Source organism: Rhipicephalus microplus, chromosome X (assembly GCF_043290135.1).
Source record: "Rhipicephalus microplus isolate Deutch F79 chromosome X, USDA_Rmic, whole genome shotgun sequence".
Lineage (NCBI taxonomy): Eukaryota > Metazoa > Arthropoda > Arachnida > Ixodida > Ixodidae > Rhipicephalus > Rhipicephalus microplus.
In genome coordinates this window covers 398,362,039-398,616,154 of record NC_134710.1, presented here as the reverse complement: position 1 = coordinate 398,616,154, position 254,116 = coordinate 398,362,039, and the positions used below count along the sequence as shown (strand labels likewise).

The window sequence follows — 254,116 nt, the reverse complement described above, 5'->3', positions numbered from 1 at the left end:
GTCAACTGGCCCGTGTGCATATCCGAACTCAACAGTACGCAGATTCACGGCGGTACAACATGCATCAGCGAGAAGTCAATTATGAACCTGGCGACCAAGTTTGTTTTGGACACCCATTAGGCAACAAGGTCTCAGTGAGAAACTCTTGAGGAAGTACTTTGGACCTTACAAAGTACTCAGAGGTGTGAGCGACGTGAACTACGAAGTGGTTCCAGACGGAGTCTCGCCATCATCCCAGCGCAGTTACCACGCCCAGAGACTGTACACGTAGTCCGCCTAAAACCATGCTTTACGCGGTGATGCGAATTTTCTTCTTGTGCCAGTGAACTGTTCATGTGAACAGTGAATTCCGTTTATTTCCGATCGTCGGGCCCAGGACGCATTTTCTCTCCTGCACTAATTTGTTTAATGTTTCTTTATGCTGCCTACTTCGACCCACTGCTGTGCACACTTTTGTTTGAGCATCGGATCGATGCTCTCTTGGGAGGAGGAGTAATGCCACCTGGTGTTCTGTGCCAGTGAACAGTGGGTCAGTGGTGAACGAGGAAGACTAAGACGAGCAACCCTGCCAGCGGAGACTCCTTCTTTGTCTCTGAGATTTAGACAGTCGCGTCCCTTTGTACGTTCCTTCTAGCTCTTAGCGCGTGACAATATATCATTCAAGGTGTCTATACATAAAGTGGTTTCTGACCTGCAAGGTACTTTGAAACGGTTATCGGCATCCGCTATTTTGGGACAGCATAATGTAGCAAATCTCTCAATTTAATGCCACTGTTATCTATTGTTTGTGACTGGTCAATGTAGTTTATGATGCTAGCAAAATAGCACTCTGACCATTAATGAAGTATGAAAATTGATGGCATTGGCACAGGAATTGAAACATTATGCTAGCTTCGATTACTGGGCATAATAGCTACGCTATGTGAGTAAAAGCTAGAAACTCGAAGCGCATAAAAGTTTTACAGAAATGGTTACTTCGTGTTAAGCACTAAAGTTATGACCTGGTTCTCCTTAGGGGACACAGTAAGCATTATTTCAAAAGTTACAAGTGGTCCTCGATTCCCAAGAACGGACTAGCACTTCGCTTTTGTCCAAGCAACTGCTTGTCTAGCCTTGATGCTTGCAGAGTAGAACATCATGAATAGCTCCACCCATTATTTTTCAGGAAAGCTTGCGGTTTATGTAATGTAATCTCAGAGTTTCCTACAGGTGCATTCTGTCTTTTTATTGGCCGTGCTGTCTAAATCTCGAGTATGTTCTGTAATGGTTAAGCAGTTGCACTGTGGTAAAGATGCCTGCATTAGTACACCTCACCAGTGCTATGAATATTGTACTACTAAAAGCAAGTTGCAAGTGCACAGCACCCATACATCTGCTTGTGCTGTTGCTTGTTATTTCGCGAGAGGTGCACAGCTGAGAATAAACTGGTGCTGATGCACAACTCGTATTCATCTGCACAAAGGCAGCACCACATTTCAGCACGAGCTTTTACGGGAGGTGTGAAAAAATATCTCTGGGTTAAATGGAAAGCTAGTGGGAGGGAGCAAGTGAAATATAGTTTCAGACACGACATTAATTTAAACAAGTAGAATCTCCCTGCGCAAGCTTTGGGTTGCATGACCATACACAATTTGGTTTGCACTGTTTCATCATAAAGTGATGCCACGTCATTTTTTTACAGCATTTTGAAATCCAATTTAGTACACTTATTTGCTAAATTAAAGCATACTTGTTTTTATAAATGTCTCAAACAAAAGATGCCCTAGGCAGTAGACAGTACCTTTAATAAGTGTGTCCACAAGAAAAGAAGTTATGCGAGTTGGTACAAGCTGATTATTTTAAACTGTAGTACAAGAAAATGTGTCATATGTGTGCCCTTTTTTTCATGCTTGATTTTTTTTATAACTGTGATGTGATCATTTGCAGTGGTGCTTATATAGGTGCAGTTTAATGAACTGTCTACCATGCTGCTTTGGTAATATAAAGCTGTGTGTCACTGCAACTATCAGAAGTACTACAGCAATGTTTTACCATGGCACCACTTGCAGAACTTTGGTGTTAGTAGACTCGTGAAGGAGCCGCTTCTCTGGTGTTTTGCATAAATTGCAAAGGTCATCCTGTGTGCAACTTTGATTACTGGCTGATTCAATTAATCTGTTTATGTGGCAAACCAGCTCTGCAACAGCTTTTACTTGCAAGGCGGAGGAAGTTCTACAAAAAAAAAAAGGGAAATTACTCCACCTATTTCATAGTAGGAAGCTTCTACGGAAACTTGAGTAGCCTTTTGCCATGAAAGTAGTGCATACATGCATTATTAAAATGGTTTTAAGTGCGTAACGATTTCGTTTGCACACTTTTCTAAGATACAAATGAGTTTTTGGGAATCCCGCAAGGTAGCGGAAGGGTTAGGAAAAAGAAAGTAGACAACCACCCCTTTGTAGCATGAAACCGCAAGGAAATCTGTAGGATTTCCATGTGGCCCCGTGCTACAAACCGGTGGTTGTTTAACTTTTTTTTTTTCCTTCTTAGCTTTTCCAAGATGCGAGAGCAATTTTGTCATAAAATCTTCAATTCATAACTGGACTATATAATGAGAAAAGTAAATTGCAAACTTGCTCGTTTTATGTATTATGGTTTTAGGGGCAAAACTCCTTTTGGAGTCACCCGTTCGTCACCCATTATCATTTGTAACTACCGGTGGCACATACTCGAGAGAGTGGGTATGTGCCACAGAGGTAGAATTATAGCGGCGAAACTCCTTAAGCCGTGGGTCATGCGTCCTCGATGTTATGTAGTAGGTAGCCACCTCTCCTTGAGTACTTGGAATGTCGAAGCTACTTAAGCTGTGTGTCGTGCGTCCTCGATGTATGTAGTAGGTAGCCACCTTTTGTTTAGTTATTGTAATATCCGCTAGATGGCGGTACTTGTATATAATAAATGGGTTTCGGAAAAACAGGAGGTTGGAAGACAATCTGTTCTCACTGACACAGTGCATCGAAATAGCAGAAAAAGAACACAGGCCCCTGTGGCTAGCATTTTTAGATTTCAAGGGAGCGTACGATAGCGTGGTTCAAGAGGACTTGTGTGGAATACTGGACACACTAGCTGTGGAAGATGGAGTCATTAATCTTTTAAAGGATATCTATAAAGGTAACAAGGTAGTTATAAAGTAGAAAAAACAGGTACAAAAGGAGGGCTTAGGCAGGGGTGTACTCTGTCACCCTTGTTATTCATGATGTACCTACAAGGATTAGAGGCCAAATTAGAGGGAAGTGGACTTGGTTTCAACCTCTTTCGTCAAACAAGGAAAACTCATTGAACAGGCACTACCAGCATTGATGTACGCAGATGATATAGTGCTAATGGTCGACAACAAGAAAGATTTGCAAAGATTGATGGACATCTGCGGTAATGAGGGAGATAGGTTAGATTTCAGATTCAGTTAGGAAAAATCAGCAGGCATGATTTTTAATGATAATGAAGGTAGTGAGCTGAGAATACAGGAGGTCACGCTAGAGATAACAGATAAATACAATTATCTGGACGTATGGATAAGCAGTGGGGCCGAGTATCTAAGGGAACACGAAATATATGTGACGACTAAAGGTAACAGGAATGCAGTGGTGATGAAAAACTGCACTGTGGAATTACAATGGGTATGATGTTGTGAGAGAAATATAGAAAGGGGTCATGGTTCCTGGTCTGACGTACAGAAATGCGGTCTTGTGCATGAGATCAGAAGTTCAAGCAAGATCAGAAATTAAGCAGCGTGGAATAGATAGGCTTGCCTTAGGAACTCACGGGAATACACCAAATCAGAGAGTACAAGGTGATATGAAATGGACATTATTTGAGGGCAGGGAAGCTAGCAGCAAGATAAAATTAGAGAAGCGATTGAGAGAAATGGGGGAGGAGCATTGGGCTAGGAAGGTTTTCAGCTACTTGTACATGAGGAATGTCTGTACGAAATAGAGGAAGCAAGCCAGAAAATTGACAGGTAAATACTTGGAAAACAGCAGGGGGCCAAACTAAAACGAATTATTGGATAAGAAGAAGGTGAAGGAAGCTGATACCGATATGTGCAGAATTTGCATGATTAAGAAGTCCGCACTAGAGATCTATCGAACTTTTAAGCAGAAAATTGGCAAGGAAAAGATCCATGATAATACTCAGAGTAGTTCTCTACTGTTTGAGGCCAGGACAGGAGTATTGCGAACCAAGACATATCGGGCCAAATATGAAGGGATACACATGGTATGCAGTGCGTGTGGAGAGGAGGAGGAAACTGCTGAACACTTGATAATGTTCTTTAAAGGGCCGTCGTATTGTTCATAATGATGGCGCAGACTTTTTCAAAGTACTGGGGTCTAGGGACAGGGAGGGCAAAATAGACTTTGAGCGGGTAGAATCAACTAAAAGGAGGTTATCTGATTGGTGGCTAAAGTCAAGGCACTAGTGAAAATTAAACCCTTCACTGCGAAGTAACAATCCTCAACTTCACTATTTAAAGGGAAAAAAGAGGTAAATCTTGTTTTTGGTTCACTTGGTCTAATTTTGTCATTCGGTTTTGGATCAGTTTTGGTTTTGTCAATCGGTCAATCTAGTTTTGGTTCACTTGGTAGCGTTAGCCATCGCCCGACCTAAAAGGTAAAGCTATATCAATCCATCCATCCAAATATATAAAAAATGGCAGCATATCCACAGAGTGAATGACGGAGAGTGGGGCGAAGCATTCGTCCATCTATTCGTTCTTGCTTCCGTCCGTCTGTGTGACCGGCCATCTGCCCATCCGTGCGTGCGTCTGTTCGTGCCTCCGTCCCTGCGTTCGTCCATGCATCCATACATGCGTCCATCCATGTCTGTGTGTCTGTTCGTCCATCTATTCAACACTCGGCAAGGTTCCTTTTGGCGTTGCATAAGTCTGTTGCCAGACTTTGGGGTGGTTGTTGCCAGACTGCCGCTAAATTTGGCGGAAAAGTTTTCTCCTGTAGTTGTGGCTTTTCTGTAAGAGTTTGTTGCTATCCGCGGTGCACTTCTTGGCTGAAAATTTTTCTCCTGTAGTTGTGGCTTCTCCATAACAGTTTGGTGCTATCCGCGGTGCACTTCTTGGCTGAAAATTTTTCTCCTGTAGTTGTGGCTTCTCCGTAAGAGTTGGGTGCTATCTGCGGTGAATTTCGCGAGTGCATGAGCGACGCTGGCCGTTTTAATTAACGGAATGGACCGAGCCTAGCAGAAGTCAAGCGCGGTGCTGCCGTGCAATTAAGAGGCCGTTTTAATTTTGTTTTAATTAACGGAATGAACCGCACTTTACAGAATTCGTTCTTTACGGAATGTACCGCGCCTAGCAGAAGTCGAGCGCGGCGCTGCCGTGCAATTAAGAGGCCGTTTTAATTCCGTTTTAATTAACGGAATGAACCGAGCCTAGCAGAAGTCGAGCGTGGTGCTGCCGTGCAATTAAGAGGCCGTTTTAATTTCATTTTAATTAACGGAATGAACCGAGCCTAGCAGAAGTCGAGCGTGGTGCTGCCGTGCAATTAAGAGGCCGTTTTGATTCCGTTTCAATTAACGGAATGAACCGCGCCTAGCAGAAGTCGAGCGTGGTGCTGCCGTGCAATTAAGAGGCCGTTGCAATTCCGTTTTAATTAACGGAAGGAACCGCGCCTAGCAAAAGCCGAGCGCGGTGCTGCCCTGTCGTGCAATTAAGAGGCCGTTTCAATTCCGTTTTAATTAACGGAAGGAACCGCGCCTAGCAAAAGTCGAGCGCGGTGCTGCCGTGCAATTAAGAGGCCGTTTTAATTAACGGAATGAACCTCCCATTACAGAAGTCGAGGCGCGTTCTCTTGCTGTGTGCGCAGCTGTGCGATTAAGATATCGCGTCTCAGTATTAGGGATTACGGGGAAAACTGAATAGAGTCGCAGGAGGTGATGCGCTGCCCCCCTCCCCCCTTATTTTTTTTTTCTCTCTCAGCTGATCGTGTCGCGTCGACCGCGCGCTACGACGGGGGACGCTACGCTTCCCCTAGCTGTGTCAGCACAAGACATATCGTTCGGACTCGTATATACATGTGATGAATAAGCGTTCCAAGGCTGCTTAATCGGGGTACGTCGGATATGCTACAGCTATGTACGCCTGGAAGGCTGCTTTATCGAAGCAGATGGAGCGAATCAAGCGCGACTTGCGCGTACCTGTTGTGGGAATTGAGGCTGGCCCGCTGCCTTTGCGCGGGCTTTGCCGCCTTATCTACCATTCTCATGTCCCGACATGTCTGCCCTCCTTTGCTGTCTGCCGCGCTGGGAAGGGTGGAGTGACGTTTAACTCCCTCACCCGGTAGCGGATGTTGACTGTGGCGCCGCGCGGGGAGCCTCCCGAGAGCTTTCGCGCGCTGCGTCGGGAGCAGTGAGTACAGTCCGGGACTTCAAACGGTGAGCCACGCATTCTTTTCCGTCCGTCGAGTCCCGTCGCTCGGGGCTCGTCGGACTTCGCTGACGGCGCCTCGCGCCCGATGCGAACGCTCACCTTTTGTTGCCCCGCTGCGTACTCACGGCCGAAGGGCAGTACGGTGTCCTAGTGCGTGGCCTAGCTACGCCGACCCGTCTCCCTTCGAAGCCAACGCGAGCGCCTTTGCCCTTGCTCGAGCAACCGGGCCCTTTGTCCCGGTGTCTCCGTGGATCACCTTTACCGCGGAGACGTGCTCGTGGCACCCCTGTGTAGTACTTTGTGCCCGTGGCGTGGATAAGCCTACTTGCTTTCCCGCCGCGCCTATTTGCAACGGGCTGTACTGCGTTTGGTGTTGCCACAATAAAGTGTTGCGACTTGAGCAGTATCGTGTTTCCCGCCACGGCGACGGTTAACGCGTGCCCTGCGGCTCGCTAAGACCGAACCCACGCTGGTGGCCGTACTCCTTCGGGATACGTGTACACCACACTGGCGCCAAACGCGGTATCAAAAGCTCTAGCTTTTGATTGCTCTTAGCGAGTCAGTTCGCCTGCGCGATTCGGGCTCGTCGCAACATGGCTGCTTCGCGGGACTTTTGTCCGCTGTCCCTTTTAGCGGATGCCGCGTTGCACACGGAGGCCATTGCCTCTGTTGACGGGAACCCTTCTGCACCCGTCCGTGTCGGCACCCCCTATTGCGGTGACGACACGAGGCGCCTAGCCGCTCCCTTTGGAGATGGCGCGTCGCTTTGCACAAAGAGGCAACCGCCTCTATCGACGGGTGCCCTTCTGCGCTCGCCCGTGTCGTCACCCCCTTTTTGTGGTGAATACACTCCTACGTGGTAGCTGACGCGCTATCTCGTGCCCCCTGTTGTCTGCCGAGAACCTGGATTTCGGTGCGACGGCCGCTCGCGGTGCCTTAGCACATGCAAGCGTCGGGGGCGAAACAGCCGCGAAAAGGGGGAGTCCCCATGAGGACGACCTTGGCTGCTATCCAGGTAAGCGGCGCACTGCGTAGCGGCCGAGCGGGGGAACTTTCCGAAGGCCACCGTGCCGAGAGCGAACCCGCGACGCCGTGCACGCGGCGGTTGCTGCGGTCCTGAGTGGGCGCGATACCAGACTCCCCCATTTTGGGAGAATGGGAATCGCTTTCAGCAGCGAAGAGCTACTGAAGGCTCAGCAAAGTGATCCGTTTCGAGTCTCGGAGGGACGGAGCGCCGTATACGCTGCTTGCTTTGCGGCGGGCGCCGTTAAACCGTCTTGAGAGGCGCGCCGTTACGCTGCTTGTTCTGCGGCGGGCGCGATTAGGGGGCTGATACAGCGTGTGTCGCTGAGTCCCCGGCGGATTCATTTTGCTGGACCATGACGGGCTCCTGCTGAAGTATATAGCCACTGACGACGAGTCCATAGACCCTTTTAAGGTGGTTATGCCCAAAAGTCTGAGAGCCGCACTGTTGCGATCCTCTCACGACGAACCCATGGCCGGTCACCTGAGTGGCTCGAAAGTCTTTGGAAACTGAGCAATGTTGTGACCTGGCCCGGCACGAAGCGTGGCTTTTATCGCTATTCCGTACCTGCCACGTCTGACAAACGGTTGAGCCAAGGGTTGGAAAGCCGCCCGGTCTTATAAACCGATTGTCAGTGAGCGTCCGTGGCGCGTACTAGCTGGAAGATCCCCTTTGAGAAAACTCAGCCGTGCCCACATCGCAGACCTGAAGCCCTTTGTCATGGTCTGACGAGCTTGCGCCAGTGCCCTGCGGCACTTCGCGCAAGCAACGGGCACACCCGGAGCGGCGGACCGCATTCGGACCCCGTACCGGTATAAGCTGAGGAAGCGGTCACCTTTGTGATTTCGCGCCGGACGGCGGACTTCTCCGCAACCGAAGGCCCTCAGTTTACTGTCTAGCCTCAGTATAGGTTAGCTTCCTTACGGCCTTTTCTCGTAAAGAAGTTGACCCCGCCGTGTCTGCTGCCAGTGTTTCTTTTTTTTTTCAAGAGTTCATGTGTATTTTATGTTTCTTTTTCTAATATTAAGTGTTATCTGTGTTTTGTGTTTTTTTGCCAGATCTTGAGTGTCATTTTGCTCTGTTTTTACTTTTTTTTTCCGCGTTCGTTTCGTCTACCGCGAAGGGAGCTGTGTGTGACCTTGAGTGTCGGTGCTTGCCGGGAGAGAGAGAGACGAAGGACGCTTTGCGCCTACGCTCGCGCAGCTGTCGGCGGTGTGTGTGCGTGCGTGCTTCTGTGGGTGTGTAAGTGCGTGACGCTTCAGTGCGAGCCCGCGAAGAGTGCGTCGGCTTCCCCCCCCCCCCCCCATCGATGTGGACACTGGAGGTGCTGGGGGGGCATTGACCCATTGACATCAGACCGTCTGGCTGTGCTCTGCTCTCGGCCGCCGTCGAAGAAGCCGTGCTGCCGTTCCCACCATGGCTCCTGCGCGAGGCCAGCTGAAAGCAGCTATATGCTGCTGGCCAACGCCAGGGCTCCTCGCAGCCAATTCGGGTTCGGCCTCCCTGACCACTGGAGAGGCCCGGCTTCTCGCAACGTCCAGCTCCGTCATCGAGCCAGAAATGCGGGGCGGCCCCGAACAACCGAAGCGGCTTTCGTCGGACTCGCGGCTTATCAAGAGCAGGAACAAGCCATCAGTCAGCCCCCTTTCCATACCTCTGACCTCGCACTCGGGCATCGCACCCAGCGGACACTGTCACGCCTTTCCGCCCCTCCGCGCAGTGGACGCTATCCCCCTTCAGCACCACGAACACTAGTGCCACGTTTCTGTGCTCCCTTCCGCAGTCATCTTTACAGTGTCATGTGTTTACTTCGTTATTTATGGTTTGTTTCTCATTTGTAATCTTTTTTTTCAGCAGCAGTAACAGGGCTGGACTGAGGTTAGCTGTCGCTCATAGCAGTGTCATTTTAACTGCATGGGTGACGTCCGGCTGCCTTTTGCAGACCGGTAAAGGGCAAATTTAGGAGAGGGGGGATGTGGGAATTGAGGCTGGCCCGATGCCTTTGCGCGGGCTTTGCCGCCTTTTCTACCATTCTCATGTCCCGACATGTCTGCCCTCCTTTGCTGTCTGCCGCGCTGGGAAGGGTGGAGTGACGTTTAACTCCCTCACCCGGTAGCGGATGTTGACTGTGGCGCCGCGCGGGGAGCCTCCCGAGAGGTTTTCGCGCGCTGCGTCGGGAGCAGTGAGTACAGTCCGGGACTTCAAACGGTGAGCCACGCATTCTTTTCCGTCCGTCGAGTCCCGTCGCTCGGGGCTCGTCGGACTTCGCTGACGGCGCCTCGCGCCCGATGCGAACGCTCACCTTTTGTTGCCCCGCTGCGTACTCACGGCCGAAGGGCAGTACGGTGTCCTAGTGCGTGGCCTAGCTACGCCGACCCGTCTCCCTTCGAAGCCAACGCGAGCGCCTTTGCCCTCGCTCGAGCAACCGGGCCCTTTGTCCCGGTGTCTCCGTGGATCACCTTTACCGCGGAGACGTGCTCGTGGCACCCCTGTGTAGTACTTTGTGCCCGTGGCGTGGATAAGCCTACTTGCTTTCCCGCCGCGCCTATTTGCAACGGGCTGTACTGCGTTTGGTGTTGCCACAATAAAGTGTTGCGACTTGAGCAGTATCGTGTTTCCCGCCACGGCGACGGTTAACGCGTGCCCTGCGGCTCGCTAAGACCGAACCCACGCTGGTGGCCGTACTCCTTCGGGATACGTGTACACCACACTGTAAATGGGACCCAGCTGACAAGCCGCCGTCGCTTACAGAGCCCCACCCACAATAAGCACAAACTACCGAAATTCCAAATAATGATTGTGTATTGTTTCTCAGCTCAAGAGTTTAGTATACAACAATAAGAATAAAATGACATAATAAACATAATAATGACAATAATAATAATACAACATAATGAAAACATAAGAATAAAATGACATAATAATAAAACATAAGAATAAAATGACATAATAAACATAATAATGACAATAATAATAATACAACATAATGAAAACATAAGAATAAAATGACATAATAAACATAATAGTGACAATAATAATAATACAACATAATGAAAACATAAGAATAAAATGACATATAATACATAAACAAGAATAAAATGACAATATGTCTCACTACGCGCTAATTACAATTAAACTGGATACCGGTGAGCAATTACCTCCATTAATCGAAGAAAAGGGTCTTTCACGTTGGGACGTGCGTTAATTGATTTCAACCAAAGCCAGGCGAGTTGAGACGGCATAAGTGAGGTAGTCGTCTTGTTGCTGTTGCGCACGAGACGGCACTTGGCCTTTTGCCATTCACTTTCAATCCTTTGCGTGTTGGCGCCTGTCGTAGGATCAACGAAGTTGACACTGTGGTTCACGGTGTGCCAGTCCAAGTTTAGCGGTGTTCCGTTGGCATCCACAAGTCTGGGTATGCACTGGTACGCGGCCCACTCGTCACTGTACACCGTCGTCCCGGGAAGAATGTGCTTGGCTATCAGTGAACCAAGGGTGGCAGCATCCCTTTTATCCACTTGAAACAGCCTCAACTCCTTCGTGGACACGTGCAGCATGCCGAAAATCCACGGGCCCTTGTTAGAAACGCCACCGTAATTGTTGCGGTGCCTTGAAGGAACACTGTCGCCAGTCAGCAGGCGACCTCGATTCGCCTTGCGCCGACCCCTCAACAAGCATTCGTCGATTTGGACGACCTCGCCCACTCCACCCATCGCCGGCTGTGCGCGCAGCTCTTCGAGTGCTACTTCTCTTATATAATTTCTCCAGTCGGTCCGCGTGGAGTTGCTAAATTTAAACACCTTCTCTGTAAGCTCTCTCGTGTTCCTTGACGAGAACCCTTTCACCATGGCGTACGTGAGTCATATTATTTCGCGTCGAGAGAGTTTTACGTTAGGACGACCAAGTACGTCTTGACAGGCAAAAAAGGAACCTTGGCCCTGCCTACCCTGCAGAGCCTGCGTCCCGCGGAGCTGGCAGAGCTGTTTCCTGCAACGATTGCACCTGAATGTGGGTCTGCTTCCTTTCTTTCCCGGGCGATTGTACGTCACGACTTCTCCACCGCATCCTGGCTCACCTGGATTAAAGCAGAGATCCTTGCAAATACTCTAGTACTCGGATGTCAGTGGCCGCCCCATTGTTGTTCCGGCTGCCTGAGGTCGAACTGCCGGTCGAAGCGATAGCTTAGGCGACAGTCCGATTTCACGAAGGAAGGCCTCTTCCGCGGCAGGGTACCTTATGATGTCGGCGATTTCGACAATGCTGGGGTCTATCCGTGGCGTGGCCATGACGAAACGCTTCCTGATTTGGTAACAGTGTAGCTTGCATGGCTAACGCTACGGCATTTTATAAGGGTCGTGAGGTGAAACGGGGATAGAGCGCTCTAATGTTGACAGGGCGCCTACGTGATGCAGCATCAGCGGGGAAAGAGGCGGTGGGTCACGGCGCCGATGTGGCGCGAGCATCTGGGGAGAAAGAGTGGATGGGCCACGGCCCTAACGCCACGCGAGCACCTGCGGAGAAAGACGGGATGGGCAAAGACGCCTGGAATAAAAAACATAAAAAGGCCTTTTCGGACCTCGAACGTTGGCTGACATGGCGCCGACCCAACGCGACGCGAGCGTCTGCGGAGAAAGAGGGGGGGAGGGGCAAAGACGCCTGGAATAAAAAAGCATAAAAAAGCCTTTTCGGACCTCGAACGTTGGCTGACATGGCGCCGACCCGACGCGACGCGAGCGCCTGGGGAGAAAGAGGGGGGGAGGGGCAAAGACGCCTGGAATAAAAAAGCATAAAAAAGCCTTTTCGGACCTCGAACATTGGCTGACATGGCGCCGACCCAACGCGACGCGAGCGTCTGCGGAGAAAGAGGGGGGGAGGGGCAAAGACGCCTGGAATAAAAAAACATACAAAAGCCTTTTCGGACCTCGAACGTTGGCTGACATGGCGCCGACCCGAAGCGACGCGAGCGTCTGCAGAGAAAGAGGGGGGAGGGGCAAAGACACCTGGAATAAAAAAAACATAATAAAGCCTTTTCGGACCTCGAACGTTGGCTGACATGGCGCCGTCCTGACGCGACGCGAGCGTCTGCAGAGAAAGAGGGGGGAGGGGCAAAGACGCCTGGAATAAAAAAAAACATAAAAGGCCTTTTCGGACCTCGAACGTTGGCTGACATGGCGCCGACCCAACGCGACGCGAGCGTCTGCGGAGAAAGAGGGGGGAGGGGCAAAGACGCCTGGAATAAAAAAAGCATAAAAAAGCCTTTTCGGACCTCGAATGTTGGCTGACATGGCGCCGACCCGACGCGACGCGAGCGTCTGCGGAGAAAGAGGGGGGGGAGGGGCAAAGACGCCTGGAATAAAAAAAACATAAAAAAGCCTTTTCGGACCTCGAACGTTGGCTGACATGGCGCCGACCCGAAGCGACGCGAGTGTTTGCGGAGAAAGAGGGGGGGAGGGGCAAAGACGTCTGGAATAAAAAAAACATAAAAAGCCTTTTCGGACCTGGAACGTTGGCTGACATGGCGCTGACTCGAAGCGACGCGAGCGTCTGCGGAGAAAGAGGAGGGGAGGGGCAAAGACGCCTGGAATAAAAAAAACATAAAAAGCCTTTTCGGACCTCGAACGTTGGCTGACATGGCGCCGACCCGACGCGACGCGAGCGTCTGCGGAGAAAGAGGGGGGGGGAGGGGCAAAGACGCTTGGAATAAAAAAACATAAAAAAGCCTTTTCGGACCTCGAATGTTGGTTGACATGGCGCCGACCCGAAGCGATGCGAGCGTCTGCGGAGAAAGAGGGGGGGGGGAGGGGCGAAGACGCCTGGAATAAAAAAAACATACAAAAGCCATTTTGGACCTCGAACGTTGGCTGACATGGCGCCGTCCTGACGCGACGCGAGCGTCTGTGGAGAAAGAGGGGGGAGGAGCAAAGACGCCTGGAATAAAAAAAGCATAAAAAAGCCTTTTCGGACCTCGAACGTTGGCTGACATGGCGCCGACCCAACGCGACGCGAGCGTCTGCGGAGAAAGAGGGGGGAGGGGCAAAGACGCCTGGAATAAAAAAAAACATACAAAAGCCTTTTCGGACCTCGAACGTTGGCTGACATGGCGCCGACCCGAAGCGACGCGAGCGTCTGCGGAGAAAGAGGGGGGGAGGGGCAAAGACGCCTGGAATAAAAAAGCATAAAAAAGCCTATTCGGACCTCGAACGTTGGCTGACATGGCGCCGACCCAACGCGACGCGAGCGTCTGCGGAGAAAGAGGGGGGGAGGGGCAAAGGCGCCTGGAATAAAAAAAACATACAAAAGCCTTTTCGGACCTCGAACGTTGGCTGACATGGCGCCGACCCGAAGCGACGCGAGCGTCTGCAGAGAAAGAGGGGGGAGGGCCAAAGACGTCTGGAATAAAAAAAACATAAAAAGCCTTTTCGGACCTGGAACGTTGGCTGACATGGCGCTGACTCGAAGCGACGCGAGCGTCTGCGGAGAAAGAGGAGGGGAGGGGCAAAGACGCCTGGAATAAAAAAAACATAAAAAGCCTTTTCGGACCTCGAACGTTGGCTGACATGGCGCCGACCCGACGCGACGCGAGCGTCTGCGGAGAAAGAGGGGGGGGAGGGGCAAAGACGCTTGGAATAAAAAAAACATAAAAAAGCCTTTTCGGACCTCGAATGTTGGTTGACATGGCGCCGACCCGAAGCGATGCGAGCGTCTGCGGAGAAAGAGGGGGGGGGGAGGGGCGAAGACGCCCGGAATAAAAAAAACATACAAAAGCCTTTTTGGACCTCGAACGTTGGCTGACATGGCGCCGTCCTGACGCGACGCGAGCGTCTGCGGAGAAAGAGGGGGGAGGAGCAAAGACGCCTGGAATAAAAAAAGCATAAAAAAGCCTTTTCGGACCTCGAACGTTGGCTGACATGGCGCCGACCCAACGCGACGCGAGCGTCTGCGGAGAAAGAGGGGGGAGGGGCAAAGACGCCTGGAATAAAAAAAAACATACAAAAGCCTTTTCGGACCTCGAACGTTGGCTGACATGGCGCCGACCCGAAGCGACGCGAGCGTCTGCGGAGAAAGAGGGGGGGGAGGGGCAAAGACGCCTGGAATAAAAAAGCATAAAAAAGCCTTTTCGGACCTCGAACGTTGGCTGACATGGCGCCGACCCAACGCGACGCGAGCGTCTGCGGAGAAAGAGGGGGGGAGGGGCAAAGACGCCTGGAATAAAAAAACATACAAAAGCCTTTTCGGACCTCGAACGTTGGCTGACATGGCGCCGACCCGAAGCGACGCGAGCGTCTGCAGAGAAAGAGGGGGGAGGGGCAAAGACACCTGGAATAAAAAAAAACATAATAAAGCCTTTTCGGACCTCGAACTTTGGCTGACATGGCGCCGTCCTGACGCGACGCGAGCGTCTGCGGAGAAAGAGGGGGGAGGGGCAAAGACGCCTGGAATAAAAAAAAACATAAAAGGCCTTTTCGGACCTCGAACGTTGGCTGACATGGCGCCGACCCAACGCGACGCGAGCGTCTGCGGAGAAAGAGGGGGGAGGGGCAAAGACGCCTGGAATAAAAAAAGCATAAAAAAGCCTTTTCGGACCTCGAACGTTGGCTGACATGGCGCCGACCCGAAGCGACGCGAGCGTCTGGGGAGAAAGAGGGGGGGAGGGCCAAAGACGCCTGGAATAAGAAAAACATAAAAAAGCCTTTTCGGACCTCGAACGTTGGCTGACATGGCGCCGACCCAACGCGACGCGAGCGTCTGCCGAGAAAGAGGGGGCAGGGGCAAAGACGCCTGGAATAAAAAAAACATAAAAAAGCCTTTTCAGACCTCGAACGTTAGCTGACATGGCGCCGACCCGAAGCGACGCGAGCGTCTGCGGAGAAGGAGGGGGGGAGGGCAAAGACGCCCAGAATAAAAAAAACATAAAAAAGCCTTTTCGGACCTGGAACGTTGGCGGACATGGCGCTGACCCGACGCGACGCGAGCGTCTGCGGAGAAAGAGGGGGGAGGGGCAAAGACGCCTGGAATAAAAAAAACATAAGCCTTTTCGGACCTCGAACGTTGGCTGACATGGCGCCGACCCGAAGCGACGGGAGCGTCTGCGGAGAAAGAGGGGGGGAGGGGCAAAGACGCCTGGAATTAAAAAAACATAAAAAGCCTTTTCGGACCTCGAACCTTGGCTGACATGGCGCCGACCCGAAGCGACGCGAGCGTCTGCGGAGAAAGAGGGGGGGGAGGGGCAAAGACGCCTGGAATAAAAAAACATAAAAAAGCCTTTTTGGACCTCGAATGTTGGTTGACATGGCGCCGACCCGAAGCGACGCGAGCGTCTGCGGAGAAAGAGGGGGGGAGGGGCAAAGACGCCTGGAATAAAAAAACATAAAAAAGCCTTTTTGGACCTCGAATGTTGGTTGACATGGCGCCGACCCGAAGCGACGCGAGCGTCTGCGGAGAAAGAGGGGGGGAGGGGCAAAGACGCCTGGAATAAAAAAACATAAAAAAGCCTTTTTGGACCTCGAACGTTGGCTGACATGGCGCCGACCCGAAGCGACGGGAGCGTCTGCGGAGAAAGAGGGGGGGAGGGGCAAAGACGCCTGGAATTAAAAAAACATAAAAAGCCTTTTCGGACCTCGAACCTTGGCTGACATGGCGCCGACCCGAAGCGACGCGAGCGTCTGCGGAGAAAGAGGGGGGGGGAGGGGCAAAGACGCCTGGAATAAAAAAACATAAAAAAGCCTTTTTGGACCTCGAATGTTGGTTGACATGGCGCCGACCCGAAGCGACGCGAGCGTCTGCGGAGAAAGAGGGGGGGAGGGGCAAAGACGCCTGGAATAAAAAAACATAAAAAAGCCTTTTTGGACCTCGAATGTTGGTTGACATGGCGCCGACCCGAAGCGACGCGAGCGTCTGCGGAGAAAGAGGGGGGGAGGGGCAAAGACGCCTGGAATAAAAAAACATAAAAAAGCCTTTTTGGACCTCGAATGTTGGTTGACATGGCGCCGACCCGAAGCGACGCGAGCGTCTGCGGAGAAAGAGGGGGGGAGGGACAAAGACGCCTGGAATAAAAAAAACATAAAAAGCCTTTTCGGACCTCGAACGTTGGCTGACATGGCGCCGACCCGACGCGACGCGAGCGTCTGCGGAGAAAGAGGGGGGGGAGGGGCAAAGACGCTTGGAATAAAAAAACATAAAAAAGCCTTTTCGGACCTCGAATGTTGGTTGACATGGCGCCGACCCGAAGCGATGCGAGCGTCTGCGGAGAAAGAGGGGGGGGGGAGGGGCGAAGACGCCCGGAATAAAAAAAACATACAAAAGCCTTTTTGGACCTCGAACGTTGGCTGACATGGCGCCGTCCTGACGCGACGCGAGCGTCTGCGGAGAAAGAGGGGGGAGGAGCAAAGACGCCTGGAATAAAAAAAGCATAAAAAAGCCTTTTCGGACCTCGAACGTTGGCTGACATGGCGCCGACCCAACGCGACGCGAGCGTCTGCGGAGAAAGAGGGGGGAGGGGCAAAGACGCCTGGAATAAAAAAAACATACAAAAGCCTTTTCGGACCTCGAACGTTGGCTGACATGGCGCCGACCTGAAGCGACGCGAGCGTCTGCGGAGAAAGAGGGGGGGAGGGGCAAAGACGCCTGGAATAAAAAAGCATAAAAAAGCCTTTTCGGACCTCGAACGTTGGCTGACATGGCGCCGACCCAACGCGACGCGAGCGTCTGCGGAGAAAGAGGGGGGGAGGGGCAAAGACGCCTGGAATAAAAAAACATACAAAAGCCTTTTCGGACCTCGAACGTTGGCTGACATGGCGCCGACCCGAAGCGACGCGAGCGTCTGCAGAGAAAGAGGGGGGAGGGGCAAAGACACCTGGAATAAAAAAAAACATAATAAAGCCTTTTCGGACCTCGAACTTTGGCTGACATGGCGCCGTCCTGACGCGACGCGAGCGTCTGCGGAGAAAGAGGGGGGAGGGGCAAAGACGCCTGGAATAAAAAAAAACATAAAAGGCCTTTTCGGACCTCGAACGTTGGCTGACATGGCGCCGACCCAACGCGACGCGAGCGTCTGCGGAGAAAGAGGGGGGAGGGGCAAAGACGCCTGGAATAAAAAAAGCATAAAAAAGCCTTTTCGGACCTCGAACGTTGGCTGACATGGCGCCGACCCGAAGCGACGCGAGCGTCTGGGGAGAAAGAGGGGGGGAGGGCCAAAGACGCCTGGAATAAGAAAAACATAAAAAAGCCTTTTCGGACCTCGAACGTTGGCTGACATGGCGCCGACCCAACGCGACGCGAGCGTCTGCCGAGAAAGAGGGGGCAGGGGCAAAGACGCCTGGAATAAAAAAAACATAAAAAAGCCTTTACAGACCTCGAACGTTAGCTGACATGGCGCCGACCCGAAGCGACGCGAGCGTCTGCGGAGAAGGAGGGGGGGAGGGGCAAAGACGCCCAGAATAAAAAAACATAAAAAAGCCTTTTCGGACCTGGAACGTTGGCGGACATGGCGCTGACCCGACGCGACGCGAGCGTCTGCGGAGAAAGAGGGGGGAGGGGCAAAGACGCCTGGAATAAAAAAAACATAAGCCTTTTCGGACCTCGAACGTTGGCTGACATGGCGCCGACCCGAAGCGACGGGAGCGTCTGCGGAGAAAGAGGGGGGGAGGGGCAAAGACGCCTGGAATTAAAAAAACATAAAAAGCCTTTTCGGACCTCGAACCTTGGCTGACATGGCGCCGACCCGAAGCGACGCGAGCGTCTGCGGAGAAAGAGGGGGGGGGAGGGGCAAAGACGCCTGGAATAAAAAAACATAAAAAAGCCTTTTTGGACCTCGAATGTTTGTTGACATGGCGCCGACCCGAAGCGACGCGAGCGTCTGCGGAGAAAGAGGGGGGGAGGGGCAAAGACGCCTGGAATAAAAAAAACATAAAAAAGCCTTTTTGGACCTCGAATGTTGGTTGACATGGCGCCGACCCGAAGCGACGCGAGCGTCTGCGGAGAAAGAGGGGGGGAGAGGCAAAGACGCCTGGAATAAAAAAACATAAAAAAGCCTTTTTGGACCTCGAATGTTGGTTGACATGGCGCCGACCCGAAGCGACGCGAGCGTCTGCGGAGAAAGAGGGGGGGAGGGACAAAGTCGCCTGGAATAAAAAAAACATAAAAAGCCTTTTCGGACCTCGAACGTTGGTTGACATGGCGCCGACCCGAAGCGACGCGAGCGTCTGCGGAGAAAGAGGGGGGAGGGGCAAAGACCCCTGGAATAAAAAAAACATAAAAAGCCTTTTCGGACCTGGATTGTTGGCTGACATGGCGCCGACCCGACGCGACGCGAGCGTCTGCGGAGAAAGAGGGGGGGAGGGGCAAAGACGCCTGGAATAAAAAAAACATAAAGAAGCCTTTTCGGACCTCGAATGTTGGTTGACATGGCGCCGACCCGAAGCGACGCGAGCGTCTGCGGAGAAAGAGGGGGGGAGGGGCAAAGACGCCTGGAATAAAAAAACATAAAAAGCCTTTTCGGACCTCGAACGTTGGCTGACATGGCGCCGACCCGACGCGACGCGAGCGTCTGCGGAGAAAGAGGGGGGGAGGGGCAAAGACGCCCAGAATAAAAAAAAACATAAAAAAGCCTTTTCGGACCTCGAACGTTGGCTGACATGGCGCCGACCCAACGCGACGCGAGCGTCTGCCGAGAAAGAGGGGGCAGGGACAAAGACGCCTGGAATAAAAAAAACATAAAAAAGCCTTTTCGGACCTCGAACATTGGCTGACATGGCGCCGACACAAAGCGACGGGAGCGTCTGCGGAGAAAGAGGGGGGAGGGGCAAAGACGCCTGGAATAAAAAAAACATAAAAAAGCCTTTTCGGACCTCGAATGTTGGCTGACATGGCGCCGACCCGACGCGACGCGAGCGTCTGCGGAGAAAGAGGGGGGGGAGGGGCAAAGACGCCTGGAATAAAAAAAAACATAAAAAAGCCTTTTCGGACCTCGAACGTTGGCTGACATGGCGCCGACCCGAAGCGACGCGAGTGTTTGCGGAGAAAGAGGGGGGGAGGGGCAAAGACGTCTGGAATAAAAAAAACATAAAAAGCCTTTTCGGACCTGGAACGTTGGCTGACATGGCGCTGACTCGAAGCGACGCGAGCGTCTGCGGAGAAAGAGGAGGGGAGGGGCAAAGACGCCTGGAATAAAAAAAACATAAAAAGCCTTTTCGAACCTCGAACGTTGGCTGACATGGCGCCGACCCGACGCGACGCGAGCGTCTGCGGAGAAAGAGGGGGGGGAGGGGCAAAGACGCTTGGAATAAAAAAACATAAAAAAGCCTTTTCGGACCTCGAATGTTGGTTGACATGGCGCCGACCCGAAGCGATGCGAGCGTCTGCGGAGAAAGAGGGGGGGGGGGAGGGGCGAAGACGCCCGGAATAAAAAAAAACATACAAAAGCCTTTTTGGACCTCGAACGTTGGCTGACATGGCGCCGTCCTGACGCGACGCGAGCGTCTGCGGAGAAAGAGGGGGGAGGAGCAAAGACGCCTGGAATAAAAAAAGCATAAAAAAGCCTTTTCGGACCTCGAACGTTGGCTGACATGGCGCCGACCCGAAGCGACGCGAGCGTCTGCGGAGAAAGAGGGGGGGGGAGGGGCAAAGACGCCTGGAATAAAAAAACATAAAAAAGCCTTTTTGGACCTCGAATGTTGGTTGACATGGCGCCGACCCGAAGCGACGCGAGCGTCTGCGGAGAAAGAGGGGGGGAGGGGCAAAGACGGCTGGAATAAAAAAACATAAAAAAGCCTTTTTGGACCTCGAATGTTGGTTGACATGGCGCCGACCCGAAGCGACGCGAGCGTCTGCGGAGAAAGAGGGGGGGAGGGGCAAAGACGCCTGGAATAAAAAAACATAAAAAAGCCTTTTTGGACCTCGAACGTTGGCTGACATGGCGCCGACCCGAAGCGACGGGAGCGTCTGCGGAGAAAGAGGGGGGGAGGGGCAAAGACGCCTGGAATTAAAAAAACATAAAAAGCCTTTTCGGACCTCGAACCTTGGCTGACATGGCGCCGACCCGAAGCGACGCGAGCGTCTGCGGAGAAAGAGGGGGGGAGGGGCAAAGACGCCTGGAATAAAAAAACATAAAAAAGCCTTTTTGGACCTCGAACGTTGGCTGACATGGCGCCGACCCGAAGCGACGGGAGCGTCTGCGGAGAAAGAGGGGGGGAGGGGCAAAGACGCCTGGAATTAAAAAAACATAAAAAGCCTTTTCGGACCTCGAACCTTGGCTGACATGGCGCCGACCCGAAGCGACGCGAGCGTCTGCGGAGAAAGGGGGGGGAGGGGCAAAGACGCCTGGAATAAAAAAACATAAAAAAGCCTTTTTGGACCTCGAACGTTGGTTGACATGGCGCCGACCCGAAGCGACGCGAGCGTCTGCGGAGAAAGAGGGGGGGGGGCAAAGACGCCTGGAATAAAAAAACATAAAAAAGCCTTTTCGGACCTCGAACGTTGGCTGACATGGCGCCGACCCAACGCGACGCGAGCGTCTGCGGAGAAAGAGGGGGGGAGGGGCAAAGACGCCTGGAATAAAAAAAACATACAAAAGCCTTTTCGGACCTCGAACGTTGGCTGACATGGCGCCGACCCGAAGCGACGCGAGCGTCTGCAGAGAAAGAGGGGGGAGGGGCAAAGACACCTGGAATAAAAAAAAACATAATAAAGCCTTTTCGGACCTCGAACTTTGGCTGACATGGCGCCGTCCTGACGCGACGCGAGCGTCTGCGGAGAAAGAGGGGGGAGGGGCAAAGACGCCTGGAATAAAAAAAAACATAAAAGGCCTTTTCGGACCTCTAACGTTGGCTGACATGGCGCCGACCCAACGCGACGCGAGCGTCTGCGGAGAAAGAGGGGGGAGGGGCAAAGACGCCTGGAATAAAAAAAGCATAAAAAAGCCTTTTCGGACCTCGAACGTTGGCTGACATGGCGCCGACCCGAAGCGACGCGAGCGTCTGGGGAGAAAGAGGGGGGGAGGGCCAAAGACGCCTGGAATAAGAAAAACATAAAAAAGCCTTTTCGGACCTCGAACGTTGGCTGACATGGCGCCGACCCAACGCGACGCGAGCGTCTGCCGAGAAAGAGGGGGCAGGGGCAAAGACGCCTGGAATAAAAAAACATAAAAAAGCCTTTTCAGACCTCGAACGTTAGCTGACATGGCGCCGACCCGAAGCGACGCGAGCGTCTGCGGAGAAGGAGGGGGGGAGGGGCAAAGACGCCCAGAATAAAAAAAACATAAAAAAGCCTTTTCGGACCTCGAACGTTGGCTGACATGGCGCCGACCCAACGCGACGCGAGCGTCTGCCGAGAAAGAGGGGGCAGGGGCAAAGACGCCTGGAATAAAAAAAACATAAAAAAGCCTTTTCGGACCTCGAACATTGGCTGACATGGCGCCGACACAAAGCGACGGGAGCGTCTGCGGAGAAAGAGGGGAAAGGGGCAAAGACGCCTGGAATAAAAAAAACATAAAAAAGCCTTTTCGGACCTCGAATGTTGGCTGACATGGCGCCGACCCGACGCGACGCGAGCGTCTGCGGAGAAAGAGGAGGGGAGGGGCAAAGACGCCTGGAATAAAAAAAAACATAAAAAGCCTTTTCGGACCTCGAACGTTGGCTGACATGGCGCCGACCCGACGCGACGCGAGCGTCTGCGGAGAAAGAGGGGGGGAGGGGCAAAGACGCTTGGAATAAAAAAACATAAAAAAGCCTTTTAGGACCTCGAATGTTGGTTGACATGGCGCCGACCCGAAGCGATGCGAGCGTCTGCGGAGAAAGAGGGGGGGGGGAGGGGCGAAGACGCCCGGAATAAAAAAAACATACAAAAGCCTTTTTGGACCTCGAACGTTGGCTGACATGGCGCCGTCCTGACGCGACGCGAGCGTCTGCGGAGAAAGAGGGGGGAGGAGCAAAGACGCCTGGAATAAAAAAAGCATAAAAAAGCCTTTTCGGACCTCGAACGTTGGCTGACATGGCGCCGACCCAACGCGACGCGAGCGTCTGCGGAGAAAGAGGGGGGAGGGGCAAAGACGCCTGGAATAAAAAAAACATACAAAAGCCTTTTCGGACCTCGAACGTTGGCTGACATGGCGCCGACCCGAAGCGACGCGAGCGTCTGCGGAGAAAGAGGGGGGGGAGGGGCAAGGACGCCTGGAATAAAAAAGCATAAAAAAGCCTTTTTGGACCTCGAACGTTGGCTGACATGGCGCCGACCCAACGCAACGCGAGCGTCTGCGGAGAAAGAGGGGGGGAGGGGCAAAGACGCCTGGAATAAAAAAACATACAAAAGCCTTTTCGGACCTCGAACGTTGGCTGACATGGCGCCGACCCGAAGCGACGCGAGCGTCTGCAGAGAAAGAGGGGGGAGGGGCAAAGACACCTGGAAAAAAAAACATAAAAAAGCCTTTTCGGACCTCGAACGTTGGCTGACATGGCGCCGACCCAACGCGACGCGAGCGTCTGCGGAGAAAGAGGGGGGAGGGGCAAAGACGCCTGGAATAAAAAAAACATAAAAAAGCCTTTTCGGACCTCGAACGTTGGCTGACATGGCGCCGACCCGACGCGACGCGAGCGTCTGCGGAGAAAGAGGGGGGGGAGGGGCAAAGACGCCTGGAATAAAAAAAACATAAAAAAGCCTTTTCGGACCTCGAACGTTGGCTGACATGGCGCCGACCCGAAGCGACGCGAGTGTTTGCGGAGAAAGAGGGGGGGAGGGGCAAAGACGTCTGGAATAAAAAAAACATAAAAAGCCTTTTCGGACCTGGAACGTTGGCTGACATGGCGCTGACTCGAAGCGACGCGAGCGTCTGCGGAGAAAGAGGAGGGGAGGGGCAAAGACGCCTGGAATAAAAAAAACATAAAAAGCCTTTTCGAACCTCGAACGTTGGCTGACATGGCGCCGACCCGACGCGACGCGAGCGTCTGCGGAGAAAGAGGGGGGGGAGGGGCAAAGACGCTTGGAATAAAAAAACATAAAAAAGCCTTTTCGGACCTCGAATGTTGGTTGACATGGCGCCGACCCGAAGCGATGCGAGCGTCTGCGGAGAAAGAGGGGGGGGGGGGAGGGGCGAAGACGCCCGGAATAAAAAAAAACATACAAAAGCCTTTTTGGACCTCGAACGTTGGCTGACATGGCGCCGTCCTGACGCGACGCGAGCGTCTGCGGAGAAAGAGGGGGGAGGAGCAAAGACGCCTGGAATAAAAAAAGCATAAAAAAGCCTTTTCGGACCTCGAACGTTGGCTGACATGGCGCCGACCCGAAGCGACGCGAGCGTCTGCGGAGAAAGAGGGGGGGGGGGAGGGGCAAAGACGCCTGGAATAAAAAAACATAAAAAAGCCTTTTTGGACCTCGAATGTTGGTTGACATGGCGCCGACCCGAAGCGACGCGAGCGTCTGCGGAGAAAGAGGGGGGGAGGGGCAAAGACGGCTGGAATAAAAAAACATAAAAAAGCCTTTTTGGACCTCGAATGTTGGTTGACATGGCGCCGACCCGAAGCGACGCGAGCGTCTGCGGAGAAAGAGGGGGGGAGGGGCAAAGACGCCTGGAATAAAAAAACATAAAAAAGCCTTTTTGGACCTCGAACGTTGGCTGACATGGCGCCGACCCGAAGCGACGGGAGCGTCTGCGGAGAAAGAGGGGGGGAGGGGAAAAGACGCCTGGAATTAAAAAAACATAAAAAGCCTTTTCGGACCTCGAACCTTGGCTGACATGGTGCCGACCCGAAGCGACGCGAGCGTCTGCGGAGAAAGAGGGGGGGAGGGGCAAAGACGCCTGGAATAAAAAAACATAAAAAAGCCTTTTTGGACCTCGAACGTTGGCTGACATGGCGCCGACCCGAAGCGACGGGAGCGTCTGCGGAGAAAGAGGGGGGGAGGGGCAAAGACGCCTGGAATAAAAAAACATAAAAAAGCCTTTTTGGACCTCGAATGTTGGTTGACATGGCGCCGACCCGAAGCGACGCGAGCGTCTGCGGAGAAAGAGGGGGGGAGGGGCAAAGACGCCTGGAATAAAAAAACATAAAAAAGCCTTTTTGGACCTCGAATGTTGGTTGACATGGCGCCGACCCGAAGCGACGCGAGCGTCTGCGGAGAAAGAGGGGGGGAGGGACAAAGACGCCTGGAATAAAAAAAACATAAAAAGCCTTTTCGGACCTCGAACGTTGGCTGACATGGCGCCGACCCGACGCGACGCGAGCGTCTGCGGAGAAAGAGGGGGGGGAGGGGCAAAGACGCTTGGAATAAAAAAACATAAAAAAGCCTTTTCGGACCTCGAATGTTGGTTGACATGGCGCCGACCCGGAGCGATGCGAGCGTCTGCGGAGAAAGAGGGGGGGGGGAGGGGCGAAGACGCCCGGAATAAAAAAAACATACAAAAGCCTTTTTGGACCTCGAACGTTGGCTGACATGGCGCCGTCCTGACGCGACGCGAGCGTCTGCGGAGAAAGAGGGGGGAGGAGCAAAGACGCCTGGAATAAAAAAAGCATAAAAAAGCCTTTTCGGACCTCGAACGTTGGCTGACATGGCGCCGACCCAACGCGACGCGAGCGTCTGCGGAGAAAGAGGGGGGAGGGGCAAAGACGCCTGGAATAAAAAAAACATACAAAAGCCTTTTCGGACCTCGAACGTTGGCTGACATGGCGCCGACCCGAAGCGACGCGAGCGTCTGCGGAGAAAGAGGGGGGGAGGGGCAAAGACGCCTGGAATAAAAAAGCATAAAAAAGCCTTTTCGGACCTCGAACGTTGGCTGACATGGCGCCGACCCAACGCGACGCGAGCGTCTGCGGAGAAAGAGGGGGGGAGGGGCAAAGACGCCCAGAATAAAAAAAAACATAAAAAAGCCTTTTCGGACCTCGAACGTTGGCTGACATGGCGCCGACCCAACGCGACGCGAGCGTCTGCCGAGAAAGAGGGGGCAGGGGCAAAGACGCCTGGAATAAAAAAAACATAAAAAAGCCTTTTCGGACCTCGAACATTGGCTGACATGGCGCCGACACAAAGCGACGGGAGCGTCTGCGGAGAAAGAGGGGGGAGGGGCAAAGACGCCTGGAATAAAAAAAACATAAAAAAGCCTTTTCGGACCTCGAATGTTGGCTGACATGGCGCCGACCCGACGCGACGCGAGCGTCTGCGGAGAAAGAGGGGGGGGAGGGGCAAAGACGCCTGGAATAAAAAAAACATAAAAAAGCCTTTTCGGACCTCGAACGTTGGCTGACATGGCGCCGACCCGAAGCGACGCGAGTGTTTGCGGAGAAAGAGGGGGGGAGGGGCAAAGACGTCTGGAATAAAAAAACATAAAAAGCCTTTTCGGACCTGGAACGTTGGCTGACATGGCGCTGACTCGAAGCGACGCGAGCGTCTGCGGAGAAAGAGGAGGGGAGGGGCAAAGACGCCTGGAATAAAAAAAACATAAAAAGCCTTTTCGGACCTCGAACGTTGGCTGACATGGCGCCGACCCGACGCGACGCGAGCGTCTGCGGAGAAAGAGGGGGGGGAGGGGCAAAGACGCTTGGAATAAAAAAACATAAAAAAGCCTTTTCGGACCTCGAATGTTGGTTGACATGGCGCCGACCCGAAGCGATGCGAGCGTCTGCGGAGAAAGAGGGGGGGGAGGGGCGAAGACGCCCGGAATAAAAAAAACATACAAAAGCCTTTTTGGACCTCGAACGTTGGCTGACATGGCGCCGTCCTGACGCGACGCGAGCGTCTGCGGAGAAAGAGGGGGGAGGAGCAAAGACGCCTGGAATAAAAAAAGCATAAAAAAAGCCTTTTCGGACCTCGAACGTTGGCTGACATGGCGCCGACCCGAAGCGACGCGAGCGTCTGCGGAGAAAGAGGGGGGGGGAGGGGCAAAGACGCCTGGAATAAAAAAACATAAAAAAGCCTTTTTGGACCTCGAATGTTGGTTGACATGGCGCCGACCCGAAGCGACGCGAGCGTCTGCGGAGAAAGAGGGGGGGAGGGGCAAAGACACCTGGAATAAAAAAACATAAAAAAGCCTTTTTGGACCTCGAATGTTGGTTGACATGGCGCCGACCCGAAGCGACGCGAGCGTCTGCGGAGAAAGAGGGGGGGAGGGGCAAAGACGCCTGGAATAAAAAAACATAAAAAAGCCTTTTTGGACCTCGAACGTTGGCTGACATGGCGCCGACCCGAAGCGACGGGAGCGTCTGCGGAGAAAGAGGGGGGGAGGGGCAAAGACGCCTGGAATTAAAAAAACATAAAAAGCCTTTTCGGACCTCGAACCTTGGCTGACATGGCGCCGACCCGAAGCGACGCGAGCGTCTGCGGAGAAAGAGGGGGGGGAGGGGCAAAGACGCCTGGAATAAAAAAACATAAAAAAGCCTTTTTGGACCTCGAACGTTGGCTGACATGGCGCCGACCCGAAGCGACGGGAGCGTCTGCGGAGAAAGAGGGGGGGAGGGGCAAAGACGCCTGGAATTAAAAAAACATAAAAAGCCTTTTCGGACCTCGAACCTTGGCTGACATGGCGCCGACCCGAAGCGACGCGAGCGTCTGCGGAGAAAGAGGGGGGGGGGAGGGGCAAAGACGCCTGGAATAAAAAAACATAAAAAAGCCTTTTTGGACCTCGAACGTTGGTTGACATGGCGCCGACCCGAAGCGACGCGAGCATCTGCGGAGAAAGAGGGGGGGAGGGGCAAAGACGCCTGGAATAAAAAAACATAAAAAAGCCTTTTCGGACCTCGAACGTTGGCTGACATGGCGCCGACCCAACGCGACGCGAGCGTCTGCCGAGAAAGAGGGGGCAGGGGCAAAGACGCCTGGAATAAAAAAAACATAAAAAAGCCTTTTCAGACCTCGAACGTTAGCTGACATGGCGCCGACCCGAAGCGACGCGAGCGTCTGCGGAGAAGGAGGGGGGGAGGGGCAAAGACGCCCAGAATAAAAAAAAACATAAAAAAGCCTTTTCGGACCTGGAACGTTGGCGGACATGGCGCTGACCCGACGCGACGCGAGCGTCTGCGGAGAAAGAGGGGGGAGGGGCAAAGACGCCTGGAATAAAAAAAACATAAGCCTTTTCGGACCTCGAACGTTGGCTGACATGGCGCCGACCCGAAGCGACGGGAGCGTCTGCGGAGAAAGAGGGGGGGAGGGGCAAAGACGCCTGGAATTAAAAAAACATAAAAAGCCTTTTCGGACCTCGAACCTTGGCTGACATGGCGCCGACCCGAAGCGACGCGAGCGTCTGCGGAGAAAGAGGGGGGGAGGGGCAAAGACGCCTGGAATAAAAAAACATAAAAAAGCCTTTTTGGACCTCGAATGTTGGTTGACATGGCGCCGACCCGAAGCGACGCGAGCGTCTGCGGAGAAAGAGGGGGGGAGGGGCAAAGACGCCTGGAATAAAAAAACATAAAAAAGCCTTTTTAGACCTCGAATGTTGGTTGACATGGCGCCGACCCGAAGCGACGCGAGCGTCTGCGGAGAAAGAGGGGGGGAGGGGCAAAGACGCCTGGAATAAAAAACATAAAAAAGCCTTTTTGGACCTCGAACGTTGGCTGACATGGCGCCGACCCGAAGCGACGGGAGCGTCTGCGGAGAAAGAGGGGGGGAGGGGCAAAGACGCCTGGAATTAAAAAAACATAAAAAGTCTTTTCGGACCTCGAACCTTGGCTGACATGGCGCCGACCCGAAGCGACGCGAGCGTCTGCGGAGAAAGAGGGGGGGGAGGGGCAAAGACGCCTGGAATAAAAAAACATAAAAAAGCCTTTTTGGACCTCGAATGTTGGTTGACATGGCGCCGACCCGAAGCGACGCGAGCGTCTGCGGAGAAAGAGGGGGGGAGGGGCAAAGACGCCTGGAATAAAAAAACATAAAAAAGCCTTTTTGGACCTCGAATGTTGGTTGACATGGCGCCGACCCGAAGCGACGCGAGCGTCTGCGGAGAAAGAGGGGGGGAGGGGCAAAGACGCCTGGAATAAAAAAACATAAAAAAGCCTTTTTGGACCTCGAATGTTGGTTGACATGGCGCCGACCCGAAGCGACGCGAGCGTCTGCGGAGAAAGAGGGGGGGAGGGACAAAGACGCCTGGAATAAAAAAAACATAAAAAGCCTTTTCGGACCTCGAACGTTGGCTGACATGGCGCCGACCCGACGCGACGCGAGCGTCTGCGGAGAAAGAGGGGGGGGGAGGGGCAAAGACGCTTGGAATAAAAAAACATAAAAAAGCCTTTTCGGACCTCGAATGTTGGTTGACATGGCGCCGACCCGAAGCGATGCGAGCGTCTGCGGAGAAAGAGGGGGGGGAGGGGCGAAGACGCCCGGAATAAAAAAACATACAAAAGCCTTTTTGGACCTCGAACGTTGGCTGACATGGCGCCGTCCTGACGCGACGCGAGCGTCTGCGGAGAAAGAGGGGGGAGGAGCAAAGACGCCTGGAATAAAAAAAGCATAAAAAAGCCTTTTCGGACCTCGAACGTTGGCTGACATGGCGCCGACCCAACGCGACGCGAGCGTCTGCGGAGAAAGAGGGGGGAGGGGCAAAGACGCCTGGAATAAAAAAAACGTACAAAAGCCTTTTCGGACCTCGAACGTTGGCTGACATGGCGCCGACCCGAAGCGACGCGAGCGTCTGCGGAGAAAGAGGGGGGGAGGGGCAAAGACGCCTGGAATAAAAAAGCATAAAAAGGCCTTTTCGGACCTCGAACGTTGGCTGACATGGCGCCGACCCAACGCGACGCGAGCGTCTGCGGAGAAAGAGGGGGGGAGGGGCAAAGACGCCTGGAATAAAAAAACATACAAAAGCCTTTTCGGACCTCGAACGTTGGCTGACATGGCGCCGACCCGAAGCGACGCGAGCGTCTGCAGAGAAAGAGGGGGGAGGGGCAAAGACACCTGGAATAAAAAAAAACATAATAAAGCCTTTTCGGACCTCGAACTTTGGCTGACATGGCGCCGTCCTGACGCGACGCGAGCGTCTGCGGAGAAAGAGGGGGGAGGGGCAAAGACGCCTGGAATAAAAAAAAACATAAAAGGCCTTTTCGGACCTCGAACGTTGGCTGACATGGCGCCGACCCAACGCGACGCGAGCGTCTGCGGAGAAAGAGGGGGGAGGGGCAAAGACGCCTGGAATAAAAAAAGCATAAAAAAGCCTTTTCGGACCTCGAACGTTGGCTGACATGGCGCCGACCCGAAGCGACGCGAGCGTCTGGGGAGAAAGAGGGGGGGAGGGCCAAAGACGCCTGGAATAAGAAAAACATAAAAAAGCCTTTTCGGACCTCGAACGTTGGCTGACATGGCGCCGACCCAACGCGACGCGAGCGTCTGCCGAGAAAGAGGGGGCAGGGGCAAAGACGCCTGGAATAAAAAAAACATAAAAAAGCCTTTTCAGACCTCGAACGTTAGCTGACATGGCGCCGACCCGAAGCGACGCGAGCGTCTGCGGAGAAGGAGGGGGGGAGGGGCAAAGACGCCCAGAATAAAAAAAACATAAAAAAGCCTTTTCGGACCTGGAACGTTGGCGGACATGGCGCTGACCCGACGCGACGCGAGCGTCTGCGGAGAAAGAGGGGGGAGGGGCAAAGACGCCTGGAATAAAAAAAACATAAGCCTTTTCGGACCTCGAACGTTGGCTGACATGGCGCCGACCCGAAGCGACGGGAGCGTCTGCGGAGAAAGAGGGGGGGAGGGGCAAAGACGCCTGGAATTAAAAAAACATAAAAAGCCTTTTCGGACCTCGAACCTTGGCTGACATGGCGCCGACCCGAAGCGACGCGAGCGTCTGCGGAGAAAGAGGGGGGGGAGGGGCAAAGACGCCTGGAATAAAAAAACATAAAAAAGCCTTTTTGGACCTCGAATGTTGTTGACATGGCGCCGACCCGAAGCGACGCGAGCGTCTGCGGAGAAAGAGGGGGGGAGGGGCAAAGACGCCTGGAATAAAAAAACATAAAAAAGCCTTTTTGGACCTCGAATGTTGGTTGACATGGCGCCGACCCGAAGCGACGCGAGCGTCTGCGGAGAAAGAGGGGGGGAGGGGCAAAGACGCCTGGAATAAAAAAACATAAAAAAGCCTTTTTGGACCTCGAACGTTGGCTGACATGGCGCCGACCCGAAGCGACGGGAGCGTCTGCGGAGAAAGAGGGGGGGAGGGGCAAAGACGCCTGGAATTAAAAAAACATAAAAAGCCTTTTCGGACCTCGAACCTTGGCTGACATGGCGCCGACCCGAAGCGACGCGAGCGTCTGCGGAGAAAGAGGGGGGGGGGAGGGGCAAAGACGCCTGGAATAAAAAAACATAAAAAAGCCTTTTTGGACCTCGAATGTTGGTTGACATGGCGCCGACCCGAAGCGACGCGAGCGTCTGCGGAGAAAGAGGGGGGGAGGGGCAAAGACGCCTGGAATAAAAAAACATAAAAAAGCCTTTTTGGACCTCGAATGTTGGTTGACATGGCGCCGACCCGAAGCGACGCGAGCGTCTGCGGAGAAAGAGGGGGGGAGGGGCAAAGACGCCTGGAATAAAAAAACATAAAAAAGCCTTTTTGGACCTCGAATGTTGGTTGACATGGCGCCGACCCGAAGCGACGCGAGCGTCTGCGGAGAAAGAGGGGGGAGGGACAAAGACGCCTGGAATAAAAAAAACATAAAAAGCCTTTTCGGACCTCGAACGTTGGCTGACATGGCGCCGACCCGACGCGACGCGAGCGTCTGCGGAGAAAGAGGGGGGGGAGGGGCAAAGACGCTTGGAATAAAAAAACATAAAAAAGCCTTTTCGGACCTCGAATGTTGGTTGACATGGCGCCGACCCGAAGCGATGCGAGCGTCTGCGGAGAAAGAGGGGGGGGAGGGGCGAAGACGCCCGGAATAAAAAAAACATACAAAAGCCTTTTTGGACCTCGAACGTTGGCTGACATGGCGCCGTCCTGACGCGACGCGAGCGTCTGCGGAGATAGAGGGGGGAGGAGCAAAGACGCCTGGAATAAAAAAAGCATAAAAAAGCCTTTTCGGACCTCGAACGTTGGCTGACATGGCGCCGACCCAACGCGACGCGAGCGTCTGCGGAGAAAGAGGGGGGAGGGGCAAAGACGCCTGGAATAAAAAAAACATACAAAAGCCTTTTCGGACCTCGAACGTTGGCTGACATGGCGCCGACCCGAAGCGACGCGAGCGTCTGCGGAGAAAGAGGGGGGGAGGGGCAAAGACGCCTGGAATAAAAAAGCATAAAAAAGCCTTTTCGGACCTCGAACATTGGCTGACATGGCGCCGACCCAACGCGACGCGAGCGTCTGCGGAGAAAGAGGGGGGGAGGGGCAAAGACGCCTGGAATAAAAAAACATACAAAAGCCTTTTCGGACCTCGAACGTTGGCTGACATGGCGCCGACCCGAAGCGACGCGAGCGTCTGCAGAGAAAGAGGGGGGAGGGGCAAAGACACCTGGAATAAAAAAAAACATAATAAAGCCTTTTCGGACCTCGAACTTTGGCTGACATGGCGCCGTCCTGACGCGACGCGAGCGTCTGCGGAGAAAGAGGGGGGAGGGGCAAAGACGCCTGGAATAAAAAAAACATAAAAGGCCTTTTCGGACCTCGAACGTTGGCTGACATGGCGCCGACCCAACGCGACGCGAGCGTCTGCGGAGAAAGAGGGGGGAGGGGCAAAGACGCCTGGAATAAAAAAAGCATAAAAAAGCCTTTTCGGACCTCGAACGTTGGCTGACATGGCGCCGACCCGAAGCGACGCGAGCGTCTGGGGAGAAAGAGGGGGGGAGGGCCAAAGACGCCTGGAATAAGAAAAACATAAAAAAGCCTTTTCGGACCTCGAACGTTGGCTGACATGGCGCCGACCCAACGCGACGCGAGCGTCTGCCGAGAAAGAGGGGGCAGGGGCAAAGACGCCTGGAATAAAAAAAACATAAAAAAGCCTTTTCAGACCTCGAACGTTAGCTGACATGGCGCCGACCCGAAGCGACGCGAGCGTCTGCGGAGAAAGAGGGGGGGAGGGGCAAAGACGCCTGGAATAAAAAAACATAAAAAAGCCTTTTTGGACCTCGAATGTTGGTTGACATGGCGCCGACCCGAAGCGACGCGAGCGTCTGCGGAGAAAGAGGGGGGGAGGGACAAAGACGCCTGGAATAAAAAAAACATAAAAAGCCTTTTCGGACCTCGAACGTTGGTTGACATGGCGCCGACCCGAAGCGACGCGAGCGTCTGCGGAGAAAGAGGGGCGAGGGGCAAAGACGCCTGGAATAAAAAAAACATAAAAAGCCTTTTGGGACCTGGATTGTTGGCTGACATGGCGCCGACCCGACGCGACGCGAGCGTCTGCGGAGAAAGAGGGGGGGAGGGGCAAAGACGCCTGGAATAAAAAAAACATAAAGAAGCCTTTTCGGACCTCGAATGTTGGTTGACATGGCGCCGACCCGAAGCGACGCGAGCGTCTGCGGAGAAAGAGGGGGGGAGGGGCAAAGACGCCTGGAATAAAAAAACATAAAAAGCCTTTTCGGACCTCGAACGGCGCCGACCCGACGCGACGCGAGCGTCTGCGGAGAAAGAGGGGGGGGGGAGGGGCAAAGACGCCTGGAATAAAAAAACATAAAAAAGCCTTTTCGGACCTCGAAGGTTGGTTGACATGGCGCCGAAGCGATGCGAGCGTCTGCGGAGAAAGAGGGGGGGAGGGGCAAAGACGCCTGGAATAAACAAAACATAAAAAGCCTTTTCGGACCTCGAACGTTGGCTGACATGGCGCCGACCCGACGCGACGCGAGCGTCTGCGGAGAAAGAGGGGGGGAGGGGCAAAGACGCCTGGAATAAACAAAACATAAAAAGCCTTTTCGGACCTCGAACGTTGGCTGACATGGCGCCGACCCGACGCGACGCGAGCGTCTGCGGAGAAAGAGAGGGGGGGCAAAGACGCCTGGAATAAAAAAAACATAAAAAAGCCTTTTCGGACCTCGAACGTTGGCTGATATGGCGCCGACCCGAAGCGACGCGAGCGTCTGCGGAGAAAGAGGGGGGGAGGGGCAAAGACGCCTGGAATTAAAAAAACATAAAAAGCCTTTTCGGACCTCGAACCTTGGCTGACATGGCGCCGACCCGAAGCGACGCGAGCGTCTGCGGAGAAAGAGGGGGGGAGGGGCAAAGACGCCTGGAATAAAAAAACATAAAAAAGCCTTTTTGGACCTCGAATGTTGGTTGACATGGCGCCGACCCGAAGCGACGCGAGCGTCTGCGGAGAAAGAGGGGGGGAGGGGCAAAGACGCCTGGAATAAAAAAACATAAAAAAGCCTTTTTGGACCTCGAATGTTGGTTGACATGGCGCCGACCCGAAGCGACGCGAGCGTCTGCGGAGAAAGAGGGGGGGAGGGGCAAAGACGCCTGGAATAAAAAAACATAAAAAAGCCTTTTTGGACCTCGAATGTTGGTTGACATGGCGCCGACCCGAAGCGACGCGAGCGTCTGCGGAGAAAGAGGGGGGGAGGGACAAAGACGCCTGGAATAAAAAAAACATAAAAAGCCTTTTCGGACCTCGAACGTTGGTTGACATGGCGCCGACCCGAAGCGACGCGAGCGTCTGCGGAGAAAGAGGGGGGAGGGGCAAAGACGCCTGGAATAAAAAAAACATAAAAAGCCTTTTGGGACCTGGATTGTTGGCTGACATGGCGCCGACCCGACGCGACGCGAGCGTCTGCGGAGAAAGAGGGGGGGAGGGGCAAAGACGCCTGGAATAAAAAAAACATAAAGAAGCCTTTTCGGACCTCGAATGTTGGTTGACATGGCGCCGACCCGAAGCGACGCGAGCGTCTGCGGAGAAAGAGGGGGGGAGGGGCAAAGACGCCTGGAATAAAAAAACATAAAAAGCCTTTTCGGACCTCGAACGGCGCCGACCCGACGCGACGCGAGCGTCTGTGGAGAAAGAGGGGGGGGAGGGGCAAAGACGCCTGGAATAAAAAAACATAAAAAAGCCTTTTCGGACCTCGAAGGTTGGTTGACATGGCGCCGAAGCGATGCGAGCGTCTGCGGAGAAAGAGGGGGGGAGGGGCAAAGACGCCTGGAATAAACAAAACATAAAAAGCCTTTTCGGACCTCGAACGTTGGCTGACATGGCGCCGACCCGACGCGACGCGAGCGTCTGCGGAGAAAGAGGGGGGGAGGGGCAAAGACGCCTGGAATAAACAAAACATAAAAAGCCTTTTCGGACCTCGAACGTTGGCTGACATGGCGCCGACCCGACGCGACGCGAGCGTCTGCGGAGAAAGAGAGGGGGGGGCAAAGACGCCTGGAATAAAAAAAACATAAAAAAGCCTTTGCGGACCTCGAACGTTGGCTGATATGGCGCCGACCCGAAGCGACGCGAGCGTCTGCGGAGAAAGAGGGGGTGGGTCACGGCGCCGACGCGACGCGAGCATATGTGTGAAAATACGGGATAGGCGAAGACGCCTCGAATCGTACAACACCTAGGTCACGTACTCCACTTCGGTGCCCCTCCTTCTCCACAGCAACGGTGACTGGACTTGAGCGGGAGTGCGAAGGACGTTACGTGATGCTACGTGATGTGACCCACGTATCACGTAAACAGTACACCACCTAGGGCACGTACTCCACGTCGGTGCATTGGGCGTCGACACATGGCCAAACTTGCTCACGTAAACCTCTTAAATTTCCTTATTTGGTGCTCCCTATCTCGGTCGCAATCCCTAAGCTTTAGGATCGTGATCCCTATGAAATGCCGTAACGTTAGTTGTGCAAAGTACATTGTCACCATTTCAGGAGCCGTCGCGTTATTGGACTGTCGAAGACGCCATCGCTTCGAGCGGCAGTTCGACCTGCAGACAGTCGGGAACAGCACAGAAGCGGCCGCCGACATCCGAGTGATGGGGAATTCGCAAGGACCTCGGCTTAATTATGGTGACCCAGGATGCAGTAAGTCGTCACGTACAATCGCCCCGGCAAAAAAAAAAAAAACGAGCAGACCCACACTCCAGGTACAATGGTTGCAGGAAACAGCTAGCTGTCCCAGCTCCGCGGGACACTCCCACTGCTGGGTAGACAGGGGCAAGGCTCCCTTTTTTTTGCCTCTCGAGACGTACTTGGTCGTTGCACGTCTCAACGTGAAAGACCTTTTCCTTCGATTAATGGAGGTGATCGCTCGCCGATATCCTGTTTAGGGATCCCTGCCATATCGTGAGTGATGAGCGTGTAGTGAGATATATTATGCCATTTTATTCTTATGTACCCACCCTATTGTTTTATACTGTGCTCTTGAGCTCAGAAACAATTTGTGCTTATTGTGGGTGGGGCCCTGTAAGCGACGGCGGCTAGTCGGCAAGGTCCCATTTACAGGTACGCGCAAGTCGCGCTTAATTCGCTCCATCTGCTTCGATAAAGCAGCCTTCCAGGCGTATATAGCTGTAGCATATCCGACGTACCCCGATTAACCAGCCTTGGAACGCTTATTCATCACATGTATATACGAGTCCGAACGATATGTCTTGTGCTGACACAGCTAGGGGAAGCGTAGCGTCCCCCGTCGTAGCGCGCGGTCGACGCGACACGATCAGCTGAGAGAGAAAAAAAGAAAAGTAAGGGGGGAGGGGGGCAGCACATCACCTCCTGCGACTCTATTCAGTTTTCCCAGTAATCCCTAATACTGAGACGCGACATCTTAATCGCACAGCTGCGCACACAGCAAGAGAACGCGCCTCGACTTCTGTAATGGGAGGTTCATTCCGTTAATTAAAACGGCCTCTTAATTGCACGGCAGCACCGCGCTCGACTTTTGCTAGGCGCGGTTCCTTCCGTTAATTAAAACGGAATTGAAACGGCCTCTTAATTGCACGACAGGGCAGCACCGCGCTCGGCTTTTGCTAGGCGCGGTTCCTTCCATTAATTAAAACGGAATTAAAACGGCCGCTTAATTGCACGACAGCGCCGCGCTCGACTTCTGCTAGGCGCGGTTCATTCCGTTAATTAAAACGGAATTAAAACGGCCTCTTAATTGCACGGCAGCACCGCGCTGGACTTCTGCTAGGCTCGGTCCATTCCGTTAATTAAAACGGCCAGCGTCGCTCATGCACTCGCGAAATTCACCGCAGATAGCACCAAACTCTTACGGAGAAGCCACAACTACAGGAGAAAAATTTTCAGCCAAGAAACGCACCGCGGATAGCACCAAACTCTTACGGAGAAGCCACAACTACAGGAGAAAAATTTTCAGCCAAGAAATGCACCGCGGATAGCACCAAACTCTTACGGAGAAGCCACAACTACAGGAGAAAAATTTTCAGCCAAGAAGTGCACCGCGGATAGCACCACATTCTGGCAAAAAAGCCACAACTACAAAAAAAAATTCCGCCAAATTTAGCGGCAGTCTGGCAACAACTATCTTTTAGTCTGGCAACCATTTATGCAACGCCAAAAGGAACCTTGCCCAACACTCCAAGTACCACCATCTCGCATCTTTTGATCATATATTCCCCATATAAAAGCACCGCCATCCAGCGGACATTCCAAGGACTATACGAGAGGTGGCACACGCACACTTTCTTACGGTTTGCGCTTCAGGTCTGCTTCCCACATTTAGCCACCTTGAGTTCATGGTGTATACTAGTTCACTGTATTCATGGTACTGCGGCCCAACGCTCCCTAAATCTTTCTAAAAGCAAAGAGGTTACGCCCAGCGAGTATAACGTAGCAACCTTTTCATATCGGATAGTGCTCAATGTACATGCTGATGGCTGCTAATGGGAAATGAGAGACAGGAGAATTCGGCTTTTACTTTCTTACGGTTTAGGCTTCGTATCTACTTCCCACCGTTAACCACCTCGAGTTCATGGTATATACTAGTTCATTGTATTCATGGCACTGCGGCTCAACGCTCGCTAAAGCTTTCTAAACTAAGGAGGTTACGCCCAGTGAGTATGACGTAGCAACCTTTTCCTGTCGGATAGTGCTCAATGTACATTCCAATGGCTGCTAATGGGGAATGAGAGACAGGAGCCTTCGGCTTTTAGTTAACGCGCGCACGCCGCAAAATTTTTTATTGTTCAACAAAGCACAGGAGAAATCTCCCACCGGCACCACCTTGCAGGTCAAAATGTAACACTGGTTACACACTACGACTACGAGGGACGAACGGCCGCGCGCCGGGTGCCACTTTAAGGAGCTTCGCCCGTAAAAGATTCGAGATTGTGGTACTACAGTGGCTAGAATAGGATCCTATTCTAGCCACTGTAATGGTACTTTTGATTGTTCACTGGGCGGATGAACAGACGAACAGTTGAACGGATGCCCGAACGGACGGAAGGAGGCTTCGCCCCACTCATCATCCAGTCGGTGGATATGCTGTGTGTGTGTGTGTTTTTTTTATGGCTGTGGTCTACCTCAGTTGCGCCAGGATATGTGTAGTGTGAGTTACTGTTAACCTTAGTGTTTAGCTTGTTTCTCTGTACGCTTACGCTCCTCGAGGCGTATGGCTCGTTTTTCCTTCGTCTCCTTTGCTCTCTACCTCTTCATGGTTTCGTTCTGACTACGAAGCCTGGCTTATTTCAGTATCTTTGACTCGCTTTCCATACCTGCCGAATTCGTGGTTGCTTGGAAAAGGAAAAAGGCACTATTTTCTGCAGCTCTTGCGAGCGCACGGCTCAGCGCCTTGTTGGGGATGGAAGGAGGGGGGATATAAAAGAATAGAGGAAAATATATAGTTAGATAAATAAGACATGCAAGCGACAGAAAAGAAGAAGTAGGAAAGTTGGGAGCCGGTCAAAGAAGTGCGAGGACGAGGCACCACACGGCGAGGGCTTCACGGTGTACTCAGGAGGTCGCGGAGGGCGAACCAGTCGGCGAGAGCCACGCTGGCGTCGGAGATCGCAGGCGGCACAACCGCCCAGCTTGAAATCCTCCGAGCAACTCAAATATCATCCCACCGAGCCGTCCCTTTTGTAGACCTTTGTCACAGGAGCCCATGTAGGAAGGAAAGCAAGAGCCGAAAAATGCTGCCATGCTGGGCTGCGCGTGGAAGTGCAGAGACTGACGTCACAGGCTCGGTAGTGTATTTTTAGGGAGTCGCGCTTATTCAGTGCAGCCCAATGAGGACTATGACGGCGTCCAAGAAGTCGTCTGTGAAAAAGTACAAGTGCACAACTGCTTCCAAGTTGTGCTTCCTAAATGTCGAATTTGCGAATACGGGAGAGGGCTCTTCTGGCCACACCCGATGGGCATGTTTGTGCCCTGAAGAGCAGGGTTTTTGTTTAAGTAACTCCGTAAATGGAAGGCAAAATCAATGAAAGGCAAAAATGTTTTGCGTTGAAATATACTACATTGGCCTCTGTGGTTGCATTGCTGCACAGAAAAGTTTCTTTTTGTCATCAGCTAAATCACTTGCGTCCATTCAGAGCGTTCGAAGTCTTGATTACACCGTAGTCTTAGTTTATCTAGGCAATGATTGATATGACGCAGGATAATATAGGAAGTAGCGCATGTATAAATTATAGTAAAAAAAAACGTTCATTTTTTTTTCGCTAAATTACGACAATATTCTAAGTTGAGTGGCCAACGCTGCAAAAGCTGGTCGTCGCGAAGTCGAATAACGTCAAGCCAAAGCCGAAGGGCGTTACCGTAATTTAGCAGCAGAAGGCTGCTGCGACGGTTGCTTTGGTAGTTTTGTCTGTGATAGTTTCTCTGCTCACTTTGGATTCGGAGCGTGTTGACATCGACGTAACGCATTACGGTAACGGAAAACGCTGCAGCAAGAGCCGGTTTCGACTCGGCAAAATGCGGCGTCGCGTTGGTGGAGTTGGAGCAATCCAAAAGCAGCAGTTGACTCAGGCACGGTTCAAGGACCGCGGCACGGAGCTTGCCGAAGAGCAGCTGCAACAAATGACTCGGCAGATGGAGGCATTCCGTGCTAAACTGCAGGGATTCGCTGCGAAACATAAGAACGATATCCGTAAAAACCCGCAATTCCGGCGACAGTTCCAAGAAATGTGTGCCACGGCCGGAGTCGACCCTCTGGCGTCAAGCAAGGGCTTCTGGGCCGACATGCTTGGAGTAGGCGACTTTTACTACGAGCTAGGCGTTCAGATAATCGAAGTGTGTCTCGCGACGTCGCACCAAAACGGCGGCCTAATGAGTGTCGAAGAGCTAAGAGAGAGGGTGACTAAATCTCGCAGCAGCGCCCAAAGACAAGAAGAAATAACACAGGATGACCTTCTGAGAGCCATCGAGAAGCTCAAGGCACTGGGAAAAGGATTTCAACTCATCTCTATCGACTGTCGGTATTTGGTTCAGTCAGTACCTACAGAACTAAGCCTCGACCATACTACCGTTATCAAGCAGGCTGGAACTACAGGCTACGCTTCGGTAGGTTCTCTGGTGCAGGATTTGGGCTGGGATATTGACCGTGCGCTAAAAGCTCTCGAAGATCTTCTAAAGGAGGGCTTGGTTTGGTTGGACACGCAGGCGCCGAAGGAACATTTGTACTGGTTTCCTGGTCTAGTTAGGTAGTTTGATAGGACTGGTGTGCTGCTCTGCGTAAACCGTTTTGCCTTGCACGTCAATACAGGCGTTTTGTCTTGCTCGTGTATGTGACGCTAGAATACTGTCACAGCGCCCTATGAGTCAGTTATTTTATATTGCCACAAGCTACGTTGCTTAATGACAAAGGCAGGAATAATATGTTGGCCATATGACATTGTCGTCGTATCATTGTCGTCGTATCACAGTTGCCTTGAAAAAAGTATGAGATTGTCGTCGTATCATTGTCGTCGTATCACTGTTGCCTTTAAAAAAGTGTGTGGTTGCAACTGATATGCTACTTTGTGTTTTAATAAGCCATTGAACATGTTGAATGCTATTAAATCAGGCCTGAAACATCTCTCTGGATCCGAAGTTTCCCTGACCAATGGGTGGCGAACGTGTAGCTGCAGTATGCTTAATACCCAACCAATCATATAACTGACCTATTTGTTATTTTATTGCCCGTAAGCTTGGAAAAAGAATGTCATTCATCTGGTCGGGATACCAGCAGCAAATGCACTCGAATAGGAAAAAAAAAAAAAAACACAGATTAGCTTCTCAGTCAGTTTAACAGGCATACAAATATTTACTGCTCTTACAGTGATGCATGCTGACATGCAGGTTTATTTAACAGCCACGGGATTCTGCCCTGCAGTTGGAAGAGCTAAGTGCAGGACAGAAGCACTTTTTCTAACCAACCATGGTTTCATGCTGGTGTCAGTCTGTATCTCACTCAGGAATCACTGTTCTAGCATCATTGCTATGGTGTTATGCTGCTAAGCTCAAGGACACTAGTGTTCGATTTGCATTCATGGTGTCTGTATTTTGATCAACGTGAAACACACAAGCACCTGTGTACATTAGGTGTACGCTGAAAGAACCTTGGGTGGTCGAAAACCAAAGTTTTCCCTCTATGGCATGTCCCATAATTGGTATTGACACATGTGCCTAGCCAGAAAGTTTTTTTTGAGGGAGGGGGGGGCACCACCTTGAATTCGGGAGATGCATTCCCTTAAAATGGTGGCCATTTCTCGCCGTCTATGCCATGGTGAAATAAAACATCGAAGGAGGGGGGGGGGGGCACCATCTTGATTTGGGGAGATGCACCCCCTTAAAATGGTCATTTTTCGCTGTCTATGCCATAGTGAAATAAAATTTTGGGGGTGTGTGGGGGGCAACACATTAATTTCGGTTAAAATGACCATTTTTCCCCCTCTGCTAGGGTGAAATAAAATTTGGGGGGAGGAGGGGGGGGCAAGTGCTCGGTGTGCCACCCCCTAGCTACGCCCCTGTATTGGCAAAAATCCTGAAGGTATCATGTGAAAGGTATTGTAACCCGCATTATATTGTAGGTAAGAATATTTCTCTCTCATAGGACTCTCGAACCTCGTGACAATATAGCTTATAACAAGACCCAAATGGCCTTGATAGGCATGCACAGCCACATATGTGTTCCTTCTCGACTAACCCCACAAGAATGCATATTGCCACTGTAACACAAAGTGTAGGGTTATCAAAGATTATCGTTGACGACTCTTGCATCCCAAAGAATCAAAAAAGACAAGATTACCTTGGTTGCGGTGTAGCTGTTGCTTGGTGCATCATGTTGGTTGGCATTTCAATGAATTCATCCACCAAGGTTGAACGTATGCCAAATACAAGCACTAGCAAATGGGCTTGTATAACAACTGTAAACTGACCAACTGAAGTAATTCCAATAGGAGCACTTCTGTTTTGTTCAATACGCGAAATCCTACATACAACCAGACCCTGTAAGCTATAGAGATCTAAAGGGAAATAAGTCTACGTGAATTGTTGAGTTGGTGTTCCAAAAATGTCAAGTGTTTTTTCAAACGAAGGAAATGCTTAAAGGGACACTAAATAGAAAAACGATATTTCACGTATTAGCAAGGTACAGTTTCACAATCCCGAAAACACCACCCTTACCGCGAGATGACACTTGGTAAGCGGGAAAACGCGCAACAAGTAAATGTGGGTGGCAATGCCACCTTTAAATTCATACACCAAACGCTGTGACATCGTAAATTTTGATGGCGTTTACTAAGGCATACATTGCTCCTAATAGGTAAAAATTAGGCCAAATGTTTGCTAATGGGGCCTGCAGAGATCCAACATACCAAGTTTTGCCAAATTTCACTGAGCCACTGTCGGGAAAATACAACACACTTAGAAATTCATGGCATCATGTGTGCAGATTTCGGCATGCATTTAGAAGTGGTACTGTGAACTTGATTTTCTCTTCTAATAATCAATTTATGATCGTAAGATAAATGACATTTAGAGTTCTCATAGAAGACTTTATCAATCTAAACCAATTCACTGTTTCATTTTAAAGTTTCTAAAATGCTGTCGCCAATTAAATTCATGTACATAGATGTTGCATAGTACAAAAAACTTTTCCCACATTATATTTAATTGTATTGGATTTAAGTAACAGCTTCCATCACGCTTTGTTTCACATACTGTATTTACAATTTCAATACAGGCCTTCATATAAGCTTGTTAAAAAAATTACATTGGAGTTAATTATCCAGTTCAATTCACACATAGATGAGCCTAAATATTCCGTTAGGCACTAAATGAAAGTGAAAACCCTTCCTTACAAATGTGAAAAGTGTCTTCTACAAATAAATTCCCATTATCCTAATTACTGCAATGTAGTTATGCACAAGCTAGTTCAACAACAAATGTTCTTCCGCGGTCCCGTATTTTGTAATGTAAGTTTGAGTGGACAATTTAAAGTGGCGGCTGACACCAGTGTGGTTAATTTATTCGAAAACTTTGGGTGCAATGCCCAAGTTCCAGATCTCGACTTCGCCGCGAACTCGCGGAAACGACGGCTCTTGATAGCCACAAGGCAATGCGATATAGCAACCCAGCCCCTCTACTTACAGCGCAAAAAAAAAAAAAAACTTGTGTTCAATTAAAACACGCACCTGCGGAAAACGAAACGTTCTTCACTGCTGTGTTGCAGTGAAGCACGTTTGCAATATGCGGGCAGCATATTGCATGTTTCTCGCAATGCCAGCGGGTCATGGTTTATCTATTCTTTCTAGGATTGTAAAGTTGTTGAAGAAGTCGTAGAAAGTTATCTCCTAAAACGACAATGTGAAACCACCGGCATCCACGCGCACTAACTAGGTGACCTTAGCGCAAGTAGAGTGGACCTGCATGAACGCTTTGCCTATCGAATAACGTGCAACTCCACGGTACTTGCGAATGCACGCGATTGAGACGCCCATTGTCGTCTTTGCCACACACAATCTACGCTAACTTAACTCTGCAGCTGACGTCATATTAAGCAGTGCTTTTTTTGGGGGAGGGACGCGGATCGCGAATGGCAGATTGACGCCGATGAGCGCCTGTTGCACGCGTTCGCAGATGCCGTGGAGTTTCTCGTTCGTCGGTAGGCAAAACGTCTACGCACGTCCACTCGGGCTTATCTTATTGTTCGCGCGTGTAGCTGCCGATGATCCCGTATTGTTGTGGTAAAGCGACCTTGTTGTGGTAGAGGACAGTTTGGCGGAATTTGCGAGTTGCGAATCCCCGATTCCCAGTTGCTCCAGCAATTCGCGCCTGTGCACTGCTGGCGGAGTTATTGCCAGCAACACTTACTTAGAAAACTAAGTTCGAAAGTTTTAAAGATCATTTTTTTTTTGCAAACAGAACACATCGCGAGTTCCTTCATGCTGGCCATTATAAATTCCTGAAGGAATGTGCGAATGGTCACATCATGACGTGCTAATGCAGCGAGAAGCTGGCGACATGCTGCCCGCGTGTCACTACTGTGTTGCAGTGAATATGTCTTGTTTTCCACAGGCGCTTATCTTAATTTATCACGTCAGCGTTTTTTTTTCTTTAGAGACAGCAGCAAGGCCCACCACTGCTCTGTGTTTGCGGCAAAATTAAGACCAAGTATTGCTGAACAACATAACCCTTGGAGCCGCAAGCTAGCCGGCACAGCGAACAAGCACTGATCACTTTGAATTGTTCCATTGTTCACTGCGTGCCACTTCTTGTATGTTCTGTTGATTTGAAAACCTGCTTAATTTGAAAATTTCTCGCAGCCCCAGTCACTTCGAAATAACAAGCTTTTACTGTATATGAATATTTGATAGTGTAAGCACAATATTCACAGCATTTGACCTTCATCATCTTCATCTGTATATAATCATCATCATTAAAAACATCGTCTTCGTTCGAAGCCTTGATCAGGCGATTCGGCCTAATAAACCCCCGTCGCGACCCCAACGCTGCTTGCAGAGTCGTGGAGGCTGCTTCGATTCCCAAGCCCTCTCCGACGTCACGTTCCCCTGGAGCTTCGTTCGGGTCGCCGCTTGCTTCCCGCGTCCGCTGTCATGGCTCAAGAATCGCTGATCCCTGTCCAACAAACCATTCCTGCGTGGATCGTCAACGCCCGGCAGCGCGACCCACCCATCTTCTCTGATCTTCCATGCTATGACCTCGAGGTATGGCTGAAAGAATACGACATGACCAGTGTTTATAACCAATGGAATGAGCCTCAAAAACTTCGTCACGTTGCCTTCTATCTGTCCGATCCATGAGAGCAGCTTCCTGGATTGGCCTACTTTTGCTCAACAAGACCGTAGGATTTTCGGGAAACCGAACATCCATTCCGAAGTGTCGAAACGAAAGCTCGGTGGGCGTGCTCAACATCCCGGGGAGAGGTACACTTCGAACATTGAAGACGTCCTTGCCTTTTGCCACCGCGTGAACTCGTCGATGACAAAAGCTGATTGTGTTTGCCACATCATCAAAGAGATAGGCCATGTCGCGTTTAACGCTCTGGCTGTTATAAAACCCACCACCGTTGAGGACGTCATCGCCACCAACATCTTGAACTCCAAGCCATTTGATTGCACCCAGACTACCCGACGCCAGTGACAGCCGGCCTTCCTCGGATGCGGATTTGCGTGCGCTGATTCGCACTCTGATTCGCGAGGAACTTCAAGCGCAAGGGTTGTCATGTGCACCCACCCCTCGGCCTCACTCTCCATCTGCTGGTCTGCGCGACATCATCAAAAAGGAGCTCTTATCCATGATGGCGCTCTCCCATTGAACACCGCGACGCCACCAACGCCACCCATGACGTGTGCGCAAGTTGCTGCCATGCCACCTGCCTTGGTTCAGCACGCGCATCCTGTTCTTGCGCAGTCCAACATAGCAGCATTTGTACCACACTCGCCTGTCCCAGCGCCAGTACCAGTGCCTGTGACAGCTCCAGCACACTATGCCCCCTGGCGCTCGCCTCGCCCGATATGTTACTATTGTGGCAGTCGGGGCCATATTTCACAATTTTGCCGCAAGCGCCAGCAGGACGAACGCCGTGGCTACGACATTTACGAAAGGGATTCGGTGCCATCCCCGAACCAGTACCAGCGCCGCCCTTTGACACGTTTGACACGCCGCCCTTTGACACGCCGCCGGCCCCCTTCACCTCTGCGACGCTCAACATCTCCTCTGAGACCGGCTGTACCTACTTCTGACAACCACTTGGAAAGCTAGCTGGTGCAGTTTTTGGAGGGAAAGCTGCATCGCTCGAACAAACACCAAGACCTCTAGAGGGCCCAGCCAATTTGTTATTAGTGTATGCTGAAGGGGTACCAGTTCAAGCATTGGTGGACATGGGGGCTGCTATTTCTGTAATTCATGCGGATTTGTGTTCTCGTCTACGTAAGGTTACCACACCTTATACTGGCACTCTCTTACGTAGCGCAAATGACTCGCAGATACGGCCATCACCACAGTGCACCGTTAGAGGTTTGATTGATAGAATCCGGCATCGTATTCAGTTTGCCGTGTTGGCTTCTTGTGCTTTTATGCTTATTTTAGGATGCAATTTTCTTTCCCATGCTGGTGCTTCTATCTCTTGTCGACAACAACTCATACATATGTGAGAGATGGATAATATCTCCCCGAAATCATCACGTAACTGGCTACGAACAGCCAATGACTTCCTTGTGCCACCTAACCACGAGCAGGTTATCACTGTTATGTCCGACTCCATTGACCGCGGTGACGTCCTAGTCACTCCAACAGCCCATTGTCTATCCAGAGGGATTGCACTTTCATCGAGTCTTGTCCGCTTCTCCAATGGCACCGCCTTTCTCGCTGTACTGAATGTCACCAATAAGCCGATTCTGCTTACCAAGGGCACTGTTGTAGTTTCCAGCGTAGACACACAACCTATCTCTGTAGTGGCTTCGGATACCAGTCTGGTGGCATCACGTTCAATACCAACAGATGTTCCACCTACTACGGCTCGCGTTAATGCCATCAGCACGGATCTCACTCCCCCACAAGCAGACGAACTGCTGACGTTATTGTCTAAGCATAAATCTTCTTTCGACGTACATTCCACTGCTCTAAGCCAGACTTCTGCGGTGGCTCATCGCATACACACCGACGGAGCTTCTATTGTCCGTAGTCGACCATACAGTGTTTCTTGCAGTGAACGCGAGATCATTGACAAGCACGTTGCTGATATGCTCAGGCAAAACACATTCCACCCCTCCTCAAGCCCTTGGTCGTCACCTGTCGTTCTCGAGCGAAAAAAAAAATTGGCTCGGTGCGATTCTGCGTTGACTACCACGCATGAAACAAAGTAACCAGAAAAGACGTATATCCCTTGCCTTGCATTGATGATGCCTTAGACTCTTTACAAGGAGCGGAATATTTTTCGAGCCTTGACCAGCGCTCCGATTATTGGTAAATTCCAATGCACGAGGATGACAAGGAAAAAAACTGCCTTTGCCACACCCGTCGGACTTTACGAATTTAACGTCATGCCTTTCGGCTTCTGCAGTGCGTCGGCAACGTTTGAACGAATGATAGACACTGTATCGCGGGGCCTTAAGTGGAAAACATGCTTATGTTACCTTGACGACATGGTCATATTTTCTTCAACATTTGAACAGCACTTGCAGTGCCTAGATGACGTTCTGACGTGTCTCGCAGCTGCTGGCCTTCAGTTCAACACCAAAAAGTGCCACTTTGCAAGCAAAAGTATTAAAGTACTCGGACGTATCGTCAGCAAAGATGGAATCCGGCCTGATCCCGACAAGATTCACCGTTCTTCACTTCCTGGTGCCTCAACGTGCCAAAGAGCTCCGAAGCTTTCTTGGCCTTGCGTTGTACTTCCGGCGCTTTATACGAGACTTCGCCACCATTGCTGCACCACTTCACCAACTCTTTTCTTCGGGAACGTCATATGTATGGTCGGACGAATGCCAAATGGCTTTTGACACCTTAAATGTGCGCTCACGTCTGAGCCAGTGCTTTGTCATTTCCATAAACTCCTCCATACTGATGCCAGCGGACACGGACTCGGCGCTGTACTTTTGCAACGAACAGAGCGTTATGGCGAACGTGTGATCGCATACACTAGTCCCACCCTCACAGCAGCAGAGAAAAACTACACCATCACCGAGCAGGAGTGTCTCGCTGTTGTCTGGGCCATCCAGAAGTTTCGACCATATCTTCACAGCCGCCAATTTGCTGTCGTCACTAACCACCACGCTTTGTGCTGATTGTTGACGTTGAAGAATTTGTCTGGACGTCTCGGTCACTGGACACTTCGTCTGCAAGAATACGAGTTCGACGTTACCTACAAATCCGGCAAGAAACACAACAATGACGATGCCCTTAGCCGCTGTCCTTTACCATCCTCGTCAGGCACTCCTGGCCTGTCGCCAACTGTGAGTGAATCCATCAAAGCGTCTCCGTCAGTTCAGTCACTCGCCGCTGTTGACTTTCTTGCCTTCAACAACGCGACGTTAGCACCCCACCAACACAGCGAAACTTACTGTCGCTCTATAATGCAGTGCCTTCAAGGCTCCTATCGTCCTCACAACGCCCGCGCCCATCGACAGCTGCGGAACTTTAAGACTGAAAACTCAATAATTTACCATTTTGTCTTCCACCCCAAAGGACAGTGCTGGGTTCCTGTCGCTCCTCGTTCCCTAAGGGCGCAAATTTTGAGAACGTTTCATGATGAGCCCAAGGCTGGTCATCTCGGTTTTCAAAAAACCTATGAACGCATCCGCAGTCATTTTGCCTGGCCTAGGCTTTCCACCTGCGTAGCGCTTTATGTTGCGTCATGCTCGCTCTGCCAACGCTACAAGCGACCCACTTCCTCCCCGGCCGGTCTCCTATAACCTCTCCCGTGACCTGACGCTCCCTTCGGTGTCATTGGCATTGACCTCTACGGACCACTACCAATATCACCTAGCGGCAAGCGCTGGATTGTCACAGCAGTTGACCAGTTAACAAGGTACGCTGAAATAGCTGCACTTCCTTCAGGATTGGCAGAGGACATTGCCACATTTTTTCTGGAGGCAATCTTTCTGAGACATGTTGCACCACGCATCCTATTGAGCGACCGCGGCATGGCGTTTCTCTCGAAACTACTCGAACAAGTCCTCCACGCATGTAATACGATTTATAAGACGACTTCCAGCTGCCATCCCCAAACTAACGGCCTCACAGAGCGCTTCCATAAAGTTTGACCGATATGATATCTATGTATATCAACGCCGACCACACCAACTGAGATACCATCCTGCCATTCGTAATTTTTGCGTATAATACCACTACGCAGCGTACCACGCACTATTCCCCATCCTTTCTCGTCTGTGGCCGTCAACCAACATCTCCGCTCGACATCTCCTTTTTTGACGTCCCTGTGAACTCGTCATCGAGTGAGCACTTAATCTCTCGCCTGGCCGACTGTCGCCGACGCGCCCGCCTCAATACAGAGGCAAGCCAACAAGAGCAGAAGACTCGTTATGAGGGCGTCCACCGCGTACGTAGTTCACTTCAATACTGGAGATGAAGTGCTGTTGTGGACCCCAACGCGGGTTTCTGGCCTGTGTGATAAGTTTCACTCTCGTTTCATCGGCCCCTACGCTATAGTCGAGCAGACGTCCCCTGTTAACTACCGTATCACCCCTGTCGTCATGCCTTCCGACGGTTGTTTTCGTGGTACGGAGGTTGTTCACGTGTCGTGCTTAAAACCATTCGTGCGACATACACCACCATCATAAACAGCGGCCACATTGGCCACTTCCGCGCGAGGGGGAAATTAGTGTAAGCACAATATTGACAGCGTTTGACCTTCATCTTCTTCATCTGTATATAATCATCATTACGAAAAACCTCGTCTTCATTCGAAGCGAATAAATGCCGTCGCGACCCCAACGCTGCTACCGTCTTACAATATCATAAATGCTATAATACGAGTTAGAGTGGCAAGGAGATTACCATAAATGACAATCGGTGACGCTCAGTCCAATGTAGCTTAGATGTTTTTTTTTTTTTTGAAATTAGGAACAAATCAGCATTTTCCTCACCCTTACCCTGAAGAAATGGTTGTACACCCAAAGAGCACTGCATCCAATAATTCTAGTCATGAAAAATTTGGTGTGCATTTTACAATCGAGCACACGATTTTAGAACGAGTACGATGAACTCAGAAATCTGCATTGGCTGTTCGGGATTTTGAAAAAATTGCAAAAATTTTTATTTGAAAATACAGTACACTCAGTATTCAAACATCTCTCAAACAAAGTTGCTGCTTAACTGTACCAACTGCATTTTATACAATTGGTTTCGTACTTGAATGCTGCCCCACCCCTCCCTTGTTTATCTCAGTAAGCAGAACTCCCGTTAAACGAAACATATTTTAGCAAGACTGAAAGTTGGCCAACTTGGTTCAGATTTATACTAGAGAAGGTGCGGAATGTAGCAAGTCAACCTGCATTTCTTTTCAGCCTTTTTGTGGCTTTCTATGTGTACATTTTGAAGTGCTAACATATTTTCCTGGTATTTTTCAAGTTCCCCCTAGAATCTACTGTACTACCATCTTCCACAGCAAAATTACCAGGGCCAAGTGCAGGGTAGAAGACTCGCTGAAGGTGTACAAATGGGTTCACTCTTAAAGTGTACGCTTGCATACAGGGCTAGTGAAGATTTCGTGCTCTTGCAAAAGCACAGTAGCTTAGATTTGCACAAAACTCTTGGTTTTCGACAGTGCCGACTTCTTTTTAGAGACTAGTGCTCTGCACAAATGACGTTTTATGATGCATTTGTTGTTACGAGGCCAGCCATAAGAGAGGTGCTCATTCGAGCGTACCCTTTAGCAGTGAACGGTACTGTACATGACTGGCTATAGTCGACATATTTGCAGCTCGACCGTCACTATTTGTTGTACAGTTACCCAGTATTCATTTCATGAGCTTGCCTACTTCACATTGTCACATCCATCACAGAACATGACGTCCAACTGTAATCAGGAAAAACCACACCCACAAAGTGGTATCTGTAATAGTTTTATTTTTGCTAAGTACAGAGGTTTGATTACAACAGGATGGCTTCAGCTGGTCTGGTGGTTTTTATCACAGCAGCCTAACAAAAAAAAAACTTTCTCTCTCTTTCAGCACTATATGTACAATATCAACACAGAAAACCCCTTGCTTAGCAAGAAACAACATTCAACTTGCTCCTTTTTTTATTGTAAAAAGAATGTAAATGGCAAAACTGTCTTGCCAAACTGCAGGCAACAGTGATAAAAAGTACTCTCATAATAGCAAATGCATTTTTTCCCAGCACACTGCACCAACAGTTTGTCTTTGCACATAACAAAATAAAATTCTGCAACGACCAACAGCAGATCTTAAATGCCTCGCGAACAATTGTGCTCTCGTGTAATGATGCACTGGGCACCTTTTACAGTAATGTCTGCACCTCAGCTTGCAGCAACATGGCAAAGTGTGGAAGTGCTCATGGAATTTATTCTTGTCTCACGACATATAACAAGGGAGGTGCAAGGCTACTGATGTGCTACTGCCACACAAAATAGATAAAATCAATAGCCCAGCATCTCGGCAGGTTACATTGTTATGATACGTTAGTGCCTAACTTAATGTTATACTAATCCACTCAGAATTTACTCATTACTTCATTTAGAACCAACTATTTATCACTTGTGTTGCTATTTTGCAATGTTGCCACATTTGCAATGCTCCCTTCAGAATGAATAACAATTATTTGCTCGCACTGCATTCGTAACCTGCTGACACAGCTACCAGAAAATAGGCCTATAACAGCAGCAACTAACACATCAGGCACATTTGTAGGCATACAAACGTAAGGCTGCATCTATGCTGGTCATGCAACACTACATAAGGGCTTGTAGTACACAAAGTAGCCTATCATAATCTCAAAGTAGCAACGGCAAGATGACAAGACGGTTTCATCACAAAAGCATCAGTGTTGTAATGGAATGTGGGTGTAACAAGAAGCGGAGAACGACAGACATTACATTAGAAGCAAGCATGTCTTGCCTTTGCATTAGCAGCATAAAAGCATCAACAGCAGACTTTTCCTAATACTTATAGAGCAGAAATGGCACTGCCGTATTTCTCTATGCAATGTGTCTGCAAACTGCGAGCAGCATCTCGACAGTGTGACAACATAATATCACATGGCATGTTATGAAAAACAGTTTACAAATAACGTGAACAAAAAAAAAAAGCTATGCAATAAAGACAGCTGCAATCCTCCTAAAAAGTGGCCCTGCCCTCTTCTTTCAAGAGTATCCCGGCACCAATTTCTACAGTTCTATGTCACACGATGGCAGGTTAATTGGCTTCAGAGCAAACAATTTCAAAGACAGCAACATCAACAGGTACTACCATTTTTGCAAAAGTTGTCTCGTTTCCTTGAGTTTTTTTTTTTTTCCAATTTTATTTTTGTCACTCCTCTTCAATGTGCCACATGACCCAAACTGGCCAACTGTCATAGAGCCAGTAGCACAGAAAGACAAGGCAATTGCATATGAAAAAACAGTATGGGCAACTCCAGTGTGATGGAAAGGCCATAACTATGGCAGAAGCCAAAAGGACTTAGTTGCACAGCTGCTTCTCCGGGCTCTTTGCATGCACATATAATGTGTATGAAGCTGAGAATTTCATTGGTCCTCAAAAGGGGCAGGGTAGCATTGATTGCAGCCTTCAGACCCTTGCCTCACCTTTCTGAATCTTTTCATAGACTTCCCTAGTTAGAGGCACATATTCATTAGCTGTCAGGTCAAGGAAATACATTGGGTCATCTATCAAGTCAATGTCATACTGTTGCTTTTGGAGGTCCACTTTCTTGATCTTGTAGGTACCTGCATTTTGAGGGTAAAGACACAAATAAAAAAAGTGACTGAATTGTGAACTTCATACAAATACATCAACCGTAATGGAAAACTTATGATTTAAAGAAATACAACACCCAAAATCAGAAAATGCAAGTTCAGTGAAAACTACGTAAAATTTCTTGAGCACACTAAACACCGTTTCGAATATTTTTTTAATAGTGCTTACTCATAGATTTGATTTGCATTGAAATTTTATTATCTGAACTATTCAAACTTTCCGAAGACATAATCAGCGTCAGATTAGCAGTGGCCCCTTCAAAACTTTAATGTTTCACCCCACCGCACTTTCATGTTGCGACAAAGCTGTCTTTCAGGCTTTACTGCGGCAGCAAACATATTGACTCGGGAAAATTCAGGTAACATGCAGATGAGAGATGTGGCAGAGATGGGAGCTCAATAAATCCTGTTTTGAACCTGAAACTAGGCTACAAGTCCGAAAAATCAGATGCCTAAGATTTTTAGCAGCCAAAATTTCAGATGTTCTTATATATTGACGTGTATGAGGCAGATCTGGAACTACGGCCTTGATGCACCCTTGTCCACCACATCAGTTGGACTTTCACAGAAGTTGAAAGAGGAGAAGAGGTTGAAAAAATAGCATCTTCGCCTTCCACGTCTTCCAGACATTGCTTTGGTTGCAACAAATCATGTAAATAAATACAATTTGGCTTCTGCACTGCCTCATTTTTTATAAGACAACTATAAAACAACACCCAGGCAGTGTTCCATCAAACTAGCCAAAAGAAACACTTTCATGTTGCTACCTTATTAATATATGCCAAGAATCCAAGAAGTTGAAAGAGGAGAAGAGGTTGAAAAAATAGCATCTTCGCCTTCCAGACATCGCTTTGGTTGCAACAAATCATGTAAATAAATACAATTTGGCTTCTGCACTGCCTCATTTTTGATAAGACAACTATAAAACAACACCCAGCCAGTGTTCCATCAAACTAGCCAAAAGAAACACTTTCATGTTGCTACCTTATTAATATATGCCAAGAAATCCTCTCCAACTTTTATCCCTTCAATTTGACTCCGAAATTTTTGAAAATATTCCAGAAGTATTCTAGAAATACTCTATTTGATTCAAACTCGCACTTTAGCATTCGAATTTGGTTTGCACCCAAAATATTGCTATCCACACAGCTCCAATAAAAAAAAAATGGCAGCAGCACTTTCAAGGGGCACTCAGCCCGATATTCATAGTATTATTTAGCCGCAAACAAGACTGTTCACGGCACCTGCTCATCAAATATTCAACTAGACAGTCCAGATGCTAGAAAAAATAAACCTTAACACTTCTTGAGTACGGTCAGAAAACGCTGCTGATTGGTAGTAGACGCTCCCAACAACACGCGAGCCAGATATTATAGTGCAGTACGTGGCCTAAAATTCACAATAAATGATCAAAATCAGCTAAACATTGCTTTCTCTTCTCTTGACAAATCATAGAAGATGCTTAAAAATCCCTCCTAAAAAGCCCAACTATCAACCATTATGATTTGAACACGGTGTCCTCGGTCGTTGCAGAGATCACCGCGACTTGTCCATGCGTGCGTGCGCGATCACACTGAAAAAGCCGCGCATTCGAAGGGGAAAAAAATTTGAAGAAGAAAAAGTGCTCAAGGTCATGTGGCGCACATGACGTTTTTCTTTGCCCCTGCCATCCCTCTCTGCATAGCTTTCAGCGCTTTCGTCGGGACGAGAGAAGAGAGAATGCAATTGCAGCATGCGACAAATATTTGTAACTCCACTCACACTGGACGGATTCTTAAAATTTTCTGTGGCATTGAATTTGTGAGGTAATAAGCTTTTCCAGTGAATTTATTCCATGGTTACTTGGAAGAGTGTTTCAAGGCCCCTTCAAGGTTTTATTTATTCATTTATTTATTCATGATAACCTTACAGGGCCCGATAGGGCATTGAGTAAGGGGAGGAAGTATGAAAAAAAAAATATCAGAGAAAAATGCATCAATAAATAAGTACCCTTTCAAAGATGCCAATTTTGGCTGCAATGATTGTGCAGCCTGAACCCATATTCTTTATGCAAGCATCTCACCAGCATGTTCTCACTCTCGTGCTAAGCAGTACCTAGCATTTCGAAGCAACTAAATGAGTGTGGGATGTACAAGATATACCAGTGAAGAGTTTAGAGTAAAAAGCAATTGCACACTATGCATTATGCACTGCCGTTGGTGATATGAGTGGATAAGTAGGTATCACTGTTGGTGTCCATAATTCTTGAATGGTGTGAACATGGTAGGTACTAGTATCTGACAGCAACTGTTTAGCGCAAGTGCACAAAGCAGATGGGAAAGATACGATGGAATGCCACTGCCAAGTCCATGCTTTCTCTTTCAAGTAAGCGGACTCTCAGTACAGTGGAACCCCGATTATACGACTTTCAGAGGACCACGCAAAACCGTCGTATAATCTGGGCGTCGTATTATAAAAAAAGCTAAGAATATAGCAATGACACTCAGCCTTGCCTCGAAAAATAAGTATAAACCACTCGAATAAGCCCACAGCCCGACCTTGTGCCTCTACTAGAAAGGTAGATAAAATTATTCTTGCCAGCGACACTTAATGGCAGCGTAACTTAGTTGAAAGAGGTGCGAGCGAATCTCTATTCTGAAGTTTAAAAAAAATTGAATCCAACGCACATCTTTCTACCGATAAATAGAGTCCGAACATCGCCTGCGCGTAAAACAACACGGAAATTGTGTTGCCAATAGCCTCCCGTCAGAAGAGTTAGACAGTGTCATCGCTATAACATAATGGTGACCGACCACGAGTGTGCGTCGAATTCCTTCGTGTGCGACTGAGCTATGCACGTTGTAATTTGGGGCCTTGTGAAGTGCAACTAGTGATGTATCGCTGTTAGTATGAACGTCGACGTAAAGTGAAAGTAATCTTTCACAGTGAAAACAGCTGCATCACGCCCTTATGCGTCCGCAAGCCTGCGACTACGAGTGTGACAAAGGCAGAAAATCAGCTGTATGTCGACCAGAAAATGTTTCCATAAACCAAAAACATGAAAATATCAGCTTTTTGGCCAGCTGCAGCTACTTTGTGTGAATAGAGCTTCACTAGGTAACGATCCCAGATACGTGCATGCGCGATTGCGGCATGTGTAGAAGCGCATGAACTTTCAGGAGAATAAATTTTGCATTTTAAGAAGACATCAGTCCTGCTCTCCACTTTTCTAATCGTCAACCTAGGAAAACGCAAGTTTATATTTTGCACTCATGAATATTTGATCCATGCTTGATTCGAGTATAGGCGTTCTTTTTTCTTTTGGAGGAAATCTGAATGTCGTCGTAAGATGCGGGGTTGGGGTAAAACTGCGTCGTATAACGGAGGTTTTTAATACATTATTCCTATGGGTATTTTGCCGGTATCTAACCGATTCGTCGAAAAATGCGGGTCGTCTAAAAAACCGGGGAAGGTATAATCGAAGTTCCACTGTGTATGGGAAATCTGTTAAATAAAACTGCTGCTTAAATGAAACAACTGTCTCTGATATGATTACCGTATTTACTCTCATAATCCTCATACTTTTTTTGCCGGAAAACAGATGCAAAGTTGGGGGGTGCAAGAATTTCGTGGGGAAAACTTTCCACGAAAACGTACAGAGTGAAAAAGAAAACGAAGTGGCCGCAAATCGGGATTCTCACACCAGCAACTAACAGTAAGCTTTAAGAAGTACTAATTCGAACTCACCTCAACAATAAAAGCAGAGCTTCAACACTAGGCAAGATTTATTTGAGACACGAAAAGTGGAAGCAAATAGCTGAGTATTAGAATACCATACGTAAAGCTTGTTGGCGTTGCGGGCGTAGCCGTAGCGTTCGTCACTCAACAGGAGCCCTCAAAAGGTAAGCATAGGACGTCAGTATTGGGCCAATGGCTATTTAACAAAATCGTCCGCAGTTTCCTTCTGAAGAAATAAAGTTTACCATCAATCCCAGTTTTAGGCACACCACAAGCCCAACGCGTCTTGGTGGCTTTCACCTGCCGTCACCAGTAGCGAACACAAAACTCGCAGACTCCGAAGGGTCTACAGGTGGCCCTGTTGCCGTTGTTTAGTGCATGATCTGTCACTTGCAACTTGAAGCAGCTGTGTAGCTTCAGTTTTGCCCCATAACGTGCCAAGATTACCGACACAACATACAAAACACGTCGCAACGCGCACTGGCCACTTCGGCTTGGCTTGGCTTGAATTAGATTGAATCACTATGTAATAGTACGCTTGATGCTTAAGAGATGGCGCGCGCTATTATGATCAGTGGCTGGAACGAGCAGACGGCATTATTGCGGCAGTTTTAGGGGGTGCGAGAATTATGCGAGTGCAAGAATTACGCGAGTAAATAGGGTAGTTTCATACTAGGATGCTTCAACCCAGTTTATCTCTTCATAAACGAAACACATTTTCCTGGTCCCGTCAAGTTTTATTTAATTAGTTTACGGTATTTGCACTAAACGAAAACCGCTAAATGAACGTCACTTTTGCTATTTCATCATGCTACCGCTACATGAGGTGGGTCATAATAAAATGTCTAAAAGCACAGTTCCCAGTAATTTCTGCCCTCAAACTATGTTGTACGTCAAAACAGTTGATCGTTGGGCGAGCTGGTGCTTCGACTATATTGTACCATTTCTCACTCTTAGTGCCCTAGCTTTCATTTGGATTTAAAACCTTAGTGGATAAATTTCTATCTGTTATATTTCGATTTCCTTCGTGCGCAATGCAAGTACAGCAAAGTAGTGATAGATGCGATTGTGGAAGTCATGCATTATATTTGAGGACTTCACAAATGGCTCATATTAGCACAGGGAAGAATTCCAAGAGAGTTCAGCACAGCTAATGAAATTACTTGAAAGATTTTACAATATCTGCAGGGCAAGAATGACCTGCACATTTCTTGTGCTTCCCTTCTCACACAAGGAATGCATACAACATGTGTTTGTAAGCTACGACATCAGTACATGCAGCAAGTCCGCATACAAGCTCGTGGAATTAAATTTTTTGGTGGTCTGCTTTTTTTTTTTTTTTTTACCAGAAACCTATGAAGAAAACAGATTTTTTTCAACCTACAGCCATCATCATAGCTTGAGTTGGGATCCATGGAACAAGACGTAGTCAGTTGAATTGTGCTACAAGCACACAGTTATTTTATATAGCAAAAGAAAGCAATTAATTTTCTCCTATAAATTTCTAGAATTGACTGTGTATGCTTCAGATGGTTGTAACTACATAAAAAAATAGAGCCCCTCATTATTCTCACTCATTACATAGCAAGAGACTCAATAATGGCCCTTTTGACACAAAGAGTGCACATTAAAGGTTATACTATCTAGCTGCCCACCAAATTGACATACTATGCCATTCTACACCAGATAAGATGCTTCACATCTGCTGACATGCGCATGAGTGGTGCTGGCACGCACTCATAGGTCTAACCTTGTACACATACACACATATTTGCAGAAGTTGAAAGAAAGTCCACCACCACAACAGCTTTGTGATAATTGATTGATTGATTTGTGGGGTTTAACTTCCCAAAACCACCATATGATTATGAGAGACGCTGTAGTGGAGGGCTCCAGAAATTTCGATCACCTGGGGTTCTTTAACGTGCACCCAAATCTGAGCACACGAGCCTACAACATTTAAGCCTCCATCGGAAATGCAGCCGCCGCAGCCGAGATTCGATCCCGCGACCTGCGGGTCAGCAGCCGAGTACCTTAGCCACTGGACCACCGCGGCGGGGCAGCTTTGTGATAAATAACGGCCCTTGCAGCGCAGATGTGCCCCTCATTATTCATTTCAGCTTCCACTTAAAGCAAGTAGCCTTTTCGTAAACTTTCATTTCCCCCCTTTTCCTTAATGTTTTACCCAGGTTCAGTGTTCACTTGTTTACTTTTCTTGCTCAGAAAATATGGTGAGAACTTCAGGCTACACAATATACACAAAACTTATTAACATATTTATCAAAAAGCCTTTCAGTGCTGGTACAAAGTTTGTTGCCTTGGCCTCGTTCAGAATAAAATTACAGGCTATGACTTCAATAAACTACACTATTCGCTGTATAATAATACTTTTATAATAAATCAGGTTGAAGTTATGTTTAGAATCATTTCTCATATCAGGTCAACACTAGATGATTCATGTAAAGGTCACAAAACCTTTTGATCCCTCCTTGGGGTTTTCGCGTTGAAGTTCTTATTATGATAATGCTCATTTACTGAAGCATATTTCACAGTCTACTCTAATCTCAGTTCAATGTAAATGCCATAATTGGAAACATAGTTGTAACTTCAGAATCGGAACACCATAGCACATAGTAGCCAAACTCACTCATGAGTGGATTCACTTGGACTCACTCGAACTCAGATCGAGCCGCAAGTTTTAGTGAGTTCAGGTGAGCAATATTTTGTCGAGTTTCGGCAAGCGAGTCAGGCAGACGAAAATTTTCATGAGTGCGAGTCCGAGCGAGTTCGGCTCAGGAAAATTTTGAACAGTACGAGTCAGAGCGAGTCTAAAACGCAAGATATGTTTCTTGAGCAATTCTGATGGCGCATTTGATTGGGCGTTTTCGAGCCCTCTGGAGCACTCTGAAAAGTGAGCGTGCCTTCAGTTGGTAGAATTCGAGCGCTCGGACTACGTTCAGTAGGTTCCTTCAGAGCGTCCTCCTCTGACTCTGAGCGCTACCAACCGCTAACTTCGAAGTGAGAGGGTAACGCGATCTGACTGGGAGGATGGATCATATAACACAAGTCGGCCAATCACGTGGCTGCCAGCAGGTGAACCAGGTGAGGAACTCGACTGTGCATTTTAGAAGGGGGCATCGCCGGGCGCGTAATACTTCATGCACGTGCGCTGTTAGTGGCTTTTTTGAGTGTGTCTAGGGCGAGTTCACATATACAAAGCCAGAAATGCACCAAGTCAATAAGGAGGTGGCTAGCAGAGGCGAAAAAAACGTCAACGCTGTCGTTACAGCAGCTCGCCGACAATTTCGTGATTTGCCTTGAAGGTAGCAGCTTGGACAAGGATAATCGCCAGATTTATGTGCAGAGTTTGGAAGGCTCTCACTGCATCCAGCCATGTTAGATAAGGAGAGAGAGAAAAAATACCAGAATAATCAGACATGTCAGCAATGTCCACTGAACTGATCGGCACTATTTGTTGACACGGTGTAGCAATGTTTACCCAGTAGCTTCCAACACTGGCTGCACGGTGGTGCTACAGGTGTGCTGTTCTGAGCGCTCAGAGATCGCCGAAGTATTCGGTTGGTACGCTACCTTTCGCGCTCCGATTGCGAGCTGCCTTGGCATGTGCCGACTCAGAGCCAGAGGACCGGAGCAGCTAACCGAATACCCCATGAGTGAGTTTCACTTTTTTATTTTGACCTATGATCACTATGGTATGATAAGTCATTTTGGCTTGTCATTAGATGGAAACAATTTGGACCAAACGGGAAATCAGAATCGTAATTATAATAAAAACAAATATTTTGAGCCACTCTATAGTGTACACGATGAAGCCATGTGCACTGCTTCAACATTTGCTGACAAAGTTACAATAAATTGTTTGGGTATGATCTCACCTGTTGCTTCCAGATCCTTCACCACACGAATGAAGAGAGGTATTGCGTAAGCAGGGAGGGCATTTCGTACATCCCGCAAGAAAGCCTTGAGGTCGAGCTTGCCTTCCGGATCACAGATTGCAGCCATGCCAGCCTTGCCTTCAGACCCTGGTCAAACGAAATTCACAAGAAGTGTTGCATTAGGCGGAAAAATGCAGCTATGTTCACATTCATGTCGGATCACGTCACATTATGGTCACCTCCATTTGACCTGAATGAGGAACTTCTTACTTTTCACTCAGCATACCTATGGGCTTAAAGACTAATAGAAGGAGTGGCAAGCTAGTATACTGTCAGTAACAAGACAAATTATTGAGCTCTAAAAATTTATCAGGCAGCATTGTTTCCGGCTAGACTGGCCTATAGGTCGGCTTTTCGGGGTGTGCACAATTTCATTGCAGTTGGCCTTTAAGGGGGCGGACCGGTCTTTGGGACTGAAAAGTGACAAAAAATTCATTTTCTTTAATTGACAAGTTTGGTAGCTGCAAGTATTTTTCTCACAAAGTTTTACACACCCGGAAGTGGTAATTTTTCATAATGCCATTCGGACTGCCCATATTCTTGGCGCTACCATAATGCAGAACCAGCAAAAAAATGAGGAGACTACTTCGAAGCTTCTTAATAATTTGCCAGCATCTGTGTTGAAAGCTCTCATACCAATTTATGAGCACCTTTATGAGCATTGCGAAACATACACACCGTGATTGTTGTTGTTGTGCTGTCAGTTTTTTTTTAATTTTTTCTCAAAAAAGTAATTTTACGACTTAAATTTCGAAGTCTCGATATCTCTGCAGCTAGGACAGGTACAACAAGAATTCTTTTTGCAATAAAAACCTGTGTGCATATAGAATGCAAATATGGTAGCATAATTTAGTGCACAAGCCTTATTAATTAATTACTCATCAAAATTATATCACAATTCCTTCTTTTGAAGATGTAAAGTTCAAAATAACCAAGAAAAGCAAACAAAAAAAGCTATTGCTATTCATTAGTTTATGTTGCCTTGTAGGGTAATTTGCACACATACCTTGTAAGCAGGGTACCTTGTATGCATTTTTTTATTCACCCGTATTTTACTATAGGCACACTGGTGCCCCGCCACAGAGGTCTAGTGGCTAAGGTACTCGGCTGCTAACCCGCAGGTCGCGGGTTCGAATCCCGGCTGCGTTTCCGATAGAGGCGGAAATGTTGTAGGCCCGTGTGCTCAGATTTCGGTGCACGTTAAAGAACCCCAGGTGGTCGAAATTTCCGGAGCCCTCCACTACGGCGTCTCTCATAATCATATGGTGATTTTGGGACGTTAAACCCCACATATCAATCAATATCAATCAATAGGCACACTGGTGTCTCTTATACCGATTTCTCTCTTATATCAGTGTCTCTTATAAAGGGTAGAAGTGTTCCAGTAGGCATAGCACTCAAGGGCTAATCTTATGGAATATCTCAGTAATATACATTACGTCACGGAACCTCCTACGGGCAGTGAGCCTCGTCTGCTTGTCTTGCAACATGCTTCATGTTGACGTGAGCTGAGCAACAGTGTTTATCTCACGGTTTGTTTGCTCGGACGCAACGAATTGCCCTAGCTGTGTTATGTACCATATATCTAGCAATCAGTGACTGATAAAGCTACGACACTGTGTAATGTTTGTGAGGCATCCAGTGAGCGGAATTGCTTCAGCTTGCCGTTGTAATGAGTGGAACTCTCGCTGTCCAGTTAACGCTACAATCCACGAGTGTGCGGCTGTAACTTCACCCCTGAAGACACAACCCAATTGACAGAGTTTACGGATATTGTTCTAATTATTTTTGTTTGTTCACAAGCCTTTGCAGGTTGTCACCGTACCAGAGTATCAAATGAGATCGGCTGGTAGTGTGGCAGCACCTTGCAAATATCAACCACTCTACGCTCTTCATCTCTGTTGCCAGACTGCGTGCATGTTGCCGGATGCATTGCGTTATGGCCTCCGAAATTGTGTGCAACCTGTTGGGGTGCAATTTTGAAGGCCGTCACTGGGCGAAGCTCACCCCATCAAGTGCACTCATGACAGTGCTGTGATCGCCAGGGATGCCAGCGTGTTTCACGAGTTCAGGAGGCAAGGCCGGGGCGAGAAGAAGGGTATAGATGATAGAGTTCTCTCTAGCGGCCTTGGTACACGGCGTGTTGTTAAATTTCTGGTGCGAATGATTTGATGTTATCTAGCCTAAAGGTTAACAAAACTTAAAAAAAAAAAACGCTTGAGGGTCCCTTTAACCAGACAAAAAAGAAAAAAAAAAGATTGTGGTATACTAGTACACACTAGTTGTTCGACTGCATGAACACTAAATCGGGGAATTGCCACAATTCTATTTTGACTGCTGGTCCTTTATTTATACAAATGCACATTAGTCAGGTTTGAAGGTGTGAAATTTCCAGGTAGGGAGCTCCTGCTTGATTTATTTTGCTGTATGCAGCCAAATGTATGTGCACGATGTTTCGACCACACCAATCGCCCCATCCTGCCTTGCACAAGTGCTGTAGTACAGAATTACAGTGCCAATAGCATGCTATGTCATCATCATCATTATCATCAGCCTGACTACATCCACTGCAGGACAAATGCCTCTCCCATGTTCCGCCAGTTAACCCGGTCCTGTGCTTGCTGCTGCCAATTTATACCCGCAAACTTCTTAATCTCATCTGCCCACCTAACCTTCTGTCTCCCCCTAACCCGCTTCCGGTACGGCAGCGATGGCGTAGTGGTTAGAGCATCCGCCTCGCATGCAAAAGGTCCGTGGTTCAAATCGCGGTGCCGCGCAGTTCCCAACCGGATAAAAAAAAATCCGCGTGGTGATGGAACTGCATTACGAGGCCTGGGGTGCGGCCTCACTGGTTACCACCGCCGGGAACGCACTCCCTCACCAGAGAAGGATTGGCCACCCTGGTGCAGTATCTGGCTACTACCTCCCACATGCATACGTCAAATAGCATGCTATGTAGTAAACTTTTGTTTTTGTTTTTAAAGAAATCGGGAAGAAAAATTTTGAAATGTGAAAATTACATGAGGGTGTACATTATACCTAGTAAATATGAATTCTCTCAAAGAATGTGGTGTACTCTACTACATGAACATGCCAAGAAGTTTGTTCCTCAAACGAATTCACATTCCAAGGCACATTTTCTACCATTTAGACTGTTCACAGCTTCAGGTTTAACAACCAGTGCCAGTATAATCAGAGCACAATTGTGAAGAATGGCAAAAGTGGTCTAGTTAAAAGGAAATAGAGCAGAATCAAGCTATTCTCGCTAAGTGTTTGCCAGTTTGCCACTGTGCCCCAGCATCACAAATAAATAAAAACAACCTCTCCCCACCCACAAAAGAAACAAAAAAAGGAAGAAAAAAAGATGAAGCACCAGCTGACCTGGAATCTCGACTCCATAAATAGCACAGTCTGTAAGGCCTGCTATCCTTGCAACGACACCTTCCACCTCCGATGTAGACACATTTTCACCCTTCCAGCGGAAGGTGTCACCCGTTCTGTCTTTGAAGAACAAGTAGCCAAACTCGTCCATGACAAGCAAGTCTCCTGAAAGGCAAAAGAAAAACGAAGTAAAGTGAGCAACATTTTTTTTTATTACACCACAGTTTCTCGACTGTAGTCCACCGAACTTGCAAGTTTTAGCGAGGATTCAAGAGGATCTGCACTGACCAATACCCTGCCGTATGTACGTTTGTTTATGCTTCATGTTGATACCGAGTAAAACAAAACAAGAAGCACGTTGAATCAGAGTTAAGAATTTAAATAATACTCAACAAATCCTGATGCCAGCACACTGTTATTGAACCCAGTTATGGTAATATTCAAGTGCTTTATAAATTGACAATAAAAAGATTTGAATGAAAGAAAAAAAAAGGGGGGGGGGGAGGGGAGGTGATGCTGTTACAACTATAACATGGATTGTAAATGCAGTAACCTGCTCCTTGTCCCCTTAGGCATCATATTGTGTTAGTAGCACATTTAACTCAAGAAGTCAATGTCACTTTGTAAAAACCCACGCACACCTTTGCTTACTAGGCGACTACAGCTGCCAGTTCATGCTCTCCTATACCCTACCTCCACCCCCAACTCACAATAAATACAGTGCAATGCCTATAAATGGACCGATATTCAGCACATACAACACACAGCACACGTGTGTCAAATTTTCATTTTGAAAGGTTCTGTGACAGCTTACCCGATGCAAAGGCCAAGTCTCCTTTCTTGAAGACATCCTTGTAGACCTTCTTACTGGTGGCTGCCTTGTTTGCATAGCCATCAAAGGAGTGAATGTGGTCATCGCGCACAATGCGTCCCACAAGTTCGCCAACTTCGTCTGAATGAAAAAGAGAAATAGGCCCACGTAAGCACAGACACCTTATTAACTGGATGCAAGCGGAAAAAACAAATGCACATATAATTATTGGTTCGACTAGCATAATCTTAAAATATTCTAATTTTTACATTACCCTTAAAGTTTATACCAGTAAAAGAAAGCGAATGGGTCCGATTGGTCATACCAGTTCCTCGCAATTGGTCCTAAATGGAATGAATTGGAAACCAACTGGGATGTGGTACTTCAAAGTGGACGACCAATCGGACAACACAGTTCCGTTTGGTCATTTCAATATGTCCACCAGTTTCCGATTGGTCTCCCCATTGGAATGCTAGTCAGTCCGATTGGTTGCACACATCTCAATTGGTAAACCATTAGAACAGTGCATTAGAATTGGCCTCCCAATCGGGATGCTTGTTGGTCCAATCGGATGCGCACATCCGAATCAGAAAATATTTTCCAATCGGAGCAGACCTTTTATTTGAAAAATGCTAGTTGTAAAGAGTCGATGAAGGGAATGAGGTCTTCGGGAAGTGCTATATTGAATGACCATATGTGTTCAACTCTTCAACCTGGTGGAAACCAGTCCGAGTTTATTTCAACTGGCTGGCCATCTGAACCCCAGTTTTGTTCATAGAGTGCCATGTGCAAGTTCTGTGAAGTCTGTAAAAAGTGAGGTGCTAAAAGCCGTGTAAAATTTTTTTTTGGGGGGGGGGGGGGGGGGGAATCATAAAACACCTTACTAGTACTACAGTCGACATCCGATTTTGCGGACGTTCGAAATTTTAGACATGCCCGATTTCCCGGACTCATCTGTAACACCGTCAAGTTTCCCATAGAGTCAATGTATTAAATAGTCCGAAATTCCCGACGCTTATAGCCATTGGCATCCGATTTCTCGGACTTTTTACTGTTAACCGCTGACCCTAAGTCGCCACCGACGCTGCCATTTTGGTTGTTTTCATATCCTCGAACCCGCCATACTCTCATCGCATGATTGGCCAGCAGCACCGCCGCCAACCACCGCACCGCGCCGCGCCGCAGCTGCTGTAACCTTGAAACTGTACGTGTCAATTCGTTGCCATCCGTAGCTTAGCGGCTTAGCCAAGCCAAACATCACTGTGTTCGTTCACGTGTTGTTTTGTCGGCTCTGGGGTTGTGTCTGCGGTTGATCGTTTGCTACTGCGCGCTATCTTTAGTGACCACGTTTCCCGACCTTCAGCATCCACCGAGTTCCTAGCTGTTTCGTGCTGCGCTTTTCGTCAAGCGGATTTGCCATTTACAGCGATGGCACCGACTGCTCCTTTGTCTTCGTCCGCGCCTCCAAAGCACACAAAGCCCCCTCGTAGGCTCACGATGAAGAAGAAAGCCACCATCATTGAACAAGTTCAACGCAGTCGGTCACAGGCAGAGACGAGGAGGGGGTACGGAATTTTGAAGCTGTTTCGGACTTCATCAAAAACAAGGCAAAGATCTTGGAAGTGGCTGCCAAATTAACCGGGCCTGGAAAGAAGAATGCGAGCCAGGGTGTTTACCCGAAGCTCAAGGAAGCGTTTGTCGTGTGGCTCAGTGCCATGATCGCTAAGAAAATCCCGGTGTCAGGCGACATCCTGAAGCAGAAGGCGGAAGTTTTCACACTTCAGGTTGGCGTGAAGGACTTCCAAGTTTAGCGATAGATGGCTTTGTAATTTAAAAAGCCGCAATGACTTGAAGTTCAAGAAGATGTGCGGGGAAAGTGGTGCCGTCGAAGATTTCATTGTCGCTGAATATCGGGATGAACAGCTGCAGTCCTTGCTTCAGCAGTTTCCACCTAATGATATTTTCAGCTGCGACGAAACTGGACTGCTCTACAAGCTGCTGCCAGAGAAAACGCTTGCATTTTCCAGTGACCCTTTGCCACGATGGCAAGCACAGCAAGGAATGGCTCACTGTCCTCATTGGCAGCAACATGTCAGGCAGCGAGAAGCTTCCGTTACTAGTAATAGGCAAGTCGAAGCATCCAAGATGTTTCAAGGGGGCAGCGACTCTGCCTGTTCTCTATTAAGCTAACAAGAAGGCGTGGCTAATGCAGCAGTTATTGGAAGAGTACATGTCCAAGCTGGACAGAAGGTTCGAGCAGGCAAAATTGAAGAGTTTTGCTGCTTGCGGATAACTGTGCTGCACATGGCCACATCAAGGACCTATAGGCTATACAGACTGAATTTCTGCCGCGGAACACCACAGCAATCCTGCAGCCAATGGACCAAGGCGTGATTTAGAACTTGAAGCACCATTACAAATCACGCGTGCTCAGCCGCATGGTGTTCTGCTCCGACAATGGCAAAAGCTACGCTCTGCCGTCAGCATGCTAGCAGAATCGTGGAAGGCGGTTACGCAACAGACTCTGTGGAACCGTTCTCGCCACGTGGGCTTCACACTCAACACTGAAACGGCCATCTCGCCCTAAGTGTACAGCGTGTGTGACGAACTGCCATCCACGTATGTTGCCTTCGACGATCTGCGCACTGCCAGTGTAACGATTTCAGCCGGGATAACCTTTGAGAACTTCGCTGACGCAGACAAAGACCTCAAGCTTTGTGCGGACTTTACCGATGACGAAATCATTTGTCAAGTTATAGAGAATTCTGACGACTCCGACACCGAGAACGAAGAGCCATCTCCTACACAGTCAACGAGCTCGGAGTTGACACGTGCTCCGATGACACTGTCATCGGTGTACAGCGGCAACACGACGTTGACTGAAATTGAGGCAGACATGATTGCGGCCAAGCAAAATGCCATGCAAAAAAAAATAAGAGACTTCTTTGCGCCCAAGTGCTGACCTATGAGGTAACGCCGGCCACATTGTTTTTTTTTATAAACGACTCTTTTCAGAGCCACCTAAATGATGCATTGGCTGAATTGCAATGGGAATCTTGTGCTCTGGCCGTTACCCTCTCCGTCAGCGAATACCTTAAAAAAAAAGGTGCATTTGCAAGTGCATTCGTTTTTCCGGACTGCTCGATTTTCCCGGACATTTTTGCGGTCCCTTGAGAGTTCGGGAAATCGGACGTCGACTGTATATCTGCTACAAACCTTTCTTGCCACTTTACATATTTCAAACGCGAGCAGCCACCGCACTTCATTCATACGAGAACATAATGAGAAAGCGGCTGAACAAGCACTGGCTTAGTACTAACAACCCTACCGAAAAAGTTGCATTCGAAGCGATAAAGTAAGATAAAAATAAACTTTAATATAAACAATAACTTCTCATTACAAAAAATTATATTTTCATAAAAATGCATGCACTATGGCAAGTGCGTCAGCATAGTTATCACGACTGGAGCCCGCCGCTTCTTTGCAAACGTATGTCACAGCCAGCCACAGCGGACACAGATCACCTGCTTTACCGACATGTTTTATATACAGCGTCCTTACAATATTCATGTTGGCATGATCCGTGGATTTAGCCGTATAGACCTCTCCCTGTTTGTAAACAGTGTGACGTCGCTGCGGGCACCCCGTCCACCATACCCTCTCTCGGAGCAGGTGCTGATTGGCAAGAAAGTTTCGCCGGGAGCATTTTTCTGCATAGTAGAGCTGCGTGTCTGCATTTATTCGACCGAAATTTCCACATTGCTATGTTCTAAAGTCATAGCTTCTGAAAAAAGGGGGTCACATAAGGGTCACTGTTCACAGTGCGAAAATTTGCTCGCCGTAGATGGATGGATGGAGAAACTTCATTTAGAGTACTCAGAGATGCGACTGGCCCGCAGTGGGCTTCACCCACGTAGATGGCAGCCATGAAAAAAATCTGATCTTTTTCAAAAGCGAAAGTTTTGAATGTACACGGTGACTGGCACTTAAAGAAACATTTACACAGCATAGATTTAAACTTACTTCCATCGTGGCATGTGCAATGCAGTTTTAAATGAGGTACAGCATTGGCGGCAGCACGGTTTTGAGCTGCTGTGCGCGACGTCACGGATTCCCACTCATTGCGCAAAATCTGATCGGAGATTAATGGGCAAAAAACTTCTTTCCGTGCGTTAGGCTGAGGTTAACATATCCTCGTAAAAATTAAAGTGAAATTCTGCCGCTGCATTTCTCAATAACTCAGTGAAAACTCATGTGAGATAAAACCCTACAACTTAATAATATATAATATTATTTGGCACAGTTACCTTGCTGCATTTGACACCTATAATGTGTTTTCGTACCTATATTGCTTATTTAAGCCTGATACACAACCTTTTAATTCGCATTGTCGCTTCACAAGGATTGAGCTGTAAACGTACAAAGTAGATAAGAAACGAAAATATCCGCTGTTTCTATTAACACATATGAGGTATCCGATAATACGAGTTATAGCCATGGTGAAGCGTATATGCAGATTCGGCAAAGCTTCAACATGCTCACGCGTAGTCACATATTTCACCGGCAGATCATGCACTTTTATTTTTTTGCATGCCGCGCATACGATAATGTATTCACTCACATATGACCGCTTCGAATGCATTTTTATCTAGACTATAATGTCAGATCATGAAGTTCCATCGACAACCGGTTACTGCTACCCGCTCACAACGAATACCAGTGTTTTCGCAAACAGGATGCACCATGTTATTCACACTGCACACACCACGCACAATATTCCCAGTTTCACCGTCCGTAAAGATGAACCGATTTTGCCGATGCCTTTCAATGCACACTACACGCCACAGTCAACATTGCAAATTTTTGAAGGCGATAACGCTGTTCCTGGCATAGGCTGCCACGTGTGTTCACTTCTCAGATATAAACAGCCAGCCAGTGTGGCAAATATTTCACTACGCACTTCACCACAGACCTATATTTTCTCCGACACATACCACAGTTAATGTTGCCACTGTGAGATGAAGATTAAGCTTTCGAAAAGAATAAAAAAACTTGCCCCAAGCATTGAGTGACTGCACCCCCCTCAGCCACCGGCGGGAGTGTTTTGCAACCACCGCCTTGCATGTGCACAGGTGACGTCGCTGTGTCGTACCCCGGTCGGTAGAGGTCTACTTCTTTACAGTGAAGGAAAGCACTTTACTTTTTTAACCACTCTAACTGCTGTACTACCTTTTGCACATTTCATTCGTTACCCTAACTAGTGTTGGTTCGCAGCTACAGTAGAAATGGTGCACGGGCATAGCAAGCATGACGTGTGAGAGCTACTTTACATGGTAAGTCTTGTTACATTGCAAACATTTCCACCCTTGATGCAGAGGTCACGGCACTTGTCTGGACAACACTCGAATGACAGGCTCCAAATTGCACTGTCGATGTTGGTATCCATGACAGCTAAGGACGAATGCTCAAGTGTGGGCTATCTCAAACTATATTCGTGTTGGGAACTGCCAGAGCATGCAGGTACAGCATTTTAGACTAGTGTGCTAACCTCTTTATTACAGCCATGTAGCTAATTTTTCTCTGTCTTACCATATTTTTCTTCCACGCAGCCTGCCTGCATGATTGCTGATGCAACATAAAAAAAAAGCCCTGAGCAAGAAGAATATATCAGCGACCTCTTTTCCAGAAGCTGCAGCAGAATGGCTAGCAGTTTGACTACAAATACAGTAAACTCCCTTTAAGATGAACTCTGTTAAGACGAACAACATGCGAGTGTTTGTTTGGTTTCCCATTGACTAGATGCAAAAAAAATCTGCTTAAGACGAACTGCGTAACAGGCCTCTTCCGTTAAGATGAACTCTCAAAGCAACCAACAACGATGGAGATTTTGCACAACAATATTATTGTCTTGATGAGGGTATTCAGGTAAACAACAAAAATCAAATTGAAAAGAAAAACTTTCTGGTGCAAAGTTTCAAAAAAAATTGAAAGGAAATTGCGACGTGGAGGCAGAAAGCAGGATAAGTGGAAAAGAAAAGTAAGCCTGTAGGTGGATAAATGGCCGGCTTTATCAGCAAGCAACAAAAAGTGTTTGTCCTTTCGTATTCTACTCGCTTTCTTGATTTCAACGACAGGGGTACAGTACAAAACAGAAAAACAAAAGAGCTTGGCTAGAGGGGAACATGCAAGGGAAGGGGGATGAAAAAAGCCAAATGAAAGTGAAAACAGGAACAAAGATTGTATGTACATTATAATCACATGAAACTGAAACCACATATGCCACTATCAGAGGAGCTATCATATCAGCTGTCACATACCATCAGAGGAGTCATATTCATTGTCATTGTCACCACACAATGGTGCTTGAGCACTTGTGGTGAGTTTGCATTGTTTTGCATAGGGCCTGTGCATATTGTATCTGCTCCCAGTGATATGCAAGAAATTGTGACATGCCATATTTATTATGAAAGTGCAGACAAAGGAAGGTCATTTTCTACACTAAATATGACTGCTTGATGTCTTTTGTGTGTGCCCGAAACTTGTGATTGTCGGAAGCGTGATCGGAGACATTCAGCTGCATGTCGTTCAAGAAAAGATACTGCGGCCTGAAAATAGGAAAATATCCGAACCTCAGAAAAAAAGCTTCAGATTTTCATAAGCCACTTGAAATATATAGGCTGTGTCAAGGTTGCGGTATGCTATGGAGGTGTATCCAAAAGTAATAGCAAAGCCACTAAAACAACCTCTCGGAAGGTGAACAGCCAGAAGAATAAATTTTTCATTCTTTCAAAAAAATTGTGAATTTTTTTCTCCCTTTTTATCTTTTTTTAATCATCAGAATAGGTCATGCTACAGTCTTATTATTAAAATGTGATAGCAATTAATTCAGGAGCATATTTATTATCAACTCGCAAAATCAAATACTTATTGGAATAGTATTATTACTTCTATTTAAAGCATAGCTTTTATCAAGCTGAGCCAAATAAATACTTTTTCTTGTCCCTTTCCTCACCATCATAAATATACTTCATTCAGTGTTTTCAAGCAACACATTTGGATGTACTACTTAGCATGTTAGCATTTGGTTTTTTGGGGGCAATATTGATAAGGCGAACTTTTGATAAAACAAAAACGAACAAATGATCATGGTCCCTTCTAGTTCATCTATTCTGTTCTATTCTATTCTATTCTTCCAGTTCGTCTATTTCTGGTAGTAAGAGTCCATAGTACTCTTACTACCAGAAATTGGGAGTTGTACAACGAAGCTCGCTTTGTATGAGACATTTTCGCCTAACTATTGCTGCCTAATAAAGGCTCGTCATGTTGAGCACCAGTTCACTTTAATTGGATGACTATTTGCATTCAGCCGGTTAACCAAATGGAAATCAGTCTATTTCAACTGGCTGACCAGTTGAGCACCAGTTACTTTCAATTGAATGACCGCATCTATTCAATTTCTTAACCAATTGAACACCACATACCTTTGACTGGCTGTCTAGTTGGACACCAGCTAGCTTCGATTGGATGACTACATTTATTCGATTGGTTAACCAATTGAACTCCAGCTAGTTTACACTGGGTGACCATTTACGATTAACTAGATTACCACTTGCACATCAGTTCACTTTAACTGGTTAGCCATTGGGTCACCAATCGGCTTCAATTGGATGACCAATTGAACCCCAGCCTACATTAACTGGTCAACCAATTAGCCACCAGTTCTGTCCAAATAGTTATAAGCAATTGGATATGAACTGGTTTACCAATTGGATATAAATGGTATGTTTCTAAATGGTGGCGAAATTCCGATGGATTGAAAACCAATCGGTGCCAATTGGTATTTCTCCAATTGGCCCATTTGAACTTTTTTACTGGGATGATAGACATGTAAATCTTGTTCTATCACCTTAAGTTGAAGCATGAACAGGATTGAATGAACCCTTAACACATCTATTCCGACAGCTATTTGCTGTCTGAAGTGTATTGCTGCATAAATGATCGCTAAACATGCTCGAGCTTTTCACATTCTGAATCGCAGTGCTGTGCGTAAATATCTGGTACAGAGAATATTTCAAGAATTATTATGTTAGCTTGCTTCCCCTTGTTTGTGCTATTGCACTCTATTTGCATACACCTAATACATAAGAAGCACAATGAACTTTCTCCACGGTAAGTGTCATGACACTGAGGTGAAACATAATGCTGAAGACAATCTATCTCGGCAGTTCTGGAAAAAAAAAAAAAACTGCTTCACTAGAGTCCCGAGAAAAAGCATTCCTACTGTAGTCATTTTGAAGTCATTTGTCGAGCCAGCTTCTACATAATTCGTTTTAGCCACCAGAGCAAGGAGACAGGTAGAATGCAAGTGAAACAGCACTTTGGCCAAGCAGGAACAATGAGAGAGCTTTTACTGTGCAGGTGAGAAAAAAAACTACAAATATCAAGTTCTCACCAGGTTCGCATGGGATGCAGAGCCCATTCTTGTCCCTGAGTGGCTCGCCAGTGGCTTCATCAACTCGAATCAGCTTGACAGGATGGACATTGCCAGCAATCCGAGACACAAAGCCGACAGATCCCACCTTGTTGTCAATATTCACTGCAAATTTAAGGAAAGGGCAGTAGATATTCTGCATTTACTTAACAGTGAAACACCATCTATATTCACGCAAGTATGCAGCCACAAGGATTAGTACTTATTCATACAATTGTCTCATGTCCCCCTACCTGTCCCTCAAATAATAATAATAATAATAATAATAATAATAATAATAATAATAATAATAATAATAATAATAATAATAATAATGCAGGGTTTTATGTCTCAAAACCATGATTATGAGAGACGCCATAGTGCAGGGCTCCGGAAATTCAGCGCACAGTCGGGGCCATACCCAGAAACTTTTTTCGGGGGGGGGGGGGGGGGGGGGGCACCTTCATTATTTTAAGGAGGGCAATCACTTAAAATGGTCTTTTGTAGCTCTCTATATCATAGTGAAAAAAAAATTGGGGAGGGGAGGCACGGGCCTGGTGTGCCACCCCTTGGCTACGCCCCCTGCGCACAGTACACGGACCTCTACCGTTTCGCCTCCAAAATGTGTCCGCCGCAGCTGGGAATAAACCCACGACCTTCGAGCCAGCAGCCCAGCACCCTAGCCACTGATTCACCGAGGCAGACCTCCTTCACTATAAATTATGAAAATAGTGATGCTGTCAGGGCACACTTTTTTTGGAACTGTTTCATCAATTGGCAAATCAGTTGCAAGCAATTGATTTGCCGATTGCTTTTTGAAACGTGCCAAAAGGACGTGCACAAGACTGTTACACTGCCACCTTGCATCCACATCAAAAGCTGAAAATTATGTTTGAAAAGAACCATGAAGAGAGAGAGAGAGTGAAACTTCATTAAAAGCAAAACAGAAAAGGCATATTTTAGAGCTCCTATAGTTGGGGCTTTATGACCAGGGCTCTACTGGCCTTAGCTGCCCGCCGGACTTGATCCAGGAGTGTGAGCTGCACTCCCGGGTACGAGCTGGCGATTTGTGCCAGCCACTGCTGCATACTAGGTGTTAGAGGATTGCCGAGAAAATTGGCTAAGTCACTCGGCTTATGATCGCACCCCCACAAGTTGTAGTAGAGAGTCGGCCTACTTCCGCACCACGAACAAACGGCCCGGTAAAGCGCTGAATGTATCGCGTGTAACTTCAGTAGATACAAAAATACAACCATCTGAATTTTTCGAAGGTTAGCGGCCCCTTCCCCATAAAAAAATTTGTGAGGCGTTCCACACTTTTGCCGTGTGGAGCGCTGGTGAAGGAGAAACTGCCTCGGTAAAATGGGTATGGTCAGCGAAGGAGAGATGCTAGATAGTAGGGAGGGCAGCAATTACTGATATCTAAAGTGAGGTTGGCAAACTTGATAATCGCTCAACAAAAGTGCACTTTGCCAAGCGAGGTATAAGCTGGTCCTACACAGAAGAAAACCCTGCAAAGGGTGATCTTGTGATCCAATTTTCGACTGCCTGCCCACACCACCTATGCATTACTATCATGACTTGAGAAACTGGCCATGTGATCATTCCTACATACTTTGAAAGATGAGCTCTAGGCACCCTTGGTCCGACCGAAAAAGAGAGCATTTAATTGCTACCTTCTGTCATCCTTTTTTACTGCGTTTTCTTCATTCTAAGTGTGATAATTACATAAACTATAGAAGCTCTTCAATATTTTTCAACTTAAGAGCTATCCATTTGTAAATAACTGTAAAAGGCGTGTGGGTGCGTGTGTGTTTGTGTGTTTGTATTTGCACACAAGTGTTGGAAGGACATAAATAAATTTTAAAAATTCCTATTCCCTCAATTATTACTATTAAGTAAAACCTCATTAATTCGAAGTCGCTGGGACCATGAGAAATCTTTGAATTAAGTGGGTTTTCGAATTAACAAAACATACAAAAAGTGGGACTCAAGGAACTTGAAATTACTATTCAAAGTATAATCACTGCTGGCCGTTTGCTGTGCTGACTAGTCTGCGGCTCCAAGGGCTTTGTTCTCCAGCAAAACAAGGCTACAGTTCTGCCGCAAACGAAGGGTAACGTCGAGTCTCGCTGCTACGATCGCAAAAAAAAAAAAAGAAGAAACATGATCAACTGAAATGCTGGCCTAGGAAAAATAAGACATCTTCACTGCAATGCAGTAGTGACACGCGGGAAGCATCTCACCTGCTTTTTGCTGCACGAGCATGTCATGATGCTACTTTTTGCCCATTATTGCTAGCAAAATAAAGATTTTAATAATAGACAGTGTTGAAATTCGCGATGTTTTGGCTGGAAAACCTCACCATTAAAGCTTTCGAACCAAGTTTCCGAAGTAGGCATAGCAGGCAAGAGCTCCGCCAGCAGTGTAAGTGCACAAATTGCTGGATCAACCGGCACTTGGAGGTTCGCATACATCACAAGTTCCGCCTGACAGTCCTTTATTTAATTTCTTTATATTCCCAGAAAGAATGGGTAAACCATGACACGCTGACATTGCGAGAAGCATGTGACATGCTGCCCAGGTGTCACCGCTGAGTTGCAGTGAAGCATCTCTTTTCCGAAGGCCCACACATTTCAGCTGATCACGAAAAAGTTTTTTTTTTTTACAATTTTATTTTTGAAGCTGGAAGCACTGAGGCTGGGGTACTTCAGCTGCCACTCAGTAGTATCACTACAGTAAATTGCCTAGTGGCTTTTAAGGACTGTCATTTTCGCGATTCTGCGGCGAAATTAGGATCGGGCATTGGTACATTGCACCCAAAGTTTTCAAATTAACTGGAATGGTGCTGACCGCTGTTTCAAATTACCTGGTTAAACTTGCATTGCAAAATATCGAACCACTGAGATACTTCGAATTAAGCAGGAATTTGAAATAACCGAGTTTGAAATAATGAGGTTTCACTATATATAATAAAAAAACATTCCAGCCAGCTCCACTTCGTGAACACTGTTGAAACAGGAAAACTTACGCCCGTCCATCAGGCTCTATCATACTCCTCTATTTTTCAAGTCTTCTGTTCATTGGTGCTTAGCTTCAGCCTCTCTTGCATGAACATTGTGGTTGGCTTGGCAACAACATGCCCATTCTCGCATCACTCACGTCTGGTGCCTTCTTTATCGAAAGAATGAGAAACGTTCGCCATCTTAAAAGCACAAACTCCTGAACACAGATGGACCATTTTGCACTCCACTGCGCCTCACTGTCACCCCACCCCATCTTGGCAATGGCAAGTCACCCTTCGACATCCTCCGCCCTTGCCTCTCGCAGTGCAGGTAGCCCTCGTCTTTCTACCGAGGCTCACTCTCGAAATACGAGGCCACATGACGAGTGCTACCACAATGCCGGACATGAAAACCTCGGCTAAGAAGCTTGGCTGTTAAGAAGAAAGGAAAAAAAAAGACAAGAAAAATGTGAAAGAAGTCAAAAAAAGAAATTGAGAGCCAGTGAATAGGCCCCCAAATTATTTTTTTTTCTTCATTCCAAGGGTTGTTTTTGGGCCTCTTTAACTATACATTCAACTTTCAGCATAATCTGCAATATGTTGAGTGTTCTTCCGATAAAGGTGCAGTACTCATTGCTCGTCTACAACCGAAGAAATTCTCCCCACGAGATTGTTACTACAGTGGACTCTCAGTAAAAGGAAATCTGTTAAACGGAATTACTGCTTCAACGGAACTATTGCCTTTGCAATACTTGGTTTCAAGCTTGTATTCTGCACCCATGTTCAGCTCTCGGTAAACGAAATTCCTGTATAATAAAAAATATTTTCTCCGTTTGCTGGTTCCGTTTGCTGAGAGTCTATTGTACTTGATACTCACAGACATGTGCATTTCCCTCCGTCGATCCGTAGAGCTCACGAATGTCTTTGATGCCAAAGCGCTCTTGGAACTGGCTCCAGATTTGGGGTCGCAAGCCGTTTCCAAACATCATGCGAATCTTGTGTTGCCTTTCTTGTGGACGCACCGGCTGGGCAAGCAGGTACCGGCAGATTTCACCAATGTACTGTGTCACCTGGGGAACAAAAAGGATGGAACGAACATATGAACGTATATCTGTGTTACAACACGACAGTCGTGTCAAGTCAAGTCAAAAGAAGACAAAGATGCACTCCAGTTTAATTTCAACAGACATTAATCTTATCTGTACAGCAATCTAGTAAAATCTTAGTTATAACTATGCTTTTAACTACGTAGTTCAAATGGTCTAGCAGCTGCATATGAAAAATGATACTAATATGTTTTCCTCGCTACATACATTCTGCTTTATAAAGAGTTTGGCATTTGCTTGCATGCATGGATGAAGTGAGCGCAGTTTTCAGTGCTTTCCTACAATCAAAACTCCCCCTGTAGAACGTCATTTTCCAAACTGAAGCTATAGTGACACATGAATGTTTTTAATGTACAGCTAGCATTGACACACAAACCAAGATTTCTCTTGCCAAGGTATTCCCACACATTTTGCAGGGTGACAAATCTGTATGTTGCGAAACTGCTACAAGCGTCTAGAAGAGGTTAACCAAACTAATGTGCCCATGAATGGCAGCTGACCATGCTACAACATAATCTTGCATCAACTTAGGTGCACAAAATATCAAATTTAAATCACTTTTGATGTGACAAGTTCAAATAAGGCAGACGATAATTCTCTTCTCACCGTGCAGTCGTATTTGATGCAGTCATCCCAGAAGCGGGAAGCAGAGAACTTGGATCGAATGGCAACTGTGTTTCCAAACAGAAGAGCCTGCCCCACAGCGAGGATACCACCTGCCGTGTGGTACAGGGGCAGAGCAGTGTACAGGATGTCGTCCGCCTTGATGGGCATCATGTATTTTGAAGCGGATACCATTGACAGATACCTGCAGGCACACAAAAATTCACGTATGGAGGGCCCACAATCAAAGCCTGCTATTTATGAGCTGAGCAAATACAAGAGGTGCACAGTGGGCATGGGAGAACCTTCACACCCAAATCCATGAGATAAGCCAAATGCTCAACTGCTCATGCTAAAGCAAGACTGGCATGGCTGAGAAAGGAACACATTTTAATCGAGCCACAATTCTGATTAGTACGAGAAGATGTATAGCCCAAGTAACAAATGTGTGGGAGCAATCTGTGTGGTCCTCTTGAGCTTACTTCCCTATAATGTTGATTCTGTACAGTAAAATTTTGTTAATGAGGAAATTCGGATAACTCGGACACGTCATCCGGTCCCTGTAAATATATGCATCACTCTATAAGACTGGGCGCTCGTTATTTCGGACGGTTTGACCACAAATTGGATAATTCAGTGACTTTCAAGCCGCTGGCGAAGCTCGAAAACAAAACAAAAAGAACATTTTGAACAAAAGTCAAGCTCAAACGCAGCACCTCCATGGACATAAATTATCGAATTGGCTTGACTTGAGACTGGTTGAACGCCTTTTCTTCACATGTGGGTATGTGTGGGCTGTGTGGGTTTGGCGGTGCCATTTTTATTGCTTTGTTCCCCTAGGTGTCTAGCATCGTTGAACAGTTGAACCCCTTTTGTCGAAGAACGATTCTGTACAGCTTTATTAGCTCGATTGTTACAGGTGCTTTTGTGCCGAGTTGCCGTGTGACCGCTCTCTCCGCCGATGGCAACGCCGGCAAAGCGGCCCAAGTATGAGGCGAAAAGTAACCACCAAAATAGAAATTTCGTATGCCCTGAAATATGATCTCTCCCAACAACAAGTGATGAAGAAGTTCAATGTTAAAAGAAATACTCTCAGTATAATGTTAAAAATGAAGAGAAGATTTTGCAGGCATTTAGAGGTGAGAAGTTCAGCGCATCGAGAAAGTGGCTGCGAGCAGCAGCTCATCCAGATTTGGAAGAAGCCCTTCTGAGGTGAGTGGTCAGCTCGCATAATGCAAACCTGCCGTTGAGTGGACCCCCCGATTATGGCGCAAACCGAAAAGTTTGCAGCGATGACGGACATAGATTCCTTCAGAGCGTTGGAAGGATGGCGTGCATGGTTCTGGGAAAGGTACGGCCTTGTTTTCAAGACCGTTTGCGGCGAAAAAGGTGCCGTGAAAGAAGACGCGATCAAAACTGGAAGAGAGCGCTCAGCTGCTGGAGCACCTTGCCGCCTACGATCCAAATGACATACTTAATGCTGATGAGACAGCACTGTTTTTCAAAGCACTACTGGACAAAACTATGACCATGAAAGGGGATCTTTGTCTCGGCGGCAAGAGAAGCAAGGAACGAGTAACCGTACTTATAGCCGCCAACATGATGGGGACAAAGCACTTGCCGCTGCTTGTTATCGGGAAGGCTCAAAAGCCACGCTGCTTTAAGAATATTAAAAATCTTCCCGTGGTTTACCGTGGCAACCGAAAGGCGTGGATGACGGGTAAAATATTTGCAAGCTGAATCCAAAAGTTGGATTGACAGTTCAGTGCGAAAAACCGCAAAGTGTTAATCATGCTCGACAACTGCAGTGCACATAGTAGTGTCACCGGACTGAACAATATTGAAGTTGCTTTTTTCTCTGAATACGACGTCAGCGCTTCAACCTATGGCCCATGGCATAATCCATCCAATACATGAAAACAAAGTATCGTAGGTGCGTGTTGGAACGGATGCTGCTGTGCCGTGACGCTGGCAAACAATACGCTGCGAGTCTCCCAAGCGCAGTTAGCATTCTTGCGTATGTGTAGAAGAACACGCCTGCGCACGTCATTGTGAACTGTTTCAGGCACTGCGGATTTGTTGCTCCAGACTCCAGCGATGACGCCGTAGCCAAAGTGTCACCGGACGATGGTGCCGGTGACTGCCAGGATTTTCGAAGCGTTATGCCTGATGAAGTGACAGTCGATGATTATATCGCCATTGATAAGGGCGTTGCTACTGCCGGCTTCTTGACCGGTGAGCAAATCGTCAAGGAAGTGATGCATGGTGGGGAATCCTACGAGGAACCTGAAGAGGAGCAGCCACACCACGAGCCACACAGATTCCCTCGTACTGTGAAGTAAGCCACAGAGGCCCTCGTCGTCCTCGAAGAAGTTCGTTTTGACACAGACAGCATGCGAGCAGCTGCTGAGTACCTTGAAGGGCTCAGAAAAATTGTGTCCGCCCGAATTTCCGCTTGTTAACAGACGAGCATCCGCGATTATTTTGTGAAGTAAAGGTATGTTGACAAAACTCTTGAAATTATTGTGTTCATTTCAGACATTCAGTTAATTCGGACATTTTTTCCGGTCCCTAGAAATCCAAATTAATGCGCTTTTACTTTATTGCATGTCACTCATGCAAATGCTAACGATTAAATTATAACTGAAACTTAACTTTAATTTCTATGCACTAATATGCCACAGTGTCTCCTATGAAAAGCTATGAGCCGTGCATGATACACAGCGTTTCAAGAAATGTGTTAAAAAATTCTCGGGAATAAAGGGCATGCTGCATGGCTGCCTTCATACAGTAGACCCTCGATAATTCAAACTGATAATTCATACTCTTGCTTCATTCAAACAAAATCCAATTTTTTGGTTGGCCTTCTATTATTTCAATGTAATTAAAAAGCCTTTTAATTTAAACTCCATCATTCCGTTAATTCATATTTTTTGCAGGTCCATACCAGAAAATATCACCTGCTTTCCGACTACTATTTTGAAATTTGTGTGCTTATATAATCCTAACAGTCTAAACGTGAAAAATAAGCACCTGGGGCGTTCAAGGAAAAAGGCTTTGCAAGTAAACAAATGTTTGAAACGAAGCACAAGCAAAGAAAACTGTGATGCTTCTCAACTGGTATAAAGAGCTTTGTGCACATACCTATAGCAATGAAGAAGTTTGCAATTCACGATCTCTTTAAAAGGTCTGATCAGCATAATTGGCCAATAAACTTGTGGACTTTAAACCACTGCTTTCTGTTCACTGCATGCAATTAGTGCTTCAAAACACTTAAATTTGTTTAAATGTGATAAAATTAATGCCTAATCATAATGTGTCACCTCACCCAGGGTAATCTATCTGACAACTTTTGATAATTCAAACTTCTTGATAATTCAAACAAAATTCAGAGGTCCCTTCCTGTTTGAATTAACGAGTCGACTAATTACTTTTTCTGTAGCATCAGCCGTGATTAAAATCAACAGGAACATTGATTATGACATTAATTACAGAAACTAAATTAAAATTTATTTTTAATCATTAGATAAAAGCAGTCTGGTCAAATGAGAAAATTGGGGACCCTTCCTGCAAAAAGTCCACTGTCTCAGATTTATCGAGAAACAATTGCTGTTAATTTTTCTGTAGGGATAGCAATCGATCCATAATGACAGTTTCGCAGGCAATACTGAAACAAAAAAATGGAAGAAAGCAACTACCATACTTCTCCAAGACACCAGAATGAGATAGCATTATAATACGAAACATCGATCTGCTTCGTTTCATGAAAGCATGGGCTGTGTTTGCAATTACAGCATGCTCGCTGAAGGGACTCTACTTCTCAGACTTCAAAAAGTTGGTTCTGTTTTATGCAGTTAGTGCTGCAATTATTATCTCCATTATAATAAAAAGTAACATAAATGAAATCTGCTCAGTGCCTTCATAATTACTTTTCTTGTGGTGGGAGATGTCTTCAAATGATTAGACAGCAATAATGATAATAAGTGAATAAATAAATTAACAATTAAAGAGCACAGACAAGCAGTCAGGTCAAATGAGAGAATTGTTTCCCTTCCATTGAAGAGGCCAATGTCGTTTTGAGATTTTAGAAAATCGGCCTCTGGCAAATTATTGTTAATCATTTAAATCCAAATTCACTGGCGAAACTGAAACCGAAGCTCCGGAGAGCACAACTAGCAGAAGACCAAAATGGCATTGCCATTCATGATGGTGATTACAGAGGGGTTAGTTCTTCAATTATTAATGTTAAGGGGAGGTGGTAAAAAACGCGAACAACACGGCGTGCCGTTGTCATCAAACCTGGACCTTGGTGGCAATAAAACAATGATAGAATGATTTACTGTACCATGGATGACTTTGGAGGCTTTTTATTGCCATCCAGGCTAAAGCTCCTTGAAAAGAAATGCAAAACTGCAGACAATGTAGGTGCCGCAGCAGCAACTTCGTAAAGTGTGCTGGACAAACGTAGGTGTTTTGTATGTATTTTTGCTTGAATGTATATGTGTCTGTATGTTCATACGAAACTTCCACACATACAAATAGATTTAGTGTGTTCGTATGTTTTTGCACTCAGATACCATTTTGTGCAAGTCTTGAGAGTATTGATAGTAATGATAATAATATGCCTTTTATTTTTCATCAAGAAGATGAGGAAGCCTGGGAGAAAAGCCGAGAAGCAGTTTTCCCAGCTGCCATTCCCTCCAAAAGTATGCAGTCCACATGAACAGCCTCACTAACAGGGTAAATAAGCAGCAATTGGGAAAAAAATATATACATGAAAGGATGTAAAACAGGATCATCAGCAACAATGCAACACATTTTCACTGGAAGTAATGTTAATAAGAACACATTGCAACAACATACAATGCATAATTGAACATCGAATTTCATAGCATTGGTGATTTAAGAAAAAAAAACTCTGATAAACGACGAATTTCCCCCAGAAAAATAAACTGAAAAACACCCTCTGAATTAAAAAAAAATTAAACTCCATAAATATGGAGCTCTATGTACATGAAATCTCTAGCTTGAATGCAGATTGGTAAAAACAGCACTAACAAAGATGAGGCCAGAAGAATTAAGGTAGGCGCACACATAAGCGCTGCAATTAGTCCCGTTTTCTTGTCAAAGTTTACCTGCTGCCGAATATCACATTTCTTGCGTACGAGCACAGGAATTGGCAGGTTTCCCTTCAGGGGTAACAAAGGCCTTCTGCAGCATCCCCCCCTCCCTATTACATCAATTTATGGGCAGCACACAGACTTGCTGGTATATTCATACTAGCCAGCCTCTATGATCCATTCGGTACAAATGCCATCCAAGGCATAACATAAATCATAAATGCGAAGGCTGTTGCAGCAAAACCAGTAATGCAGTGTGCGCTCACCTGCTGTGCTTGATGATAGCAGCCTTGGGAAGACCAGTGGTGCCAGATGTGTAAATGTACACAAGCTTATCTAGAGCAGAAAAGAAAGAGATACAAGCATAATTTTTACCGATTCATTCTCTTATGCAGGTTACATGCTACATAACAGAATGTTGTTAATCCCTAGTCCCAAAGCAGTGCAATTAAATTAAATTGACGTTTACTATAAGTCTACAGCTAAGTTTTAGCACATGGAGCTGAACGCAATAGACAAGCAACCCTTCAGTTAGCTAGCTTCCGATACACGTCATACAACAAATCGGCACATGAGTCAAACATTTGCAGCAGAGGAGCACAGTGCATGGCACTAAACATTAGGGATAACAATAGCGCATTAGTCAGAATGTTCTCAGGATTAAAAAAAAAAAAAACAGCTGATGCCTGTCAGGCCCACTTACTCCCACTTGCTGTAAAGTTAGCAACAACAGTGTCTAGGAAAAAGCAAGCGTTTTTATCTGCTTATGACAAAAAAGTGTGATTTCATGCAGGACAATAATTTTTGGCTTGCACTTTTAAAGGAGCCTTCACTACAAACCGGCAATCTTTTTGAATACTTGCAACTAAGAAGTGTTACAGGGCCCCTCTAATAATTATAAATAATGCACCTGAAGAATGGAAGAATACAAGTAAATACTACAGCTTCAAAGAAAGAAGCTGGGGTATTACAGGAGGGGGAGAGAAAGAAAACTGACGATGCCATGCCGGTACAAAACAGAAAGACCACGATGTGTGCATTTCTGCTGGCCACAACCTACCGTGAATGCTGCCTTTGTAGTCGATGTCTGCGGGAACTGATGAGCTGTTCTTGATAAGTTCTTCCAGATCGACTGCCGGTAGCGGTTGGGTGTCACAGGCTCCGTAAACGTAGTACTGATAATCACCCTTCTCCATAAGAGAAGGGGCCACATCCTTCATGGCTGCACAAAGAAATAGCAGTATGTGAGTGTACTGAACCTGGATGGTAACTTCACACTGGTTATCTGTCCTCAAAGTACAGATCACGGACAAACCAGTCGGGTGATTTACACTGCATTGAGTAACCATGGAGCACAGAAGAGCAAACAACATTGGCAGTTAACCCTGCCCTTATCGCTTAAAGCATGAACTGCAGCGTAAACATGTTTAGCATGTGCTCACTCAAGGCTATCAAGCTTAACACTTGAGCTACAGCCATGTTACCCATAACTTGGGTAATTTAATTAATGAGCAGTTTGGACTGAATTCTAAAGTTACTGTCAGACTAAAGCTACCACCAGTGTCATGTTATGTTTTACCAGAAATATGAACAATTATGTGGCTTTCAACCCCATCAAAATTTCATTGAAAGTTCAGAGACTTTACAAGCTAATTCGGAAATTGCTCATATAGGACAGAGCGAGAGCAGCAAAAATGGATGGAGCTATGAATATAGTTATAGGGGGCAAAAAACTTAGCACTATGCAATATTGCAAAACGCCTCACGATAGCCACGATGAAGTATTCCAAGAAGCACATTTTGCTATAAAAGAGCACGTTACTTTTTGTGAAGAAAATCTAATGCTAAGCATCATTCAACAGTTCAACGGTCCGAGAATTGGAGAAAAATGCTGGTTTAAATTAGAGCCAACATGACCACGAGCTACTACAAGTATTGTGCAATACTAGTAAGCAATACTACAATGAAAGATAAAAACAGGACACTTTGCCTTCTTAAAAAATATTTCCCCTTAAAAATGTGTGCACAAGATGAAATAATGCAAGCAATTCTGGAAGACAAGTGATAGCAAATGACTTTAATATAGCATGCCCATGTAATGGGTTTACTGGAAACTTTACCAAAACTTTGCAATCATGCCGAAATTTTGCAACCATACCATAATTTATATGTGGGGTTTAACATCTCAAAACCACCATATGATTATGAGAGACACTGTAGTGGAGGGCTTCAGGAATTTCGACTACCTGGGGTTTTTTTAACGTGCACCCAAATCTGAGCACACAAGCCTAGAGCATTTGCACCTCCACCGAAAATGCAGCCATCACAGCCAAGATTCGATCCCGCGACCTGCAGGTCAGCAGCAGAGTACCTTGGCTACTAGACCACCGCAGCGGGGCCTGTGCAATCATACCGGAGATATTAGAAGCAGCAAATATGTTTTGCCTCATAATCCCTGAACTACTATGAAGTTTCCAGTTTCCCATGAACTCATGTTCACAGAAGGGTGGAGTCGCTGTAAATGAAGATGCACATCACCACTCATTTCAAGCAACCGTGTATGTCAGTAATTCAAGTGAAAAAACACATGCAAAATAAAGACCATGCCAACAAACACATTCCCTAAAGAAGCATATGGCACATCAATGCCTTTCCAGCTTTTGCTAAAACTGCTGCTCGGGCGAGTTGGCTCATGATTATTTAGACAGATTTATCAGCGCAAAAAGACAGAACATTTAGAGAAGAACAGCGCTGTGTGTGTGTTTCTTCTTGAGAAGTTCTGTCTTTTTGCACTGATAAATTTGTCTAAATTTTCAGCTTTTCCCATTCAGATGAAGCGAACTAGTTTGAAAGGCAAAGGAGATGGTGATAGTAACAGATGCCTATGTACCTTTCAGTATTTTACGTGCTTTCCGAGACACAGTTAACTGCACGCAGGATGTCAGCTTCGCGTTATTTAGACATAGCACAGCAAATGCTAACTTTTGTGCAAGTTGTGGAAGTGCATAATTAGAAAGCTGAAAAAAAAAAAAAAGTATGAAATCGGTGAATTCTACCAGGGATCACCTATAGATTCTGAACATGGATGCTAATACGTACCAAGCAAACTTGAGAAAGAATGATAAATGTGCAACACAAATACAATGTTCAATAGCAAACCAATAGTACTTAGAAATCTTGCGTTCTGAAGGAAACTTCATAAAAAAAAAAATGCCCTTCATGCGCACAGTTCTTTTTCATGAACTCTCTGCAGAGCTGATTTGCCATTTTCAGTGTCCCTGCGCTTCATGTTGTTGATTAATCTAGCTTAATGCTATGCTCTACTTGGATACTTGTCAGCACTGGTGATAGAGCAACAACACTGAAATGACATGGTCTCAGGTCCGATCCTCAGAGCAAGATGAATCGTTCAACTGCAAAGCATTAAGTTAAAATGCGGCGCTAAAATGGGGATAAAACACTTGCATGTGCCTGTGTTTGCAAGTTTTATTTTACTCTTGGCACGACCAATTTTTACACAACGCAAAGCTTTCATTTTAGAGTTTTGCAGCTACAGTAAAACCTTGTTAGTTCTAAGTCACAGCGGTCGCGACAAAGCTTCGAATTAAGCGGGTTTTCGAATTAACAGAACATACAAGAAGTGGGATGCAAGGAACTTAGAACTCTTCAAAGTAATCAGTGCTCGTCATTTGCTGTGGCGGCTAGCTTGCGGCTCCAAAGGTCCTGTTTTCCCACAATACCTGGTCTTTATTTTGCCGCAAACATGGAGGAACGATGAACCTCGCTGCTACAGGTAAAAAAAAAAAAAAAAAAAAACGCGGTTGTAATCGACTGAAATGTGCACCTGCAGACATCTTCACTGCAATACAGTAGTGACATGCGGGCAGCATGTTGCCTACTTCTTGCTCCGTCAGCACGTCATGATGCGAGCATTCGCACACTCTTTCTATTATAAATATGACTTTAATAATGGCCAGTATGACGAAGCTCACGATGTATTTTGGCTGGAAAAAATTATCTTTGAAACTTTCGAACTTAGTATTCGGAGTAGGTGTTGCTGGCAAAAGCTTCGCCAGCAGTGCAAAGACGCGAATTGCTGGAGCAATTGGAGGTTCTCATACATCGCGATTTCCGCTAAACTGTCCTTTATTAATTTCTTTACAATCCCAGTCAGAATGGGTAAACCATGACCTGATGACGTTGCGAGAAACATGCAATAAGCTGGCCGCATGTCACCGCCGTGTGGCAGTAAAGCACGACTCGTTTTCCGCAGGCGCACGTTTCGGTTCACCACAATACCGTTGTTTTTTTTTTTTTTTGCGCTGCAAGTAGTGAGGCTGGGGTGCTTCGGCTGCCATTCGTTAGCATCGATACGTTGCATTGCCTTGTGGCTATTATTAGCCGTCGTTCCACGGATTCGCGGCGAAATCGGGATCGAACTGGCACATGGCACCCAAAGCTTTCAAATTAACCGGACTAGTTCCGGCCGCCGCTTCAAATTATCCACTCAAACTTGGATTGCAAAATACAAGACCGTAGCAATCCTTTGAATTAAGCGGCATTTCGAAATAACCGAGTTTGAATTAACGAGGTTTTACTGTACATGCTAGAATATTGTGGAGGCCATCTTTTCCTCACCATGCAGCAAAGACTGCGCATGAAATTTAAAGTATGATAAAGAGATTAAGCACACATTAATGCAGGAAAAAGCAGAGCTGTGCTGGCCATGATACATATCAGGGTAACACTGTTGAGTGTGGCATACAAAATGGAAAGTGTGCATGGGCTTCTAAGCACTTGGCTATGGAGCATGTTAAGTCCACACTAGTCGAGGGTCATGAGAGACCGTTTGGACAGGCTTCTGCAAATTTTGAGCTAGTGATGATGATGATGCATAGTGTAGTTTCCGAAGTACATACCTTACTGCTAATGGACTAAGCTGTATAGGAGCAGTCAAACAGCTTACAAAACACAAAAGCAATACAAACAACTAAAGAGAGAACCAGCAGCAGCCCCGAGCGCCTGCCTGATTACCAAGTTGTCCCCATCATCATTGAAGGCACAGAAAAAAGCTCATACGAACCATTGGCCTGTTCCTTGCCAAATACAATGGCCTTGGCGTTGATGCAGGTGAGGGAGTGCAGCAATGGATCAGACTTGAGGTTGGTGTTGACCAAGGCAGCCACAATGCCCACTTTGGACATGCCTAGCCAAAGCATGACGAACTCGGGCCGAGAGTCCATAAACACAGCCACTTCATCGCCAGGCCTTAGTCCTTGCTGCAGAAAGCAGTTGGCCACCCTGTTTGTGAAGTCATCCACCTGCAAACAAGGAACAAAAGTCATCCAATGCTTTTAAAAATCCTTACAAAAAATCTTGTGGAAAACCGCCAAATAAGTTATCTGCAAATATCTGCACCATTAAAAAATCAGTACAACCAAGTGGCAATAAAAAAATTGTGGCTGAAGTTAAAAAATGTGGTTGGTCATGCTACAATATAGGGACCTTTTGAAGCTGCTTCAGTAAAGCAAGGTTCTGTTATTTCACTGTTTGTGTTCCAAACGGGCTGTAAATAGCACCACAAGCCAGTCAACAAGCAAATATTTGCAAGGCATGAACATTCGCAGTCTACCTACCTATGTAGTATATTTCAAGCTACTGTTTACACTGGTGAGCCCTGCTACAACACGAGATGGTGTGTTGACCCAGACATTGACCCACACAACACTCAATGTCTTGAGGCCATCCTCAAATGGTACAATCAGCCTCGCACAGTTCCCATTTATCTTGGTACTTACTGAAGACGACACGAGCTCGTTTGACCCGGAAACGTCATTTCGAGTGCTTCTGACGACAACAATTTATCCTGAAAAAGTCATTTCAAAGACTTTTTGGGGATGACAAAAGCAATGCACCAGCGCAGGGTGAAACGTATTTTCGAGTTCTTTTGAGGACAGTTGGTCCGGAAAAGGTCCTGCCAAGGACCTTTTGGGGATGAGAAGAGTGCTGAGCACTTAGATATCATTCCTCAAGACATTTACGCACCAAGTAAATGCATATCATATGTGAAAATTTTCTTCGCACGTTCGTTCATCCAGTCATCCAGTTAATGTATATTTTCACCTCATTGCTTCTCTTTTGGTGGAAAACTTGATTCAGCTTGGGTATCAAAATGTTATTGCAAAATGCTCATTTGAAATTGTCTGTTCTTAAATGTCACAGCCTTAAACTAATTAGTCAATACTATACATGACGCTGTAGCAAATAATAAATTAGCTGCTGGCAACCATTGAACATGCGGCGCTGTTCTGGATCGTTCTGCATTGTTGAATAACCAAGCCATGTCAAGCCATTCCAAGCCTTACTTGAAGTTCTTAGGACCTGTAACAGCCAGGAAAATTACCCTAAATTGCAACTTGACCTGTACTTTTGCCTCCAGATGACCAACAGTCTTTCACTGAGTTCATGAGTAAATGCCGATTCTTAGAGTAACAAGTCTTCCTTTTGGTTGATTTCGTCTTCTGTATTACAATGGCAAAGTAAAGAGGAAAAGAAAGCCATTTTATCATACGCTGTGCTTTTCAGTAGACTACATCTATATGACTGGAAGCAGCACCGATTTCGTTATTCGCAGCAGCAGCCAGCTTTCACTATTACTATGCCTCAATATGTGCCGAAGTGCCTTTCATTTTCATCGTCTTCAAAACAGTAGCCGTAAAGTTCTTGCTGTGCAAGCAACCAAATGCAATCATCTAGTGAAAACACACACATAATACAGAGAGGTGGTGAGACTGCTCGTAATTACCTTATTTTATTCATATTGAGCATTTTGCTTTTCCTTTTACTTTCTGCATACCCTGCACTACTTCTTGTAGCACTTAATGAAGCTGTGATATGGAGGTTAACAAAATCCTTTTTATGATATCAAAGTGCAGTGCAGCCACAGTATGCATTATGTGAAGTAAGGAGATAAAGAAACAAGATTCAGTAACGCTCACCTGTTTGAACGTCCATCGGTTGTGCTCCATGATGAAGCACACCTTGTCCAAGTTCTTGTTGACCACGGACTGAAACACCATGGGCACCGTCCGATTGGCTTTGAGGCATGATTTGAAGTATAAGCTCGTCTTGGTGATGCGAATCAGGCCCCTGCATGAAGAATTGCGAAAAGGGCAAATGATGCTGAACTCTTAAGACTTGCACAGCATTCCGAGACTACATTGCATGTGAACTGTATGTACAAAACGTTCTCATTCCGCAATTTTTCTTTTTTCACACTTCAATGGGTATTTTGCAAGTAGGTAGTCTGTGCATGCGTGCCGGCCTCGAAGAGGCACGTGCCACAATTTTGGGTGGCCCGAAACGTGAAGACACGTGCAAACCAAGCGACATCTGGTGCCACAAACATTCAAAAGTTTCTCTCAAAGAGAGACAGAGATTGCCTACCAGCATGTGGCAGACAATTTCGGAGGCCAATTAAGGGCCACAAGTTCTGATTTCGGCGATCTCCACATGAGGTGCTGTTCAGACTAGGAAAAGGACCATTTATGCTGATGGCACAAGTCAATTAAATCAGTGGCATACCAACTTTTTTGCAAGTGGGCGGCAAGTCTACCTCACTCGTCAGCCGGTATATATATATATATGAACCTACAAAAGAAATCATCAAAGCGGCAATGTTGGCAAAATTTCACATGTTGTAACATATATAGCCTCGTAACAATTTCATTCTCCCATAAGAACATAATTGAGTAATTACTGTTGTGATGTAAAACTACGCCTTACTTGTTCGTTTCCTCAGCGTGCAGCCAAGAGTGACCACTGTCAAAAAGGCGGGGGGGGGGGGGGGGGCTCAGCCCCCAGCTTTTCTCGGTGGGGGGTCTCGCTCTCCCCCCCCCCCCCGTCTGGTACGCTTATGAATTAAATACTCTGTTTCATATGCGCCGTTTAAAATTTCTAGCTTTCTTCCACTCTTTCCATTCGTACGTACCTTTCCCTGGTACAAAACTGCCACTACAAAGGGCATGTTAATCCCCTAATTTGCATTACTCTTGCTGTCTGTCTATACAAATGCTACCACTGCATACCTACACAACTGTTGTACTTAAAATGCCACATTACACATGTGCTGGTTAATGGCTCTATTTATTGGTCAAATGAAACAGCAAATGCTGCTCTAAACAGTGTCGCTAACGACTACTACAAAATTGGAACACCAAGGGTACTTCTCTATAATTACATTGAACGGCATTCTGTAAACTCGTTGTCAATGTTACCTGGTTGTAGTTTCATTTATTTTTATCATTTTTCGTAACTGACCTCAGGGTTTGAACGCGCAATAGCCTTACATGTTCAGCCTGACTTACGTAAATCAAGGACGGTAAAAACGAAAAAAAAAATGAAGAAGACAGCTTTAAATATATCAAGACCTCATAGAATCGGTGAAAAACGTACACGTCAGTCATCAGAAGCGCTAGCATAGCGCCGAGCTATCTGCAAATATCTCCAACGGTCCCACGAGTATTACGAATCCTACACTCCTGCGGCTTCCGTATCACAACGACCACATTAATTTCAAGTAGACTACCTGCGTTATCTCTTAAGTTGTGCGCCCAGCAACTACGTTAAAGTCGCTGCCGGCGCACAAAGTGTTAGCCGCGGTAGCGGCGGCGTCAGTAGAGGAAATGCAGGCTGACATTGCGGCGTTTCCTCGACTAGGCAGGAGCTGGGCGGACGTGCACCTCGACGTGCCCCCCATCGAAGCGGCCGTTAAAAAAAGGAGAAAAAATAAATAACAGCGCGCCAGGCAGACAGTGACGCGCGAAGAACCAGCGCGCCCGAGGCGAGGAGAGCGGGCGCCGGCGGCAGCAGCGAGTAGGACGCGCGCGCGCGGATTTCGCCTTTTCCTTCCGGCAGCAGCACACACACACAAAAAAAAAAAAAAAAAAAAAGGAAAGAACGAAAACCAGTTTGCCGAGCAGGAGTTAGTTTTCACTCTTGCCGTCTCTGCTGCTTCTCGCACCAGAGCCTGTCTCGCACTAGTCGCCAGGTACGACCGCTCGAAAACGCGCCAACTGCCCGGGAGGAAAGCAATGATCGGGAAAGGTCGAACGCTTCGCGGAATGACACCGCAGGAGGAGGGCGTCGGAATGCTCGAGGCGTAGGCTAGCGATGCGTAGCAGACGAACAGAACATGCACGCAACAGAGCCAAGTGGTTTCTCTCTCCTTTTGTAAGTAGGAAAACAACGGTCGTAGTTGCCGTCAAGCAAAGGTATGCGAATACCGCTATTAGAAACCGAATCTGATAAGAAGCCGGCGCACATGTTCATCGTGTGCAACGATGGTCAACGAGTACAGCAAGAACATTCGTCAGTAACTACGACAGGCACCGCAGACCGGCGAGACTCCGCACCGTATCACGTACACCAAGAGCGTGGACCACAAACGGTTATGAAATTATTGTATTTTTATGGTATATACGGCTAACTGATTTCAGAAACAGCGCAAGTGCAGCCAGTAATTTCATAAACATCCTGCACAATTGACACGCGACGTTAATAAAGACTGGAGCACGACGGTAAGGACGCACGTGAAAATACAATAACTGCACTATTCGTTCAATTTCTTTTTCTGCCTGCCTGACCGAGTTACACTGCGCTCATTTCCGTTGACCGTCTCCCATTGTCGCGTAAGTCGGATTGCGCAGTTTCAGTCAAATGGTTTCGGCCGCGCAAGCCACACGCACATCATTACGCCGGTGATGACAATGACTCTAGGGGGCCTCCCGATGGTAAGCTCACTTAGTGGGAGGAGCCGGGGCATGCGCATTATGTCTAACAGGGAGGGGGGTACGCCGACCTCTCACATACCGGATTCCCTCTGCCGTGCGGCAAGATCAGAATACGCACCGCGCGAAATCTCGTTCACACATGCGACTAGCACCAGTCGCGCGACCAATAATAACATCTGGGGTTAAAAGTCCCAAACCTACCATATCATTACGAGGCAGGGCTCCAGAAATTTCGACCATATGGTGTTCTTCAACGTGCACTCACATCTCACAGTACACGGGCCTCTGCCATTTCACCTCCTTCGCAATGCGACCACCACGACCAGGATCGAAGCCGTGCACCGTTACAGCGCGCACGGTCGCGCGACCAAGTTTAGTCGCAATTGGCCGCTTTGGCCGCAAAAGCGACTGCTTTGGCTCAGTCACTCGTTGCCGCATTTTTTTTTTTTTTCAGTAGCGGAAGTGCTGCGCAAACCTTTGAAACATTCTGACGTGAAGGAACAGGATGAAAGCTCACGGTGCATTTGCAATCTGACGTGAATTTTGTGTGGCCACGGGCGTAGACCGTGCACACGCACGCGTGCACATATACCATGTAGAGTCGCGTTTTGATTTCAACTGAGTCGAATGGTTCTTTAGAACCAACACAGCCACATTAAGCTCTCTGTGGTAGCTGCGTTCTGAACACGCACTGTGCAACAATGCGGCAAGGGCGTCGCCGCCTTTCAACAACGCCGACTAAATTTCAAGGCCGAAAGGCTGCCGCAGTGACGTCAGAGGGTGGGGGCCCAGTTACGCCGCGAACGCGGCGGAAAGCCTGTGTTGCGTTCACGTTTTAGGAGAACCAACGCTCCCGCTCTCGCAGCTGCTGCGGCTTGATTGGGCCGAATAAAAGATGTGGAAAAAAAAGTCTTACTGAGCATGCTCAGTTGGGCAACTGGGCTCCCAACCTATGACGTCACTGCGGCAGCCTTTCGGCCTTGAAATTTAGTCGGCGTTGCTTTCAAACAAAACAGTTGACAGTCACATTTGTGGCACGTGCCAAGCAATGCCGCACGTCCCTCGCTCACCTACCGATTTCGTCGACAAAAAAAAAAAAAAATATCCGCTAAATGTCCGCACAGCTTCATATCAGCGAAAGCTGAAGACAAAAGAAAATTCTGACATATGCATGTACTACATCGCGTGCGCAAGCCGCTCACAGCGAAAGCTCGTCGTTGCGGTCGGTTTGGCTTCTCCCCCAGTCTTCCCGTTCACACTAGCAGGGTCGCGCGAAACTCGCAGGCAATGAACATGCACACACACGCGTGCAACGAACCGTGACTAGGTGGGCCCACTCTCTGCGAAGACGGGCGCGCATACGGGACAAGCACGCAAGTGGGAGGACACGACTGGACCGTCGCTGGTGCAGCCGACCGAAGACAGCAGCAAGTGCGGCACAGTAAACGCGACACAACGATCGATCACGCTCAGTGGATGCACAGCGCAGGCAGTGCGCGTCACGAAACCGACAGACGGACAAGAGACACTATTAAGGGGCGCAACTAAGAACCGGTTAAAAAAAAACACACGGCCATATAGGTAAAAGAACAGTGATGGAAATCCTTGGGCGGCTTTAATTATAGTAGAGGGATAATTTGCTACCTACGAAAAGTGATTTTGATCAATCAAAAACTGCTCCATCGATAGCTTCCGTTATAACCAATTTCTTCGCTGATTTATATATACCAAGTCGTTCATGCGGGACATCGCAAGGTGAAGCTCGGCTTATTTAGGCAAGACGGCCGTGATGCGCATCGCGTAAAACAACTCATTGCAAGTTTAGTACACACGCGCCCTTTTGCGTGTATATATCTCGCTCGCGAATGCGGTTACGTCGGCACGCACGGGCCTTCATCGATTGCTCGACACTATCCGAAGGAGAGGCTCGATTTTCGTCAGCCGCACATCCATACGGAGCGAATGATTTTCGTCGTATAGCAAAACTTACGTAAATAGCACTGCAAAGAGCGCAGAACGACAACAACAACAAAAAAAAACGAAATTAAGGCTACTACGCAAATAAACGCTAATTTCGCATGTCCACGCTCGTGACTGACCAACGTCGCCTGTAACTTGCTTTAATCGGCCGCGGTGCATCGTTTCTGTTGCAACATTACTCTTTCAAAACTGTTTAAAAATCGCTGCCGCAACCGATAGATCCGAGTGCTTTTCGAAGACGCGGCAGAGGCACAACTTCATTTATTCGCGCGCGCTGAGTGGCTTATACGACCGCTCGGCCCATTCTCGTCGAACCAAAGGAGAGTGGGAAACGCTGCGCGTGCACTGCGCAATGTTGGCCACGCGCCAGTTCCGAGAGGCGGACGTCACCGACGTGAGTGACAGTTTTGGCGACCCAGACCCGCTGCACGGGAGGAGAAAAAGTGCGTCGTTGCCAAGAGGTCTACAAACGCACATACAAACAGGGGAAGCGTTGGCGAGAAAATAAAAGAACACGAAAACGACTGAAACGCCACGGAGTTTGCCACCAACACGCCTCGTTCGCAAGGTATAACGAGATGCGCGCAGATAGGCTGACAATGCTGTGGCGCGCGTCGAGCTTGGCGTCGCCAAGGGCACAGCGGAGAAGAGGCAAGGTCACGCATTGCACACGAGCGTGTCGCGTCCAATATCGATAGCGAGCCGATCAGCAACTCGTTCCCCACAACTCGTCAAGCTACGAGTTCGCATTCTCGGTTGTGCAATACCAAGTCTGCTCTTGACTAAACGCTGGTTCGGGGTTCTAATGATATTATCTGGGGGTTTTACGCCCCTACAGCAGAATGTGATTATGAGAGACACCATAATGAAGCCATCTGGTGTTTTTTTTTTTTTTTTTTGACGTGCTGACATCGCACAGTGCACGGACCTCTACTGTTTCGCCTCCATCGAATGAGACAGCCGCAATCGAACCCGCGACCTTCGGATCAGCAGCCGAGCACCGCAACTATCAGGGTTGCCACTGACTTTCGAGCGAAATTCGCCCAAAGACGACGAAGTGTCGCCAAAAGTCGCCATTTTTCTTCAAATTTCGCCAATAAAGTCGTCACTGTACGATGTGACGGGCCTAGTGATAAAACTTATATGTATACAGCCAAGTGGAGTAATAGTGGAGTACTGTGCCATCCACAAAGCCCAAATTATATTGACGTTCTTCAGTGCCAGTCAGATCACCCGCTTGACCTTGGGATATCTGGGAAAACACATGCATGCACTAGCAGCGTCCCTCCCTGAATGCTACCTTCTCATAACAAAAGTTTGTGATGATTTCAGTTGCAGCGAGTACGGAATGAAGTAGCCGCTACTACAAGAGTGGGACACCCTGCGTAGACTTGCTGCAGATTTAGAGAATATTGCTGTGGTGGAATCTTGAGTCCGATAATCTAAGAACTTGATTACAAAGCAACGGAAATAAACTCAAAATTACTGTGTAACCATCGCAATGCCCGCACCGCGCTTACTGTGTGGTCACGCTTACGCTACCCATTCGCCTCAATGTAGTTTCTGAAGGCTGTCCAAAGAAGCCCGACTTCTTGGCCTACCAAAAAAGTACGTTAATAACGAGCTTAAACTCAGCATGCTAAACTAGGGGGTACTATAGCAGTTAAGAAGTCGACAAGCTATTCACGAGAGTTGGAGCTGCGGTCCAAACACGATGCCTAACCATCACATGGCGACTTCAGACGCGAAACTTGGAAAACGCTCAAAGCACCTAAACAATTTAGCATAACACCCCCTTTTCGCGGCACGCGAAGTAGCCCAGTGATCTAAGTTTCTGGGAGGTAGCTGCGCGATGCACCAGTGCGTCAGAGCCTCCAGGATCTAGGTGAATTAGAAGATACACAGAAGAAACAGGTAAGTCGTACTTGATTGTTTCTACTAGTGGGCGTAAATCAAAGAAAAATAGAAAAAAAAGTCGCCCATTCGCTTTGAAGACACTGAGTATAGGATGCATAACTCAGTCAAGACACAAGCCGAAAATCGCCAAATATTTGCCATGCCACCAGTGGCAACCTTGGTACGAACTTTTCCACGGTAATGAGTTCCCCCCCCCCCCCCACTTTTTGTTTTTGTTCGAGTCTCCGAAAACCAGATGGAAGTGTACCTGCTTCTTCAATCGGGTCTCGGCGACCGCGCGGTCCTGCTTCGGTGCTTTTTTTTTTTTTTTGCGAGCATATGCTTCGGTGCTTTTTTTTTTTTTGCGAGCATATGGTTAGGTCGGCGTCACACGTCTCGCCGCCGTGCGATGTAAACAACAAACAACTGGCGAGACATGCACGCTTTGTGCATCGGACCATGCCTTCCGTCGACATTGAGGAGAGCTCCACATAGGTACACTGCACGCGCGCGCGTAGAATTTCGCGACGCGTAAAAGGAAAGTAAACACCTAGCGTCTGCCCCTGCATCGAGAACTCTTGCGCACAGCCTTAAGCCGGCCTGCTAAAAAATAAAAACAACGCAAGAAAGAAAAAAAAAAGCACTAGCGAAGAGGCGATTAGTTCATTCACCCGAGCTTTTTTTTTTCTTTTTTGAGGAAAGGGGGGGGGGGGGATTTTCAACAGCGCCACAGCTACAAGGCAAAGTACGAACGAAAATGAAAATGTGCACTTTAAATCACACGTCCCCGTGCTGGCACACAAGGAAAATGCGACGTACAGCCCTGTTTGTAAAAATGTCGAGAGCAACGGACACGAAGCAAATAAACCATCGAATCACAACCCCATACCCTTTGATCACACGGTGAATAAATCGATCATTCATCGTACGCAGTATACAAACATACTTTTTTCTATTGCTATTTTGGTGCTCCCATACGGTCTGCGCGTAAATAACACAGCGGTCGGGAATTTGTTCTCATCAGCGTGCACTCTGACGCCATCAATAAAGTATTGCCACCGTAGAAAGAACCCCCTACTCACCCCCACGACATTGTGAACATATAATTCTCTTTGTGATTCAATCAAGGACCCGCCACGATGGCTCAGGGACGTCGTGAGGTCTTCTACTATAACTAGAAAAACAGTAGAAGAAAAAAATATTATAAATATAAGGCCGCGGGCTGGATTCTCTACGGCTGCATTCAAGCAGACTGCTAACACGTTCGTGAAGTTTTTCTTTATGTTCAGGTGCACGACAGGGGGTGACCACAGAGAGGCTAAACCCAAACATTCGCAAAACCAGCGTTGAATGGGGCCGGTTGGAACATTCAGAAATCTTAAAATGTAACGGCACTAAAAACGGGGCCGAAACGAGTATCTTCGAGGGTCCCTCTTTTCTTTTAATTGCGGTTTATTACTTTCAAGTTCGTAGAATGCACAGTAAAACAATAAAAACTCGCGTAAAGTAGATTTTGGTAGTAAGCAAAGCACACTTTCCTTCTCGGGCATTGTTCAGCCTCCATACAGGGACGCCCTCCTGAACGCAATTTCGGTCGTCGCCCAATCGAGAGAGAGAGCGCGAACAGGCGCCGAGTGTTGCAGCCGATGCAGCCCGCCGCGTCACGGGCAGCACACCCTACCGCTGAGGATGGGGCCCTTGCCACCCCTACCCTTGCTTCTGGACTGCTGCTTCTGTTGATGACGACCGTTCCACTGCTCAATTAATCTTTCCTCTTCTTTCCACTTTTCTCCCTTTTCCCTTCCCCGCAGGCACTGCGCCGTGATCCCGACCGGGTTGCAGAAATTAGGTGCCTTTTCTCATCTTCTAACCACTACCCCCAGCACACGTTGTATGCAACAAACAAGGGTGAGGCACACTGCGAAGCACAGCGTGTTGCGCAAGAGGCGTTGGCGAAGCAGGAGCAAGCGCTGACAAAACGCGCGCGAAGAGAGGTTCACCTCGTTACGCGCGGCGGCTTGCGTTCAAGGTCCAGTCCTTGAAACGGGGCGCCTGCTCTGAACAAATTTATATGCAATGCCCAGGAAGCGCACCGTTCGGCCGATCGGGGATGACGCTGTCTTGCAATCAAGCTCATTTAGTTGTCGCGGGACACAACGAGAACACGCGTGAATCGACCAGCTCGTTTCATCCCCAGTTTCCTTCTCGTGCTTCCTTCAACGTTGCTCGATTAAGTAGGGTGTAAAGTGAAGCCTAAGGTGCACGCAATACATGCAATACCGCTTAGCGAGAGAGAGAGAGAGAGAGAGAGAAAGTGTGTGTGTGTGCGTGTGTGCGCGTGTGTGTGCGCGTATGCGTGTGTGTTTGTGCAAGAGCTCCTTAATTCAGACTCCGTGGGACCGCAAAAGATGTCTGAATCAAACGAATGCCGATATTATCGAAATTATGGAGAAAAGTAATAAGTAAATGTCTATTTTGTCAAGAACGCGCTTTCACTTTCTTGAGAAATGCACGAATTCACTTATTGTTTTGCATAAAGGCAGCGCAAAAGACGCAATATTCGTAATTCACGACTTCGTACACAGTGTGAACGTGGATGAAGATCCCCGCGTCTAAGTCCGGAACGTGCTCTGAACCCACACCTACGTATACGAACAACGTGGTGGTGGACCTCCTGAAAGCCCGCGGCCGTTAAGGCTCGAACGCCGTTTTCGCTCCTTTGCGTTGCACATTTGCGGCGCTGAAGATCATCCGAATGAACCAAGTTGCAGCGAAATATATATGACCGAATTCACGAGAGTTTGATGCCACTGAACACTGTCGTGTAAGCTGGCCGCGAAATTAAGCGAATCTCAGTCAGAGTTGATACCACTGTCCCAAAGGAACTAATTAACAAGTACTCGACAAAAGCAAACACATTTCACACGTGAACAAAAGGAAGCTCGACATGGTTAGCAAACTATTTTGCTCAAAAGGGCACGCGCGCGCACGTAGTCTTTTCGTATTAATATCAATGAGAAGAAAACTCTTTTATACCATAACGTGAAGTAGCACACATTTTACAGGGAAAAAGAGGACAAGACGGATATTACACGTTACGTGCAGTTCGCGGATTAGTCTCGCTATTGCGTAAAGTAACGAAAGAAGAAATAATTTGAACATGTGCAATGCGCTTCCATTACACGCGCAAAAGTAGTTGGCAGTGATGCGCACAGTGATCAATCCTGTGTGACGGGAACATTCGTCCAAGAGAGAAGGCATTCCGGCTCCAGCTGCGCACTTCGAAGAGAAAGCGAACGGCGGGCACACAATGCGAGACGTGATTTAATGCCACAGGTGACGTCAGCATCGAGGAAAGGGGAGTACAGAGAGAGAAATAAGAGCGCGAGGCCTTCGGCGTTATTGAGATAGGCGCTCTTTAAATTCGTTTCCTGCTTTGTCTTCGAGGCGATTCGAGGAAACTAGAAGAGGCCGGCCACACCGCGAAGCCTGCCCCTCGAGTGCGAGGGTTATACTTTTGTCCTTTCTTTCTCCGCGCTCTGCTAAGGTTCGTTTCACGTTGCGCGCACACAGCCGCACTTGGTAGCCGAGGTCGATTGTTTTCTTCGTTCCACCCACTTCTCTGTTCCTTGTGTGCACGCAGCTACAATAAGGTTAAATAAACGCTGGGCGGTGCACTGGTCACGTCATAGACATGCTAGAATGAGAACCTCTGTGCTAGCCACCCTATGCATGCGCATACTGTTGGAAAAAATGCCACTGTGCCTGTGCGATGTGCGGTTCAACTAAGTAGCCTCAACCGCAGACAGAAGAAGTTTATTATTATTATTATTATTATTATTATTATTATTATTATTATTATTATTATTATTCAACGCTCATCTTGCCTTTTTATATTACTGTCTCCCTTAGTCTTTGTACTGAATAGAGAGCCTACAATGTGCCCATGACGTGGCCTCATTCACACGGCCGTTTTCGAAAAGTCTCAGTGGTTGATTCGATTGATATGTGGTGTTTAACGTAACAAAACCACCATATGATTATGAGAGACGCCGTAGTGGAGGGCTCCGGAAATTGCGACCCCCTGTGGTTCTTTAACGTGCACCCAAATCTGAGCATACGGGCCTGCAGCATTTTCGCCTCCACCCAAAATGCAGCCGGCGCAGTCGGAATTCGATCCCGCGACCTGCGGGTCAGCAGACGAGTAACTTAGCCACTATACCACCGCGGCGGGACGAAAAGCCTCAGTGGTACGCGGAGACGTTCGCCAGAATGCGAAGTGGTACGCAATTAGAACGGCAAAATAATTCTGTAAAATAGGTTTAAGCAGGAAAATATTCTTGCACGAATCTTTGAAAAGTGCCAACTGATTTATTGGTGGACCAAGGCTAAGGTTTGAGAAGTGTCAATTAATTGACAAGAGCTAAAAGTCAAACACACACTCAACTATAATATTAGATCACTATGGTAAGATCATAGCAGGGTTAATGCTCGTTTACATGACGAAAATGCTAGGGTTATCAAGGACTTTCAAGGCTATGTGTGCGAATTTTCAAGGACTACATTACTGACATGCTTTGGCCGCAAATAACACACACACACAAAGTAAAGAAACACTCATGTCAGTAAGCAAGTACCAACTAGGCCAACAATCAGTATTGTTACCACATTGTATGTTAAACCATATCCGCGGAGGGTAAACGCTGGAAATAATTCATCAAAAAATGGTAACATCACTGGAGCAGACACCAAAAACACGGCTCCGGTGACATTTTCTTTCTAGACAACTTCCAATCATAATTTCTTAAAATTGCACAAGTAATCACTTTCAATATGACACAAGTTGCAAACTTTTATTCAGATGAGAAAAAACTACGGAACAGTTATGCGACGCTCGTTGGTTTTTCTCAATTTTCATATTATCCACCACCTCTAGCTGCTTGGTCTTGGTAGTCTTTTTAAGGCTGCCGGACTTGATGATGCACGTCAGGCCGCTGATTGTTTTTGCCTTTTCTGCATTACGAGTCTGCTGTAGCTGTTCATTCCCCACCGCGGTGCATTTTCGTTTTTGTAAGCATTGCGACCTCCTCCTTAATGCAACCTTTCTTTTTTCCGTTTCGCATCCCCCTGCCTTTTCTGAGATTCCAGAAATGGACGGCGTGGGTTCCGTGCCGAAGCTACTGCTGTTCCCATTTTTTTTTTTTGTGGTGGACACATTACATAAGACACCTGCTACATTTACGGCATCACAAATAATGCGCTGTGAATTGTGGGACACTGCGTTTAAAAGGAAGGACATTCAAGGATTTCCAAGTATTCGCGAAAATTCGAGCACTTTCAAGACCTATAGCTTGAAAACAAACTTTTCAAATTCAAGAGTTTTCAAGTCATAGACACCTCAGATAGTGGTACAATTATGACCATTCGAGGTTCAGTAAAGCGGGTCAGCGTTCTTGTATTCCGTCCTATCCCCCATCGGTGCACGCGCGGGAATCGAACAGACGCTTCCTACTCAGAGGCAAAACGCCGCGCGCAGGCGCAATAGACGAGGTACGTTTTTCCTCTAGAAGAGCGGAGGCAGGCGTACAAAAGGCAGGCAATGATGACAAGTGGAAGAGGCAGGGCCTAAGAAAGAGAGTTTCTCACAAGCAAGGCTGATCCCCGAAAGTAAATTATCCCACCTCGAACGAGAGAAATGATGGGGAAGGGGGGGGGGGGGGGCTTCGCTATTTGTTGTATACAAGCACTGAACCCGCTACCACGCATGCTCCACACATTCCCGTTTATTCTGGTTAAACCTGCCGAGTATGACTAAACAAGGCCAGCTATATAGACCCATTCCATGTGCGTGAACTGGCGCAGCTGCCACTTTTTACGTGATCATAGAGGACGGTGGCGATCGAGCTTTGGACTGGGCAGAGCATAGATGGATGGATGGACGGACGGACGGAAGAAATGACCGATGTATCCGACTGTGCCCTTTAGATCGGGTGGTGGCTCACGCAACCTAGCCATAAAGTTAAGTACTGTCATTATGTGTTTAGGGATTGAATTTCACTCGCGCCTCGATTGTAGCCACCAATCAGTTAGCCTCCTCCTGCTTATTTCTACCCGTTTAAAGTCTGTTTTGTCTTCACTGTCCCTAAACTTCAATGCTTTGAAAAATTCCGCGCCAGTATCTTCGACTATAAGGCGGAGCCCTTTACAGAACATTATCAAATGTTCAGCCGTTTCCTCCTCATCTCCACACGCACTACATAACGTGTCTGTGCCTTCGTATTTGGCTCGGTACGTCTTGGTCCGCAATACTTCTGTTCTGATCTCGAACAGCAGAGAGCCCCGCCGCGGTGGTCTAGTTGCTAATGTACTCGGCTGCTGACCCGCAGGTCGCGGGATCGAATCTCGGCTGCGGCGGCTGCATTTTCGATGGAGGCGAAAATGCTGCAGGCCCGTGTGCTCAGACTTGGGTGCACGTTAAATAACCGCAGGTGGTCGAAATTTCCGGAGCCCTCCACTACGGCGTCTCTCATAATCATATGGAGGTTTTGGGACGTAAAGCCCCGCACATCAATCAATCAAACAGCACAGAACTACCCCGAGAATTATCTTTTCTTTTGCAATTTCCTGCTTGAAAGTTCAGTAGGTCTCGAGTGATGATTTCGTAAGCATTCCAATCTTCCACATGTCCCTCTCTGTTTTCTTCAGCTTTTTTCTTAACCAACGTTTCCTTTTGGCTCGGTATGCCTGAGCGCCGCGACAAGCGTCCCAGTATGTCGACGGCGCCTAACGCAGTTTTAAACACATGGAATAGGTCCATACACGTTCAATTGCCGCTCCTCTGTGACACGCCGTTGGTCAGCAGCCCGACGTATACGCTGGAATATGTACGCGTATTCCACGGTCAGAAAAAAGAAACATGTATACCGCACGAAGTTGCGCGCAGAACAAGAATAAATGCGCCCTGCGCGGAGGAAAACCAGAAGGGCGCTCTCATAATGCAAGGGTCGTCATCGCACGACAGCCGCCGCATTTAAAATAGCATACAACACTTAAGGGCTTAGGCGCGAAAGGAAACCTCCAGTGGCACCGTCACGTGTAAAACCACATTTCGCGAGGAAAGAAGAAAAAGAAAAAAACGAGGAAAGAATTAAGCGAAAGCGGACGACGCCCGGTCTTTTCGTTTCGCCACTCACTTGTTTTTTGTTTTTTTTTGTTTTCTGGGTACATTGCAGGTCAGCTATCCGAGGCCGGTGCGTGCTCAATTATGTACGGTTTATTGAAAATCACGCGAACCAGGGGCGATTTACGAAGTCCGCGAGTTTCATTCATTTTTTTTTCGAACTCACCAGAGCATAAATAGCGCTTTTAAATAGTAGTAACGAGAACACACAAATATAACAGACATCAATATTGTGTCTAACAAAGAAAACGAAGCCTTAAACATACGCTAATAAATAAGTACTAAATGAACAATATTACAGGACAAAACATCTTGTTGGTATGCAGGCAGAGGGGAAAAAAGAGCGCAGAAATGTTCAACGACGATAAAGCAGGAACGAAGATAAGCGATTGCCATGAGCTAACGCTTACGTTATTGCAACAAGACTTACGTTAGATATAAAAGCCATTTTTTTTTATAATATATCAACTTGGACCCCACAATATACCCAAGCATTCAATAAAGCTGACAAAAAAATGCATCGTCTAGAAGGTGTATTCAAAAAGAAAGTAAGAGAGAAATGATTAATTTACTGAATAAGTAAAAAGTACAATCACACAAAGAAATATTTGGAATCCTCACTTTAACGTTACTGTTACGACAACAACCAATTGACTCATCGGAACGAATGGTCGGTAAAGTCCGCGGGCGCGACGAGGCCTAAAAGGAAGCTGCCGAGCTGGGGAAGAGGCTGCCAGCGGTACGATTCGTAGCCCATACAACTCGTCCTGCGCGGAACTCCCTCGAAGCGATCCATCTCGTCGCTGCGAATACAGCTTAATGGTGAGGCCAGCGCGATCGCTCAACCTGCTGGACAAACTCGGCTTCCGTGATGTCCAAGGCCGAGCCACCACCTCGCCGGCCGCGCAGCAGAGATCGCGGCCGCCGACATGGGACTGACAGAAGTGGGTCAGAGCCGCCGAGAAGGCAGCAGAGCGAGGAGGACGCGGAGGAGGATGCTGCGGCCAAACAAAACAGCGATGCGGATACTGAGGGAGCGTCCTGAAGTCGCCAAGCACGGCGCGTGGCGGCGACGCCATGACGTGCGAGCTCAAGGGTTGGGAAGTCGGAAAAAAAAGTGACGATGCAGCCTTCGGGCTTGTTTGGGCTGCTCGACTATTGGCGCTTTGTAGCAGAGGGCAGGCACCGCCAAGACGTGCGCGTTTTCGCATGTCAACGTGCGAGAACACTTCGGAGCACTTTGAACTCGCTCTTCCGCAGTGGGTCTCGGAGGTCGAAGAACGAAGCGTCTTAGGAGAGCGGTGGAGCGTTCATCCATGCAAGAGCATAAGGTCACTGAGGGAGGGCCAGTTCGTTCGATTCTTCCTGGATGACGACGAGTATATGTGCCAGAGGGAGAGAGGTGGTGAGGCTTGGTACGCGCGCGTATTCTTTCTTGCACCGCTAAGACCAATATAGATGTGCGCGGGAGTCTCTCTCTCTCTCCATGTAGAGATTACCACCAACAGCGTCTCAAAATGCAGCCACGCAGGCGTCCCCATCTGACACTGTGCAAAAGTGCACGACAAACACACTTGCGGAAGAGCGACCTCGAGTGGGAAAAGGGAAGATGACTTTTGTAAAGACGGGAAGTGCGGACCCCGGTCGGCGTAACGAGTCGAGAAAGCGTCGGACGGTGCATTACGGTTTTTCTCTCCCCCCCGTCCCCCTTGCATCGCTATTAAAAAAAAGAGAGGGAAGGCTTTCAAGGGAGCACCCGTTATCCTGCGATTCTAACGTATACGGTTACTTTGGCTTTTGCGCAAAAAAGCGTAGAAAGTCAACGTGCACACGAATACAACACAAAATACATGGCTTTTTAGATAGTATACCAGCATCATCGCGACACCAAAGCTGTCGAGAAGCTGTCTCCCTCGGCACAAGTTCTCCTCGACGGACGAATAATCCACTAAATCCACTACAACAGAAGAAGAGAAAGGGATCCCCAAAACAAAAGAAGAAAAAAAAAACTATGGCAAGGCCACGAATCGGCGACACTATAGTGATTCACACAAGTGGAAAGTGAGTGAAGATAGTTCTGGGGGAGTGCTGAGTGGTCATAGCCAGTAACTGTGACATTACTTTCTACCGGCCATAGAGGAGTACGGTTGTGTGGCCCCGGAAAATGAGCAAGGAAATGAAGATATTATGAAAACCTCGTTCATTCATTTTTCCTTATCTGCGCGCCTTTGCCGTTACCGCTCTTCTACACCTCGAACGCACCGGGGCCGTAAGTGCACTAATGTCGCGAGAGCACACACCTCGACGTCGGTCAGCCCAAGCGCATCCATTGGCGATTGCGAGCGCCTCATACATCCAGCAGCAATTCAATGAATGAAAACCGAACGGGTCGTAGGGGCCGGCGCTACGCACGAGTCGACGACCTTCAGTGACCCCCAACATGCACGTGCGGGCCATTCAGAATCCGGCAACGACGAGCCAGGTAGGGATCGCCGTTTACAGGAAACGCTCTGCGAATCAAGCGACTCAACAAACTAGACCCCGCCACGGTGGTATAGTGGCTGAGGTACTCGGCTGCTGACCCGCACGTCGCGGGATCGAATCCCGGCTGCGGCGGCTGCATTTCCAATGGAGGCGAAAATACGCTGTAGGTCCGTGTGCTCAGATTTGGGTGCACGTTAAAGAACCCCAGGTGGTCGAAATTTCCGGAGCCCTCCACTACGGCGTCTCATAATCATATGGTGGTTTTGGGACGTTGAACTCCACATACCAATCATCACGTATATACTGATACTCGCGCGTATATAGGTACATACGCGTGCTCTGTACTGCTTTGTACCATGGTACTTGCTCCTGTGCAATCAGGTTATGAAAATTAAAACAATTCATGGTAATCCTGAAATATTCATTTTTACGGGTGAAATGATATACTGTTCGCACACCTTGCACGGAGAAAACCGCGCAGCAGTGTTCTCGTAAACATGCATAAACGAACAAAATCAACTCCTTCCGAGGAGATGGTAGCGGATATTCATACAGTATACAGCCTGCGTAAAATGATCTACGGGACTTGGGCTTCACGATAGAAAACACTGTTCCTGCTAACAGGTTGTTTCGTCTATACTCATTTTATCATCATCATGAACACGCCCACTGCTGACATCCCCACACTAATCTCTCACGCTAATCCTCACGCGAATCTCCCACGCTAATCCATCTCTTCTTTTCCTTACGATGTTACAGCGCGTGAGCCCTTCCCTATAGCGGAACAGTCTCAAAACGCCCTTTGATCCCGGAGGCACATTCTGGCGATACCGGTTGTCCCAGCCAATACCAAAACCCTTCCGAAATGACAGAGGACAACGCAGGAAAACTGAAAAGGCACACTACAATCCCCGGTGCTGTGCTTGCTGGGACGACGTTAACCCTGCAAACTTTTCAATATTACCTGCCCACCATATAGTTTCTGCTTCCCCTCACGCGCTTGCACTCTCGTTACATCTTCTATATAGCGCCAATTTCTTCATCTTTGTATACACGCCATCGGTAAAATATAGCAACACAGTTTCGATTGTGTCTACGCGCTGCAAATATTAGCTTTCCGTTGCGGGAGTATTTACCGGCAGAACTGTTGGCCTCTGCCCGGCCACTTTCATTATATGCATGATTACGTGCCCGGCATATTTCGCTTGCCACGTGCGTGTTTTTTTTTCTAACAGCTATAGCGTAAGATCCCTTCAATGATTATCTAAGCCCGGGACCTTCCCAAACCTTGCACCGCGTACCGCGTTCACTTTGGACCCGGACTGCGACGGGCAAAGGTGTGCGTGCGTGCGTATGTATGCATGCATGCATGCATGCATGCATGTATGCATGTATGTATGTATGTATGTATGTATGTATGTATGTATGTATGTATGTATGTATGTATGTATGTATGTATGTATGTATGTATGTATGTATGTATGTATGTATGTATGTATGCATGCATGCATGCATGCATGCATGCATGCATGCATGCATGCATGCATGTATGTATGTATGTATGTAACCCGCCACGGCGGTCTAGCGGTTGTGGTGTTCGACTGCCGACTCGAAGGTCACGGGATCGAACACCGGCCGCGGCGGCCGCATTTTCGATGGAGGCGAAAAGGATCGAGGTCAGTCTACTGCAGTGCAGTGCAGTGCATGGCCAAGTGCATTAGAGGTCTGCCCCGCAAGGAATACCGATGCTTCATAAGAGGTATGTTTAAACATCGACCTCTCTGGCCGACGTAGACACCACACGACAGATGGATGCAAGAGACGACGTTGGCCCTGCACGACACGACGCTAACTTTGCAGTTAATGCAGCAACGGCGTTTTCCGACGTTATCAACCTTGTTGCTAGCAGGAGAAAAAAAAAAAAACATTCTCAGCCCAAAGCCTCGAAAAAACGTTCAAATCATATCGCGGGTTCGGGACATTGACAACAATTATGCGCATGCGCGCGTGAGTGTGTACCACGTACAATTTATCGCGCGGAAAAAAAATGTCACAAATACAGAGACTTCCTCATCGGGAACTTTTTTCCTCGTGGCACATCGTTGGTATGAAGCAGCGGAGGGGTTTGCCGCCTAGCGAAGCGGAACGCGCACACACATCAAAGCGCATTCGGGCGTTTTCCTTCAATTTGGTGCGCTCACCATCGATGAGAGAACCGACCTTCGTCCGACCCGAGAGCGAATCGCACGCGAGGAGTCCAGTCGATTGAGCTGAACAAACGACCCTCGCTGCCGATACGCCGAAGGACCTCATACCGAACTCAAAGAAGCGAAACGCTCGCGCAAAGGATTCCCTAATGGGCTCGCATTGTGTTTACCGGATATCAAGGAAATCAAGTAGCGAAACGTAGCGCTTACTCTGGCGGCACTTTCCTGTTTTTCGGTGCCATAAACGCACGAAAGGTAATGCTGAAGCGCAGGACAGACGAATTGGCTATTAGTTTTAGCGCGGCGGAGATATAAGCCCGCATCTCGGACATCCATGTTGTATAGTTCACCGAACATGAACCATCTGCTCAAAGAAGGAAAACTGCACGTTTTAGTTTTTTTTTCTCTTTTTTTATTTGAATACCTATACGATCCTATAGAGACACACGATCACATGGGGAAAGATGTACCACTCGAGCTTCCCCGAAAGAAACACAGTCATTAAATCCGGACTGAATTAGAAGCAACTCCTGCAAACATAAAGTCCTCCCGAAATAATGCACAAAGTGGAACTAATTACCATCCGTCTGGATTCGAATTCCCCCTCCCTCTCCGCTAAGGAAAACCTGGAATCGTGGATTCCAGGTTTTCCTTAGCGGAGAGAGAGGGAGACTTCCAAATGATTTATGATGGCAATGCACGGATACCTATCATCTACATGCTAATAAATTTATTCACGTCTCAGAAGGCATTTCATTGACACACTGACCGCTCTGACGAAGGAATCCACAGGCACCACGTGTCGTACCACCGCGCCCACAAACTTATTCAAACATTTCTCTGTGACTATTCCGCTAAGCACCGGATAGTGGGCGCGCAATGCACGTCGATCTAGCGGTGCAAAAAACGAAAACGGCGAAGGCGAACAGATGGCAGGCACCGACAACTTGTTACTATCCATATCATACACGGAGTGTCCGAAAACTAATACCGAGAAATATATATTAAAACTATTAATAAGATCGGTACAAAACATTAAGAGGTTCCAAATTTTGGCTCTTCCTACGTCAACTCATCGCTTCCAGCAAGATTTTCAAGCCTCGAGCGCGTCACCGTAGGCATCCTTTGGAATACAGTTTACAGTCTGAATGTCAAGCCTGCCTTTGCCACAATCAACTCTCCCGAAATGACGTCATTTGAAAGAATGATTCGACTGTTCCGGCAAACAAGTGTCCCCTAATGCTTTCACTGCGGACTTGCCGCGAGTTTCACTCGGTGCTTGATGGCAGTCATTTGTTCCAACGAGTTCTGCATTACGGCCTACGCGGGAAGTGAAAACCGAGTTACCCGTAAAAGCCATTACTTACTGTCCAAATGGTAGCGGACGACTGGGAGAGCACACGAGCTTTGCCCTCCTCCTCCCCTTCTGCGATCTCCACCGGTTCATTCACACCGTAATCGATGACATCACTTTTCGTAGAAGCACGTCTTCGAAGTAGCTAAATGGGGGCAGAGAAGTTGCACCACAGGTTGTTCCGAATCAGATTGAAAGACAAGCGTCGCAATGGGTGCAAAAATGCAGATGAAGCGAAGACGTACTTCTGGTTCCGGGCTTTCCCGTTGAGAGGGGGGGGGGGGGTTCAAAGGTGGGAAGATAGCAGTTCTTGGATTGTAACATCAGGGGTGTACAGCCTCCATTATCGTTAAAAACTTGCGTGGCCATCACCGTGCGCTTCAAAACAATGAGGGTACAGGTCAAACTGAGTGGGAAAAATGTGAAAACTGGCGCCCTCCTTTGACGATTGGGAGGTAAGGTGGTGGGTAATCACTTTCCCCATGTGCAAATAGCTACACGTATGCAGTTTATTTCACTTCAGGTAAGTGCCTTTTAGTATCTGAGGACGAGAACATACTTTAGCGCCGCACAATTTATATATATAAAATCAAATGTCGTACTCTTGTAAATTGTGGGCTGCATTCCCTGCCAACCGATTTTATTCCGTGCATGCGTCAACGTCCCAGACAAAGCGGTGAATAATCGAGGAAGTCATCTGACCGATAAGAAGTAGTCATCGAAATTTGCGGCGCAAATGCACGAAGCGTGCAACGGAACGTACGCGAACTTTGGAAAGATTCACCGACCTGGGGAAGTTACCAGAGTTGCATTTTAAAAAAGAAGGGGGTGAATACCATCAAGCTCATGCAGAACTCCGATTCGTTTTCACGCTTTTCGCACTTCTCAGTAGAAAAAAAAAAGTTCACGGAGACTATCCATTAGGTCGTAGCTCCTTTACATGCACTGCGACACGAAGAGTTTTATAGGCCACATGCAATCTCCTTTCGCATGCTTCAGACGGGAACATACCCCAGCCTCGTAACCTACAGCCATTACTACGACATCTCAGAACTTCGTCCGGACAGCCACGATAGCTGCGATTTTAGCCACATGCTTTGGAGGTGCCCCTATTTACTAGGAAAATATAGAGAATTTTCTGAAAATGCCTTTCATTCCATGCTCAAGAGGCCGGTCCTCATACAGCCCAAGGCCGACGATGCGGCGGTGAGGCTAGGCCCCCTCGTCCCCAAACGCGGGAGCGGCCCGCGATCCTACCCCTACAAAAAAGGGGGGGTGGAATCCTTCAGGACCCCAATAAAGCTTTTCATCCGTCCGTTTCACGGCGACCGTTGCAAGCTCGCGTCGCGAGTAAACAGTGTCTCTTGCCAACGGCTCCACGCCAAACGTACCATCCGTCGCAGACGCGACACACTGAGCGTGCCCTCAACCAGGGGCCGCTGCGCTGCCGCTCGATCCCATGCTCGCTTTCCAGGTATAATTTAAATTCACCTCGCTGTCGGGAGTTTTCCCGCTTGTTGCCACCGCAATGGCGTCAGCGGCCGCCGCGATGACGTCAAAAGCAGCCGATTCCGTTTCGAGGTCAAGTGCGGAAACAACGCAAGGCCCTCGGAGACTAAAACCCCCTTCTCCTCTCACAGCGAAAGCATGCTTTCTCGCAACACCTATTACGGCCTCCCATACATTACAGCCAAACATTGTGCAGTGTTGTCAGTTTTTTTTTTTTCGGCGCGTACTATACTAGACCATAGAGTTTCTCAAAATTAACTAGAGGGCACTCTGGCACTTCGATCGTTCAGCGACCATGGGAATGATGGGTAGTACACACATTTGCCTAGTCTTCGTACTTGCGGGCGACGAATCGTACTTGCGGCTCCATTTATTGCTGTGTTTCGATTTTGTTCTGAGAGAAAGATTCAACCCTTTTAAACTTCGTGACCCAATTTGAAAAGGTAATTTAAAAAATAGGGTGGTGAAGCGCAATCGCTGAACATTTGGCGATTTTTGTTTCATGAGAAAACAGCTTCAAGCCACACGAACACACACGGAAGCAGGCCAGAAGTACGAAGTTTAGACAAATGTGTGTACTACCCATCATTCCCATGCTCGGTGAAGCGCTGTGTGTTGCAGCTCCCATAGACACTAGCGCCAGAGTTCCCTCTAGTAAGTATTGTGAGAAACTATGTACTGGACGACTCGCTATTCAAAAAGCAACCCAAGTAATATACGATACTGGTTATTTTAGGGTAGGCGAGGGCTATCACGTCACATTGTTCGTTGGTTTGTTACAGCCGCATTCACGTTAACACGACCCGAGCGGATCACGCCCTGGTCCCAACCTGACCCAATCGCGTTCACGTTAACTGCGTTCTGGCTGAGTGAAATCGCAGTGGTACCCAGTGTCGGGGCGAGGCGGCGAGAAGCTTTCGTGCACTGCCGTAAAATTTTCTGCGCGCGGTCCAGTCCAATGTCACAGTGTTTACATACTTATGCAGGATCGGGAGGAGTCAAAACACAGCAACCAGCGGACTTGACTCAGCCGGCCCAGACACTTTCTCGGCGCTTCGTTCACCCGAATACGAAAGGGAAAAAAAAATATTAATCTTCCCAACAAACTAATTGATTTGATTTGTGGAGTTTAACGTCCCAAAACCACCATTTGATTATGAGAGACGCCGTAGTGGAGGGCTCCGGAAATTTTGACCACCTGGGGTTCTTTAACGTGCACCCAAATCTGAGCACACGGGCCTACAACATTTCCGCCTCCATCGGAAATGCAGCCACCGCAGCCGGGAATCGAACCCGCGACCTGCGGTTCCCAACAAACTATATAGACACGCTAATATATGTGTCATGTATATAATATCTGCGGTTTTCACGGGCCAAACCAGCGATTGTGAGGCACGCAGTAGTGGATAGCTCCGGAAATTTCGACCAACCGAGGTAGTACCAGAACGTCACCTCCATCAAGATGGGAACACCGCGGCAGGAATCGAACACCGCTAACCACTGCAGCGGACTGTCTGTGCTATGCACGGTGCAAGAATACTTGCGTCATGCAAACAAAGTGATACGAAGCCCACACCAAACTGCGGATCAGGTACTAATACGGCGCAAAATGTCACGGGCACCTCTGCGCCTTAGTGCTGGTCAGTCAACGACACACATGAAACTATTTCAAGGCTCGCAAAATTTTCACGCGGTGTGGCGTCTTCACCTCCTATTGAATTCGATTATGTCCTCATGTCCGGAACTATATTCAGCCAGAGTCCTTCCATGCTTCATACAACGAAACAGCGATAATTAACAGCTGCGTAAAGTAGTTACGTTGCGGATACAGGGATGAAAGAAACGCGTTCCTCGAGCCCGCAGCTGTCCGATGCCGCAGCAGGGAAACAGCCGCACAATGGCTGCTCCCAAAGAGTGCAGGCCTAGGACCACGGTGCAAGAATACTTCAGGTGAGCGAACGCAACGAGCGCTTGGCGGGGAGGGACCGATCATGCTCTCGCTTGCGGCGTGCCGATAGACGGCTCGCCGGACTGAGGACCGTGGCGGGTTGCTGGAAATTCCGCAAAGAACAACCGGCACGTGGGCGACGGTTTCCAAATATCAGAAAACCGGGTAATCGCGCGATATCAACCATGCGACACCCATGGAGCGGCGGCGCGAGGGTGTTGTGGCGACTAAAAAGCCCATGTGCCGGCGATAAATGAGCGCCCCTACTTTCCTGCGTCACGGGGCTTTCCTACATAAAAACGGGGGGGGGGGGGGGGGAAGCCGGGGCAAAGTTTGTAGCGCCATCTCTCGGGCTCCTTATGAAGTAGAACATCATCCGGCAGCGGATAGTCCCGGAGTTCGCTCATAGAGTAACATAATTTATGGATCTCTAGCATTTTTGCTTCCACAAATAATATGCGCCCACCGCGGCCGGGATTCGATCCCGCGACCTTCGGGTCAGCAGTCGCGACCGTAACTGTACAGAACACCGCAGCGCGCAAGCCAAATATTTGTATACGACGAATCTGTTCGATCAGCAAATACACCTCAGATGCGCATACAGTTCTACGAACACGCACGTTCCGTATACTCGCGCTCGAATTCAAAGCGAATTCTATTAAAAAAATTGCCCGCAGCTTCCCTCGTGGGAACACTGAGGAGGATGCGGAGCATATAATTGGTTAACGGGGTGTTAAAGTGCGACTTACTTGGGTCGATGGCTAAATTGGTTAACGTGGTTGTGAAATGGGGTGTTAAATTGCGACTTACTTGGGTCGCTGGCTAAATTGGTTAACGTGGTTGTAGGAGGGGTGTTAAATGAGTGAACACGTACGACACGTATGCGAAAGGGCGGTGTTTATTTATTGCGACGAACTTTGAGCACGATGGCTTTTTGGTCGGTAAAGTGAAGAGTGAGTGGATCGGGTTGCAGCGGTCGTAGGTCGAAATTTGCAAAGACGTGGTCGATGCAGGTTGCGCGAATGGTGGTCGGCTGGTGATGTTTGCAGTCGTCGTGCGTCGCGCGTTTCAGCGAGTGTCGCGACGCCATGTATTCGACTATCCAATGCGGTTCCGCCAACACTTTGGCCGGCGCTGGTCGAAGGGACGTCGATCATTGCGACCTCGGACGTCGACGCGCCGTACAAACCAACCGACGAGCGGCAACTGAGCGAGCGAGCACCGACCTTGAGTATATATACAGCGCGACGGCGCATGCACTGTCAGCTGTCGAATGTTCGAGAAGGGGGAGAAGCGCAACGGCGCATGCGCGCGCGTCAGCTGCCGATGTTCTCGAAGCGCGACGGCGCATGCGCGCGCGTCAGCTGCCGATGTTCTCGAAGCGTGACGGCGCATGCGCGCTACATTATACAGCTAGCGAATGTTCGTGAAGAGGAGAAGCGCACGCGGTGTGTAGAGGAGGAAGGGTGCACAGATGGTGGAGGAGTGAAGCGCGCGCGGTGTGTAGAGGAGGAAGGGATGCACAGATGGTGGAAGAAGGAGGAGGAAGCTTGCGGACGGCGCCGCACTACAAGCCTCGAGTATTAGATGCTCCGCATCTAAAATGCCCAGAGATCGTTTTCCCTTTTCGTTCCAAATCCGGTATCGTATGCGGACGGCGTCACCAGCTGAGTTCTCTTCACGTGCAGCGAGGCCATTTGTACACCACGCTGTTGAACACTAGTAGCGCAACAAAAACACGGCCTGAAAAACAAACGGGTGCACAGGATACACGTGAATCACCACCCGATTTTTGCCCTGCCACGGCCGGTACCCTCGAACATTATTATAGAGACAAAGAGTCGCAATACTAACATCTACACTAAGGAAGCTTGATCCAGTAGCTACGGTGTCAAGTTTTTTTTTCTTTATGTGACCAGTATTAAAAAGAACGATAGTTATTTTTATTATTCTCAGTTTAAAACTCGATGTGTACAACAATATTGTGGAGGAAAAATGATCTGCACCTCGTAGCAGCTGTTCGCGAATTAAATGCACAAAAGCAACATCAAACAATTTTTAGTCCGGGATAATGGCTACTCGGGTTGAGCGTATATTAAATAGAATTTTTTTGGAAATGACAGCATTTCACCGCTCAGCTGACCCAACTTCGCTTACGCTTTCCCAGTGTGTGCAAGGCCGACAGCTGCTAGAAGAGAGAGAAAATGGGGGGGGGGGGGGGGTATTGCTCCAAGTACGCTATTACAATAGTGAACGCTCCAAGTCTTTCGTTAACACAGTAATTTAGTTTTCACTCATGAATATTCGCAGTAACGCTTATCGAGTAGATCGCGATGTCCCACGATGCTGCGGAATCATGGCGCCAGCACAACTTATTTGTCTCTAATCGCTTACTTTTATTAACTTGAGACAGCCATCACTCAATCGGCATCGTATTATGTAGATTAGATTAGATTTGTGGGGTTTAACTTCCCAAAACCACCATATGATTATGAGAGACGCCGTAGTGGAGGGCTCCGGAAATTTCGACCACCAGGCGTTCTTTAACGTGCACCCAAATCTGAGTACACGGGCCTACAACATTTCAGCCTCCATCGGAAATGCAGCCGCCGCAGCCGGGATTCAAACCCGCGACCTGCGGGTGAGCAGCCGAGTACCTTAGCTACTAGACCACCGCGGCGGGGCAAGCATCGTATTATGTAGTTGAAGTCAGATTTTCCTTTGATTTGTTCGTTCTTCTTTAAAAGTCACACTTATGGTCATCCCTTCATTCGGTGCGCAAGACCGCGCGTGCGTTTAAATGTTCACTACTGTGTACAGAGCGGCTACACTACTGTCAGTGTACAACGTTTTCGGTTTCGCCTTCATAAACCTTACAAGCCTGTTATAGTATCACCAATCATGACTAACCGGAACTTCTATCCTGCAAGGGCATAATCCTACATGCACACCTTTACATCGTTTAACCATACAAAGTCGTCGCTTTCGTCAGTCGGCTGCGACTACGCCTCCTTTATTTCTCTCAATGCCCGTGCAAAAGCGCGCTGATCAACGGGAGGCGTCGGTCCACCTAGGTTGAGGGAGAGGTCGTGATGTTACGCCATACATCTCTCTTCGCTGGGCCACAGTTGTGATATTATAGACAGTACGTAAAAGCACGCCGCTTATATGCCGCCCGTAATCCGGCACCTGAGTGTGAGTGTACAAGACGGTTAGCGCTGTTCGCGTCACACTTGGTTCCAAGTGATTTCCCCCGTAGATACGATGGACTTGTTTCACACTCCAATATCATACGTTTGTCAGATTTGTTCCTTAGTACTGCTTCTTTGTGTCTCGAAGAAATGCCGCCGCCGCGACACAGTGCAGCACATGCAGAAGCGTTGCAGTGACGCTTACCCATTGGTTACCTGCATAGCGCCACCAACGGCGACACGCTATATCAAAACACTATCTGTCAGAGAGCCAGCATGACCGCCAATATTGTGAACACGAGGAATGCAAGACACCACCCCACGAATGTGTACAGAACTGAACAAAAAGTTACTTCACATGATTTCCGTCAGGCACTGCATGAGGGGCTCTCCACAAAGCGCACGCGAAGGCTAGGCGATGGGAGAGAGCAGGACAGGGCTAGGGGAGAGGGTGGTGTACAGCTGGATCGGGCGCATCTGGTTGGCATTGATAAAATAGAGGAGGCGTTGGCTGCGACAGCAAACCTCGAATCGAATCAGTATCGCGGATCGACAGATAATGGAGACTACGAAGGACTCGTCGACTGAGATTCAAGGCGCCTCGTATGTATCGCGTATAATGTCGAGCGGTTATGGCCTCTACGTATGGCATATGCATAGATAAAGAACAACTGCGACGGCAACGCCAATTTTATCATATTGTTTGCCACGAGCGTGCAAATGAAACTACAGATAGATAACGTACATCACACAGACGAACACTGCCAGCAGAAGGCTTTATTTCTGGTAACGGTAAACTTCCCGTCAAAGAGAAGCAAATTTTCTAAACACGCTGCGGAAGACGATACTATCGGCCCTTGGCGCCCATATCGTGAATCGAAAATGTCCTTGCCGCAAATTTCCCGCGCCTATGAACGCTAGTCTGCACAGCCTTGCCGTGATCCATTACCGGATAGAGGCGCTATCTGCATCTTGAATGACCCTGCATATATAGGCTTCGTGGAAGCAGCAAGACTGCCGCCCTCGGATTAGTATCAATACGGTGATGCAAAGAAGAAGAAGAAAAACGAAACCATTCGCACAACGAGCGGAGGGTGCCTTTCTATCGAACTTGGCGATACCCATCGGTATCACCTCTTCGACCAATGCCAGGTCCGCGAACGCCTGTGTCAAGGCAACGTGTATGATTACTCCATTGCTTTTTTTTTTTTTTACGAAACCGAAAAACTCTCATCCCTGAGATGCCGTGAACTGCTTATCGACGATCAAAAACCACGGTCCATGCGACGCCTTCGTTTTTTTTTTTTAAGCTTAATAATGTATATTATACGTGTACAAGCCGAGGCATGTGCAATCGGAGGCCGCTGCCATATTTCGCCTCGTTCACGGACAAACTGCACGCAAAAAACTTCGATAAGGAAGGCAACACGAAACCAAACTTCCGGTGCGACAGAAGTCAAAAGAGTTCGCCGTGCGAGAAAAAAATTAAAAACTGTAGCGACCTTGAACGGTCGTGCTTGGTTACTTCGCACTGATGCAGTTGCTGCTCGATCTACTGCTCGGTCTTGGATTAATGTGCACCACTAACAGTGCCGTACACCTGATAAGCTCTGTCTGGCCCGTAAGAACATACACAATGTTTTGAAGAAGCCCGCCCAGCACGGAAAGGTCGTTACAATTAAGAAACTCGCTTCGTGAGGCGAGTTCCCGCGCCCTGCGTACCACATCAACGCACTTGCACAACGGAAAAAACTGACAAGCTCCCGAAGGAACCGGGACTATGCTCAAAATTATGGGCACCGCAGAATTATCTCGTATTGTCGCAACCATAGACTTTCCTAAAATTAACTAGAGGGGACTCTGTCGCTGCGATCGTACAGCGACCATGGGAATGATGGGTAGTACACACATATGCCTAGCCTTCGTACTTGCGTGTGGCGAATCGTACTTGTGGCTTCGTTTATTGCTGTGTTTCGGTTTCGTTTTGAAAGAAAGATTCAACCCTTTTGAACTTCCTGACCAGACTTGGAAAGGTAAGTCTAAAAGAATAAGACGGTGAAGCGCAACCGCTGATTTTTGTTTCGTGAGAAAACAGCTCCAAGCCAAACGAACACACACGGAGCCAAAGCAGGCCAGAAGTACGAAGTTTAGACAAATGCGTGTACTACCCATCATTCCCATGTTCGCTGAAGCACCGTGCGTTGCAACTCCCATAGACACTAGCGCCAGAGTTCCCTATAGTGTATATTAGGAAACTCTCTGGTCACAACGAGCAACATTCTGGGAGCCGACATATCGGCAGCGCCTTATATATAGACTATTTCAGTGCCGCTATGTTGGCGCTGTTAACCTTTGTATTTTGCGTATTTAAACACAAAATAGACAGTGGTATACGTCAGATTCACACACATTAAAACGGTGGAGTTGGCACATACGATCTTTATTGGTTTTATTATTTCGCATCGCAATATACAAAAAAAAAGGCCTAAGGTGGAAGCGCCCAAATGTTTTAGGTAAAATAGTCTACGTTTGAACAGTGCGTGATGTCCGAAGAGTGATGTTACGGAATAACATACAGCAGCAACGCATGAACTTATGAGAAACGCCGCAGTATTACCCCTTCAGGGGGAATTATGATGCACTGCCAGAAACGCGTGAAATTAGCCTCGCATAATTCCAAGGCACTAAGCATTACATTTCAAGAAAGAAAATGCAGGAATGTGTCGTTTTGTGTGACTTCCAGTAATTATTGTTAACGAGTTTGTAACTAATTATCTAGTTATTCTGTCACAAGTCAGCTTCAGTACTTACATAAAAAGAATAAACTATTAGGCCTGAAATGCGTGTACAGTTGGTTGTATTCGTTTCGAACACACACACACACAAAACTCTTTTTACGTTGGTTCTGGAAGGCGGCACGTCTAACGATCGTCGAACATAGTAGTGTCTGCGGCAAGGTCATCCTCTGCAGCATAACGCAGCACAATGAAATTAAATGATCGCAAGCTGTCCACTCAGGAAGCCAACAAGAATGTGCACACCGAGTTTCGTGCATCGCATTTTCAGCGCAGCGTAATAAACACTACGGTTCTTAGAATTACTTATGTATGCTTTTCATACTATGAAGAAACACACCGCAGAACACTAATGTGCTGATAATGTGCCTCAGATATGCACAATAATTGCTTCCTAATTAACAATTGCACCAGTATGAACACAGAAACTATAGCAACACTGGTGGGCGCTGCGGATGCGTGCGTACTTAAGCCGTTTCTCTTGACAAAGAGACAGACCAAAATTTTCGCGTGGAAATATCCCAAGAAAAGTCTATCGTCTTTATTATCCGCCTTGCACCTGCACGGAATCGCACATGCAGCAGACGTTCCGCGTACTCGACACCAGAGAGAGTCGTATCCGAATGGTGCCATCAGCCGATAAGCTAATACCACAAATGACGTCAACCGGGGCGCATTTGCGCAGTGCGTTCGCAATGCTAAGCGCCTCTCGACAAGTCTTGCAGCACGTGCAGTAAAATGTACCGTCTTTCTCGTAAATTTCGCTCGTGCAAGTCGGCTTCACGCGTGCTAGCGAATCGGGGAAAAAGTCGAACGCTCCCTCGTGCCTAACACGACTGGAAGGCAAAAACAGTCTCCTCAGTCTATACTGCGTCACAGCGTGCGCAGTCACCCAAACACGAGGTAACAACACACGGACAATTGTAACCGCAGACGTGTGGGCTCCTATACATTACTCAATAAGTGAAGCCACTGCGCAAAGAAAAGAAACAGAGGAAAGTACCAACAGAACACGCTGCACTTCGAAGAAAAGATCACCGTCACACGCTTCTCCACTCACCATATTAAGAAAGAAGCTAATTTAAATGGTAGATTTAATTCCATTTCTTTTCAATTAACCCTACTCTAATGACTTGTTTTGCACGGTGAACGTGCATTTTTCGTTTAGTAATACCGCGTTGTGTAGAGAATACATTCGGTTTACTTGTTTGTTGGTCGTAACTGGAAACTGTCGCATATACTGACAGTAGGCTGCTCTGATTCGTGCCCATGCAAGTGGTACGTCGATGTTTGCCCCCGACTTTAGACAGCGAATTACTCTGCTACGTCAACGTGCGACTGAGCGCAGTGACGAGAATTCTACACGAAGTAACATAGCGCGAATGCACTTGGTATCGTAATGCAAGCGCTTTTTTCACAAGGCCTTGTCGCAAAACCAAGTTCTGGCAGCCCTGGAGCTAACAATGACGAAGGAGGAAAAGTAAACCATACAAAAAAAAAAGCCTTGTAGACGACGTAAATAAGTAAAGAAAGAAAGAAAGAAAGAAAGAAAGAAAGAAAGAAAGAAAGAAAGAAAGAAAGAAAGAAAGAAAGAAAGAAAGAAAGAAAGAAACGTATTCTATACTGGGGCTTTTTCAACGCTTGCTGAGCCGTTTTAACAAGAAATTGACAAAAAAAAAAAAGAATCTGAATATCATCTAACGAAGGTGGACGATAGGCGCGAACATATTCCTCCGAAAAGATGCCGCACACTTGTGAGCTACATGAAAGGAAAAATTAAATTGATGTTTAATGAATTACAATGTACCAATATTGAAGTGGCGTAATGAACTGAAATGTATACCTTTCCGCTCGAGCATTTCGCGTTACCGACGCTTTAGGGCTCGACAACTGCGTTGAACCGCTATGACCTTTAGAAGGTTACTTCAGGTTTGCCTCACATTACTGCTCGAAACTATACACCTTCATCGTTTTTTTTTTTCTAGTCATATCGCCCGAGCGCTGATCCCTACGTACAGTCTACAGTTGCAAATGTCGGCGATACAACGGGAGCGTATTCATCTCCAAGCAAACAGCGCACCCACACGAACGTTATTTCGGCACTTGCGCATTTCATAGCAAATCTCGTATACTTCCCGCCTCTATTACCCACTACGTCCTGTGGCCAACGCTCACGCGATATTTATTTAAAAAATTGCAAGAGTGTACAAAGCGCAAATTTTCTGAGGTCTCTTTTAAAGTGCTGTACAGCGTGGAAGGACGACCACATGTCTAAGGTCAACAAGTAATTGGTCTATGAAGACTAAAATTAGAACGCTCATTCCTTTCCACGACACAAATGCCGGTTAGATGACGTTCAATGCTGGTGTCAATAAGCGCGACAGTAATTTAACGAGTTATGTATTAAACGTCCATTTCGATGGTGTCTTGAGTATAGTATAAATTACATGTTCCCCATAGATGTGGACGACCATTTACATACCCATTCAACTTACTTGCACCCTAAATTGCTCCTGCGAAAGCGTATAACAGCTGAAGCCTACAACTAAATTAAAAGTAGCAACATAAGGATAGAAACTCAACTTTAATCGCTTATGCAGGGGTTAGCCATCTCTAGGGGGGAGGCTGCGGATCACGTGAAAGGGAAGAGCGCAACATCGTCCGACCTGTCCTTATCGCTCGCTGGCCCTTCGGCAGTTTTCGCTCGCAATAATCTGTCATGTGATCACACCCTCAGCAGCTCATGCTAACATGTGATAACTTAAGGCAATATTACGATTGGTAGTTCGAAGTGCGAGTGGAGAGTAATTAAATCAAGACTCATCATTTGTTTTTCTTAGAATGAAACGTAATAGCCTGTAGCCCTCTTACACTTACTATTCGAAGGATTACATACATCGACATTTTTAGAAATGTTCGTTCGCTTCACCATTTCCGACAGAATAATGTACAAGTTCTTAACCCGAAGCTTGCATTGGCAAGCCATATATAGCGCCTCTAAATAGGTCGATGCCGCTGCGGATGCATTTGAATGGAGGCGAAATCGTAGAGGTCCATGTACTGTGCGATTGCAGTGCATGTTAAAGAACACCAGATAGTCAAATTTTCCAGGGTCCTCCACTACGGCATGTCTCATAATCACCTCGTGGTTTTGGGACGTAATGCCCCAAACTAATAATAATAATAATAATAATAATAATAATAATAATAATAATAATAATAATAATAATAATAATAATAATAATAGCATCATCATCAAACTAGGGTGTTTTAACGGCAGGAGTAGCGACCAGTTTTCCTATTAACAAGGGCCAAGTAGAAGCGCGAACAGCCATCGCTCGCTCGTCGTAGTCGTTCTCTTCTCTCTTGGTCAAACGCCACGACTACTACCTCCATTATACTCTGCTTCAACTAGCCATTTTCGGTTACGGTACCCATGGAGGAAGGAAAAATACAGGAGGGAGCGTTGCGCAACGCGACTGAAGCCCACCAAGTCGGCGCAACACGTGACCAAAACGTCAGCGCGCGCGGTAGCTTTTAGTTCTCCCGGTGTCGTTTTGTTTTGAAAAGTGTTTCGTCGCTCGTAGCGCAGAAGCACTACCGTGAACGCTGTGCTCACGTTTCTGGACTTTGGCGTCGAATCGCAGTGTTTCTTCGAAGCTAAATGAGTTTTCGCTGTCAATGATCTTATGTAGACACGTCTCGAGGAATGCGGCGCACAATTATTGCGAGAAGTTGAAGAGCGAAAATCTTACTACGTGGCTGTGCCTTGTTTTAGGTAGGCTTGTTTCTGGGCCTTCGTGTAGCAAAACACGCTTTGCCGGCACTTCTTTACGCGAGCGGCTATGAAGTAAAAACCAGTGCAGCTATTTGCCCGTCCGTAGAAGTTTGACCAGCAGTTCGGTGTCGCGCGCGGCCGGCCGTCAAAAAGCGAAAACATTAGCCGGCATTTTGGCATTTTGAGGGCGGAGAGTTATTAGCCGGCATAGTTTGAATTAATCACGCTATAGCCTGCTCTGGAAACATGCTGTAACTACTATGATTGTCCCCGTGCAAAATGCCGGCGTTCCTACGACAGCCGGTCGCTCGCAAAAGCAAACTGCCGGTCAAACCACTACTGGTTCGTAGTAGCCACATGATATTTATAAAGCAGGCTATGACGTGATTAACTCAAACTATACCGGCAAATAACTGTCCCCGCGGAAACTGCGGCCGGCCGCTCGTGAAAGCAAACAGCCGGTGCGATCGCCTTGTGTCGTCACGGCATTGCGCTTTCGGTGGCGGTTATGCTACAGTGTACTAGTTATGCCCTAAATAAATCGAAGTACCGCCAAATAGTTGTACCGGTGTAAACTGCTGGCATTTGACGGCCGCTCGCGAAAAGAAACTCCAACGGATGCCCATGCCGGCAAAGCGCGTTTTAGCTACACGAAGCCGGCATTAGCCATGTGACTGCAGCCGGCTAATGACGAAACACTGCCGGCCAAGTTCTGCACATACAATTCTGCCGGCGGCCGCGCGATTATTATCCACTCCCGGGAAAGATACACAATGGTAATATTCGTCACAAAAGTGGGGAATGCAAGCGTCCTATGCTCACAATGCTCTAGCTGATTCGACTGAAGTGCACGTCTATCGCTGGTTCGGGATCCTTTCCCGGCTTGCCCGAACTTCTCGCTTGCACGGAACGAACGAAGCGGTACAAGCACTGAGAAAAACGAGACCACGATAAGACGCGCAGATGGGGGACACCGATCAGCGTACGGATCAGCTGGGCGTTCCGTGAAGCGGCCAAACTGCCACTCTCTCACTGAAAACTACCGGGAACCAAACAAGAACATTTCGGCAAGTCTCGTTCATTGCGTGATCTCACGGCTAAAGGGCCGACTTTGATGGCTTCAAAACGGGTTGGCTTGTCAAGGCTGGGTGCGTGACGTCATGCTCCCTCCTGTGTTTTTCCATCCACCATGACGGTACCTAGCATACGGAATGGGTCATGACGTCACAAGTAGCGCAAGTTTAGAGCTACAAATAAATCATTCTCTCGTTTCACCAGTCCTCTCAGGATTTGCGCCAGCGCATACATACGCACGATGACTCCGCAGTGTGCAGCACGGACAGCGCGCGCATGCGAGACGTCGGGCAAGGGCAAATAGTAAGGACTAGAAAAACCGAGCGGCGTCAAGAGGGGGGGCGTCTGAGCACATCTTCGTACTCGCATGCGCGCAGGTGCGTTAGTGGCGGCGACCGAACGAGGAAGCGAGGCAGCGCAACGTTGGGCTGCGCGGCATCGGCCCCCGTCCGTTCGCATTCCGAACGACTCCAGCGTTCGGCCCTTTAGCCGTCGACGAAGACGGAAAGGAAAAACGCACACAGAGGCGCCCATCTGCAACGACTCGTGCACGACGACGCCTCCACCTCGTATTGGACAAGGAAAAAGACGCTGTGGAGGAATTAAGAAGACTAAAGGACAAAGAGGGGAAGCCGCGCCAACTTTGCACGGTTATTCTTCTGTCCGCGAGGCGACGTCTGTCGCTGTCCTTTTGTCTCTAAATCTCTCGTCTCTTCCAACACGATTTTCCAAGAAGGACGTCCCACACCAAGGACAAATTAAAAGTGCGCGCGGAGCAAGTTTGCGGGGCTTTGGGCACGACGCAGCCACGGATATGCGGCCGACGAAACAAGCACGAAAGAGTTCTCCCTCACCTTTCAAAGAAGCGCCACCAATCATGGCATCCTAGAGGAAGCTAAGGGCGAAAAGCTTTAGCAGGGGTCCTAGAGCAGCCAGTATAACGCTTTACCTCGCGGTTCACCGCCACACTCCGCTAGAAGCGCACCGTTCGGATATGGCACGAGCGAAGGCACGAAGCGCACTGCGCGAACTCGATACGCTGGCGCCGCTTTGGCCGATACCGTGACCCCTGCGCCCACACCGTTTTGCCGAGGGGCCGTCCCACGCGCTTTTCGCACAGCCGCAACGCACGTGCCGGGACCCCTACCGCATGCAAGCGGGGGACAAATAAGCCAACGGCGACGCTCTTTCACCCTCCGCGGCGTCGCCAATTGGCTTATTTGTCCCCTGCAGCGTGCGATAGGGGTGCCGGCACGTGCGTTGCGGCTGGGCGGAAAGCGCGTGGAACGCTACGAAGCGTCCACCGCTCGGCTGCTGAAGCGGGTACTGATGTTAAAGCAGGAAATGAGGAGAGTTCGTTATATATGAGCTTCTATTGCACGTGAACATGGCTGATTTTTCCTCACCATAGAGCAAGCCAAGTCTTATAGCTACACACGCTCGTCGTTCATCTCGATGCGTCTAATATCGTTGCAAATGGATGTTGGCAAGAGTTCTGTGCGCGCGGTATAGCGAAACATTGGGACAGTTTCATCGTCTTTTCCTCGAACGCGAAAGTTCTTCGTCAGCGCGATGGCCATTGCTACCTTGAAGGCAACAAATGTTTTTTTTTTTTTTTGTAGTGGTTTTGTTAGCGAAACTGTCGAAGCAGTCAATAGGACGAACTATTCGCGAAACAAATAAATTATCCCGAAGAACCATGTACACATGTCCCGGCCATCGATTCAGAACAACAAGCCCGCGCCGCAAGCAAGTACGACCACGTGTTAAAGAGCGGGGGGAGGGGCAGTGAAATTTAATTAAGCGGGCACTCATCGGGTCACCGTGCGGAGCGGGACCTTCTCGTTTGCGACACACGCTACAAACGGAGCCAATAACGACGCCAAGTACCACGCGAAAGCGGATCGCCAATGGGAGCGAGAAAGGTTGTCGGATTCGGGTCTAGGACTCGCTATTAATTTTGTCCCTGCTGAAGGGCTTTTGTCCCTGCTGAAGGCAAGCCAAGCAGCGTTTCTGAATACAGGGGTCAGACACTGCAAACCCACCAGTGGGAAGCCCGGACCAGCGTTCGACAAGAGGCACGTTCACGCAGCTTTCTTAAGTTGACATGGAAAAAAAACACAGACTAAGGGCGTCCGCGATGTGCGTGCTCGAGGAGCGTGGAGCAGACGATTTTTCTGCCGTTTACGTCATTTTTGCTCAGCCGTAATGGCGTCGTTTTTTCTAGTTTCGGTCTCGAAAACACCGTCATAGGAAGTTTTTTTTTCTAAGGTAAGCGCTAGTAATTCGAAGGCGACATTTGGCAGGCATCACTACCTCTAGCTAGACTACCTATTTATTGACTTTCTGCAGAATGCCGAATTTAGTTGCAGTTGGCCTTTAAGGCTTTAGGCGGACTTTGTCTCTCTCTCTCTTTCTCCATAGGAAGAGGGTGCGGCGCAAAGTAAAAAGACGCCCTAACGCGCTTTAACGCGTACATGTGGTCAGGCCTTCAAAACCCAGCAGCGTCGAGAATAATGTGCTTGGAATTTGGCAACACTGAACCTCCCCCTTGTGCGACCACTGCTTGACGCATGAGGGCGACCCGACTTGAGAGTGTACTTCCGGCTTGCTTCGACGCATCGCATGTAAATGATCAGAGTTGGTTATATGCTTCAAGATGCCGACAAAGCTTGTCCCGAGAAACGTTTCCGCTGAAAGCGACGAACTGTCCTTTTTATTAACTCACGTTTTTCGGACACACAGTGTAGGATGAAAAGGGATACATTTCAATGAAGTAAACGACCGGTGGCGCTTCCTGTGCGCGTGTGTTTCTTCTGCCTACCGGTGGTTTGGGCTGCTTCCAGTACGAACATTTCTAAATTAGAACACACACACACCATGCAAGATCAATCGAACGCCTCGAACGACACTTCGCTAAGAATTCTATGCGGTCGCGATGAACTCCTACGTACAGACTATTTGTTTATGAGAAAAAAAAAAAGAAGTGACGAAGACTCAGAAAGCAAACACCAGAGGGAGCGCTCTGTCCTGCGTTTTCTTTGAGTCTTCGTGTAAGTACCGCTTTTTTTTTTTTGTCATGAACTGATACCAGCACGCCCAATAGGCGATTATCCGACAAGACTATTTGTGGCGTATTAACGAGTGCGTCCTTGCACAACTGCCTTGGTTCCACTGCTCTACGTTCAACTGTTCTTCGCGCTTTTGCCTCTCCGTACCTGTCTGTGCGAGCAATGTACCCTCCTTCATCTCCATGATTTGATTGATATGTGGGGTTTAACGTCCCAAAACCACCACATGATTATGAGAGACGCCGTAGTGGAGGGCTCCGGAAATTTCGACTACCTGGGGTTCTTTAACGTGCCTCCTTCATCTCCAGTTATACCGTAAACACAATAGCGCCAATGGCGTTCTGCCGCTGAGACGGAGACCACGTATTCGACTGTCGGCCACGTCTAGGACGACGCCCGCACGTATTACCTTCTATAGATAAAAAACGCTTCTTTTAGAATACTCCGGGTGGTAGGAATTTATTCTGAATACACAACAGCGTCCCTCAAAGCCGAGTGCACAGTTCCAGGATGTCAAACTGCACAGCAAGAAAAAGTAGCAGCAGATATAGACAAACAATTGTAGCTCTCGACTCGATATTGATATGCAGGATTTAATGCCCCAAAACCACCATATGGTTATGAGAGACGCCGTAGTGAATCGCTCCGGAAATTTCGGCCAATAGGTGTTTTTTAACGTGCACCCAAACCTGAGCACACGGGCTTACAGCATTATCGCCTCCATCGAAAATGCAGCCGCCGCAGTAGCTCTGGACTTCGCCTGCACCGTCTGTCACTGCAGTCCACGATGGACTGTCAAATCGACGACGCGGAAAATGACGACCGAAGCGACGGATGGCGTCACATAAGGTTTCCACAAGAAGCTAAACGCTCTCGTGGCTGTTTCGTCATTTTTGAGAGAGTTCGCGCAAGCGCACCGAAGAGGCTCCTCAATTTCCGGTTCATATACACGCGCGACTTATACAACCTGAGTGACTGCGCAATCTCAAAGCATTATTAAGATCAGCCCAGCTGTTACGCCTTCGAATAGACAACTCTTCAGGATTGGCACGCGATACAAACGAAGGGAGCATGCCCTATAGGATCGGCCCACCTGCGAGTGCCTTTTGATGGCGCTATTGCAGTGAACGGCCCCAGTTTACCTGAGGAGAAACTCCACGCTGTAAACTAAGTTGACGTGAAAGCAAAAGAACATAACGCAGAACATAAGACATAACGTAGAACATCGGTAACAATTGACCGTGTCACAGCAGCTCGAGCTAAAAACAAAAACGAAACAAAGTGTGGCACAACGAGGCATATCGAATACGCCACATGCGAGCGAAAGCGAAAAAAAAAAATCGTTGCGATGGAAATACCCGCGACGGGTATTTATATGATTTATACACAGGCGCGCATGCGCGGACGTAATGAATTGCGCAGGATGAGACACGCGCCGGCGCACACGACCTCGTCGCGCGCGACGGTCGAGCTGAGCGGTTGTCGAGGACGCCAACGAAGGTAAATGAGCGCCACAAGGTTTAATTACGATGCATGTAGGAGATCAATATCTGATCAAACGGTGGCGCTGCGTCGATGACATGATACGGGCGGCCTATACGTACTGCATAAACTATACACGCACGGGGAGCTCGGGGAGTGCCAAAGAACGCGCGCAGATCAGATTTTTCAGCAAGTCCTTTAGAACACACACATGCAGAATACATTCGGCGTACAAGTGACCGCCTGCCTACGACGCTGCTGCTGCGCGCAGTATCGGCCGGCAGACGCGATTACGAGATTAAAAAATCGGCAGAACCCACGTACGCGGGACTCGATTGATTTGATTGATATGTGGGGTTTAACGTCCCAAAACCACCATATGATTATGAGAAACGCCGTAGTGGAGGGCTCCGGAAATTTCGGCCACCTGGGGTTCTTTAACGTGCACCCAAATCTGAGCACACGGGCCTAGAACATTTCCGCCTCCATCGGAAATGCAGCTGCCGCAGCCGGGATTCGATCTCGCGACCTGCGGGTCAGCAGCCGAGTACCTTAGCCACTAGACCACCACGGCGGGGCTACGTGGGAATCGACGTTATGCGAATCATGCGGAGAGAAGGTTATTGAGCAACACGTCATGACATGACAAAGTATATGTAAAAATGTTGCACGCACACAGACATATGTTGAAGAGTTGCAGATGTTTATATAACCAGTTGTTTGCACTTGCGCAACGATGTCAACTGGAACATGCGTATTATTAGCAACCCCAGGAGCTGATATGAAACGCTGATGCTCTCGAAGATGCTGGCCCTGGACACTGCTACATAAATCAACGTCAGGGCACGGCACCTAACTACAATTGACGTTAACTCGACATGACGGCTGTATTAAAGGAGTGCATATGTATTTTTATGATATTAGGTGGGCAGCACTGCAACCACTATTGACGTTTCACGAAGATTAGCGTCTATTTGAAAGGTAGTTCCGAGAACTGGCCTAGCTCTGCGGTAGAATGCTTGACTGCCACGCGAAACGCTTAGGTTCGATTTCTGCTGGGACCCTGAAATTTATTATTTGCATTCATCGGGGGCTCAACGCTGCCTATGTCAGGTTTTTCTTAACACTGACATTTATTCTATGTCATCGTTGGGTCGACGCTACCGATGTCGGGTATTTCTTAACGCTTATACGCGTTAAAATTGCTATGTATGTTCTCGTCGTTCTTAGGCAGATACTAAATGCAATTCACCTGTGGCACATACCCGCATACCAGCGGCACATACCCGCCAGTGGGTATGTGCTGCTGTCTGACTGGAAGTGTGACGAAGTACGCGACTGGATTGCGAAATTATTCATGTCTCGACCAGCGCGTCATGTTCGTCAAACCATCTTACCCTCCCATGCTAATTTTGGTTAACGCCAAGTTAAGGTGGTAACCACGAGAGCACCCAAACTTAAGCAGATAGATAGATAGATAGATAGATAGATAGATAGATAGATAGATAGATAGATAGATAGATAGATAGATAGATAGATAGATAGATAGATACGCTCAAAGAAGTCGCTGAAGTTCGCTAAGAAATGCTTCGCATTAAAAAAGAGATCACCATGCAAACGTTCCTGTGCGTTGACGCAATACGACGACAATCTTGTTTCGTTAAGCCCACGGAATAACGATCAACAGTATCCGTTCTGGCACCAATCAGGTTCAGCGGACAAATTAGCGCAAAATGCACGCCTGAACGCATTGCCCAAGTTATATAACACAGGAAAGAGAGATGTAGGGGCGGTGGTACATGGTCCGCAACGATGCCGCCACCACCACTGCGTGAGCGGCGGTGTCGCGACGACCAGGTTTGTTTCGGGGTTCAGAGGAACGTTGCCGTCTGACATGACAGTCCAACCGTGCATTTTTCACTCCACTGCGAAGAAAGTGAGGAATCGAAGAGAGAATTAAGGGAAAACTCAGGGTATCTCCCGTTGCAGTGGCTTTCGCGAGCGGAGAAAACAGAGGAGCAACCCTAGATTGCAAGTAAAAGCTACTGGGCGAGTTGAAGGACACGAGAAAGACTCGGCGGGCGTGTACAGCTCACCCCGTATACCGTCAAACGACGGACCTGAGCGCTGCTGGTCTTTTGGCACTGGTAGGAGAAGCTACGAGAGAAACACCCGGCGCGGTTACTGCGAGAGGCAACTCGGGCTAGAAAACAAGCAGCGACTGCCAAATATGTTCCTGCAGTCCACAGTGATGCGTGTGAGAGCACGAGCAGTGTCGAAAAATACATGGCATACGGCGGGACAGCGAGGCAGCACTGAAGACAGAGTCTTCGATGGCGTGCGAGATTATTAACGGCGCGTAAGAAAAAATGAACGGAAAGCAGCGCGAACCGAACGGATGCGCGCAGGATATCGCGCAGCACTGTCGTCGGTCGATGCATAGAAACGCAAATAAACGCACGAACAGCATGCATTTCTCCTTGCAGCAATCGCTGTGGTATACACGTTGCCAAATATAGTAAAAGTCGATTTTTTTAACAGCCGTCTAAAAAAAAATCAAAGAAAATTTGGCTCGCTGCGCGATGGCACCAAAACCTTTAGGCCGAGGTCGACCAGACTGTAAATGTGGTAAGCCATGCCAAGACTCCCTGCTGCTTTCAGCTTGATATAATCGCGATAAGCTCAGCTTGTACGGATACGAAAAGAAAACAAAAAAGCAGCTGAAAAAGAAAACGGTACTAAAGAAACTGCGATAACAATAAAAAAGCTCGCTAACACTCGGTCATATCTCTTCCCGAGAATCAGCTAACATACAGCGGGCATATCGAAACAGCCCCGCGGCAATCGCAAAACCACCGCGTCGACGTTTTTCGCTATCTTGCGCGGCAAACTTCGCGAATAACCCAGCGCCTATATGTTATCAGACTCTCTCGCGACCTCCGACGGGAACGCGCGGGTCGGAGGCGAATCACAGAAGCGATAAGGAGGCGGAGGAGGGTGTTCGTTAATCCCGGGTAACGATGGAAGTCGGCGATTGCAAACGCTCGACAGCCGGGAAAACTTGGTAAGCGCATTTCGCTCCGCTCTACGCAACAGCAGCGGGCCGAAAGCGAAGCGCCTGACCGCGCACACCTGTTACAGCGCACAACCGACGACGCTTATTATATATACAGAGAGATCAATTCGCTAAATCGATCCCATTCGCCAGCAGGTGTCTTCTGGCGTAGCGAAACAATGAATGTCAGCTGCGCTGGCCTCAACTCGTTGCAACGGGGAAGTCGATTATGGATGATTGCCGATCAACAAGCGGCTACCGCTCACATAATAGCGAGGCACGGCATATATATATATATATATATATATATATATATATATATATATATATATATATATATATATATATTTCGCGCACATGACGGTCGAAGGAACTCTTTTAAAACGCACCAACCAAGTCTGTATCCCACTCCTTACACGCTTGTGTCAGCGGCACTTAAGTTCACACAGCCAGATTCACCCGGCAGTGTCTCGGCAACCGCACAAGAAACGCCACACTGTACTTAAACACGGCCGAATTCACCGGCAGCATCCGGTGCTCGCACAAGAACACTACACTACGTAAACGTGGACTCCGAGCTTTGGGCAGGTCCGCTCGGAGCGGTTGCCATGAGGCGTTGGTTCGAGGAACATTCAAAAATAATAAAAAGTGAGCTTGTCAGCCGGGAACGCATAGCAACGATCGCCAGAGACGAGAGCGAGCCGCGACACGAATGGTGTCGGGCGTAGCCGATCGAGCTCCAGCACCGAATCCCGTTTCCTTCCACATGTAACCACTGCCGATTCACTTGTAACTTTGGTACAATACAATTTACTTCTTAAAAATGAAACCTTGCCTTAACTCCATCATTCGCCCATCGCCGACACTTGGATACAATTCTTCGGAGCTTGTAATGCATTCCTGAATGGGGAAAAGGGACCACGTATCCGCACCAGGGACGAACTCATTGACGAGACTGCAGAAGGTTAACGGGATTGGCGATTACACTGTAACGGTGCGTACTGTTCAGTGCGATAGATATCGATAGATGGGGTATGATGTAAGGGGTAAATGCAGTTATTGCAAATGATACAACCGACGTTACAATGTCAAACGCTTCCACAGTGTCCAGTGGTTACGCCAGTTGTGGACACGCGTGTATGCTGACCAGTTAAGGCGCGTTTACACTAGAGCGACACGACACTGACACGAGCCCGCCGAAGACACGAGGCAGACGCAGACCATCGGCTAACGAGTCGCCCGCGGACGAAGTCGCCAGACTCCATGGTCACACTAGGCCGAAGACGGCGCCTCAAAAGACAGAATTTCATCGTAGTGTAACATGATGAAAGACTAAAAACCCCAGAAAAACGCATCCGCAGACCTGTCGTCGGGAGATCGGCGGCTGAGCGAAAATTCGCCCCATGTCTTCGCTTCAAACGACCACGAAGCGGGCAATCTTGCGGCAGTTAATAATTCCCTCTCTGAGGCTTTCGCAGCGTCTGAATAGACAGCTCAAGCACCCAACCGAAGTCTGTTCTTCGCTTCACTATAGTGTGGACCACCCCCGTCCCTCGTTACCGTGAATTAAGAAGGGGGCTGCGCCGCGTAACCAGAGAGGGACAATGGCAAAGCGGGGAGGATGGCTGAGAATGAGGTGCAGATGTGCAAGTTTAATCGGTGTCGCTGCGTGTTCCTCCAGTGTGACTACATAAGTGGCCAACGAAAGAAAGGCTGTGAGCACGACAAGGCACGGACTGGGTCTTGGAGAGACCACCCGCGGACTGTTTGTGTGTTTGCAGTGTACATAGGCCAACGGCAAGAGAAAAGACACTTCTAACAACAGCCCGCAGACCAAAATCGGTGTCGTGTCTCTCTAGTGTAAGCACGCTTTTTTAGAGCACATTAGATGTCGAATGTCGATGCCCTTTCATACGCGTCTTTCTAGGACTGTCTCATGAACAGATCATGGTCACCTGCCGTGACACGAGATACCGCTGTGGAGGGATGCCAGCGAAAAAACAAACAAACAAAACATGGCGTCCTCAACACGCTAGCACCACGCACACGATCACTGTACACCGGAGCCAAATGACGGCCATTTGCGACAGCCATTTAAGAGTTCCTGAATCCCATCAGAAGACCCTGTCATCAAAAGCGATTGTCTAACACTAGGACCCCTAATATCAAGACATCGTGATGTTATTTCCAGTCAGTTGAAAACATGCGCGTCCTCGTAACGAACTAACGAACGAAGCGAGATCAGAAAACCACGCGCATCGAAAAAAAAACAAGAACAAAAACCAAGCTAATTCAAGAACCCTGGATACAGGACCGCAGCAGTATCGTTCTCGCACAACTGCCAGACATTCCACTGCGAATAGAGTGAGAAATGCAAGAGACAATTAAGGGAAAAACTGAGGGTATCTCCCGTTGCAGTGACGTTCGCGAGCGGAGAAAACAGAGGAGCAAGTCTAGATTGCAAGGACAAGCTACTGGGCGAGTTGAACCTCCGCAGGGGTCCTCCATTCCACACGCCACCGAGAAACGGAGGTGCAACCACCCCAGCCACCCCTCTCTTTCCTCAATCCTTTCGGGCCGCCCTTCAGTGATGTGTGCGCGTTTTTCGCTGTCACTTTCTAATTTCGCCCTGCCGCCGTTTTCCTATACGCTACCCCGCGCGGTGGACGCTCGTCATGCCGGCACGTTAGATCATTAAAGTCGAAGTTTTTCAGCTGCAGTGGGCTGCGAAGGCCGCGTCTGCTCGCCGATGCAGCCCTTGCGTCTCCCCGCGAGACTGCGGCAGGAGAGAGACCAACAACAAACACACCAGCGAGCGTGCCCTGCTATTCGGGTCAGCCGACGGGGAAGTCCACGGGCAGCGCGCACTGGCGGCGAGTCGGCCGAGCGGCGCAAGAAAACGGTTCGCGCCGCCAACGCGTGCAGAACTGGCATCGCAACGGCCGGCTTCCTTCCGTCCGTCCTTCCTTCCTTCCTCGCTGCAAGTCGGCCAGCGGGAGGCAGAAAAAGAGAAAACGGTTCCGCGCGAGTTGGACCGCCTATTCCTGCCGCCGGGAATGGCCGCCGCCGGTCTATCTATGCGCGCCTTGCTGGGGGAGGCTGCGCGAGTAAAATAGAGGGCGAAATAGGAATTTCCGCCATCGTGCTGTGACTCGCTCACATTATCACGATACGAAATAATGGTAGGGGTTTAACGTCTCAAAACCACGATATGACTGCGAGAGATACCGTATAGTGAAGGACTCCAGAAATTTCGACCACCTGGCGTTCTTTGACGTGCACCTAAATCTAAGAACACGGGCCTACAGCGTTTCTGCCTCCATTGAATAAACGGCCGGGATTCGACTCTCGGGTCAGCAGTCAAGCACCACAATGGCGGGTCGAGACAGGAAATAAACAAAAGTTGGCAATACTTAGAAAAATTAAATTACTTGCGTTACAGTGAATATGACTACAGTACAATGATTATTTGCGGAGTTTTACGCGCCAAGACATGCGCTACGATTATGGGGCACGTCGCAGTGGGACACTCCGGAATTTTAGTCCATCAGGTGATTTAACGTGCACTCACACCGCACAATACAGGAGCCTCTAGCGTGTATCGCCTCCATCGAAATGGGACCACCGGCATCGAACCCCCCTACCTTTGGGTCAGCAGACGAGCAACGTAAGCACTGTGCCATCACATATTGTCCGCCATCACGACGAACAATAATAATCTACAAAGGCACACGTAATAGAGATCCCTCAGTGCGTAGCTGTTGAAGCAAATCCCCACACGGGAACGATTTTTCATCCGCGTTATACAGAGCATTGCGCGTCAGCCTATACGAGTGGTTTTCCTATTTCAGGAGACCATGTCGCCTTGTCAATAGCCTAACCCCGACACCAGCCTGGTGTCGGGTGCCAGGAAACACTCTTCGCGATAAGCATATACGTCAATAATGGCGCGCACGCAACGTGTCGCTAAGACGACCTCTTCCGGGCGTTGAGAAACCGGAGAGGCGGCGCATCGCTCAAGTTTCAGCCACGACCTATACGCAAGGTTATCGGCAACTCTCGACGGTGCGCGACGTTTGGCGCCGCTCGAAGGAAAGTTAGTCAGCGGTCCAGGAGAGCAGTCAGAAGCATATTTGCGACACGCTCCCAAGATAACTTGAGAATGTAGTGTTGGTCGGCCAAACTAGTTTTATTTTCCTCGAAACATGAGCCGGCTAATTGGGCAAGCCGCGTCTTTAAAAGAGTGCCTTCCGTGTAGGACTGGGCTGTACTGAACGTTGAACGGGCAGACTGTACAGCTGAGGCGAAGAAAACCAACTAAGTATTATCTTGACTATGTTGTGATAATAGCCACATCACGGCAGCACAATAACCTTGTGGGGAACAATACTTCAGAGTAGCTAAATGGAAAGAAATGGTCGTGTTAAATGAACGTTACAGAGAAATAGTTCTTGTATTAGCAAATTACTCTTTCATAGCATTAAAATTAACACACTTGCCGCAAGATGAAGGTTTGGAGGCAACAAAACGCCAAAAGAAAATGCGGGCGCCCACGCCATATTGAAGTTCCCGCATGAATTGCCATGACGTCAGCATATTTTGACGAAATCAACCGGGAAAAGAGTATACGCCCAGCTCCTAATCGGTAAAAATGACGAGCAGTGTCCTTTGAGGAGGCCCGAGACTTAGCATACCAAGTTTCACGAAATCTTCTTGAACCAACATTGCCAAAATAAGAGAAATTTTTTTAAATTCTTGACGTCACGTGCGAAGATTTTGGCGCGAAAATTTAAAAGGCTAACCTTGATTTTCTCATCCGTTATTAAGCCTATGATAGTGAAATTAAGAACAGTAGAGTTTTGAGAAGAAAACCAATTCACTGATTCATTTTAGTGACGATTCTTTATGACGATTATGACAATTTTAGTGACGCAATAAACTAAACTTTATTAATCAACTGTAAACACGATTCTTAATTTTTTTGCATTTTTATGTCACAAGCACGATGCACCCCCATTGTGTTATGTATGTTTTCTAACACGCGCGTTAACCTTTCAGTCGTGAGTGAGCGTTTCCGGTGTGCATATTTCTTTGCTGGTCCTACTTTCTGTTTGCCGTGCAGGCTGTAATCTGCAGTTAAAGTGCCAAGGTACAGGCCGTCGCACCCAAACACTGAAGTTTGTGAGGAATCACGCAGTCACATATCACACCTTGCCGAGTTCACTTGATCTGAGAAGCAATATGGCACGGTGCAAGCGCAAAGTTGAAGAGTACCCGCGCGCTCGTCGCGTCGGCTTCTGAGGCGTACCAACTTTTTCCATAAGCGCTTGCGCGTCCGTTGGCGGCGCTAGTGTGCTCGAAAAAAGTCTATTCAGTTGGGGAGTTTTCTAGCGCTCTGAAAAGTGGCTGCGCCTTCGGTTGGCAGAATTAGAGCGCTCGAACCACACCCGGTTGGTTCTTTCTGAGCGCTGACAACCGCTCCGACTTCGAAGCGTGGTGCGATCTCACCGGGAGGACAGATCCAGTGACATAAGCCGGGCAATGACATGGCTGCCGTCCAGGCGAGGAGTGCGAGCGTGCATTTCGGAAGGGGGCACCGCCAGGCACGTAGTACTTAGTGGCGTTTTTGTGCGTACGTGGGGCGAATTCACATCAACGGAAGCCATAAATGTGCCATGTCAATAACGAGGCGGCTAGCGAAGGCGGAGGAAACGTCAATGCCGTCGTTACAGCAGCTTTGATTTGCCTTGAAGACGGCAGCTCGGACGAGCACGATCACCAAATATTATGGGCTGAGCTCAGAAGGCTTTCGCTACATCCACACATGTCGAAGTGTGCGAGAAAAATAATAACAACGGTAAGACATGTCCACTGAACTGACCGGCACCATTTGTTGACGTGGCGCAGCAGTGTTTACCCGGCAGCTTCCCGCGCTGGCTGCCCGGTGGAGCTACAGGCGCGCTGCTCTTAAGCTCCTCCGAGATCGCCGATGTATTCGGTCGGTTCGCCGACTCTCGCGCTCCGATCGCGAGCTGCCTCTGCATCTGGCGACTCTCATAAAGAGGACCAGAGCAGCCAACCGAATACGCCATCAGTCTTACGTACAGTACAAACACGGGTGCAACTGGTAATTTAATAAGGAAAGCCGCAGCTTGCACAGGTGCTTGCACAGGCATCAATTGCGCGAGAAATAGAGGAAAGACAATGGAGGATGAGAGTAAAAAAAAGTAACCTCGCCCTTGGACTGCATTCGCTCTCAACCTTCCACCAGCCTTGCCCTGTTCACTCAAGACAGCGAACACGGCCGCGACGCTACACCCTCTCCCACAGTCCCCAATAACAAACGAAATAACACCACTCATGCCTGGTGGTTCACGCGCCAAGGCCGAACGCACGCAGTGCTGACGTCACAGTGACGACAACAGCAGCAGCCTTTCAGAGTTTCGTCAACGCTTGGGGCAGAAATCACGTCAGCGGTCGGATGCCAGAAGAGAGGTGGGAAAGACGCGTTATATATAAGCTTGCTTCATATCGAACGCCACAGCCTTTTAGTGACGATGTAAATTTGTTTCAGCTCATCCAAAAAAACCTCTTCCGATGCAATCTGTCCGTGATTAAAGAAGCGCCTAAATGGTTACGCCACATTTAGCGAACTCCGCAACAACAGAAGTTCCGTGGCCCCATAAACCTACGTGCCATATATGAAAATAAATAGCCATGGGTCCAGGGCCAGGCACAGACTGGTATGTGCATATGCCCAGCCTATATGGTTGTCTACAAAAGCACTATATAAAGGGCTTCGAGGCAAGAACAGGGAACGTCCGACGCATTTTACGGTACTTTAGTAGGGGATACATTTTTTGAATAGGAAACAACGGGGCTCGTAGCATATCTGACCACACAAATCACGCGTTCGCCGTTTTTTGTTTGTTTGTTTTTTTCAATTCGGAATTGACACGTTCTCACTAATATCACTGAAGAACTGGCACTGATCTGTCGAACTAATATGATCTGCGACCCCCCCCCCAAAAAAAAAAAAAAAAAAAAACACGAGAAAAAATGTGCCACTAAAGGAATTCGTCGAGTAGAAACGGCAAAATCAGCAGTGCGACTCCGTTTCCCTGCGCTGCTTGTCCTTTGCAGTTTTTCCCGAGCCTTCGCTGAAACGTCCCCGTTGTAACCCACTGCGAAAGCAAGCAACTTCGAGGAACTTATTTAAATATTCGAGGCCGTTGCGCCTCGCCGAATAATGCTATATGTTCCCGCCCGCTGCGACCTTTCCTCAACGGGGCTCTCAACAGGCTCGACACGACGGCAGTGAGAAAGCAGCCAACGCCATCGAAATATGAAGCAGCACGACAAAATGGCCCCGACGAGCTTTTCCGTCGCGAAGGCGCTCAAGACAATGACGAACCGCTGTTAGCCGCAATTTAATTTGCACAGCCGCTGAAGGACCGGTGCGAAGACAAAGCGGCGCGCAAAATGAAACAATGCTTACGTTGGCACCCAAGAAAAAGCAAAAAAAAAAAAAAACACAAGACTCTGGTGCGAGAGAAAGCGTGGTTCGATGCTAGGAGAGGAGCAGATTTCTGCGACCCATGAAACCCTAACCACACGTACGCGCTATAACGCATCGGGGCAACACGCTGACGCGTTGGAACGCGTACATGTGGCTAAAGTATAAGAGTGTCGCTCGATGGGAAAAAGGAAAGGGCGAAAGACTACTTTCTCGATATACGCAATTAGTAACAGCAGAAGTGTGCGAGTCGTCGGGCGTCCAGCGGCCAACGCAGGACGCAGTTAAGTTCGATTCCCAGCACCAGCAGGCACACGCCAACCTTGCCGAACTCCGTTTCATACATCAAGTGAAACACTGGCTGTACAGAAGCCAGCGACACCTTGCATTAAATGCGCAGGCACCAACAAATTGTTAAGTAGTTTCACCCGGCTCAGAATGCGACTTATTTTTTTTATTTATTTTGAAAACCGAGCAATGCATTAAGATGTCAAGTGCCTCAATTTCGTTACAGCTATCAATATGTTGTTCCGTGTACACCGCAGCGTTTAGTTGTCTTCGATTTCTGGAATTCATTTGTTGCAGGTCGCTACGCTTCCCGCACACATTCATGCTGGAATCGCACGGGCATCTACAACTCCTAACTTCCTGCTAAGCCTGCACAGAGTTGCACCGGATGTGCGAAACGAAGCGTGCTGGGGAACTTGGTACCCTGTCCTCCATGGCTTTCGGTGGTGTGATCACTCCTTTTGGTAGTGGACAGTTTATTGGGTGGTGGACAGATTTTCGAAAACAGTAATGATGCGAGCCCGAACGTTAGCGATCGCACTTGCGTGCTTCAAATCGGAAGTTTAGTCAGCATTGGAAGTTGCCCAAAAATTACTGTGCCAATTGGCATTGGAAGCCAACGGAAAGACGCCAAAGAGAGCAATGCACGAGTAATGCACTAGGTTTCATTTAAAGTCGGCGAAGCTCAGTGCGAAAGTTAATTTCTAAGAATGATGAAGGTATACGGACGAAAAGAACTGGGCGACTAGAGCGCAAAAAACCTGTACCAGAAAAGCACGGCCTCAAAACGCCAGCCAAGAACGAGGAAGTTCATAGCTAAGTGCAAGAAAACTGAAGGCGGAAATACACGACGAAACCTCACAGAATGAGTTACAAAAAAAGAAACGGCGAATTAAATAAAAATGACAGAGAAACTAAAGAGACCATATACACATAAGGGTTCGAAAAGAAATCGGAACAGAAAATCTGTATGATAAAGCGAGGGGCAGCTCTCATGCTATACATGAACGGCCAGGCGAGTTGGCTGCCTCGGAACAAAAACATGCCGGCTGAAATACTCACGACATAAAGCGCGTGTATGCGGCAACTAAACCGGAACACAAACAACAAATTGTAATGGACTTTCTCCCACCAAGAACTGAGGAAAAACGTGCGTCTTTCAGAGGCTACATGTGTGTCAATGTGGATGTCTAGGCGACGGTATACAAAAAGTATTTAGAATATCATTGGTAAAAAAAGTAATGACAACAATAATAGGGAAAGAATAGTTACAGGAGTCCATAACAATAGATAATAAAACAGCAGCTCGTACGAGAGAAGGAGAGAGAGAACCAGGACGTAAGACTATAACAGGCGGCGTAATGCATACGGGCAGGGCAACTACAGGTTGCCACACATCTTCAAAGGAGATGCTATTAAAGACCACCACCACCGTTATGAGTAGCAGAACCTCACATATATATATATATATATATATATTGTGGTTATAAAAGGGAAAAGAAGAGAAAAGCAAGGCCCGTAACTGTCTGCATCTGGTCTGACACCTCAACAGTAGCTCACAAGGGATGGGGGTAAGGAGGGATTAAAAGGATAGGATTAGGATTAAAAGTATGCATAGAGAGAGAGAGAGAGAGAGAGAGAGAGAGAGAGAGAGAGAGAGAGAGAGAGAGAGAGAGAGAGAGATGCGCAGGGACAGCGAGCGACGGCAGAAGAGAGATAGGAAAGATGAAAGACGGTCACAGGAGTGCGAGGACGGGGCACCACTGGCTCTCCTCTAGTCGGCGACAGGAGATGGCGTATAGGCGAATCCAGTCGGCCAGAGCTGCGCTGCCGTCGGAGATCGCAAGGGCAAAACCGGTCGGCACGGAATCCAGCGAGCAAGTCAGAGCAGAACCTCAGCCCGCGACGCGGGTGTAAAGTCTAACGGGTACACAACGAGGCCGACCGAAAGAGACGAGTGCAAGCGCTTACTCCCGCAGTGAAAGTTATTGAAAAAACAAAACAAAAAACTGAAGTGTACCAACGGACAGAGAAGCCTCGTGAAGCGGTTGATTGCGTCAGCAATCAAACTACTGCTCTGTCCAATAAAGGGATCGTTTTTAAAGGGGCGCATGCCCCGACGCGGTGGTCCAGTGGCCAAGGTACTTGGCTGCTGACCCGCAGGTCGCGGGATGGAATCCCGGCTGCGGCGGCTGCATTTTCGAGGGAGAGTTGATTTACATGTGGGGCTTAACATTCCTAAACTACCACATGATTATGAGAGACGCCGTAGTGGAGGGGTTCGGAAATTTCGACCACCTGGGGTTCTTTAACGTGCACCCAAATCTGAGCACACGGGCCTACACCATGAGGGAGAGAGCATTTGTCCCTCAACAGCTCGGGGTCACGTGACCCAATGTAAACGTCACATATGACGTCATTGGTAAAGCAATCGGCTTCAAATGGCACTGAACTGGCTACGCCTTGTCAAGCGAGTTTGAGGTCACGTTACAAAAAAAGAGAGACCCGTTTTGTTTACATTATGGTTCGCTTGCACTGTTTCAAGTTATCTTACATTCTTGTGGTCGTCATCCACGCTGCGTAGTTCGTTAACTTGGCGGCTTGATTTATAGTTTGCTCCATTGCGCCGCGGTACCCCGTTTTCTGCTGCCTTGCACTAATTCACACCGCATGGCAACTCGGCCGAAGAGTAATAATATTTGTCAGAGTTTAAAATCCTAAAAGCAGATCTGATTATTAGGGACGCCGTCGTGGAGGGCTCCGGTAATTTCGACCACATGGTGGCTAACCTGGGGTTCTTTGCTATGCACACGGGTCTCGAAAATATTTGCCTCCATCGAAAAAGCTATACCACCACGGATCCCACCTCGCAACCTTCTGGTCACCTATAGCAAGGGACCAGAGCGAGCGCTCGTTTCACTGGCGAGTCCTGTGTAGCCGCGCGTAACGTTGTACAGTTCAGGTCACTGATCAGCACATTTGTCTAAGACACCGAAAAGGCGCGCTCCGGACGGCACTGACAATGTTTCCTGATTGTAACTATTTTGAAAGAGCCAAAATTCCTGCATATGCAAAGCCGCCAAGGTCAAATCCTTAAGTGTGAGATGTCAACAACTAGATATCAGAATACATGGCGCCAGAGAGTGTTGGAGCGTGTCATTATGGCGTTCTAGACAAGTTTCTTGGCCCCTCTAGTTGACTGCTCACTGGTTATTCCAAAAATAAGAAGCGTTCATCTCTTAACGACACGAGGAAACCGAATGGCCGTCGGAAAAACTGCGGGCTATACATCAGTGGACTTCAGTAGATTCCTTTGACATAAAGTGTATGGCGCTAACAGCCGTATCAGCAAATGCCGGCAAACGTGTTTCTAAATATGTTTGCTGCCACACAACAGGGAGCCTACATGACCGGCCGTACATGCAGGCTCTCCATACACACACTTAGCACTCCCCTCGACTCATTACTCTCATACGTACCCAACGGCACATGACACATCCATGATCGCCACAGAGGAACGACTTCGAGTATGATGGCTTTCTTTGCCGGGCTCCGACAGGGCACGCAGCATGGAAGCGTAATGATGGCAACAAAACGCGCCTTCCCCGCCTGCTTTTGTCTCTCTCTCCACATATACCCCGTTTCTTTTTCTTTTTTTTTTGTCACGTTACCTCAAAGTCACTTGACAAAGCGTAGCCAGTTGAAGCCGATCGCTTTTCCAATGACGTCGTATGTGACGTTTATTATGACATCAAACTTTGGCTCACGTGACCCCGAGCTGTTGAGGTGCAAATAGACTCTCCCCATTTTTGATGGAGGGGAAAATGCTGTAGGCCCGTGAGTTCAGATTTGGGTGCGCGTTAAAGAACCCCATGCGGTCGGAATTCCCGGAGCTCTTCAATAAGGCATCTCGTAATCATATGGTGGTTTCGGGACGTTAAACCCCACATATTAATAAATCTAAAGGGACGACGACGATCATTCTTTTGACAGTGTTTCTTGCATAGTGTTTCATCTGCTCTTAATGTCTACTTTTTCCTGCCAGGTCACATCTCAGTTGTTTGAGATATGCTTCACTTTGTACATGCATGGTTCGATGTTTTCGCCAATGCAACTTCGTCAGAAGTCTTACCACGTCTCTTGGTTTCATCCCTGTCGCATAGCCGTTGCGCTATGCCACCTCGAAAATGCCGCACCCCGAGCAACGGCTTCACACTCGGCGACAACTTAGCTTGATATTGCAGCGAGGGTATATGGAATGACCTAGAATAGGCTACGGAGGAAGAGCTTCGCAAACATTACGGCAGCTTGCGGTTGCTTTTCGGTTTTGCTCGCTCGCACCGTTAACGCGCTTAGGAAGTTGTGTATACACGAAAGAGTGAATGGGAGAAACATTTTCGATTGTTCAGTGTATACGTTTAATGTCATCTTTGATTGGTGGTTTCGGAGCACTCTCCCGAGAGAGAGTGTGAGAGAGGTTGCGTGTTTTCCTTTCATGAGCATCTCTCTCTGTCATTCAGGCGAGCGCTCTGAAACGACCAGTCGAAGATGACAATAGAGTCACAATACTCGGAAATCCAAACAGCGCGTTTGCGGCTCCACTCGCACTCACATTATGGACGCCACGTTCACATTGAAAAGCGGGTGTGCTGAAAAGGTGGCGCTGTCTAAGAAATAGAAAGCATTCATGAAAAATGAGCATTTCCTGTATTCTACCTACGTTTTCACGCAGCTATTTGAGTCTCATAAATAATTGATTTGATTGATTTGTGGGGTTTAACGTCCCAAAACCGCCATATGATTATGAGAGACGCCGTAGTGGAGGGCTCCGGAAATATCGACCACCTGGGGTTCTTTAACGTGCACCCAAGTCTTAACACACGCGCCTACAACATTTTCGCCTCCATCGGAAACGCAGCCGCCGCAGCCGGGATTTGAACCCACGACCTGCGGGTCAGCAGCCGAGTACCCTAGCTACTAGACCACCGCGGCGGGCCTCATAATAAATAAAGCAGCATTATTATCGGTAGGCAAAATGAGAAAAAAATGATCAGTAAATCTAAGTACTATATTTTGGTAGTAGGCATGCGGTTCAGCTTTTAGCAGCTTCTACAGAGCATCAGTGTGGCAGCTTGAGCTAGTTGGTATGGCATGACGATAGTTATAGCGCGAGAACAAAACGACGACACAGAGACAAGAAGGACACGAGCGAAATACGGCGCTCGTGTCCTTCTTGTCTCTGTGTCGTCGTTTTGTTCTCGCGCTATAACTATCATTCTACAGTGCAGTCAGTGCAGTGAAGTTGTCGCCGAGTACACCAACCACCACGCCGGGGCACCTTTCTTTCACGCGCAGCTTTTAATTTTTTTTCTTTTTTCCATCCTGTGCGCACCGTCCCGTGGATGCGCTTCGACCATGTAGTACAGAGCGCTCGCTGTACACACGGCAAGTCTATTGGGCAAGCCCGCGCGAAGGCCACATTATAGAAGACGCTGGTTCTCACCGCCACTGTCGGGAGGAGCAAACTATGCAGAGAAAAACAAGAACAAAAAAAAAAAAAAAGGGTAGACTCGGCACATACGCAGCACGGGCGGCCACCTGAAGAAAAGCACGCACCAGACGTTTCCCCTAAGCGCGCTTAGCGTTTGCATCACCCTGTTGTGTGCCGTAGTTGGTAAATATGAACGGGGGTCGCCGCATTCGCGCGTAGCCTTCGCGACCACTCTCACTGTCGCGTCACGTGACAGACACTCCACGCGTTGGCGTCAAGGACGATGTCTCTGCAAAAGGGAAGCCGCCATCACATAGCATGCAGCGTGTGCGGCCGGGCTGCTCGGAATGCAAACGCGGCGAAAAGGGAGACCTCAAGTAACGAACGGAGGCACGTTAACAAACAGCCGCTTGGCACCTATGGGCAAAGAGAAACGGTGGCATAAGCCGACTTTTGTATCGAGATGCCATTGACGTGGGCAAAATATAACCGCCGCTATACGCGCCGGATGTATGTTCCGGTCACAGTGACCTGAGCTAAGCGCGGTTGATTCAAGCAGGCGCGAGAATGCGTATTTTGAAAGACCATTCAGGCGCTCAATTAACCCAAACTAGATTCTTAAGGCCCTCGTAAAATACAGCATCCAGCCGTCATATACGTGCAAATAGCGTAACGAAGTATTAGTTCATACAGCCGACAAAAAAAATTCCATCTTTCTATTTAGATATCTTTTTGGCAGAACAACTACCATCATCAAATACTGCACGTATTTAACTCTACATGTACGAAAATATAAACTCAGCGCTGTGCGAACACTGTATGCCACCGACTGTACTACGATTGATTTATATGTGGGGTTTAATGTCCCAAAAACGCCATATGGATTGTACTACAATGCCCACCTCGGTGGTACAGAGCGCTTACAGTGTTCGGCTCATTATCCAGCGGTCGCGAGTTCCATCACGCATTTCGATGCAGGCGAAATGCTATGAAGAGCCCCGTACTGTGCGATGTTAGTGCACGTTGACGCTGAATTTCCGGGGGCCCCTCATAATCATAATTTCCGGGGGCCCCTCATAAACGCCACAAATTATTGGTATTGTACTGCAAGAAGTACTTCCCCCATGGTTCAGTCAAGTTCTGCAAACCAGCTTAGCGATCGACTTCGCACCAGACGGCTTGTTTATCGCGGCTGCAGCAGACGTGTAATCGTATCATCTACTGCGCAAATAAACGAGGCAGACATTGCAGGCAACAACCCCGCCCATATCAGATAATTCAGTCGGTACAATGTGATACGCAAACTGATCAATATATACGACATCTCGTTCTTGCGTTTCCACATTCAGAGGTCACTCACTGCAGCAACATGACTCAGATACGCTAGATAAGCCAGTCAGTATATAGGCGACGACGCAGCATCGTATGCCATAATAATATTAAAATAATAAGAATAAATTATGGACCATCTCCCCGAAGGGAACCTTCATTGGATGCAAAGCAGAAACGGTGCGCACGGAGTTGAGCTGGTTGCAACTGCCGTCGACACTGCTGCTGGAAGAACGCTTGTGCGCGAGAAGTTCCGGCCGGCGAGGCGGGTAACGGTCACCATGCGTCACGCTCATCGTGGGAACTTTGCCCGACGACAGCGACTCCTTGCAAGTGGTGCAGACCGCGAAGCCGGACGAGTCCGCGCCAAACTCGCGTCGGATCACTTCGGTCGCCGCCTCCAGCTGCTTGCGGACGGAACCAACGTCGAACAGGTGGTTGTCGAACCAAGAACAGTCGCACGCACGGCTACTGCGAGCGAAGCTACGTTGGAGGAACTTTCGTCGGAAGCGGACGGCTCTCGCCACGCGCGGACGCGATCGGCGTCGCGGCGGCGAGACGCCTCCGGATCGGCCGGCGGAGCCCAGCGTTTTCGGGCGGGCGTCGGCGAAGACGCCCGCGGCGCGTTCATGACGTTGGTTGCCGGCGACGTCGATGATTCGCCGGCGTTGGCCTTCCTTTGAGGGGGGGAGTGATTCTTAAATGAAAAGAAGACAAAAGTGAGCCCCGTAACTGTATCATAGGGGGAGGACACCTCAACAATAGCTCACGATGGATGGCGGTAAGGGGGGATTAAAAGGATAGAGAGGAATTAAAGGTATATATAGAGAGAGGAGCAAGAAGAGACAGAGGCACCGGGACCACCACATAAGGAAGTAAGGAGAAGATAGGAAAGACGGACACGGTCGCAGAAGTCCGAGGACGGAGCACCACTCAGCGAGAGCTCTTGTCGGCGTCAGGATATGGCGTAGGGCGAACCAGTCGGCCAGAGCTGCGCTGTCGTCGGAGATCGCGGCAGCACAACCGGTCGGCACGAAATCCAGCGAGCGAGATGCGAGTCACCGTGCTTGACTCGCATCTCGTCGGTGTCATTGGTCTTCCACTGTCGACGCTTGCATTAAGCTTCCCTGGCTCGTGCCTCGTCGGTGTTGCAGGCGCGACGTCGCCATTCGCGAACGCGATCGGCTCTGCTAATTCTCACAACGCCGGCGACGGCCGGGTGAGGCCAAATCGCTTCGGCACACGTTTCGGCGGGCGAAGGAGCTTCGCTTTTTGGCGTCCTCTCCATCGCAGATGAACGAGCCGAAAGAGTGGTGGTTGTGGCCAGAGGAAGAATGAGACACCCGATTTCTGCAGCCGTCTCATTCTTGCGCTAACCACAGCCACCGCTCTTTCGGCTCGTTTATCTGCGATGGAGAGGACACCACAAAGCGAAGCTCCTTCGCCTACTGAAACATGCGCCGAAGCGCACTCAATGTGCGCTCGAACGTTGCGAGCGGTGGAGAGGGTGAAGCGAGAGAGAGGTGACACGCGGCAAGCGCGCGGAAGGTGCGAGAGAGTGACGTCAGCACGAACTATGAGGGAAGGCGTGACCTACTTGGCACCACCCCAACACCAGTGGCGAGGGGAGCACAGTGCGGCGCGTTGGCACGGAGACACGGACGGACAGCGTTACACAGGTTAGTGAAAGGGCTGCTTCGCATCTAATAATAATATGTGGGTTCTTAAGTCCCAAAACCAAGATATTATGACAGACGCTGTAGTGGAGGCCTTCGGAAAGTTTGACCATCTGGTGTTCTTTTAGTGCTCTGATACCGCACAGTACACTGTCATCTACCATTTCATCGAAATGGGACAGTCGTGGCCGGGATAAAAACCGCGACTTTCGGGTGAGCAGCCGAGCACCTAACCAACCACTGCTCCTTTGCGGAGGACGCATCGTACACTAAATCAAGATCAAACTAAGCACATATTTTCATGTAAACATCAAGTGTGTACGCTGTACTCTTTTCCTCAGTCAGTCGTCCTCTTTTCATCGTCATACCCGATCTCTAGTCTGGGTGTCGGGTAGCAACCCAACACCCAGGTCTATGTTCCCTTCCCTTCTTTGCCCGCTCACTCTCTTTCCCCCTTGGGGGACAAGGGGACCGTTTATCTTACTTTAAAAGTTTTGCTTGGGTGAATGAGTTACCTTCACTTTCCCAAAAACGCGTGTTTCTATCTTTTTTCGTGGGATCAACGCTGAAGATAGCACCGCTTTTAAAATGCGCGTTGATACAGAAAATAATGGACGAAATACCAGCGTTCCCAATGCTATCGCTACCTATGCCACCACCGGGTAGCGCCGGTGTTACGGGGTACGTTCTCGAATCCTTACGTCAAGACAGCTGTAGCGAGTTTTGACACGCTGTCGCCGAGAAGTTGCGGGTCACAGGTTTACGTGCACGATAATCCCTCCCTCCCCCCTTTCTTTCTCTATCTTCACACGCTTTCCAAGTTGCTCAGAAAAAGGTTATACAGCGTAAAAATGGAAGTTTAACGCGGCCTTCGATGCCTAAATCCTACATTGTGCCACTAGCATTAGTTCCCCTTCCCGGTCCCCGCCTGAAATTTGAAAAAAGGAAAAAGAAAAGGGGGGGGGGGGGCATTGTAAGCTAGGGTACTGAATTGCATTTATATTTACTCTACTAGAAGCTCTAATTTATGGTGATCACGTATCCGTTCCGCGCTAAGTATTTTTAGGTCATGGTCCGAACTATATCAGCACATCAAACGATAAAAAAGTGCACATGAGCAGCACAGCTACACGCACAATCACACAGACGTAACGTGTCGCTCCTATATATTTTCTCCCTGTCCTTTGGCACGAGACCCAGGCCCCATGAATTTAGGTCAGAATAATATTAGGTCGCACCTCAAGACCCACCATCATTTTTATAGTTGTTAGTTCCCATGCTCTGCTTGATGAGCTCATAAGATCACACTGCCATCGAATCACGACGATTCCAATGCCATTTGCTTAGAGGCGGTCACACGAGAGAGACGTTATCGCACATAGCATGATATCCCCGAAAGACAGTATCGGCAAACATCCAGAGACGCTGTCGGAAAGCCTAAAAATTACTGACCGTCCCCTTGTGCGTTTGAGCTGGCACGCAGTGCAAATGGCCCGACTCCAAAAGTTGGCGGACCGCGCCAAGGACGACATAACCCTCTATACACCGAAGGTATTCATCTATTACAATATACAAGTTGGTATCGCGAATGCGAAATCAGTGGAGACGTCGCAATAGACGACAGCAAGAGGGTAAACTCACGGCCTTGGCGATGTTACGACCTTTAAATGGACATGCTCTGTAAATAAACCACAGACATTTTTTTTCTTTCATGGGCCGCTGCACTCTTCTACGTAACACGCCTGTTACACGGTACATGTACTGTAATTCGCAGCACGAATGAAGATTAGTGTTAATGCCAGTGTTGTTGCTGCAATACGGGAACAGTGAATGACATTCGACCACTGAGTGTGTTCCCCACACTCATGCAAACGCGACATGTGTAGTCTCGACGACAGCCGCTTGGCGAAAATGGCATCACTAACTTGGAGCAAAATGCAATCAGTGTTAATGCTCTTAATCGTAGCTGCATGCTGTCAACGTTTCGATAACTTTCTGACGCACTGATGTACATAACGACCTTTGTGATGTACATGGCAGCACAAAAAGCAAGTTGTGCAGCAATATTCTTGTTCCGAAGCTCGAACTTGATGACGCCTCCTGTCCACCGTGTTTACAAACTCCCTTCTGTTTTTTTTTTATCAAGTTCCAACACGTAGTTTTTTATAACATGGCGCGGCGATACTAAGGTCGGAATTTCGCACGCGACACATATAATCGCCAGCCACGGAAGCAAAGTCTGCAGTTCTGTCATAGGAGAATAATAATACGCAGAAAACGCACTCTACTGTCGAAAGCATGAGCATCAATCACGAGTGTCATTTTGTAGACCCGTGCAGACCAGGAACGCAAGGTCAGTGGCATGTCTGAATATCACTTACTGCGAATAACAAAGAAAGAATAAAGAAAGAAGGAAATAAATGTACAAACTAAGACCTAAGGTTACTGCCCAAATCCTTGTTCTAATCCTCCTGCGAAATACGCAAAATAACAGAGAAAAAAGAAGCAAACACACCATAAAAACGAATGAACAAAAAAAAAATCAATAGACTAGCCAGCGACTCTTGATAGCTCGAACTCTGAAAAACCGCACCCCGCCCACGCTTTTTTCTCGCCGCTTCCTTGCAAGAGTAAGCGTACAGCACGTGACAAGAGTTTGGCTGAAAGCACCACGAAAAAAAAAAAAAGCCAAACTATGTCGTTATTTGCATTGCAGCGCGGAAGCAGCGACGTGCGGAGAAATGCTAAGCGCACCGTAATGACGCCAGAAAACTGGACTTTGCGAGCGGCGTACGTGATGCAATGATACTAGACACATTTTAGTTGGGTGTACGTAACGAGCCCACGTACGCAGCTCTGCCGCGGGAGAGAACTGCGCATGTGCAGCACGTAACGTATCGATTCCAGAGATGCGCGTGTACGCCCGAAACAAGACGCTGCGTACGTATATAGAACACAACGCTTACTACGTTACGTTCTCGCGAGACCTCGAAGAAACCAGAGCGAGAGTATATGGTGGCAGCAGTGGCGTTCGACGCAGACAGCAACAGTGGACCTGATGCAAGGCATTTGTATTTCAAAATAAATTAAAGGCGATGATTTCATGCCAGACAAGGTAAATTCAAGCTGTGCGTTCCGGCATGCTGATGACTCAGAAGGAATTGCCTAGCGTCCTACACGAAAATCCTCAAGAATCGCCTTCGATTGGTTCTGTGCAAGAACGCGTCTTTTTCTGCCAAGCCTCTCGGCGTGTGAACCCGTAAATAAAACGGCAGCATGGTACGTACTTTTATTCATAGTGAAACGCAACGCGCCTTGGACGTTGTGCGAGCTGCCCCTCCTTAAATGTGCCTGTAGTAATCGTAAGGCCGTGAATACCTGGAACGCGAACACCTGCTGCAGGGTACGCTAAGCCTCATCCACAGCAGCGCTGCTGGGGTCGATCCAGTGTGACCGGGCCCGATCAGGCGCATTGCGCAGCCACGTTCAAAACAAGAAAGGCGAACGTGCACATTCAGTGCACCTAGGAACGATGCTAAAAATCTACACAGCGAACGCCACGGCCTGACTTGTACGTCATGGTGGCTCTTACCCTGGCCGTCAGGATGTTTTTCGCGCAGATAACAAAGACCACGTTGTTACAGGGACTAAGCGTATACTTCTAGCGTGGGTGGCGCTGATAAGCATTCCAAACCCTTGCACCTTGAATACGACTTACCTATTTGAGTGAAACGCATCAAGCTACGTGAAACTAAAACTGTTGTTGCACGCACTTGCAGCGTACGCAACGCAATTTTCACAGCGAACGCATCTTCCCCGTACGCCCAACTGTGTCTACTAGGTGCACAACGCACGCACTGCGCGACTGCGTACAGCCCCGCTAAGCGACCGTATACAAAGTGACGAGTTCCATACGGCGCGTCCACGTTATTAGGGAGTTTTAGAATAGCGCACCGCGAGCCCTTGCGGTGCGGTCGCTGCAACTGCGCATGCGTCGTAACGCGAGTCAGCGTTCGTGGACCGCACGTAGAAAATCCGAAATTGCGTGCGGTGATGGCGGCCCGCGTGTGGCCCGCAAGCGCTGATTTCGAGGCTACGGTGTCGCTGCGATCGTGCGTTGCGGTTAGCAGCAGGGCAAACGCTATTCTATTTTATATGGCGCCCGTTTCGCCCGCAACACCTGCAGCGCTTGCAAACGGTATTATAAAATTCCGTATTATTTTTTTACGTTCGCTTTACATCTACACCCGCAAGGCACTCGGGGACAAAAATATGTCCGCGCTTAGTCAAACAGCGGAGAAGAGCTTCAGTCCGTGCAGCTGCTCCTTGGACAGTCCAGGGCTCGATCAAGGGGCCCCCGAATATGCGTAATACAATGCGGCCGCACGAGCTGCAAAAATTCAAGGCGACTCTTACGTAATAGTGTTACGATAGGCAGTCAGTCCGGTATCTTTCTTATTCGAGGGTACAGCGGGGCGAACAGGTGAAAGCAGGTGAAATCTACCGCTTTCTTATCACAAAAGACGACTTCGCGGAACGAACTATCGCGCTCGTGGAAGCACTCGGCGGAACAATTGCGGCGAAATTGGAGTTGACAGCCTACCTACCCTCGGTATATAGCATCAATTTATATACAAAGTTACGCTCGGTATTCTGTATTTGAAAGCGAGTGCGCTACTGACTATACGATTAAAGGGAACGACGGTATAACATCGATTTTGGTTTACCGCAAATATGGGCACAATGGTAAAAAAAATTTTTTTAAACTTCGCGCTTAATCGAAAACCAAAGCCATTATCCATGTAATTTTGCGTATTAACAAGAAATGTGACACGACTGTCTTCCGAGTATACTATAAGTATTGTGAAAATGATAGAGTTATGTTATCCACAAAAAAAATGCGATATGTGGCCATCGCGAAGAATTCGCGATGGCCACATATCGCAATTTTTTCTTCCTCGGCAGATCATTACTTTCCCATCGCGAAGAATTCGCGATGGGAAAGTAATGATCTGCCGAGGAAGAAAAAGAGTGCTACCGAGATATTAGCTTCTTCAAGTCAAATTACCAATAACGTCCCTTCGTAGACATTTCAGGGCTGCGAGACATTAGATGATGCATTTATTACCGCGATTCCGAGGTGCACTTCTCTCATGCATTATAGCGTGAAGTGACCATCATATGCTGTTTCCAGGAACTCGTATTTCCAACGCAATCACCTGCACAGAATTGCCGGAAACTTTCTTGCTCGCAAACAATCACTCAGGAAGCCACGATATTGGAAGACCATGGAGGGCAATGGAAAATCGTTTTTTTTTTTTAATTCTGTGAACTAGTCAAAACGAAACCTTCCAAAACTTTCGAATCAAACGCTTCTTGGCGACTTGTGCGTCATGTTAGGATAATAAGAAAGACGCATTTTTCTAACTCGCCCCCAAGTTTCGCTTCAGCGGAGTAGGCATACTTTTAGTTTCCTCGAAATTCGCGAGGCGAAAAGTACAGGCGATGCTTCCGCATAGGAGTCAGGCTGCAGATGTGTAGGACGCCAGAAGTAGATAGACCAATGCGTCCTTGATACCAGTGCGACCAGTGATAGACCAGTGCGAGACACTCACCGAAGCACCAGCAGAGCAGCCCGGAAGACGCCTGTGGACAAGCGAGATCGGGAGCAACTCGTGTCCGCGAGATCTCTGCGGTGTAGGGCACGCCGAGTAGAGCTCGAGTGCAGGAGCGGTAGCAGCGCTTACGGTGCTCCGGCTGGCGACCCGAAGGTCGCGTGTTCGATCCCAGACACGGAGGTCACACCACGGAGGCTAACGGCCCTCGACTACGGCGCGCATCGTAATCGTATCGCGGTTTCGGCACGCACAACGTTTGGTATTATTGTATGATTGATGATGACCGCGTGATTGCGAGAGGCTAGCCGAGCCTCCCACATCGTGATTTTTTTTTTCGAGAAAGAAAAAAAAAAGCGATTTCATATATAACACGCACGTTCCTACAAATAAGCCATTGTTTCAATCACGAAGATGAGAAAGCGTAGCTTATAAGTTACTGCGCACGGTCACTGCCAGCAAGGCTGCACCTTAAACGCCAAGCGTGTGTACTAGTTAGTATACGCTGATGATGACTTGCAGCGTGCCACCAAGCAAGCCCTCGAGGCCGTGTTGTGACGTCGCCTATATAGAGAGATGCCGGCAGTGAGAAGCAGTTGCTTTCTTTGCCCATCGCCTTCTCTCTCTCTCTCTCTCTAAAAGGACAGAAATATGCAGAATTCGTGCGGAAAAGAATTCTTTGATACAATCATCGCAGTCAGCTTCTCGTTATACACGATCACTACATACATCGTCACATATGATAGCGAAAAAATAGTTATCTCTTGTCGCACAGTGTGCAGTTCGTGTACTGAGCGATTATAATCGGAACGTCAATGTGTCATCAAATTAGACCACATACACGAGAAAAATGCAGGATAACCGATGCTGCTTGGCAAAGGTTGTCCTTGACTGTACCCTTACGAAACGTTCAGGCAACCTTTATGACTGTTCTTTATTTAAGAATGGCCGCCTAAAGAATTGTCACACCGGCCCACGTGACGAGCACCAGACGCGCCCATGGTGCAGCGCAAATCACGACCGCCTCTACGTCCCACAAAGAAGCACCGCGAGCTCGTGCCGCGACTCGGGCGGCCGCACGCCACAGCGCCAAGAGAACAAGCCCGACCGGAGGTGACAAGGCTTTCGTACCGGGGCCGCCCGTCGCTGTCGGACGCGCCTTCGACGCCCCGTTTCGTCATCGCATGAAAGAATGACGGAAGCGGACGGGTCCTCGCTCACATATCTTTCGTCCCGACGACAATGGGGGCTGCCGGCGCGCCCCGCTGTGCGAGGCGGCAGCCGCACGTGGCCTAACCTGTCGCGAACCTCGCGTAGGAGACGAGAGGCAAAGGACGAGCGGGCGAAAGAGGCTGTGCCGGATTCGGCGAGAGAGAGAGACAAGCGGTCCACGGCGGCGGCACAAAATCCTAGTTTTTAAAAGTGACGGCTTCACCGTCACACTCGGCCGCCCCGAAACGCGGCGTGGGGCGACGAAGAAGGACTTGTCGCACCTGGGGATCCCCTCACCTCGGCCACGTGGTATCGAAGGGATGCGCGCAATCCAATGTCGCATGCTGCCGTATGCCGATATGCGGCGAGGCAAAATGCTCGAGGCCAGTAGGGCACGCACCGGCGTTGCCAAGAGGCGCACCTTCGCTCCAAAAGGTCGAAGCCAGTGAGACCCTCAGAAGGGACGCCATTGAGATACCAGAAAGAATTAGGATCAAGCGGTAACGTCGCACGGACCTATAAACTACTCTCGTCGAGGACGAGTGGAAGGCCTGACGCAAACCGGGAAACAACCACCTCGGTGCTTCATTCGGTCATAACTTTCTCGTGTCGCATGGGTCTAGCGCTCGGTAAATGGCCTTGCGACCCCGGCTGCCGTGAAACTACAGCCGATGCATGACCCCCTTTTTGACCCAAACCCCCACCTGGATAACGTACCGAACGATGGCAGCGTGCCGGTCAGTGGAGGTGCGTGGACTCGTTCAAGACGCGGCGGCCGCGTCCGCCGCGGTCGAGTTGGAAGGGAAAGGGTTTCCCGCACAAGAAGGCCACCCCATCTCGCGGCCATTACACTTCCGCCGCCCGCGGCACGCTACTCCACAAACCTCAACCCCGCAGCGGCACTCGCTCAACAAAGCGCCGGCCTATGCGCGCGCGCGACCACCAACATCTAGGTTGCACGCACACAAAAGGGCGCACGCGGTTGCGTAACGCGCGCACCGGCACACCAGATACATCATAAGGTTCATAACTGGGCTAGTTGGCGATTAATCATCTTAGCCTAAAGTAGCGCATTTTCAACATTAACAAGAAGGACAAGAACGACACGACATTCGCTGTCTGCGTTAAAAACTGCGCTACTTAACCATACGGCCAATCCTTAACCTACTTAACCTTAGCCACTCCAACATCAACGCACGGGCTGTGCCTTTGCAAAAGCGTCTCCGTGTTCCTCCCTCGAGCGCAGCCCTCGTACACAGACACGTACGTACGAACGATTGTTTCAACCATGTCCCAGTACAATACGCGGCGGCAATTAAAGCTGAGATTCAAAAGGTCGTTAATGATGTTGGAGAGCGTTGAACAACAATGGGACAGAAAGTATACCAGGTCAGAGCAGAAGAAAACTGGGAGCGTAACCGAACCATCGGACGGACGCCCTTATTACAGGGCAGTGCCACTGCTCCTCGGGAAAGGAAGACGCGATGAGGCCAGAGCGCGAATCGGTTCAAATGAACCGCGAGCGTAATAGGTGCGTGTGCGGCCTGCAACTTCACAGGGTTATCAACTACCAGGACCGTGCATACACACTTTCTGAGTATTCAGATACAGACTCCTACCGAGGTCGCTAACTATAACGGTGATTCGGCTGGCCGATCGTGCACTCTAGAACGGACCTCACGTGAGCAAGGGCCAGCGTCAACGGGGGAGCTAATCTCGCGGTGTCCAATTCGTGGGCATGCCTAATTCGTTGGAGCACGTTCAGTTACACACACACACACACACACACACACACACACACACACACACACACACACACACACACACACACACACACACACACACACACACACACACACACGAGATTAGTCGTGACGTCATGACGCGCTTTACCGCGTCGGCGCAGCGAACCCGCCAGCACATTCCCAGCGTAAAACGTAAGTGAACGAAATGTAGAGATGCAGGACTTTTAAACAAACTTCACAAGCTTGCACGTGCATATGAACGCGTTGAGATGTCTGAAGAGCGATGCAGGAATGCGTACAGACCTTTGAGAGGTGTCAGGCGGGCGGTCGCGTTAACCCTAATTCAAGGGCTAACGTGATTGGAGTCTATCACGGCCTCAGAGGTGTGCGTCTAAAAGCGGATCTCTGGCGGCAGCATTCGTTGCGGCGAAACGCCTTCCGAGCGTTACGAAAGCTGCGTGGCGTCAAAGTAACATTGCAGAAGAAAGCGCGGAAGCAGGCGGCGCGCTCCAGCCAAACAGGGGAGGCCCAATTGGACGTGACCACGAATTGGACACCGCGAGAATGGCTTCCCAGTACACGGACGAAAGGACAACTGCGAACGCATAGATGAGAACTATAACGTTATTTAGGTCGTCCCTTTTACCGAACGGTTGACAGCGTGAGGAGTTGTTAAAGAGGGCGGGGAACACACCGGGCTCGCGAAAGGATGTGGCACGTGGGCATGCTGGATCACGAAATTCGCAAGAACTTGGAGACCGCTTTGGAAAATTATAGTCGAAGGTGTATTCAGGCCTTGTTCTCATCGCCTTCTCATTAGAATACTATGATTCTTCTCAGAGGCCACCTTAACCGTACCTTGAGGAAAGGAACGTCCGAGCCAATGACTTCGGCCGTTGAAGCTCTCGCATACGGGGTGCCTACTGCAGGTACAGATGCGAAGTGCGCACGACTATTCTCAACTCATCATTTTTACGAAGTAGGAAAGTGCCCACTACGCGCCAGCGCCACCAAATCTCCGAAGAAGCGTAACTTCAAAGAAGCTTTTGTTTGAGGTAGGGGGCTCCCACCAAACGGCTTTGCATATACCCCCCCCCCCCCCCCGACAAAAAAGCAAAAAAAGGAAAAAAAAAACAACGGGCAGACGCTACGGCTGCCATTCTTTTGAACAGCCAATATTGAAACTGTTCCGTGGGCAAAAAAAAAAAAAAAAAAAGCAGCGTGTACATACGCTTCCTCAAGACTCTCAAGTAGGGGTTTTCTCGAATAGTTCGTGCAATCCGATCAACCTTGTTTTATATACTGCTGTTGCTAATTAATGTAGAACATGAAGCACAGCATGTTTTAATGCTGTGCTGCTTCCCTTGCGATAATGCCTTCAAGGCGACGCAGATATGCCTTCAAGGCAACGCCCAGGCCGAGGCCGTGCTTCCAGAGCGCCGTTGAATGCCGCACCCGTGTAGTACCCCCGCAGTCGAAGTTAACAAATCTCGGTCGCCAGCCAACCAGAGCGGCAATCGACGGGGCGGAGTGCAAACCCTGAAAAAAAAAAAAAAACAGCCACACGGAAAAGGCGCAAATATCGGTTGTGCTTCTTCCCACGGAGAGAGAACTCGACCCAGCTAGTCCCAGTTGGAAGCCGGGAAAAAAAAAAATTTGAGATCTCTGAGAACCGTCGCGAGAAGAGCTCCGGAAAACAACGCAGCAGTGCAACACTGATAAGCCGGTATTAGTCGAGCGTCGTGGACAGGACGACGGCGAAGCGAGGTCGGCGGAGCACGTCGCACGCAAACAGTGCCCCCCCCCCCCCCCCACAGCACGGTTCAATCGCCTCGTGCCGATCCCCATTTCGCGTTAGAGGCAAGTGTATCAGACTACATCAAAACCTCGAGTAAAGAGAGAGACACATAAAAAAGAAGGTCCACAGACGGCGCTCGTCACGCACGATGCGCAGGAACCGGAAATACAGCCGGTGCGAGGGAGTAAGTGCCGATCTAGGGTACACGTGGAAAAAGAGATGCACTTCGGCATGCACGACTCTCGTTTTCCCGAATGAAAGGTGAATATTTTCTCTCTCTGTTTTGCCCTGAAAATCCCGCCTGCTATATATTATATATATATAGTTTCAACTGCGTGGGTGCGCACACTCAGTCAGGCGTGAAAAGTAAATTTGGCAATATTAGGAGAAATAAATAAATGACTGTTATAGGAACTTCATGAAGCATGATTTTTTATATAAACGTGATGTCACTTTTGTTTCGAAGGACTTCTGAATGTGCGAAGGACCACGCCGAACCACTGCGCTCACTACCCCACCCCCTCACCGCACCATTTTTTATATTAATATTGCGAGCAACTTTAATAAGCTGAACAGCGAGTTGGTTATGATGGACACTAGTTAGAAATGGGGATAAACTTCGACCACCTGGGCTTCATTAACGTACAGATAAATCAATGTACAGGATCGTTCTTGTCCTGCGCCCCCATCGGAATGCGGCAAGGAATAGAACCTGCGTGCTTGATCTAACAAGACCAGCGCCATGTATCCACAAAGGTAACGACTGACACGGCCGTGCTCGTGAGAAGAGTCAAAAACGTACGGAGAAGAGTGGCGAAAAAAAAAAAGGCACACCTTTGCCGCAAAGGCGAAGCAATAAACGCGAAAGCAACAAATTGGAAGTTCACACGCTGAATCGCAAGCAGATCGAAAGGTGCCCAGCGTTTCTCACGCACAAATGACGCACGAAACGTACTCACAGGTACAGATGCATGCGAATAAGCGTCTCAGTTGTTACTTCGCTGTGTCTGAAAAGCGCGCCCTTTTCGCAAACGGAGACTGTGTAACAATTACAGTGACCTTTGTGCGCCTGGTAATTACAACAAAATCGCTCCCGTCAAAGCCCAAGGCCAGGCAAGATGTACGATCCTCCCTTCCACGAGATAAGGGCGCGCGAGTGAGCATCCACTCCCCTCCTCTCCACGGGGCAAAGTACGCGTGGGAGATAAGAGCGCGCGCCACCGCGTTGTGACGATGAGGTGACGCTAAAGCCCAGCTCATTGCGCGATCTTGCTGGTAATGCTGAAACACGATAGTTCCCCCCCGAGATACCCGTCACCAGAGGTAAGCGGGTAGATATAAATAGCTTGCGGTTTGAACGTTGAAGGACGTGCTTCTCTCCGTGGCTCAGTGGTTACCGCCTAACACTGGCGTTTCAGAGGTCCCACGTTGCATTCGCGCGCCGGAGTCTTTTTCTGGATTATTTTTCGTTCTTGCATTTTCATATATATATAGATACGTATACATCCACGTTGAGTGGCGGCGATGCCGAAGCCCGCGGCAAAATCCAGCCGAGAGTGTCCATATAATTGCTATCGCAATTAAAAAAAAACGGACTAGTCAAGCTTACTAGAGCAATCCAAATCTGCACTCATTGCTCCACGAGTACCCTCACTGCCGCGCAGACAAGCGCGTTTATTTAGCCGTTACGAAAAAAGAAAAGAAAAAGAAACCTAGAGGCAGCTCCTGCTGCCCTTTACCCTCATATGTGTATATTCTGTCTCACACTGCGTGGAAGCCAACGTTTTTAAAACAGCACGCAGACATCTCCTTTTTCCGCCATGCAGCCAACTTCTTGGGGGGAAAAACGACACACGCAGGGAGGAACCGATACGTCGACTACCACACGGAGAAGCAAAGCAGCAGCGTACAGTAATAGAACGCAGTTGCCGCCTAGTCCTTCTCGCATAGTATCATTTTCGTCTCATGGCAGCCACCGTCAGACATGACGTTGCCTCGGACAAGTGCAACTCGAGCCACGCAAATGCGATTATACATTTTTGTGGACGAGCAGTGCAGCGCGGTGCGGAGTCGCGAGACCAGACCACGCACGTACTATACGCATTTCACCATCGTCAGCCGATGTCTAAAAAAGGGCAAAATAAGAAAAAGCATCTGCACCCCTATTTAACCGACACCAGCGTTACCATCGCGGACGTCCACAGTACTATCTACTGTGTGGCTGTGTGGCGCGATGCAGCCAACATATGACACTCAGGGGTGCGGTCGTATATAGATAGACACGACACGCTGCTGATATAAAAGCAGTGCCCACCAGCGAGCCCTAAATAGCAATGTGTGTGTGAGATTATTATAGGAAGAAGACGAACTATACTGGACCGGCGCTGTTTTCGAATGTTTTTTTTTTTTTCTCCCTCTCCTCGCTATCGCCGGGATAAGATGCTGCAAGTGGTGATCACCTGACCCGCGAGAGATAATCCCGACGCACGCCGATTACCGTGTTCTGCCGGGTACAACCCGACCACGCTTGGAGCAACCTCTCTGTTGTCTTGCTACGCATGAGGAAATTCTGATTTGAGGAGGCGGGAATGCTCAGACACCGCAGAAAGTAATTCTACCGCCCGCGCTATTTCCCTGTACGTCAGAAGTTCCACGAACCGTAAGGACGCCACTAAAGTGACTGTCGACTTTCGAATATTGGGGCTCGGGGTTTGAACTCCACACATAAGTAAACTAGTACGGTTCGCCCCATTTGCGCGGATCTAGTTGAAAACAGCACGAAACACAATATTGTCTTGCATCTTTTACTGCGAAAGCAATTGGAGGGCCCTCCGGCTGCATTTTTGCCGTCGCCGAGAAGTGCCGTGTAAAGTGCAAGGGCAACGACCCCCACGCTTCGACTTGCGTGTTATATGTGCATCGCACGTAATGCTTACGGCCAATAGGCGATACGAATTAGTCTACGGCTTCGAAACTGAGTGTCCCAGTCTCATCCAGTTATTAGAACATCGACATGCGGAGTGTCCGCGAGGCTAAAGGGCCTATACTGCCAGGGCCCATACTACAGGGCCTATGCTGCCACTTAATACATATACCTATCCACGATGCCCCGGATACGCACCATGGATACTCAGTCTGCAGACACGAGCGACCACCGATCGAAGCTTCGTACTTTATGCATACCAATCTCGCGTACAAATGTTCCCACGCCGCGTTATGATGCAGATATATTTTACGGAACACCAGTTGCAACAAGCATATAGGTGCACATTGTATACGATCCTCGCAAACCATGCTTCATTTCCTTTATATCTCGTTAATTGCTAAAGACGACCAACAGCTTCCCAAGCGGCACGAGATGCCGTCTCCTTCTCCCTACGCTGAATATGCCTGCAAGCTCTGCCACAAGTCAAACGAACACTGCACGACACGTTACGGGAATGGAACTTAAAAACCTAAGGTCTCTCTATTTTGCTATTATAATGGAGGGACCTTAAAAACCCCAGCCATCCCCCCCCCTTTCCGCCCCACTTGTATACAGCGTAATAAAAGACCCATATCACGAGTCTCAGCCCTCATGACCAGCGGGTGAAGAACCTTTCACATGGCACAAGAAGTAGCGACTTCCAGGCTGCGAATGCACTCACAGCGAGAGAAAAAAAAAAAAGACAGTTCGCTCTCGTCCGCGGCGAGCTTCCAACATGTTGGAAATTTTCGCTCTAATCGCAGCGGCGGGAGCAATTTCTGGTTGGGACCCATCGAAATAGGGCTGGTCCGGCCAAGCCGTCGATATAGTCTACGTGTTTGTTTTGGCAATGGCCAATGCTGTGCATTTTAAAATGAATTTAGATTAGAAAGAGTTCTTAAATGAGGAAACAAGCGGGCCCTTTGTTACCATTCACGGATATTTCACATCATAATGCACAGATCATTACATTGCATCCGTGTCTGCTACAAAGAGTGGTGGCAAGAACGCGCCGCTCCAGTCGCAGTCTCGCAGAGCGAAAATCGCGGACCGTTCGCGGTACATGTGAAACGAAACCGCCATTAGCGGCGGTTGCGAACGGAACGATTTTTTTCGCTGCAATCACGGCATGTTAAACAGTCTTGACGCGGGAACAAACCTCCCCAATACTTGGGTGAAGACCAACTTAGGGCACGACCAAGTTCCCCTCTCGCTCTGAACTTTCTCAAGTAAGTGGCGGACACCTTAGCGTGACTTCCGAATCATCACTGTTAGCCATCGAAAACAAAGGAATCCTGAAGCTCGTCGCCAAAAGCGAGAACGAGGCTTCGTCCGGCTTTTGCCGCCTTCTAATCAACCAAGTTCCCTTACCGCCCTCCCTGCCCACTCATCCAAGTTGGAAGACTGTCAGAATCGCTACATTCGGGCGAAACCGGGATGTCGCAAGAGATAGCCACGCTCTTCTTGAGAAGACCACTAATACGTATCATAGAAGATAAATACAAAGAATGTAGCCTTGCACGCTGTGAACGTGCGACGGCCTCAGGGGACCAGCGATCGCTCTCCGACGGCCGTGGCTGCAGGCGACGGCCGCCTTGCTCGGTCGTAAGGACAGGCTCGCGTTTCCGAAGCAGAGACGGTAACGCGAAACGTCGACCCTTGCACAGCAGCGAACGTGCTCGGCGAGTGATTAGAACGGATGAAGCAGACGGGTGGGTGCTTGTCACACCTGTCCCGTTAATTAGGGAGGCGATCGCCGGGCTAATTCCAAGAGCCGAAGTATCGGCCCCCCGAACCGCACCACGAAAGCGTGGACAATTTAGAAGTGGTCCTTATTGGTGCGCCAGCGGACGCCGGCTGTGGCCCAAAGAACAAGTCAGAGCCGAGAGTTGATAAACAAACAAATTATATTCTCAATAATGGCAGATCGAAAATAATACACAAAAATGCACACTCCACACTAGTTACATACAATATGTCACCAATCAAACCAATCAATCAACGTACTACACAATACAATCAGCCACACTTGAAACAACGGACACGGACAACAATACGCACTACAATGCAGTCACATGCATTGAACAACCAAGACACTTAAGGACTAAAGCGATAGAAAACCTATTCAGTCCAAAGTCCTTGGAACAAAAGTCTGAATGATACTCGTCCGAGAATCACTCACTCAAAGTCCAGCGTTGTTGTCGTTCCGCAGCTCTCTGAAGTTTCTCTTCCAGGAAACCTCGCCGGAGTTTCTCTTCCAGGAAAACTCCCGTCTTCAATAGGCCACTCTCCAAGCTTCAAACTTCTTCGCCGGAAATCCGTCGGCTTCACACACGCAGCTGTTGCCCGCGTCTTCGCTCGATAGCGGTAAATCCACGCTCTTGCCTGTAGCTCGAGCCGTCCCTACGGACCAAAACTTCGCCGACTACACGGCGGAATTCCTACGCGCTCTGGCGTTAACTTCCGTCACCTCCTGATCTGTCACTACGGGCAGAACCTTCGCCGACTCCACGGCGGAATTCCTACGCGCTCTGGCGTTAACTTCCGTCACCTCCTGTTCTGTCGTCTCGGCCGCTCGATTAAATACCTTCCGCGCCACCTTCCAGAAATTTCTGGTCATTTCGTCGGCGCGATACGCGGCGAAGGCTGGAGAGAGGCGAGACGGTTTGTCAGCCCTCCGCGTCGGGTGACTCAGCTCGGCGTAGCCACGCCTCCTTCGTTCTGGAAGTTTCTAGCGCTTGCCCGGCCGCCGCTGTGGGGTGAGGAGGTTCGTCTGCGAAGCCGTGCTTCTGCGGGGAGAGCGCGCGCCCGGGAGCCTTGGATGTTTGCTTTCTTTTTTTTTTTTTTTCTTTTTACCTCGCGGCGTTTCTACCGCCCGTTGTCGCAAGGATTTGGCGGCGCGCTCTCTTTTTAGCGCTCGTTCTGTGACACTGCCCCCCACTTTAAGAATATTATCTCATAATATTCAAAACCACACAAACGAGCGCGGAAAGTCACCACACACTCTCACAGACTGTAACACCATCAGTCGCTCATAACACTTCACATTCACAATAGATCACGCAATACAATCTTACATTGTAGTTCAATTCCACAACACATGAAATATAGCCACAGGTACATGCCTACAACACTTCATCACACATTCCAAACAATACAAACGTACAAAGTTCTGTCGATACAACAATTATACAACACTTTACATCACATCATCGCACAGAACACTGACTCGCTCGACATACACTTGAGACACAGGATAACAAGAACAATAACACAACATATGGCACTCAACCCTGCCAAACACAATCTGATTCCACCTCAGCACCTATCTTGAGTACTTCGAACAGCGCTTGCGCCCTTTCTTGCGGTGCTCGCTCGACTTCTTGTTTTTCCACGTTCCCTTTCGGCGAGCCCTTTCCAACGACGATATCTGAGGCGTCGTCTCAGCCATCGTTGTCTCTTCCGACACCGTTAACGCGTCATTCCATTCGACGGGTCCTGTCTGTTTATTTACCCGCTTGATCATACTTCTACATTTTTCCCGACTGGCCAACTCCGTCTCCTTCACACTGTCGGTCGGTTGAGGTCGTGCCGACTTAAGTCCGGTTGCTCGACCCGTGAACTTATTCGACACGATCGTCTTCTCCTTCGCTGTCTCTTGCGCCGCGGCTTCGCCTTGGGCTCTAGTGAGGTCCGTCACGGGATGCTCCTCCACTGTATCTCGCGGCCGCTGTGTTGGCGAGGGCTCTATCTTCGGGTCTTCTCCCAAACATTCTGGATCACTTGGCCCTCGCGCCCCGTCGATGTTTCCGATGACAAGGTCATACAGGGGGGTCGTCATGCATAACGCAGTAACCTTCCCGCTGAAGTACGGGGTTTCAACCTCAATTTCTGCTTCGGGAAGCATCCGGACCGTACGGTCAATTAGGCAAACCGGTTTCGTTCTGCCTGTCAACTCTCTTTCCCGTACCAAATTTCTTCTCACGATAACCGTGGAGCTACCGGTGTCTCTTAGAACCGTAATCTTCTTGCCTGCAATCTTTCCAGGAAGCGTTGGCATTCCCTTCGTAACACCGGTTGGCTGTTTTGACATTACAGCCCCCACAATAGGAATTTTCTCCCCATTCTTCAACTCTACGAATCCATCGGTGACGGCATTATTATCAGATTTCGGTGCCGCTTGCACACAAGATACCTGGTGAGTTTGACTCACTCCGTTCCGACAAGCGTCTGCTTTGTGCCCAGTCTGACCACACTTAAAACATTTTACAACCGTAGGGCTCGTAAAGATCGTTCGACAGTTTTTCGCGCGATGACCCACTCGGTTACACAGAAAACATCGCTGCATGCTCTCTGGTGCACGCTTCTTTTCTTCAGTAGCCAATTTCTTCGAATCCTCGGGACAATCCTTCTTGACCTTGGCCAAATTAGTTCCTCCTTGCGCTTCTAAGAATTGATCAGCCAATTCAAGCATTCCTTCAAATGACTCCGCCTTCCTCTCTTTCAAATACAGCGACAGGCTTGGGTGGCAACTAGTAAGAAATTGTTCTTTAATTAACAGCTCTCTAAGCTCATCGTACTCCTGTGCTGTCCCTGAAAGTTCAATCCATCTGTCGAAATAATGGCTAAGTCGGGCGGCATACTGCGTAGCCGTCTCACCATCAGCTGGCTTTCCTGTCCGAAACCTGTCTCGGAATCCTTCCACAGTGAATCTAAATCGCTTCAACAAAGCCGCTTTCACCTTTGCGTAGTTGGCTGCATCGGTCGGCGTCAGCCTACCGTACACACTGAGCGCTTCACCACTCAAGCAGGTACTCAAAGCAGTTGCCCATTGCTGTTCCGGCCAATTCTGGCTCCTCGCAATCGTCTCAAATCTGTGGAGGTACGCGTCTAGGTCGTCCTTCCTTTCATCAAACGCTACGAGCAGCTTGCTTGGGTTCAAGCGGAAGCCGTGATCCTCTCGTTCGCTGCTTTCAACTCTAGCTTGGACCGGAGTTTCACTTCGCTGTTGCAAACGGAGCCGCTCGAGTTCTATCTCGTGCTGTCGCTGCCGTTCCCTTTCCTCTCTTTCTTCTTTCGCCCTCTCAGCTGCTAGTCTTTCTTTCTCCAGCTCCGCTTCTTTTTCCGCTTTGGCTCTTTCGACCGCCAACCTCTCTTTTTCCAGCTCGGCTGCTTTTTCTTCTTTTTCCCTCTGGGTGACCCAATTCCGTAGTTCGGCGCCAGAAAGACCCATCTTTTCACCAAGAGCAACTAACTTTTCGAGATCCATGGTGTCTCGCAACTCGCAACTAAAACCTTGCCGCGTGCAAAAAGTATCTGCCTAAATCAGTCTATCGGAGCACTCCCCTGCACTCGTTAACGAGAACACTGGACAATACACAAAATCGTTCCGATAGCACTATCAACACTCGAGGCTCTTTCTCACTACTTTGGACACACTGTGCACCAAAAGGTCCTGTCGCGGACGCCAGATTAATTGTCACACCTGTCCCGTTAATTAGGGAGGCGATCGCCGGGCTAATTCCAAGAGCCGAAGTATCGGCCCCCCGAACCGCACCACGAAAGCGTGGACAATTTAGAAGTGGTCCTTATTGGTGCGCCAGCGGACGCCGGCTGTGGCCCAAAGAACAAGTCAGAGCCGAGAGTTGATAAACAAACAAATTATATTCTCAATAATGGCAGATCGAAAATAATACACAAAAATGCACACTCCACACTAGTTACATACAATATGTCACCAATCAAACCAATCAATCAACGTACTACACAATACAATCAGCCACACTTGAAACAACGGACACGGACAACAATACGCACTACAATGCAGTCACATGCATTGAACAACCAAGACACTTAAGGACTAAAGCGATAGAAAACCTATTCAGTCCAAAGTCCTTGGAACAAAAGTCTGAATGATACTCGTCCGAGAATCACTCACTCAAAGTCCAGCGTTGTTGTCGTTCCGCAGCTCTCTGAAGTTTCTCTTCCAGGAAACCTCGCCGGAGTTTCTCTTCCAGGAAAACTCCCGTCTTCAATAGGCCACTCTCCAAGCTTCAAACTTCTTCGCCGGAAATCCGTCGGCTTCACACACGCAGCTGTTGCCCGCGTCTTCGCTCGATAGCGGTAAATCCACGCTCTTGCCTGTAGCTCGAGCCGTCCCTACGGACCAAAACTTCGCCGACTACACGGCGGAATTCCTACGCGCTCTGGCGTTAACTTCCGTCACCTCCTGATCTGTCACTACGGGCAGAACCTTCGCCGACTCCACGGCGGAATTCCTACGCGCTCTGGCGTTAACTTCCGTCACCTCCTGTTCTGTCGTCTCGGCCGCTCGATTAAATACCTTCCGCGCCACCTTCCAGAAATTTCTGGTCATTTCGTCGGCGCGATACGCGGCGAAGGCTGGAGAGAGGCGAGACGGTTTGTCAGCCCTCCGCGTCGGGTGACTCAGCTCGGCGTAGCCACGCCTCCTTCGTTCTGGAAGTTTCTAGCGCTTGCCCGGCCGCCGCTGTGGGGTGAGGAGGTTCGTCTGCGAAGCCGTGCTTCTGCGGGGAGAGCGCGCGCCCGGGAGCCTTGGATGTTTGCTTTCTTTTTTTTTTTTTCTTTTTACCTCGCGGCGTTTCTACCGCCCGTTGTCGCAAGGATTTGGCGGCGCGCTCTCTTTTTAGCGCTCGTTCTGTGACAGTGCTGCATTACAGAACGCAGAAGGCGAAGGGCAAGCTTACGCGACAGGGCGCCCATTCACACAGCGGCAGTGAAGGACGACACGACCGCGCACGCACTGTTCCAGTGATGCAGAGGAGACAGAGGGAAAAAAAGGATAGGAACACGTTCCTTCTCTGCCGTGAAGGAAAGCAGGATCTGTGTGAAAAATGTGCCCACACGCACAGACCTGCTGGTTTTCCTGGGTGCTTCCTCAGTAGCTGTTAATTAGTTAGGGGGTTTTGCAGGAAGTGGCACAGGATAAGACGATAGTTATAGCGCGATAACAGAACGACGACAAAGAGACAAGGACACGATTTCACATCGTAATCTTGTCTCTTTGCCGTCGTTCTGTTCTCGCGCTATAACTATCGTCATGTCATACCAACAAGTCCAAGTTGCCGCACTTCTAAGGCACAGGATAGTTCGGTCACAAATAAGCGATGGTAGAGAGAGATGAACTAAAAGTCACGCTGCACTGATGCCGCTAATGCGTTTGTATCGAACAGTTCAAAAGGGCACTAAAGAGCAAATCTATTACCACAATTACGGCGAGCAAAGGCATGCTATGCGAGAAAACGCGCAATGAGAAAACGCAGGTGGAGACCACATTTACGCACCGCTCGTCGCGACGTCACATAGTATTTCGACAGTGCCTACTGAGGCTTACGTAGTTCCCAATCGGGAAAAAAAGTGGCTCTCTTGGGTGCCATAGCCTTAACATACCGCGCTTAAATGACTTCTGCAGAGCCAATGACGCCAAATTATGATATATACACTTGGCAGTCCGTGACGTCCCGGGTAGAGATTTCGGCGCTAAGTTAAAGAAGTCAAGCCTTGAACTCCATTTTCTCCTCAATTACTAACCTATGACGCTAAAATCGACGACATTAGCCTTATCAGAGTAAAATTTATCAACCTAGTGGTACTTTTAGTGTCAGTTTATAAAAGGGTACAAACACTTTGGCCTCGCGTTCTTCTGGTACAATGTGTTGCTGGGGGCCTGTTAGTCATAACACGACGCATCGTTTGCTGCGGCACGCGACAGATAATTACAGGACCCTTATTATCGACCATCTTCGGTTTGAGAGAGCTTGAAAAGCGAGATTCTGCCGGGTGCGACTATCGCCTCCTTGCGTGCGCGCAGCTCTCCACCACGTCAGCACACAGAACTGCACTTCCGCACGGTCCGCATCAAGAATTACTTCCGAACAGGAAACGGGACTGCAGTGTCACCAAACACAAATCTTTTAAAGCGTGTGCCGCGGCCCCGCACTCGCGACCAGCCGCCGGGAAATATAGACTGCGAGAACAAACGCGGCAAAAAAAAAAAAAAAAAAAACGGCGGCTATGACGTGATCATAACTTGTTTTATTGACAGCAGCGTGGTGACGGAAAGGAAGTATGGGCGTTCCTAAAGGGTCCCCTTCGAGGGTGTCAATAGCAGGATGGAGTCGGGCGCTCACGCAAACTACAAAACTAATTTAAAGGGGCCCTGAAGCACTTTTTAAAGTAACCATGGAATCAACTCTCTGGAAGAGCTTATTGCCTCACGAATTAAACGGCGCAAAAATCACACGTCAACGACCCATCTATCAGCCATTGGCTGATTCTAACATGGCGCGCGCGCTTGTTACAGAGATGGCCGCGGGGGGCCGCTACTTGTCCACGCGTACAAGCGCGACCATACTGAAAAAAAAAAAAAACGCGCATTCGAAGAAAAAAAAAGTGCTCAAGGTCACGAGGCACGCGTGACGTTTTTCTGTGGCCCTGCCATCCCTCCGTGCTAAGCTCCCAGCGCTTTCGTCAGGACGAGAGAAAGAATGCAATTGCAGCATGCGACAAACCTTCAACACCACTCGCACTAGACGGATTCTTAAAATTTTCGCGGCGTTCAATTCACGAGGCAATAAGCTCTTCCAGTGAAATTATTCCATGGTTACTTGAAAAAGTGTTTCAGGGCCCCTTTAAAATGAAAAACGTTCGGCAAGCCGGGCGGCGACTCGCAGCGTTCTCGCGTCGCCGTGACATTATTATTAGGAAACAGCTCATTCGAGATTCTTAAAAGAGCAATTTTAAACTGAGTTCCGAGCTAAATTAGGAATCAAGCCGAAACTAGCGTAAATTAATTTCTTACGCGAGAATTATTCAAACATAGAAAAAGGGGGAAAGCAAAAAAAAAGAAATAAAGTAGCCAAATGCACGCAGAAACTGCTTTTCTAAAACCAAATTTACATGCTCAAGAAATCAGCGTAATTTCCTTTGAAAAAAAAAATACAAACTTTCTGAGTCAACTTCGCCTCATTCGCGGAGAACTAACCAAGGCAACACGTCTCGATACAGATGGTTCTGCTATGACCTCAATTTAATGTTATGTAATTATTTATATATTTACACTGGTAAAACACACGCATCGCGGACCACCAACCATAGACAGAAGAGGCACGCAGCGCATGTTATCCCAATTTTAATCGTTGAACAGCAGACTGCACCAACCCGAAAAAAAAAAAAAACGCCGTAATAGCTCAGCTGGTCAGACCTATGTAGCACTGCCAATGGCGCGGGTTCGATTCAGTGGGACACATTTCAAAGGAGGAGGGGGGCGGAATTCGCGAAAGCCGGTGTACGTTGTTGTGAGAACACGTTAAAAAACACCCTATACAAATATCCCCACTGTATTGTGAGCCTGAATCATACCATGGCATTGGAACGTAAAAACCAAGGAGATATTTCAAATAGTCGCCCTCACGAGGTCGCAGAAAAGTAAACATATACGCAACCGAAATAGTGAAAGCAAAAAAAAAAAAAAATGCAAGCAGCCAAGGTCAACGTGTGCAGTCGGCCACGTCTAGTGCTTCCTGAAACTGCAAAGGAAAGCCATAAAAAAAAAAAAAGCCACGCAGCTGTCAGCTGCGATCACGCGTAAGGAAAGATTGGTTGACAGGCGGTAAAAATGAGGGACGGCAAGGAAGAAACCATAATTGTAGATAAATGCCTCAGCGATGCAGGTAAAAACGCGGCACACGCGGACAGCGCTTTCTTCTCTCTCTCTCTCGCGTGTTTTCTCATTGTGATGATCAGAACATGTTCGTCGGGGAAATCGCACATTATTGGCTCCCGCCGCGAGCAGTACACTTCCTCGAATGGGACAGCCAGCACAAAGATTGCACGCCACAAGCAGAGGTGTTTGTACGAGACGCACTTGAATACTTTCGCGTACATCTTCCTCGGTGCGAAACAGAAAAACCACAGGAAAAAAAAAACAGGGGAAGGGAAGAGGGGGAGAGGACGGCGCGTATCGGATCGAGACAAGCGCAGCAAAACTATGGCCACCATAGCAAAACTGTTGAGGCACGTTTGTGCTGCAAGAACGCATGCTAATGGCCTTTCTCTCTCCCTGCCGTCAGAAGACGAACCGAACAATCGGTCAGGATAACTTCAACTGGGATCACTCTGTACAGTTGAGGTTTCAGCTCAACTTAAAAAAAAAAAAAAATTACAGGTTTGGAGGACGCTTTAGCGTCGTTTCTTCGGACGCATGCATGCGTACGACGGCACGCGCACTTGCAAGTCAGCCAGAAGACGACGAGACGAAATTCAATCCGGCATGCCACTGGCGATGGCGCGCCCGGCAACCTTGGAGATATCTTTATTTTTAGTGGGTGCGCGCTGATCGTAACAAGAAACCGCGACGACGGCTGCACAACGAACGTCGCTGGAAACTGCTGAGCGCGAGAGCAGCGCGGTCGTAGTGTGCATTAGACACGCGTTCTACACGCGAAATGACACCTCCTTGACGAAGCGTACACACCTTTTCACAAAAGTCTCCCTGGGTGCCGCTATAATCCGTTTCGGCTCCAGAAACGCACCGGCGAGGCCGTACCACAGTTGAGAAAGCATTCCTCCTATTTTCCTTGGGTTCAATATCTATTGGTTTCCATTCAGCTTTCATTAAGAAGTAAGTCTTCTTAATTACCCACTTAGGGCGGTACGAAAGCACGAAATGAAAACAAAGGATAATGACAAAGGGGGAAGGTACAAGGATCAACACTGAGGTAAGAGCAGAGTCTTTAGGAAAAAGGCACGCAACGTAAGTTTCTTCTCTTTTTCAGGTTTTTGTGGCGGTAGTTGGGCAGTGGACGCCCAGAAATAGTTTTGTCTTTTGGCGAAAAAGTCGCCACCAACTTCCACGAAAAAGTGTAGTAGCGGTAATACATACACATGGAGCCGGTCCAGTGACTCTACACACTCGCACCATAAGGCGCCAAAAAGACAGTAAAGAAATAAAAGTAGAAGGTAATAGAGACTACGCTGTTGTGCTGCCTGATGTCCCAACTGATTGTTTTGGCGTCAATATGAAGACCTATGGGCTAAACAACTCTCCCTCTCTGGTTTTCCAAGTTGCACTGCGTTTGTGCTGGGATCCCAACCGCGTTGCGTCCCTTTGATCCCTACCTGTGTAATATGCCACTGATTTTAGGCCCCGCTCTGCCCTCTCCACTGACCCAATCAAACTCGCAGAGTGGTCAGTGCTGGACTGCTGACAAGAAGGTCGCGAGATAGAATCCCGGCCGTGGTGGCCGCATTTACATAGAAACGAAATGTTTGAGGCCCACGCACTGACATTTAAGCGATTTTAAGTGGTAGAAATTTCCGGAGCCCACCACTACGCCGTCTCGCACTATTCTCGTATATCGCGTTTCTCGTATATCGCGATTTCGTGACGTAAAATCGCAACAATTATCATCTTCACTCCCCAACGAATCACGTACGGCACGCGTTTCGCCCACACTGCGAGGTACCACAACTGTATGTGTACAAAACCGCATTCAAGACTCGGGTCCGGCGAACCCAATTTCGAACGAGGCCACGAGCGCAGGAGCTCACTTCCAGGCGCACACAGCAGTGCCGTCCTTGGCACCTGCAGAGCAAGCACACGCGTCCCCGCATGGTCGGCCGGTCTGTCTCTCTCCAGCACTACGCCAGGGGTTATTCATTGGCGCCAGCGCAAAAATAAACAACGCCAGAAAGGGCGTGAACCTTCCCCTTGTAGAAACGAAACGAAAAAACAAAAGCAAACTGCAGCTGTTGGAGTCTCAGGAGCCGCGCAGACTTCCTCGACCCGAGTCTCCAGACGCCGTCTCCTGACTCAATCGGCGAAACCAGGAGCACGAACAATCGAAGACGGCCTACACAGACGACGAGCACGGCAGCTGTCCAAACACGAGTTCCTCGCGGAAACAAGACTCCAGCACGGACACAACTTGCCGCAGTGGCGCGGAGAGTCCTCACTGCTTCGTGGCCTTATCCAGCGCAAGGACTCTTGTCTACTCTTGCTGCGTTTCCTGTTCTATGGCGAGATTGCGCATTTGTATACCCAAGGATAGCTCTAATTCTGGTAATATCTATAGGGGGTTGGCGTCCGAAAACAGCGATATGATTAGAGACGCCATAGTTTCCACCATATGGTGTTCTTTGAGAAGCACTGGCATCGCGCAGTGCACGGGCCTCGACCATTTCGCTTCCATCGAAATACGACCACCACGGCCTGGATCGGTTCGGGTCAGCTGAGCACCTTAGCCACGGATTCACCACGGCGGACAGCTTCGTGTTGCTTATGTACCAAAATGCGCAGTGCCAGGCATCTTTTGCTATTGTAACATGTTCGGGATACATCCGAAAGCGTGCGTTTACAGGGGGGGGGGGGGGGGGGAGTAGACCACATGTATTCACGTTTATCTATGCGCCACGTGCAAGCGTTGATAACTCGAACACAGCGATAAAACGAACAACATACATGGCACTGCAGTGCACGCTGACAACCTACAACCTATATACAAGCCAGAATGTTTTTTTTTTTTCTTCAACGAAATCGTGCTCCGGCCGACAGCAGCGGGAACTAGGCGTATACTACCGGCCGGGTTGATAACGTATGGCTATACAAGGAAGCGCTAATGAGAAAAATGAGGGCAACAAGAGCAACGAGCTCTCAAGTTGTTACTTAATCTTGATTTCATAAGGCGACGCGGCATTCTTGAATATAGTAACGAGTCTAAATTTGCAAAGTAAAGGGGGCAAAGCAATCCTGATGATCCAGTAAGTGAGAGGGACACAAAACAGATTTTTTTTTTCTGCGAGGATATGTTTGGCAAGCGAGAGAAACGTGTAAAACGTAAATACAGGCGACGACGCCAATTTTGAAGTTTCGCACTCGCTTGCCGTGATGTCACCGATTTTGACGCAGTCGCCTAGGGCCCACGTAATGATTTGGCGTTAAACGAGACTTCCGTTGTGTCTTAAGATACTCAAAGTATTGACACAATAAGGTCACACAATTTAATTTACCTAATAATGCGACCAAAGTACACCGAAAAAGAAATTCGTGACGTCACACTGACGCTCACGTGCTGCAGGTTGCGCGGCGCGTAATTCACACATGAAACTAAGCTTCCTATCCTCTCAATGATATACCAATAATGAACAATTAATACCAATACAGTTCTGAAAGAATAATTGATCTGTCTAAACCAACTAAAGTTTCTCTTTCGTGTTCCTTTAATGTACTGACCAGGGGCGTAGCCAAGAAGGGAGGGTGAACTCTCCTCTTTTGAAATATTATATTTTGTTTGCATACATATAACGTACACATACAAACGCACTCAAGTGCATGCATAAAAATGGTTGAAACCTCCCCCCCCCCCCCCAAAAAAAAAAAATCCTGGCTGTGCCCTTGATTCTGAGTGTAAGTTGGTGCCTTATATTCTTTCTCCACACACGACAGACTCGCAGTAGGTAAATGCGCCGACATGATTTCTTGAAGGTGGACGGGTCAGAGCTAAGATTCGAACAAGACGTCATGTTTGTTATATATTACTCCACAGTAGCACCACTCCGATGACGCTACCACTCAGAAGCACCGGTCCAGCGAGAACTTGAAATACTGCCATGTTTACTTGATAAACGTTTTAACACGAGAGTGCGGGAGGCCGTTGGCGCTGGCCCAACGCGGTTCACCCTGAGAAGAATAAAACAAATAAGAAAATCTGCAGACCCATTTGACCTCGGCGTTCTGAAAGGAAAGGCTGAGGCTGTAGTGCCTAGAGTACACTATTCTGAGGGCGCGTACGTTAACTCGAAAATCCTAACACATATACCTGTCTGCGCAGAACAATCCGCAGTGCGTGCCTTTAATCCAGAGATTTAAAGCACCGCGCAAGGGCAACGCGTACGTTTAGGCACAGCAGCGAAATCTTAATGCACAATGCCCAACTCGAAGCTGCAGAACAGTTTAAAGGTTACATGCCCTCCCCCTCCCCACCCAGCAACTGAGACCCCAATTCTCGTTAGGCTATTTTCGATTCTCCTGCCAAGGCTCCCCGCTACGAAAACCATAACACTGGCTCAACCAGCTTTTTCTGAACTCTATATACTATTCCTCCGCAGTGGCAGTAGTATCCTTAAGGTAAAAGAAAACAAAAAGCACGAGCCGGGGCTAACCTACTGCATTTTCCCCCTTTTCATTTCGTGGACACAAGCGCACGCTCTCGCAACTGCGTCAGGAATTACCCGGGATCTCATTGTCTAAATTATGTTTCCTCCTGTATTTTTTTCCTTTGCGCCTCTATATCTCATCTCGAGAAGCTTTCCAACAAGAGGTTATCGTAACCCCGTCTGACGAGGAAAACAAAAATGAGAAAAAAAAAAGACGCAGGATAATACGCGGCAGAATCAACCACCGCCAACGTTTCGCATACAATGTTGAGAGGGTGCGCCAAGAGGTAAAAAGGACGGCTTCCCAACTGCGTGAACGCCATGAGCGAACTACACACGCGGTTGACCGGCCCCTTCCTCGGCCTTGACCCGCACGAAAAACGCATTTGCCGAGCTGTGCCTCGAGATTTCGCGAGGTTAAGTGTAAGCTATACGGAATAAGTGACAGCGTACGACATCCATCCCTGGTTTGGTAACTGCGAAGCCAGGACACGTATACAGATCCAACGAATGAAACATCAATGTAAACTGTTTAAACGCTTCCTTAAACTTCTCGGGATCGTACGAATGTGCCAAAACAAGAGTACGATTACGTACAAGACACGTTGTAGTCGCGTACTTCGGAGTAACTTTGACCAAACTCTCCATAACGTGTACCTGAATCTAAACAGAACACCGGCTTCGGCGGTCCCACTTCCATTGAGGCGAAATGCTGGAGACCCGCGCGCTTCGATTTAGGCGCACGTAAAATTGCCGGAGGTCGACATTTTCGTAGCCGTCCACTACGGCGTCTCGTAATAATCCTACCGTGGTTTTGGGACGTAAAACCCCAACAATACACTGAATCTAAGATTACGTTATCTTGCTTATTTTTTCACTCGACGTGTCCGACAATTGCGTTCCCCACCCTCGAGCTTTTTAACACTTCAGCCACTAAGTTGCTACAGCGGTTTTAACATCCAACTTTCATTCATCCATCTCCTCATATTGTATAAGGATAAATGAGGTTAGTGTTAATTACAAAGTGAGGGCTGTCTTAAAATCATCAAGCGAAGTCATTTGTGTCGCGATTTTAAACCAGTGCGCACACTCGAATGCCCGTACGTAACACGCAGGCAAAATTTCACTTAGTGGCGGGGATGAAAAAACACACATGTTTCAATGTATGTGTGTGCGGGTGTGTTGAGTGAGTGAAACAACTTTATTGACGATCCGGCATAAAGGGGGAGGGGGTAGGGGGATTAAAGCGAGACACTAGCGTGCTCGGCCGTCCCGGAGCAGCAACCTACTCGCGTCAAACCCGTGGGGGCGCCGCTTTCGGCCGCTGGCGTTCCAGGATGCTAAGCACGTGCTGGACCACGTCTCTTTGATTGCCTGGCTCTCGGCTGATGATTTTGCTGCTTATGGCAGTTGGCATTACTTCTTGGTTACCCGGCGGTGGTGCACAGTCCCAGAGGAGGTGTCTCTGGGTGGCTCGCGCCTTCTTGCAGTGTTGGCATACATCAGTGGTGTAAACCTCCGGGCAAACGTGCTTTGCCCAGACGGGGGTCCGTATGGCTTGTACTTGCAACTGCCGTAGTGTGGCTGCTTCTCTGCGTTGTAGGTCTCGGTGAGGCGGTGGGTAGAGGCGTCTGCTCGTTCTGTACCACTGCAGAACGTCGGCGTAGTTTGTGATAAAATACTCTCCGTCTTCGGCATCGGGTCGTTGCGGCTCCGAGGAATGCGTGGACAGAGACCCGCGGCTAGTTAGCGCGTGTGCCTCCGTATCTGCCTCCTCGTTGCGGTTCGGGCCCACGTCCAGCTCCCCGGCGTGCGCAGGGAACCACTTGACGGTAACGTTGGTTTCCGGTCTTGCTATAGTTGAACATACTCTTGCAGTGGTTCCATGGACGTTGTTTGTAGCAAAGTTGACTATTGCCGTCTTCGAGTCGCTGAGGACCATGCGGCAATCCGGGATCGCTAGTGCCAGTGCGATTGCAAGCTCCTCGGCTTGCGTGGGCGACTTGCACCGTATGCTTCCCGACGCTGTGAGTACTGCTGCGATGACTGTTGCTGCGTACGTGTTTGGCCGGTGGGGATACTTCGCCACGTCCACGTAGTACGCGCGCGGATTGTTGGCGTGACCTTTTGTGAGGGCCGTGGCTCTCGCCGTTTTTCTTTCTTGGTGTACTTGCGGATGCATGTGCTTCGGTAAGGGTGAGACCCTTAGTCTTTGGAGAACGTCCCGGGGTAGCTGCTTTGCTACCTCCGGAGTCGTCGCTGGCGCGTTGATTCCGATGCGTTGTAGTATCATTCTTCCCGTCCTTGTCTGGGACAGGCGGTGATACTGTGCCGTTCACTGGGCTTCTGCGATTTCTTCCAGCATGTTGTGAACGCCCAACGCGAGCATGCGTTCTGTGTTGGTGTGGGGTATAAGCCCAGGGCCGTCTTGTACACCTTTCTGATCATCGCGTCAATCTTGATCTTCTCCGCCGCTTTCCAATTGTGGAACGACGCTACGTAAGAGATGTGGCTGACTGCAAACGACTGGGTGAGTCGTAGTAGACTGTCTTCTCGTATGCCCTGGTACCGCGTGGCCACCTTCTTGAGTAGGCGGGTGGCCAGCGAGAGCTTTGCGTGGAGCTTCTGTACCGTCACGTTGTTGCGGTTCAAGTCCTGAAGGTGCAGCCCCAAAACTCTGAGCGTCTGCACGTGCGGTATTGGCGCTCCGTCTTGCGTTACCACGTTGATGTTCTGAGTTGTCGGGCGTCGCGCACTTCGCGGTGAGATCACTAGCAGTTCCGACTTGGTTGGTGAACATTTGAGTCCGGTGGGTCGTAGGTGTTGTTCTACGACGGCTACGGCTTCTTGGAGGGCTGCCTCGATCTGACTGTCGCTTCCTCCCGTTGACCACAGCGTGATGTCGTCCGCGTAGATCGTGTACTTGATGTTTCTAACGCGTTCCAATCTTCTTGCAATGCCTATCATGACAAGGTTGAACAACAGAGGGGAGATCACCGAGCCCTGCTGTGTCCCCGTGCTCCCCAGCTGCTTGAGCGGTAGTTGTAGTTCTCCTGCCACAAGCCGTGTGGTGCGGTTGGTCAGGAAATCTTTGATGTAAGCGAACGTCCTCTCCCCCATGTTGAGGTGGGACACCTGTGAAAGGACGGCCGAGTGGTGTACGTTGTCGAATGCTCCCTGGAGATCCAGTCCGAGCACCGCTCTGTTATCCAACGTGGGAAAGTGTCTGTCCACGATTTCGTTCTTGAGCAACAGCATGGCGTCCTGGGTACACAGTTTGGCCCGGAACCCCAGCATTGTATGTGGATATATGTTGGATTCTTCCAAATAACGTTGCCACCTGTTGAGTAGGACATGTTCAAGCACCTTGCCCACGCACGACGTTAGAGAGATGGGTCTCAGGTTGTCTATGCTGGGTGGTTTGCCCGGTTTGGGGATCAGGACCGTTTTCGCGGTCTTCCATTGTTGCGGTAGCTTGCCCGTCCGCCAGAACTGGTTGTAGTACTTGGTGAGGGCTTCGATTGCCGTGTCGTTCAAGTTCCTGAATGCCTTGTTGGTGACGTGGTCCGGTCCAGATGCCGATTTACTGTTGATTGTTTGTAGAACCGCTCGCACTTCCCATTCTTCGATGTCGGCATCTAGTCTCTCGTTGGTTGCCCCTTCGTAGCAGGGGAGTGGGTGTGTTAAAAATGTCGGGGTGGAGGCGACGAACGCCTCTCCTCTCTCGACGTCACGAGGCGATGTTTTAAGACTTCGTCCGTCGTCCCTCAGCCACTGACGTCATCGCGTCGTAACGCCACTGGCTGTACCGCCGTCGGATTTTTCGCATCATAGGCCCACATTAGTAGCTGCTTCTTGTATTTACTGAGATAAGGAAATAATTAACATTAAATAACAATAATAAAGCAGGCAATCATGCACCGATAACTTTCGGAGACCTGAGACAGACCTCCTAAAGCTCGATTCCAGCAAGAAAAGAGATTGAAAGTTTTTCAACCCGTGTTTCGTTATTTCCTTTTACTGCAACGAAAGTGCAATTAGAGCATCCTCTTGCTATGCGACCTCGAGAGTACGTGATGGATCAATAAAAAGCCAATCCAGGGAAGACACAAAGAGAGAGACAAAAATAATAAAAAACATAAAGAATTGCTATGTTACAGAATGATCATGAGCACTGGCGGCCACTTTCTGAAAAGACGGCAAGCAACATCAAAACCAGGAAAAGCGTACGCAGACGCCACAGCGGCAGGACACCAGGCGAAACCACCACGCGCACGACAGGTTAGCAAATTTTCATTAGATGTCAGTGTTTTGTTTTCGCTTCTTTCCTATCCCAGCGTAGAGCACACCACGGGTCATCGCGCAAAGGAACCTGGCGGAGCGCCCTTGACAACCACGCGTGCCACGATCGACGTAACACGGCAAGTGCCGAAAGAGGAAACCACGTGCGCTGCGCCGCTAATAAGGATGCTTCGTGGACAGCCCTGTAATAGCGCCAGAGAACGACGAAGGAAGAGCCGCGGCCCGGCCACCGAACGAGCGTCGTGATCGACAGCAGCCACCAAACAACATAACACGAGGTTCCAACCCTCACCGAAGTACACGAGCGCCTCTGACATGCCTCCCATCGAACGTCGACGCTATCGAGCATGCGACCTTGCTAAGGCAGGCCAGCTCAGAAGCAGAAAGGCACAACCCCTGGGAACCATACGGGCGACCAAATGCAAAGCGGCCAAATAGGCGTTCAGTGAGCTGAGGTGACGTCAAATCTGGAGACCTGTATCAGTAGGGTGATGTATAAAAGAGCAAGAGATCCGGCCTCGTTGGTGTGATATGTGTGACAACTACGCGAGAGTAATTGAGATGCAAAGGCAAAGCGGAAATTATTTTTTGTTGAAAGCACAGATTTCCGTGCATACAAACCCCCGCTTCTCTGAAGGCGCCTACTTAATTTTGAACTGTTCCTTAGCGACCAGACTCTTTGTTTAACCGAACCAAAGGAAGGGGGTGTGCACGGCGCTCGTACGTACCTAGCTGTGGTAACAGCTGTAAACTTAAATCAAACGCACATTCATCGAATCTCATGTCCGGTTTTGTGTCTTCATAAAGACGACGTTACTTCTTGTATAAAATATTAATTCTGCGTGTGCATCGGTCATAAACGTTGCTAGCCGCACACAACCACACCGAGACAAATCCAAACAGCTACCGCTTCTCCTCTTGCACCGCCGCGGTGGTCTGTGTAGTGGCTAAGGTACTTGGCTGCTGACCCGCAGGTGGCGGCATCGAATCCCGGCTGCGGCGGAGCGACGATAGTTATAGGGCGAGAACAAAACGACGACACACACAAGAAGGACACGAAAGACACGAGCGCTAACTTCCAACTGAGTTTATTGCGCAGAGCGCGAAAATATATAGAGGAGACAGTAACCACGTGACAAAAACCATATGGCACAAAGAGCAGAAAATTAGTAAGAGAAAAACAAGAACAAACAAAATACAAAAGCACGGAAAAACGGCAAAGAAAAATTTATAACAAAATGAAACAGAAAAGTAAAGATAATGTAACTACTTGCGCGCACCAAAACCTTCGAGGAACCTTAGTTCCTTCTCGGACAGAGCCACGGAGGGCTTGCTAATACAAGGCACCTGTTCGCGTGCCATTTCCGATGGAGGCGGAAATGCTGTATGCCCGTGTGCTGAGATTTGGGTGCACGTTAAAAGGTGGTTGAAATTTCCGGAGCCCTCCACTACGGCGTCTCTCATAATCATATGGTTGTTTTGGGACTTTAAAACCCTTATATCAATCATTACCGCTTCTCCTCATCACCCCCTCCTCGACATTTAGACACACCCTTTGGCTTCAATTATTGCGAAAAACACTATTGAAGGTAAACAATCGTGCACGCCCCTGTTGCACATGTCCATAAAAACGTTTTCCTCCTAACAACTTTCACCTAGCTCAAGCGAGTTAGAAGATGCTTGGAGGAGAAAAAAAATGTACCTGTGCTCGTTCCCTACGACTCCTATTAGCGACAAAATCAACGAGTCGCCGCTACAGCCCGTCACTGCCTAATGATGCAGCGCAAAGTTTGCATTCGCGATAACCGTGAAACGTACGTCTTTTCAATACAGCATCCGATATATACGTGGTGAACAAAATACCACGCCTCGTTCATTTAGTAAATTAACAGGAGCGCCGATGACGGACACGAGATCAGAGACCAGTCCCGCATGGTTATTTTAACGACACTGGTCCATAAGTGCAGCCACGCTAACGCCACGAGTTGTACGGCCGAGCTCGTTCAATCAACATAATTATAAATGAAAGGCGTGAGGCAATCTTGTTCTCCCGCCTCGGGAGAAAGTGACCAAACGAGGTCAACGCTGCACGAGCTATGGGGGCGCGTGAAAAAAAAAAAAAAGCGAGACGGGAACTGGTGCGAGACCAAATCGGGGCCCGAATTGATGTTTTCATTCCGCTTTTCCTTTCTCGCCGCCTCGCACCATCCACGTTACGAACGGGGCTTCGTGTAAAACGCAGTTCTTGTTTTCTCATTAGCGGCACGCAGGAAGGAAAAATGAAAGCGGGTCATGCTGTGCTTGCCTAGATAGGGATAGCGAAGAGGCGAGAGACAATTTTGCGCAACTTTGAATTTAATGCTTCACGTTATACTACGGTGGCTATCGACAATTCACTGCACCGGTTCTGAACGGAAGAGCGAGCGGAACTCGCGTAAATTCCCACGCTTATCGTTCCACGCCGACGCTAAACCAGTTACGTCTGCAATTGTGGCAAACATGGCAGCGAGGCGGTGCGACACAGCTGATAATGGCGCCTATGGAGTTTGCACCATACATTTTCTCCTCGCATCTCGCATCGTGCTGGACTTGAAAGAGGACGACCGGCTCGTCCTCTCTCTCGTGGCGAAATACCGCTCTACTGATATCACAATGAACATGTGTAGGCAGGCAAGGCATGCGCCAACACACAAGTGTAGCGCGTGCCATCCTCGATATGTACAGATACGCTGCAGCGGGTACGTTATCTCGCCAAGTGTAATCCCCACGAGGCGACGGCATGCAGCAGCAGCGCGATATGCCGCGTTGCTCTGAAACAGGCCTCAGGAGACACTACCGGAAATGAACATCACAAGAGTAACTCGGAGTTCAACGGAAACAAACGCGGGGGCAGAGGGGAAGACGAAGTGGTAGCGCAAACGCCCACCTTTGGTTCCTTCTAATCACGTTCGAGTTGCGCTGAATACTCCGAACATCTCAATATTGCCGCTGACTTCGCGCGCACAACCACCTGTTTTTTTTTTCTCTGCATTTTAATGTGAAACCATTATAATACCGAATGGGTGCTTTTCGAAAAGCCACTTATGACTGGACCAGAACGACTTGCGTGTGTGTGCAAGCGGAAGCGACAACGCTGTTGTCGAGCTGCTCAGAGCACTTGTAATCGAAGTCGCGAGCTAGCGCACCTTCACTATTGGCTGGTCGTCCTCGTTAAGACAACCTATAGTCCTCTGGGCCTCGCGTGCAGACGTTTCATTGCCAGCATTGTCGAAAGGGGGGTGCAGCGCGGTCAAGCAAGCGCGAACTTCCCGACCGAGTCACCGGGAGCTGCGCTCGGTCGACCACCATTAGAACGCGCGCGCAACCGGAAGAAGTTAACTCGCGCGACGGTACAACGAGAAACGCATCCAAACCACGCGGAGCGCGCAAAGTAGGGTGACTGACAGCCCGTCGACGATGAGACAGAAAGGAAAAGATGACTCGGTTCGGACATTTGGCGCGCGCCACGCTTCTCTCCCTTTTCCCGTTCTGAGAAAACAATCGGAACAAAATAAGGGGGAGGGGCCGTAAGCGCGTACGTATTTTCATCCTTTCTACGTCCTCCGTCGGTGCTCTCGCGAAATGCCGCGCAGGCTCCGTGGCAGGCAGGCCTGGCGTCGTTTTGAATACTTTGCAAACACGCTTCGAAGAAGGAAGAGAATTCGCGCGGAGTCAGCGAAACGCGCGTTTGCAGGCATTCAGCGGCCGGTGAAGCAAGGCCTTTACCATTTGGACAAAAAGGAGAAAAAAAAAAGGGGGGGGGGGGATGGAGGGGGCACGGCGCATCAGTTGATGCACTGGCAGGTGGTGGTGAGCCATGGGTGAGCGGCTGCAAGTCGCGATTTGGCACCGTCGATGTAGCATTTCGCGCGAGATGTGCGGTTTCGATTGGTAACGTTGAATGAACGATGCGGGCGGCAAAACAGAAATAACAGCGGATTCTTTTTTTTTTTTTCACTTGGCAGTTCTGGTCGGCGCTGTAGCTTTGTCTACTGATAAGGTACTCGGCTGCTGACCCGCAGGTCGCGGGTTCGATTGCCGGCTGCGGCGGCTGCATTTCCGATGGAGGCGGAAATGTTGTAGGCCCGTGTGCTCAGATTTGGGTGCACGCTAAAGAACCCCAGGTGGTCGAAATTTCCGGAGCCCTCCACTACGGCGTCTCTCATAATCATATGGTGGTTTTGGGACGTTAAACCCCACAAATCAATCAAGCTTTGTCTACTGAATCGGGACAACAGTGATCGCTAGAACGAAAGGTTCCGAGATCACGAGGGTGGTGGTTAGGAGAGGAAGAAGGCGCCTAATTTCGGCAGGGAGCACGGCGCATCACGAGGCGTGCGGGAACCACAGCACAACAAAACGCTCGGCGACTTTTCTGCGAAGGAAAGCGCGCATGCGCCTTGGCACCTTGAACAGGACGGATTGGTAATCGCTCATTTTACTAAATTATCTACGGTTCCTCCAGCACTTGACTTTAGCGGATCGCGTACGTAAACATGTATGCACAAGATTATCCACAATCTCGTACGCTACTGGGGTCACCAGCTGTCCTCGAACGACATCACCCAGCGCAAACCAACGTTTTTAGAACCAGGTTGGCGCAAGCAGTCTTGCCCCCATACCCACTGCCCCACTGCAGCGATCTTGCGACGCATCTCTTTGGGGTTTCGCGCATGCGCAATACCGCCGCCCCAACGTGCTGGGTACGCAAGCCGCTTGGGCACCCCGCACTAAATTCCGGCGTTCGTGTTCAAATAAAACAGAACAATGCTACGCTGCACCTTGCACCCCTTGGCACGAGTCGCCGAACGAGGAATGTGGCCGCCCGGTTGACTTGCTCTCACCATCTTGTCAAACAGCGGAAAACAACCGGGGAGGAAAAGAGCCACCAGACGGAGCGCTCCGTGCCGCAGTTCTTTTCTTCCTCCCCATGCTGAATATATGCACTTCTCTGGCAAGGAATGTCGCTTAAACCAGCGTTTCCACAAAATGGGGAACTCTGCGCTTGTCGAGGCTGTTGGCGTGACGAAAACGAGCGTTCCGGTCAAAATGTTGGCGCTCCAGGGACATTCCGAGCTCGACAACTTCAAGGATTCGCACACTGGGCTGCTGTTATTAATTATGGTAGGCAGGCTGCACAATTCCCTTCCATCTCTACATAGATTTCCCTTCCACACACAAGAGCAAATGCAAGACATTTACATCAACCTGAAAATGAACGATAAATGCACTTGCTTCGAACAGGCTGTTTTTCTCTCTGTCCAGAGTTTCTGCAACGTTACAAACACTCCACACAGGCATCCTTGCCGCCACATGACATTGTGCTGCTCTTCTATGCAATCAATTGCGTATTAGTGCAGCAAATTGTTTTTATTTTGTTGCTTCAATACTTTTAACTAGGCGCCCCTGTTCCCTTGAGTTAGGCAAGATGCATATCTTTGCACAGCAGATCCTGCACAGTCTGAATATGGGTTTCTCCTTCCAAACTAAATACCTGTAATATGATGAATAAGCAAAACTATGAATCTGACTCGCTTGACGACTGCGCAAGCAGACCGCCACCAAAGGTGCCCGTGGGAGAGACAGACGCGGTGTGAGAAACGAGCTCGGGTTTCGAATGCATTTCACACGCGCGCCCAGACGCTACCGTCGCCGCGATATCGAATGCGACGTCGGCAGAGACGGACCGCCTGACGATTGGCAATTGTTCTCAGTGAACGGCGAAATGCGATCAGGAGGAAACAAACAAACAAAAAAAAAAGATGTGAGCAGGCAGACTGGGACGACGAGATCCCACGACAGACACCGCCCGCCTCGCTTCTCTCCCATCAGCGACCGCAGTGATGGATGCCGGGCAGACGGTAAAAAAAGAATACGGGCTTGTGAAACCACTAGTGCGGGGTCCATGCGAAGAAAACCTTACGCGTACAAATATATGCAGGACTGAGTAAACAGTAAAGAGCGGTCGAACGGAAGTTTGTCGAGCGATAGCTCAGTTACGCTCCTTCGGCTGCCAGATAGCCGAGCTTGCAGCAACTAGCGCATCTGATCCACAAGGCAACTCCCACATGCTGTTTGATGCCATCAGTGTTCTCGGCGCGCATCGAACTTGGGTGCACCCAGCGCTCCACCTTGAGACGCTGTGAATTTTCGCGGGCGCGCAGCACAAGCGTTTCGCTCGAGCTCCTTGGCCGGCGTTGCGACCATACGCGAAAGAAGTGCGCGGCTTGGTCTTGACTGAGTTTGAAGGTCAGATTCACAGAACGAGGGGTTTTCAGGGTTTACTACTCCTCGAGAAGCAGCACTACAACTCGAAGACTACATGGGGCTCTTATCGAGCTTAGAATTGAGCTTTTCCCAGGAAACAATCACACCGTACACGGTTTTGTGTCAGCTTGTTATCGCTTGATCTGTGTGTTTTTTTTTTCTCTTTATCGCTAGCTTTATCTCAGACAACACGGAAAGTATATATAAGCGTCGACTAGATATAGGGATGTCGGAACGCCGTACTTGAAGCGGCATTCTAGTCTCAGCACAACTGATGCAACAAGCGTCTCTCGGATGAGCTGGTTCAACTCTCGACGATATCTGCTCGTCTTCGCATGTCCGCCGAAAAAAAAAAAAGAAAAACGCCAGGCCTGCGCGGACGGCACAGTCGCAGCGAAAGCTAATTGATTGATTGATTTGTGGAGATTAACGTCCCAAAACCAACATATGATTATGAGAGACGTACCACTTGGGGTTCTTTAACATGCACACAAATCTGAGCATACGGGCCTACAACATTTCCGCCTCCACCGGAAATGCAGCCGCCGCAGCCGGGATTAGAACCCGCGACCTGCGGGTCAGCAGCCGAGTACCTTAGCCACTAGACCACCGCGGCGGGGCGCAGCGAAAGCTAGAAGCGCGGCCTTTCAGAGCCTTTTTCTAAACGCTCATAGGGTAACTGCTGCAAGCACACTTGCTTGATGCCCAATACAGCATTAATAATGAAAATTTTATGGTACTAGGCATTAATAAAAAAAATATGGTAGTAGGGCGGCATTCGCTATGATATCCTTCGTCATTCTTCTGAGAAGCGTGGTATCCGCTAAACTATTGCGAGGAATTTTGTGTTAATTGTTCATGCAGTGGCTGACGTGCAACCGACGAGAGCACTGAAAGAGTGCGGCAGCTACATGTGTATTTCTAACCTGCACCACGAACTGAGCTCGAAGTGCTGACAACTGAAAGCGTTATTCCGGCATCAGAAAGCGTTATCTGTCGCCGCTTGAGACATTTTAAAATAATTTTATTATAAAGAACAGGGAAGAAATATAGCGTGTTTAGTGGGCAACGGCTGTGACATTTTTTTTTTCCGTTCGAAAACATGAAAGACATAAGCTGTAATTTTTTTTTTCCTTCTTCGACTGCCCTAACACCCGAGAGAATTTGATCAGTTTCTATACACCAAATGTATTCATTTGCAACAACAGGCGCGCGCCACTTGCAGGAAGAAACGCTTCAAGAACGGCTCACTAAAAGCCCAGAAATTTTGCCGGACAACTAAAAGACGGCGAACACACCCCTGTTGAATACCTGCGTAAGTGTGAGGAGACGTTACGTTCGTGGTACTTACGCGAACTGCATCGTATACGGTATGTATAATCATGTCCGCTCACAAGTACAGAAAACAACCCGACGCCGCTACCAAATCCAAGTTCACTTTACGCTGAATTTGACCACCTAATATGGAAGAAAACATGAAAAAAAAAAAAACTAGCAGCAACTCGCTGCCACTTTGTGCGCGCACTCAAGCCAACGCGCACACATATGTCCTGAGCAAACAACTTGAAAGTGAATGACGTATGATGTGTAGTTTTTGTCGTTGCCGTAGTGTGCGAGCCTCGACGCGGTAGTTTATTATCATAACTGAGCGGCCAGAAAATTCGCGAAACAACCCCCGAGTATACACGATCACGAGAGCACATTCAGCCGGCGCTGTGTCCTGAATAATCATAAAAGGCTACTATCGTTGGCCCAATTTCATCTGGATTCGAACACACTCGATGATATGGATCCAGATGTTTCTCTGGTATTCATTTTTTACCAATGTCCGCATCTTTTTCGTACATAAAATTGATATGTGAAATATTCCCCCGGCGCCTTTCTGAGACACGCGGTAGTCGTACAGAGATATTGTATACGTCGGCAATGAAGCTATCAGGCACACAGAGGTGCACACTGCGATAGCCATCGACCTTTGTCCGGAAGCGACGTCGTTGTAGCCGCAAGATTTACTTCTGGAATTTGGACGTGTACGTAAAGGAATCCATGAAATGACAATGTTGATAGCTTTTTTTTTTTTTACTGCCTAAACCATCCAGCCTTCGAGATGATTCGGCAGGGCTATGACAGGTCACAAGAGTTATTTGAAAGAACGAAAGAATGCGCAATGTCAATTTTGTCGCAGTCAACGTGTCGAGGTTCCAAAGTCGACTGCAGCAGTACCGCCGGACCGTATTACCTCTCTCTCTAATTATATCTATTGTTTTCTTCTAAAACACTCACCAGTTTCTGCATTGGTTCGTAGAAACCGAGTTTTTATATTTAGCGCAGTTCACTCGCAAAGTATTCGTACAATGTTTGGCGTTGTCGATGCAACAAAACACGCTGCAGACGACAATACACTCAGCTATCCGAACGTGTTACTTGCAGCGGTGCTTTGCTCCCGACAACAGACGCACTTCGCAATCATTCCGTAAATGGCACTATTATCGAAAAATAACAGTTGTTACAAAGCCCCTGGCGATATCGGGCTACCTATCGTGTTCCCGGATTGATGGGTGAGAGCAAGAAACGACGATCGTCGCGTCGTTCGGCTCGCGTTCCCGGATTCCGCGGCTGATATGTCGCGGGGAGAAAAATCACGGCCACGAATGCGATATCGCCCAAAAGAACCGACCGAATCGGCAAGTACAGCGAACGCTGGACATGTAGGCCAAGTCGAGTCTATTTTCACCGCCTTTCGGATGAAAGTCTCGACATCGCCTTTAGAACGCAGCGTACACTGGAGAAACCGACCGGATTGACAATGAGAGTTCGCCACTTGCGTATCATAATAAATTCGCCGCTTGAAAAGGAACAGCTCAGCGAAGAAAAATCCTTGACATTTGTTTCAAACGCGAGCAGGCGCAGCAAGGTACGTACAAGCGTGTAAAAGAAAAAGAGCGGTGCACGGCAGGACTACGGTTGCATGATTGCAAAAAATCTACAAGATGCGACGCCAGTAGACAAATGAGGTGAACTTCAAAGCGCTCATGCGATCCTACCGTCACTGTGAAAACGAGTTGAGGAAACAGTCACGTTAGCACCTTGCGCAGGAGCAACTCGCACACACCTGTACTCGATACTGAATAATGCAACTCCACCAACTGCTCGACACCACCACTGAATACTGGCTGAGAGGAAAACTAAATAATAATCTGTCGCTCAACGGTACACTTACTGCGATCAGTGCTTCGTGAGCGTAGACAAGACTGTCGTAACTACCAAACATAGCTCAGCGGTTATCAATAACAGCACGTGTCAGCGAAAAGAAACATCGTACAATGAGCGCTTTGACAGGTGCATCAAATACATGACAGGTGCACTGAAAAATTCATTCAACCGGGACTGCGCAGCGCAAGCTGTCGAGAGATTAGTATTCCGAGGTTTTTCCTGTAGGAAACATCACAGCCGGTGAAACAGTAACCAAACTGCTGGTCAGAATCAAGCGAGCAGTGCTCTCAGCTCGGTGGACGGTTACACCGGCCGTCCAGCGTAGCGTAAGCCACCGCTCGGTGTGAATCCACAGCAAAATATGAACTTTGTAAAAGTGATAGAAAGCGTGGTCGGGTGTACTCACGTCAAGTCACGGCGAGCCGTGTAGAAGACTATCCGAAGGAATCTCCATCCCCCTGTGATAACGTAGAGGAAGAAAGTGATGAATCCAGCCATCCAGATGGAGCACAGTGAGCCGAGTGACAACACGCTAAATGTTCCCAAGATCCCGGCCTCCTTGAGCATACTACGATCAGCCCAAGTCTGACGTGCGAGGGAGCAGGCTTGCCACTAAATGTAACCCGGTCGTCACAGTTTCCTGGGACACATTGGATACGTTTTTCCTCCTTCATCGCAGGGAAGAAACACGGCCGCCCCACATCACGTGGCGTAGCACTTGACCGCAGCGCCTCTCTCGACGACGGCGACATCGGCAGTCCTTTGCGCGTTGCTCTGACGATGGCGCCACAACCGAAAGCAACAAAACCGCTTTTGATTTTTACTGACAGATGGCGCTTTCAATGCGTAGCGCTTTTTTTGAAAATCTTTCTGCGACGAAATGAGGTTAAAGAGAAGGTGCCAGAAAAAGGTAGTGTTGCTATCTTAGTAATAATGCGCTTAGCGAATCTTTTCCGTTTCTTTAAGCCATAGCAATGGAAACAGAAGGACCAAGAAAGAGAACAGCATGTGCTCTCAACCTGTCTGCCCTCTCTCTTGGTATCATTGAACGTAGCGAACCGACCAGCCCTTTGAAAGTATGCCGTCTTGGAATCTTTACTGCCCTGAGTTAACACATCAGGCACTCGACAATGGGTTAACATAATCATTATTCTGAACTCCCGAGGAATAACAATGCGTCTAGTTCATGTTTAGCTACGCTAGTTGTGAAAATGGTATGAAACACAGAGGAAGCAACGCAACAGAATGGTCTGAAGGACATTAGCTGATGTCGTGATTCTGCAAAATCAGCGACGGGGCTAAATGAGTTGGATGCGTTCATGGTGAAATAATCCCCGCAAAGTAACAATGCTACAAGGCGCTGCTTTGTTGAAGCACAACCTTCTCTTAGGCATCGTTCTGCTGTCTAGAGCCAGTTTAGCTTCAAACAGGCCTTTATGAACATCAATTCAAGTGTGTTAACACATTCCCTCCCAGAATCCTATGTGAGTGGTGGGAAAACGATGGTTACAATGACGAAACGTGTGTGCTCACCCGGCAGCCGCATTGAAGGCCGAAGAAAAATTTCGCCCCCTCTGGGGACCGGCCGCCACTAGGCCAGCGAAGGAAGACGACTCGTTTTTGTTGTTGCCTCTTTAAACATAAGGCACATACCCACGAGGGTGATGGTGAGTGAGGAGGTGACATTTTCTAAACTTCATCGGTATTATATTTACTTCGTAGGTAAAGCACGAGTGCTAAAATAAAAGGAAAGCCAACATGAAGCACTCTCTGTTTCTCATTTTTCTTTTTTTATAAACATTATGGCCCTTGGTTTAGGATGGCACAAGAGCTGACATTGAATGAGAAATAAATCGCAAAAACACTTCCACTGATAACGTGCGGATAGCTGGTTTACCGTTCAGGTTATCGTGAAAATGATTTCTTTGTACAGGAGTTTAATTGAAATTAGCAGTTCTAGAAACGATGGAATACACAGCTAATTCTAATTACTTTTTGTTTCAGGAATCAACTGTTGACCGGACTTTCTTATAGCTAGCTACTGCCTCCGCCAAGAGAAGGAGAAAGAGTGTGAGACTCACGCTATTCCTCAGGATAGCCTACTACACGGCTTTTCATTAAAAGTAAAGAAACTTAAAAAGATAGCGAAGCATGCAAGAAGTTGAGGAAGGCTTCAAATAATGAAGCTAGAAGATTCTAAAGTCTAATCTGGTTGCTTTAGGATTGCTGCGAGTCTTTAGCTATAGGTCATACATATATAGGTTGTTTGTAGGTTGCTTTTCTGCGCAGAGAGGTCGGATTTAAACCACACAGTCCCACAGCACGGATGTCGAAACGCCTGAAATTTACGGGCACGTCGCCATTCGCGCATGGTTTCCATGGCGTCGAGTTTTTTTCGTTTTTTTTTTCGCCGCCGTTGTCTTTTATGTTCCCTTAATATTCTCTCACTGTAGTGCGTAGTGCTCAAGCACTCCATACGGGTGCTTGAGCGATGCTGAAAGATGCGGCCACGATGTTTCTCCCCGAGTTAATGCCGACGGTTTACTAACGCTTTGCTCGATTGCTGGTTACATCTATCTTCGCTGGGGTTTGCCGCCCGTCTGTTGCCTTGACTTCGTTTTAGTGAACACGCAATGAGCAGTGCAATTTGCTTCGATTCTGTGTCACATACCTACTTGCACGATGATGATAGTTTTTGAGTCATGACCGACAAAATCTTTTTTTAGTAGTGCATAACTTTTGGCAAACCATACCGAACCCGGCAGCGGCACAGCAGCTGAAATGTACATGCGTTCGCACTTGTGTTGCGCTTAGTAAGCTACACCGAAAACTAAAAAAAAATGACGAAGAAAAAGGGAAACAAAATCGTGAATCGTTCTATTCGTTCATGATGTCGTTCGCCAATTTTTTCGCACGACATAGAGTTGACGCACGATTTAGAACCTTAGCCGATTACACACTCTGCCAGTAAATCAGAAATGTCTCTCCCGAAATTTCCGTTAGAGCTTCTGGTCAAAGTTTTCCATTCGAGCAGCGTGTGCCTTTTTTCTCCCCGACGGGCGTCGTCTTGTCTGGCTCACTGTGTGCGCGTGGCGTCTCGTGCACGATCTTCATAGGTGCTCGAAACCACTCGTATGTCCCTATCAGTTTTGGCGCACGGTGGTGAGTGGTGGGTTTTGCACAATCTCTATATTGCACATAACTGTGCCATGAATGCACAAACACACACGGGCCAGCCATATACGGCTTCACCGTCAAGACATACACGGTGAGAAATACTCTATGCACTATTTTAATAAGGTATTCAATACGCTTATGGTTAGTGAAATTATGCTATATGCCGGTAAATTTGCTGTTGTCTAGCTTTATCAGAAGCTGCCCGTCTATTTGGGCTCACACTAGTTAGTCCAGCATATATTGGGGAGGTGCCGACCCCCCCTTCCCTGTAAAGTTGTCTGCGCCGCGTGGCGCACATGTCTTGCCCCAAGGCTTTGTTTCGGTGGTGACCACCGCCAGGCGATAGATGGCGTTGTGTTCGCTTTCAGTACCACTGTTGGTAGAGTGGTAGCGCCGGTGCTGGCCCCTGGCGGAAGGCAGGCCTTGGCGGTGGGCGAGCGTTGAGCGAGCCTCTTCTGCGCGTGGCGGCTGCCGCAAACGGTTGTCTGTAGCGTGGGTCCCCGGTGCTCGGCACCGCGGGCTTCGCGCCGGGGTCCCACGGGGAAAGTCAGGCGTTGGCGACGCCGCCTTGGGTATGTGTTGGGTGTGTTAGTGTGTGTTTATCATTTTATTGTGTGTTTAGTGTGTCACTGCGTTATGTTGTTTGCATGGTAGCGTGTTAATGAAATTGATGTATCATTCGGTGGACGATATCGTCGTCTAAATTAGTTAATAAATGTATGTATGTTGTGTGCATTGTACCGACCGCGTCTGCTGTATCCGTTCACTCCAATAGCGTGGCGTGGCGAGGCGCTCGTCATTCGCCTCGCCGAGACCCCACGATATATATATATATATATATATATATATATATATATATATATATATATATATATATATATATATATATATATATATATATATATATATATATATATATATATATATTTATATATATATAAGGGAAAAAGAAGTGTATACCTAAGGGCTAGTTTTTCCGTGTTTTGACACAATATTAATGAGATCTAACAGACAGTAATGCCAAGGAATGTATAGGGGAAGTTATTAGAACAAATGGAATTTAAATAAGAAGAAAAAAAGTGGGTGAAAAAATAACAAGCCGTGAGCAGGAATTGAATCTACGACCTTCGAATCGAACGCGTTATTCGAAGGTCGTTTTTCAGAGGGGGGCAATGCCACGTTCCATTTCTCAAATATTGTGAGTCGCCCCAAAACACTACACAATTCTCAGCGCAAACCACGCCTGCAGTTTTCGAGAAGCTTCCGGACTTTAGTAGATCATTTCGGTAAGATCACGCCCACTCTGCGAACTTTACAGATTATTTTGGAACCTACGTCACCGCCAGCGATAACACTAGAACGTTCGATGGCAAGAGTATAAATGCCGAAGCACTTCGCCACTTGTCAGTAGTTGATCGACGGCCGACGCTCCGTTCGCCACTTACCTGGTGCCGGGATTACCGCGACCAGGCACGCTGCCAGTCGTTGATCCCATATCATCGAGCATCGCGCGGACCCCTGGACATCCCCCCGGCTCTGTCAAGGCCTTCATCGTGAGCCAACGCCCGGGCACCACAGCGCAAGCCGTGGGAGCCAGGGCCAGGACGGAAGTGTGATGGCTTTCGCAGCGCCACCGCCGAAAGCTCATAGCTTTAATTTCAGCGCTCCAGAGGGGAGCACCGTCGACGACATCATAGATGCCCTCGAAGCCGTAACCGGCCCAGCCGGTATCCAGTCCCTCCCGCACATGGGAGGAGCAAAGTTCGGCGCCGCAGCCGCAAACGTCCCCGCAGCCACCAAGCTGAAGAGCCGGTGCGCCATTCTCTTGAACGGCGTGTCAGTTCCACTAGTCAGTGTCGGCCCTGAAATAGTCCACGTCACAGTCTTCCGGGTACCGCTGGGGGTAGGCGACGCGGCCCTAGCGACTGCCCTCTCCGCCTACGGCAACGCGCAACATATCCACGAGCCAGTGTTCAAGGGCCACCCTGGGGTTGGCACAGGTGTCCGTGTGGCGCGAGTGGAAATGAAAAGCCAAATAACGAACTTTCTGACAGTTCAAGGCTACAATATGTCATGTGTGACTACCGGGGAGTCAGGAAAGTGTGCTCTAAATGCCGGAACGCTGGCCACATAGCGAAAGATTGTGCCACGCCCCGTTGCACGCGCTGCAACGTGTTTGGACATGCCACAGAGGGAAGCGCAGAACCGTGCCACAAGTGCTCGGGCAGCCATGCAACAGCTGACTGCGTACGTCCGAAGTCCTTCGCAGCGGCTGCAGCAGAGGCAACTGAAGAACAAGTGTGCACCGACCTCACGCCCGCACTACAAGATGATTATCCGATGCTCGAGCCTGAGAGCGACACTGACACAAGTGATACCGACGCACATGCAGAACCACAAGACGCAGGAGACCTGCTTCTCCTGTCTGCGAAAGCCTCGTCAACCTTTCACGCCCCGTCTGAGACCAGCGACTTTTCGCCGAACGCCCATGAAGACCACAGCTCATCCGAAGCCACAATGCCCGTACTTAGCAGAGACCACGAGGGCTGCAGATCTGACACAGTTGGCACCACCAGCAGCACCGAGGCGCGGAGGGCTTCGATATATAGGACGCGGCACCCGAACAACGGGACGCGCAGACGCTCCGGTCATCGGCCCAGAAAAGACCACAACGGTGATGATGCCACCGACATCGCCGAGCGCCCGCGCCGGCAAATACTCTGCTCAGACCCGCAAACTAAGCCTGTATAACCTCATTTACCAGATTACAGGTGCGGCCGCTGGTGCGAGTGTCGGTGCCAGCGCCATGGAAGTTGACCGTCCAGCAACTAAACGTGCCCACCCACCAACCACGGACTCTGAGGGCTCTACGGACAGTAATAAGCCCCAAAAACTCGCTAATGCCCTGACGACGTCGGAGCATTTCTCTCTTTAGTTATGTTCACTCGTTGAGCACTCGCCCCACCCTCTGCAAGGGGTTTCTCTGAAGTTTGCGCGCACTCTCCCTATTTTCAAAATGGCTACGGTGCATTTTCTCTCCTTAAACTTCAGGGGTTTCAGACGCCGAGATAAGCAGAGACAAGTAATGCACTTCGCAAGGTCACGTCATGTCGATATCCTCTTCTTACAGGAATGTAATTTTAGAACCCCTTTTGATGTGCAATTCTTTTGTTCACATTTTAGAGTCGAGGCCTTTTTTTCGCTGACTGATTCAAACCTGTGCGGAGTCGGAGTTGTTTTTTTTTTTTTGACACCAGCGTTACGTCGAAGAGCACACTGTGTTTATGGTTTTCACGGCCGCACACTAGCAGTAGACTTTGACCTTCACGGCAGACGAGTAAGGGCGCTCTGAATATATGCATATATGCCCAGCTCAACGTGGGAGCACGGCCGACTTTTTCAATTCACTCGACTCATTTTTGTTTGCCAGTTACCCCACTTTCTTAGTTGGAGATTTCAACTGTGTTGAGGACACCGACATAGATGCGCGCGGACGCAGATAAAGCAGATAATATAGCGGAGTTGGCGCATTACGACAACTCATCCGCAATTTCAAGCTCGGGGATGCGTGGGTCGACACTCACGGGAATGACTTCGTTGCGACGGGGTCCCAACATGAACCGGCTAGACCGCTACTATTCTCCAGAAGTGCTAGCCTCACATATTCTTAGTTGCGAGGTCCTACATTTCCCACCGGACATTCCATGCATTACAGACCACTTTCCAGTGTCTGTAAAACTTCTTTGAACAATTCACTACATTTAGAAACCATTGGAAAATGGACACCACACTCATGCACGGCCCAGAAAGCGTAGCATTATTGCGCATTGCACTCGAGCAAGCGTGCGATAGGCCGCCTGAACCCCGTCACTGGGACGCATTGAAACACAGTTGGCGCGCCGAGCTTATCAAGGCGGGGCATGAAAGGGAAGTGCGCCTGACGACAGAGATAAACGACACGCTACGAAAAGCACGCATTGTACGAAGAGGCGAGACGCTGACGTTCGCAATGCATGACTATCTTGATCAGTTAAAGGTGTGGTACGAACTTTTGCTACGTCTTAGTTCGCGCACGGCTGTGCAGTCTTTCATCATCGGATGACCGGTTTCCGATCCGGCTGTTCTTCGAAGCGTCCGCAACGGCTCCTTGGGTGAACAAATGCATGTTCCTTTCGTTCAGTTGCCGAACGGTGAACAGTCCACATGAGCAGGAGACACAATGAAGGTCTTTGAAACACATTTTTCGAATCTGTTCAGGGCGGAGAACGCGAGTGACGTGAACCATGCCACCATTGTTAATGAGTTTTGCGCGGGAATTTCCCGCGTACCGGGGGAGCTTCGCGATGGTCTGTGCAGCCCAGTGACGCTGGATGAATTACGCATCGTGCTTCAGCGCATGAACACAACCGCCGCCGCCGGCCCTGACGGGATACCTTTGAGTTTCTACAAAACCTTCCTTGAAACAATACAAGACCACCTTTTGACAATGCTAAATGGGCTTTTTGCTGACGGTATCAGACCGAATACGTTTCGTGAGAGCAGAGTTATACTCTTGCTTAAAAGCGAGGGAGAGCCGTCCGATCCAAGGGCGTGGAGGCCCATTTCCCTACTTAACTCGGATTATAAGATATTGACAGCCATCCTTGCAAACCGCATAACTACCATTCTACCGGAAATAGTAAGCGAAATACAAACATGCTGTGTTCCAGGTCGTACGATCTATTCCTCGCTTGCGCTGACCCGCGACTTGTTCACGTATGCTACAAGAACACAAACATCTGGCATTTTTGTTTCCTTGGATCAGGAAAAAGCTTTTCATCGCGTATAACGGAACTATCTCTTCGCTGTGCTTGAGTGCTATGGTTTCCCAGCACATTTAACCGACGTCCTCCGCTTACTCTACACAGACTTATATAGAAACGTCATTCGTAGTGAATGGATATACGTCTGAACCTATTGAAGTCAGCAGGGGCATTCGACAAGGCTGTCCCCTCTTTGCAATTCTCTTTGTAATATGCATAGATCCATTATTGAAACGAATTCAGAAATGCACTTCGACACACGGTTCTCCTCTCCCAGGTTTGGGCGAAGTGAAAGTAGCGGCATACGCCGATGACATCTCGTTGTTTATTCGGAACATAGATAGCTACAGAGCCTTCTTGCGAATATTTCACACATATAGTTACCTGTCGGGAGCACGTCTTAATCCGGGAAAAAGCAAGACATTGTGCTTTGCGATGCACATTGAAGAGTTCCCTGACGGCGTCCAAATCGTCCAAGGCGTTAAAGTCTTAGGTGTAACTTTCCTTTCGACTGGTGAGGTAGCCCGCACCACATGGAAAGAAATCCAACACAAAGTGGACAGACGCATTGAAATCGCCAGCACATTTCAACTACCTTTTACTGAAAGGGCTTATCTAATTAAATCCAGCATAACAGCGCCACTGCTTTATGTAGCCAGAATTGCTCGACCACCTCGTCGGGTTTTGCTGAGAGTGGCTACTGCGTGCGGCTCCTTTTTTTGGGATGGCCACGCCGAAGCTGTCGCTAGAGCCTTGGTCTGCCTGCCAGTAAAATGGGGAGGGCTCAGTGTGCCCAACCTTGATGTAATGTGCCGCATGTTGGCCCTCAAAGACACCTGGGCACTTTTGGAGAACTCATCGTATCGAGGCAGGCAACTTGTAGTGTATCTGCTAGGAACCTCTAGAAGACTTTTTGGTTTAGCAAACGACACGGGCCCAGCTGCTGAGCAGCCACCGGCGTATTACACACATGTTATAAAATCTTTGCAACCATGGCGAAATGATTTTCCAGTTGAAGAACTTATGGAAATGTCCCCTATCGACATGAGCGAACTAATAGCATTTAAAAGCTTATCTGAGAAACAACGCCAGAAATGCCGGGCGAAAAGACGTTGGACTCTTACAAACACGTCTCTCCCCTCCGAAGTCCGTGACCTAAACTGGCTTACGGAATGGGAAGCTTTACCAACGGCCGACCGCCTTGCGGCGTGGGGCGTGGCGCCCTCCGCCACATGCCCGCAATGCGGTCGCGTTGAAACACTCAACCATGTCTTCCATGAATGTATAGTAGCACGCACCTTCTGGCGCATGGTTACCAGAATGTTCCAAATAAGGATGCAGTGGACGTCTAGCCACAGGGATAACTTCGTCGTACTCTTAATGGTAATTGGAGCTTATGGAAACAAAGGGGACTGGCCTGCCTGAGGGGACGCCCCCAGAGAGCCATGTTTTCCCTACTACATCGGCTAAGAAACATAATGCTTATGTATCTTAATACAAAACTAGTCATGCATTAGAATTCAATCAACCACATTACACTAGAAAACATTAGAATTCAATCAACCAAAGGAACAAGCAGGATTTCGAACAGGCTACTCAACAATTGACCACATTCATACTATCAATCAGGTAATAGAGAAATGCTCAGAGTATAACCAACCACTATACATAGCCTTCATAGATTACGAGAAGGCGTTTGATTCAGTAGAAATATCAGCCGCCATGCAGACACTGCGGAATCAGGGCGTCGATGAAGTATATATAAACATCCCGGAAGAAATCTACAGGGGATCAAATGCTACCAAATGCTTCATAAAGAAAGCAACATAATGCCAATCAAGAAGGGTGTAAGGCAGGGGGACACAATTTCCCCAATGCTATTTACCGCGTGCTTACACGAGGTTTTCAGAAGCCTAGAATGGGAGCAGTTAGGGATAAGAGTCAATGGAGAATACCTTAGTAACCTGCGCTTCGCCGATGACATTGCATTGCTGAGTAACTCGGGGGACGAATTGCAACTCATGATTACGGAGTTAGACAAGGAGAGCAGAAAGGTGGGTCTTAAAATTAATCTGCAGAAAACGAAAGTAATGTACAACAACCTCGGCAAGGAGCAGCGCTTCGAGATAGGTAATAGTGCACTTGAAGTTGTAAAAGACTATGTCTACTTAGGGCAGGTAATAACCGCAGAGCCGAACCACGAGATTGAAGTAACTAGAAGAATAAGAATGGGGTGGAGCACATTCGGCAAGCACTCTCAAATTATGACAGGTAGATTGCCACTATCCCTCAAGAGGAAGGTATATAACAGCTGTATCTTGCCGGTACTTAGCTACGGAGCAAAAACCTGGAGACTTACAAAGAGGGTTCAGCTTAAATTGAGGACGACGCAGCGAGCAATGGAAAGAAAAATGGTAGGTGTAACCTTAATAGACAAGAAGAGAGCAGAGTGGATTAGGGAACAAACAGGGGTTAAGGATATCATAGCTGAAATCAAGATGAAGAAATGGACATGGGCAGGGCATGTAGCGCGTAGACAGGATAACCGCTGGTCATTAAGGGCAACTGACTGGATTCCCAGAGAAGGGAAGCGGGTTAGGGGGAGACAGAAGGTTAGGTGGGCAGATGAGATTAAGAAGTTTGCGGGTATAAATTGGCAGCAGCAAGCACAGGACCGGGTTAACTGGCGGAACATGGGAGAGGCCTTTGTCCTGCAGTGGACGTAGTCAGGCTGATGATGATGATGATGATGATGAGTCATGCTGGGAGAGGAGGCTTTCCTCCGACGCTAGTCTACGTGATTTATTATTGTTAAAAAACAACAGTGTCCATGCCTTTCCTCCCCTACTGAGGCGGTAGGCTAGAACTTGTACCACTGTGACATTGCAGTGTGTGTTTTCCTTTTCCTCCTTAGAAACATGTCCTTTTTGTGAAATATTGTTCTTGAGCGTGAGAGCAAACTGTCCCCACAGGTGATTGCTAACCATCGCCCTACACTGTGAATGACCTACCTTGTTTGTTCACATAGCCTTACTATTTATTTAAGTTTAATCATCTCGATGTCATGAATGTCCTGTCTCTGTTGTACGATTTCGCATTGTACGTCACTGCATACACTATAAGTTCTTTTCGCTGTATATAGCAGCTTGCATTGTAGATACGCACTGTTCACCATTGTCCATTTGTATGTGTGCACATAACCTGTGTATGATATATCCGGAAATAAAATTCTCTTAAACGCTATCTGTGCATGACCAGCTACTGTAATCGGACTTTCCGTTTACCGGGCACAGGTTCGCCCAAATAAACAGTTAAATCCCAACACAAAGTATCCTGTCTTCAGCCACGTCACGACCCCGTGACAATATTCAGAAACCATAGCCGTTATTCCGTCATGGGGGGGTATGTTAGTATACAGGGGGCAGACGTCCATGGTCGCCAGAAAACTACCGCCTGGGATGTTGAGACTTGAACTTTCGCAGGTGAAGTGGTTTGTGTCATTTAGGTAATAGGTAAAAAGCAGGGGATGTCTTTTATTAAGTAATTGATGAATTCTGGTATATTTTCTGTTGATGTGCCGTTACTGAATACTAACGGACGTCCCGGACTGCCTGCCTTGTGTATTTTGGGGAGCAAATAGAATCGACAGGGAACAAAATGGGCTGGTAACATTGCTTTTAACACTTTGCCGGTAATTTTCTCGTCCTGGCGGAGATTATTTAGGGTTCATCTGATCTCATTTTCGAAGTCGGGAGTCAGGTCTGTTGGAAGTTTTTTTGTAGAAGTTTGTGTCTGATAGTTGTCGTTCCCCTTCTTTTAGGTAGTCCGAAGTGTTTAGAATTACTATGCAGCCTCCTTTATCAGTAGGTTTGATGATAATTTCAGCGTTTTTTCATAGTTCAACGAAGGTTCTTCGTTGTGACTTTGATAGGTTGTTTCGAGATGGGCGACTTTTTTTCATACGCTTTGACGATATTTTTTTTTTGATCTGCTGATAATACATATCGAGGTGTTTATCCCTCTGCTCACCTGGGCACCATTATTTTTCACCACCAATAAATCTATTCTCGTCCGTACAGTCCTTCCAATTATGAAAGTATTGTTGGGAAATATATTTATCTTAGTTGACAACGATCCCGTTGTGCTATATATATATATATATATATATATATATATATATATATATATATATATATATATATATATATATATATATATATATATATATATATATATATATATATATATATATATATATATATATATATATATATATATATATATATATATATATATATACATCCCAACCTGGCAGCGCGCACACCGAAAGACCTCTATAAATTTATTCATCCATCCATCCCACTCTCCCGCGTCGAAGGAACGGCGCCTTTGTATTGGGACACTTCCGGCAACAGTCTATGCGGGAACGGCGCCGACGTGTCTTACCTGCAGCTAAAGGGGACGTGTATATCTTATCGGGTGAAATCACCTTCACGGGGGATGCGTATCCCCAAATGACTGACTGCTTTGGGAATCGGTAGTTAGTCGATGTTCTTCCAGCGAAGAGTGCGGTCAGCGGAGTCGTGACTCGCGTTGGCAGGGAGCACGGAGTGTCCTGCATTGCGGGGCTGGCGAGACCATGGGCGGAACGCAGTCAACGAGCCCCACGGGTTGGCATGGTCCATACAGAACTTTTCATCACGTGTTTTTTTAGAAGCATGTTGCTTTATTAATATACCCATCTTTAAATATTGTGCGCTGCGTCATACCTAGAAGCCCAGAAGCGGGATCACGATCTTGTCATTTATCTTAGTATTTCTCTTGATCTACATTATGTATTTAGGTAACCGACAATGGTTAGGTGGCGCAACGATCGGCCCAGCCGTCAGCGCCACGGTGTCGATTCCGCGAAGCGTCGAGGTGGCCAACGAGCCATTTCCACCGTGCATGGCGTGAGTTTATCGTGCTGTTTGAGGCATGTCGGTGGTTCTGCATTGCGGTTTTAAGGTGATTGAAAACATCGATGCCCATTTTCGACCACCGACGCTTGAAAAGGTACGCGCACTGAACGACAACGACCATGTGCATGGTGTTGAAGAAGTGGACACCGATATCACTGAGACGGGCTTGTCACAGAAAGCAAGCATGCTTACGACGTTGAATTCCGCTTAAGCGTACAAATACGACCGTACACGTTTTTCGGTCAGCTGTCACTTGTGGTTTTATTACTCGAAAACCTTGAAAGCTGTTGAGCAGAGCTGTTGACCGCTTCTTGTGTACTGTTGACCGCTTCTTTTGTACAGGAGGAAATATTGTCGGAAGGTAACCAGGATGATTCTCGGTGGGGCTTTTTTGCCGTTGTCGAAATGCGTCGAGCATATCCTGGTATTCTCGTTAGGCTTCCAGGATGAGAGGTCATCAGCGCTGAAACATTGTATTGAGAGCAATCAGCTGACACTCAATAACGCGAAAACAAAACGTGCGCAAGTTTGCGCGAGCGAAACGCAAATATCCGAATACGCGACGAGTGATGAAGCAATCAGCTGAAAATAACAGGAAAACAAAACGTGTGTGCGAGAGGAGCGGTAATTTGCGAATACTTTACGTGTTACGCGGTGCACTCAAGCCTTAATTCTGTCGTACTTAGCGCGAGAAAGCCTCATCATTTATGAGCCCGTTACAGCAGTCTATAGTCATCGTCTATAGTCATCAGTCTATAGTCAGTCTTTGTCAACGTAATTGCACAAAGGAGTGGCAAGGCACGTTGACAAATCAATGCGTGGGAAAAATCACGGTACGTCCAAGCTCTTAGGGCCTTAGGTTTCACGAGTGACAACCACTGTGCGGGTTTTAACACTCGCTTGTGAGCAGTTGTAACGTTACCGTGCGTTGCACGAATGCTTCCCGTTATTGTTTTTGCTCTGATGTCGTTTTTACGAAAATTCGTAAGGGCGGCACTTACTTGACGCGCCGAACAGCAATGATCCACTTCTGCCGCCTAGTTGCCTCCCACGGTCTCGATGCGAAGTGATACATTATTACGCCCACACCCCATTCGTTGTTGTGGCAATCCTTAACGCAGCAGTATCTGCATTTGTTCTTTTTTTTCACCTCTGACAACGGAGTTGTCAACAGGCTGCGGTAAATCCATTGATAAACGATGCGCTGTCATGTTGTACTGCCAGTTCGCAATGCGCACAACGGTGAAATGCCGCGAAGAGACACCTTGTGGGTTCTAATCACCGCTGCTAGACAGCGCGACGTGTACAAGCAAACTAAAGTCCCTGAATATTTTTAGAAAATTACCGTCATTCTTTTCATTGAGCCACCGTGCCACGAATCATCCTCTCTCACCTCCAGGGCCGCCATAAACATCGTGCGTGTCAGCAGCGTGACATAAAATTCTTGATATATAGGAAATTGACGCGAGCCGGGTTAAAGGGCTGACGCTCGCACGGTGGCTGTTCGGGAGAGGATATAGATGAGGTTTGCACACTTTGGAGAGGAGGGTTGGACACTTCGGAGAGGATATGGAGGAGAGTGTTAGTATACTTTCTCTAATCAAGGGACTTTAAAGCAAACTGCATTGCCGGGTGCCTCTAATGACTTTTTCAACAATCTGTGTTGCATCTACTTCTACATGTAGTTCATTTAGTAGAATCTTGCTTACTTTGTAGTGGTTCTTTCCATCGTACGCATCACTGTTACTGTTATCACATTGAAGAAACTGAGCAGGCACCATAAATTCAGGTATGCAGTATTTATGAAGGCTGCATACCTAGCATTCATACGATATCATGAAGGCTGTACTTTCATCATATTCAAATATTTTCTTTGGCAGGCCGTTGCGACGCTTCGGTAAATGTGTGAGAGTACGGCTTTCTCGATCGCCAAGTCAAGGAGGTAAAAAATGCTGCTTGAGTGCACATCACACTATTTCTTCCTAGATGAAAACACTCTAGACTCAGGGGAGTATAACTGAACAATAGCTTTTTATACCATCCCTTTCATTTTCTTGGAGATGCCTCTACCAAGTCCAGCGTACGTCATTAACTTCCGTAATAAGCACAGATAAGCGGTAACCCAATCGCCTTGCCCACTTTGCAGACAGGATATCTTCAGGGCATGTCTGGTTACGACAATGAGTAACGGGTGATTCCCTCCCATGCACTCAAATATTTGTTTGGTGCTCAATATTGATGTATCTCGCTGTCAAGGTTATCCAAGTATCAAGATACACGGCACGTGCCGTAAGCGCATTCTGGATTTGGCACTAAATATACCGAATACGGTACTATCATTATTTATGGGTGAAACTAGAATCGTTTTAGGGAAGAATATATATATTGTAGTGGGGAAGAGAGAGACAGACAGTATCTAGTCGGAGCATCTAGAAGACGACTACGAAGAAGAGCTGAGCCCGTGACAGTGACTGACGCCCCTGAAACCGGGCAGTTGGTTTTAGTCAATAAACCCCCTTATAATTTGGTGGAGGTGCTGGGGTAGTCTTCGAAGCTGTAACTACGAAGTCGCACCTTACCTCCAGTGTCAGCAATGCCGGAAGAGCCCTCCACCCAAGGTACCTCCCAAAATTCCGCCTTTGCATGCCCCGGCGTGTGGCCACTGCGTTACCCACCGATCTTCAGCGGCACTGACGGCCAAGGCGTTGAGGAGTAGCTGGCTCTTTACCACAAGGTGAGCGCAGCGAACACGTGGGACGATGCGGCTAAGCTGAGCTATGTAAGTGTTTACTTGTCTGGTGTCGCTATAGTCTCTAGTTGCGCAATTACGAAACCGACATTACCAGCTGAAATTCGCCCAAGACCGCCTTTTTGCAAGTCTTCGACAGCCCTGCTGTGCGAAAACTCCGCGCAGAACAACGACTTCGTGAGCGCGCTTAACAGCCAGGAGAAACCTTTAGCTTTACCAGTTACATTGAAGACGTTGTTGACTTGCGCAAGCGGGTGAACCTGCAGCGATGCTCGAAGCCGACAAAATCAAACAAATTCTCAAAGGCGTATCCGATGACGCATTTCAAATGTTGTTGCGGTTACGCAGGACATGTGGCTCACTTCTGCCGCCTCCGCCCTCTCGTTCACAGCGACACCATGCAAAGATCGTTGCACGACTCTCGGCGCTTTAACGACACAGCACGTCCACAAGGATCACGTTTGTTTTGCTGGTGCTTGTTTGGCACGTGTGTGTGAGAGCAGACGAAACTCAGCACAATGTGCGTCACAGCTTTGTGAGGTCACGTGACCAAGCCACCTATGCATTGACATCGCTGCCCAACTCGGCACCGCGAAACGAAACCGAAAATGGTCCACATAAGTAGTGCAATATTAAAATATTTAGCGAAAATACATGAATCTTGGTGTGTGTATCATGCTTCCTGGAGCTGAAAGAAATGCTTACAGCAAAGAACACGCATGCCACAAACTCGGTGGCACCACCCCTTTATTAAAAACTTGCTGCCTGCTCTGGAAGGTTACCGCGACGCGAAAGGTACTGTCCCTCCGCACTGCTAGTTCTCACCATATTCGACCATCAGCTGCCTGTACCACCCCGCCACGGTGGTCTTGTGGCTATTGTACTCGGCTGCTGACCCGCAGGTCGCGGGTTCAAATCCCGGCTGCGGCGGCTACATTTCCGATGGAGGTGGAAATGTTGTGGGCCCGTGTGCTCAGATTTGTGTGCACGTTAAAGAACCCCAGGTGGTCGAAATTTGCGGAGCCCTCCACCACAACGTCTCTCATAATCATATGGTTGTTTTGGGACGTTAAACCCCACATAACAATCAATCAATCAGCTGCCTGTACCACCCAAGTTATAATCCAAGATGTTTTGTATAGAGTTTAATTTCTTGTGCTGCAGGCGTGTTCTCATCATGTGATCCTCGGCTGGGATTTTTTGTCTCTTAATGACATGCAGTTATCGACTGTTCTCGTGCTGAAGTGGCCTTATCTGCGTTGCGTGCCTCGTCTTCAAAACTTGCGTTGAACAAGCTGTTTGTCGCCGACAACATCGACATACCACCGACTAGCGCAGCCTTTGTTCTCGTGTCTTGTGCAGATGTGTCGAAGTCTGCATTGTTGTTTACGCCTTCCCAAAGATTTCAACGTCGCGGAGCGTCGCGTTGCCGTTTGCTGTCCGAAATATTTTGGCGGGCGCTACCAATTTGTTTGTCACGAGTCACGAGTCACTCGCTTGCAAACTTGCGTGGTGGAGAATGTATTGGGACATTCCAAGACTTATACGTTTCCTTCATCTTCGGCCTTGACGGCGAAAGTGATTTGCAGCTTAACGCGATGACGCCATCTACCCGTTCGCCTTTTCGCGCAAACATTAATTTGTTTGGCCCCTCAATTAATGGCGAACTTGAATGAAGAACCACACCGCGAGGAGCTTCTAGAACTTGTTCCACAGTTTTGCGGCTCGTTTGATTGCCAGCAGACGTCCTTAGGCCGAACGCACACCGTTGTCCATCACATTAACACCGGCTCCGAAGCGCCTCTGCGACAGCGTCCCTACCATACGTGTACCACCTGTTGAGCGTCATGTGATCACCGAGCAAGTGGCCGACATGTTTCAACGCGGCGTCATTCGGCCGTCCAGCTGTCCCTGGTCTTCACCCGTAGTGCTTGTAAAGGAAAAAGACGACTCGATTCACTTCTGCATTGATTACCGCCGTTTAAACAAAGTTACACTTAAAGACGTATATACCCTTTGCCGCGCATCGATGATGCCCTGGACTGCTTGCAAAGCGCTGAATTCTCATCACTAGACCTATGGTCCGGTTCTTGGCAGGTCTCCATGGCACCATAAGATCGCCCAAAAACTGCTTTTGTGAAGACCTTTGGCCTTTGTAATGCTCCAGCAACATTCGAAAGGGTGATGGATAGCTTCTTGCATGGGCTAAAGTGAAAGACATGCCTATGTTACTTGGATGATGTCGTTGTTTTCTCCCCTCATTTCGACAGCTACCTCCATTGTCTCAGCGAAGTCTTGAGCTGCCCCGTGAGCACATGCCTTCAACTAAACATCAAGAAGTGCCACTTTGGAGCTCGGAAGCTCACAATACTTGGCCACGTTGTGTCAAAACACGGCGTCCTCCCAGACTCAGAGAAGCATCGTGCTATCGCTGAGTTCCCGAAGCCTACGACCGTGAAAGCGCTTCACAGCTTCGTCAGACGGCGTTCATACTTTCGCCGCTTCGTGAAGAACTTTGCTTCGATAATCGCACCACTGACACAGCTGATCACTGGCTATGGACACCTGTCTGATTGGTCGCCAGCATGCGATGATGCTTTCGCAACATTACGCCATCTCCTTACTTCACCACCTATTTTACGCCACTTCAATACTATACCGCTCCGACCGAGGTCACGCAGATGTCATAGGACTTGGCGCTGTCCTTGCTGGGCGCAAAACCTGGCTTCTCGGAGTATGTAGTTGTATATGCCAGTCGCGCCCTGACCAAGGCAGAGCACAAATACTCGGTTTCCGAAAAGGAATGTTTGGTCACTGTTTGGACATTACAACAATTTTGCCCTTACTTATACGGACGCCAATTTGATGTCGTTACCGACCATCATTCACTCTGTTGAATCGCTTCATTGATTGATCCTTCGGGCCGGCTTGGACTTTGGGCGCTACGTTTACAGGAATTTGATATTCACGTCATTTACCACTCAGGCCGCAAGCATACCGACGCAGACGCTCATTCTCGTTCACCCGTCCCTTCAGCCGTTGCACCTGTTTCCTTTGCCGAAGCTACCATCAACAGCATCGATACCGCTGACATGCCTTCGGAACAGCGCAAGGACTCTTGGATAACCTCGCTCATCGACGTTCTCTCCTCGTCTTCGGTGACACCATGCCAGCGTCTATCTCGTGCACTACGTCGACAAGTTCTCCATTATGCGATACGGGATGCCATGTTGTACCGTCGCAACTATCAGCCTCACGGTGGGAAATAGCTTCTTGTTATATATTGCCATTCGCGCTCCAACATGCGCACGTACTTCCACGCAGACCCTCAAAACACCCACGCTGGTGTTTTAAAAACATACGACCGGCTTCGCCAGCGATTATTCTGGAGTGGAATGTACTCGTGCGCTCGCAAGTACATACGTTCCTGCAGTGAGTGTCAGCGACGGAAAACAACTTGTCATGCCTCTGGCGAATTACAACCATTGCCGTATCCAGCTCGGACGTTTGATAGAATAGGCATCGCCCTCTACAGCACACTACCTTGTACTCCGGCTGAAAATTGTTGGATTATTGTGGCCGTTGACCACCTCACCCGTTACGCAGAAACCGCCGCTCTGCCAGCAGCTGCTGCTCGTGATGTCGCCTTGTTCATCTTGCGTAGCTTTGTCCTTCGACATGGAGCGCCACGTGAGCTGCTTAGCGACCGTGCTGGGCATGCGTTTCTACGCAAGTCGTGCACGAGCTCACCAGTGAGTGCAGTATTATTCATCGCACCACTACGAGCTATCACCCGCAGAAGAACGATTTGACGGAGCACTTTAACCGCACGCCCGGTGATATGATCTCTATGTACATATCCTCCGACCATTCTGTCTCTCTATAAACGCGCCTTACCCCTATCACTTTCCTTTGCATCGCTCACTGCGTCGTCCTCAATTTAAGCTGAACACCCTTTGTAAGCCTCCAGGTTTCTGCTCCGTAGGTAAGTACTGGCAAGATGCAACTGTTATATACCTTCCTATTGAGGAATAGTGGCAATCTACCAATCCGATCGTTTGAGAGTGCTTGCCAAGTGTGCTCCACGTACCCCATTCTTATTCTTCTAGTTACTTCAATCTCGTGGATCGGCTCCACGGTTATTACCTGTCTTAACTAGACATATTTCTTTACAAGTTCCAGCGTCTCTACGTATTACAAAGCGCCGTTTTCTGCCGAGACTGTTGCACATTACTTTAGTTTTGTGCATATTAATTTTCAGACCTACTTGTCTGCTTTCCGTGTCCAGTTCAGATTTCATGAACTGTATTTCGTCCCCTTAGTTACTCATCAAGGCAATGTCATCCGCGAATCGCAGGCAACTAAGGTACTCTCCATCAACTGTTATCCGTAACTCTTCCCAGTCTAGGGTCCTGAATAGCATTGCAAACACGCGGTGAATAGCATTGGAGAGATCGTGTCTCCCTGCCTTACACCCTTATTTATTGAGATTCTTTCGCTTTCTTTATGGAGAATTATGGTGGCTGTGGATCCTCTGTAGATTTCTTCCAGTATGTTTATATGTGGTTCTTCGATGCACTGATTCCGTAGTGCCTGCATTGCTGCTGATGTCTCTGAGTCAAACGCCTTCTCGTAATCTATGAAAGCCATGTATAGGGGTTGGTTGTATTCAGTGCATTTTTCTATTACCTGATCGATAGTATGAATATGGTATATTGTGGAGTAGCCGGTACAAAATCCTGTTTGGTCCTTGGGCTGATTGAACTCTAATATAGTCTTAATTCTATTAGCTATTATTTTTGTAAATATTTTATAAAGAATGGGAAGTAAGCTGATCGGCCTGTAATTTTTCAAGTCCTTGACGTCTCCTTTCGTATGAATTAAGATGATCTTGGCGTTCTTCCAAGATTCTGGTACTTTTCCAGTCAAGAGACACTTTGTATATAAGACGTGGCTAATTTTTCTAACACAGTTTCTCCGCCATCTTTCAGGAGGTCCGTTGTTACTTTATCCTCACCAGCGGGTGTTTCCAAGTGTGCAGCCAAAAGTGACCACAGTCTAAAGTGGGGGGGGGGGGGGGGCTCAGCCCCCAACATTTCTCAGTGGGAGGGGCTCGCGCCCCCCTTGCCCACCCGGCTGGTACGCCTATGGTTTCTCACAATATCATCCTAGTTCTTTTGACTTCTGTACAGCTCTCTGTAGATTGATTGATATGTGGGGTTTAACGTCCCAAAACCACCATATAAGTATGAGACGCCGTAGTGAAGGGCTCCGGAAATTTTGACCACCCGGGGTTCTTTAACGTGCACCCAAATCTGAGCACACGGGCCTACAACATTTCCGCTTCCATCGGAAATGCAGCCGCCACAGCCGGGATTCGATCCCGCGACCTGCTGGTCAGCAGCCAAGTACCTTAGCAACTAGACCACCACGGCGCGGCAACTCTCTGTAGAACTCCTCCACCATTTCGACTATCCTATTCATATTGCTTATGTTACTGCCTTCTTTGTTTCTCAAAGCATACATCCCATTAGGTCTATGCACAAGTCTGCCTTCACTGCTTTTATAGGCTTCTGCCGCTTTTTACAGCCTGCTAAATTCTTTCCATGTTATACCTCCTTATGTCGGCTACTTTACGCCTATTGATTAACTTCAAAAGCTCCACTAGCTCTATTTTGTCGGTTGCATTTGAGGCTTTCATCGTTTGCCGTCTCTTAATAAGATTTTTCGTCTCCTGAGATAGTTTGCCAGTTTCCCGTCTAGTGACTGAACCTCCAACTTCAAGTACACACTCGTTGTAAGATTATCGTTCATTGTATCTACGCTAACGTCGGTTATCTCATTAAGGGTCTAGTGAAGCAAAACTCCGAATTCCCGTATTTTTCCTCTCACCGCCAGTTGGTTAATTGGCTGCTTGTGTATCAGTTTTTGTCCTTGCTATTTTAAATCTAGGTGACTACAAACTCTTATCATTCTATAGCCACTGCATCTAATCTTGCCAACTACTTATACATCCTGTACGATGTCTGAGTGTGAACACAGAATGAAGTCAATTTCATTTTTAGTTTAGCCATTAGGACTTCGCCACGTCCACATACGGTTAGCCCGTTTTCTGAAGAAGGTATTCATAATCCGTAAAATATTACATTCCGCAAACACTACTAATAACTCCTCTCTGGGATTTCTGCAGCTGATGCCATCTTTCCCCACTGCATGGTCTCCGGCCTGTTTCTTGCCTACTTTGGCATTAACGGCACCAATAAGAATAATATACTGGTCTTTACTTTAATAATGGCTGACTCTACGTCTTCCTAAAAGCGTTCAACCATCATGGCTTGATGCAGGTGCGTAGGCCTGCACCACATTCATCTTGTACCTTTTGTTAAACTTCATTATGATACTTGCCACCCTCTAACGGACGCTATAGTATTCTTCTATGTTGCCAGCGTTATTCTTGTGTATGAGAAACCCCACTATACTAGTTTTTTTCTGTCAACTAATCCACGGTAGCACAGGACGTGTCCATTCTTCAGCACTGTTTAAGCCTTACGTGTCCTCCTAAGTTAGCTGAGCCCTATTACATCCCATTTAACACCCTCTCATTCCTCGAATAGCACAGCTAGACTAGCCTCACTGTAGTCGGGTACAACTTAAGAAGGCAGCGGCATTTTCCCCTCAAAGGCGGATGTACACGAGCCTCCACCAATGCATGCGTACTTTATAGGTGACGTCATGCGCCGGACTACACTCTAGCCGCAGACCCAGCCGACGGAGAACATGCCTAACATGGATGCCTTCGCTTCGAACTGCCGAGTCCCGTTGGCTGTGTGCGTCTCCCTTCGTCAGAGTGAATTCTAATTATGTGTGGTGGTCTTTTATGCCGGAAATATTATTGTGAGCTTACGATACACAATATGTGCCGCGTGTGTTTGTTCTGAACCGTGAGCTAGCGAAAAAAGATTGCAGCGAACATCGGTGACGCTGCGCTTTGTCTCAAAACAGGATCCCACGGCGACATAACGATGCAAACAAGACATCGTGCGTGTTTGTTTCATGGTGTTTTATTTGCGCCTAAGTGAAGTTACGACGAAGTGAATTTGCCAAAGCCTGGTATCTACTGTGAGTGGCGGGTGTGTTTGTGCACAGTGCCACTGCGTTTCTCGTCGGACGTGGCAAAGTGATGGATCAAAACCATTATCAGGATAAATGAGAAAAGCGTGCGCAGATGAAACCAACCTACGAGTTTCTCAACAGAAAACATTTGCGACAGCAAGCTCGAACGCAAAGATTCGTTGCTGCCAGCTGTGCGCGCAAACGACCGATCAGTGGCGGCAGTGTGATAAGATAGCCGAGCGTCAGGGAGCATCGTTCGAGTGTTGTGTGGCACCGTCGATTGATTACTTTCCACCAATGTTAACAATAATTAACTAGCGCGCGCTGCTTCAGAGAATGTCATTGGATTAATAGCAGTCAGGCGTTTGGGAGCAGTGTTGGCGTACACCAGACGTTACGCACATATCAACGGTCGCAGTGACACCGGTCCTAATTGTGAACACTGTGATGTGCCAAAACACCTGATCACATATTTTGTGTCTGCCCAGCATACGCACGTGAACGACAAACACTATTTCTTTTACTGAGCGATATCGCAGTAGGTCATTAACTGTTGATACCGTGTTGGGCCCTTGGCCAGACGCCAACAGTGCAATTGTGGTCATAAGAGCGCTTATAAACTTTTTGGAAGCAACTGGACTGTATGCGCGGCTATAAAGTTTGCCTCAGCTAGGAAGAGTACTAAATACTCACCTCTCTATCTTACCATCGTCATCCATTAGTCTTTTTTCCCCTTTCCACTCCCCCAGTGTAGTGTAGCAGGCTAGAGCAAGCTATGGCTCAGGCCGACCTCTCTGCCTTTCTGTAAATAAACCTATCTCTTGTTTCGTTAATGTTAGCCTCAGTGCTAATATAAAATTGACTGATACACTGGTACCATTACAAGGGAGCTTGGCATGGATTCGTACCGTTGTGTGGCTTAAAACTCACTGCACGCGCCAGCTGTAGAACGCCTGCTGTGACACAATCATGCATAAGTTGTGCTGCCAGCGCTCGACTTGCTTTCCCACAACACAGCTTAGCGCTGCTTTTCGATTGTTGCAATATGTCGCTACTAAAAAGTTTCTATGTATGTTAAGGGAACAGAGCCATTATGTGCAGTGCCAATTTTTATAAAAGGGAACACGTGAGCGCGTGGCCTGCATGCGCGCTCCGGCGGCTGCTGGCAGCGCGTTCAAGCGAGAGCGAGAGCAACCACGCTCTCTTGTCGCGTCATTTCGTGGTGAGCAAAACAATCATTCGTTGCTGATATAGAACGGCAAGCTTGCAACCCTTCCCTCTTCAAGTCGAATCGCATTGAAGGGGGAGGGGGTCGCAATGTTGCCGCTGGTTCCAGATCAGCAACGAACGGTTGTTTTGCTCACCACGAGATGACGCGACAAGAGAATGTGGTTGCTCTCGCTCTCGCTTGAACGCGCTGCCAGCAGCCGCCGGAGCGCGCATGCAGGCCACGCGCTCCCGTGTCCCCTTTTATAAAAATTGACACTGTACATTAAAAAAGTACGATAAAATAGGCACAGCTGCTTGTGAACTGATTCCTAATAGTTCTACTCGCGTCTGCATTAAATGTGTGTGCGTTTTAGTGTACATTTGTTATTTTACCTTTTTGTATTTTAAATCTAGTTTCATGCTCACGTTTGTGTGAGTGTGTGTGAAGATTTAAGTGCTTTCATGTCTGTATGTTTATTCTCATTTATTTCTTTTTGCGTTTGATTTTGCAAAGCATACTGCAGCCACATCTTTCTTTACAATTTCATTAACACGACCAAGATTGCTGAGCATTTTCCCGGTATGTAAATATCAGAACACAATGCTAGCAAAAATAATCACGTTAATAATTGTGCTTGCATTTGCGTTTCGTGCCCAAGTCAAAATGATAAATTAAAAATTTGTTATGACGACACTTCAATTCTCAGTGCAGACCGGTAACGGTATCATAAAGTGTGCTCAGACTACTGCTATTTCATGATGGGGCACGTCACATTCCACGGCGGCTGCCTGAGCGAGCAATATGGGCCTCACTAAGCTAATGATGTTTTATATTTATTCTCTTATTTGCATTACTTGTACGAGCCAGACAACCAAAATAAACAATGCAGCCACATGAATGTGCTTTGGCATGCAAGCTTGACTGCTGCTACTTCATCAGCACTGGATATGACAACCAGGGACGGAATAACAGTGCGGAGGGCCCGGTTCAAAAAAAAAAAAAATATTGAGGCCCCTCCTCCCTCACCCACCTCCTTTCATTCACACTTTGTCATCTGGTCATCCTTAAGACTTGACGCTTTTTAGATTAAGCTGCAAAGAATACAAGCCATATTTATTCTAAGCCTCTGTGAAGTGTTTATTATCACCTGGGCGTTCCATTTCTTGCGGAGCAGGTGGACATATTGTCATCGTAATAATTAAATATATTAGGTGACGAAGACACGTGGACATCATTAATACTTGTGCGGTACGCTGGATCATACTGAAAGAAGACTAAACTGTGCGAGGATAAGACGAAAAGAAGGTATGCATGCGACACTTATAAGTGCAGTCGAAGCACCGTGCGCGTTTTTTCCATTCGTCTTTGACTATGGAATTGTTTACTCTCATTTCAAGACAGAATATCTTCCCTCGAAAATCAGGGAGCGCCTTTGTGAAAAATGGCTTCCTCTATCTGCTTCATATTCAATGATTGGGTAGCGCACGCTTTGGTTGTCTGCATGCGAGCACTCCTGATATTGACAGGTGAGCTTTTTTCAGAAACTGTTCGCGCATGTTTTCAGTAAAAACGCTTCCAATCCTCTAGTTACTTTTGATTTCATACAACACACATTTAAGCGCTTCTCGATACAGCGCGGTTATGCATATTTTATGTGCCTACTGATCAAAACAAGTAATTCAGATGGTTTAAAATTAAAATATTTTCAATATGAAAAGGGGGTCGGCCAAATCTTCCGGAAAAGGTAGCGCCTATAACAAATGAGATCCATGTAAATTAATAACACTCGAAAAACAACCACACATATTTTCATTTATGCACAAATCGCTCGCTTTTAAACACGTAATAAGGTTTAATATTTGCAGAAAATATTCACTCTCATGGGGCTATAGGAGAAAGAAACAAATTAATTGCAGACATATTTTCTGCGGCTCCAGCAGGACGGTTAAACTTTTTCAAACAAAACAACGAAGTCGGTCATATTTTCTGGTCCTCGTGGGACCCCCCAAAACAGGTAAGCCCGGTTCATTTGAACCTTTTGAACCCTGGATAATGCGGCCCTGATGAAAACACTTCAATTCTCAGTGCCGACTGGTAACAGAATCAGAAAGTGTGCTCCGACTACTGCTATTTCACTATGAGGCGCGTCACATTCGATGATGGCTGCCTGACCGAGAATTTTGGGCCTCAGTAAACTAATGATCTTTTATATTTGTTCTCTTATTTGCATTACTTGTGTGAGCAAGATAACCAAAATAAAAAAATGCAGCCACATGAATGTACTTTGGCATGCAAGCTGCTAACAGTGGCTCTCAGTTTCATGTTGACGGCAGCTGCTATTTCACCAGCACTGGCTGTGACAACACTTCAATTCTCAGTGCAGACTGGTAACAGAATTATAAAGTGTGCCCCGATTACTGCTATTTCATGATGAGGCGCGTCACATTTGACGGTGGCTGTCCGAACGAGCCTTTGGGCTTCACTATGCTAATGATGTTTTATTTTTTTTTCTCTTATTTGCAATACTGTGTAAGCCAGATAACTAAAATAAACAATGCAGCCACATCATGTGCTTTGTCATGCAAGCTGCTAACAGTGGCTGTCAGTTTCGTGTTGACTGCTGCTATTTGACCAGCACTGGCTATGATGACAGTTTAATGTTCGGTGCAGACTGCTAACGGGGCAATAAAACGTGTGAAACTCGATGGTGGCTTCCTGATTGAGCATTTTGAGCTAGCCAACAATTATCAGGGTTCACAACAGTGTTTCAATTCAGATATGCCAGAACTGAAATGTGGTTATATGCTACTTCTCAAATCGAGCGTGATGTGCGAGAGACGTTGCTTATCGGAATTCAGCTTCCGTGGAAGGAAGACGCCATAAATAGAACTGCTTATTTGCTTGAGAGGTCACGAAATGGATGGTTGGCTCTTGCAAACACACCGGGCAAAAGTTTGGTAGCCTTGATAAGGGCTGTTTTTTTTTTTCATTAATACGAAACCGCTATGCTTCGTCAAATGGCTCAATGCCAGAGAGCTCACAGTCATCGTCGCTTCCATCAGTGTCATCTTCACCCAGCTGGATGCTGGTTGATGGTGGGTTTCATTTGCTCACTCCCAGACGTGTCAAGTCTGAACTTTGTCTCCACGTCCATCACGCGCTGAATGCTCTTCCTTCAGTCTTCCGCCATTACCTTTTTGATTTTATCTATCAAGATGGCGTCAACCGTGGACAGCTTGAAGTCTCTGTTGTCCACAGCGACACCATTTTTCACCTTGGTCCACACAAGATCAATGGGATTAAATTCACAGTGATAAGGCGAGAGCCTCAGTACAATGCAACCGGCCCTTACAGCTGCGTTGTCTACGATGTAGCTCAGAAAGCGTGACTTTACAGATGCCACCAGCTCAAGCAGCTGCTTCTCCATCATAATTTTACTGTGGGTGATATTCTTGCTTGTGAACCACTCCTGTATTTCTTCCTTCTTCTACGCCATCGTCGGCAATTTCTCTTCTCGCCAACTATGGTAAGGTGCATTGTCCTAAGCAATGGCGCTACCAGCTGGCAACTTCTGAAAAACGCCATTGAACCAGCCCTCAAAGCGATTGCCGTCCATCTCTTCGTGGTAGTCACCTATCGTTTGGCCTCGGAATACATCCAAGCAGCCGTCGACGAAGCCATCCCCGCTGACTATGTGCGTCACGATCAGGCGCTGACCTTTCCCAGAAGGTTGTTTTAGACCCGTCGTCAGGCATTTGCTCAATCGAACAGGCGTCCGCACTTCTGCACCTCGGTGTCTGTCCACACGATCGACCGAGTGTGTCCCGCCGAGACCCATGTCTCGTCCAGGTAGAAGATCTTTCAGCCTTCCGCCCGGTAACACTTCGCGTAACGGAGGTAGTGATTCCGCCAATCGGCGATGCGATCTCGGTCGATAAGCAGTGAATTACGGCTTCTATTTTGATACTTGAAGCAGATATCGGCAAGCAGGTGACGCACAGTACACCACCTTAGTGATCGGAGTTCCATACGCTCCGAGAACTCGGCAGTTATGTTCTAGACCATCGGTATCTCGTTGCGGCGAAAGAAATCGTGCCCACATGACCTCAGCGCGCACAACGTGAAGCTGTCAAACTTCGCGCTGCGTCTTCTCTGCTCTGAATCGCGTGGGCGCTTTCGCGAGGGCGTCGTTAGTTTGCCACCCGAAAAATGCGAAGCTTTAACTTCCTTCCTCACCCTATAACGCAGTCCTTTCGCTGACACCGAGCATGTCGGCGACAAACTTGCTCGTGTCCTCTACGCTGTGTTTAGGCTCCCTATTGCACCAGTACGTTTAGCAGTGCAAGATCATGTTGCGTGAATAACTGTTCAGGATTTGGCCACTCGTGTTCTTTCTGAAGCGCCTTCGTGGTGTGGCCATCGAAGCGACACAAGGCTCGTACGGCAACACAGGCTCGCGTTCCGATGTGACCTCAATGGGCTCCATGGTGGGAAACTTGCATGGAACAGTTATTCGTCCATATGAGTTGCGAAACTCCCCATAGGCTCCTTGTATCAAAATCCAAACATGTCATCGGCCCCCGATTGATTGATTGATATGTGGGTTCAACGTCCCAAAACCACCATATGATTATGAGAGACGCCGTAGTGGAGGGCTCCAGAAATTTCGACCCCCTGGGGTTCTAATCTGAGCACACTGGCCTACAACATTTCCGCCTCCATCGGAAATGCAGCCGCCGCAGCCGGGATTCAATCCCGCGACGTACGGGCCAGCAACCAGGTGCCCATATATATATATATATATATATATATATATATATATATATATATATATATATATATATATATATATATATATATATATATATATATATATATATATATATATATATATATATATATATATATATATATATATATATATGTGTGTGTGTGTGTGTGTGTGTGTGTGTGTGTGTGTGTGTGTGTGTGTGTGTGTGTGTGTGTGTGTGTGTGTGTGTGTATACCAGCTGACGAGCGCGGTAGGTGTTAGCCTAACCCCACTCGTGAAAGAGTTGGTACGCCACTGCAGGGATTCTTAGCCCCCTCCGCTGCGTCACAGGTCTGACCGCCACCTTGGACAGATACTTCGCAACTGCTGGAGACTGAAGGCAGAGGGTTAATTGCTGTGTTCATGAGAGGTTGTGGCCAGGTACTGCCCCAGGGTGGCCAGTCCTGCTCTGGTGAGGGAGTGCATTACCGGCAGATGGTCGCCAGTGAGGCCGCACCCCCAGACCTCTTTTTTTCTTCTTCTTTTGAACAATTCCTTCCTCACGCATTTCAAGTAGAACCATTGGGAATGGTTCGACTTCTCTATTCGTACCGAACTTTGTGATGGCATGCTTGGCTGCTACGCTATCTCTCAGTAGATGGTCTGTCGCACTTTATTAGCAATGTAGAAAACCATATGAAAACCTATAAGCTCCCAACTTCACCTGGATCGTAGTTCGCCTCACCTCGTTTTTTCTAATAGTCTGAAAATCTGATTTCCCTATTAAAAAAACACCCTGTGTGGTTTCGAACATCTGACCTTGCGAGCTTATGCCGGATTAGTGCTTGGATGACCCCTCTTACCACGCGTTTTATTTCTCTTAACTTCTTTCTGTCTCGCTCGATATACATTGTTGGTTTCAAAGTGTCCGCAATGTTGGAGTTTTGCTCATTTCGAGTGGTCGCACCCATACTTTGACATTTCCTGGAAACTGACGAGTTGCGCGCACCTGTTTTCCGACTAATAGGCTATTTCCATGTGAATATTACGTTGAGCGCATACGTCGCGTGCTGTTGGAGTGCATGGAAATTAAGCGCGGAAATTTTCTAGCTGCCAAAGAATGGCTGTATCCGATTTAGCTGCGTGGTGATGGAAAAAATCCGCGTGGTGATGGAACAAGCATTACGAGGCCCGGGGTGCGGCCTCACCGGTAACCACCGCCGGGAACGCACTCCCTCACCAGAGAAGAATTGGCCACCCTGGTGCAGTATCTGGCCACTACCTCCCACATGCATACGTCAAATAACTGACGGCCCTCAGTCCCCAGCAGCTGCGAAGCAACTGACGACGGTGGCGGTCAGATCTGCAACGCAGCAGAGGGTGCCAAGAATCTCTGGATCCAGACAGGGCGCGCCATTAGAACCTGAACTTGGCAACGTTTAACGCTAGAACCTTATCTAGTGAGGGAAGTCTAGCTGTACTATTCGAGGAGCTGGAGGGTGTTAAATGGGATATAATAGGGCTCAGTGAGGTTAGGAGGACAGATGAGGCCTATACGGTGCTACAGAATGGGCACGTCCTTTGCTATCGGGGCTTGGCTGACGGAAGAGAACTGGGAGTGGGGTTCCTAATTCACAGAAACATAGCTGGCAACATAGAGGAATACTATCGCATTAATGAAAGGGTGGTAGGTATCGTAATTAAACTGAATAAGAGATACAAGATGAAGGTGGTACAGGCTTACGCGCCTACATCCAGCCATGATGACGCTTCAGTTGAAAGCTTCTATGAAGACGTGGAATCGGCAATGAGTAAGGTAAAAACACAGTATACAATACTGATGGGAGACTTTAATGCAAAGGTAGGGAAGAAGCAGGCTGGAGACCAGGCAGTATATATAGGAGATTATGGCATCGGTACTTGAAACGCCAGAGGAGAGCTACTAGTGGAATTCGCAGAACGCAATAATTAACGGATTTTGAATACCTTCTACCGAAAACGAGGAAACCGCAAGTGGACATGGAGGAGCCCTAATGGCGAAAATAAGAACGAAATAGACTTTATAATGAGTGCACACCCAGGCATCGTGCAGGATGTGGAAGTGGTTGGCAAGGTACGATGTAGTGACCATAGAATGGTATGGTCTCGAATTCGCCTAGACTTGAGAAAGGAACGACAGAAACTGATACGCAAGAAGCCAATCAATGAGCTAGCACTGAGAGGGAAAATACAGGAATTCAGTCTCGCTTCAGAACACGTACTCGGCTATTATTGAGGAAACCAACCTTAGCATAAATACAATGAATGATAATCTGACGAGTATCATTACGGAGTGTGCAGTGGAAGTTGGAGGAAGGGCAGTTAGAGGACACTGGCAAGCTTTCCCAGGAAACGAAGAATCTCATTAAGAAGCGTCAAATCATGAAAGTCTCAAGTACAACAGACAAAATAGAACTGGCAGACTTTTCGATGTTGATTAATAGGCGTAAGGTATCCGACGTAAGAAGGTATAACATCGAGAGAATTGAACACGCTCTGAAAAACGGAGGAAGCGTGAAAGCAGTGAGAGAGAGAGATTGACTTTATTTAAACATATCCTGAGGAGGCTGAGAAAGGGCCATTCCGACCCTTAATTCAGCCTGGAGGCTCCGCCCAGGATGGCGCTGGCAGCCGAAGGCTTGTAGCGATGTCCCGGGCCCTCTGGACCACCTGTAGTTGCAGCTTGTATTAATTGCTCTTGAGAGCTTCCTGCCAAGCCTCTTGGGTATTCAGTTCTGCTGCGCTATGGGTAGGGCACAGCCAGAGCATGTGTTCAAAATTGCAATAGGGATGGTTGCAAAGGGAACATGTGGGCGGTGTGTCGGGGTCGACTCTGTGTAAGGTGGATGGTGTTATGTACGTACGTGTTTGCAATCTTCTGAGAGTTAGAGCTTGTGCTTTGTTAAGTTTTGGGTGCGGTGCTGGGAAGGCACGTCTTTGTCCCCGGTAATGTGAAGTGATCTCGTGGTATGTGACTGCTTTGTCCTGGATGCAGAAATTCTCGTACCGCTCACTCATCGAGGGGTCATTGTCCACGGCGCGGCGTGTGAGCTCACGCGTCAGGCGGTTGACCTCTTCATTGGGATTGCAGTGGTCGAGTCCCGTTAACTGTCCCATGTGGGCTGGGAACCAGGATACGTAGATTTGAGCTTTCTCTTCCTTAACAAGGGTTTCTTTGCTCTCGTACTCTCTTATTGCGTTGACGGTGAGTTTTCCTGTGCTTCTAGCTACTAGGCCAGCCGCGAACGTTCGTGACGCCGTTTTAGAGTCTGTGTATATTGTGGAGTAGGCTTGGCAGCTTTGCAAGGCTAGCGCGATCGCCATTTCCTCTGCTGCGTGGACATGGCTTGTTTGGACGGTTGCGGCGTTCATGAGGTTTCCGTCTATATCAACGACCGCTATGGCAAACGCCTCCCTGCCATAGTAGCGGGCGGCATCTACGAATAGCGCGTGCGTGTTGTGTTTTTTTGCCTTGTTTATGAGCGCCCTCGCTCTGTCCTTCCTTCGCCCTTTGTTGAACGTAGGGTGAACGTTGCGGGGGATAGGCTCAACCCTTATGTGTTTCCTCACGTCATTACCAAGTTGTGTTCTTTTCTCTGGTTGAAAAATTGGGCAAATGCCTGCGTCTCGTAGGATGAGATGGCCTGCCTGCGTCAACAACAGGCGTGTGATCTGTGCCACTCTCTGAGCCTCGAAAATTTCTTCGGCTGTGTTGTGCAGACCAAGTTGCTCGAGTTTCTCGTTGCTCGTGCTATTGGGCAAGCCGAGTGCCGTTTTCAGTCCCTTGCGGAGCATGGAGTCGACCTTTTTGATTTCAGCCTTCGTAAGTTTCAGAAACGGGAACGCGTATGCTACGTGACTTACAAGAAAGGCGTGATACGCCTTCATGATGTTGTCTTCTAGGAGGCCTGCTCTCTTGTTGGCGATTCTAGCAATGCCTCTTGAAAAATTGTTCGTGCTTTTTTCAAGGCACTTGAGTGCTTCTTTGTTGTGGCCCTCCTTGGCGCTTAACGTTAGCCCTAGTACTTTGACCGTATATACTTGCGGTATCGTTTGGTTATTCTCAACTTTGAGCACTACTTGCGGCTCGTCTTCGCCCGAATTCCGTCGAGGGTGAAAGAGCGTTAGAGTAGATTTAGTGGGGGACAGTGCGAGTCCAGTTGGCTTAAGAAATTCTTGAGTTGTAGTCAGTGCTTGTTGAAAGATTCCTTCCAAGCCACCATATGAGTGGGCACATGGGACCCATATGGTAATATCCTCCGCGTATATGGCATGGTGCACGGATGGGATTTGAGCGAGCTTCTCCGACAACTTGTGCATCGCCACATTAAAGATCAATGGCGAGAGCACTGACCCTTGTGGGGTGCCGATATTTCCGAGGCGTTCGGGTTCGCCGCATTGCTCTCCTATGCGTATGGTGGTGGTTCGGTTCGCCAGAAAGCCTTTAATGTAGTTGTAGAATTTCTCGCCTAGGTTCATGTGTGATATTTCACCCAGTATGTGTTCATGTTTCACCGTGTCAAAGGCCTTGGCGAGGTCCAGGGCTAATATAGCTTTGGGCGTGTGGAGGAGGCCGTAACATATGTGTTCTCTTAACATCAACATGGCGTCCTGTGTGGACAGTGCCCTGCGGAAGCCAATAATGTTGTGTCGAAAGAGCCCATTGCTCTCAGTGTGGTCTGTGATACGGTTGAGTATTGCATGCTCAGCTACTTTTCCAACGCAAGACGTGAGTGATATGGGCCTTAAGTTATCGATGCTCAGTGGTTTTCCAGGTTTCGGGATGAGCGAAACCTTGGCACTACGCCATTCTTTAGGCACGGTACCCGTTTCCCATGCCTCATTTATCTTCTTAGTAATGATTACGATTGCTTTATCGTCTAGATTCCGTAGCATTTTATTGTCGATTCCATCTGGCCCTGGCGCCGATCTGCCATTGAGTTGTTGTAGAGCGTACCGTATTTCAGCTTCGCTGAATGGTTCGTCTAGCTTTTCTTGCGGTCGACCTCCATATGAGGGATTTTTGTTTTCCCAGGCTACTGATTTGCTTTCCAGTGGGAGATATTTTTGGCCTAGCGTTTTGAGGAGAGCTTGGGATCCACCACTATCCTGGGCGTGCTTGTGCACCAATCGTTCAATTTGCAGCTGGGTGCCACCTCTGGTGGGTTTGTCGCTGTCCGCCATAAGGTGTTTGAGCAGCCCCCATTTGCTTCCCTTCCTCATTTTGCCATCTGCTTCGTCACATGTGTTGTTCCACTGCTGGGCGCAGATTGTCTTGGCGTGAGATTCGATTTCGCGGCCAAGGTCCGCGATTTTTGTGCGTAAGTGTCTGTTGAGCTTGTTTTTACGCCACACTTCTTTTAGGTCATGCCTTTTCTGCAGCAAACTGGCCAGGTGAGAGTCCATTGCCTGGATGGATTCATCAGTCTCGACTTTTTTGGTGGCCTCATTCGCTGCCATTTTTAATTCATTTAAGAGAGCTTCATATGATAGTTCTGTATTTCCCTTCTGCTCCCGTATTTTATGGAACTGGTCCCAGTCTGTGATTTTGAATTTTCTCGGCGCTTTCGCCTCGTTCTCAACGGTAATTTCTAGGATGCAGTGGTCGCTACCTAGGTCTTCGGCGAGGTTATCCCAGGTAGCTCTGACGTTCTTGGTGAAGGTTAAGTCTGGCATTGTGTCCCGCTGTACCGAATTACCTCTTCTTGAAGAGAGGGCAAGGTTGTTTATCAGCTGCAGGTCCAGCGCATTCGCGCTTTCTGCTAGCTTGGTGCCTTTGCCTTCGCTTTTTAAGTATCCCCATTCGGTACTCCTGGCGTTAAAATCGCCCGCTACTATGAGCGGATTGTCACCCGCCATTTTTACCGCCGAGGTAAGCAGTCTGTTGAAATTTCTTTTCTTATCTGATGGAGAACTGTAAACATTGAGCACGAAGATGCTTCTTTTAACAGCCCTGTGTGGTAAGATTTCCACCAGGACCGTTTCCAGGCCTTTTTTGTATACGGGGGTGCCCCTTTCGGCGAACATTATGTCCTTCCGGATGAAGGTAGCCACTCCTCTCGTCTTGTTCTGCTCGGGGTGCAGGGTCGGCCTGGCTACCCTGTACCCCTGTATGCCAATGCTTTTAGCAGTTTTGCTTTCTCCACATTCCTGTAGCAATATTATATGCGGCTTTTTTTACAGGCTAGCAATAGTTGTGTTAGTGCTGCTTTGCGTTTCTGAAGTGAGTTACAGTTCCACTGCCAGATCTTAATCTCGTTACGGTCAGCAGCCATTTTGGCTTGGTAGCTTGTGTGCGTCGCGGCTCGTTATTTCCGCGAGATTGCGTGCATTGACTGGTCGGACTTTAGCTCTAGAAGGTATGCTCGGCACGCTTACCGTAACCGCTGGTTTGTCCGCGCTTAGGCTCTGAGGAGCACCTGCCCCAGCTGGGTTGGTTGCCATCTTCTCCAGGCTCACGAGCCTCTGGTTAGCTTTGTCAGTGTAAGTCTTAAAGGTTTCCATAAACTTGGCAAGCGTGTTCGCCAACGTATCAATTTTGTCGTTGAGCTTAGTTGTCACGGACTCGACATTTTTCAGTAGGGCTTCTTTTTCTATCGAGACCATCTCGATCTCCTCCGTCGTGTCGCTGTCGCTGTCTACGGCTTTGCGTTTGTGTGTGTTGTGGATCGTTTGTTGTGAGCGTGTTGTCGGGGGTGCCGGTGAGCTCGACAGATTAATTCCGTGACAGCTCTCTATTCTAGCTATTGAGGCCCGGAGCTGTTCAAGCTCCTTCTTGAGGGCCCTGTTTTCTTGTTCAAGCGCTACAATACGAGAATTGGGAGCATGCTCTGGCTGTGTCTTACCTTTGGGCTGGCTACTTGTGCTTCGTGCTTCACCTGCAACCCTGCTGGCCCAGGAGCCATTGCTCGGCTGCTGCTGCTGCTGCGTGGCTGTTGGCCTCGTTCTCGATCGGGATCTGGAGCACTCCCGAGATGACAGGCGGTTGTCAGATCCCGACAGGGTCGAGGGGCGCCCTCCGGAACGAGAACGGCCTCTGGATCGAAAACGCCTTCTGGATCGGGAACGCCCTCTGGATCGGGATCTCCCCCTGGATGGAGAACGGTGATTGACGCTCGAGACGTTCTCCCGTCCCGGCACCTGGTTGTGGGAGGGTTCCTTAAACGTGACAGACGTTGGTGCGTCTTGACGTTGTTGTGCTTGCCACTCTTGCTTTCTGCGTCTTCTTCTCCTTCTCACTATGTATGGAATGTGGAAGCGTCTTTTGCATTCGCGATCTCCGGTGGGGTGATTGCCATCGCAAAGCTTGCATTTCGGCTCGCAGTGATGCACGCCGTCTTCTTGTAGCGTTTCACCACAGTTGTGGCATTTCTTGCTCGTTGCGTTTGTGTGCCGGCAAACATCGGCGCGATGGCCGACTCCTCCGCACATTCTGCAAACATCGACTTGTCGCTTGTAGAGCGAGCAGGGAACCATGGCGGTTCCGCATATCACTGTGCTCGGAACGCGCAACCCGTCAAAGAGGATTGCGACGACTTTGGTCTTTTTAATGCGTCTTGCCTCGATGGCAGTGGGATTTCGGTCGTGCACAATCAGGCGTTTGAGCGTTGCGTCGTCAAGAGAGAGGTCAACGTTCTTGATGACGCCCTTGCATGTATTATCGGGTGCGGCCACGTATGCGGCAACTTCGAACGAGCCTTGGTTTGTGTGCAGTTTCTGCACGTTCACGTATGATGTGGCATTATTTTGGTACGGCGTAGAAATAACAATGATGTTTTGCATATTGTTGGGGCAGATCGTGTCCTCCCGTGCTTGTTCGTCGGTGATCTGGGCGGCCATGATGACGGCTCTCGCCAGCAGAACGAGGTCGACTCGGGCTACGTCCAATCCACCTCTGGGTCTCATAATTACCCCGATCTGGTCTTTGGGTAGGCGGGGTAGCCTGGAAGCGGATACCACACGGTGTAGTGCCGATTGACTTTTTTTAAAGCCCCTGGGGTGCTTCGGCTGGTTGCTGTGCTTGACCGTCCCAGCGGCCAGCTCCTCGTTCGGCGGAGTCGTCTGTCTTCGGCGTCCCATGGCGGTGGCCCATCCTGGTCCGTCGAAGATCTCCGCGCTTACTTCCATTCCCTCCACGGTTACGGTGGAATGCATTTTCAGTGCCTGGTTGTCGGCTGCGACGTACGGAGGTTGATCCAGTAGCTGCCGCGTCTGGCCGAGCCCTTGGCTACGTGTAACGGCTGTACTTCTCGCTAACCCTAGGTGTGGTTAGGGTTAGCGGGGACGCTCGCCGCGTCGCAACTTTAAAGTCCAAAAATATGTCTAAGAGTTCACTCACCGCCAAAAGTGGCGTCTCCACTGAAACCGCAGAGCTTGCTTGTTCGAATAAGCACAAAGCCAAGTGATCTTGAAGCATAGAAACGACCGAAAACATTTAGAAAAGCGGGAGCCGACGTTTTCACGTCCGCGCTCCTCGACGCCACCTAGTGATCCTCAAAGCAGTGAAGAGGAAACTTGCGATAGGCAAAAATCGGATGTATGCACTAAGGGACAAAGAAGGCAAAATAACTACCAATATGGATAGGATAGTTAAAATAGCGGAGGAGTTTTACAGAGATCTGTACAGTAGCCGGGACAACCACGACTTTAATACTATAAGAACTAGCAGTAACCCAGATGACACCCCACCAGTAATGATAGAAGAAGTCAGAAAAGCTTTGGAGAGCATGCAAAGAGGAAAAGCTGCTGGCGAGAATTAGGTAACATCAGATCTGCTGAAAGATGGAGGACAGATTGTGTTAGAAAAACTAGCCACCCTGTTTACGAGGTGTCTCCTGACGGGAAGAGTACCAGAGTCTTGGAAGAACGCTAACATCATCTTAACACATAAGAAAGGACATGACAAGGACTTGAAGAACTACAGGCCGATTAGCTTGCTCTCTGTAGTATACAAGCTATTTACAAAAGTAATTGCTAACAGAGTAAAGAAAACATTAGAATTCAATCAACCAAAGGAACAAGCAGGATTTCGAACAGGCTACTCAACAATCGACCACATTCATACTATCAATCAGGTAATAGAGAAATGCTCAGAATATAACCAACCACTATACATAGCCTTCATAGATAACGAGAAGGCGTTTGATTAAGTAGAAATATCAGCCGTCATGCAGACACTGCGGAATCAGGGCGTCGATGAAGTATATATAAACATCCCGGAAGAAATCTACAGGGGATCAAATGCTACCAAATGCTTCATAAAGAAAGCAGCAGAATGTCAATCAAGAAGGGTGTAAGGCAGGGGGACACAATCTCCCCTATGCTATTTACCGCGTGCTTACAGGAGGTTTTCAGAAGCCTAGAATGGGAACAGTTAGGGATAAGAGTTAATGGAGAGTACCTTAGTAACCTGCGCTTCGCCGATGACATTGCATTGCTGAGTAACTCAGGGGACGAATTGCAACTCATGATTACGGAGTTAGACAAGGAGAGCAGAAAGGTAGGTCTTAAAATGAATCTGCAGAAAACGAAAGTAATGTACAACAACCTCGGAAAAGAGCAGCGTTTCGAGATAGGTAATAGTGCACTTCGAGTTGTAAAAGATTATGTCTACTTAGGGCAGGTAATAACCGCGGAGCCGAACCACGAGATTGAAGTAACTAGAAGAATAAGAATTGGGTGGAGCACATTTGGCAAGCACTCTCATATTATGACAGGTAGATTATATTGCCACTATCCCTGAAGAGAAAGATATATAACAGCAGTATCTTGCCGGTACTTAGCTACGGAGCAGAAACCTGGAGACTTACAAAGAGGGTTCAGCTTAAATTGAGGACGACGCAGCGAGCAATGGAAAGAAAAATGGTAGGTGTAACCTTAAGAGACAAGAAGAGAGCAGAGTGGATTAGGGCACAAACGGGGGTTAATGATATCATAGCTGAAATCAAGAAGAAGAAATGGACATGGGCTTGGCATGTAGCGCGTAGACAGGATAACCGCTGGTCGTTAAGGGTAACTAACAGGATTCCCAGAGAAGGAAAGCGGGTAAGGGGGAAACAGAAGGTTAGGTGGGCAGAAGACATTAAGAAGTTTGCGGGTATAAATTGGCAGCATCAAGCACAGGACCGGGTTAACTGGCGGAACATGGAGGAGGCCTTTGTCCTGCAGTGGACGTAGTCTGGCTGATGATGATGATCATGATGGGGTAGTAAATGAAAAACACTCTGGTAAATAGGCATAGAAGAAGACAGTGGCCGTCAGATGGGAGTCAGCTATACGTATTAGTAATTACATCAACGGTTAGCCTAATAACGTAAAATAAAGGGGGAATGTAAGGAGCGAATTATCTCTAGTTCTAGAAAGCGGCGGAAAGAAAAAAAAAGTTCGTACAAAGGCAACGTCGCGTGCGTGTCACTCACCACAATGCGTCAGCTTGAATTCCTAAACACCAAGACTCTTGGCACCCACTCTCACACACAACGATACATCCACGGGACACGTTCAGCTCGCACGTGCTTCCAAGTATTGTCCTACGTTTGGGGAACTGGTGCTGGCGGGCGCGAATGCTTTAGGATAAATATTTTAAATTTGCCTGATGATTAGTGCAGTGTGCGATTACATTGAGTGCCGGAGATAACGTAGCGTAGGACTTTATTCAAATAGTAATATAAATAATCTTTGGATAATTATGCTTGTTAAACAGGTGCAAGGCAAAAAGCTGGTAACAGTGCACGAAAGAACCTTTTCAAGAAATGAACCTGCCCACGGCAAGTTGTCTTTGCACCCACTTTTCTTTCTTGACATTTACATTATAATTCGGTTTAATAGCTTCCCCTATACTTTCCTTGTCATTATTGTCTGTTAGATCTCATTATTATTGTGTCGAAACACAAAAAAATGTGCCCTTAAGTATACACTTGTTTCCTTTATTCATTAACGAGCGTCTCGTACTGGCAGACTTGGTGCCTTCAAGTTGTATACGTGGGACTATTGGTCAGCTGCCAGCTTGTAATAAGTTCACGTGCTACGTGACGCCATACAGGCTCATAAAGAGTTTCCACACTCGTCGCCATGGCTACTGAGGGCGCTGACCTCCCACGTTTAAATTCACATATATACCCAATGAAGTGGCTAGAAGGATAGCCGCCGTGGTAGCTTCACGGTAGATCATCGAACGCGTTATTCGAAGGTCGCAGGTTCGGTTCTGGCCCACGGCAAGTTATCTTGTTATCCACTTTTCTTTTTTCACATTTACATTACAATTCAGTCTAATAGCTTCCCCTATACTTACCTTGGCATTATTGTCTGTTAGATCTCATTATTATTGTGTAGAAACATGGAAAAACGAGCGCCGTAATATATATATATATATATATATATATATATATATATATATATATATATATATATATATATATATATATATATATATATATATATATATATATATATATATATATATATATATATATATATTCGTCTTGTTCCTTCCTGTGAATGGCGAAGCGACATTTATCCTGCGGTTACGCGTGTGACAGGTCCACACACGTCATTTAATTTCCTTCGCAATCTACTCGTGGCAAAAACTATGCTCTTCACTGCAATGAAGGCTATATTTACTGCTCGATAACATCTCTGCGTGCATTGGCGCGTCATGACGCAAAATGAAGAGGAAGCCTTTTCCGTTCGTGTCACGTCAGTCTTTTCGTGTTATCAGCGGGAAGTTATTCGCCGTGGGGATGGCAGGAGAGATATGACGGTACAATCAAGGCTTCCGACCATAACGACGGAACGTTCGTGCCGAGATCGCTGCGGAGGATTAGCGGTAAGCATCGCGACAAGGTCTATACGCGCGTCCTTCGACACGCACTCTCTCCGCCCCGAGCTATTGCGCGTCGTGCGGGGCATTTCCTCTTTACAAGATAGGCATGTTACACGTTGCACTCGCGTTCCTGGATATAGAAATAGCGGCTGGGGTCCCGCCTGCTCCGGAGAGGTGTATCACGGTTCGCGTCACTCAGCTACAGTAAGCTTATCCGTGCGCTTTTTTCGGCCGTTTCAGAACAGCCCGTTTTCTTCGTTGCCATCCTTTATCTCAGAGTTGAATATGATCGGTCGATACCCATCAATCTTTTCTTTTTTGCTAGTCTATCAGTGTATGCTGGATTGGGACGACCTTTATTACGATTATTTTGTTTCTCGTTTTTATTGAAAGCGTCATGCCTGTTTTCGGCGTTTGCCAATCTTATTGAACTGCATCAATGTCACAGAGCGTGCTCGCTTGCTTGTGATGGGAGGCCGATAATCTTGCGTAAGACCATGGCGGCCGGGACTCATTGCGCTGTGTTAAAACCAGCATATTCCACCTTCGACGGTCGATGGTGCTCGACTGTGGACCCGCATGTCGCGGGATCTAGTCCAGGCCGTGGCGGCCACACTTTCGATGGAGGCGAGAACTCGATGCCGTAGAATAATGGTTACGGTACTCAGCTGCTAACTAGAAGGTCGCGGGTTCAATCCCAGCCGTGGCGGTCGCATTTCGATGAAGTGAATGGCAGATGTCCGTGTGGTGTGCGATGTCAGCGCTCTTTAAAGAACACCACATGGGTAACATTTCCGGAGCCCTCCACCACGGCATCTCTCATAGTCATATAGTGATTTTTCGACATACAACCCCACATAATATTAAGATGGTGTGCATACAAAGTGTGACTTCGGAAAGTAGCTGTGTAATGTCTATGGGTGAGCGTCAAAATAATACTGGGGACGGGGCAATATTGGAGTCTGATGAAGATATTAGAGCGATTCAGGTCATCTCCGATTTGATCATGATAAAACATCATCACAACGACTACAGAAAAGAAAAACGACAGGACAAATCTCTCTCTCTATATATATATTCCCTTATAAGGTGCATGCGCGATGCCATCGCCTTTCGTGAGCGGCGTCCTCTGTGCTGGCTGTAGTCCGTCTCTGTTTCTCCGATAGGTTGTACAGTCGAACCCACTGATAACAACACCCGAGTGCCGCAAAAATTTCATTGTTATAGCTGATAATTGTTCAAAATGTATTGAACGAAAAAAAGAGTAAATAGGGGGATGGTAGCTTTTTGTGGGAAAACTTTAATATGGGAGGGAATACGCGAACAATCAGTGACAAGGATGACAAAGCTTCAGATGTGAAAACTCGGACGCTTTCACGAAACCACCACAAGCTCCATTAAGCCAATGTACGACAACGTCTGAAGTTTCGGACGCTGAAACCTTTCCAAGTCTCAAATGTTTACTCAAATTTTATCTCCGGAAGTGAATTGAGAGAAGCCACCCCAACATCCGCGAAATTAGGGATTCTAAATGTCTGTTTTGCCGTAGTGTCACAACAAATTGCGGCGAAGCATACTGAGAATGTGATGGGGCACTGATCGACGTTGTGGATGGGGTTCAGTAGCTCCAATTTCTCGTTTTCCCCCCTTTATTTTCAAGAATTTTCGTTTCATTATCCTTCAGCATGCATGAGCACCCAACAGTTAGAATTCATTGCTATAACCGATAATCGCCATGATTACATCGATGTAAGCGATTTATTTCAGCACTGACAACGTACAAACGTTGAATGTACAACTTCTCATCGTTCTAACTTATATATAGTCAATACCAGTGTCGTTATATGTAGATTAGACCATACATCAGCAGCAGGAGAAAGGTGCGGGATTTCCTTACTATGCACTTATAAGGACTTAGGCACCTTGAAGTTCGTTGCTGTAGGGAACATTATAGCCGGTCGTGCAAAATAATCAGTTCTGATGACGTCCTCCGGTTGAGTGTACCGACGCATCTTGGGGGGATGACATTTGACATCTGCAGTACGCGGGGTAGGCGTGGACCATGACTCGGTCCGGATGATGTTGATATTCGATGGATTCTTCAGCTTTGAGAGAGAGGTAGACTATTATTTCCGGCAGATTGCTGGTCTGAGCTCCCACCTAGGAGCAAACGGAAAGCCAGTGTTGTTCTCGAGTACTGTGACGACGGGGGCTCGACGGCATCCCACCTGTTCTTCCAGGCGTTGCGGCTCGGGTCCGGCGGGTCTTGTCGAGAGTAGCTGGCCGCCGCCACCGGACCCGTATAGCCCAACTTGCATGGAGGAAGGCGCATTATTCAGGAGACATTTACAGAGGTTTATTTTACATTATTTACAAGCGAGCGTTTCTCACCCCATGACGAACATTTAGACGAAGGTGTCGTCCTACATAGGGATGATCTCGTCGAAAACTCTACACCGAGAAGGCATCAGCATCAAAAGCACATGAAGCAGCCCGCGAGGGCTGATTTTAAATGGTCCGGTTTCCCCAGATCCTCGGAAGAAGGAAAGGGCACCGAATTATTGTGTCCAATCCCAAGACGTATAACACTTTTTGACGGGGCAACCCGCACCAGCCCACGTCAGTGTCCTTGACTAGGGGGCGGAGTCACCACACTTTCACCACGCCGTCTCCCACGGGTCCACCACGGGTTCCCCTTAAGCGTACACGGTCGCTAGGGTAAGCGGACCAACGCTCATGACAGCATAGATAAAAAGCGCCGCCGCAAACACGCTCGAAAGCGCCCGAACTGCCCGCCCAGGAGGGGCGATTTGCGGCGGCCGCCACCGTCTCTGCTGCACTTGTCGTCATCTCCCGACGGTACGGCGCCTCGCTTGGACAATACATGGCGGACAAAGGCCGCGAGCCATTCGGTCGAGCGTCTATTTGTCGTACAGAACCTTACCCAGGAAGAGGGTTTTCTGGAGATTTTTCAATCTAGGGATTTTCGATGGTAGCGCCGTAACGTCGCAGAAGGAGCTATTTGGAACGCCGCTTCGCCAGCCAGAAGAACCTGGCGAGGCCTGATTCTCATTCTCAAGGGCTGCAGAAATTAGGCGTCTCTTCCTTCATCTAACCACAACCACCATTCTCAAGCTAGCGCCTTAATTGAACGTTTGGGAAGTACATCGTGCGTTGTCTCCCCGAGTCGTGCAGCTTCGTGTAGACAACATAGTACATCAACCGGTGCCCTGTAGCGATTTCATGAACATCGTGGTGACTACTCAATCGATAGACATCGCAGGCTGCAATGCTCTGCCTTGCAACAACAGGTAAGCAGTCGTCTCAATTATTTGTAGTACTCTACCCTGTCGGTCGCTATTCAATATGTAATCGCCAGAAATACCTGTACGGTGTCAGTTTTTATGAAAGGGAACACGCGAACCCGTGGACCGCACTCTCCGGCGGTCGCTTGTAGCGCGTTTAAGCGGGAGCGATAGCAACCGCCGCCTCTATTCCTGTCATCTAGTGGCGAGTAAAACAACCGGTCATGGGTTATATGGAACCGGCAGCAATTTAGTAACTGCCTCCCCTTCAACGCGATTACGTAAGAGGCCGGGCGTAATCATTCCACCGGTTCTATATCACCAACGACTGGTTCTTTTGCTTGCCACTAGATGACGATAATATAGGCTGTGGTCGCTATCGCTCTCGCTTGAACGCGCTACAAGCAGCCGCCGGAGCACACGGGCCAAGTGTTCGCGTGTTCCCTTTCATAAAAATTGACACTGTAAGTACAAATCAGACAGCGTGATAATAAAGAGCTATGCAGGAGGGATTCGAGAAGACTTTCGCAGAGGCTCCCCATGGAGATAAGCACAAAAGTGATGAATTCTTTGGCCTCTGTCATAGCATCCTGAAAAGTTGTGAAACTTGCTCCGAGTCATCCTCTCATTACACTAATATGCTGGAATGACGAAATCAAATTGTGTTTCACGTTGGCCATTTGGGATTGAGATAGTAACACTGGTGTAATTGTAATGACCCCAAGTGCTTAGGTTGAAACATGCATACGACTGCTTTTGTGGTACTGAACTGCGATTAGTTCTTATTAAAAAAAACAACAACAAAAATTGCTCCAAGCGCGTTAAGAGGTATTGCACAAACACCTTTGGTCTCCGTAGCAAACGTACAAGATGGTGAGGCCGGACTTGTAAATGTCAGTTTCGTAAATTCGTATTTGTTTTTGCCACGTGCTTCTTTGCAGCGCACGTACACAGCGGTGAAGCCGAACGTAGTAATGCCAGTGTTTTTGTTGTGTGCTTCTTCGCAGTGCAAGTGTATAACGGTGAAGCTGAACTTATTTACGCATTGCACTGTTTGTTTTATTTGCAGGCATAGAGATGAGCGTTCCAAGTTCAAATCAGCACGTAATTTTCTTTTCGTTTATCCAACGACTTATTTTTTTAATTATGTGGACGTATTTGTCGTGGACTTGCCTCCAAAATCTTCAGCTCTGATATTATGGAATAAAATGTCATCATTTGGTACCTTCTACACACTGCTGTACCAGGGAATGAACATGTCGGCTGTTTCTCATGCTAATACATACTGTGCAACAGAGGGGTCATGGGATGAATTTGTAAACAACTATTCAGTCGAGCTGACATCCCCAAAGCCCAGAGATGGATCATGCATTGTGGTACCACTGGAGACTAACACATTACCAAATTTACCGACATACTCAAAGCTACATACAACTCGTGGACCAGTCGTCTATCGCTAGACATTCCTTCGCGTACATCTAGTCGACTTCATAATCATCTCAGTTTCAGACGCACCTTCGGCAACACACAGTCATTCAATAATTCTGCATTGCCACGCGCCATCGCAGTTTGGAATAGCCTTCCGGATGAAATTGTTTCTTTTAGAGATCCGGCCAAATTTCGTGAGCTACTGCAAATTTATATGTTCTCTTGATTTTGTATAAAGATGCTTTATTTTTTTTTCATTTTGTATTTTGCTGCATTTGCTTATAGTGTTTGTTCTTCCTCCTTCCATTGTACAATTTTCTTTGTTTTCTTCGATATATTTCTTTTTATGCTTTATGTATTGTGATTTTTCTGTAACCCCCCCTACTCAATGCTCCTCTGGGGCCTGTAGGGTAACATGAATAAATAAATACATTCTGCAGTATACTGAGACGAGCACCCCTGGAGCTTAGCAGTGCGAACACTGACAGATATGTACGAGTATCCTTCATGTCTCTGTGAGGTGAACGCAATACGGGGTATGCACTGCCCCTTGATCCGCGAGGTGGTGAAAGCATCGCCGGGCAGAGACGCCATTTTGGTGGTCTGGCCATTCGTGAGCACAGTACTGGGCTAGGCTACGTTCTGTGTGCGCTCTGTCTTCACTAAGTCCGCGCGTCATAAGAGAAGTGTGAAAGGTCTCTACTGCGCAAGCCGTCCTCTTTAGTTTACGTACAGCAGTGTCTTGTGCGCGGTGCGTATTTATTACGTGGAAAGTATTCGAACAAGTTTATTTGCGTTTGTGGAGAGGCGGTACGCGCACCGTGGTTGCACGCCAGCCAGCAGCGACAGTGGTGAACTATGCCTTATTTGGTTGTAACAGCCACGCGAAAAAGAAGCCAGAGGATCAGAATGTTGCCCCGGTAGGTTTTTTTTTTTTTTTTACACCAAAAGTGCTGAAGCATGCCAGAAGACCGCAGAGGTAACGACATGACGAAGGATGTAGTGGTTTCAGGGCATTAACCGCCGAGACATCCTGCCTTCCTTTGACCGTGTTTACCAGATTCACCGGGGCTAGCTCGACAAAAGAAACGCGATGATAAATGAACGGAAAGTCAGCTTACCTTTCCTACAACAGCGATCGTGCTGTACGGCAGAACTTTCCCGCCTGCACTAAACAGCTGCGATCACTCAGCTACACAAGCTCTGAAGAACGCTTCAGCTATATAAATGTTCCCTCTAGTCTTGCTACAGTCCAACATGTGCAAACCTGTTTAGACAACTGCTTTTGCTAACATCTGTGGCATACCTTTTCGCTCCTTTAACGCCAAAGCCTGCAAGAGACACTAGCAAGCTTTCGCTTGTCAAGTTTTGTTTACTTTCAGCTTGAATTTAATTCTTCAATATAATCTACTCGGCAAACCGCTTGAAGTAAACTGCTGTACTAAATTAGGAAATATCATCTTAGCCAATATAGCAAAACTGCAACCATGAAGCAAATGGAACAGCTACTGATAAATAGCCTTTCATTATTAAAGTGGCGAGTTGGACTTGTCAGTACATTATTCTGGTCCAGTACAGTGCAGTTTTATGTACTGAAACATGTATTACAGTCAAAATCAAGCTTATCTAGAGTCTGAGCGGTTTATCCGGCCGCCGTATTTTGCAAAGGTACGCGGAGTGTGGCGCCCCAGTGATAGCGCACACAGTCTAATGGCAAGATGCGAAAATTGGAATGTACCGGAGTTCTGGAAACTTCAATGTTTTACTAATACAAATAATATTAATAATTATAAAACGAAGACACGGAAGAAACTTACTAGACTGCTCAGTAAAGTTAAGAGCTGCGCTAGTTTTTGACTGATATTTATACCGTATGGGGAAGTAGCGCACCTTCGACATGAACAAAGGGAACAAAAATGCCGTGCCTTTCTTGTACCCTTAGTCCATGTCAAAAGTGCGCTATTTCACCATATGGTATAAAATAATTATTTCGCTGCTCAGCCTCATTGTGTAAAATATTCATGAAAATAATTTCGAATAAGATAAAAGGCATACTCATGACTTCAAACCGACATTTAAACTGTTTGAAATCTTGTAAGAATTTGGGCTACATCATCATTCAGTAAGTTGCACTACTAATTAAGCCACATAATATGTATCAAGACAGCTACAAGCAATTATACCCCCATTTTTGACCCTGATTGCCTCTTAAGCTTGTCAAACCGCCAATAATGGCTGGCGAATGCAGGGCACTTGACGGGTCAGGCTCCATTGAGTGCAACGTCGGGTGAGAGAGACCAAACACATAGGGTGGTTAAGATCTGCTCCGCCAAACTAGCAGCAGTTCTTATTCTATTCTCTTGAATGGCTACACTTTGCAAAAGCAGGCGGACAAACAAAAAGAATTGGAGAACGATTGGCGTGAGCTCGTTCAATGTAGTTGTATCTTTAGTGACGCTACAGCTGCGCAAGCATGGATCTTGCAGGTGTTGAGTGGATAGCGAGAGCCCTACACTCACTGCAGTTGAGCTGAAGTGACTCTACTCGCCAGATGTCTTACACAGTGTTGAAGCGTTACACGTCACCACTTGCTAGATTTGTGGCACATAACTCCGCCAGGACAATCACTGGTGTCAGAGAAAAGCAAATTTGGCGATAAGCACTCTCAAGCACCCCAAATCAGCATTAGAGCACATTGAAAAAAAACATGACGCTTGTCCCCAATAGGAGGTTCAGTGACAACTGTTACAAGCAAATCAGTTATTCCAGGATCGGCCGCAATCACCCATACATTGTATTATAAGCTGCTGCACCCAATATACATGAGCATTTTCATTTCGTATGTTTAGGCAGCAAACTTCTTTTAGCAACTTCACTGTTGTCTGCCTAGCACAGATATTCCAAGGTATCACCTGATAGTCACGCAACGAATATGAAGCTGCACACTGTTATAATCACCTTTCATGCAGACCACAGCAACTTGGAAATATATGCCTCTGTAGATTTCCCCAAACTGTTCTTACTTTAGATACAACTAGTTTGCTACCACCATGACAAATAAAGTAAGTGCTAATAGTGACTACATTCCATTCATGTAGTCGAGTTTTTTCAGCTGACTTGACGAGGGAGCTTTAATGGACCTCTTACAAACATGTGCCAGCAACTTTTAAATCTTCATAAATGTTTGCCTGATAACCACTCAATTGAATTGAATATGCTTTTCTACAATGCATAATTAACGCCAGCATCGTTAGTCGAGATACATTTTTGGCATCAGTGATCGCTTCAAAACATTTACCAGAAGTTTGAGAAATCAGCACAAAAGCGTGGTAGAGCACCATGTTACAGTAACAGCTCTTTAATTCGAACTGAAATAGTATAATAAAATTGTTCGGATTTGTGAGCAGGCACTAGAATGCACAGACATTGCGTCATGCGTGGCGGCTAGTATCCAGAGAGGGCACCTTTATTCTCATTCCCACTAATTAAATGGCAGTGTACATTTGTGGCAGGTCAATTCATAAATTAATTTCATGCTCTAACAGTGAACACTATTTATTCGTCAGGGACACTCCACAAACAAGCAGAGACGCATTCACGTGAGCAGTGGCTCTGAGTGCCAAAATAAAAGAAGCTATTTATGTTCCAAACACATTTATTTACATGGAAGAGTTAATTCAATCAAGATATAAAGTCTTTGTTTCTTAGCTTATTTAGAACAATAGCAGAATTTCTTTAAAAAACATGGCTAAAGGCTAACATTGCCGGACTGGGCTGTTCCACCCATACAGCAGTAGCAGCAGACAGACTGCATTTACGACCATAAAATCATACATAAAAAATTACTGCACTTGATTTACACAGATGAAAGTACTGAGTAATCTGGATGATTATCCTAGGCCGATTCATGCAAATGTAGACGAAAGCGAGGGGGCTCCCAGTTTGATTTAACCGTTTTGATATCGACGTGTTCAAATTATTTGTAGTTTCCCCCATTGAGATACATAAAGCTGTGCCAAAATTAGGGTGTCAGTTTCAATTAAAGCGGCCCTGCAACACGTTTTGAGCATGGTCAGAAATTGTTAGTAAAGGCTCTCGAGAACCTGTGAGCCAAATATTATAGCACAGCACATGGCCCGCAATTCACAATAAATTGCCCAAGTCAGAAGTGCTTTCTTTTCTCTCGTCAAATGACGGAAGAAGCTCAAACATCGCTCGTAGAAGGCCATCTGTCACCCTTTAGCCGATTGGAACATGGCGCATTCAGTCGTTAGAGGGATCAACGTGGGAAGTCGGGACTTTTCTATGCGTGCAAGCACGATCACACTAAAAAAGTTGTGTATGCGAATAAAAAAAAGAAAAAAAGTTCTCAAGGTCACAAGGCACACGTGGCGTATTTTCTTTGTCCATGCCATCCCTTCTCGCTTAGCATACAGGGCTTTCGTCGAGCCAAGAGAAGAGAGCATGCGATTGCTGCGTGCGACAAGTCTTTGCAACTCCGCTCGTACTCGATGGATTCTTAAAAGTTTCGGCAGCGTTGAATTCATGACACAATAAGCTATTTTTGTGAATCCATTCCATGGTTAGTTGAAAAAGTGCTTTAGGGCCCCTTTAACGTTTACACGAATGAGCTTTTACTGTACTGCCAAGCCATGCTTCTCTGACATAGAGAGCATGCTGGGAGAACTGAAATTATGTGGGTGGTGCAGCATCAGGCACAATCCTCCACCAAACATTGCTTACAGGTGCCGGATGGGCACCTGTTTCACAATATCCCTCATAAAAATCTATTTGAATGTTTGTGTATTTCTTGCAATGTTTAAAATACCGCTGGCGTAAGCAGCCAGCACCAACTAGAAAGCAGTCCAAGAACGCAGCAAGATAGGCGAATGACGATAGCCTTCGTCGTGGACCCTGCAAATTCGTCTGCCATTGATGTCTGCAATACTCGCAGAGCAGGTGAATTGTAAGATTGGGCCTGAGCAGCCACTAAATTCATTGTACTGGAAACGAGTTCACGAGTTGTCATGACCCGATAGAGGCACTTGTGCTTACTTTGAAACCATATTTAATTGTGTTTGAGATTACAATAACCGGTAATAAATGGTTTGTATAAGAAGCTCAGCATACTGTCTGAATATCTTTAAATAGCAAAACCAAGGCAAATTTTCACATTCTAAATTTATTGGCATTTCAGGAACAACATGGCCAGATGACTAAAGTACGTGCCACTTCTGGATGAAAATTAAATGTTCAAGAATGGGTTGCGAAATGTAAAAGGCAGATATTGGCATTCTCCTTGAACCATCAGCTGTCCAACATCTGCAAGGTGCAAAGGTGGACACACTGTCATGTAAACAGGGCCATGTACATCCACTGATACAAGTTTGTTCAGCTCTAGTATAAATGACCAAAAACATTTTGGTTCGCACGCACTAACAACAGAAATGAAGGTCAAAGATCAGCAGGCTGCATATCAGCATTCAGTCTGTTTTACTCGATTATAACTACTTATTTCTTTGCTCTATTTTTGTGAGCATTTACTTGCCAGGTAATCATAATCTAAACTGATTGTACTACTTTGGTTTTCTAGCACTATCAAAAAAGAAAGAACCAGGCGAGTAACTAGTGAGGGCAAGGCTCTAGCTCGTCCACGGTTCTCTACCCAAAAAGAAAAACGAAAAATGGCCTAGTTGGCACCTTGCATGTGTACTTGTATTAGCAGCCCCCAAAGACTCTACAATAACCTTTAAAAGGTCACCCTTCACTGTGATAGTCTGCTGCGTGTTCCACGGAGGCCTCGCGAATAATATTACAGCTGAGCAGAGCTCTTTCAGCAGAAAGCTCTGCAAAGTGGATATGTGCCAAGCAGCTCTCAGCATAGCTGCGCATATAGTAAGGGTGGGAAAGGGAAGCAAGGGCGAGGACGATGTTAGGAGGACTTCAGAGAATAAAGCATACACTCTAAAAAAAGAGCGAGTAAAAGAGGTGTCTTTTTGTCCCACAACAATAATCGTCATCTATATTGCGTTCCATCCTTGCGCTATCGCCCCGCGCCCGGCACATTCCGGTCACGAACAACATGCCCATTATCACGGTTACATTGCATTCTCGATAGGAAAGTGGCCAGCACCGAGTTTTCAAGAAAGGAAGCGCACGCAAGCCTGATGACGATTATTGTTGTGGGACAAAAAGACACCCTTTTTACTCAATATTTTTTAGAGTGTAGCATATATAGTCTATCGTAGTATACGGGCGAGAAGTTATGGAGTCGCCCCCCTAAAGAATGCATCTCGCTTGCTTACTAGGTGGGACAGTGTCTGCACACTCTTCATAAATTGACCATTTGCAGAAAGCTGCTAGGCGGCTTTCCTGCAAGGTCGTTTTTCAGCCAAAAGAGAAAAAAACTCTCGGGCCCAGATTGCTTTTCTTAATTACACACGCAACAAAATGACCTTTTCCCCCAACAATTACAGAGTGGTTGTACCACCTTGAACGAACCCTCAGATCGCATGGTGGGCGAGGTACCTGTCGTTCGTAAAGGAGAGAGTGGCTGAGAACGAGACCTTTTGGTTGGAAAACAACTCTGCAGAAACGCCAGCTTGGAGATTTACGCAAATGGCCAATATGGCTGTCAGTGCTTGGTAAAAATATCACGCGGGAGCCCTGATGGTCATTTCTGTGATGTTGCGGATCCCGGTGCTGAGTCGTATCCCACCGCTGCCACCAGTTGTGGCTGCTCTCGGCGTTGTTCTCCTGTAGTCGCTTCGGATCCCAGCACTGAGGAGCCGTTGTTGCGGACCGGGGTCTGCCCGGTCTTTTGTGGTAGCGTGGTGTAGCTTCGGGTTGAGGAAACGAACGCTGACAAGATGAGGATACGAAAAACAAACAGGTTTATGGCACTATTCACAAATATTTACAGCGTAGAAAAGTTGAAAGTTTTCACAAACCACGAGCGTGGTGGTAGAACCGTTACACAGTTGAGAGCGACGTCCAGCACCCTGCGGCGTCGTTATAAGCCCTGTCGGGCTCCTCCTTCTTGAGGGGAACACCAATCACACACACACAACAGGCGAGGGGTACGAGCATGCACGGCGCACGTGAACATCCAATATTGAGTCGTGATCACTGCACGGTAAGGTGGCACCAGAGGGGCTCTTCCTCGTCGTTTGTGTCACTGGCCGAGGGGTCTAAAGCTCCGGACAGCAGACATCAAACGGTCCGCCAATCTGTCCGCTCAATTAGCGGGGCAATTTGTGGCGGCGGCCGCGGTTTCTTCCAAGGAAGCTGCTGTCTTTGTTGTCCTCACTGGAACGGCTTACGGTGTCGTGGCGACACGACGTCTCATCCTCCGGCTAGCAGGGAAAATACCTGACGGGCATAGCCAGCCGGCCAGTCGGCTACTTGTTTGAGGGTCAAAACAGCGCCGCTCCCCCGTCCTCTCTGGACGCTGGTTTCGAGAAAACTGGGTTCCAGGCGTGGGAACGCTGTCCGGCTACGCTTCCTAGCGACAGCATGGCGCCCACTGACGACGGCCATAACAGTGAATACTTTCTAAAGAAAGGAGTTTTCACTGTCAAAATAATAATCTTGGATACAAGAAAGCAAAGTTGTTTACAGACATTATCTGTTTACAGAAATGGTACAGAGAGTGCACATTGCGCATAATTGCTGCTAGAAAATACTATCCCCAAACAAGCTTCTTTCAGAAAATGCCGGCAGTCCCTGAAAAGTACACTCTTAGACTGGTTCGCCTCAGTTAAGGGATGGCGTGACGCAGCGTAAATAAGCATCTATAGCTGTGTACACGCATTACTAATTTTGCATGGATATTATCGAAGCTTTTTGAAAATACATTTTTGGTTACAGTGCGAAAATGGCGAAGACGGAAGACAGAATAGACACAAACAAGCGCTGTAGGTGTCCCTTCTTGTAGGTGGTCCCCAGCACTCGTTTGTACCCTTTCTGTCTTCCATCTTCATCATTCTCACACTATAATTAAAAATGCATTCATACCAACTAAGCGCCGTACTTTTAATACTATTGCAATATATTTTGAAGATAATTTCTTTCAAACTTTTAAATTGGCCTTCTTGTACCTGCTTTTGGCAAGATCTTCTTTCTGATGGGAATACATACGCTTCCATAGAAAGCAAGTAAGATTGGGATGTGGTGAGCAACATGAATTTGGGAGTGAATATCAACCTATAATTTTGGGGAAGATATGAAAGTATTCAACATATGGGCCAGCGTATGCCACAAAGGCATCAGTAGTCAGCCAGCAGGCTCTGGCAAGCGTCTCATTGAGCGCTTTCTGCTACGCATAGAACATCGCAGCTCCGCATGCAAAGATCGTCCTCACGGAAGCATTGACTGCAACCACGTGTTGTAGCCACGACAAAAAACTTCGAGCTCACTCAGACTCGCGGCTTGACCTGAGCCTGAGTGAGCCAAATCATGAGTCCGTTAGTGCAAAACGAGCTTTTTGATTATGGTGTCAATGCTCTGTACCGCCAATATCTCTTATGATCAAGGCTTTGCGATATGCATTTTGGTCTTGCCCGTTTAAATACGAGTTAACAGTGATTTAAATATGTGACTGACGATATATAATTTTACCAAGAGTTCCTAGTGAAACAGTTTGCGGTGGGAGGTCATGGCACCTTTCCTCTAACTAATCTCTCTGATCAACAAATATTGAGGTGGTGCATGAATGCTATACTGCATAATGTGTGTGAATATACTTGGAGTTCTAAACAGACATAATGCTGAAGTTCATTTGATAGAACCAGAGGCCGGTGATAAAAAGTGTAGCTCACTCGTGGCATCTTCAGCTGGCAGCACCGGTGGCGTTTTCTGTGCACTCATGCGTTGCCGTACGTTTGTCTGAGCACTGCATGCGGGTGTGGTGCGGCATGTTCGGCTGGGCCTGCCATGACACTAGTGCACGCCACCACGGAGATCGACAGTGGAGTGTGGTACACCAGCCCGTGTGTGCTGGCAGATGACGCGGTGACATACCATTTCAAGCGTAACTTACAGTTGGCGCTGCCAACAGAACACAGCCGGACAGGACGGAAAAAACATGCGTGGGCTTACATCGTACGAACGTACTTGCACAAGCTACTTTTGCTGCCAGGAGTTCAAGGCGATGAGAAAATTACTGTAACCCTCTACGAATTGGTACAGAACTGATGCAGCACAACCATGTGGAGAACTGATGCGCACCCACTGGACATGTAGCGTCTCACAAGTGTCTCTCATTGTATGGTTTACCGTCATTTGATCTTTTATTCTTAGTACAAACAGGATGCTAGAAATTGTCGTCTGCTGAATGGCGTCTCTCGCAGACGGCGCTGCTGCCATGGCATTGAGTCTTGTGACTCACACCTGTCGCGGGACGTGAAACACGGGTGGTGTTTAACCTAACTTCTCTTTCTTTGTCACGGTGCCGGTGATACCACAGGCCGGTGATAAAATAGCCACAGGCCGGTGATAAAAGGTGGAGCTCACTCGTGGCATCTTCAGCTGGCAGCACCGGTGGCGTTTTCTGTGCACATAATGCTAAAAAAGCAGAGGATGTTTGCAGAAACATGCAAAACAGTTTGTTAAGTGTTTTTTTAGGAGTGGTGTATAGCATACTACTTAGGTGCGGTCACATGTACATCAGCCAAACCGGCCGATGTTTCAATATACGCCTCAGGGAGCATTGGAGCTCCTTGAAAGGTAGTCATTTTTCTGTTTTAGCTTCACATTACAATTTCTGCAAGTGTCAACCGTGGTTTGAAAAAGCAAGTGTACTTTTCTGGCATCCGCTTCAAACCACGCGTGAAATTTCTGAAGCATATCACATTTCTAGAAATAAGAATCAATGTATCAGCCATTCGTCATTATCACTACTTGACTGTGAGCTTAAGTATATAGATAATTTGTAGACAAGTGCTTCGAATGAACGCCACGCTTGCTGCTCACACAATCATTTTATTCCTGTTGACATGCGCACCCTTGTGTAATTGTATGTCCTTCGAACGTGATAATAAATCCGTTGTTAGTTGAGCGCTCGTACTGAGTGCCTCTTCTTTGCTTTTGTGTCTGTGTATACCCCCGCGCTCCAATTTTATTGAACAATCATGAATTACCAAATAGCCCACCTTTCCATCCTATTGCAGTGCACCTAAGCCCTCAAAAGGCTCATTTGGACTTATACTCACCTAAAAATTACTCAGTCGGTCTGTCTGGACAAGTTCACCCTTGGGTCAGTTTGTCAACTTACGGTTGTAGCCAGTGTAAAGTTTCACAATCCAACCTTCACTCATACCCCTGCCACACAGCCTTCCTCCAAAAAAGAGATTCAACCTCAGACACAAGACTGAGAGCGATCTCTATTATAAAAACAGGGTTTGTCGCTCTCTTTCACGACCATAAAAGTGTAGCTGCAAAACCGCAGTGGGTACCACTAGTTAGGAACTTAACTTATGGATAAATTAGTAAATATTTTTATTATTATGTTACCTAGCCTTATGAAAAGTTCATTTTCTTGTGAAGCCTTGTGTACAAAAGGCTTCACAAGGAAATGAAAAGAGAGTTCCCAAGGCTTTCCTTGTGAACTCTCTAAGCAGGTAGAATACATCGGGTATATTATACATGAAGATGCAGAGCACATCACATGCATGGTCTCAAGAAACGTGGCACTGCGCCGGTAACTAAAGAGACCTGGATGCATGCAAAAAGTAACAGCTACAATTATTGCAGAGGGAACAGACTTTATAGGCTAAGATACGTAATTTTGTATTGCCTGGTTCTCTTTGTCAAAGCTATTCCCATGCTGTTGGTAGCATGTTTGGAAAAAGAGACACTAAATAGGGGTTCTTGGTGCCGTGTGCCTATGAAACAATGCCTTCTCATTAAAAAGCCTTTCTTTAAACTTTGTAAAAGATTGCTTATGTAAGAGAGTTTTGTGCGCTCATGTAACATCTTTCCCACAACGATAGTGGCACCATCTTTTCCAGTGCTGGGTTTCATGCTCACTATAGTAGTTGAAAAGTATATACACTGCGATCACACCAGTATTGAGGGGTAATATTGCAATTTGGTTGTTATATACTCAGCGACAACTTATCTTGATGTTGGAGCACAGGCTATGGAGGCGGAGCTTCTGCACATTTGTGTTTTCATTTATTAATTTACAGAATTTCTGCAACGACCTAGCGGCATTACAGCAGGGGGTTATACATATGAAGTTCAATGTAGTTGCTAATATTTCTGCACTAGTACACCTTAACATTCTGAAAAATTATAACATATATTATTAAAGCATGCTATCAAAATATGGCACGTGGCAAACAGGTTCAAAAAGTGAGTAGGCTCTGCAAATTGATAGATAAGTACAGTGTAACGTCCCGAAACCACCATATGATTATGAGAGATGCCGTAGTGGAGGGCTCCAGAAATTTCGACCACCTGGGAATCTTTAACGTGCACCCAAATCTGAGCACACGGGCTTACAGCAATCGCCTCCATCGAAAATGAAGTTGCCGCAGCCGGGATTCGATCCCGGACTTGTGACTCAGCAGCCAAGTGCCTGAGCCACTAGACCACCGCGGCGGGGCATGTTGCTATACAAGTTCGGCAGTTTTTGGGTGAGGGACGATTCTAGACACTCAAAACACCACAAGTGAAAAAAAAACAAGCACAGGGTGTGCTTCTTCATTCTTGTGGCATTTTAGGCATCTAGAATTTTCCCTTAAATGATGTACCAACTAGACTACCATTAAGTACTTCTAAATTTTCGAATGATTTTGGTTTTTGTTAGCTCGCATCATTAAAGCCTATAGCAGCGCACAGCAGGTTACAGAACGAACATGCACACAAAGGGATGACACACAGGGTGTCTACCAACCTAGAAAAGTCGGGGAATTCGGACTCATCTGAAAAAGTCGTGGAATTTCTGAAAAACCTTGCCAAGTCATAGAAATTGACAGCAGTTCTGTGGGACCCTCACAAAAATAAGCATTATTATTGATCAAACCTTAAAAAGTCTCTCTCTCAGCTGCAACTACAGTGAGCTGCTTTAAGGTTGGTAGGTTGCGAAACTTTATTGTGGTCCTGCAAGGCGCGCGCCAGTGCGCAGCGGGCGACTCCCACGTCGGGACCATTAGGCCAAGCCTATCGGCCACTCCACGGGCTTGCTGGACAGCCCAAAGTTGCTCGGCCAGGAGGGAGCTGCGTAGGGCCGCCTCCCACCTGACCGATGTAGTGTCGGGGTTAGTGTACATTGCCTTGCACTCCCAGAGCATGTGCGCCAGCGTGGATACACCCCACATGCGCGGCAAGCGTCATCGGGAACCACGTCTGGATAAATAGCGTGAAAGGATCTCAGGTTAAGGTACGTGTCAGTCTGCTGTATTCTGAGCATAAGGGCCTGTGGCCTATTAAGTTTTGAATGAGGGAGTGGATATAGTCTACGTGCGAGATAGCTGCTAGAGGGTGGAAAAAAAAAGCTGCCCGCAGCTTCCCAACGGGGGGAACGGGGGGGTATATGCGTCGCAGAGTGGGGGGGGGGGGGGGGGTATCAGCAGAAGCTTTCCGGACTCCCTACGTCTTTTAATATTATTAATGTTGATATTTTATAATTAATGTTATTGTTATTATTATTGGTGATGCAATAGCAAACGTACTCAGTTATACTTATTGCTCGTGTTTCAAGGATAACACTTGGGTAACTTCAGCTAAACTTTTCATTGTGGCTTTCTGAGATTGTGTAAATAGACAACTCCCTCTTTGATTCAATACATACGGATAATAAAAACAAAATGACAATTAAGCATTCCCAAACCTTACCTAATTACGCAACAATCACATGATACGCACACCATTTCGTGACACCTTTACTCGAGTCCTCCCCCCTCGTGGGAAGATGCAAGTTTTTTCTTCGTCCAGAACACACGAGTTTCACCTATTTAATGGTCTGTAGATTCCGCGTGTTCAGAGAGGGCAGTCGAGGCCACACATCGTTTCGTGGAGTCATATGTATGTTGTTTAACCTTTTTCTTGAAATCACCAGTTGCGAATGCTGCGTAATTGGATATGGTTTGGGACTCACCGGGTAGCGTTTATTTCGGGTTGGTGTGCGGGTTGAGGAAGGTAAAGGTAACCGTAGGTCACGCTCATAGATGGTACGTGCCCACGTACCAACGAGTCCTTACGCGATGCGCACCCCAAGTACGACTTGAACAGCTCCAGCAGTCTCTTGTCGTTATCTTTGTCACTGTTAACGTTGGCTTTGACGACGACGCCCTTCAAGTCGGCGTTGTCAAACGTGCCCCAAAGAACCCAAAGCACGTTGGTCTGCTTCGCTTTGTTCGTGATGCTCCCGACCAGCGTAAGGTCATTGTCGAAGTGCAGTCAGTAGCACACCTTACAGCTGTGGCCGAAGCTGTGATCTTCGAAGTCTCGTTCGAAACGAGTGACCGGCTGCGCAAACTGCTTAACTCGCCCCGCTCTTTTCGCAACATGCACGTGTTCACGAGCAGCTTCCGGAGCCGCCTCTCGTTGACGACGTTTGCACGCCGCTTTTTGCTCACGTACCTCTGGTCTTAAAGCTCGGTGTTCACGTTTCGCCGCTGCTTCTCGTGCATGAAGTTCGGAATTCGCAGCTCAGCATTGCCGTTTTGCAGCTGCTTCCTGTTCCCCGAATGAAGGATCTGCAGCTCGCTTCAAATGCTTGCGTTCAGCGCCGTATGCTCGTCTCTTCGCAACCTTGTCTTCTGCGTTGCTTGCTGTTGTTGACGCTGAAGACAGTGAGGGTGGGTAACGTTGCCTTGAACGAGTGGTGGGACGATGATGTTGGGCTGCGCCCCAGTACTGGTTGAAGGTACTGTTGCCATCTGTTGCTTCCATCCCATTTACTTGAGTCAAGCAAAGTGTGAAGTCAAGCGAAAGAGGGGGATGAAAGGGGAGAGAGGGAGGTGCACGGGAGACGATCCGAGCATGTGCAGTGGGGGTGTGGACGCCGACGATGAGTGACATGGTGCGGATAAGAAATACTCTGCATTAAAAAAAAACAGGGCACAACTCTTGCTTCTGAGTGTAAACGCGAAAGGATACACTGACCATAGAACACAAAGTTTACTGAAGTTTCAGTACCTGATATGGGAGGGAAACTTATTGACAACAAAAGCCATAAGAAATGCACAGCGTACTTAAATACGCCTAGATACGTGACGTAAGCAGCGAGAGTACATTGTCAGAAGCACCTCATCTCTCCTTTCCAGTGTATGTACAGTCGTCTGTATCTGGATTCGAGGTGCAGGCATGATGTAAGCTTCTTTTAAATGCGGAGCATATTATAGTTGAACCTACTCGTAAATCCGGTGGCTGTGTCTACACCCTTGCTGCGCATGCTCGCGTCTCGTGCCAACTGTCGCTCTCCCCACTCTTTCGCCTCGCAAGACCGTAACAGGCAGTGTCTGCTAGTAAAAATTGACTGCTCGCGCAGCACAGCCGTTCACTGACCACTCCATATATGTAGACACTGGATCGGGCGTTCGGAATTCAATCAAGGACGTCTTTACTTGGCTTTCGCTTGACTTGACACTTTACTTGACTCGAGTAGATGTGATGGAAGCAACAGTACATTCAACCAGTAGTGGGGCACAACCCAACAGTGTCCCAGTACTCGTTGAAGTCGATGCTTCTCTATGATTAAAAAAATATGGAAATAAAGAAGAAATTACAATTAAGCATTCCCAAACCTTACCTAAGTACGCAACAATCACGCGATGCCCCCACCATTCCGTGATGCTTTTACTCGAGTCCCCCCCCCCCCCCCCCCCCCCGGGAAGATGCAAGTTTTTTATTTGTCCAGAATAAACGAATTTTACAAATCTATTTAGTGGTCTGTAGATTTCGCGTGTTCAGAAAAGGCAATCGAGGCCAAACATTGTTTCGTGGGGTCATATGTGTGTTGTTTAACTTGTTTCTTGAAATAATCAGTTTCACTAATGTACAAGCTGTCACAATTGTGGCAGCCTTGTGCATAAACAAGAATAAGAAAATTTTTGCTCGGCAACTTGTCCTTCACATTGGATAAACCTTAGCTTCCATGTTGGTACATCCACTCTTTTGATGTCTGTTGCTTCTACATACACACAGCATATCTGACTTTTGAACCACAACTTTACTAATACCGGTCTACGCCACGATTTCTGCTTGGCTTGAAGGCCGCCTGGATTGTCTAGGCTAGAACTGCCATCAGCAGAAGCTTGCCGGGCTACCTATGTCTTTTATTATTGTTGTTATTGTTATTGGAGATACAACATCAAAAGTCCTCAGCTACACACTTATTGCTCGTGTTCCGAAAATAACGCTTGGGTAACTTCAGCTAAATTTTTCATTGTGGTTTCCCGAGATTGTGTAAATAAATCTTCAAATATTTTTCCGCGTCACTTCCACAGCAGAGTACTTAAATCAAGCTAACGTGCCGACATTCATGATTCTTCTGTGGAATCAAGGAAGCTGTTGCACCTCGACAGATTCACTATTGCAACCATATATTCAAACGTCAGCACTAGAGCACTGCGTGGGCCTATTTTTCCGGCCCGGGCCCGGCCCGGCCCGGAAAATTCATGCGCAGGCTCGCCCGCCTGGCCCAGGGTTTTAAATACAGCCCGTAGCCGGCCCGGGTAAGGGCCTGGGGTTTTTTAATATGGTCCATACCCAGCCGAAGCCCGAAAAGTTTGGGCTCGGCTCGTTTTTGCCAATATGCCTTCAGCATAAACTAAGCACTCTCCAATCTTCGGTTATTGAGTAAATACCCGCAGCACACAAGATAACTTCTAAAAAGTGTTTTGGAGAACTTTTTTTCAGGGCCACAACTTTACCCGTTTCTGTGTATATTTCCAGTTAATTACACCTGTAAATCCTCTGGGAAATAATGTTAGAACAATGACAAATGAAACTGGAGTCATAGCTGGCTTTTTCATCTACGCAGTGCTAACCGCGCTACGTTATTTTTGCAACTCAGAAGTGTGGCAGTTTGGGCTAGTTGGTATGACATAACGATAGTCATAGCGCGAGAACAGAACGATGACAAAGAGACAAGAAGGACACGAGCGCTCATGTCCTTGTCTTTTTGTTGCCGTTCTGTTCTTGCGCTAAAACTATCGTTATTTTTGCGTTTCAAAGAAATACTGTAAAGTATATTACCCTCATAAAGTGGAAAAAGTGCCATACATTTATACTCCGACTCTATATAAAGTGCATATGAGCTGTGGCTATTCAGTTCATGTAGCAGGTCTTCTGCAAATTTCGTTGAATGGAACAGAATGAAAAAAAAATGCCGCCCGCATCTTCCCAGCGGGAGAACTCAAGTGAATGCATCGCAGAGCGGCAGGGGGACGGGGGGCGGGATATCACATGAATGTTGCATAATTGGGTATGGTTTGGGAATGCTTAATAGTTCATCATCATCACCGTCCTGACTACTCCCACTGCTGGGCTAAGGTCTCTCCCATGATCCACAAATCAACCCGGTCTTGTGCTTTTTGCTGCCACGTAATACCTGCGAACTTTTTACTAACTTTCTGTCTCCCCTTCGTGCGTTTGCCTTCTCTGGGAATCTAGTCAGTTACCTTTAATGACCAGCGGTTATCCTGCTTACGTGCTACATGCCCGGCCCACGTCCATTTGTCTTTCTTATTTCGTCTTTATTCTTCTTCTTTATAAAATAAGGGAAAATAGTTGCTTTCAACGTCAAGCGAAAGCCAAGATGCACTTGACTGAAATCCGAACGCATGATCCAGAGGGCGAGCAGTCGTTTTTTTTTTACTAGCAGGCACTGCCTGCATCGGCCTTGCAGGGCGGGACAGGGTGAGGGGAGCGACAGTTTTGCGGGTGTCTTCTTGGGCCGGCACGTGACGCAAGCCGCAGCCGAAGAAAGGCATCGAGCGACTAAGAAATGCTCCACATTTAAAACGCTCTTTAGCTGCTTCTGGCAGGAAAACACCAGGCTGGGTAGGTGGGTTAAATGAACCCTGCAAAGGTTTAAAAAAACTAGGTAGGGTTAAATTGACAGGATGTAACATTATACTTGTTGGTGGTGATACATTATGAAAACGTGTGGCGTACAAAAAAGACAATAACTTTGGCTGGACGATGTGCTGTCCCGCACATCGTGCTGTTGTCTTTTTTGTCCACGTCTTTGTCATGCGCCAGACGTTTTTCTCAATAAAAGGGTTAAACATTTTCTATTCCTTTTTTGGGGGGGAGTGAAAATTGATTTTTAACTGGTTTTTCTTCACTTCTGGAAATGAATCTGTCCCCAATCGCTTTACTTCTGTCATCTTGAATTTTAAATGTACTGTCTTGGGTAGTGATAGTGATGCATCTTTATTTGTAAGGTGGCACCGACCTTTTAGGTATTTATCGCTCTGTTTTTTTGCAGGCTCTCTATGTAAAGTATGACGAGAAAGCGATGTGCTTCGCATTCACAATGCTTATGTTACGCAAGGCTTTCAAGGGATGTGGCCAAAGGACAACCTGCGGAAACTGTGCTCTCAATCGGCGCTGTGGTCTTCCGAGCAAAGTTGACCTTTGCTGAAGATCCAAGTGTGACAAACTGAAGCAGCAGACAGCTCCAAGACATGATCTGTGCAAGTCACATTTAGAGGAGCTGCAAACTACAAAAGAAAAAAAAGAATAAAAGGTGTATCCCCAGGGTTTATGTACTTCAATTACAACCATTTAAAACTTGGTGAATCGGTGGCACTGCAGAAAGCCGATAAATGCTTGTCAAACTGTGGAAATGCAAAAAGGAGCATATGATTTTACCATACGCATGATTACTGCTTCTTTCCGTTGCCCCCAAAAAGCATGTGGTACAGCTAAGCGTACTTAGGAACTGACAACTGAGGACGTAGCAGATGTTGAACATCAAAAAATTTTCTTGCTTAAAACAAGTCACTCTAATTGAGCTTTGCTTAATAAACTTTCTTTGTATGCCCCTCCGAACAAGTGCAAGCATGAAATTTTAATTTAACTCCATCACCGAAGTGCCTAAACATAAATAGTTTATTTAAATCATACTCTCAATGCCCAACATTGTACAGAGGAGAGTGGTTAATATATTTATGTTATAGAATGTTATGCAAGACCACTTGAAAAGATTTATTGTCTGACTTGTTGGCAACTGAGTGGAGAAGGTGGTTCTATAGGTGAGATGTAAACTCACAAAGGCTTATGGGTCTGCACTGGCTTCCCGTTTAATGGCCCTCCAGCCGTCTGCTGCGTCCTTCTTTGGGTATCGATGTGCTCTCTTTCTTCATAGCAACCAAACGTGTATGCTGTGAATTTATAGAGCACGTTAGCAAAGCCGCACCTACGACTGACCACGGAAAAAAATATGTGCTGTCGTGAAATATTTTCAAGTGGCAAACAACAGGCTGTACATGCTATCACGATTCTGCGTTTCTTCGGAATAATAAGTGGCGTGGACTTGGCTGTCACGTCCTTCAACTATTTTACACTTGTATATTAATGCAGGGTGCCCACTAACGTGCTTATTTTTATGTGTTTCCATCTTTGGGGGTGCTCAGCTGCTTTTGCATACGTAGTTGCACCGCAGCTTGTATCAATGTTCATTGTGTGAAAGGGGTATCCTTTATTACTGAAACTACGCGTTCAACGGCAAGAGCCTGATGAACTATTCAATCCTTCGTTCGTGATGACCTTCACTATAATACAACACTGACAAAGCTTCAAAAAGCTAAATATGTCAGCGGCAACTTTTTTAGCAAAGTCGAGCTTGTTTGGCGTTTACATATCGCATCGTGTCGGTAAACAAGCTGGTCGAGACGACACTCACTTTATATTCAGGCGCTGTGCTTGTTATGCGTAGTTACCTGTTCTGCTCGATGTGCACTAGATGAGGTATGAATAAACTGACTACTAAAAGAAATGCTTGGAAAAACACCTGAAATCACCAGCAACATATTGCATAACTGTTCTATAAGTAGAATAGTATTTTCTTGGCTACATAACGTTACTGACATAATTTTCTCCTACTGGTGCGAGGTCGTCACCATCAGAACCACTGATTGATTGCATATACGTCGCTGGAGTTCATGCCATTGACAAGTGCTGTGTCCATGGATTCCGCAGCATCACTGCTGGCCTGATGTTGTGCGGCCGCTGTATCACGCATTTTTCGGTATCAGGGTCAGAGCTGGCTGCACGTTACGTGGTGGCCGTGCGTTTTAGCGTAAACGCTGATGCTTGTAGTAGATGCGTATATAGTGATTGTGGTTGTGCTGATGAAAAACTACACATTCAAATGCCTTTCGTGCTTCCGTCTTGATGCCTCAGTTCCTCTTTTGTCATGCCAAAATGTCGACGGCACGTAGTCAACCTACCGTGAATTTTTGCCTGGAGTGCCTGTACGTAAATACCAAACGTGTCAGACAAACGAAACCATCCATGCAGGATTTGGAACAACTATCACCTGCCTGACGTTAAGCATCCAAAAGCTATACCACTCACCGTGGCTTTCCTTATTACCACAAAACCCACTTCCATATTTTATCTTTATTCCGAGGGAATCTAAACATCTTTTTCTCTTTGGTGCTCGAACTCGAGCAACCGACAGCTGCACAATAAACCATGATATTATGAGCAATTATGGTTGACTGAGGAAAATCAACCATGATTGTGTGAGCAATCAGCTTGCAACCCAACCGAAAGAAAAGACGTGTCTACAGCTCCGAAAACGTGGCCAGTGAAACAGGGCGCCATGGATATCTTGAACCGGAAGCCGATGCAGACAGCCCCTCCCAAGAGCCTTTGCGGGTTTACGCCTAACTTATTCAGATGCCCTCTTCTGCATGAATGAATTGAAGAAAAGGTTCGCGTAGCAACTTGGTACTTTGACTTTGACGTTGCCACCTATTTGCATTCAGTTGTAGCAAGTAGTGTGACACCCGATTTACACATTGTT

The 254,116-nt window shown here is 48.0% G+C and overlaps 3 protein-coding genes and 1 long non-coding RNA gene across 5 annotated transcripts; 1 reads left to right on the top strand and 3 right to left on the bottom strand.

Annotated features, from left to right (window-relative positions):
* Nucleotides 1-10,476: 10,476 nt before the first annotated feature.
* Nucleotides 10,477-11,206, bottom strand: LOC142776462 (uncharacterized). The gene has a single exon (XM_075880181.1). The coding sequence runs from the start codon at nt 11,153-11,155 to the stop codon at nt 10,574-10,576; it is 582 nt and encodes a 193-aa protein (XP_075736296.1). The 5' UTR covers nt 11,156-11,206; the 3' UTR covers nt 10,477-10,573.
* A 27,822-nt stretch (nt 11,207-39,028) lies between these two features.
* lsn (vacuolar-sorting protein SNF8) lies at nt 39,029-40,276 on the top strand. The gene has a single exon (XM_075880183.1). It carries the CDS (start codon nt 39,175-39,177, stop codon nt 39,904-39,906), a length of 732 nt encoding a protein of 243 aa, XP_075736298.1. The 5' UTR covers nt 39,029-39,174; the 3' UTR covers nt 39,907-40,276.
* Nucleotides 40,277-51,685: 11,409 nt separating this feature from the next.
* Fatp1 (Fatty acid transport protein 1) lies at nt 51,686-189,469 on the bottom strand. 2 transcript variants are annotated; one of them, XM_037413297.2, is made up of 12 exons: nt 189,178-189,469; nt 89,326-89,476; nt 87,411-87,648; nt 83,388-83,549; nt 82,594-82,663; nt 77,211-77,412; nt 76,376-76,568; nt 72,477-72,620; nt 64,028-64,165; nt 63,214-63,378; nt 59,773-59,919; nt 51,686-52,129 (listed from the first exon to the last, which is right to left on the bottom strand). In XM_037413297.2, exons 1-12 carry the CDS (start codon nt 189,336-189,338, stop codon nt 51,972-51,974), a joined length of 1,929 nt encoding a protein of 642 aa, XP_037269194.2. In that variant the 5' UTR covers nt 189,339-189,469; the 3' UTR covers nt 51,686-51,971. The 2 variants fall into 2 exon arrangements, with proteins under 2 accessions (XP_037269194.2, XP_075736297.1); XM_075880182.1 differs by lacking the exon at nt 189,178-189,469 and adding an exon at nt 90,782-90,822.
* Nucleotides 189,470-201,945: 12,476 nt separating this feature from the next.
* On the bottom strand, nt 201,946-202,851 carry LOC142777358 (uncharacterized). Its single transcript, XR_012888048.1, has 2 exons — nt 202,713-202,851; nt 201,946-202,174 (listed from the first exon to the last, which is right to left on the bottom strand). It is a non-coding gene; the product is annotated as an uncharacterized LOC142777358 (long non-coding RNA).
* Nucleotides 202,852-254,116: the final 51,265 nt, after the last annotated feature.

Excerpts from the sequence above, each read along its gene's own strand:
- lsn (XM_075880183.1), top strand. The coding sequence starts at position 39,175 with ATGCGGCGTCGCGTTGGTGGAGTTGGAGCAATCCAAAAGCAGCAGTTG.
- LOC142776462 (XM_075880181.1), bottom strand. The coding sequence starts at position 11,155 with ATGGGTGGAGTGGGCGAGGTCGTCCAAATCGACGAATGCTTGTTGAGG.
- Fatp1 (XM_037413297.2), bottom strand. The coding sequence starts at position 189,338 with ATGCTCAAGGAGGCCGGGATCTTGGGAACATTTAGCGTGTTGTCACTC. Across the intron at positions 77,413-82,593 it reads GCTATCATCAAGCACAGCAG|GTATCTGTCAATGGTATCCG; the intron begins GTGAGCGCACAC and ends GTGTGCCTGCAG. Across the intron at positions 63,379-64,027 it reads AGACTTGGCCTTTGCATCGG|GAGACTTGCTTGTCATGGAC; the intron begins GTAAGCTGTCAC and ends TTTGCCTTTCAG.